This window comes from Ovis canadensis, chromosome 11, assembly GCF_042477335.2.
Source record: "Ovis canadensis isolate MfBH-ARS-UI-01 breed Bighorn chromosome 11, ARS-UI_OviCan_v2, whole genome shotgun sequence".
NCBI classification, from domain to species: Eukaryota; Metazoa; Chordata; class Mammalia; order Artiodactyla; family Bovidae; genus Ovis; species Ovis canadensis.
In genome coordinates, this window is record NC_091255.1 from 30,862,125 (window position 1) to 31,085,031 (window position 222,907).

The following is a 222,907-nucleotide window of genomic DNA, read 5'->3' on the forward strand; positions in this document are numbered from 1 at the left end:
CTGTAATTTGTCCATGATGGACATATGGTATGACCTGTGCCAGGCCAGAGGTCTTCTCTGTAGTTGATATGAACATAGGAGTTCATCTTCGATGAACTATAAGGATGTCAGTGGCCATCCTTGCAACCCTGTTATGTGAACCTGCTTCTGAACATGAAGCTAATCAGGGAGGCAGAGGCAAGATATGGAGAAAGAGACAAATTTTGATGACACAGCATGACCTGGATCCAGCCATGCCTGAAGCCATCCATAACCAACCCTGGACTGTTGGCCTTATAAGTCAATCACTCCCTTTTGTCTGTAATCCAGTTTCCATTGGTTTTCAAGTTTTATTCCTTGCTAATGGAAAAGTCCTCACTGAAACAGGCTGGGTATCAGAAAGATGCTTAAAACTTCTAACCCATTGTGGTTTGAGTTGGAGTCACTTCCATGCTTGTAGGAGCATTAATTCTCATTCATTCTCACCAGCTTCTTCAGTTCATATCTTGCACAGACACCATTTAGTTCCAGGCTACAAGGAGGCACATTCTTGTTTGGCCTAAAGCCCCCTTCCCTGCATGCTGGACTGCGAGACTCTCAATTCTTTCCTCCTACATTCCCTATAATTTGTTTTGTGGTTTGTTTGAATTCTATCAGCCAGTCACTGAAGCCATATTTCTGTGTGTGAAGGTCACTCTTTGATGAGGTAAGTTCTACACCATCCCCAGAATAGTCTTTCCAGTGGCTGTGTGGCTACCCCTTCCTAAAATATCATTGCTCAAAACTCTTTAATGAATGCTTCCTAAGGGGCCAGGCACTATGCTGAACGCTTTATGTAATTACTGCATTTGATTCTTACAACACAGAAGTAGGAATTTGCATTCCTGTTTCCAGATGAGGTAACTAAGGCTCAGAGAGGTTGAGCAATTTGTCTGAGGTCACATAGGTAGTGCGTGGTGAGAAAGAGAAAAACGCAGCTCTGAGGTCAAAGCCTATCACTTTCCCCACTATCTCAGAACACCTCAGGCAGAAAGGCAACCAAAGGCCACCCCAACCCCCACCCCGCTTGGAAGACTTTGCAAAGCGACCAAGACATCCTGAGGCGGACATGCCCTCTGTTTCCTCCATGCACTCCCCCCCCGCCCCCTCCCTCCCTCCTCGGTGGAACCAGAAGGCACAGGAAATGCCAACTCAGTTGCCCCACCCTCTGCTGTCTTTACCTTGAACCTGGTGCACCGGGTGAGGTCTAAGGCTGGGTCTTAGCATACTTCCATCTCCTCCTAACCATGGAGCCGCGCCCAAGCCCTGGGGTCCCCTCTGCTTGACTCCATGGGTGCCCCATAGCCGGACAGCACGGGACCGGCCTGGCCTTGGCATAGGGATGGCCCGTGCCAGGCCAGGCTGCTAACCTCATCTCCAGGGGAGGAAGGGCTCTTTTGAAAGCCTCTTCAGTATATCTTGTAGGGTCTGGTGGCCAAGACGTGAAAACCCTGACACTGGACCTTTTAAGGGGCTGCTCTGTCTGCCAGGGGCCTGCAGACTTGTCTCCAGAACTACACTATGCATCTATTTACTAAGATGAACAAGGCTGCGTACCCGTGGGTCCGTGAGCTATTCTGCAGCAGAATGTATCAGCTGGTCAGCACAGCTCAGAAATAATCGGGTTTCTGATTTGCACCCGGCTTGGGCAGTTCCGAGGGGGTGGGTTTCAACCTTTAGGGCTGGTCAGGTGGCTAGAATGTGCCTACGTGCTCGGCTCATACCACTTTCTCTTAAGTTTTAAATAAGCCTCCTGTGATGTTTTGTGTTGGATTTCGACTTCTCCTGAGTACCCTGCACGCCTTCACCTCCTTGGCAGGCTGGAGCCTCACGTCCACTGTGTCCCTCTCGGGGCCTGCATCGTGCTGACAGGGGTGCTTGGTGCTACCCCAGAGACCACCTCGACCCCTCAGAACCTTCCGGCCGCCTCTTTGTGTCAGAGGGTGGTTCCCCCACAGGTGAGACTGGCCTCTAGCCCTCATGTGGCAGGCTGGAAATGCCCGGAAACCAACACCACCCCAGGGCCCCTCCGCTGGTAAGCTGGTCTACTAGTCTCCCTGGACTGGCCATTTCCCCTCCCCTGCATCCCCTCCACTGGTCCCTCCTTCACCTCCCAGATCGTCTACTTGCGGTGGAGTCTGTGTCTGCTTCTGGAAGAACCCAGACTAAGGCAGCACATGGCCCTCACCCAGTATTTGTAGACAAGAACATTAACTTAGAACAAGTAGTACTGCGGGGCGTTTTGATTGCTTCAGAACTTGGGGGGTTAGAGGAGGACCATATTGATAAGAGAAGCAATATTCCCTTTGAGACTTCGCATAATAACCTCCCATAGAGGATGCTCTGGAACTCCCTTATTCTGAAGGCCACAAAAGGGCAGTGAGTATATTTAACTAAAAAAGAAAAGTCTCCAGGCTATTCAGGGTATTTTCCTTGGGCCTCTGAAAATATGCTGTGTGAGGAATTTTACCCATGAAATTAGTTTAAGATTTGGAATTGAGGAACTTCCCTGGTGGCTCAGACTGTAAAGAATTTGCCTGCAATGCAGGAGACCCAGGTTTGATCCCTGGGTTGGGAAGATCCCCTGGAGGAGGATATGGCAACCCACTCCTGTATTCTTACCTGGAGAATCCCATGGACAGAGGAGCCTGACGGGCTACAGTTCATAAGGTCACAAAGAGTCCGACACGACTGAGCAATTAACACTAGAATTGAGGGACTTCCCTGGTCCAGTGGGTAAGAATCCACCTTCCAGAGCAAGGGACCTGGGTTTAATTCCTCACTGGGGAACTAAGATTGCACAGGCTCGGTGGGCAGTGGGCGGGGAGGGAGGGACTAAGCCCAGGAGTCACAACTAGAGAGCCTGAGCACCACAATGAAAGATCCGAGTGCCATAACTAAGACCCGACAGCAGCCAAATAAATATTTTTTAAAAATAGAATTGATACTATCTACCCACTTTCTCTTTTTTGTGTGGGTGGAAGAGACTATAGATAGCTGTGATGGGAAATTAAATAACAAAGCGATGCCAGCTTATTTGAGAAAAAAAGGACATTCGGAAGAGAATTTTGTTTATCGACCTGCTTAACACTCTTAAGGAGCTGTGGCTTTCCTGGGCCATTGAAAGACATCTTGGTGGAAGGCGAACTGAGCTCATCAACCCACCAGATACCTGCTTCCTTCAGAGGTAAGTCTGATTTCCTTTTATTTATGTATAGATATAGTTTTAACACATAGACTGGTGGGAAGGATAAATCATAAGCTTGTCTAGGTCACGGGTGGGCTTTGGCTCCAGCAGAGCAGCAGGGAAGTTGGGGTGGAGGAGCTTCGGGATAAGGTTTCCTTCTCCCATCCAAGTATTAACCAGGCCTGACCCCACTTAGCTTCCGAGATCAGATGAGATTGGGCACATTCAGGGTGGTATGGCTGTAGACATGAGGTTTCCTTCTGAGCACTGGTTAGGGCCCTCGGCCGTCAGCTGCCTGCTGCTGCCGCTGTCCTGATCCGAGAGGTAGACTGGGTCCTCGGGGGTCTCCGTGGCACCGGGGTCAGAGTGGAAGCCCTTCAGGGCCCAAATTCGGTACCGCTTCCTCCGGTTCAGCTTGTAAATGCGAATCCTTTCCTTCTCGGCCTCTGGATCGGCGAGAATGCCATCCCAGCGCAGACTTTCATTGACCTGGTTGGAAAGGGTCTCTTCTATTTCGACAAAGCGAGGGAGGCTTACAGTGGTGGAGTAGGAGAAGAGCTTGCTTTCATCCCTGTTCTGTCTGTGCTCTGGCCCCAGGCCGTGATCTTTGCTGGGACCTAACGTGTCATGGAAGGTTGGAGACAGCTTCTGAGTCTTCATGCCTTGACTCTGATGTTTATCTGCTGAGCAGATGGGCGGTGTTAGCCTCTGTGATACTTGCCCTAAGCCCGCTCAGGGGTGATGCCCAAACCACCAAAGATGAAGTGGGAGGGCACTGGAGGCCCCTCCTTTACCCTAGGGCTTAGGTGGGCAAGCCCACCAGCCCTGTACACACCCACTGCCTATAGGCTTTGGGTTGTCATGCTGGGGAGGGAGGAACCATTTACTGAGCACATACTATGAGCCAGGTCCCCTTGGGGAAAGGCTATCTGCCCTGTTTTCCAGGTGAGGAAACAGACTCCAAAAGCCTCCGTCACTTTCCAATGTCACAGAGCAGGTGGCAGAGCTTAGATCTGAACACGGGCCTGACTCCCAGCACCGGGTTCTTTCCACACAGATCACCACCTCACCTCTCCATTGCTCGCCAAGGTACTGCCCAGTTCTGGGAGCCTGTGACTTACCCCTAGTCTAGACACTTTTATGATGGAAGAAATGGAGAACAACAGAAAAACTTCCTAAATCTGACTATGGAAAGCATTCTGCCAAGCCAGGAAATACTTCTGCTGTGTGGCGTATACTGATTCTTTTGAAATATTAATAGCACTTCTGAATTATATAAAGTGCATATAAAATGCTACATGTTGTGATTCTTTCTTCAGCTCATCCTGTTTTGGGGGGAGAGAGAGGAATCTCCCTCCCCCCATCAAGAGAAGGAAGAGAGAGAGAAAAGGAGTGAAGGGGGAAAAAAAATCCTCTCTTGGCATTCCTTCCCACTTCCCCAAAACTATTTGGTGTCCCCTGCTGACAGTATGAGGTACATGCCACTGTAATTTTTAGAGTCAGAAGCTAAGCTGAAAAAGATAATAAATTTCCTAATCTGTTTGGCAGGTACACCTGGAGCTTATTGACTTAAACTCTAGAACTGTTTTCTTGCCTTTTTATGATGATTCCACCTGGAGAAGTAATTGTAATCTGCCCATTCCCCACTTCTCCTACTACAAGGGAAGGCTGCTACATCTTGGCCTCCAGCTTGCCAGGGGAGTCAGCTTTGCACAAAGATGGCCAGGGCCCAGAGACCTGAACCCAGGACTAAACTATGCTAGAGGTAAGGGGTGCTGATCCACCTCCCTGATAGTAAGAGCCCCCACAGTGGACCACACAGCTGACAAAAGAGACTTAGAGCACCCACAGACAGGTACATTCTACATCACTGTTGCACTCTTTCCACAAATGAGTGCTCAGGGCCTTTGTGGAGTCCCTAGGGAGTTCTCAGAGGAGCATGATAAGCCTGTGGGCTCTGTGGGTTTGCGGCAGCTGTTGGTGGGTGTGTTTCTGTGATGCGTCCACAGGGAAACCAGGACTGAGAATCCCACGTGTATAGTTGTATATGTATGGGGGTAGGGAGGGGTCTAGGAAGGTGAGTGTGCAGCCTGTGAATGTGTGTGCCTGCTGGCTATCTATGCTTTAGCTTTATTTGGTGATTATACTGATAGAAGGGGGTGTTGTTGAGGGTGCTGAGGATGATAAAAAGTGTGTAGCAATGCCTGGTGTGATGGTGTTTGTGTGCAGTCGAAGGTTGGCCTTGGCAGGTGAGGGAAGTGGAAGGGCTGTCTGTACAAGGTGTATACCCTGTATTATATGCACTTCCTGGGTGTCTCTGGAGGAGGGTGTGGCAACCCGCTCCAGTATTCTTGCCTGGAGAATCCTCATGGACAGAGGAGCCTGGAGGGCTCCAGTCCATCAGATCACCAAGAGTCGGACACAACTGAGCCACTCAGCACACACGGCACCCAGAGGCAGGTGCCCCTAACAAATGAGGTTGTAAGGCAAGAGCTGAAAGGCAAGAGCCTGTGTTTCTGTGTGTGCCTGAAAGAATAGGTCACTAGTGCCTCACTACCTGTGGGTGGGGGAAGTCTGTGTATGAGGATAAAGGCATCGCTGTAGGAGAGCTTGAGGGTTTTGTGGGGAAGGTAAGGATGATCAGGATTTTGAGTTTGGACTGAGGGATTAGAAAGATGAGTGTCTGTATAAAGCTAGGAGTCACTGCGGGGCTCGGAGGCTCTGTGGGGTGTTCCTGTGTGGGGTTGAAGGTCTCCATAGGTGTTGAGAACTCTCAACGCAGGATGTGGGTCTCTGTGGACATGGATGGTCTCTATGGGAAGGGCTGGCGCCTCGTCTTGCAGGGAGCCAGAGGACCTCTGATTAGTACCGACGAGTTTCTGTCTCTGGGCTGAACTGGTTCTCGAGTAGATGGGGTTCTCAGGGGTGGGGTGGGTGTCCTCGGAGAATTTCAGGTGTGGGAGCTGAGGCTGCCGCGCTAGCTGCTCCTCTTACCGTCCCCCTTGCCCGACCTCTTTGTCTTTTTCTTCTTTTTTTTCTTCTTCACCTTCCGTTTGGTCAGTTCTGAGGTGCAGCCCGCGATGGGGGGCAATCTGGAGCCCTGCGAGGCCGCCATGCAGCTCTCTCGCTCCTCCTCGTCCTCGTCGTCCTCCGACGCCCGGGCCCCACCGCTGCCGCCGTCCATCCGCCCACGGGACCGCTCACCTCCGGCAGCTGGAGACCCGCGGTCACTGAGCCCGCGGCTTCCGGCGGCGCCTTGTGCCAGAGAAGGGCCACGCGTCTCCATGGCAACTGCAGCGCCTGCGCAACCAGAGGCTGCGCCCAGGAGCCGCGGGCGGGGCGGACTGCAGATGCTCGGCTTTGTGCTTGACTTGGTCGGCGCTAAAGGGGAGATTCTAAACACTTGGGCGGACACACATCTTCCACTCCTGTGCCTTTTTAAATGCTATCTGTTATCTGCTACATTTTTATCTTCCGAATTCAATTTTGTACATCCGCCTTGGCCTTTCAACCCCCTCATGTCCAAAGAAACTCGTTTCTTTATCAGTTTCGATCTCAGTGAACGGGAACAGCTGGGCAGGCCAAAGCCATGGCTGTCTTCCTTGGCCGCACTTCTCTCCCTGTACCCCTAGCTAGGCTAGGGCTGACCACCATGCCTGGGACTTGAACTTTTGGACCTCTTTCCTGCATAGTCTCTGCTTCCAAACCCTTCCCACCCATTCTTTATCCACGCAGCGGCTAGAAAGAACTTTTAAAGACCATGGACAATTTCACTCTCTGGCTTAAAACTCTCCAGGAGGACCCTGTTGCAAGTCAGATCAAGACTGAACTTTAGTGTGGCTTACAAGATGCCATCTGTCACCTTTCCTTTCCAGGTTTATCCACCACAGTTTGTATTTCCTCAAAATGGCTGCAATAACACCTCTCATTCCTCAGGCTCATCTAGAATCTTTGCTCTGTCTCTCATCCGCTGTCAGGCTCCCTAATATATATCCCATACAGCTGTGCACACAGCGAGTACTTGGAACCTGCCCCTTGACTGTCTGCTTTTGTCCCCAGGAGCTAAGTGAAGTGTAAATGACAGAGGTCCTTTGTGCAGATGACCGCCTGCTAGTGGAGATGTCTGGGGTTTGCTTTCCAGACACCCCACCTGCTGACCCTGGTGCTGGCAGGCAGGTGCTTACAAAGACCAGTTGCCCTCCTTTTCCGAGAAAGGCTGACCTGTCTTCCCTCTCAGCTGGTCCTCTTTGCGCTGTGCTGTGCTTAGTCACTCAGTCGTGTCCAACTCTTTGTGACCCTGTAGACTGTAGCCCACCAGGCTCCTCTGTCATGGGGATTCTCCAGGCAAGAATACTGGAGTGGGTTACCATGCCCTTCTCCGGAGGATCTTCCCAACCCAGGGATCAAACCCAGGTCTCCTGCATTGATGGCAGATTCTTTACCATCTGAGCCACTAGGGAAGCCCAAGAATACTGGGAAGCCCTGGGTCCTCTTTGCCTGGATGCTTATCTGGCAGGAGACAGTGGGCACTTCTCTTCCCGATTTTCCTGAAGGTGGCATCAAGGTCATGGTGAGCCAGCCAGTCAGCGACCTCCCGCAAAGGAATACAGTTTGGGGAATAATTATAAAAACCCCTTGTGAATAGAGATGGGGCAAGTATGCTCCTGTTTAGTAGATGAGACAAACAGATGCAAAGTGACTTGCTCACCTCTCGATGCTAATTAGCCCCCAAGTTGGGCCCGAAATCCACATTCCCACTTTTACATCCAACATCTTACGGGAAAACAGTTGACTTCACAATGATGTTCACTGACCAACAGAAGAGATGATAGCATTTTCATTATTTGTTTCCGCTTCCTTGTTTGTACTTTCTCTTTGTGGTTTCTGTGGCTGTTATGAGCAGATAGGAGCTAAGGTTTCTGCCTCTCTAAGGTTCATGCTTTCCTCTTTGGCCAGTGCTGACATAGGAATGCCTGGGTAGAGCTAGCAGCGTTTTCCTTCTGACTTGTCAGCGTGGGTCCCCCCAGCTGGCTGGGCTGCTGGTTCCAGCTCTCTGCTCTTTTCTGCCCAGTTTCTCCATGCTGTTAGTTCCTTCCCCAAGGTGAACAGGCAGTGTCCACTTTTAAGCAGCGCTAGCCTGAGACTTGGGCAAGTGGGGTCTCTGCCCCGGGCCTCATGTTTCACAGGACACTGCTCTGACTCTGCCTCCACTCCACCTCCCACCTGCAGCTATATCCTTCCCCAAGGGACAGGAAGTCTATGGAATCAAGGAGTCCTGCTCACCCAGCACCTCCCATTCCTCCCTCCACAGGTGGCCTGCAGTCTGAGTACCTGGCACCTCGGAACTTCTTGCCTAAATGACCCCTACCTGCTTATAGGGCACAGTTGGGTCCCAGTCCTGGATCCATCCTCTTGAGTAGCCCTAAGTCAAAGGCAACATAGGTGAAATCAGCAGGCAGGCTGAGATGTCCAGACCTGTGCATTCAAGGGCCTTCTCAGTGCAGGATAGGAGCTAGGAGTTGGAACAGGAGGTGGAAGGCCGTGGGCTGGGTGCAGAACCTCAAAGAGCTGCAAATTCTAAATTTAAATCTGGCCTTCCAGACTGGTATGAAGGCTGCTTGTCAAGGTAAGAAGACAGTATTTCTTTTTTTTCTTTCCCGACCCAGGAGTCGAACCGGGGTCTCCTGCATCACAGGCAGATTCTTTACTGTGTGAGCCACCAGAGAAGCCCTGACTTTCTTTGATTACTTATTTTTGCCTGTGTCTTAGTTACATGTAGTCTCGTCATTGTGGAGCACGGACTTCTCTAGTTGTGTTGCGGGACTGAGAGCATGTAAGCTTAGATGCCCTGCAGTAAGTTGGATCTTAGTTTCCCCACCATGGATTCAACCTGCATCCCCTGTATTAGAAGGCAGATTCATAGCCACTGGATCACCAGGGAAGTCCTAGGAAGACAGTATTTATGTTATTTAACAGTATGTTAATTTATTTTATCACTTTTAATATTTAGCCATACGGTGTGTGGGCTTCCATCTACTTTTGCCCTGGGCTTTGCAACTGTTAAGAGCATGCTTGCTCTATTTTTCCTCCTTTTATCAGCCACTCCAACTGCTTCCTGATTTCCACCTCATTCCTCATGGTATCTTAAAAAAAGGAAAAGAAAAATCCTATAACATATTAAGTAAATCCCATTATATCCAGATGGCAGAGTACTTGGGAGCTTCTAAAATAAAATGAGGTACCTGGTTCAGGATGATTCAGGACAAAGGCCAAGAACGTGTGTGCGGAGAAGCAGCAGAGCAATGGGAAGGGGCTGCTAACCACTGCTACCCTTTCCTCACTCCCCTCCAGCTGACTCACTCACTGCCTTGCTATTTCTCCTGCACATCCAGACGTCTCAGGTCTTTGAATTCCTGCTCCCTCCCCCTGAACACTCTTGCTCTAACCATCCTGCCTTCATCCTGAAGGGTACTAGAATATGTCACCCCCAAACATGCCTCTTGACACAGGGTCTGGGTGCTTTTTGGATGTGATTGTCCGTTCCTCAAGTCTGGGCCATTTCTGCTTGTCAGTTCTTATGACAAATCCCAGGAAACTAAGATCTGCATAGGCAATTCTTTTTAAAATTTTATTTTAATTGGAGGATAATTACCTCACAAGGAAAGTTATGACCAACCTAGATAGCATATTAAAAAGCAGAGACATTACTTTGCCAACAAAGTTCCGTCTAGTCAAGGCTATCGTTTTTCCTGTGGTCATGTATGGATATGAGAGTTGGACTGTGAAGAAAGCTGAGTGCCGAAGAATCGATGCTTTTGAACTGTGGTGTTGGAGAAGACTCTTGAGAGTCCCTTGGACTGCAAGGAGATCCAACCAGTCCATCCTAAAGGAGACCAGTCCTGGGTGTTCATTGGAAGGACTGATGCTGAGGCTGAAACTCCAATACTTTGGCCACCTCATGTGAAGAGTTGACTCATTGGAAAAGACCCTGATGCTGGGAGGGATTGGGGGCAGGGGGAGAAGGGGATGACAGAGGATGAGATGGCTGGATGGCATCACTGACTCGATGCACATGAGGTTGGGTGAACTCCGGGAATTGGTGATGAACAGGGAGGCCTGGGGTGCTGCGATTCATGGGGTCGCAAAGAGTCGGACACGACTGAGCAACTGAACTGAACTGATGGTGATGGTTTCTGGCATACATCAACGTGAATCAGCCACAGTACATAGGCGTTCTGTCTACAGCCCGTTCCCCACACCGTCCGTGGTTAGGTGCTATGAAATTGAGGATGCTGAAGCCTCTCTTGGGACTTTTCTTTTTTTTGCTGCTGCTGCTATGTCACTCCAGTCGTGTCCAACCCTGTGCAACCCCATAGACGGCAGCCCACCAGGCTCCCCCGTCCCTGGGATTCTCCAGGCAAGAACACTGGAGTGGGTTGCCATTTCCTTTACTGCGCTGGGCCTTAATTGTGGCACATGGGGTCTTTGATCTTCGTTGTTGCCTGTGGTATCTTTAGTTGCAGCATGTGAACTCTTAGCTGTGGCATGTGGGATCTAGTTCCCTGACCAGGCAGGGCTGGAACGCTGGGCCCTGTGAACTGGCAGCGTGGAGTCTTAGCTACTGAACCACCAGGGAAGTCCCTCTCTTGAGACTTTAGTTTCCTTCAGAACATTCACTGATGGTGTCCACACCTTGGCCCCCAGGCTATTTCCGGAACTCAAAGATCTAAATTTCTTCCAGTATTTAGTTGTGGTTGATTTATGCCACCATCTCTATAGGAAGCCTCTCAAGGGCTTCCCTGCCTAAGCAAAGGAAGATCCTTTTGTGCATCAAGGTCCAGGCCTTGTTGGCTGCCTGCTGAACAGCTGCCCCCGTGCTCACCTCTGTGGGCTGCTATTAAACTCCAAATCCTGGAGGCCTGTTGGTTCTGAGGTGATGGGGGAGCCTCAAGATTCCAACTCCCCAGGAACATTTCTAGAAAGTGTTACAGAAAAACAAAGCTGGGTAATAGGAAGTGGTGGTAAAGACAGATTTTATTCAGTACTCCTGCAGCAGGGGAAAGAGACTTCTTTAGCCTAGAAATGAGCTTGGTTCTGATCTATACAGAGGGGACCTGGCCTCCTTAAAGGGAGAACCAGGGAGCAGGGAAGGAGAGTGGGTGAGGACTTGAGCAGAGTCAAGACAGTGAAAAATTACAAAAAAGCAGATGAGTGGTCAACCCCGAATGTTCATTGGAAGGACTGGTGCTGAAGCTCCAGTACTTTGGCCACCCGATGCAAAGAGCCAACTCACTGGAAAAAAGCCTTATGCTGGGAAAGACTGAGGGCAGGAGGAGAAGCGGGCAGCAGCGGATGAGATGACTGGATGGCATCACCGACTCAGTGGACATGAGTTTGAGCAGACTCAGGGAGATAGTGAAGGACAGGGAAGCCTGGCTTGCTGCAGTTCATGGGGTCGCAAATAGTCTGAGATGACTGAGCGACTGAACAGGATGAGTAGTCAGTGTCAGTATGATCAGGCCTTCTTAGCCTGGTGACTGGCCCTTAACCAAGATACCTACGTACAGACTGAGACACAGGGGCCCATCCTTCCTGATGGTTATATTTCAAAGGAATGGCTCCCAGGTCCTTGAGAAGACACTGCTGGCTTCCAGGAGATACACATACATCTCAAAGGCGTAGAGAGAGGGTTTACAACAAGTGTTCAAAATAAATGCTCTAAGAAAATGGAGGCAAGGCGCCTACCTGAAGGTGCTGGCTGGAACAAATGGTAAATTCCCTTGGCAGACATGGGCTTTCTCAGACAGAAACTCAAGTAGGGATGGGATGGGCTGGGTCATGGCAGGGACACCGTGGCCTTAGGCTGCTAGACGCCAGGCTAGATCATTTTTTCAGGTCTCTATGTGTGGGAGGGTGGACAAAATCATTTGTGTTGAGAGATGCAGTTCTTATAGGCCACAGTTGAGGTCTTGTTGAGAAGTAGGCTTAGAGAAACCTGATGAAAGTTTGGTCAAAGTGAAGTCGCTCAGTTGTGTCTGACTCTTTGCAACCCCATGGACTGTAGCCTACCAGGATGCTCCATCCATGGAATTTTCCAGGTGAGAGTATTGGAGTGGGTTGCCATTTCCTTCTCCAGGGGATCTTCCCATTACCATCTGAGCCACCAGGGAAGCTCTTGGTCAAAGGAAGAGCCTTTTTCAAAAGGAAGGTGGGGACTTCTCTGGTGGTCCACTGGTTAAGATTCCGTGTTTCCACTGGGGAGCTAAATTCCTGCATGCTATGCAGTGCGGCTAAAAAAAAAAAAAAAAAGAAAGTGGAAGTCAGGGAGGTCATCTTTGCAGTTTGAGAGTTTGGGAAGCCAAGAGTGAGGGTTCCTGGGTCTTCCACCTCATTAAGGTAGTCAGAGGGTGCCAGCCAATGTGGTCTTGGATCACTAAGGACACTCAGAAATCCTGGGCTCTTGGCCACCTAACTTATCCATACAGATGCCCCCCCCCCATTTCAAGTCTTCTGAAAGTGTCATAGGAAACATACAGAAGCAGCGATGGCTTTTTAAACCAAAAGAAACATCACCCGCCTTGAAGTAAGAAGAGAGCTTGAGCTTTAATCACTGATTTGTGTCAGTGTGTCTCTGGGCACATAAATGAACACACCTATAACCTGAAGACAGGAATACTGTGCCACAGATTATTATATCAATCAGTGGTGCTTGCAAATATATACGCCTTTTATTCATAAAGTCTTGCTTTAGCAAGTAGTCCCACCTGTGCGAGTAAATCCATATAAGCCAATATCTATTTACCTTTTCATCTTGAGACTTAGTAGAAAAGGGGCATGTCTTCTTCACACACAAGCACATAGACTGCTGATTCTTTTACTTCTTCTTTTTTTTTTTGGCTGCACCACAGGGCATGTTCCTCTACCAGGGATCAAACCCATGCGCCCTGTTGGAAGCGCAGAGCCTTAACCACTGAGCCATCAGGGAAGTCCCTCTCTTTACTTCCTGATGTGTGTGCATGTGTGCTCAGCTGTGTCTGACTCTCTGAGACCCCCATGGACTGTAACCCCTCGGGCTCCCCCGTTCATGAAATTCTCCAGGCAAGAATACTGGAGTGGTTGCCATTTCCTCCTACAGAGGCTCTTCTTGACTTGGGAATCGAACTCAAATTTCCTGCATTGCAGGCAGACTCTCTACCTGCTGAGCCATCAGGGAAGCCCTACTTCTTAATGGTGCCTCAGAATTTAAAGATCTGAGACTGGCAGTAATTGACCAGCCGTAATCCACATCCTGGGACCCTTCTCACGCCAGTCCCAACCTCCGACTCTGAGCTCATTTTCTTCTCTGCCTCCCCACTCACCACTCCCCGCCTTTCAACACCCCCTTTCTTGCCTTCCCTGTGCCTTCTACCTGCAGTGTCCTTCCCCATCTGGCCCGTCTGGCCACCTCCTCCTCTTCTGAGTCTCTGGACAAGGGTTTCCTCTGAGAAGCCCCATCTGAGCCCTGCCACACATGTAGTTCATGTAGAAATGTAGTGCATTTCTTTCGTATCTGGTGCAGCCACGGGGGTTGGGTAGCATAATGGCTCTGCTACTAGCTGGCTGTATGACTTGGGCAAATCCCTTAAAGTGCTCCTAGCAGTAAATTGGAGATAAATAATGTTCTATTTCCATGGCACCTGTCTCCCGTGAAGTCACTACACAGTAGGCAGCAGGTCACAGCTTGCACACCATTGTCCAGAGATGATTTCTTTACGTTTCTGTTTTTCCCACTGAACTATGAGGTTCTTGAAGACCAGGCATTTTACCCATTTTCCTCAAGTAGCAGACTTCAATGCCCTTCCAAGTCACATGCCTGCTGTGGTCTCAGGAACACCAAGCCTTTTTGGCAGCACATGGCAGGGGTGGAACAAAGCAGCTAAAAGAAAATTTGGGAAAGAACTCTTAATATCTATGATGTCAGTTGGGGCTCCCCCAAGCCTGGAAATCAAAGCAGGACCCATCTGTAATAGGAAACACTTACTCTTCTAAGGCTCCTTGCCTTGGGGCCTATCCTTCCTATTCTGCACCCTTAATAACTCAATACTTGGACTTCCCCGGCTGTTCAGTGGTTAAGAATTCACCTGTGAATGCAGGGGACACAGGTTCGATCCTTGGTCCTGCAAGATTCCACATGTTGTGGGGCAACTAAACCCACGTGCTGAAGCCCATACCCCCTAAAGTCTGTGCTCCACAACAAGAGAACCCACCGCAACGAGAAGCCTGTGCATGGCAGTGGAGACGAGCACAGACAAAAATTAATTAATAAAAGAAAACCTTAAACAACTCGATACTTTGAGTTGTCCACTAAAATCAACTCCACAAAGAAGTGTCAGAAAGATAAGTAGGCTTCAATGAGGACTTTTTAGGGGAGCTAACCATTTTTTCTTCTGCAATGTCTAATCTGCCATTAATCCCATTCAGTGTATTTTTCATCTCAGACATTGTAGTTTTTATGTCTAGAAGTTCAACTTGGGTAATTTTTTTTAGCTTCCATATCTATACCTAAACTTTCCTCTAGCTTCTTGAACTTACAGAATATGGTCTTCATAACTGTTTCAATGCCTTTGCCTACTAATTCTGCCGTCTGTGTCATGCCTGAGTCAGTTTCAATTAATTGAGTTTGATCTTCACTATGAGTTGCATTTTCCAGCTTTTTTGTGTGCCTAGTCATTTTTTCTTGGATGCCAGATATTGTGAATTTTACCTTGTTGGGTACAGGATATTTTTTAATTCCTATAAATGTTTTTGAAATTTGTTGTGGCAGTCAACTTGCTTGGAAAGAGCTTGATCCTTTCTAATCTTGAATTTAAGCTTGCTTAAGCGGGACCAGAACTGGATTTCTGGATCCAGTCTAAGGTGAATTTTTTTCTAGTATCAAAGTAAGGCCTTTCTTAGTATTCTTTTTTTTTTTTTAAATGTGGACCATTTTTAAAGGGTTTATTGAATTTGATACAATATTGCTTCTGTTCTATGTTTTGGTTTTTTGGCCATGAGACATGTGGGATCTTAGCTCCCAAACCAGGGATCGAACCCACACTCTCTGAATGGGAACGTGAAATCTTAACCACTGGACCGTCAGGGAAGTCCCTTTCTTAGTAGTCTAACTAGTAGCCCCTGAACTGTGATGTTTTCCACTTTGGCTGCTGAAAACAGACATTATTCGAGCCCTGCGTGAGCACCAGGGGCTGTTCCCACTGATCCTTTCGGGTGGTTCATCCCCCGCCCCCCAACCTTCATATCATTTTCTCATACACCTGTGCTGAGCGGTACTCACTAAATACTTGAGGAGCATTTTCTGTAGATCTCTAGGTTTCTCTCTCTCTCTGCATCTCTTTCCTCTCTAGTCCTCTGCCCTGAGAACTCTTAACTGGTTTCATTTCCCAGCATCCAGCTCTGTTCCATTCAGCTAGTCTTCTCCTTCTTGAACCACAGTCTGGAAACTCTCCAGCAGCGAGCCGAGCAGTGCAGGGATCACCTTGCTGTTCCCTCTCTCAGGGGTCACTTTCCTTTGTTGCCTGATGTTCCAAAGTCTTGAGTGTTGGTGTCTTATATGTTTGATCTGATATTTTCGTGGCTTCAGGCAAGAAGCCGACTCTGGTCCCTGTTACCCCATCTTGAATGAAGCAGAAGTCTGCATAAAAACATTCTTTTTTGATTGTGTAATGAATTTGTTCAGCAAATTTAACCTGATGATGTTGAACCAGGAAACAGCCTTGTGTTTTCTTGAGGGTGGAAGGAGGAGAGCTGTCTCCTCTCCCTCCCTCATCTTTTTCCTGCTTTGATCTCCTCTAGATGAGGCCGTCTGAGGGCTTCTCCAGGAGGTCCTGTGTGATACAGTCTCTTGCTTCCCTCTTCGGTCCTGCCTCCAGAGCAACATCCTGCACCCTCTGACAGCCGGGTTGCCTTGCCCCACCGGCCACTTTCTTGGAGAGGAACTTCTTCAAGACAGAACGCAGCTCTCTTCCACAGTTTCTTCTTGGCCTTTAGAAAACTCCCCTGACCAATGACATAGGGTTAACTGGCCCAAATGTCAGCAGAGCCATGGTCAAGTGACCCTGTTCTCGGTTCATGCCAGCCCCCAAACTCCAGGAGGCGAGTCAGCTCCCTTAAACTTCTTCTCCACCATTCTCTGCTCCTGGAGCCACGGAGACGCTCAGCCAGCATCCTCCTGGGCACCCCTACAGGCCCTCGATTTCTTGAAGGGGTTTCCTGTTTTGGTTGTCCTGTCACCTGTGAATCCATTTGAAGAAAGAGAAGACAGGAGCTTACTTGGACCAAGGTGAAAAGAGAGAGGAGAGGAGGCCATTCTGAATTTGGCTATGGAGATGCTGGGGGTGGGGTGCTCTTTCCCAGCTATGAGAAGAGGCGCTGGTCAAAAGGAAGGGCCTCATCAACAGAGTCTGGCCGTGACATTGGAGAAGAGGCCGTACTGCAGCTCCGGCTGGTCACGGGTGGTGTGTACCTGTGTATGTTGGCATGTACACATGCAGGGAAGTGTGTGTCCCCCTGCAGTGAACATGATGGAGCCCACCACCAAGAGGATGAGGTTATGGTGGAGGATGCGGGAGGGGGGAGGAATGGGTCGGGCCCAGTGTACTGCTTTGCGGGCCAAAGGAATAAACGCGGGCCAGGAGAGGAGGAAATGGCTTTTTAAGTGAGCTGGGAGGCTGTGCCTGCGCTCCCACGTGAGCTACCCCCGGGGCATGGGGCACAGCCAGACAAATGGTGTTTGTTACAGTCACTGGGACGGGGTGGGAAGACCTGGGGAAACAACAGTTAAGTGAGACGAGTGTGAATCCCCAGTTTGGCCAGAGCCTGGCACAGAGCAGAGGACAAGGAGTGCTTTGCTGAGAGCTCTGACACTGAGGGAAGGAAGGCTGGGAGGGTGCCCAATTTGTCTGAACCCCAGAGAGGTACAGCTTGGGCCAGGAAGAGATGTTACAGGGCGGCCACTTCAGGTCAGTGTAGAAATCTTTTTCCCTTGGCCAGCAGTCCAAAGAGAGCTTAGGTCATCCCAGAGATGATGAGGGCTCTCTCCCAGGCCGCGTAAGGAGTGGTGTGAGTGACTCTTGCCTGGAGGGGGCCTGTGGGGCATGGGTCGGTGGGCTAGAGCCTATAGAGTCCCTACATCCTCGCGGTTTTAGTGTTAGCGAGGTGATGGTGGTGGTGAAATATTGGAAGTGTTAGTCACTCAGTCATGTCCGACTTCTTGCGACCCCGTGGACTGTAGCCTGTCAGGCTCCTCTATCCATGGACTTCTCCAGGTAAGAATACTGAAGTGGGTAGCCATTCACTTCTCCAGGGGGTCCTCAGGGAGCTCTTCGAGTGAGCCAGGCCTACCATCAGGGGCTTCCCTTGCATGATCTTCAATCCTCACAATGGGACTGTCATCTTCCTTTTACACAAAAAGAAACTGGAGGTTTAGGAGGACTACCTTGGTGGTCCAGTGGCTAAGACTGAGTTCCCAATGCAAGGAGCCTGGGTTTGATCCCTGACCAGGGAACTAGATTTCGCATGCCACAGCTAACAGTCCTGCATAGTGTCATAAAGATCCCACGTGCCACAATTAAGACCTGGAGCAGCCTAAATAAATATATAAAAATTTAAAAAATAAAGAGGGCTTCCCTGGTGGCTCAGTGATAAAGAATCCACCTGCCAATGCTGGAGACATGGGTTCAATCCCTGGTCTGGGAGGATCCCACGTTGCTTAGCTAAGCAATTACTGAACCCACGGGCCACAACAACTGAGGCTCGCGCCCCAGAGCCCATGCTCTGCAACAAGAGAAGCCATGGCAATGACAAGCCCTCACGCTGCAGCTGGAGAGTAACCCCGGCTCTCCACAACTAGAGAAAAGGCCGAGCAGCAACAAAGACCTAAGCACAGCCAATAAATAAATAAAACTATTTCAAAAAAACAAAAGAAATTGAGGCTTAGCCACTAGCTGCATTGGCTGTATAAATTTAAAAGAAGTAAAATGAAATTAAAAAGTCCATCCTCTGTGACCGGCAGGAGGAGACAGCATGGCCAGATGACATTCCCATAGTGGCTGAAAGTTTACTGGACAGTGCTAGCTTAGAGAGATTTTCTCACTTACCCAAGATCACCTCTCCCATGGGCACCATCCAGAACCCAAAGAGAGGTCTGACTCAGCTACTGGTGGGGACTGCTGTGTGAGTCCAGAAACCAGGACTTCCAGATTTGGTCATCACTCGGCTACCAGTTCTGCAGTTATCTCAGGAAATCAGTTCATAAACAGTTTTTCTGGTCGAACCGTATTCCTGGTAGAGAATGAAGAATAACACGGCTTTTAACACTGTTCTCCACCGCTTCTCACTCTCACCCCACCTGCGTAGGAAGCCATGCACGGGGGGCTCCGCGGGGGTGGAAGTGGAGAACGTGGCAGCCGTGACACAATGCTGATGGGTTTGTGGCTGTTTCCTTTAATGACGGTGGCAGGTTGCCTCAGCCTGTCCTTTGTCCATCGGTGGAGCGTTCATTCATTCAACAAATACACGATGAGCCACAGCAGGTGTCGGGTGCTGTTTCAGGCCCCCAGAGGTCATACCTGCCTTCCTTTTGCCTCGTGGTTAGAATGGATCTTTGCAGGGGTTTGGGGACTTGGAGCTGCTTAGGAAACAGACAATGATGTTTGTTTCTCAGAAGCAGCAAAGGGCCGTCGAGATGGGTTCCACGGCGAGCACAGCCATCCAGAGGGGCCCTGGCCTAAGCGGTGATCTCAGGCGGGTCCTCCCGCCCGCGGCCTCGGGTCCCGGGCCGGGGCGGGGCGGGGCGGGCCAGGGGCCGGGTTCCCGCGGCCGCCGCCAGAGGGCAGCCGGGGAGCGCGCCGGAGGCCGGCCGGACCCCGGGTAAGTCTGGCTCCCCGGGGGCCGCCCCTCTTTCGGGGCCCGGTCTGGGAGCGCCGGGGCGTGTGTGTGTCTCGGTGGCGGGGACCGCGGGGGACCACAGGGGCGCGCGGGGCGGCCCCGGAGCGGCAGGCGGGCCCCGGGAGCTGTGGCGCGCGGGCCAGGGGCGCGTGCAGGGCCCGAGCCGCGCTGCTTCCCACCCTCCCTCCCGCCTACCTGGCCCGGAGCCCAGGGCTGGTCTCGAGCGGCCCGGGTCAGCGCCTGGGCCCGGCCCGGTCCCCGGAGCGCCTGGTGCTCGGCGACCTGGCCACAGCCTGCCTGGGGCCCTCGGGGGTCCCGTCAGCGCCCGCGCTCGTGGGTGGGTGGGGGCGCCGGGCGGGGCGGGGCGGCCGAGCTCCGGGGAGCGAGCGAGAGGGCGGTCGAAGGCGGCGGCCGACGGCAGGCGGCGCTGGGGCTAGCGCTCCGGGCGAGTCAACAAGTGCCGTGTTTACCGAGCGCCTGCGGGACGCGCACGTGGGCGGGAGGGGCCCCGGGGTCGCCGGCACCTCCCGACCTAGCGGGGACGACGCGCACCACCCCTCTGTGCTCGGCCTCGCCTTTGGTGAGGGTCCCACGCTCCCGATGATGGGCGTGGGCACCTGGGTGGGCCTGGGCCCTGACCATTGGCACTTTCACCCTCGGTTAGGTGGTCAGGAGTGGGAATCTGATGGCATTTGGTGCCCAGGAGGGCGGGATGGAGGTAGCTGTCACTGGCCAGACAAGATTTCTCACCCTGCGCACCTTTCAGCCTGAAAATCCTGTCCAGGGTTTTTTTCCGGTCTCCCCAAAACCCTGCTCCCAGCAGTTGGGCCCATCTCTGATTTTCTCAGGGTTAAGGTTTGGAGGAAGTGTAGAAATCCATCCGGGGGGCCTCCCTGCCTTCAGGATGAAGGCTCTGTACTCACAGGGATGCCCTGTGACACCTGTGCTGTGAGGTAGAAGCCCCCTTTCATGGGCTGCAGCCAGGGATCTGCTGGGAAGTCTGGAATTTTGTCCCCTGCCTGCTGCTCAGAAGGCTGAGAACCTGATTATCCCGCGTGTGCCGTCTGTGACACCCACACCCCTGGAGGTGGCCCTGGGGAGAGGTGTGAGGTGGAAATGCCTCCTTTGTGAGTTCAGGGGCCCAGGGGGTGAGCGGGTCTGGGGGAACTCTTGATCCCCAGCGTTTGGAGGTCTGGGACTTCAGAGTGTCCCTGGACGCCTGGTAGGAACTTTGGGGGGGCCAGGGCTGCAGTCCAGTCTCTGCCTCTCAACATGCCCGCCCCTCAACACACCTGGAGAGACTGTGGCTGTCTGCACGTGCCCCTCCATCCTCCTGCTTCTGACACCCACTTGGCCTCCCATCTCTTGTTGGGGGGAGGGAGGGAACAGAAGCACCAGAGCCGTAAGCTTGGTTTCTCTTTCTCTCACTGCTGCATTTTCCCGACAAGCGCTCTGCACCTGCTGCCTGCCTCTTGGCGCTACGCCTCCCCTCTTAATCCTGCTGCCCAGCTGCCGGCCCCACCACGTTGCTAAAGCTGCTTCCTTGGAAGCCAGCTTGTTTCCAAACACTGATTTCTTTTTCCCTCTCGGCCTGATCCCGCTGCCGTTGCTTCTGCCCGGGAGGCGGGTTGCTGTGCGCACGTGCCCTGTCTGCAGCCTTCTCTGCTGTCATTTCTCTCCTGGTTTTGTTCGTCTTTCTCCATCATTCCTTCTCCTCTTCTGAGGCCCCTTCCCTCTTTGCTGGGATGTTTTGAGAGGCCCATGTTTATCTTCTCAGAGAACTCGCTTTGGAAGCTGTCAGGGAATTCCCCTCACCCCCAGATTCTAGTCCTTGGCCTAGCTCCTGGAATGCCCAATGACACCTGCAGATCACCGTGTCCTCCTGACTCCCCAGCAGTGGGTTTCCTGCCCCTCTGTCATACCCTCTTTTCCCTGAAGTGCCTTGCCTCTCCTGCTCTCTTGTACCCAGGCTTCTGCTCCAGGCCTCGAAAGTCTCAGGCCAGAGTTCAGAGGCCCCTTTGGCTGATCTGATGCCAGAATCGTTTCCAGCTCCCACAGTCCATCTGGCATGTCACCTGTAGCCTGATTCCTCCTGGATGACTGCTGCCTTACCCTGTCTGCATTCTCCCCTGGGAAATCTTCAGAGGTTTCCGGCCTCCTGCACAGAGATCAGCTCTTTCACCTCCTGTGGTTCCCAGTCATGTGGCTTCACCGCCGCAAACCAATTTCCAGTCCCCAGACTGCTTCCCTCCCTACCATGGTCAGCCCTCTCCGCCTTAGTCTGGAGGACGCAGCTCAGAAGCTGTTTTCCTGGGAAAGCTTTGCCTCTCTCAACCCCACCGGGGTCTCCTCTCCTGGCCTTCCCACTCCACCATGCCCACGAGACCCCAGCTGTCTGTCTGCTGATCACAGGTCCCTTTGTGTCCCTGAAGCCTGTTGCCTTCCTCCAGGATCCCCAGGACCGTGTACCCAGTTGACTCAATAAAGGAATTCCTCCCCTTAATCTCCAAGGACATCTCCGGCCATCCTTCAGTTGTTGTTTACTCGCTATATTGTGTCCAACTTCTTTGCGACCCCAAGGACTGTAGCCTGCCAGGCTCCTTTGTCCATGGGATTTTCCAGGTAAGAATATTGGAGCAGGTTGTCATTTCTTTCTCCAGGGATGGAACCCGAGTCTCCTGCATTGCAGGTGGATTCTTTACCACTGAGCCACTGATTCAAATCCCGCCTCTCTCCTGGACTGTTCGAGTCTTCTGGATTCCCACTGGCCTGCATTCTCGCTGGTCTTACAGATGGATTCATTACAGTTTGTGCCACCCCATTTAACACTTTGTTTTCTGCTATTAGCCTCCAGTTGTATCGTGGGTGTAGGAGATGCTTTTCCAGTGCTTATTCATAGCAGCTGTTTGTTGAGTGGTCAGTATGTACCAGACGTGTGCTGATCTTTCCAAGAGATTCCTCGAGTGTGTAATCTGTGCGACCCCCAGAGGTATAGGCGCTAGGATTCTGGTTTTCATTCTGCCCATGAGGACGCAAACCCAGTGAGGTCCAGGGACTGGCCCAAACCACACACTTGAGGGTAGGCAGAACAGAGGTTAGAACTCAAGTCTGACTTGCAAGACTGTTTGATACTGGGGTTTGCTGTTTATCTAGGAAAGCATACGCTTCACGCCAGGGAGCACCTGGCCCAGGACATCCTGATGGTGTGGTTAGCTGGTTGCTTGGGACTTTGCTGGACCCCAGGAAAGGACTTTGTAATAGAACAGAAGCCTAATGGTGGGACCAGTGCCTAAAGGAGGCTGTGACAACTGCCCCCAGAGGCCTTTGAAACAGACTGTGTGTATGTTTGTGAATGTGTGTCTTGTCTGTGTGTCTCAGGTAAGAGTTGTGGAACACAAAACCCCAAGGAGCCCTCAGGTCATTTCTGTTCCTTCGGAGGCCTTTAAGTGCTTTTTTTATTCGGTAAACAGAAATCAACCCCACCCCCAACAGAACCACCTTCAACAAAGTTTCCTTAGGAGCTGTCCTTCCCTTTCCTCCACAGGTCACTGTCATATGAAAATGAGTTCCTGATGTGAAATACAGTTGCCATGGCAACCAGTAATGGGAGGCCCCGAGTCTCTTGCTCCTAGGTCTCTGTGCCGTATGCTTCTAGGGGCTTTTTCCAACGTTGTCGTCTAAAATTATGAAATATTCCACTTGACTCTCCTTTTGCGTGGACATTTAGAACATTTTTTTTTTTTCAAACAGTGATTTCTGGGCACCTTTAATGGCCCAGCAGCTTGTCACCAGGCTGCTTGACACACCATTAAGAGTGACCCCCAGATGGTGCCTCTGGTTTAGGTCACAGTTTGAATGAAATTTAGTGCCTTGTGGGTAAAAGGACAGTGACTGTGGCCTGCACGCATCCTTGATGGCTGGAGAGGCAGAGGGAAACAGCATGGTCTGGAGGGCTTATTAGAGCAGTTTTTTGTTTTTTGTTTTTTTGTTTCTGGATTGTGCCTCGCGCAGCATGCAGGATCTTAGTTCCCTGACCAGGGATAGAACTCATGCCCCCTGCATGGGGAATTTAGAGTCCTAACCCCTCTACCGCCAGGGGATTAGTGAGGGCTTTTGGTACAACTCCATTCCAGTTGGAGGTGGTGAGACTGTTTGTCTTTAGTTAGTGTCTCCTCTTATGTAAGAGCTGCTCAGCTATCCTGGCAGGGGGTCATCCAGATTAGGGTACCTTGGGGTGCCAAGAAAGACAGGGTACCTTTGACTGTAATCATAGCTATTACCTTTGATGGGCGCTTATTTTGTGCAGACCTTGTTTCTTTATTTGATCTTCAACCAGATAAAGTACTATTGTTTCCCCCATTGTACAGGTAAGAAAAATGCACAGGGAGGTTAAGTGCTTGCCCAAGGGAGCACAGCAAGTAGGTGACAGAGCTGGGCTTTAGTACTAGGAAGCCTGACACCTGTGGCCAAACCTCTTCACTCGGTGCCACATTGATGGCGGACAGACTGCGTTTAAAGAAGGAAACGGTGAATTGGAGAGGCAGAGCACGTTGGCTTTCTCAAGATTTGATTTAAAGCAGTCGTTTTCAACTTCTTAGGTCTCGTGAGAGGCAGAAGGCTGCAGTGAAAAGTCATGTTCTAGAACGTTCACAGCAGCTCTATTTGTAATTGCCACAAAACTGGCAATCACCCGGTGTCCATAGGCAGTAGCGTGGACAAATAGAACACTGAATAGACGATAGACGCTGTACCACAGAACAGTCTGCAGCCACACAAAACAACACGGAAGAGTCACGCAGACACTGTTGAGCAAAGGCCCCAAACAGAAAAAGAGCACAGCCCGTAGGTAGGATCCCATTTACACCATGTGCAAAGAAGGCAGGGTGGCTATAAGGTTTGGAAGTCAGGCTGGTAGTTCCCAGGGGCACAGGAAGGCTTAGAGGCTGGTGATGTGCTGCTTCTGTGTCTGGGTGTTGGTCACATACTGTTCATCTTTTCGAGATTCACCAATTTGTTGTGTGTACTTGTGTGTTTGCGTGTGTCTATGATACTTTAATAAAATTTACCAAAACAGAAAAAGGCAGCAGTGACCCTCAACCCAAGACAGGAATACTGACGTTCCAGTCCCTCCTAGGGGCCACACCCTTGACACTGGACCTGGAATCTTGGATTTCTTTTGAGAGGTGGGAGGTGATACGAGGATGGGCACCCAGGTTCTGGGGAAGTGGGAGCAGGACCAGGGCCCACTCTGGCTTTCTCCTGTCCCCCTCTCTTTCACTGGGTTTGGGGAGAGCTTGCTAAGCTAGGAGGTGGCTCGCTGGGTTCTTGCCAAGTTCATGAAGTGGCCTGGCGGTAAGGGAAGTGAAGTGAATCCCCTGCTGGCCAGGGTCTGTCGTTTGGCCTGGAGAAAGAGCAGAATCTGGCTGGTGCTGCAGTCCTCTGCACGGACATCCTCACTGCTCCAACAGCCACGCGCTGCTTGCAGAACATCAGCATTTCAAGGACTGCGCCAGCCTGGAAAGTGAGCGGCATTCACTGGGCAATGAGCTCCTCCTTCCACATGGCAGTTATATGCTGCTAAAAATACTGGAGCACCTTATGTAAGACCGCAGTCACGGAGGTAGGACCTTATGTAAAAGCACTTCGTCTATCGTGGACAATGAATCAGTCAGGTGTTGTGGTGACCGTGGTGGGGGTCATCACGGAGTTGGTGGTTGGCTTGCCTGGTGAGGAGGGTGAACGACTGTCAATACCCATGCCTGCCTGACTCACTCCTGCCTGACTCACTCAGCTGCACTCGCACCTAATTTATGTGTTGATGCTTTTTTTTTTTTAAACATCTTGACACATTTTCATCTTTGGGCTTGGCCCATCCAAGAAGAAGGGGAAGAGAGCAACAGAGGATGAGATGGTTGGATAACATCACTGACTGAATGGACATAAGTTTGAGCAAACTCTGGGAGAATAGTGAAGAACAAGGAAGGCTGGTGGACTGCAGTCCATGAAATCGCAAAGAGTCAGACACGACTTAGTGGCCAAACAACAACATCCAAGTGGCTGAGCTGATACCAGGGTTTGTACAGTTTCTTCTTGCTCAGCCCTTATCCGCTTTCATTTACTGGTAGAGCATCCTTTGATTCACAGAAGCTTGGAAGGGCCTCTTCCCTGTTTGAGAGTCCTCTCCACGAGAAGCCAGGAAGGTGGCCTTTGGCTTCTGTGCTGCCAATGACCGCGGCAGCCCATCTCATGGTTGGGTGGTGATTTGAATAGTTAAAGATCAGTGGAGCAAAATCAAGTGCAGAATGTGCCAGGTAGGCTGAAACACTGAGCTAAAACTGACAAGACATTTCACGGGGATCCGGTTTTTAAAACCTTGGGATCTAAGGCTTGGGCAGCAATTAGGCAGGCCCTGCTAGAGTGAAACAGCATCTGCCCTACATCACAGGGATTTTCCTTCTCAGGATCTGCCCTAAAGGAAGCCTGGTGTGTGTGCACAGGTGGAAAGTTCTAGGATGGCCTTGGTGGCGGTTTGCAGTCTGAGGTGGAAAACTGTACACGTTTAAACGTTTGCTGGTGGTGGAATAGCTTCAGCTACATCAGCTCACATTTTCACACCTGGGAGTCTTATGCAGCTTTGAGAAAGAATTAGTGGGGTCTTCCTATAACAATAATGATGAATCTCTAAGATTATAAGGTGAAGAAAGTGAATTTCAAAGTGATAAGCACATTATGATGCCTCTTATAGAAATGTTTTCACATAGTCGGCTGTACTTTCTATGAATACAAATCGTGATGGCACAGCAGGTAAGGAATCTGGAGACACAGGAGATATGAGTTCCATCCCTGGGAGGGGAAGATTCCCCTGGAGGAGGAAATGGCAACCCACTCTGGTATTCTTGCCTGGAAAATTCCATGGACAGAGAAGCCTGGTGGGCTCTACAGTCCATGGGGGTCACAAAGGGTCAAACTTGACTGAGCATACACAAGTATCACAAGTAAATATATATAACATATACCTACATGTAAAAGCATATTAAAAGGTCTAGAAAAAGGCACTCCAAACTTACAATAGCTATTATCCACAGGGAAGGGCACCAGCATTTGGGGGGTGTGTGTGTGTGTGTGTGTGTGTGTGTGTGTGTGTGTTGGGGGGGATGATCAAAGAGAAATATCACCTTCTCTGTGAAATTTAAACTTTTAAAAATAATTTCATTGATGTATAATTTATATACCCGAAGTCATTCATTTTAAGTATACAATCTGTTTTAAATTTTTTAAAGGAAAAGTAACTATATGATTAAAAATTAATGTCTAATTTACCCCCTCTTCCTGATCTAAGACGTCTTCATTCGTCCCTGAGTCCTGGGTGGACTGTGACACAAAGTTCACTGTTTGGTGTTTCGCATTTTGTGGCAGCTCATAGAGAAATTCTTCCCTCTTTTGAGTTGAGATCTGCCTCTTTGTCATTCTGGGTCTGGGTCTGTCTCTTTGGAGCCATCTCAAATAAATCTTCCCTTTTCCATTGCTGTTCAGTTGCTAAGTCGTGTCTGACTCTTTGGAACCCCATGGACTGCAGCACACAAGGCTTCCCTGTCCTTCACCATCTCCCAGACCTTAGTCAAACTCATGTTCATTGAGTCAGTGATGCCATGCAACCATCTCGTCCCCTGTCGCCCCCTTCCCCTTTTGCCCTCAATCTTTCCCTGCATCAGGGTCTTTTCCAATGAGTCAGCTCTTCGCATCAGGTAACCAGAGTATTGGAGCTTCAACCATTTTCCACGGGGCAGTTTTCACTGGTGCAAGATTCTCATCATGCCTGCCTCCTCTGGGGAGGACTTGCCTCTGTTTGGGGTTCCTGGTGATCACACCCTAGGATGTGCAGGACACCTGGCTCACCAACCGTCCTCCTAACATTTTGCAGAACTAGACCCTCTGTCTCGGATACTGCTTGACCACGATGTGACACTTTTTAAAAACAACAGGCATTTTGTTGAGTCTTAGAAGGAATTCATATTCATTATAGAAAATTTAGAAAACATACAAAAGTACAAAGAAGAATATGAACATCTGTGATTCCCAGCCTTGAGAGATAAACATGTTTAATGTTTAAAAATTGAGATCATTCTGTATCAGTGATTTTCTAACCTATATTTTATTTAACATTTACTTACCCATATGAATAGTGACTGTCATCTATGTAACACATTTTCTTCTCAATCCAGTGTTTGTTTATCTATTGTTACTATTAAACATAGATAAGTTTCTGATGTTTATTGTGGACTGAATGTTTGTGTTCTTCTGAAATGCATATGTTGAGGCCCTAATTCCAATGTGATAGTATAGGGGATGGGGTGTTTGCGAGGTATTTAGGGTTAGATAAGGCCATGAGGGTGGGGCCCTCATGATGGAATTAGTGCCCTCATAAGAAGAGATGGCCAAGAGCTCTCTCTTTCTCTCTCTGTCCTGACACATGTCCTGAGGAAAGGCCACATGGACACATAGCAGGAAGGCAGCTGTCTCTAGGCCAGGAAGAGAACCCTCACCAGAAACTGAATTGCCTGGCACCTTGACCTTGAACTGTGAGAAATAAAGGTCTGTTCTGTAAGCTGCCCCGTTTATGATATTTTGTTTTCGTAGCCCCAGCAGATTGATGCACGTGGTTAGTCCTTTTATGATTTCTTCCCTTGCGTTTGGATTTGAAATGTCTCCCCCACCCCAAGCTCAGATAAATATTCACCTATATTTTCTTCTAGTTCTTTATGTCAGCTTTTCCATTTAGCTCTCTCTTTTACGTTCAACTCTAATTCTACCAAAATTTATTTTGGTTTAGGTATAAAAGCCTGATTTTATTTCTTCTCAAATTGTGTACCAGTTCTTTTGGTTCAGTTGCTTTTCCTACCACTTGCATTTGAAATTTAAACTTAAGGGACTTCCTTGGTGGTCCAGTGGTTAAGACTCCATGCTTTCAATGCAGAGGGCATGGGTTCAATCCCTAGTCAGGGAACTAAGATCCCACATGCTGTGTGACACTGCTAAAAAAAAATTTTTTTTAATTTCTTTGGACTATTCAGTTGACCCTTGAACATGTGTTTGAACTCCGTGGGTCTGCTTATTCATGGATTTTTTTTCACTAAAGAAGTACTATCATACTACATAACCCATGGTTGGTTCAATCTGTGGATGCAGAACCATGGATATCAAGAGCTGACTGTAAAGTGATATGGCAATTTTCAGAAGCATAGGGGTTGATGCCCCTGACACCACCCTCCACTATATTCAAGGTCAACTGTACATTATAACCCTGTTATTCAAAATTCAAAAAGGCAAACATGAGAGTCTCCCTCCCCTCTTTCCCCTTAGCCTCCCAGGTCCAATAACCTGTGTTACTAGGTTAATAGACTTTGGTCTTGGTTGCTAGATTTCCTTCCTCCTTCCCCCAACTGACTCTAAATGTTACCTTTATTATTGTGCACAAAATATGAACTAGGTTTTCTCTTTTTTCATTAACTGACCTCTTTTTCTTCCGCTATCATGGGTTTTTTTTTTGGGGGGGGGGTGTGCCTCATGGCATGTAGGATCTTAGTTGCCAGACCAAGAATTGAACTTGCACCCCTTGCATTGGAAACTCAGAGTGCTAACCACTGCACCACCAGGGAAGTCCCACTATCACATTTTTCAAATTATGACTTTACATAGTTAGCCCCTGGTAGTGCAGATTCTTTCTCAACATTTCCTTGATTATATTTGCACATTTATTCATTCTTTTCTATGAAATTTATAATCATTTGATTGCTCTTCTGCACATACCATTAGAATCTAATTTAGAATGATATTAAATTTATGAAATAATAATGATAGTTTTCCTCTCTAGAAATATAGTCTGTCCCATATTGATTGATATCTTCCTGTCCTCTCTGTTTTTATAGCACTCACTAAAGTTTCATAGATTTTTTATGAGGGTTGTGAACATTTCTTGTTAAGTTTGTCCTAGGAGTTGTATGTTTCTTGTTGCTAGGGAAATATGATCATTCCCCCCCACCCCAGTCTTTAACTGGAAATTATTGGACTATAAGAAAATATTTGATTGAAAAACCATTGTGAAATAGATCTATATGCATATAAAACATATATGTACAGTTTAAAGAATAATAAAGCAGACAGCTTTCCAGGTGGCTCAGTGGTAAAGAGTCTGCCTGCCAATTCGTGAGCCGTGGGTTTGATCCCTGGGTCAGGAAGATCTCCTGGAGAAGGAAATGGCAACTCACTCCAGTATTCTAGCCTGGGAAATCCCATGGACACAGGAGCCTGGTGGACTGCAGTCCATGGGGTCGCAAGGAGTCAACAACAACAATAAAGCAGGCATGTGCCCAGCTAATGGAAGAAACAGTTATTAACAGCCCTTTGGAAATTGCTTTTATGCCTTTCTTCACATGTGACCTCCACTCTCCTCATCCCCAGGGGATACACTAACCTGAATTCTCTCTTATCATTATTAGCTTGCTATTCTCTATTACTTTCCCATGTAGGTTTATGTCTTTAAACAATATGTTTCTAAAGTTTGTATGCTTTTCACCTTTTATAAATGGAATCATGCTGCATTCCATTTTTTAATTGATCCGTGTGTGTGTTCTTGAGGTTCATGCTGTTATGAGCAGCTACGGTTCATTCCTTTTTCTTTTCTTTTAACTGCTGCTGTAAAGTGATCCAGTTTTTATCCCCCTCCACTTATTGATGGACATTTGCGTTGTCTCCACTTTTCCTTGCTGTTAGCACGATTCTTTTCAGTGTGTTTCTCTAGGATGTATAGAGCAGAATCACAAGGTCGCAGGCTGTTTGTTATCTTCTTTCTTGCTTCTCTCTCCGGCCCTGGACCAGAGGGCATGTTGCTCTACATCCTCATCATATTTGGTATCATCCACACTTTTAGCTCTTGCCACTCTGTTAAGAGGGAGCCAGTATCTCACTGCAGTTTAAATTGTTATTTTGATGATTACTGCTCAGATGGAATGTGTTTATGGGCTACGTGTTGCCTCATTTACACACCCATACTTTTCTTTACCCATTTTTTTCCTATTAGGTTATTGTCAATTCTGATACTAATCCTTTGTTTATTATGTGGTGCAAATACTTGTCTTAATAGCATCTTTTGATGGATAAAACTGTCAAATACTTCAGCAAGCTTATCATTAACTGGATTTCAGTATTTGTTTATGTTTCTTTTCTTTGGTGGTAAAATGTGCATAACAATGAAATACACAAATCTTATGTGTTTCATCAGAAGAGCTCAGATAAAAGCATATCCCCGTGCAACCCAGACCCCTTTCGAGACAGAGAACATGACCATCACCCTAGAAAGTTCCCTCGTGCCTCTTCCCAGGCAATCCCTTCCCGGCTTCCTTAGAATCAACGATTCTAATTTTTTTTCCAGATCAGTTTCGCCCACGCTAGCACTTCATATCTGTTGCCTGGAAAATCCCACGGACGGAGGAGCCTGGTGGGCTGCAGTCCATGGGGTCGCTAAGAGTCGGACATGACTGAGCGACTTCACTTTCACTTTTCACTTTCATGCATTGGAGAAGGAAATGGCAACCCACTCCAGTGTTCTTGCCTGGAGAATCCCAGGGACAGGGGAGCCTGGTGGGCTGCCGTCTCTGGGGTCACACAGAGTCAGATGCGACTGAAGCGACTTAGCAGCAGCAGCAGCAGCAGAACTTCATATAAGTGGAATCACATGTATGTACCCTTGTCAAAGGCTTCTTTCACTCTGACTTGACATAATGTTTTAGGATTCTTCCCTGTTGTTGTGTGTGTATCGGTTGTTGTTCGGTCGCTAAGTCATGTCTGACTCTGATCCCATGGACCGCAGCCCACCAGGCTCCTCTACCTTCCACTATCTCCCAGATTTTGCTCATATTCATGTTCATTGAGTCAGTGATGCTATCTAACCATCTCATCCTCTGTTTCCCCCTTCTCTTTTTGCCTTCCATCTTTCCCAGCATCAGGGGCTTTTCCAATGAGTTGGCTCTTGTATGTATCAGTAGTTGCTTCCCTTTTTTGTTTTTTTTTTTTTAGTTGCTTCCTTTTTATTACTGAGCAGTACTCCACTATCTGAATATGTACTATTTGCTTATCCATTTACGTGTTCATAGAGCCTTGGACTGTTTTTAGTTTTAGCCTATTATAAATGGACTGGCCATAAGTATTCTTGCTGATTTATGTTTTCAATTTTATGTATTATTTCTCTTCCATGTTTTACTTGTATTGGGGTGGAATTGCTGGTTAGGCGTAACTTTGTGCCTTATTGAGGTGTAAGATCCATACAGGGGCTTTCCCTGGTGGTCCAGTAGTTAAGACTTCGCCTTCCAGGGCAGAGGGTGCTAGTTCGATCCCTGGTTGGGGAGCGGAAATCCAACATGCCTCTCAGACAAAAAACCAAAACATGAAACAGAAACAATATTGTAACAAGTTCACTAAAGACTTTAAAAATGGTCCACATTAAAAAAAAAATTCTTAAGCTCTGTTCAGAAAACAGCATAAACTCTAAATATATTGCTTGTTTAATTTTTTACAAAGCAAACACAGCTAGGTAGCCATCACCCAGGTCAAGGGGTGGGATGTTGACCCAAGCTGGGCTATTCTGCTGGATCATTCTTTCTGGGATCTGAAATCTAAGCAGAGTGAAGCAGGAAGGGAAAGGATATTGGAGCCTCTTATTCTTGCGGTAGCAGCTGATTAGACCTTGAGGCTCAGACCCTATAGCTGCCAGGGTTCTTGTCCTCTTCCATGTCAGGATCTTTAGCCTTCCCATTATTACCCAGCTATGAGGTATCCCGTCAGTAAATCCCTTTCTCCTTAAGTCAGCCACACCTGGTTTCTGTTGCTTGCAATCCAAGAATCCTGTTTTGTGCCGTGTGCCCCACAGAGAGCACCAAAAATGTGGTGGAACGTGTCTGTCCTATTGCTAAAACTCAGAGGAGAAGCTGTCTTTAACCAATCCTTAAATTTCCAAAAGAATTTTATGTATTTATTTATTGGCTGTCTGGGTCTGCGTAGCTGTGAGGGCTTCTCTCTAGTTGCAGAGAGCAAGGGCTACTCCAGTTTCAGTGCATGGCTTCTCATTCTGGTGGCTTCTCTGGTTGCAGAGAAGGCTCTAGGGTGTGTGGGCTTCAGTAGTTACTATGCATGGACTCAGTAGTTGTGGCTCTGAGGCTCTGTGGTGCCCGGGCTTAGCAGCTCCAAGGCACATGGAATCTTCCCAGGCCAGGGATCAAACCTGTGTCTCTTGCACTGGCGGGTGGATTCTTTATATTGAGCCACCCAGGAAGCCCAATCCTTGAATTTTTCCATGACCCCATTTGAACCCATAATTCCTGGGCTGACGTGACAAGGTGACCTCTCAAACAAGTAGTCCCTTGACCTCTAACTTTTAAAAGTGTGAGGCAAATCTACTTCAAACCTTTGGGCTTGGGGAAGGTGGTTTTTTTTTTTCCCCCCACAACCTTAAATTTAGTTCCCAGTTTTGAAACAATTTTCTCTTGGTCCCCAGTGGAAAGTTAATAGAGAATGCTGGCTTAATGTAGGTGAAATGTAGGAGTGTCTATTATTTTGCGAACTTCATTTTTTGAAACCAGTGTATTTCTCTTCGATGTAGAGGGCGGGTTGAGGGGGGTTAGATGAGGGAGTGTTTGGTACTGTAATCAGAAAACAAGGGCTAGACCCCGAGTTCTTTTGTACCATCCCACAGGGACCCTTCGCCTAAGAAAGCTCGACTTCGAAATTATTCTGCTTTAAGTGGAGCCTCATTTACAAGTAAGAGAGAAATGAATTGTCTTCTGGTTTCTTTTTTTAATGTCATCAAATCACATGGATTAGCGACAGAGAACGACCCAATTTCAACTGGTCTAAGCATTGTCGGCGCTTGTCCTTGTTAATGTCAGGGTCTGGGCAGGTGTTTGATCAGGGGACGGTGCCATGAGTTAGATTCGCCAAGAAAAGGTCAGAGATGAATGCAAAATTCTAACTCCAAAGGGTGGGAGATCAGCCCAGGCCGAATCTTAGAGCAGCCACTGAGCTGCTGTCCGGGTTTCCCAGGGTTCATTCCTTTGCTTCTCTTGAGAGTCTGCTCCTGCGGTGACCTCTGTCTGCCGGTTCTAATCCTGCTGGTTGTTTTCCTCGTTTGCAGAAGTCACTGCTTAGGGGCTGATGACCCCAACCTGGACTCGAAGACCTTTCTCCTCCTTCCTGGGCTTGGTAGGACCTTCCACTTTCTACTTGAGCATGGCAGAGAGTGGACGCCATTCTTGACCACGTGATCTCTGCATTGGCAGAGTTCTGCGGAGCAGGTTACTGGCTGCTTTGAGCATCTTGCTTGGCCAGAGCTGCAGGTGACTGTGGATGTCGTGGTGGCTCTGCTAAAGTCATTTTTGCAGGTTGAGAGCCTTATGAGGGCACCACACGGAGCAGGGTTTCCGTTTGTGGCGACTTTCTCACACATGGCCGGGTAGCGTCTGGTTTTAGTGTTATCAGTTCATGACAGCCATTTTCCAGCAGGTGGAAGAGATGCTCCCCCACCAAGGGGAACCTCTTCTTGCTTCCTGTAAAAGGACCTTGAGGGCTGGGAGGCAGGTCTGGGTGTCATGTGGTAAACTGGGTCACCCCTGACAGGGTGATGGGGGGTAATTTAGTGGATGGGGAATCTGGGGAGTGAGAGGTCCCTGTATGGAGTCTAAAATGCCTATACAGGGACTTCCCTGGTGGTCCAGTGGCTAAGGCTCTGCGCTCCCAAAGCAGAGGGCCTGGGTTCCATCCCTGGTCAGGGATCTAGATCCCACATGCTGCAACCAGGACCCAGCACAGCCAAATAAATATATAAATATATATTTAAAGATGAAGACTTAAAACCAATAGCCTTCTTCCACTTTAAGAAACTATGGGGAAAAAAGAGCAAACTAAATCTAAAGCAAGCTGAAGGAAAGAAGTAATAAAGATTAGAGCACAAAATAAGGAAATAGAGAAAAGACCACATATTATGTGATTCCATTTATGTGAAATGTCCAGAATACGCAAACCTATAGAGACACTAGATTCGTGGTGTCCCGGGGCTGAGGAGGGGGAGGGATGGGGAAAGACTGCTGATGGTACAGGGTTTCTTTCGGGGGTAATGAAAATGTTCTAGAATGAGATGGTGGTAATGGTTGTATAACTGTGAATATGCTAAAACTGCTGAACTGTGCGTTTTAATAGGGTGAAGTTTATAGTAAATAAGTTAAATTGCAACAATGATGTTAATAAAAAAATCAAAACAGGTAATTGGGTAAAAGGGGGTTGGGGAGAGGCAGAATTAGGGGAAGCATTCTCCAGGGAGGAGTATCAGGGTGTCTGCAACCCCAAGGGGAAAGAGTGTAATATGTTACAGAGGCCTCGGGTGGGCTGGGCTGGCGTGGGCAGTCTTCAGTTTTATCATCAGAATAGTAGAAAATCACTGAGGGGTTTCCATGGATGGTTTCTCTTCCCTGGGCATTTCCACCTGGGGAAAATGGCCCCTCCATGCACTCCTAAATTTGCATCTTATTATTCCAGAGAGCAGTTGAATTGAGACTTCACTCTCTTAACCAATTTCCTAGCTTCTCAAAGAAGGGACCTCAATATGCCAGTTTGGGCTGAGGGCACCTTTAGAAAACTCAGCTGGTGGTTTCCCTAATAGTTCCAAATGGCTGGCATTTCAAAGAGCTTTTTGTGACTATGTGATGCAGACAGATTGGAGAGGGCCAGGAGTAGATTTAGGAGGCATCTGCGGCAGCCCGAGTGAGAAGAACCTGCCCATCAGGGAGGTTATAGTTCAAGGTCACCCCACTAGATGGAGCCAGACCTGAGTCCCTCTGGTACTGCAACCTCTTCTCTCACCGGCCACTAATTTGCATCCCTTCCCCCAGGTAGTCTTATGGAGAAGGTAATGGCACCCCACTCCAGTACTCTTGCCTGGAGAATCCCAGGGACGGAGGAGCCTGGTGGAGTGCCGTCTATGGTCGCACAGAGCCTGACACGATTGAAGCGACTTAGCAGCAGCAGCAGGTAGTCTTAAGGGCTTCCCTGCTGGCTCAGATGGTAAAGAATCTGCCCGCAATGCAGGAGACCCAGGTTTGATTTCTGGTCTGGAAGATTCCCTGGAGGAGGGCATGGCAACCTACTCCCGTATCCTTGCCTGGAGAATTCCATGACAGAAGAGCCTGGCACGCAACAGCCCATGGGGGGCAAAGAGTCAGACATAACTAAGTGACCACACTTTCGTATGTTCTTAATCAGCCCAGAGAGTGGCTGAGATCTCCATGCTTAACGAGCTGGGGGAAGGGAAATGGGCATTGTATTAATCAGGCTAAATAGGACTTGTGGCTCACTAGGGCTGGCCTCGCTGCAAACAGTGGAAATGGGCATTTGTTGCCAGGACACTGGAATGTCTCACAGAAGCCCAGGCCCCGGGCAGGGCTGGATCGAGCACACGGATCAGAGGAAGGCCCAGAAGCCCTCTCTCTGCTTTGTGTTTGCTCAGCTGCTATTTCAGCTCTCCTCTCTGGCTCTCACTGCAGACCAGCTTACTCTTTCCTGGGCATTTCCACCTGGGGAGCATGACCCCTCCATCAGCTCCATTCATTTGCATCTCATTGTTCCAGAGAGCAGTTGAGCTGAGACTTCAGTCTCTCAGCCACTTTCCTTGATTCTCAAGGAAGGGACCTCTAATATACCAGCTTGGACTGAGTGTACCCCTGGAAAAGTCACCAGTCCCTGTGTAAACTCGGGGATTCTGGAGTCCACAGTGAAGCCAGGGGAAGAAGGGGCATCTGATGGGATGCAAGTGGCCTATGGCAAGGGTCCCTCCACCCCAACTTTGGAGAACACCCTGCCGAGGATGGAGCTGCTCCTAAACTGCCCGAGACCTTATTTTGTCATTCGAATTTATTTGTCAACATCCCTCTAACTGTCCACCTCCCCTCCCCCTGGGCCTTCACTTTCAATTCTTCACCAGGCAGGGAACATTCCAGAATTTAGAATTAGTCTTCCTGCCTTTGTGAATTCTGTCCACTTCCCCAGAAAAGCAAGGTCTAGCTCACGCCCTGCTGAAAAGCTTGTTGAAAAGGAACCCAGTTATTATCATTGTCTCACTTTCACCTGCTGTTTGAAACGCAGCGGTGCTGATTCAGGTGCCTGGAAACCCTGGTGATTGTGGAGTAAATTGGCCTCTGATTGGGGACAGGAGGGGACAGGAAACGGTGAGGTCCGGCAGGAGGCAGGTGTGAGGGTCAGCTGCCAATCACGCCCCCAACCCCACGGCTTCCAGCCTCAGCTCACTGCTTTCAGGAGGCCTGCAGGTGATGTGTGCTATGCCGTCTGCCCTTTGTGCCAGGGATGCTGTGGTCACAAGAGGGAGGGGGGCACTGGGAGCCCTTCATGCCTGGGCCCATTTCCAGGGCTAAGAAGGGGGTTGATCCTGGATGGGGCTTTTTTCTCTTGCTGTGAGGAGCAGGGAATTGAAGTCCTTTACTCGGGAGCTCTCTCAGACATCAGAGTGGGAGGCAGGGATGGATCCTGCCTGCAGATGTGGGTTCCAACGGCTCATTTCTCTTTGAATTCCTTGCAGCACTTCTAGGAGCTGTGCAGCTGGCCCTCTTCTGACTTACGGCTTTGCGCTGACTGCCTGGCGTGTTGTTTCCGATGCTGATAATGATGCTGGCGGCATGCACACGGCTGGTGCCTTACCTCTGATTAGCAGTCATGAACCTCCATATTTAATTTCTGTTATAATCTAGTGAGGGAAGTAGGGCAGATTGTTTTATATGCATGTAATAGCTGATAAACCTTCAGTCTGGCCGGGCATGGGATGAAGTGGACGTGTGAGGAATTTGTCCCCCTCACAGCCACACAGCTGGTCAGAGCTGGGATTGAAAGCCTGTCTTCCAATCTTAGATCCTGGACTCTGTTCACCACAGAGTGGAACGATCTTCTCACTTCTCTCAGGCACAGACAGTGGCTTATTCTTCCTGGTTTTCCTGTCTGTCATCCATCCATCTCTCCATTTACGCCTCCATCTTTTTCTATAAAGGAATTGAGAGTCTAACAAGAACATATATTTCTCTATATACCGTGAATATATAAGAAACTAGAGAAATGTATATTTATAATAAAAAGCTAAAGTAGATACTTAATGCCAGAGCTATGTGTGGATTTTTAAAATATTTATTTGTATATGTGTTTTTGTTGTTGTTTAGTTGCTAAGTTGTGTCTGACTCTTTTGTGAGCCCCTGGATTCTAACTAACCCCACCAGGTTCCTCTGTCCATGGGATTCTCCAGGCAAGAATACTGGAGTGGTTGCCATGCCCTCCTCCAGGGGATCTTCCTGACCCAGGGATCATACCCATGTCTCTTACATCTCCTGCATTGGCAGGTGGATTCTTTACCACTGTGTCACCTGGGAAGCCCATGTAATTAATTAATAGGAACCCATAAAAATAAGGTCAGGAGAAACCTAAATTTACTGGAAGGTCACAACCGGGGCGAGAGTTAGGCTATATATTCAGGCCATTGAGCTGTGCATGGTTTACTATGGTTGAACCACAGATTTAACTCTGAGCTAATGAGCGATCAAAGAAAGGGGGAAAATTGTATTATTTACACGGTTCATGGGGTCCATAAGGAGCAGGAGACCAGATGCTGAGGGCTTTGCCAGGCAGTTGGATGTGGAGGAAATTTCTTGCCTGGGTGGTCATCTGCAAGCTCCTGAAGGGCAAGGGAAATGCGTGGCACAAGTACTGATACTCTCTGTTCCTCCTGTCGTGCCAGACACCACCATTCAATCACCACCCTTTCCCACTGAGGCCAGAGAGAGCCTTGCCGTCCTTCACGCATGGTGTTCCAGGCAGCCGTTACCGGCGATGTGCAGCTGGCATATAAGACGAAACCGTGTGCTATTCCAGCTCTGGGGGCGGTGGTGGTATTGGGAGTCACTGAGCAGTTCTGAATGGAGAGCCGCAGGAAGTTGTGGCAAGCATCTGTGCAGGAGTGGACACCGTGTCTTGTTGTCCATTGGAGGTGTGTTTGCCGTAAACTGCGTCCAGATGTCAGTTAGTGGGATCCATCAAGGTGATGATGGGTGCTGAGTGTGTTTGCTTAGTACATGCAGTACATTCTCGCTCCTTCCTGCTCCTGGGTAAGTGACTTACTCAGGATTCCTGATTGCAAATGGCAAAGACCCAACTCAGACTAGTTTCACTGAAAAGGGGACTTGGTAGACCTGGCAAGTTGGGGATCAAAGGACTGATTCAGGCATGGCTGGATCCAGCAGTTGCTAACACCATCAGGATTATCTACCTCCATCTCTCGGCTGTGCTTGGCTTTATTCTCAGGATGTTTCCAAGTGGCTGCAAGATAGCATTGGCTGACCCAGGCCAGCATCATTCTCACAGCTTGCTCTCACAGGGAAAGAGTATTTCTCAGTAACTCTGGCGAGAGCTCAGGGAAGACTCTGTATGGCTGGGCCTAGGTCACCTGCCAGCCCTGACCCCGTGACTGTGCCCTGGGGGTAGGAATGTTCTAGTCATCAAGCCCACTTTCACCCTGAGGAAGAGGAGGGAGGGACCATTTCTCCCTCCCAGAAGGACTGGGCACGATTTCCTTGGCACTGAGGAGGAGTCCTTCGCAGAGAGGACTGCTGGGAGGACAGAATGTGTAACACGTCCCGTGGAAGGCCAGCAGAGGCCTTGGCACGTGGGCACACAGCCACCTGAAGGCAGCTTTTAGGGTGCCATCTGCGCTTTTTACTCCTAAGTGGAGATGTACACTCAGGCTGTTCCCTTCCTGGGGTCTGTTCCATCCTGGACTTGCAAACTCAGCCGGCCTTTCTGTGCAGCGGGCTTCTGAGAGCACGTGGGAACCAACCTCTCTCCACGTGTCTGTCTCAGAGGTCGCCTCCAGCCCCTGACACCACGTTTCAGCTCTCTTTGACCTCTGGTCCCTGTGTGCACACACTTGGCTCTGGGGTCTGCACTTGGCCCCCATCGCTATGGAGGTTTGAGTCTTATCCGGACATGTGACTCAGCCTGACTGTGGCATCACCTGCAGTCTCCAGCCTGTGGTCCTGCCAGGAGGAGGGCAGAGCGGCCAGGCTGGCCCTGGTGGAGGAGGTCCACTCCTCTGTCGCTTCTCCTCAAGTCAGAGCTTCCACTCGGGATGAAGGGCCAGCTTGTCTCCGGCACACCTGGGTATTTAGCGCTGCTTTCCACAGACTCAGACTCGCATCGCACTCTCCTGCGTGATACGACCAGGCTCACACATTAGCACTTCTCAACATTTTTAGCTACAGAATCTTTTCTTCAAAGGCTATCTTCCCTGAAAATCCGTTATAGGAACGTGACAAGAGCGGAGTTGCTCTGGCCTAGGTTGGAGTACGCCCCCTTCATCCACCTCCCCATCATTCCACGGATAGGCACAGAGCTCCAGAGAGACACAGGGCATCCCCTAGGACTCCTTGGAATGCATTTGGAGAATCTTCATGGTGATGTCCATCCCTCCCGCCTAGCAGCGCCTGCTTTTGTTCCCCATGGGTGATTAGCTGCTAGATGTGGTGTTTTCCTTCTTTCTCACCACCTTTCTTCCTGTCATTAGCTTGTTTGCACTCTGAAAAGTCAACAAGGGGATCCTTGTCACCTTCCTTGGCCCTACAGGCAGGTGTCAGCTCCTCCCTGCATGACCTTTGCCCTCCTGGAGCTGCACGTGGGAGGCCGTGGCTTTGCAGTCATTGGTCACGTTATCTGGCCCTCAGCTACACCTGGATGGATATCCCACCCCCAGCAGCTGAAGTTTCAGGGAGTCATGAGATGCTGACGCCCATCTATGACCACTGCCTGGAATGAATAGTTTGAATACCTTTCCGTAAAATGTGCCCTTTTGAAAACAACAATGTCCTTAAAACTTGTAAAAGTGGCGAGACTTTAGAAAATAAAAGGAATGCAAACGTTCCCAAGAGAGGCCTCCCTCTAAGAGAAAGTGTCCTTCATCTGTTCGGCTTTCTTGTTGTTTAGTTGCTAAGTTGTGCCCAGCTCTTTTGCCACCCCATGCACTGTAGCCCCCCCAGCTTCCTCTGTTCAGCTTTAGAAAATGTCATTAGGAGGAACTTGGTCACCCACGGATTGGCTTCAGCTGGGCGTCGGTCCACCCAGAGAATCCAGGCCTTGGTTTGGCTCCAGCTGGGCCTTCCCCGGCTGCCACTTATTGACTTAAGTTCCAGTGATTCAGATCTTCATCAGGGTCGCCCCTGACAACACATGGTGGGGGGAGAGGGGAGCCGCCTCCTTCTAGACGCCAGCAGGGCCAGGCCCAGGCCAAGACCCCTCGGTTCCTGGTAGGTGTTTTGGGATCTTTGGCAATGAGGGGATGGGAAGATTTCATTTTTTCTGGAGGAAAGGCTTTTCCTAGAACTTTGCTAACTCCCGGGAAGGGTGTGTCTGTGCTTGGAGAGCAGTGTTAATGGTTGACTTGCTTTTTTCTGGGTTACTCTAAGGCCTGTGGCTTCCCAGGGAGAGGGGGCAGGGATCAGGGAAGGGAGGAGGACCCCTGCACCCCCTTGACAGTTGCTACACTTTCCGGACCATCCTGTAGGCCGGCAGAGGTTAGGGGTGGATGGAGGAGGAGCAGCAGATGGGCCCAGAGCCAGGGGGAGAAAAGGGCCCCATTACTACAACTGAACAAACCGGAACTTTCTGTTTGTTAAATATCTTTTATTGCACGTGAAGGCACTGGAAGAGGGGTTCGACCGTGTCTAGTCTCCAGATGACTGAGAGACAGGACCAGGAAAACCAAGAGCTATGCAGGAGATGTAAGAGGTGTGGGTTTGATCCCTGGGTCTGGAAGATCTCCTGGAGAAGGAAATGGCAATCCACTCCAGTGTTCTTGCCTGGGGAAATCCTATGGACAGAGGAGCCTGCGGGCTACAGTCCATGGGGTCGCAAAAGAGTCGGGTCATGACTGAGCACGCACGCATACAGTAATATTAAGTATTTTATGCAGATGAGCACTTTAAACATTTTAATGATTAGGTATTTATTTTCGTGTGCATTAGACCATGACTTTTTGTTTTAAAGTACCCTTCTAGTTATAGCAAATGATATGCTATTCTCTTTGTGGTGGAGTTTGCTTTAAAAATAAACTTAAGTAAAAGAGTGAGTTGACTTAGAGGGAAATATTAAGTAAAGAGTAGTATGGATGGCAGGTGGCATGGGGATGCCTGAGGTTTGGGAACAGTGTGCTGGAGGAATTCAGAGGCTCAGAAAGGAAAGGGCTCCTGGAAGAGTCAGCTGGTGTCGGGGAGGGGTAGGATCTAGCAAGGTGGAGGTGGGAGAGGGTGTATCTTACTAGCAGGTGTGCAAATGTGTGTGTGCAAATCTTTTTCTTAATTTAATTTTTTAATTGGAGGACAGTTGCTTTATAGTGTTGTTAGTTTCTGCTGTACAGCAACGTGAATCCACTCAAGGTATACCTATATCCCCTCCCTCCTGAGCCTCCCTCCCACCCCCAGTGTGTGCACATCTTGGTACCCATTTTAGTTGCAACATATGGAGAAGGAAATGGCAACCCACTCCAGTATTCTTGCCTGAAAAATCCCATAGATAGAGGAGCCTGGCAGGCTACAGTCGAAAGGGCGGCAGAGCATCAGACACGACTGAGCTACTGAGCCCAGCACAGGGCACATGAGTCCCGTAGGGACTGGAGTTTGGGCTTGGACTCTATTGTGGAGGATCTTGAATCCCAGGATATGGACTCCAGACTTGAGCAGTGTGAGCCATTGAAGGTGCTGGAGTGGGGGCAGCGGCTCATGACTGTCCTTAAAGGGACTCATTTATTGTCATGGGTACCAGGACTGAGGCAGGATGACCAGCCAGGGGCCTAAGGGGAAACTGTGTAAGATGCCGACCTAGAGCCATGGCTGAGGGCCAGAAGCTCAGCCACCAGCCCATCTCCTGCTGGCGCTGGCTGGCCGCCTAGAGACATTGGAGAGAGGCAGGTCTGGGTTGATGAGCCAACTCTGGGTCTCTCTCTTGAGAGTTCCTTGGATAGCAAGAAGATCCAGCCAGTCCATCCTAAAGGAAATCAGTCCTGACTATTCACTGGAAGGACTGATGCTGAGGCTGAAAGTCCAATACTTTGGCCACCTGATGCAAAGAACTGACTCATTTAAAAAGACCCTGATGCTGGGAATGATTGAAGATGGGAGGAGAAGAGGATGACAGAGGATGAGATGGATGGCATCACCGACTCAATTGGACATGAGTTTGAGTAAGCTCTGGGGGTTGGTGTTGGACAGGGAGGCGTGCTGGAGTCCATGGGGTCGCAAAGAGTCGGACATGACTGAGCAACTGAACTGAACTGAGGGGAGGTGGTGGGAGCCGGGCAGGGGCGTGGATCAGAAGTTGTGTGTGGAGGCCCGAAAGGGAGGTGCCTGTCTCCCCATGCTGGGCCCAGTGGCCCATTCCTGGGATCTCCTGGCTGAGTGTGGAATGTTCTGGGGGAAGCGGGTGGGTCTGCTGCAGGAAGCTCCGCTCTGAGTCAGAGCACCGGTTCCTGCAGAAAGAGGAAGCCCTGCAGTTTGGTCAGGACAGCCTGGCTAACAGACACAGGCTAAGGTTTCATTCATCAGCTGAGCCTGTGGTCATCAGGGTCACCAATTTTCCTTGTTGTTGTTGTTTAATTGTTCCATTTGTTTCTTCTAGTTCAGAGAATAGCCCCAGGAGTTCAGAAGCAGGCTTGATTTAAAAACGAGGTTTTGTTTTTTTCCCCTTTGAGGGCCATCTCTGGGCCAGACGCTCTGTCTAGAACTGTTACTCTGTTCACCCTGGACAAGACCCGCTAGGGAAAGAAAGTGTCATGATCTGCATTGTACAGAGGATGAAACAAGGGGTAGGGAAACATGGCTACTCCCAAATTATACAACAGGTTCAGTGCAGAGCCTGGTTCCAAACTCACACGCTGGGACTGTCAGTGGGAGTAAGACTGTCACCAGCTATATCACCTGGGAGAAGGAGCTCGCCGTCTGTGCTTCCGTCTGGCGTGGGGCCGCTCCCTGTAGTGTGCTGGGGTGCATCTGTAAAATGGGGGTGCTGGGTACCCCCAGCGTGGCTTCAGGGAATGCGTGAGTTATGATACAGCCAAGGTGCGTGTGAGTGTTCCCCGCTCTTAATGCTGTTGTGATATAAAACTAGAGTTGCAGTTCTGAACATCAGTTTTATCGGGAGACATTTTGGGGGAGGGTATTACTTAGGGTTGGGGAGAAGCATTGTTTGTTCAATTAATTTTTACTGTGCTGAGTCTTTGTTGTGCTCGGGCTTCTCGTCGCAGAAGCTTCTCTGGTTGCGGAGCCTGGGCTCTAGAGTGAGGCTAGGTGCAGCTCTAGTTGCCGCTCTTGGGCTTAGTTGAGCCTCGGCTCGTGGGATCTTCCCGGACCAGGGGTCGAACCCGTGTCCCCTGCCTCAACAGGTGGATTCTGAACCACAGGAATACTAGGGAAGTCCAGAAGGGTTGTTTTAATTTTAAAAGAATTAATTCACATGGTGTAAAATGGGAAATCTTGAACTTGGAGACCCTGCCTTTGGCCTTTTCTGGCCGCACTCCCCTTTCCTAGATGCCGGGGGAAGTGCAGGTAAGGAGGAGCAGAATCTGTGTTTGCTTTCCGCTGTTATTAGCCTCACTTAAAGGAAATGGCAACCCACTCCAGTGTTCTTGCCTAGAGAATCCCAAGGACGGGGAAGCCTGGTGGGCTGCCCTCTATGGGGTCACACAGAGTCGGACACGACTGAAGCGACTTAGCAGCAGTAGCAGCAGGTGAAAGCCTGAGAACAAAGTTGGGCTTCCTTTGTGGCTCAGGCTGTAAAGGGTCCGCCTACAAAGCAGGAAACACCAGTTTGATCCCTGGGTTGGGAAGATCCCCTGGAGAAGGGAATGGCAACTCATTCCAGTATTCTTGCCTGGAAAATCCCATGGACAGAGGAACCTGGTGGGCTACAGTCCATGAGGTCACAAAGAGTCAGACACAATTGGGCATCTAAGCACGCACCTGGCTGTTTTCACAGCTTCCCAGGAAGCCCCAGGTCTCTGATCTCAACCTGCCGTAAATTATTGCCCAGGAGCTGTGTCCTAATTGCCTATGAAGCCCCAAACACAGGGTGCAATGCATTGGCCGGGAATCAAACCTGGGCCTCCCGAGTGGCAGGGGAGAATTCTACCACTGAACCACCAATACACGCATGATAGAAGGCAATGGCACCCTACTCCAGTACTCTTGCCTGGAAAATCCCATGGACAGAGGAGCCTGGTAGGCTGCAGTCCATCAGGTCGCTAAGAGTCGGACACGACTGAGTGACTTCACTTTGACTTTTCACTTTCATGCATTGGAGAAGGAAATGGCAACCCACTCCAGTGTTCTTGCCTGGAGAATCCCAGGGACGGAGGAGCCTGGTGGGCTGCCGTCTATGGGTTCACACAGAGTTGGACACGACTGAAGTGACTTAGCAGCAGTGATACATTATTGTAAACTAAAGCCCATAGTTGTTTTTAGGGGGTCACTCTTGGTGTACGTTCTAGGAGTTATGACAAATGTATAATGACGTGTCCACCGTGACCACATCATCACAGAATTACAGTTTCACAGTCCTAAAAATCCCGCGTCCCCCCATTCATCCTTCCCTTGCTCCCCTGAACTTCTGATCTCTTTACTGCTACTGTAGTTTATCTTTTTCAGAACATCATACCTTTCAGATTGGCTTCTTTCCCTTAGCAATATGCACTTAAGCTTCCTCCACGTCTTTTTGTTGCTTGGTAGCTTTTTTATTTTTCTATCTATTAATTTTTTTTCACTTTTGTTGCTGAGTTTTATTCCATTGTCTGGATATAGCACAGTTTATTTATCCATTCACCTACTGAAGGACATCTTGGTTGCTTTCATGTTTTGGCAATAATGAATAAATCTGGTATAAACCTCAGTATGCCATATTTGTATGTGTGTAGATGTAGGTCTCTAATTCTTTGGGTAAACCCCAAGGAGTGTAACTGTTGGATCATATAATAAGAGTACATTTAGTTTTGTAAGATACTGCTTTTCAGTGGCTGGACCATTTTGCATGAATGAGAGTGCCTATTGCCCAGCATCCTTGTCAGCGTGCTGAATTTTGGCCATTTAATAGGTGTGCGGTGGTATCGCGTTATCTTAATTTGCAATTGCTCAATGACATATCACATAGATATGGCTTATTTGCCATCTTGCATATCTTCCTCGGTGAGGTATCTGTTTAGGTTTCTTGCCTATTTTTAACTGGGTTGTTTGCCTTCTTATTTCTTTTCAATATTGTTTTCCCTACTTAGAATATTATTCATTGTCCCTACTTACTTGAAAGGATAATGAAAGATTGTGTGTGTGGGTGAGGGTGACTGGCATAGGAAGGTGAAAGTGTTAGTCACTCAGTCATATCCGATTCTTTGCAACCCCATGGGTTGTTGCCTGCCAGGCTCTTCTGTCCCTGGGATTTCTCAGGCAAGAATACAGAAGTGGGTTGCCATTTCCTTCTCCAGGGGAACTTCCTAATCCAGGGATTGAACCCAGGTCTCCTGAATTGCCAGCAGATTCTTCATTGTCTTAAGGCCCCAAAACGCACATACTTCTGTTAAGTGCTAAGAACTTGGGATATCCTTGAGATCAAGAAATTGAGCTTGGAGTTCAAATCCTGGGTCCTGTCACTTACACGCTGTGTGACTTTGAGTACATCATGTACCTCCCTGAGCCTCAGTTTGCTCACCTGTAAAATGGAGATATTAAAACCTGCTGTGAAAAATAGAGAATATGATTCTATAAAGTACTTGGCACCCAGCTGGAGAAATAGTAAACGCTCAGTTAGTGGTGGGTCTTCTCATAGATGATGAGCAGAAATACCTTTTGCTTCTCCTGTGTGACATTTTGGCTTTCCCTTGTGCCCTCATTTTTGAGACCTCAGAACCCACTAGAATTCCCCTTGCACTTACAGGGAACAGTTGGGATGGGCGGAGCCAGCCATGTCCCCGCAGGTACCCGCTTCTCACCCCAGCCCTTCTCCTCCTCTCCCTTCCCGGGTGGGAGCCCCAGACTCATCCTGCTCACCTTTCTCGGTCACTCCTTCCACCCACCGTGCCCCCTGGGCTCCTGTTTCTCCAGCCTGGCTATATATGTCGGCACCCCCAGCTACTCCCTGTTCTGACTTCTCTGAGGATGGATTCTAGGCCTGTGTTTTGTTTTGTTTTGTTTTGTTAGGGAGATCCTGCTGGTGGTAGTGAGGAAAAGGCAGAAAGGCAGGAAAGGGACCAGGTTGGCGGGGTCCTCCCAACAGTGACTCTAGACTGGCCCACTCCTGGCTCCTTTAGAGATGGGCCCTGGGATCGGTTTCTGAGGCTGCCTCACCAACATGGGCCCTACCCTTCTCAGGAAAGCCACATGCCCTTTCCCCTCTTGCTGGCTTCTCTTCCCTGTTGATATACACTTTGCTCACCAGGCATCTGCCCTGCCCAGAAAGGATCTCCTCTGGGTGTTTCCTGCAGTACTGAATAAAAGGCCCAGAAACCATCCACATGCACGCAGGCTACTGGGAGACAGGGCCATGCCTTCTAAGGTTCTTTGTAGAGCAGTCAGGTAGGCACCAGGACTGACCACAAGCAGAGGGCGAGTTCTGCAAAACTGCTCCTTCCCACTGGGGAAGCCGCAGTTCAGCGTGTATGCTCATAGAGGGGAGTAGTAATAGAATATTATTACAATATATTATTCTATTAGTAACTGACCTCCTGGGCCGTTGAGAGAGTAAAATGAATTAATACGTGTCAAATGCTCAGAGCAGAACTCTCACATTCAGGGTTAAACAAGGGTGTCGGCTGATACTGCCATCATCTGCTCAGACCCTTTCTCCAAGGCGCCCCCCTCTCACTCCCCTTACCCATCTCATAGCTACTACCTGCTTCAGTTCCCTCAGGGGAGCTTAGGGGATTGAAGGGACATTTTGGAATGTCCTTAACCCTAAGGCATGTCCTGTTTATTCAGTTCAGTGCAGCAGCATTCACTGATGCTTCCTACCTGTGCTCTTCTGGGTATTGGGAATTTCAGGCGAATAATACTGATGGTGGTAGCTGGTGATGGTGCTGATGGTGCTGATGGTGCTGATGGTGCTGATGGTGCTGATGGCAGTGTGATGGTGGTGATGGCAGTGTGATGGTGCTGATGGCAGTGTGATGGTGCTGATGGCAGTGTGATGGTGCTGATGGCAGTGTGATGGTGCTGATGGCAGTGTGATGGTGCTGATGGCAGTGTGATGGTGGTGATGGCAGTGTGATGGTGGTGATGGCAGTGTGATGGTGCTGGTGATGGTGGTGATGGTGGTGATGGTGGTGACGGTGGTGGCAGCCGCCCTTCACTGAGACTGCACAGTATTTTGGGTCCTATCTATGTGTGTTACCTGTACCATTTAAATCAGAGTTTTTCAAATTGGCGCTTTGACATTTTTGGCTGGCAAATTTTATGTTGTTGCGGGGTAGGGTACTCTGCTGTGCCTTGTAAGGTGTTTAGCAGCATCCTGACCTCTCCCCACTATCCATCTGGCCCCCGGGTACCTCCTGGGGGAACAAAATCACCCTGATTCAGAACCACTGATCTAATTTACTCTTCCCCACAGGCCAGGAGGCAGCTACTCATTTTACCAATGAGGCAACTAAGGAAGGAAGGAAGCTGCCAAGGTCACTGAGCTAATAATTCACACAGAGCCAGAAGGCAGATCCCAGATACCTGCCCCAAAGAACAGACTCGGAAGGAGTCTGCCCTTTGTGTTTTGGCAGAAGAAGAGAATTCATCAGCCATTGGCCGGGCCACCTGGGGTGCGTGACCAGGTTAGGGCCTGCTCGGTCAGCCCGGGTACCCATTGCCAGATTCATCTGAAGCTAATAAAACCTGTGGCTGCTGCCCACTTTCTGACTTGGTTTGAAACCAAAGACTGAATGTATTTATGTGGAGACTACCTGCAGGCCCCTGGCCTTGGCCACGACACTGCTTCTCCTTCCTCCAGACAGAGCCCTGTCGCCTGCAGACACCCGTGGGGAGAAGGAACAGGCGTGGGTGTATTTTTCTGCAGAGGGGCCTCCTAGGTGCATTCTCCCACTGAGGGTGTGAATCTGGTTTGCGGTTTGCATGCCCCAAATATTCTTTTGTAATTTTACTTTTATTTCATCACAGTTTATCATGAAAAATTAAAAATATATAGCAAAGTTGAAAGAAGTTTGCGGTGTCCACCTGTATGCCCACTGCTTTAGATTCTACTATTAATATTTTACTGCACTGTTTCCCTTGTGCAGACCCCAGGTCAGCGTCATCTTTGGCTGGTGGGTATATGAACACACTGTAAATTCTCCCTGAGGAGAATACACTGATAACATAAATAGTGGTGATAAGACAAAATGCTCCCTAGGTTAACGGGGGAGGTCAAGTGTCATGGATGACTCAACTCACTGTTAAAGCAAAACTACAACTATACTCCAATAAAAGTTAATTTTTAAAAAGATAAAATGTTTAAAAATGAATAAAGCAAAAGTAATGAAAACAAGGCACTAAGTAGATTGGAAAGTTATTTAGTTAAAAATGTCATCTAGTATTTAGTCCATGCCATCTTAAGGTATGGAAATAATACAGGTTCAACAGTTTCATTCCTTTTTATTTTTTATTTTTGGCTGTGATCTGGAGCATGCAGGCTCTTAGTTCCCCAACCAGGGATTGAACCCAGGCCCTCGGCAGTAAAAGCGCTGAGTCCTAACCACTGGGCCACCGGGAAGTCCCCAAGTGCCATAGTTTCAAGCAATAGAAGCCATACAAACTGCCTGACACAGAGAAGGCCACAGGTGTGAAATTCTAGATTATGTCTTCTTTTCCTTTTGCGGAGTCATCCTTTGTCTCAGAAATAAGAAAGACCTTGGCAGACATCTAACCCCTTCCTCCATAACTCCTGCTCCCTCCAGCCCACACCTCATACGGGGAAGTGGGGGCCCCCACAGTCACCCCTTGAGTCCCTTCTCACCTGCCCCGGTGGGCTTTGGGCTGGGAGGGGGTGTGGGCACCATCCTCTGAGGCCGCAGCGTGTCACATGTCCCTTGGCATATATGATTCTGAATAACAGATACCTTTAATCAAGCTCGTTTTTATTTTATACATCTGGCCACACAGGATGTGGGATCCTAGTTCCCTGACCAGGAATTGAACCCATGTCCCCTACATTGGAAGCACATATTTTTTAATCACTGGACCACCAGGGAAGTCCTGAACTTGTTTTATAATTGTGAAACAAATTAAAGCTTTTTATTTTAAAATTATTTAGGTTTCCATAAATGTCGAAAGAATGGTTCGCAGAGTTCCTGCCTACCCCTCACCCTGCTTGCCTTGTTAATATCTCATATAACAATGTAACTGCTCCTCAGTTTGTTTTTTTCAAATATTTTTTTATATATTTGCTGTACTGGGTCTTAGTTGTAACATGTGGAATCTAGTTCCCTGACCAGGGATCAAACCCAGGCCCCCTGCACTGGGAGCATGGAGTCTTGGCCACTGGACCACCTGGGAAGTCCTCTGTTTTTCCTTATCATTTATGACCTTCACATTTCAGAAGAGTTCTGGTCAGTTGTTATGTACAGCATCTCTCCATGAGTGAACTGAACTGAACTGATATTTTCTCATGTTTACATTGCAATTATGTGTTTTGGGCAGGAATACCACCAAAATGATGATGTATCTTTCTCAGTACATGGTATCAGGAGGGCCTTGATGTCCCTATGTCTTATCACTGGTGATATTAGTCTTGATGACTTGGATAAGGTATCTGCAAGGTGTCTCTCCTGTAAAGTTACTATTTTTTTAACTTTGTAATTTTAGTATCCGTCCATCAATCTGGCCTGCAACAGTTATTACTGGGGTGCTTTAATGCTGATTCTTCTGTTTCTTTCATTCCCTCTGTACCAGGCAGACCACACATATATTTCAGGTTCAGTTCCAGACCACCGGGATAAAGCAAATGTCAAAGGGAGTCACACATTTTTTGGTTTCCCAGTGCTTATAAAAGTTATGTTCACATAATACTATAGCTATAAAGTGTGCAATAGCATTGTGTCTGAAAAACAATGTAACAACCTGAGTAAAGTCACTCAGTTTTGTCCGACTCTTTGTGACCCCCTGGACTGTAGCCCACCAGGCTCCTGTGTCCGTGGGATTCTCCAGGCAAGAATACTGGAGTGGGTTGCCATTCTCTTCCCCAGAGGATCTTCCTAACCCAGGGAATGAACCCAGGTCTCCTGCATTGCAGGCAGATTCTTTACTGTCTGAGCTACTAGGGAAGCCCATGACAACATACATGCCTTAAATAAAAAATACTCTATTGCTGAAAGATGCAAACTGTCATCTGAGCCTTCAGTACGTTGTAATCTTTTTGCAAAAATAACATCAAAGATCACTGATTGTAGACCAGGTAGCAATGATAAAACTAATGAACATTTTGAAATAGTGCAAGAATCACCAAAATGTAACACAGTGTCAAAAAGTGAGCAGATGCTGTTAGAAAAATGACCCCGGTAGACGCTCAGTGCAAGTTTGCCACAAACCTTCAATTTGCTAAAAAACACAATTATCTGCAAAGCACAATTAAATGTGGTATGCCTGTATTTATTAACCGGTACCAGAAGGCAATGGCACCCCACTCCAGTACTCTTGCCTGGAAAATCCCATGGACAGAGGAGCCTGGTGGGCTGCAGTCCATGGGGTCTCGAAGAGTTGGACACGAATGAGCGACTTCAGTTTCACTTTTCACTTTCACGCATTGGAGAAGGCAATGGCACCCCACTCCAGTGCTCTTGCCTGGAGAATCCCAGGGACGGGGGAGCCTGGTGGGCTGCCGTCTCTGGGGTCGCACAGAGTCAGACATGACTGAAGCGACTCAGCAGCAGCAGCAGTAGTAGTAGCCCTTCTGTAAGAGAGAATTGTCCACCTCCCCTATTAATTTGTTTCTTCAATTTTTATATCATATTTATTTTATGGGTTATAATCCAGTACTGTTGTTATTTTTGTTGTTGGAAAAAGTGTTCCAGCTTTTGGGACTTCCCTGGCAGTCCAGTGGTTAAGACTTGGCCTTCCGATTCAGAGGGTGTGGGTTCAGTCCCTGGTTGGGAGCTAAGATCCCACATGCCTCTGGCCAAAAAACAAATCGTAAAACAGAAGCAATATTGTAACAAAGTTAATAAAGTCTTTAAAAAACGGTCCGCAGTAAAAAAAAAAAATCTTAAAAAAAAAACCAAAAACAGTTCCAGCTTTAGCCGTTGAGAGTTCATTATGGAAGTTTTACTGTGAAAGTTTTCAACCCTTACAGAAAAGCTGGACAAACAGGACAAAGAAACCTCTCCACTTAGATTCAGTCATTCTTAGCATTTGACCATGTTTGCTTTCTCTCTCTTTCTCTTCCCTGCCCCTCTCCCACAGTGTTTTCACAAATGCACCATCTGTTGTTTTCATATTGAGGTTAATTTGTACTTAATCTGTCCCCAGGCCATCAGGGGGTGACGGTAAAATGTAAGTGGCCAGTTCGTTGTCCCCTGGAGACTGTGTACCTGGTTGCCCTGTCCAGACCCCCCAGTTTGTGCTTCACTGTACTCCATGCTTTGTTTTATAGCAGCTCTATTGAGATGTAATTCATATACCATAGAGGTCACCCATAAAAAGTATACAATTCTGTGGGGTTTGGTATATTCACGGATATAAGCAGCCGTCACCACAGCCAGTTTTAGAACATTTCCATCTCCCCAAAGAGAGACCCCATATCCTTTAGCTATTACCTGTCTTCCTCCCCCATAAGCTCTAGGCAGCTATTATTATTATTTTGGCTGTGCCACACAGCACGTGAGATCTTTGTTCCCCAACCAGGGATCGAACCCACGCCCCCTGCAGTGGAAGTGCAGAGTCTTAACCGCTGGACCACTGAGGAAACACCAGCCCTAGACAACCACTAAATCTATTTAGAGTCTCTATAGATGGGTCTATTCTGGACATTTCACATAAAAGCAGTCCTATGCTATGCTGTCTTTTGTGGCCTGGCTTCTTTTAACACGATGTTTTCAAGGCTCATCCATGTTGTTGCATGAATCAGCGCTTTGTTCTTTTTTATGGCCAGAAAGTTATGACCAACCTAGACAGCATTTTAAAAAGCAGAGATATTACTTTGCCAACAAAGGTCCGTCTAGTCAAGGCTATGGTTTTTCCAGTGGTCATGTATGGATATGAGAGTTGGACTGTGAAGAAAGCTGAGCCCCAAAGAATTGATGCTTTTGAACTGTGGTTTGGAGAAGACTCTTGAGAGTCCCTTGGACTGCAAGGAGATCCAACCAGTCCATCCTAAAGGAGACCAGTCCTGGGATTTCTTTGGAGGGAATGATGCTGAGGCTGAAATTCCAATACTTTGGCCACCTCATGCGAAGAGTTGAATCGTTGGAAAAGACCCTGATGCTGGGAGGGATTGGGGGCAGGAGGAGAAGGGGACGACAGAGGATGAGATGGCTGGATGGCATCACCGACTCGATGCACATGAGTTTGGGTGAACTCTGGGAGTTGGTGATGGACAGGGAGGCCTGGCGTGCTGCAATTCATGGGGTCGCAAAGAGTCGGACACAACTGAGCAACTGAACTGAATAGTCCACTGTTGGTTACACCACCTATCATTTACCAGCTGATGGACATTTGGGTGGTTTCTACCTTTTAGCTGATGTGAATAGATCTTCTCTGAAGAAGATCTACTGTTTTTGCTTCGAAATGTATTTTCAGTTCTTTTGGATTAGGATTGTAATTCTGTATTTATTTTTTTTGAGGAACTACTGAACTGTTTTCCACTATGGTGGCACCATTTTACATTTGTGCCAGCAGTGAATGAGGGTTCCCATTTCTCTGCATCCTTGCTAACACACATTAATTTCTGTCCTTAAAATGATAGCCATCCTAATGGGCGTGAAGAGGCACCTCACTGTGGTTTGGGCTTGCCTGTCTCTGATGGCTGGTAACGTGGAGTGTCTTTCCATGGGCTTTTAGGCGTGTGCGCTTCTCCTTTCGAGAAATGTCTGTTCAAATCCTTTCTCGCTGCTGTTCAGTCACTAAGTCGTGTTTGACACTTTGCAACCCCGTGGACAGAGCCAGCCAGGCTCCTTCATCCATGGTGTTTCCCAGGCAAGAGTGCTGGAGAGGGTTGCCATTTCCTTCTCCTGGGGATCTCCCTGGACCAGGGATCAAATCCATATCTCCAGCACTGACAGGCAGATTCCTTACTGTTGAGCCACCAGGGAGGCCCCATTCAAGTCTTTTACCCATTTATTTGTTGAGTTGTCTTTTTGTTGTTGAGTCGGAGGCGGTCTTATCTGTTCTGGATACTAGATCCTTATCAGATATGTGATATGCAAATATCTTTTTCCATTCTGTGACTTACCTTTTCATCTTCTTTTTTAACATTTTATGAATCATTTATGTATATATTTCACTGTAAATGGACATTTGCAACCATTTCGTGTTGGCGTGCAGTAAGACAATTTAACAATAAATGTACCTATCTTTTGTTGTACAAGTGAACCTATTTTTGAGGGAGAAGATAGTTCCAAGACCAGGGTGGGAGCTTTTTTTAGCATCCTTGCCTTCCAAAATTACATTGTCACGTGTTCAGCTTTAAAGATTTGCACCTATAAGAATAAGATGGCTTGTGCTTGTGGGCCTGGGTTGCAAGGTACAGGCATTGAAGCCACCCATTTTATTCAAAATCTTGAAAGGCAGTGTTTATTAATAGACATTTTTTCTTTTTCTCTCAAACACCCAAGGTAGACCTGAGCCATAAAAATCAGGGAGGTTATACATGGAAAGCAGTAGTAATTCTGCTGTTTATGAAATTTAATAAAAGGTTTATATGGTAAGCATTTGTTCTTTTAATATTTTTTCTATTAATATACCATGAAAATATTGCATTTGGGATTAGGGTTAGTTCTTTGGTGCACAGAGTTTTTTAATGTCAGTAACATCCCCTTTATTTATTTATTTTCTTTTGTTGGTTATGCTTTTGGTATGAAGTGATGTCTCACTGTGGTTTGGGTTTGCATCCTTTTATGTTTATTTATTTGTCCTGGGTCTTAGCTGTAGCACACAGGATCTTCAGTCTTTGTTGTGGCATGTGGGATACCTAGTGTGTCATGTCGGATCTAGTTCCCTGGTCAGGGATCAAACCCAGGCCCTCTGTATTGTGAGTGTGGAGTCTTAGCCCTTGAACCACCACAGAAGTCCCTGGATTTACATTCTAACATCTAAGAAACCACTGCCAAATCTAAGGTCGCGAAGTTTTGCCCGTCTGTTATCTTCTCAGTGCTTTAAAACTTTCAGCTGTTACATTTAGGTCTTTGATGCATTTAGAGTAACATTTTTAAATGGTATGATGTAATGGCCCACCTTCATTCTTTTTCATGTGACTGTTCCATTGTCATCGCAGTTTACTGAAAAGACTCTTCTGCCCCCACTGAGTGGTCTTGACACTCCTGTCAAATAATCAGCTGATCACAGATGTATGGGTTTATTTGTGGACTCTCGGTTCTATTCTGGCACACGTGCTCTGAGTGTCATCTGGGCACAAGGTCTGTCCTGCTCTTGGGGAGTGTTTTGTACAGTAGGAGAGGTCAGAAGCTTTCACAAGCCACCAGAAACTGTGAAGTGCTGGGAAGAGGTAAAAAATGTGGAGATGCCAAGGAGGGAATCAGTGCTTTAGGCTAGGGCAATAGATGTGGATTGGGGAGCAGCAGGGGGCTGTTTGGAGGAGGCCTGGGCTTAAGCATCTAACAGGGTATGATGCCAAGTGTTTCTGTTTGTCTGGAGACAGACTTGGCAAGGTGGCATAGAGCCTATAGATGGCCTGGCACTCCCAAGTGGGGACAATAGGCTTGATTTGCAAGTGTCTGAGGAGAGCCTGGCTTTTGCAGGGCCCCTCTTGTGGCAGGGTAGGCTGAGTCAGGTGGGTGAGCCAGGAGTCAGGGGAACCACTTAGGATCCTAGGATGACTGAGGTCTGGGTGAGCTCCTGGGTCAGGCAGTGGAATTGGTAGAGAACAAGGGGTCCTGTCTGAGACCTGTGGCTTCATGTCACTCTGCCCTGTGGGTATAGGTGGGGCATAGCAGCCCTGGAGACCCTGCTGCCCATTTCCTGGGCCTCATACTTCTGGCCCCAGCTGCTGGCTGCCTGCTCCAGGAAATTCACACTAGCCTGCCTCCTCTGCAGTACCTGCAGCTCTGCTCCAGGTAACCCCGAGCTTTCTCCTGTTTGGCCAATTCCTACAGGTCTCAATTTCCATGAACTCCTAGCACACTCCTAAGGGCTGAGAGCACAGAAGAGGCTTGGAGAGTGTGCCCTGCCTTATTGCCTTCATTAGGTGCCACGTGCTGCAGCTGGGACTCCTTGGAGGCAGAGAGGGTGACAAAGTGCCAAGGCCAGCTGCATGGCCTTGAGCGAATGGCTGCACCTTTCAATCATCAGTCAAACCTCTTCTCTGAAAGTGGATGATGATATGCCATCCCTTTGGGACAGTGATGAGTTTCACTTGGCCAGCCTGTGGCCAGCACCTGGCAAGTCGGCAGCGCCCTGTGCAGTCCTATGCTTTCCCTCCCAGTTTGGTAACTCAGGGCCAGACTGAACACAAGCAGGGACATTTTGACTTGTGGGCTCCTCATTAAAACCTCCAAAACTACTGGCAAAATGTCGGCGCTTCTGTTTGGTCTTTTCCCTGCTCATCTTCTCTGAACCTAGCCACCTGCTGGGGGTGGTCCCCTTTCTCACTCTCAGATGCCTGCCCTCCGCCTTGCTTGAGTCTTCAGCAGTCATTGCCAGGGTCTTTCGTGATGGACACCCCCACTTCTTTGCAGTCTTAGCCTCCACTAGGGGAACTAAGGAGTGTGCAGAGAAATTAATAGCTGGCACCTGGGCAGTGCGTACTTTACCTTGGAGCTGGAACAGGGAACCAACTATTTGTGTTTCCATGAACAAGAGGGGACAGCTGGCTACAGATAGCAGCTGGGTCAGCGGGGGTTGCCTTGGCTGCTGGCTTTAAGCAAACAGCCAGGGCCAGGGTCCCTTCCCCAGCTCTGGGAAAGAGGGCGGAAGAAGACTGAAGGACCTGGTGGAGCCCTGAGGAGAGTCGCCTGAGAGCCGGGGTCCTGGCAGGGCTGTCAGAGGCCGCTGCTCCTGGGACCTGAGTGCGCAGAGGACCACCCTGTCGGCACACCTGAGGCTGGGGTGAGAAGGGGTGGGCCTCTTCCTTCCAGAGGCGTCTCTGCCTCATGGAGAGGTTTCTCTTGGGCTCTTCCAACAAGCACCTTTGGGTGTGAGCTGAAATCAGATTTCCTTTGCAGAAATTCTCTTTGCCTGAGATTTTCCACACAAATTGAATAGATGCAAGCAGGCTTGTTTTTCTGCATTATGAAACGAATAGCATTTACACTCCTCCCCATGCACCCCAAGCCAGGTGCCTGGTAACACCTGAGACAGACAACTTGGGCATTTTCTGAGCAGAATCCCCCGAGCCACAGACAGCTGCTTACCCTGAAGGCTTGATTTTATCCTGGTAACCTTTGAGCTAAGTTTCCATTTCATCTGCTGTTCTTTGCTTTTTGTGCCATTGATTTCTTTTTTGACCATCTGGTGAATCCTATGGAATGTTTCTCAAAATAACGGCTCTCAGTGCACGAACAGTGTTACAGAAGAAGCCAATTGTATTGACATTATTATCAGAATATATATTTTTTTAACAAAACAAGGTTCTCATATAGTAACTTATGTGCTTCTTTTTTTGAATCATTAAGTAAACAGCCTTGTTGTTGTTTAGTTACTAAGTCATGTCTGACTCTTTGCAACCCCATGGACTGTAGCCTGCCAGGCTCCTCTGTCCGTGGCATTTCCCAGGCAAGAATACTGGAGTGGGTTGCCACTCTTTTCTGCAAGTAAACAGCCTTGCCATAGGTCTAGTAACTATTGTAATTTTTAAAATCATCACAACATATGATATTTTTATTTGCTTTTGTTAATTGCTAAATCTGTCAGGAGATGGCACGATTATCAGAAGAACTGGTAACAATATTTTTTTATTTGAAACAGCTTTCTTTTATTGAGAAAATTTCAACCAATAAGAAGCCGGTTTTCTTACCTCAAGTTAATTATTTTCTAATTCCGGTTATTAAATGTTAAAAAAATATTCATGTCAATTTCAGGATCATAAAAATTTAGCTTTTACATATTAGTCTATTGTCTCTAGTATAATGTACATCTGAATGTAATAACTATCATAATTTTAAAGTAGTGATGAGCATGAATAACACTGAGGTATCTGCAGGTCTGTACTGTGATATGAAAATATCTGTGATTTTGCTGATGACCAAGACCCTGGAACTTTCCATATGACTGTGGTGTGTTGCCTGTATTCATGATGAATAGGTCATTTCAGTTACAGGTTAATGAAAATACAGTTTGTTCCCGTCCAAGTTCACTGGTCCCCCGTTAAGAACTCCCAAGACAAGCAGTGACCCAAGGAGATCGTTTTCCCAAATCCACTTTTCGCAGCAACCATGACAACCCCCGGGGCTTCCCAGGTGGCGCTAGTGGTAGAGAACCCATGTGCCAGTGCAGGAGATGTAAGAGACGTGGCCCGGTCCCTGGGTCGGGAAGATCCCCTGGAGGAGGACATAGCAACCCACTCCAGTATTCTTGCCTGGAGAATCCTATGGACAGAGGAGCCTGGCGGGCTATAGTCCATCGGTTCACAGTCGGACATGACTGAGGGGACTTAGCATGCACGCAGGCACACACACACATGATAACCCCCTGTCTTAGATGTATTAATAGATCCCTCTCCCAGTCCTGAGCACCCCAGGACCTCCAGAGTGGGGGGTAAAGGCTATTTTGAATATCTGTATATTCACAGGGTCCACTATCTCTGCTATCCCCACTCTCAAAGTAGGACTCTGGCCTTTCTCTTCCCTAAGTATCATGGGTTGAATTGTGTCCCCAGGGATACATATTGAGGAACTTCCCTGGGGGTCCAGTGATTGAGAATTTGAGCTCCAATGCAGGGGGTACAGGTCTGATCCCAAGTCAGGGAATTAGGATTCCACATGCTGCAGGGCAGCCAAGCCCTTGCGCTGCACCTACTGAGCCTGTGAACCCTGAACCCCATTTGCTGCAACTAGAGAGAGGCCTGTGTGCCACAACCAAAACCCAATGCAGCCAAATGAATAAATAATTTTTTTAAAGGGGGCATGAAGAAGTCCCAACGCTCAGAACCTCAGAATGTGAATTAATTTGAAAATGGGGCATTGCTGATGTAATTAATTAAGATAAGGTCATACTGGAATCTCCTGTGGTCTTTTTCGGAGAAGGCGATCGCACCCCACTCCAGTACTCTTGCCTGGAAAATCCCATGGACGGAGAAGCCAGGTAGGCTGCAGTCCATGGGGTTGCAGAGTCAGACGTGACTGAGTGACTTCACTTTGACTTTTCACTTTCATGCCTTGGAAAAGGAAATGGCCCCACTCCAGTGTTCTTGCCTGGAGAGTCCTAGGGACGGGGGAGCCTGGTGGGCTGCCATCTATGGGATCGCACAGGGTCGGACACGACTGAAGCGACTTAGCAGCAGCATGGTCTTTTTATTTTTTGGCCTTGCTACACGGCCTATGAGGTTTTAGTTCCCTGACCAGGGATTGAACCTGGGCACTTGGCAGTGAGAGTCCCAACCACAGGACCGTCAGGAAATTCCTGGTCTTAATTCAACATGAAACGCAGGGAGATGGGCACATGGAGACACAGAGGGAAGAATGCCACGTGAAGATGAAGACCGCGGTTGGAGTGATACAGCGACCAACCAAGGAGCACCCAGCGTCGCCAGCAAACGGCAGAGGCTACAGCAGATGCTTCGTAGACAGATTCTCCTCTGGGTCCTTCAGGGGGAGCTTGGCCCTGCTGACATCTTGGTTTTGGACTTCCAGGCTCTAGGACTGTTGTAAGGCTCCCAACTCGTGGTACTTGGTTATAGCAGCCCTCAGAAGTAATTCCGCCTGGTCCCCTGGGGACCAGAGCACTGCTTTGGGCCCTGTGAGGCTTCCCTCCTTCCTGTGTATTCCAGGATGAGTCCTGCCCCAGGAGTCTGGTTGCCCTGGAGTCGCCTGCCATCAGCTCTGTGATCGTCTTCAGCTTGGACCTCCAACTGCTCTGTTTCAGGCATCTTAGAAACAACAGAAGTGAGCTATGCCTCTGGGGACAGGTAGGCAGAGCTTGTGGCTGTTAAAATAGGAGGGCTGGCACCTGAAGTGAGAGGAGCAAGGAGCAGGGCGTTTTGCATCTCATTTTGGTTGGAGGCTGCAAGTATCGTCTTAGCCTGGGAATGAGAAATCGGGGCGGTAAAGAGACGGGCAGGGATTTGGGTCCACTGGAGTGGACGTTTGGGGTGAGGATTTACTTCCCTGGGGAGAAGACCCCTGCAGCAGCAAGTGGGGCCTTCTCGGGGGTACGGGGAGCTGCCCCCTGCTCACCTTGCAGTCGACTGAGATGTGCCACGTGCCTGGTGCAGAGTCGACACTCAGAGCTTGTTTGTTGAATGAATGAATGAGGGCAGTGAAGACAGAAGCAATGCTGCTTGTCTGTCTGAGGCCAACAGCATGCTCAGTCTTGTGGCTCATGGGGGATGTGGGGATGTGCCCTGGGGCATCTAGGCCCAAGCACAGACAGGAAAGGCTGCAGGAATCTAAAGACCCCACCAGAAGTAAAGGACCCCCTCCACCCCATCCAGGACACAGAGTGGACTGAAATGCTGAGGGGAGGCAAACGGGGTCGATTCCAAATTCCCAGAGGATTGGTGTGGGGCTTCTGCCGGTTGCCAGTGTGCATAGGGACGGTGGGTCACGGGAAAAGTTCCAGAAACAAAGCTGAGCAGCCAGGACACATCCCAGTTCCCAGTGACAAGAGTGTGGGCCTCGTGGGAGAGATGAGGTGGCAGGTGATACTGGAAGGGTCCTTTGGGCCAGTTCGTGGGTGGCCTTGGCGAAGCTTGGGTTTTTCTCTTGGGCAAAAGGGAGCCACTGAAGGTTTTAAGAGCAAGGGACTTGCATGGTCTGACCTATGCTTTAAGGATGACCTCTCTGACTGCAAGTGAAGGGGGCATAGTGAGCTCCTGGAGGTCCAAAGGCCAACTGAGAAGCTCCTGCCAGAGCCTGGGCAAAGACAAGGGGAGAATCAATGAAGGGGTGGGGTGGGAGCGAAGTCACCCAAGGAAGCAGAGCTGGTGGGGTGCCCGATGACAGGGTGAGTCCTGGGGACCTTTGTCAGGCTGTAGCTTCCCCGGGGCTCCTCTCTCATCTCCTGCGTCCTCTCCACCCTTGCCTCGTGCATAATCAGCCCACAGAGAGCTTCCCTCCGGTTTCAGACAGGGCTTTGAGGCTCCCTGTCTGCGTCTTTCATCCTCCGAGTGCGGTGTGACAGGTGGAGGAAATGTTGATGTCTCAGCTCACCTTATCTTGCTTCTATTATCATGTTTCCCGTATCATAGTAACAGAGCAGATGTCAGGGCCTGTTGCTAAGGGTTCCCTGGAATATTAATACCTGGGTGTAGAACCGCAGGCTCTTAGGCAGTGTCTTTGGTGCCTCGGGAAGCAGCGGCTGGGTGGCAAGTATTCTTTTATATTCATCCCTGCTTTTCTTTCCCCTTCTCAAGCCCTCATCTCCTCCGCCGACCCCCTGATCCAGGCCCAGCTAGTTGTCTACATGGCAGACTCAGCAGCAGCCATGAATAGGCAGCCACCCGCCCCTCCCGCACCCAGGGCAGGCATGACTGAAGGATCACGACAGGAGGCTGAACGCGGGCTCGGATCCTTCCTCTGGCAGCTGTCCAGGCATCAGCTCAGATTTGGCCCTGGGGTGACCCCCTCCCCCTCTTCCAGCCCTGCACAGGCTACCTGAGAAGGTTCCAGGCCCTCCCCCAGCCCCACTCTGGCACATGGGAGAGGGCAGAATGGGTTTTATTTGCTTCTTATGCCCCCTGTCTTCTTGCCTCTCTCATCTGGCCCTTTGACCTTTCCGCTGCTCACAGTTTGCAAGTCCACCTCCAAACAGCTCTGGGAGGTTGGGCTCCTCGGGATATTGAGGTCAGGGTTGGGATTTTGTTTACCAAATGCCATTTGTGTCAGTTATCTATTCCCATGGTAATGCTACATAACATCCATCCCCTAATTGAATAGTTCACTACTTAAAAAAAATTTATGTATTTGGCTGCACGAGGTCTTAGCTGCAGCACTCAGGAGCTTCCATCTGCATTGTGGCATTCAAGATCCTTAACTGCGGCATGTAGGATCAAGGCTTCCCTGACCAGACATCAAACTCAGGCCACCTGCATCAGGAGCACAGTGTCTTAGCCACTGGACCATCAGGGAAATTCCTACATTTCTTTTTTGCTTCCGAGTCTGCGGGTTGTCTGCTGCTCTTGGCTGGGCCTCATGTCTCCTTTCTCGTGGTTCAGCTACCCCCAGAAGTCCCCTGCATCTGTGTGGAAAGATGCATTTCTGTTCTCTCTCAGTGGCTGTTTGGACCCGGCATCCTGCCCTTGCTGGTGACTTGTGTTTGCCTTTATACGTGGTGCCCCTGCCTAGACCCTGTGGCTCCTTTCCCGCTGTCTTACCCCTCCTCTCTCTTTCCCGTTCTTTTCCCCATATCATGTCTGTTTCTCCCACGAGATCAGACCCTACAGCTCCATGAAAGCTTATCCATTCACTTCCCAGCCTGGGGCAGCAGACAGGGCTCAGTTGTATTAGCGAAAGTTTCCCTGAAATAAACCAAGGAGGCAGAAACGCCAGGGTCTGAAGGCGGGAGAGAGCGCCCCGCCAGGAGAAGCCGTGGGCGATGAGGAGCTGTTCTGTAATTTCTTGTTTCTGTGGCCCCTGGGTGGGGTGGAGCCCCAGTGGGAGTGTGTGATGCTTCCCAAGGGGCAGGTGGTTTTGCCCTCTGGTGTCTTTTTCAGAATCTCAGAGACAGCTGCAGGCTAGAAAGGTTTTCAGCACTGTGTTAAAGAGGTTGTAGGATTTGGAAGGCTGGGTCAAAGGGCAGCATTTTCCTGGGGTAGTAATGATGTGGGCTGCTCTCTGAAGTTACAGGCGTGGGTTTTCATTTCATCCTCGCTGTGTGCCTGTGTGGAGGCGGAGACCCTGGCTCTTTGTAGAAGGAACCCGGCTAGCGAGTTATGACTGGACCACAGGTCACCCAGGCTCGCAGGCTGGTGCTGCTTCACCAGATTCTAAGCCCGCAAAGTCCATTAAGAGGGAGAAGCCGCCTTTTAAGTGACCCTGAATGCTTGCAGAGAAGAGGTTTTTGTTTTTAGTGATTGTACTATACACATTATTCTTTTTTCTTTTTTTTTTTTTTTTTGATGTGGACCATTTTCAAAGTCTATATTGAACTTGCTACAATATTGCTTTCTCTCCATGATTTTTGGTCCTTTGGCCATGAGACCTGCAGGATCCCATCTCCTCAAACAGGGATCGAACCCATACGCCCCCAAATCGGAAGTTGAAATCTCAACCACTGGAGCCCCAGGGAAGTCCCTGTACACGTAATTAAAAGCAATTTATTGGAGATTTACAGATTCTTCCATCTCTGAGTTCTAAGTTTGAAAAGACCACCGGGACACGACTGCTTGCAGCAGAATTTTTGTGTGTGAATGATTCTGGTGATGCGCTTTGGTGATACATTAAAAAAAAAAAAAGTACACATCTTTTCCCCTTGGGGAATTTATCCTAAGAAAATAGTCAGAAATGGGCTCAAAGATTTATCTCCCAGGATATCCATTTAGGGCTGAATACAATAGGACAGGGCTGGGAACAATCCATGTGCCTCCCCCAACAGGAAAATGGGAAAAATAAATCCAGAATACTAAGTTGCCATGAAGAATCATGTTTCTGAGGACTTTTAATAATGTGAGAAAGCACAGTGTGATAAGAAAGCAAACAGCATAGGTAGAAGAACCCAATTTTATTTAAAAATCTGTGCACAACTGTCCAGGAAGACATGGGATGATCTTACATGAAGACGGGAAGTCTTCATCTAGGGGTGGGTGATGAGTGTGTTTAGGGTGCATATTCTATGGTGCCCAGGAGAGGCCACGGGAGCTTGCAGTTTTTAAAAATTAATTTATTTTTGGCCATGCTGGGTTTTCATTGCAATGCATGTCCTCCCACCTTCCTCCTCCACCTCCTCCTCCTTGGGGCCCCTGCTGGAAGGGCAGCGAGCCCAGGAGTGTATTGGATGATGGCAAACACACAGCTTGGCAGAAGAGCCCCGGGTCAAGGGGGTGCAGAAAGCCGGGGGACATGGGCCGGCTGGTGGGCAGGGAGCTGGCAACAGGCTCAGGATGCTTAGATTCGGAGAACCGAAGCTGACTCTTGGCAGTTTCCTAAGCTGTGTTTCCACGCACTGCCTTCCTCTCCCACCACCTGTGCTGAGATTGTTCCATGTGGGCCAGGGACAGCTGTGCCTTCCAAGGTGCCAGCCACAGCCCAGGGCGGACCCCACAGTCCCTGGACAGGGCCTCAGCTCCCAGTCGGAGCCACTGCTGTGGTCATGCTCAGCCACGAATTTACCACCGGCCGGTGCCCACAGCCCCAGGCTCTGGGAGGGACATCCCACATCTCCCTGGATCTCTCTGTGGTGTTTGGCTCAGTGGGCTCCTCTTCCTCAAAGCTCCAGGGGCAGGAAGGGTGGGGGACCCAGAACGCCTCTTCCATCCTGCCCTAGGAACCAGGCTGGGGTGGGGGCCCAGATCCCCCCACCAGATTGAAGCAGTGACCAATCTCCCTCCCAGGACCCTTCTCCAGTCGCCTACCTGCCCCTTGGCAGGTGAGAATGCACTGGACCACCCAGAGTGGTCCCTCCAGCCTGTCAGTCTCTGCTCCCCGTGGGGAAAAGATGGGGAAACTGAGACCTGGGGAGAAATAACTGATTGTTCCTAGTCTTGCAGTAAGTTTGCATAAAAGTCAGACTTTCTCAGTTCTTTTCTCTCCAAGTTGGATCATCCTCACTGCCACCAAACCCTTCCCTTTATACTTATTGCACAAGGTGACTTGAGGCAGAGAAGGTATATTAATTAAGGGTTAGCAGACCCACATGGGTGTGACCTTTTCTCAGTCTCTCAGCCTGGTTCTTTTCTCTTCTGCCAAACAGAAAAAATAATGATTAGATTGAGAAAGAATAAAACAGTAGCCTGTGGGTGGTTGCAGAGTTATTTGGACTCAAGTTAAAAAAAAAAAAAAAAAAAAGAAAAGGAATTAGATGTCAGATGGGTCAGTTGTTGTTCAGTCACTCAGTCGTGTCCAACTCTTTGCAGCCCCATTGACTGCAGCATGCCAGACCTCCCTGTCCTCCATCTCTCGGAGCTGCTCAAACTCACATCCATTGAGTCAGTGATGCCATCCAACCATCTCATCCTCTGTCATACCCTTCTCCTCCTGCCTTCAATCTTTCCCAGCATCACAGTCTTTTCTAAAGAGTCAGCTCTTCGCATCAGGTGGTAAAGTATTGGAGTTTTCGCTTCAGCATCCGTCCTTTCAATGAATATTCAGGACTGATTGCCTTTAGGATTGACTGGTTTGAACTCCTTGTAGTCCAAGGGACTCTCAAGAGTCTTCTCCAACACCACAGTTCAAAAGCATCAATTCTTCGGCACTTAGCCTTCTTTATGGTCCAGCTCTCACAGCCATAGCTTTGACTAGACGGACCTTTGTCGGCAGAGTAACGTCTCTGCTTTTTCGTATGCTGTCTAGGTTGGTCATAGCTTTTCTCTGGACAGAGAGATGTTAGTTTAGGGGTTCTCTTGCCAGTGATCCTCAAACTCTAGCGCCCTAGGAAATGACCCAAAAGGGACAAAAGAGATTTATTCCCTAGAGGCTTATTTGGAGGTGATGTGTTTGGGGCTGTGAGGAGCTGCTGTCTCCTGGAAGTCCTCACCTGTCCCGCCATAAAGAAGGTGGCATTTCAAGCATGAGAACACAGGATCCCTTTTTTCTTCCCGCCTCCTCCCCGCTCCTCAGCTCCACTCCCTTTTGATTCAGAAGCATCTGCAGAAGATGGAATAATTCCCACCTTGAGGTTCTCTGACTTGTTCCTCCCTCTGGGATCACCACTGGTGCGTCCCTGCTCTCGTGGGGTTGCCTGGCAGAGCAGAGGGGCCACCTCAGCACTCTGTACCTAGCAGCAGCAGTGGGCAGGAAGTCCCGGAGCCGGGAGGTCTAGTCCTGAAAGCAGTGGCCTGGGACGTGTGGTGCCCCCTGCAGGCCTTGGCAAGAATGGCAGTGCCTGTGAGGTGATAGTAATGTAGTCGTTCAGTCCGGTCTGAACTGCAGCCTGCCAGGCTCCCCTGTCCATGGGATTCTCCAGGCACGAATACTGGAGTGGGTAGCCATTCCCTTCTCCAGGGGATCTTCCTGACCCAGGGATCAAACCCGGGTAGCCTGCATTATAGGCAAAATCTGTGAGGAGATGGACTGCCAGTTAGCCCCAGGGAGACCCCATCACTTCCGTTTCTTGATGCTCCCAGAATATTTTTAAAAAACAATAATAAGGAAACAGGGCTACTGAGTTACAGTATGTTTTCTAATGTTTGCTTGAAACAGAATAAGGCGTTTCACACCCATGCAGCCGTGTGACTGTACTTTTCACAAGATAACAGAACTTTAAAACAACAGCAATAAAACAGACCATAGCTAGAAGTGGGGCTGGTTTAAAGTTGCTTGATGAGCATGTCGTTTCTGACCCCGCCTGTGTTTTCCTGGACTGAATGTGAGCCTCATTTGGGAGAAGGTCAAGACTTTAAATGGGAGGTGGTACCAACAACCCTCCCAGCATTGGATCCGGCCTGGTGTCTCCCCAGGGAGCTCCCCAACAGCTCTTCGAGGTCTCTCTCTCAAGGCGGCTGGCAATGGAGAGTGGGTGCCTGGATCACCTGGGATAGAGAGACCGCTGGGGTCAAGGTCGTGGGCTTGTTCCCTGTGGGGGTCAGTTAACAGCAATCTACATGCCGCCCCCTGCTGGTCATCACAGAAATGGGTGACATTGGTCTGGAACAACAGCTCTCAAACCACAGTCCAGTGATTTTCTGCGGGGGTCCCAGTGCCTTTCAGGGGGTCCCCAAGGTCAAAAATATTTTCTTCTTCATCATCATCACAGTATACTTGGTCAAATTCTTTCAGATATACAGATGAAAAGTTCATTGACCTGTGATCCAAATGCCACATTGGAACTAATCTTTAAAGATAACTGTCATCTGTTGAGTTTGGGCGCAGCATGAAAGAACATCAGCAATTATCTAGGAAGGCTAGTAAAACACCCCACCCTGTTCCAACTATAGGACATATCCGTGAGAGTCTGGATGTCCTTCATGTACTTTAACAAAACTACGTACCACAAAACATTGATTGAAATGTCAGACATGAAACTGTTGTTAAGCCAAACATTACATAGATTTGTTAAAATGCAAAACAATCCCGTTATTCTCACTAATTGCTTTTGTTTTGAAAATACAGCTTTTAAATATGTGAGCATCTCGTGGGTTTATGATTTTTTTTTTTTCTGTAGCTTCTTTTATTATCCAAACCGTATCATGTTTCTTGCTGCAGTCCAGGCAATTTAAAATAAACACATCTGGGAAAATCAACAGACCAACAGTGGCAAAACACAATACCACGAGACAGAAAACTGAAATGCTTGTTACAGGAGTGCAGCAACGTAGGGGGCATCTCAGGAGCGTGGCTCACTGGCGACGCCGGCTATGTTCGCGTTTCTTTCTGCCTCGAGTTCAGAAACAAGCTGGACTATCTCAGGGTGACTGAATTTTCCTGCTGTGGAGTCGTAGAAGTCCTGCAGCCTCCCAGGCTTGTTCTCAAGGTCTTCATATTCAGATGCCTGAAGAATCATCTCACACTGGTCCAGCTGCTTCACGAATTTAGCTTCTGCACTAGACTGGGTCTCATATTCTTCCCAAAGTTCATAGAGCTCCTTCTGGAGATCCCCTGGGAGGAGCTGGGTTAGCTGCTTCATTGCTTCCTCTTCTCGCCTATGTTTTTCTTCTTTGGGGACGTTATCTGCTGGTGCTATGTCCCCAACGATGCATTCTGCCATATCATGAACCAGGGCTAGGCGTACACATCGGTCTTTGTTCAGATGTTCATCTTTGGTCACTAGGGCCATAACTGCCATCCTGTACATGTGATCTGATACGCTCTCTGGCTTCTGGACATTTCTGTATACCCAGCCAGTCCGTGGGACTCTCTTGAGCTGCCCCACCAGCCGCAGGAACTGCAGCAGGTTCCGGACCCCGCGGCCCGATATGGTCGCAGCAGGTGAGGCCGAAGCCATGCTGCAGCGGATCCCGACAGGCTCTAGCCGGCCGCGGGGCCACCGCTCGAAGCTCCTCCCCCTGAAGCTCCTCCCCGAAGCCCCGCCCATGCCCCTCCCCCTGAAGCTCCTCCCTCCCCCTTCTCCTCTGCGCCCCTCTACATTTCTGTCTCAGGTTTTCCTCAACCCTTCTATCCAGACTCTGGGTTTATGATTTTTAGATGACTTAACAATTTAAATTTTTTCAGTGTTCATTTCTAATCTGGTAAATAGCAGTAGATATAGCCATTTGGAGTTCTCAAGAATTTTTTTTATCAGTTTAGTGAGATGTAGTTCACATACCATAAATTTCAGACATTCAAAGTGTACAAGGTAGTGGTTTTAGTGAATTCACAAATCTATGCAAGCATCCTGCATGCATGCTAAGTCACTTCGGCTGTGTCCAGCTCTTTGTGACCCCATGGACTGTAGCCCACCAGGCTCCTCTATCCATGGGATTCTCCAGGCGAGAATACTGGAGTGGGTTGCCATGCCCTCCCTCCAGGGGATCTTCCTGACCCAGGGATGGAACCTGCATCTGTTAACCTCTCCTGCGTTGGCAGGCAAGTTCTTAACCCCTTAGGCCAGCTGGGGAGCCCATACCACCATCACCGCTGTCTAATTCCAGAACATTTCCATCATCCGAAAAAGGACCCTGAGCCCATTAGCAGCCACTCCCATTCTTCCCTCCCCGCCACCCCCAGCCCCTGGCAACCACTAATCTGCCTTCTGTCTCTATGGGTTGGCCTGTTCTGGACATTTCACATAAACAGAACCATACAATATGTGGTCTTTTGTAACCGGCTTCTTTCACTTAGCATGTTTTCAAGGCTCATCCGTGTTCTCCTCCAGTCCGTTTATGGCCAAACAATATTCCATTATGCAGATATGCCACAGTTTATCCATTCATCAACTGATGGACATTCAAGTTATTTCTACCTTTGGCAATTATGAATAGGGCTGCTGTGAATATTCGTGTAAAAGTTTGTGTATGGACATACGTTTTCAGTCCTCTTGGGTTTATACCTCAAAGCCCTTTCTGGGTCATATGGTAATAACTGTATGTTACACGTAAAGAACTGCCGGGCTGATTTTCAAGAGTGTAAAGGAGTCCTGTGTTTGAGAACCACTGGTCTGGAGGGAATGAGACCAGGGGAGTGTGACTAATTCTGTACTGCCCCTCATCTTGGCCCTAGAATTAGGATTCCCTCAAACTCAGCTTTCTCTCTCTTTCCCTCTTTACTATCTCCCCAACACATATCCTTTCTAAAAAATTATTTATTTATTTGGCTGAGCCGGGTCTTAGGTGGGACACATGGGATCTTCAGTCTTCCTTTTGGCGTGTGAGATCTTTAGTGGAGGCATGTAGGGTCAGGGATCGAACCCGGGCCCCCTGCATTGGGAGCACAGAGTTTTAGCCCCTGAACCACCAGGGAAGTCCCGTCACAACACATATCCTTGGTGATAAGGAGAAAGCCAGCTCAGTTCAACTGCACAAGTGAAACCACCAGCAAGCTCTGGAGCAGGGCCCCCTTCCTTCAGGATTTCCAAGGGGCCCATGTTCATTGTGGTCCCAGGGCAATAAAGCGGGGTTGGTACCTGGAGGGTGCAAACGCTCTTGGGGCTTCCCTGCCGAGTTGACAACTTCACTTTGATGTCCTGTCAGTCAAGTCCAACCTTGTCGCTTAGCTGCATGAGCCACCTAGCTACCCCTCCCAGAATCAGGAGTCTCTGAAAGAGGAACCTTGAGGAAATAGCACTTAGCTGGAGGGGTGATTCTGCTGATGAGAGTCCAAACGTCACTGGGGACGGCATGGGGCGGCAGCAGAGGGGGATAGGTTGGCAGGACCGGTGTTTGGTGTCTGAGGGACCTCGTCTGCCACGCGCACCCCAGCCAATGACGTGCTCTTTCTTTTTCCCTCATTCTTCTCTCAGACGTGACTCCCCAGCCTGGCTGGCCGCTCCAAACCATGGCCGACACCATCTTCGGCAGTGGCTGTGATCAGTGGGTTTGCCCCAATGACCGGCAGCTTGCCCTGCGAGCCAAGTAAGTACTTCTCAGGCTTGGCCGGGCTCCTCCCCTCCCTCTTCTTCCAACTCCCCTCCTTTCTTTGACAAAATTCAATGCCAGGGCTTCACAAGGAGCAATTTGAAGACAGGTGCCCATCTTAGTGCAACAGTAAAGAATCTGCCTCCAGTGCAGGAGACCCAGGTTCGATCCCTGGGTCAGGAAGATCCCCCGGAGAAGGAATGGCAACCCACTCCAGTACTCTTGCCTGGGAAATCCTATGGACAGAGGAGCCTGGCGGGCTGCAGTCCAGGGAGTGCAGAGTCGGACACAACTGAACGACTAAACAAGCAAAAAATGCCTGTCTAATGCACACCACGCTCCTGGCCTTGAGCTGGGCACCTAACAGCCATTCACTCATTCCGTCATATGGAATGGATTCCCATGTCTCAGATGAGACATGAGACTGAGGTCCTCACTGGCGTCGCCCAGCTTGTGAGTGGCCGGTCTCCCCTGGGTCCATCTGACTCTCATGCCTGTGTTCTTTGGAACACAGTAGACTTCAGGGAGCCAGACCATTTCCTTTGCCTTCTCTGTGAAGAGTAGAAATCCCCTGTCACTGAGCTTCAGACCCTGAGTCCCAGGCAGCGGGGAGCCTTTGATCTCTGGATGCCCACTTCATAGTTGAGCGCCTGGCCCCAGCAGACAGGACAGACCAAAGAAAGGCTTGTCAAATTTATGAAGAGCTGCCCTCTGGACTGAAGCACACAGCCAGCCTCGAAGCGTCCCAGCTCTCAGCCATGCCTAGGTCAGCCGTGCCTGTGGTTTGCCCCGTTTTCCTGTTACCTCTCAACCTGGTGATCCCCTCAGCTACACGTAAATCAGCCCGTCTCCACCCACTGTCCTCACTGCTCCATAGCTGGACACTAGGGGCCCCCAGATGCCTTTTGTCTCCTCCTGTCCCTCCAGGGGAGTCGGGGGTCCTAGGGATCAGATAAACCCAAGAGTGCCGCTCCATCTGTCAAATCTGTGCCAAATACAGGAGCCTGCATTTCCCCAACTGGGACCAAGTTCAAGACATTTGCAATTAGATATTGTAAGCCTGCAGGGGACAGAGCTGAAACATCAAAGGATAGAAAAATTAATCCGGAATGCCCAAGATGAGTGGAGTCCTGTGTGATTTGCAGGACTCTTTGCACCACAGTTAATTTGTCCCTCTCACCAGGGTGGCTCAGCTCTTTTAGCCCCCACGCGGCCCCTGCAGTGGAGAGACCAGGGATGAAACCATCCTCTCTTCGTCTCTCCTCTGACACCTGGCGAGACGATGTGTCCTCCACGGCTGGATGTGAGGCGCTGGGGAGAGCTGCGCTCTTGTAGGAGGGGCCGGCATGACCCCTGGTGATCCCGCCAGCCTCCCCTTCAGTTCTCCCGGACCTTGTCTTGCGCTTAGCAGCAGCCGGAAGCTGTCGTAGCACCTTTTAGAAGAGCAGATGCTTTTATCTCTCTCTGGGGTGTGCTGCCTTGTAATGCCAGGCTCCTTGTAATGCTGGGCTCCTTAAAGGATAGTGTTACAAACCCCCGCAGCCAGGTACTGTGCCTCTGGGAGGCTGGGGCAAGTTATCTTCTTTGGCTCCAGCTTAGAATCTGTTCTCCCATCTTCCAGCTGCCATCACACATTTTCTAAACCCCTGCTATGTGCCAGGACTATTGGACTGCAGTGAACAAGACCAGTAAGGTGCCTTGTCTTCAGGCACTGATGGGGAGCAGGGAGCATGATACACACGATTGCCCGTGTGCAGCTGCTTTGTCGGTAGAAACAGGCAGTCAGGCAGAGTGCAGTGCTAATAATCTAGGGTCTGGGGGAGGTCTCCCTGAGAGTGTGATGCTTATGTTGAAGCCTGGAGGAAGGGTAAATACTAGCTGAAAATATGGGGGAAGCGCATCTTGGCAGAAGGAACAGCAAGTGCAAAGGTCCTGGGGTAGAAGGGACATGGCCTGCAGAGGCCTGGCAGGAGGTCAGGGTGGCTTGAATGCAGAGTGAGGGGCTGAATGGCATGCAAGGAAGATGGAGAGGTGGGCAGAGGCCAGATGGGGCAGGGCACAGCCCTCAGGACTCCCATTCTAAGGGGAGACACAAGGACCTACCTTGCCTCGTAATAACGTTTAAGCCTCATGGTGGAGCTATGCCCAGGCCATAGGGAACTCCGAGAATGGGCTCTCCTTAACCCGTTTTGGAGGGATCAAGGAAAAGCCTCCTATAAAGACCGTATCTAGAAGATGTCCTATAAAAGAAAGGGAGTGAGGCTTAGGGAGAGGGCGGGCACCCCAGGAGGAGGGTACAGCTTGAGCAAAGGCCTGGAGACAGAGCACAGCCTGGAACACAAGCGAGGCAGGAGCAGCTGTTGGTGCTGTCCCCTGTGCGAGGCCCCACAGTCGGGGGGCGTGCTGCTAGGCACTGGGCATCGCCAAAGGTTCTTGCTCGGGGTTTGCAGTTCCGTGTACGTCTGGCAGCCCTGAGTCAGCCTCCTTTGTCTATGGGGAGGGGTCCCCTGGGGCAGCCTGGCATGGCTCTCAGCAGCTACCAGATGTGAGCGACCCAGGCCAGGAAGCCTTCTGACCTCGGACTTGCCTTTGCAAAGGCATCTGACTGCCTCCTGCCGCTTCCCTCCTCTGAGAGATGGGGAGGCCTGCCTGGCGGGATGCCAGGGGTCCGGGGGGGAGGCGGCCTGCAGAGCCCTGGGCCGGGCCTCACCACCGCTCCTCCTGTGTTGCTGTGACCCTCCTGCCCCGAATCCCTCTGGTTTTCAAAACGCTCCATGAATCCCCTTCTATCCTCAGCATCTTGTTTTTTTTTTTTTAATCTATATGTAGTTTTATTTATCTATTTTTATTCTTGGCTGTGTGTGGTCTTGGTTGCCGTGTGGGCTTTTCTCCAGTTTTGGCAAGGAGGGGCCAGTCTCTGGTTGTGGTATATAGGCTTTTTCGTTGCAGCGGCTTTTCTTGTTGCAGAGGACAGGCTCTCAAGCATGGGGCTTCAGGAACTGTGGCTCCCAGGCTTTAGAGCACAGGCTCAGTAGTTGTGGCTCACGGGCTTGGTTGCTCCACAGCATGTGGCATCTTCCCAGAGCCAGGATGGAACCCATGTCTCCTGCATTGCCAGGCAGATTCTTTACCACTGAGCCACCAGGGAAGCTGTCAGTGTTTGTAACCCAGTCGATGGTCCTTCTTGTCCATCTTGCTTTCTTCCAAGACTCAGATCCAGGTGCTCAGTCTTCTCTTGATCGTCTTCCCTTGAAACCTCTTGTGCTGTGGCCTTTTGTACCTTCCATGCCCCGCCCCCCACCAGATGCTAAGGGCGTGCTGCCGTCTTCGTGGGGCCCAGGAGCTGGTGGGTGGCCGAGACAGCGTTTAGGGACTGGCATGCGCCCGACACATAGACCGTGCCCACGGGGCCTTGGTGGGGGTGGTGGGGGTGCCGGCTTGCACTGGGGCTGGACTTGTGTGCTGTGCTCTCTCTAGGCTGCACACCGGCTGGTCTGTGCACACCTTCCAGACAGAGAAGCAGAGGAAGAGCCAGTGCCTCAGCCCAGCCGAGGTGGAGGCCATCCTGCAGGTCATCCAGAGGGCCGAGCACCTTGACACCCTGGAGCAGCAGAGGGTCGGGTAAGGGCTGCTCCTGAGAGCGGGCAGAAGTGGGGCCTGGAGAGGGAGGCAGGGCAGTCAGTGCCAGATCAGCGGGCTGGGAGTCTGGCACCCTGGGTCCTCGTGCCGGCTTGTCTCTGGGAGAGGGTCAAATCGGCCTGAACACCCCGGGACTGGAGTAGGTTCATAACCCAGCCTGTCTGAGCCTCAGTATACCCCTGTGTAAGATGGGGATAGCAGCCTGGGCCCTAGGCTATGGGGAGGATGAATGAGTGCACACTAGGGTCTGTTCAACTCTGCGCACAGGAGGGTCACTGTGGTTCAGCCAGGGCAAGGATTTAGCAGAGGCTGAACCCTGGGTTCTCCCATCAGAGACCATTAGGAGCCGCTCTCCAGCTTATCTAAGCTCTCTTGGCCTCCGGCGTCTGGAGCCGACTCCTACACAGTCTTCAGTTTTGTTGTGTCTTTTTATTTGTTTAATTGCAAAAGCAATTCATGTTTCCTAGACAGTCTGAAAAACACAGGCCACGCAAGCAGGAAGACATAAATGCTGGGCACCGACGGGAATTGATTTGATTCTGGTCTCCTTGTTCTTTCTCTGTTTATCTTCTTCTATGAAATATACGGAAAAACCAGACATTGTAGAAATGCAGAGTTCTGGAAAGTGAAAGCGCCGGCGCAAAGACCACTGCTGTCCAGTTTATCGTGTGTGCCTCGCTTCATACGGGCGTATTACTACTGTTTCATTCCAGAGAGCATTTGCAGCAGATGTCTAGTGCTCTTTCCCCCTCCACCCCTGGCTGGGGCACCACCGCCTCTCAGACCTAGCCTGAGGGTCCAGCAAGGCTCGGAATGCCTCAGAGGTGCAGGTGCTGATGACTGACAGGCCAGCGCCACACCCTTCGGGCTCCCCCAGTAAGGTGTGCCCGGGGCCGATGAGGGTGTTCCCTGTGGGCTCCCCTAAGCTGTGAGAAGCGTTTGCACCCAACCCCCTGACCCCCATCATCTGGGCTGTCTTCCCCCTGCTGCTCACGTGGTCTGGCTGTGTCGTAAGCACTGGATTTGGCTGAGGCAAGAATGACCCAGGAGGCAGGAAATCATCTCAGAAACAGGAAGTGTGTCCTGTGTGTTTCCACTGATAGGAGGTCCCCTGAGAACAAGCAGGTCAGGCCAAGGTTGAAGCTGAGTTTATTGCCAGGACCCTGGAGGTCCCTGGAGGAGGGACAGCGACCGCTGTGGAAGTCAGGAGTGTCTGCTGACTTCTGGGGGCAGAAGCAGCCTCAGTGCCCAGTCTGCCCTCCCTTGGCCCCCAGGCAGGGCCTGATCACCCCAGGGGAGACAGTGGAGTTGCCATGAGATGGGGGGCCTGGGTGTGGCCTCAGCTCTACCTCTGAGGAGCTGTGCCATCCTGGCAGGTGACCTCACACCTCGCAGCCTCAGTCTTCTCATCTTTAAAATGGGGGGCGGGGGACAGCATCCTCCTTGTGGGAGCATTGTGAGGTTTACAGGAGACAGTGTACCCACACACTGTCCTCCATGTATTTATGAATTTTCGCTGAGGGAAGGAATTCCCTAGTGGCCCCTGGTTAAGGCTCTGAGCTTCCTCTGCAGGGGGCCTGGGTTCGATCCCTGGTTGGGGAACCGATGAAGATCCTGCGTGGAGTAGCCACAAAAATAATAATAATTTTTGCTGAGAATCCACTGGATACTGGAGACACAGCCGCCAATGGAAAAGAAGTGGCTGCGTATTGTGGGCGTGACAGTGTTGTGTGACAGGTTGTCACAAAACAGGGGTCACAGTGGGCCGAGGGGCTGTGTAATCTGGCCTCTCCCGGCCCCCTCCTGCCTCCTTTGTCCCAGGCAGTATAGTACCCCCCAACCCACAGCCCCCTTGCTGCTCCAGTGCTCCAGGGCCTTGCTCTTGTACTTTTTGCTCCTCTGCACGGATGCTCCACCAGCTCTTCACACATTTGGTCCTTGTTATCCTTCCCCTCTCAGTTCCGATGTCCTCAGAGAGGCCTTCACTAACCACCACCCACCATGTCCTGCCCCCTCCCACCCCCGCTTATTTTATTCCGTAGCCTCTCCCCTCTCTGAAGTCACTGTGCTTGTTCTCTCTATTTTCGTATCTATTTGGCTGTGCCGGGTCTTAGTTGCGGCCCTTGGGATCTTCAGTAGCAGCACGTGGGCTCCAGTTTCCTGACCAGGGGTCGAACCCAGGCCCCCTGAATGGGGAGGGAGAAGTCTTAGCTGGTGGACTGCCAGGGAAGTCTGTCACTTTGCTTGTTTATAGACTTTCTGTCATTCTTAAACGTAAATTCCATGAGAACAGAGACTGTGTCCCTCTCTGTCTTCTTTGCTACAATATTCCTAGTGTCTGGCATACTATAGGCACCCAGTTCACGGTGGGTAAGTGAATGAATGATTCGGAATTAGCCAGGGGAAGGAGTGTGCAGGGAAAACACCGAAGGTGAGGGAATGGCCCCTGGGATGTGGTATGGTGTGGGGGCCCCGGGGCTGCCGGGCAGGCGGCCGTCAGGTTGGAGACGAAGCCCGCACCGTCTGACCCCGTGTCCTGTGCCGCAGGCGGCTGGTGGAGCGGCTGGAGACCATGAGGCGCAACGTGATGGGGAATGGCCTCTCCCAGTGTCTGCTCTGCGGGGAGGTGCTGGGCTTCCTCGGCAGCTCCTCCGTGTTCTGCAAAGACTGCAGGAAGGTAAGGCCCTGCTCTGGCTTCCCAGCCAGGACCAGCCCTGCCACTTCGTGGCTCTGCGTCCTGACTCTCAGGAGAGTGTATATGCGTTTGTGCATATACGTGTGCAGGCCTCCCCGGTGGCTCAGCAGTAAAGAACCCGCCTGCCCATGTGGGAGACGCAGGTTCGATCCCTGGGTTAGGAAGTTCCCCTAGAGAAGGAAATGGCCAGTCACTCCAGTGTTCTTGCCTGGGAAGTTCCATGGACAGGGAAGCCTGGCAGGCTACAGTCCATGGGGTCGCAGAGTCAGATATGACTTAGTGACCAAACGATACATGTGTGCACACATGGTACCCTATGCTTCATGGCGAGAAGGACTGGGTTCGGAAGGTCGCATGGCTAGGCTTCTAGTGCCAGCTCTGGGGAGCGGACCTCTGGGCCTCGCAGGACTGTGTATGAATTCAGCTCTTCTGGTAGCTGTGTGACTGACTCCAGAAAGCTTATTTACTATGTCGAGCCTCACTTATAAAATAGGGACAATGATAACATATACCTTAGAGAGTCGTGAGGATTAGATAGTATATGCAAAGCTCTTAAAACCTTGTCTGGCACATAAGTACTCAGTAAACGTTATTAGTTGTTTTAAATAAATGCGATTTTCCTCTTGATCCCTGGCAACTCAAATGAGTAGCAAGGCCAAATGGATTTTTCTCCTTTTCTTGTACTCCACTGATCGTTCTAAATTATGCCATATATAAAACTGTTTCATATTGAGTCCACGACTTCTTGAAATAACTTTATAAAAACTTCATGTATTTATTTTTAGCTGTGCCGGGCCTTCATGGCTGCACGGGCTTTCTTCAGTTGCGGCGAGCAGGGGCTGCTCCCCAGCGGTGGCTTCTCTCTGTGGCGGCTTCTCTTGTTGAGGAGCACGGGCTCTAGGGCCCTGGAGCTTCCACGGCTGTGGCACGTGGGCTCAGCAGTTGCGGCTCCCGGGCTCTAGAGCGCAGGCTCAGTAGCTGTGGAGCCTGGCTTTGGCTGTTCTGTAACAAGTGGGATCTTCCCAACCAGGGATAGAACAAGTGTGTCCTGCACTGGCAGGCAGATTCTTTACCACTGAGCCACCAAGGAAGCACCTTAACATAACTGGTTTTCCTGGCGTTTCTAATTGCCTTTCTTTCCTTATTGACCGAAGAATAATGTGCCTCCTAATCCTCAAGGTTTCTTAGCATCTGAATTTTATTCTCTATTGCACGAAGGCTACTTTTTCTTTCCCCTGCCAGAATCTCTTCTGGACTCTTATTCCTGCTCTAGCCTTTAGCCACTATCGCACAGCTGTCATCATGGGACCTCGCTTTACTGCCCTCCTAGCTTAGAAGCACTGGTCCCAAGATACCATGCCTTTTTCTTGCTTTCTTTTCCACTCCGGTTTTACTAGAACCCATCCTCAAGTAACTTCCATGTGCTAGACATTATTTTAAGCCTGGAGTTATTTTGGTAAACAAGACAGATAAAGAACCTTCTTTCTTGAGAGTACGTGGGTGAGGGAACCAAAAGCAAGTCATGATCAAATAGATAAGATTTCAGGAAGAAATAAATTCTGGGAGGAAGTAACAGGGGAGAGAAGATTGGGGGTGCAGCAGGGCATTAATAATAGTTGAAAGGACTGTAAAATATGGGAACATCAAAGAAATAAACACGGACTTGGCAACACAGAGGCCATTGGCAATCTTGACAAGGGCATTTTCAGTGATGTTCAAAAGCTGGATGAGAGAACCAAGGTGCAAAGAAGTTAATGCACAAAATGAATGGATGGGAAAGCCGGAATTTCAGCTAAACCACTTTTCCCCTGTTCTGTCACATGTGGTGAACTGGGCTGAGGAATGTGGATTAACTGGTGAGAGGCACAAGAACAGTGGAGGAGCAGCAGGGGCCTGAGTGTCCGGAGGGGTGGGCACTGCTGAGCTGCTCCTCCATAAGCCTCCATAGATCTGGGCCAGATAAATGCCAACGGGGTGATGGACACAGGGACTCGGGAGTGTCTTGCTCCAGCACCCGGGCAGGTTCTTTTATGTGAGTTCCACCTGTTTCCTTCTTCTGCCCCTCAACCCCACAATTGCTGTAAATGTCTGGGTTTGTGGGACCATGAAGGGGGCGGGGGGTCAGAGCCTTGTCTCCATCCCCTGGGAAAGTCTGGGGCCTCTGCCCCAGAGGCCAGCCACCGACCCTGATTGCTGATGGGTTAATGCCAGCTGCTCCCTGCAGAGCCATTTCCTTGGCAACAGCAGGGATCCCAGGGGAGGACCTCAGCGGATGAGGGGGTAGGGCAATGCTCTTTCATGGATACTGCCACCATCCCAATCCCAGGCTACCCTGGAGCACCGGGCTGGTCCAGAGGATGTTTCCAGCTGAAATTGTTCTTATTTTGCGGCAGGCTGAGGACTTGGTCCTGGCTTGGGTGGTGAGAGGAAGAGTCTGCTGAGCTTCTAGGGGGACTTATTCTTGGATGACATTAGGAGGAGAGGGTGGCAGCTGGGGCCACCACTGAATGAGGGGCATTTGGGGGATGGTCTTGAACCAGCCATGAGAAGACTGTGCCATTCACTCAGGCATTCATTTTCCCTTTATGCAAGTAGTGGAGGGCCTGCTGTGTGCAGGCCCTGTTTTAGGTGCTAGAAGTGCCATGAGCAAGATAAAGTCATGGAGCTTGTTTGCCAGGGGTGGGAGAAGACAGACAGTAAACAAACAAATGTAACGTCAGGTAGATTGGGGACTCTAGTCAACAAAAACAAGGTGATGCTGTAGAGCATGCCTGGGTGCTCAGGGAAGGCCTCCCTGTGAGCTCAGACCTTACCATGAGCAGGAGCCAGCCTCACAAAGACCCAGGTGGAAGGGTGTTGCAGGCAGGGGGATTAGCAAGCATAAAAGTCCTGAGGCAGAAACCAGCTGGGCATGTTCAGTGAACTAATGACGGCATCTGGGGCAGAGGGAGGGAGAGCTGGGCACAGCTGATCACACAGAGCTTTGTAAGTCAAGGTCAGGAGTTGAGGTTTGATGATAACTTTCATGGGATGCCAGTGGAGCATTTTAAGCAAGGATGTAACATGATCTGTTTTTGTTTTTTTTTTTAAGAAAAATACTTATTTTATCTGTTTTGCTACACCAGGTCTTAGTTGCCTCATGCAGGATCTTTAGCTGTGGCGTGTGTGATCTAGTTCCCCGACCAGGGACTGAACCCGAACCCCCTCCACTGGGAATGGGAAGTCTTAACCACGGGACCACCAGGAAAGTCCCTGTTTTGTGTGTTTAAGAAACTCACCAGCTGCTGTCTGATGAATGTGTTGCAGGGGGATGTGGAGTGAAAAGAGGAGATGAGTTAGGTGTCAGTGGCTGTCATTGGGAGATGCTGAGGTTGAGGACAAGGTAACATAGGGAGGGGGGCCATATGCTAAGAGAATCAGCCTTTTCAGTTTGTATTTTAAGCAAATAGGAAGGGATTAGAGGGGGTGATTAAGGGTCTTAGGAAGGAAAGAGGGTCCTAGACTGCAAGTGAGTCAGGGTGAGACGTCACTTGGCCCTGCACAGTAAGAGGTCACAGGTCTCCGGAGCTGGCAGTAAGTGCTGCTCCTCAGCAGATGGACCTGAGTTGTGGTCCCGGCTCAGCCACAGTGCAAGTCACGTAACCTTTGTTTCTTCACCTATAAATGGGGTGATAGAACTACATCACCGCTGAGCATGGGTGAGTGTGAGAAGTAGATGAGCTAATGCACGGGAAGTCCTTAATGTCAGGTCCACTGGAAACACTCAGTAAAGGGTCCCTGTCATTGTGATCATCGCTATTATTATTTTTAAACGTTTATTTGACTGTGCTGGGTCCTGGTTGCGGCATGTGGGGGCTTCTTTGGCTGTGGCATGCGATATCTTTATTTGCAGTTCTTGAACTCCTCGTTGCAGCATGTGCGATCTAGTTCCCCAATCAGGGATTGAACCCAGACCCTCTGCACTGGGACCACCAGGAAGTCCTGTACCGCTGTTAAGATTAATTCACCTTGAGGCTAGCTGTTCAGGCTGCCCTACTGCTGCTACTGCTAAGTCGCTTCAGTCGTGTCCAGCTCTGTGCGACCCCATAGATGGCAGCCTACCGGGCTCCCCCATCCCTGGGATTCTCCAGGCAAGAATACTGGAATGGGTTGCCATTTCCTTCTCCAATGCATGAAAGTGAAAAGTGAAAGTGAAGTCGCTCCGTCGTGTCCGACTCTTAGCGACCCCATGGACTGTAGCCCACCAGGCTCCTCCATCCATGGGATTTTCCAGGCAAGAGTACTGGAGTGGGTTGCCATTGCCTTCTCCGTCAGACTGCCCAGCTGTTACTAAAAATGGAACTGACCTCGTATACCTTGGGAGAGGTTTTGTGATTTCCCATGGGTCAGTCAGCCCAGGCTGCCATAACATAAGACCACAGACTGGGCAGCTTCAACAACAGAAACTGATTTCTCAGAGTCTAGAAGCTGGGAAGTCCAAGATCAATGTGCTGACCAGTTTGGTTTCTTGGAAGGACTCCCCTCCTGGCTTGCAGACGGCCGCCTTCTCACTGTGTCCACACGTGGTGGAGAGAGAGCTGCAGTCTCTCTCCTATTTCGTACAAGGACACCAGTCTTATCGGATCAGGGTCCCACCCTTATGACGTTACATAACCTTAATCACCAACTAAAGACCCTGTCTCCAAACACAGTCACCTTGGGCATTAGGGCTTCAGCGTGAGAATTTCGATGGGACACAATTCAAACCATAGCAACCTATGTTTTCCTTTTTGAATTCATATTTTCTTGAACTGAAAATTGGAATTCCCACAGTTAGTCCCACGTTTTTTGTAATTTATATAAAAACCTCTTCCTGAAAGCCTTCGTAGCTCTCCAGCATTGGATGTCTTAAACAGGGAAAACTCCAGGATTTTGTGCAAGTTCCTCAGATGACCCTAACACTCAGTCACTTATTCGGCCTATTCTGGGCTAATTCTGGGCTGCTGCTGCTGCTGCTAAGTCGCTTCGGTCATGTCCGACTCTGTGCGACCCCATAGACGGCAGCCCACCAGGCTCCCTCGTCCCTGGGATTCTCCAGGCAATAACACTGGAGTGGGTTGCCATTTCCTTCTCCAATGCATGAAAGTGAAAGGTGAAAGTGAAGTCGCTCAGTAGTGCCGAACTCTTAGCAACCCCGTGGACTGCAGCCTAGCAGGCTCCTCCGTCCATAGATTTTCCAGGCAAGAGTGCTGGAGTGGGGTGCCATTGCCTTCTCCAAATTCTGGGTTAGGGGAATCCAAAAGGAGAAGGGTCAAGGATGGCCACTTCCCTCAGATCCTCGTGGTCAAGGTGGTCAGACAGTACTCTCTAGAGTCATGCTGACAATGGCTAGGACCAGGGTTTCCAGGCCTGAGGACAATTAGGAGGGCTGCCTAGAGGAGCTGGCTTCTGAAGGTTGGGCAGGCTTCTGAGAGGCTGAAAGCAGAGCGAAGGGCATTCCAGGGAGGGGAGAATAGCAGTGCAGAGGAACCTAGCTGGAAATGGGCCAGGCAAGTGCCTAACCATGAGGATGCAGGCCTTTAAGGCAGGGAGGGCACCCTGGGCCATGTTGCCAGGTGGTGGTCCCTGAGGAGCTGAGTCCCTGGAGAATCAAGAGGGAGGCCCAGACTTAGCCACATGGTCCTTGTACAGGGGTTCTCTAGTGTCTGGGAGGGGAGGACAATGTCATCTCTTCACTCTTGCAACAAATATTTATTGTCATATAGATATATACTGGGGCAGGCATTGGGTGATACAGTGTAAAGACACACAGATGCTTGCCCTCTGGACTGGAAGTATTAAATAATTATGGGTAATTAATTACAGTTGGGCTTAGGGTTACTGAGGCAGCCCTGGGGGTGCTGAGAGAGCTCTAATAAGGCACTGCCCTAATTAGGGGTGTCAGGAGCCCTCTGGTTAGAGTTCACCAATTTCTGGGGTGCCTCCCTATTTATTTCTCTCTCCCCTCCACACCTTTTGCAATGGCCTGTAGCATGGCTCCCAGGCGGGCAGGCTGCAGAGAAGGGATGCTGGGGAGATCTCTGTCATGGAGAGTGTCCAGATCCATGTCTCAGGTGCTCCTGGCCACATAGAGCCTTCCCCCGAAAGAGCCCTGGCCTCAAGCTAACGAGATGGAACCCACGGTGCTGGTCCTCAGAGCAGAGTCTCCCACTAATTGGGCTTGCATGCCCAGGCTGCTTGCTCTCATTATCAGAAGGCTGTGGTGCAAAGGGAGAGGGGCAGCTGGTTAATTAGAGGACTGGCACTCTTAATTGCTTAGGATCTGAGCCCGCCGGCTTTCAGTTTAATTGAGAGTCTGGCTTCACCAGTGGTGGGGAGGCTGGGCAGGGCTGCTGAATAGCCCACCCGAGCCCAGGATGGCATTGCCACCGTGCAAGGAAAGCAATCAGATTTTTCTCTGGTCTCAGCTAAAATGTGTTCCACGGTGTGGGAACTGAGGAGCCTGCACATGAAATGATTGTCTCAGTAACATGTGCTGAGTTCTGGGGGAAAAGAATGAGGCAGTCCCGTGCTTTGTTCAAAGTCTTTAGGGGACACCTAAAGTTTAGGGTGGGGAGCAGGCAATCCCTGCCCAGGAAGGGGGCGCTGGAGGAAAGGGGCCAGGCCAGAACTTGATCCCTGCCCCCACCCTACTTAAGGCTCTGAGGAGGGATATCCTGCTGAGGTCAGTGCAGACCCTGCCACAGGCAGTAACCCTGGGGCCACTAATCTATCACAAGGGTCGCGCCCTCATGAGCTCTCATTGAACTCTCTTTGAACGCTCATAGCCTCCCAAAGGCCCACCTCCAAATGCATCACACTGAGGGTAGAGCTTTAATAACTGGTCTATTTATTTTGGCTCCGCTAGGTCTTTGGTGCTGCCTTCGGGCTTTCTCCAGTTGCCACGAAGGGGGGCTACTCTCCAGCGGCAGTGCACTGGCTTCTCGTTGCAGTGGCTTTTCTTGTTTGGAGCATGGGCTTTAGGGGTCACAGGCTTCCGTAATTTCAGTGCACAGGCTCAGTAGTTGTGCTGCATGGGCTAAGCTGCCCCTTGGCATGTGGGATCTTTCTGGACCAGGGATCAAACCCACGTCCCCTGCATTGGCAGGCAGATTCTTAACCACTGGACCACTAGGGAAGCCCCCAGTACATGAATTTTGAGGGGACACAAGCACTTGGTCCACAGCACCTAGTGAATAGGAATGGTGCCTGCGGAGGCAGTGTGTTTAACAAGCAGCACTCCTGGGGGTTCTGATCCTCCTTGAGTTGGAAACCCCCTGCTCTGAGGTCACAGCCCCAGGCCTGGCTTAGGGCAGTGCTGAAGGACCTTCAGTGACTGCCTCCTCTCTGCTCGTCTTGCTCCCCACACCCTCCCCTGCACCACAGCCCTCCAACCTCAGCTTAAGAGTCTCCAGCACCCTCCCTCAGACCATCCTCACTCTGGCAAACAGTGGCCACGGAGACCACTGTCTGACCATGCGATGTCCTTTGGAGTTTATAAAGCTCTTTCGCAGAAGTCATCCTTTTTGGTCCTTAAGACACAGCTGTAGGGAAGCAGGGGAGGTGAGGCTGTTCCAGTCACAGATGGAGAACAGGGGCTCGGTTCAGTGGTGTGGCCTGCTTGGGCCCCCTGGCCAGGTAGTGGGGAGCTGGGTCCCTGGGGTGAGTCATTCTGCCACGCTGCCGCTCCATTCTTTCAGATGGAAGCCTTCACATGTCACATTTTCCCTTCCTAGGAGAAGCAGAACACAGGAGGAGAAGAAACATCATACTCGATAGTTAAATATTAAAAACCTTCCTCATAAAGTCAGGAATAAGACAAGTTCCGTCACCACTTCTGCTCAACATTGTACTGGAAGCCAAAGCAGGGCAATCACGGTCGAAAAAGAAATGTGTGATGTATGGATTGGAGAATAGCTAGGACTGTCGTTATCACGAAAGCATGATCAAAAAACTAGAAAATCTGAAAGACTCTAAATACAAAAGGTTGATGTTGGTGAATTTAGCATGTGGTTGTATCAAGTTTAATATATATACACAAAAAAGTCTGTACAGGCATACTTCAGAGATGCTGTGGGTTTGGTTCCAGACCACTGCAGTAAAGCAAATATTGTTGGTGTCGTAGTTCATATAAAAGTCATATTTACACTTTACTGGGGTCTATTATTTTTAATATTTATTTACTTGGCTGCACTGGGTCTTAGTTGCAGCACGTGGGATCTTCAATCTTTGCTGCAGCATGTAGAATCTTTAGTTGTGGTATGTGGGATCTAATTCCCTGACCAGGGCTTGAACCTGAGCCCCCTGCACTGGGAGGACAGTCTCAGCTACTGGACCGCCCGGGAAGTGCCTACTGTAGTGTATTATGTGTCTGTTATTAGTCTGCTATCTAGTCTAAATGTATGCAATAGCATTATGTCTTAAAAAAAAAAGTACATGCCTTAATTTCAGAGCTTCCCAGGTGGCTTAGATGGTGAAGAATCCACCCGCAATGCAGAAGATCCCCTGGAGAAGGGAATGGCTACCCACTCCAATATTCTTGCCTGGAGAATCCCATGACAGGAGAGCCTGGCAGACTACAGTCCATGGGGTCGCAAAGAGTCAGGCATGACTGAGCGACTCACCCTTTCTCTTTAATTTTAAAACGCTTTATTTCTGAAAAAGGCTGGCCATCACCTGAGCCTTTCATCCAATGGTAATCTTTTTGCTGGTGGCTTCTTGCCTCAGTCTTGCTCCCCTTGCCCTCCCCATGCTGACTGTGATCAGGGTGGTGGTTGCTGAACTTTGGGGCAACTGCGACAATTCCCTGACATAAGACAACAGTGAATTTTGCCACAATGATTGATTCTTCCTTTCATGAACACTTGCTCTGTAGCATGGAATGCTGTTTGATAGTATTTTACCCATCATAGAACTTCTAAAATTGGAGTCAATCCTCTCAAACCCTGCCACTGCTTCATCAACTAAGTTTATGTTATAACCTAAATCCTTTGTTGTGATTTCAGTAGTATTTACAGCATCTTCACTGGAGTAGATTCCATCTCAAGAAACCACTTTCTTTGCTCAGCTGTAAGAAACAAGTCCTTACCTGTTCAAGTTTTATCATGAGACTTCAGCAATTCAGGCCCATCTTCAGGCTCCACTTCTGGTTCTCTTGCTCTTTCCACCACATCTGCACTGAAGTCTTGAACCCCTCAGAGTCACCCATGAGGACTGGAATCAACTTATTCCAAACTCCTGTTCATGTTGAAACTCTGACCTCTTCCCATGAATCATGGATGTTCTTAGTAACATCTCGAATGCTGAATCCTTTACAGAAAGTTTTCAATTGGTTTTGCCCAGGTCCACCAGAGGAATCACTGTTGATGGCAGCTATAGCCTGGGGAAATGTATTTGTGGTTGTTTTTTTTTAATATTTATTTGACTGCACCAGGTCTTAGTAGCAGCACGTGGGATCTTTAGTTGTGGCACATGGGACCTAGCTGTCGGAGCAGGGATCAAATCCAGGCCCCCTGCACTGGGAACGCAGAGTCTTAGCCACTGGACCACCAGGGGAGTCCTTAAAAATTATTTATTTTTTAATTTGTGTTAAGACAAACAAATGTTAAAATTTACCATTTTAATCATTTTTAAATGTACAGTTCAGGAACATCAAGTACATTCACATTGTTGTGTAACCGTCACCACCATCATCTCCAGAACTTTCTCATCTTGCAAAACTGAAACTCTATACCCACTAAGTGATAACTCCCCATTCCCACCCACCCCAGCCCCTGGCACCCCAATTCTTTCTGTTCTGTGTGCTTGACAATTCTAGATACCTCATATAAAAGAGTCGGGCAGTGTTTGTCTTTTTGTGACTGGCTCCTGTCACTTAGCACAATGTCGCCAGGGTCTGTCCACTTGGTAGCACATATGAGAACTTCCTGTTTCAGTCCAGTTCAGTTCAGTCGCGTCTGACTCTTTGTGACCCCATGAACCGCAGCATACCAGGCCTCCCTGTCCATCACCAACTCCCAGAGTTCACCCAAACTCATGTCCATTGAGTTGGTGATGCCATCTAATCATCTCATCCTCTGTCGTCCCCTTCTCCTGCCTTCAATCTTTCCCAGCATCAGGGTCTTTTCAAATGACTCAACGCTTCACATTAGATGGCTGAAGTATTGGAGTTTCAGCTTCAACATCTGTCCTTCCAATGAATATTCAGGACAGATTTCCTTTAGGATGGACTGGTTGGATCTCCTTGCAGTCCAAGGGACTCTCAAGAGCCTTCTCCAACACCACAGTTCAAAAGCGTCAATTCTTCTGCACTCAGCTTTCTTTGTAGTCCAACTCTCACATCCATACATGACCACTGGAAAAACCATAGCCTTGACTAGACAGACCTTTGTTGACAAAGTAATGTCTCTGCTTTTTAATATGCTGTCTAGGTTGGTCATAACTTTCCTTTCAAGGAGTAAGCGTCTTTTAATTTCATGGCTGCAGTCACCATCTGCAGTGATTTTGGAGCCCCCCGAAATAAAGTTAGCCATTGTTTCCACTGTTTCTCCATCTATTTGCCATGAAGTGATGGGACCGGATGCCACGGTCTTAGTTTTTTAAGGTTAAATAATAATATTGTAACATCCTTTCTTCAGGTTAAATGCTAATATTGTATTTGTAGCACATTTGGCTGACCCATTCCTCTGTCAGTGGACGCTTGGGTGGCTTCCACATTTTAGCTCTCATGAATGGTTGGTGCTCCTGTGAATTTGTTGTTGCTGTTGTTCAGTCGCTTGGTCGTGTCCAGCTCTTTGCGACCCCACAGACTGCCACGCACCAGGCTTCCCTGTCCTTCACTGTCTGCCACTGTTTGCTCCAGCTCATGTCCATTGAGTCAGTGATGCCGTCCAACCATCTCTTCCCTTCTCCTCCTGCCCTCCTGTGAATATGGGTATGCAAATATCTCTTTGAGACTCTACTTTCAATTCTTATGGGTATATACCCATCAGTGGAATTGCTGGATCGTGGGATAATTTTGTTTAATTTTCTGAGGACCCGTCAGACTGTTTTAAACTGGCAGGGGCATCATTTTGCGTTGCACCAACAGGGCATGAGGGTTGGGGGGGAGGTGTTTTCCCCCAGGGCCTCCCTCCTGTGTGAGGGTGCAGTGGAAGTCATCCAAGCCCCCTGTCCCCTGCTCTGTCTCCTGCCCTCAGCGCCTCTGTCCCTCAGGTGAGGCTCCAAAGGCAGAAGCCTTGAGCCATTTCATCTGAGCTGCCTCCAAATTGGCCCCACCATGCCCTTTCCCCTCCCCGACCTGACTCAGATGTTAGGAGACGTGTGTTTGTGCCTCATTACAATGATGGATTTTTCATTCAGCCACTGATGGTTCCTAAATTCCCGGAAAAAGTCACTTAATTCGTCTGCCCCGAGGGCCCGCTCTGGCTGCTTGGCACGAATTGACTTGGCTGCCGTCGCGGGGATCGGAGGCTTGGACCAGACAGCACATGGCATCATGGAACATCTGCTCACCCAGGAGTCTGACGAACAGAACGTCTCCATCAGGGCACACTTCTTTCCCCCTGCTCTGGAGCCCATGCCCTGGCCTTTGATCCCCAAACGTAGCTTCTTCTTTGCCACTTGGTGCAGCTCAGAGCCCATTCGAATATCAGCCCAAATATCAAAGGTCAGCCAGGTTTGATGCAGACTTTCAGCCCAGGGTCGTCAGGACAAAGGCAGTAGTTCAGTTCAGTTCAGTCGTTCAGTCATGTCCGACTCTGTGTGACCCCATGGACTGCAGCACGCCAGGCCTCCTTGTCCATCAACTCCCAGATCTTACTCAAACTCATGTCCATTGAGTCAGTGATGCCATCCAACCATCTCATCCTCTGTTGTCCCCTTCTCTTTCTGCCTTCAATCTTTCCCAGCATCAGGGTCTTTTCCAGTGAGTCAGTTCTTCGCATCAGGTGGCCAAAGTATTGGAGTTTCAGTTTCAGAGTCAGTCCTTCCAATGAATATTCAGGACTGATTTCCTTTAGGATGGACTGGTTGGACCTCCTTGCAGTGCAAGGGACACTCAAGAGTCTTCTCCAGCACCACAGTTCAAAAGCATCAATTCTTCGGCGCTCAGCTTTCTTTAGCTGAGCAGCGGGGGAGTTGCTGAAGGCCAGGCTGAGCTCTTGGTGGCAAGACCCAGAGTGTCCTGGAGAGAGACCAGCCAGGACCCTGCTCACTTAGCGCACCTTCTAGCCAGGCCCTCAGGAGCTCACCACTGATGGCAGATAACGCAACTCGGCTTGACAAGTGCTGTAGACACAGATATTGGGTGGGGGGGTCCCAGAGTGGAGGGCTGTGGGGGGTGCTGGCACCTGAGAAGTACAGGGGGTTGCAAAGTGGAGCTCACTTTGAGCTGAGCCTGGAGGGTGGCTACCCAGGTCCTGGTGGCGGGGGACATTTCAGGAGGAAGTACAGGGACTGGTTGGCGTTTGGCAGACCTGGTGGTTGTGGGGAAGGGGGGACAAAGGAGGGGGTGATGGCGAGACACAGCCTGAGGGAGGGAGAGAATGAAGTGACAGTCACCAAGGGGCCCCGTGTGCCAGGCTTTTGGCCGCAGAGCATCAAACGCTGCTGAGCAGGAGGTGACAGCCGCCGGGTAGGTCTCTGGGGAGCTTACGTCCAGAGGTGGATTTGTCGTGGGTTGGAAAGAGCCTGTCAGATGTGGAATTATCCAATTAGCAATAATAAAGCCCTGAATTCAGGCAGGAACAACTAAGATGGGGACTCAGCGGACAGTTAAGAAGGACTTCCCTGGCGGTCCAGTGGTTAAAAATCTGCCTCGCCATGCAGGGGATGCAGGTTCGATCCCTGGTTGGGGAACTAAGATCCCACATGCCGCAGAGCAGCTAAACACGCACACTAGAACTACCGAGCCTACACGCCTCAGCTAGAGAATCTTGTTTTATGCCACAGCGCACGATCCTGCAACTAAGACCCAACACAGCCAAATAAGTAAATAAGGGGGAGAAAGACAGCCAAGGGTTAGAAATAACAAAAGCTGCCAGTGACTGAGAGTTCACTCTGGGCCAGGCCCTAACAGGTCACGATCCTGCAGTTTCTGGCCCTTTACAAAAAACGTGGCCACCCTGACCTGGTCCCTGAGCCCTCACCCTGGGCACTGGACCACACAGAAGTGAAAAGGGGTGTGGCTTCCTTCCTCACCTCTTCCCCACACCCGTTCGTTACCTGTTGAGTTTGCCAGGTGGGAGGATCCAGGGTCAGTTGCTTGGGTTCCAAAGTATTGAAGGACGTAGTGAGATGGCGTTTCCTTTATTTCCTTATTGGCTTCCTTTTTCTGGAATTTTGAAAAGTAATTTATACTGTTGCATAAAGATTAAGAGCCCTGGATTCGGTATGCCTGGGTTCTCCTCCTGGCTTGGGCAAGCCACCTCACTTCTCTGCCTTAGTTTTCTCACCTATGTCATAACATGGTATGGATTGAATTGAGTGAAATACATGGTAAGCTCTTAGAAACAGTGGCTGGCACCGAGTAATTGCACAGTAATTATAAAAATTGAATAATACAGAGCATGCTGCTGCTGCTAAGTCGCTTCAGTCGTGTCCGACTCTGTGCGACCCCATAGATGGCAGCCCACCGGGCTCCCCCATCCCTGGGATTCTCCAGGCAAGAATACTGGAGTGGGTTGCCATTTCCTTCTCCAATGCATGAAAGTGAAAAGTGAAAGTGAAGTTGCTCCGTCGTGTCTGACTCTTAGCGACCCCATGGACTGTAGCCCACCAGGCTCCTCTGTCCATTAATACAGAGCATATAAAATATTAACCCCTGCCTTACCTCTGACCTTAGCAGCTTGCACATTTGTCCTTCTGTATCTCTCTCCACATGCAGGCAAATGTACACAGATATGTGTACATACATGTTTGTTAATGGGACCATAATATACTCCTTACTCTTTAATTCTCTTTTTTCATCTTTTTTAACTTAATAACATATCAAAGACCTCCTCTCCAGGTCTATGTATGGAAATCTAATTCCATTCTTGGCTGGGTAATGTTAGGGAGTTTTTGCCCTTTTCCTGTAGCTGCTGCTTTTTCAGGCTCTTCACACACTTCAGGGGGCAGGACTGGGGTGGGGGGCCTGGGCCCACCTTCTCTTGCTGCAGACACGCCCTCATCCTGTTAGACCTGGCTTCTTCCCTCATCTGCATCTCTCCCAGGGCCGCAGCCTCTGCATTTTGGCTTCAGCTGTCTCCCTTTGCTCCCCCAGACACAATATCCCACCCGTGTCTGAGGTCCACTGAGGGCATGGGTCCCTGTGTACATCAGAGGACAAACATAGCTGGTGGGGTTGGGGGACGCAGTGTCACCTAAACTCATACCTGCCTGCAGCACCCTTGCCCTAGTGAGTGGCCCGGAAGTTAGGAGTGCAGGAGAGCTCAGCTCTGGGCTCCCACTGTGACCTTGGGTCAAAATCCCTTCCTGCTCTGCGCCTCTCGTGCTCCCTGTGAAAGGAAGTAGTTGGAGGGATTAGAGGCAAGGGTCTCCGGGGCTATCCACCAGTGTCCTCCCAGGAAGCTCAGGTCATCCCAGTCCTTGCAGGGCCACTACCCCCAAACCTGCTCCCCTGGGATTTCCACCCCTCCCCCCCACCAGATCACAGCAGCAGCAGCTGCAACTGCGATTTGGAAGCTCATCTCTCTCCAGAACACAGCTCGATTTGTTGTTATTTTAAAGCCCTGGTGGGTTGGCTTCCCAATTCACTTTGGCTCAGGCTGTGATGGAGCCCGTGTCCTCTCAGGAGGAGGAAGCCAGGGTGGGGGTGGGGATGTGCTCTCGAGAGCTCCCTCTGCCTCTGATGATGCCATAAGCCCCTCACAACCCCCTGAAGGTCCATAGGCAAAAAATGGCAGTGGTTATACCCATTTTCCAGATGGAGAAACTGAGGCTCAGGGTGATACCGTGCTCCTGTTGGCGCAGCCAGAGCCTCACAGTTCCTCCTCCCTCTTGCTTTAGAACTTTGCCCACATGCCGTTTAGGAAGTAGAGAGAGCCAGGGACTTCCCTGGCGTCCAGTGGTTAAGACTCTGCACTCCCAGTGCTGGGGTATGGGTTCGAGCCTTGGTCAGAGAACTAAGAGAGAGAGGAGGTGCTGTCTGATGCTTGCCCACGGGCTGTGAAGGCCATTGGCTAAGTGCCCCCAATACTGGGGCAGGGATGGCGACCCCAACACTGAGGCTCACCATTCACGGTCGAGTGTGGTATCCCAGGCCCCCCGCTGGACACCCTGAGATGGCTGAGCAGCAGCTAGACACATGTGAGATGTTTGAGGTTGTTGAGTCATAAACTGGCTCGGGTGAGGCCAGCCCCTCACTGAGTGGGCAGAGTCTCTGTAGGCCTGGGTTAGGGTTGGGGACACCGGCCAGGCTTCCCCCCGAGACCTCTGTCCGGCACCCCCCGACACCCCTTGCCGCCTCCCTCAGTGGCTTCTCCCTGGGCCTGGTCAGTACATTGTCCGTCAAGAGTGCACCGGCAGGAGGAAGCCGTGCTGGGAAATCTGTTTAGCGGCTGTTACCAGGAACAGTGATCTGGTGCAGCCTCCCGTCCTCTGTTGCGGTAAATAACAGATAATGACATTTCCAGTCCGAGCTGTGGCCGGTGCCGCCCACGTGGCCCTCACCTCGCCGGCTGTGCCCCACAAGCTGCCACCCTTCATGGGGCCAGCGATTCTTCATCGCTCTTAAATTGCCCCTGTTTCTTCCTGCTGCGTCGCTTCCTGCACAGCTGTTTGCTGTTCACTGACCTTAACTGGAGGTGGATTTAGCCTGTCCTCCTGTTTCCCCACGGGGACACCAGGTCACGGCTCCTGCGGATGGCGGGGGCATTGGGGAGCTGGCTCCTCACCCAGGGTGCCCTTTAGGCTGGGCATCCAAACCTGGAAAGAGCCAGGCCTTTGTCAGAGAGGCTTTTCAGCTCTCTTTCTTCCAAACCCTTTCCTCACCCTTGTTATCCTGCCTTCCATAGGAGGAATGACGCCCCCAGGTTGCAGATGGAGGAACTGAGGCTGAGAAGGGTCGTGACCTGCCAAGCCTTTCAGGGTGTGTAGTTCTGCCCAAGAGCCACATCTGCCTGGCTGAGTTTCCAGGTGCAGACAGGAGTGTAGCCTGGGCGCCCCCGTAGGGCGTGAGGCCTGAGCACCAGGGTGCCATTGCGGGGCCTCCCCACCCCGTTTCCTGACCGCCTACAGTGGAGTCTCATCTGTTTTCTAGCTCCTTCTTGGTTTTGCTCAAGTGTGGTTTTTTTTTTTCCCCTCCTGCTAAAGTCTTCGGTGGCTCCCTAGTACCTTTAGAATAAAGTCTAACCACTTCCATGTGGTATCCAGGGCCCTCAGTCCATTCATTACCTGAGCACAAGCTGCCAACTTCAGCAGCATAAGCAACCCACCCAGGCTGGGAGTTCCAAGACCTGAGGATCAGATGTAACTCTACCTGGCCCAGACCTGTCGCCACGCTCCCTGGAGCTCTGCTCCTGTGCATCACCAGGGTCCTTAATTGATCATTAGTGCTGTTGCTCCTGGAATGTTAAGAAGCCCTAGGGTGTTTGTTGAGGCTGCTCTATTTTTCGAATATATTTATATACATACATATATATATATATATCTCAGTTCCAATGACAGGCAGTTCCAATGACAGTTCCAAAGACTGGCTTCGAAGATATTTAATGTGTCCCAGGCCCTGGAGGTACACAGAGAAGGGAGAGGGTGTTTTCACATAAAGCCATCTTTTGATAAAGATTTTTTTTTTTTCAATGTGAACCATTTTTGAAGTCTTCATTGAATTTGTTACAATACTGCTTCTGTTTTACGTTTTGGTTTTTTGGCATGAGGGATCCTAGGTCTCTGACCAGGAATTGAACCCATACCCCCTGATGGTGTTGTCCTAACCACTGGACTGCCAGGGAAGTCTGAAACCTAACTTTTTGAGAGTCATGATGATTCCGGAGAGCCAGAGGAAAGGTGCTGACCCCTGGGACAGGTGGAGTTGCCGAGGGGCTGAATGTCCACGCAGGGCTGATGCAAAGCCAGGGAACCTCCTGACTTTAGCTTGGGGCATCTGTGCTAACTTGGCTTCTGGTGGTCCCTGGACTGGCCCTCTCCAGCCTCCCTGAGACTTCCCCACTTCCCACCCTGTTCTCTTTGGCCCAGCAACTCAAGTGTGTTGTCTGGCTGGCCGTCTGGATCTGGCCTGGCCCTGTGGTTCTGCCCTGGGGCCCCTCCTGCTCCCTGGGTCCTGGCCCCCCACGAAGACCCTTCCTCCTCCTTATGCTCTCTCCCTCTTCTAGCTCCCTCAGAACTCAAACATTCACGTCTCCTTTAGCCTAAAAAAACATTTATTGAACACACAGTGTGCCAAGCAGCAATCCGGGTTTCCGAGTGACCTCAGGGGTCAGGCCAAGCCTCAGCTCTCCTGAAACACCTGTCCCAGGGATGGCGAAACCAAGAGTAGACACACTCGGATTAACATTGAAAGATCACTGGTCTGCACGGCCTCTCACTTCCCTCGAGTGCCCCAGCTTCAGCCAACACCACGTGCTGTCCCGCCCTCATCTCTGTCCCCTGCCTTCCTCCCAAGCTCTGGTCTTAGGTATCAACTGGGGCCAGACAGCTCTTCCAAGGAGTCTCCTCACACTGCAAGTATCAATGAGTCCAAAGCTAAATATTGTGGCAGCCGCTCGTACCCACTCTGCTGACATCACCACCATCCATCCTGTTGGCCAACTGGCAGCCTTGGATAAGCCAGCATCCTTCCTTTTCCTCACCTTCCAAACCCAGCTAGGATAGGAAGTTCCATAGGCATCTGAGAATGTTCTGGAAAAGGAGCCTCTGCTGAGAATATGGAGGACAAATTGACCATGAGTGACTGAATCTGTGTTTTCAGCCAAGGCCCTTTTTCTGAAACTCAGATCTGATCATGTCCCTCACCTCCTTAAAAGCCAATATCAGCCCCCAGATGTCTGCAGAATCTCAGTCCCACAGCACGTGATGCTTGTCAGTCAGACCCTCCTTCCCTTCCTAGCCAGCTGCAAGCCAGGTGGCTGCTAAACTTGGGGATTTAAGCATGAACAACAATGTCCTATTTCTAAAGGGGGCACAGTCATGGAAGAGACAATTTTCAGTATGATGCTCCCCTAGAAATGCCAACCCATGTTAGGAGTGCACAGAAGAGAGCAACTTGTACTTCCCCTGGGGAAAAATCAAGGTAGCAGTCATAGAGGAGGAGACGTTTGGGTTGTTCCTGAAGGATGCATAGGAGTTCACTAGCCATGAGGCAGAGCCTGGGTGAAAGCATAGCGGCAAGGAAGTACCTAGAGTGTCAGGAGCAGGCAATAAGGCATTGTGGGCTGGTGTGGTGGGCTTGGTGAGGCTGGAGAGTTAGGCAGGGGCCAGGAAGGAAGGCTCTCGCATACGTGTGCATCCATCCTTGTGTCTCTGTGCCTCCAGCCTGTGAGCCTCACCGTGTTCTCCACCTAGTCCAGGAGCAGGACTTCAGGGAGTATTTGCTGAATGCTGTTGATGTCATTGACTCAACCTGCAGCTAAAGTGGCTGCCCACCGAATTCTAGAGGGAGGGATGGTGAAGGTTCACTGGAGGCCCCTGCCTGCCTTCTCGTATGGATATAACAAGCATTCCAAAACCAGGGCTGAGACATCAGTGTCTTTGGAGACCCCTCCCACTGGCTGGTCACAGGTCCTAGGGCTATGGAATTTGGGAGCTAGGATCTACTTGGTACACCTGGCCAGGGCTCCCTGCCTGGCCCTCCCTCCTAGGTGCATCTTTGCCCCAGAGGCACTTAGCTGGGGGGCTGCGAGAGGAACAGGGCATTTTCAGGACACTGGGTATGAGGGCGGAAAACCGAAATGATCAGGCCTCTCCCTTGGCTGCGGCCCCCGTAACAGAGCCTGGGCCAGGTGGCTACCAGGCGGCAGACACGCCTCTGGGTGAGCAATCGTCTGTGGGAGGCCCCAGCCCAAAGCTTCAGGAAAACTGTGGTTGATTATGCAACCAGGGTCGGGCTGGGGGAGGCTGGAGCTGGCTGTGTCTGGGGTCTTTAATGCAGTGAGTTTGTGTTCCCAGGATGGCCAGGGTCTGTCTCAGCCATGTGTCTTCAGACCACTACTGTCCATAGGAGAACTCCATCCACTTCTCTGACAGTGAGCGGGAGTAAGATCCCAGCCCAGCCTTCTACTAACTCCCCTTGTGTGACCCCGGACAGCTTACCTGGGCCGTCACTATTGAGAGACTTGTCCATATGAAGCACTCCCGCTGTGCCCAGCACACAGCCCACATTATATAAGCTCCTGCTTTTATGATTATGGGCCTGGGTCCCCATCCCGGCCCTGCCACCTCCTGGTGACATGAATTTAGCCAAGCCACCCAAGAGTTCTGGGCCTCCGATTCATCATCTAAGACATCCAGATCATAAAACCCCCCTCACAGGGCTGTTGTGAACATAAACAAGATTAAATGTGATAATGGTAATGGGTGTTGAGCATTGAGCCGGGTGCCAGGCATAGAGTAAGTGCTCAATAAACGGTGACTATTATCGTTATTATGAGTCATAACTCTAAGTAACCACGCAGTGGGGAGCAACGGGACATGAGCCCGCTTCCTCCACCACCTGGGCCCTCCTCTGCGCTGAGTCCCTCCCCGCCAGCATGGGTCGGAGAGCTGCAGGCCGCCAGTGTGATGCAGTGGTCCTGGGAGACCATGGGTCCAGGGATTCGGATGGAGCCATGCGGTCCTGTGGCTGAGAGGCTGGAGCACTCGAAGAGCTCAGTGGGGGCCTGAGTCAGTTCCAGGAGCAAGGGCTTTCTTTAGGGCTAGAAGGAGCTAACCAGGGGCCAGGAGCCTAGTGCTTGAGCTTAAGGAAAGCTTGGTGTGGGTCAGGGAGCCCTCTGGATACAGTGGGCTTCCTCTACCCTAGAGCTTCCTCCTTCAGCAGGTTGGCCCAGGAATGGGGCCCTGGGGTGCACACCAAGCCCGGGAGATTTTATGAGGGTTGTGTCTGAGAACTCCTGATGGAACCGTTCACTGATTCCTTTTCTTTTTTTTTTTAATTGAAGTATTGTCAATTTGCAATGTTTCAGGTGTACAGCAAAGTAATTCTATTATACATGCATATATATCCTTATTCTTTTTTAGATTCTTTTCGATTATAGGTTATTATAAGATATTGAATATAGTTCCCTGTGCTACACAGTAGGTCCTTGTCATCTATTTATTTTTATTTTATTTATTTATTTGGCTGTTCCAGGTCTTAGTTGCAGCATATGAGATCTTAGTTCCCCTACCACAGATTGAACCCAGGCCCCCTGCCTTGGGAGCAAGGAGTCTTAGGGACCACCAGGGAGGTCCCTGTCTATTTTATATACAGCAGTGTGTATCTGTTAATCCCAGACTCCTAACGTATCCCTCCCCGCCCCCTTCCTCTTTGGTAACCTGAAGTTTGTTTTCTATGTCTAACGCACACTGATTTCCATCCTCACACACCCCTGGGGAGAGTCAGTGCTGCCACCTGTCCCCACAGAAGACCCCGTGAGACCCAAGATCCCCTTAGAGGTAGAGAGGGACAAGTGTGGAGTCCCCACCCGGCCGCCTGACCAGGGTCTTTGGAGCACCTTCCTTCAGCCTTTCAAAACCCAGGCTCTCTTTATGTGGAAACCGTCTACCTTTTTAAATGCTGTTTGAAATTTCAAAGCATTTTACGTTTGAAAAAAGTGAGCAGGACGCTCTCGGAAACATGCAGGGAGGGGTGCACCCCAGCCTGGGGGGTCTACATTGACCCCTGCCTGAGACAGGCCAGCTCTGGGAACCATCCCTGGCAGTCCCCTCCAGCCCTTTGTCCTTTCCGCGTGTTGTGTGTAATTCATTTCCACTCTGCGTGCCTGCATCAGCCGGCTTCAGTCCCGGCAGGACTCAGAGCTGCTCTGCTCATGCAGGCCAGCCTTTGTGTGTCTCTTCCCCGGAAGGAGCTGTGTGCCCATGTGTCCTGCAGGATGCCTGCTGAAGGAAGGAGTGAATTCCTCGAGACCCATGTCTCGTACGGTCTCCCTTTGATCATATGTTATTAGATCTTCTGGTTTTTAAAACCTCCCTCTCAGTTTCAGAGTGAATAACTGTCTCCACTCCTTTGCCCAAACTCTTTGCAGCCAAGGCTGCCTCTGGTTGCCCTCCTGTCACCCACCCTGCGTGCCTGGGGTGCACGGTGGGGCCCATCGAGACAGCTCAAGTCCTTGCTTCTCACGTTTGCCTGGAAAAGAGGCAAGAATCAAGCATGGAGTCTCCGTTTTGAGAGGCGATGCTGAGGACAGCCAGGACCAGGAAGAATTAATGGGGGCAGGTGGGGGTGGAGAGGCAGTGGTCCCCCCATTTCCTGGCAGCTTGATCCTGCCTGAGGCACCCCAGCCCCCATCAGACACACAGTGGGGCGCAAGCGTAGAGATGATCTAAAAGCACATCTTAGGTGTGATTTCTTAGTCTGTGCTAATGAGTGTTCATCTCGAGCTCCTTCCATCTCCTTTTAAAACCTCTCCACTCAGGATGCGGTGCTGACTGCAGCAAGTGGCAGGCGGGCGGAAGGCGGTATTTTGGAAGCGAGTCCTGAATTCTGCAGTGCTGCCTTTAGCTGGGAGGGGTGGCTGGCGGCTGGGGCTGCCCAGGGTTGGGATTAGCAGGTGGTCCCCAAGTAGCATCAGTGGCTCATCTGGTGGTGAGCTGGGGAGGGCCCACTCAGAGGAGGCAGCACAGGGAGGAGGCCCGGCCCTGCGTGGGTTAGGGCACCTGCCACCCGCAGCCAGGATGCAGGACAGCTGCTTATCCCTGGCACAGGACTGGGGTGGAAAGCAGAGACTTGTCTTCCTTCTGAAACTCTTCTGATCGCCTCCTGGCTTCTGTCTCAGGCCAAGCAGCAAGCGGCTGGCATTCTTAGGACTGTGCATCTTAGGGCTCTAGTGACTCAGTATTTGTAGCGGTCAGGGTTTGGGTCAGCCTGCCCTCTGCCCCACTGGCCCCCAGGCTGTGTCCCAGTGACCAGAGGAGGGGCCTGGCACTATGCCCTCTCCCACTTGAGGCTTGACCGAATCTGGAGTTCTGGAGAAGGGGCCAGGGCCCACGGAACCAGCCTTGCCTTCATTTGAGCTGCCAGGGAGGAAGGAAGGCTTGGATAAGTCTTGTCTGGGCTGAGACCTAGGGCTCAAACAGCATGGGATTCACATCCCAGTTTCCTGTGGTCAAGTTACTTAGCCTTAAGCCTCAGATCCCAAGTTTATAAAACAGGGACAATGACACCCACTTCCTAGGGTGGTTGTGAAAATGAAATGAGATTCTACATAAAACACCTACCTTGATGATTGGTGTAGCAACCAGGCTCAATAAAGTATATACGTATTTATCAGATGTATTGGGTTGGCCAAAAGGTTCATTCAGACTTGTCTATAATATCTTACAGAAAAACCCAAACAAACTTTTTGGCCAACCCAATACATCAGTATCTAGTTAAATCATTTGGCAACAGGCCCCGGGTTTCAGATACCAAGTCTCTCTGCGGCAAGGAGGCTACATGTAGCCCCTGCACTCCCAGCCCTCCAGGACTGGAGATATACCTCAAAGCCTGACCGATGTCTCGGAGTTGAGCAGGGCTGAGGCTGTGATCAGAGCGCTCACTGACCCATTGGCACCAGCTGCAAGGTCTGGGTGTTGGAGGCAGTTGTGCACATGATTTCAGCTTCTTTAATCCATCCTGACCCACAAAAATCCAGATCTGGTCAAAAACTGAAGTTGAGGCAAGTGATTTCAGGAAACTTTTAGTATAAGCTTCCTTTAAATAGGAATTCTGCTTCCCCACTCAAAATAGATTTTGATGTAGCACAATTCAATGTACATTTTGGCCTATTCCTTCCAGGTATTTTTCTGTGCAGGTATTGACTTCTAGATGGCTACAAACACACATACATTTATATGGGCGAGACACACACTAGACTTTCTGTTTATAACTTGCTTTCAAACCTTCATTTATTGTGAATGTTGTTCCGTGTCAGTAAATACACGGTTCCATCGTGACCATTGTCACTTCTTTCATTTATATCATCATTTTTGTTGCAGAGTACCTTTCTCCAAAAGGCAATCGGATTTTTCTTGCTGTTGAAAATTCAAATTCTCGCTTTGGGGACACGGTGGGTAACATGAAGTGCACACGCGTGAGCTGACTCCTTGTCGTTGTTCCTGCCTGTGCTGTGATGGTTGTCTGGATGTAGCCATTTCTTTCCCGGGCTTTCCTCAGGGGGCGGTGGGGATGGGGGAGCAACCACCCTGGGAACATCATTGCTGCCCGGGTCCTAGGGAGAGACCGTCTCGGTGACAAGCTTCCGTTGGCTGAAACTCTTGGGCAAGTCCTTTCCCAGATGAGTTTGGCTCATTTATGCAGTCCGCTGCTCGACGGGACCCTCCGTGGGGACAAAGGGCCGTGCCTCGTTCATCCTCCTCATTCCTAGAACATCGCCTTCCATCCAGTTGTTGAGTCAATGCTTATTGAATTGAAGCACCAAATAGTTTCAAATTGACCACCTTCATTATTCATTTCTGCACAGTGTGCATGTTTCCAGCCTCCTTGTATGGAACATTTGCGCACAATTTCATCTTTCTCTGGTTGGCTGAGCGTCGGGAACACCGCTCTCTCTGTGATGGATGTTGATGTCGTGGTGAAGCCTTCAGGCTGCTGGGTACCAAGTGCTCTTGGAAGGGTGCAAACCTTTTCATTCCCTCCTACACACAGGCACCGTGCCCGCTCCCTTCTTTTTTTTCAAATTAATTAATTTATTTTTACATATGTCTCCTCCCTCTTGAACCAGTCTCTCACCCCATCCAACCCCTCTAGGTTGTCACAGAGTACTGGGTAGAGCTTCCTGTGTTATACAGCAGCTTCCCATTAGCTGCCTATTTTATATATGGACAGAGGAGCCTGGCAGTCACAAAAGAGGTGGACACAACTTAGGGACTAAACCACAATGCGACAATATATGTGTTTGGACGCTGCTCTTTCAACTCATCCCACCTCTCCTTCCCCCACTGGGTCCGCAGGTCTGTTCTCTACGTCTGCATCTCTGTTCCTGCCATGCAAAATGAGGCACCTGTTCCCTTCTAGTTGGTGGCAGCTTGGGGACCCTGCCTTGGGCTTCCCTGATAGCTCAGTTGGTAAAGAATCCACCTGCAGTTCAGGAGATCCCCGATTCAATTCCTGGGTCGGGAAGCTCCCCTGGAGAAGGGATAGGCTACCCACTCCAGTATTCTGGGCTTCCTTTGTGGCTCAGCTGGTAAAGAATCTGCCTGCAATACATGAGACCTGGGTTCGATCCCTGGGTTGGGACGATCCCCTGGAGAAAGGAAAGGCTACCCACTCCAGTATTCAGAATTCTGTGGCCTGTGTAGCTCATGGGGTCACAAAGAGTCGGACACAACTGAGTGACTTTCACTTTCACTTCTCGTGTGGGGACCCGCCATGAAGAATGGGGGCTCTGCGTGGAATGAGTCAGGGGCTCCCAGTGAGGACGAGAAGGCCGGCCTGCAAGTGAGGTGCCCGAGCTCTGTGGTCTCCCAGACCTTGTCGCACCTTTGACTCTGGCCGGCAGTGTGGGAAGATGAAGGTGATGATGTTGGATGGAGGGCAGGGTTCCAGGGAGTCTTGGGGTAACCGAAGTAGCCTGGATTATGGGGATGCTGAGGAGGGCGCTCCATAGACCTTGGACCCAGTCTGCACTCACAGGTGACCTGCAGGATAATCCCGGGGAGGGGGGTGCAGTCAGGAGTGGTCACAAGGAGGGCAGGGCATACATTCCTGCCCCTACTCTTAGTAAAGGACCAATGGTGTCATTTCCTCTGTGGGCAAGCCTGGCTTCATGCTCTACACTTAGAGTGAGGCCAAGCAGCAGCAGTCCCAACCCCTCCCCCCACCCCAACACTCCACCCTGAAAGAGGCTCTTCCTGGTCTGGTTTCCCCAACCAGCAGGAGTCCCAACCCCTCCCCCAACCCCCAACACTCCACCCTGAACGAGGCTCTTCCTGGTCTGGTCTCCCATTCCCCCACCAGTCAGCATCACTCAGTATGGACCAGGCATTCCTTGCCCCCAGCTGCCAAGTGAGTATTTCCTGTCTCTGTGTGTCTCTTCCCCCAAGCTGGTCAGCACATTCCAGGAGGGACCCCCTCTTGCCTTCTCAGGTGTAATATTAAAAGTAGCTCTTCTTGGGGGACTTCCCTGGTGGTCCAGTGGCTAAGACTCCGTACTCCCTGTGCAGGGGCCCGGGTTCAATTCCTAGTCAGAGAACAAAATCCCACATGCCAAAACTAAAACCCAGCACAGCCAAATAAATACATTCATTAGATTTTTTTTTTTAGTAGCTCTTTTTTGCTCCTTCATTTATTCTACAACAATTCATGATGCTGCTACTGGAACCAGGGAGATGAAGAGAAACAGGCTTGGCCTCTGTCCTCCAGGAGCTCACAGCCTGGTAGGGGAAGTGACTGTAGTTACATAGCCACGAGGATGAGGATAAGATCTCAGTGGAGGGGAAGAGGCAAGAGCCTGGTAGGAAAGCTCCAGCTGGGTAAGAAGTCAGACAAGGCTTCCTTGAAGGAGCTGTGCTTTTGCCAAGGTCTGAAGGATGAGTAGGCTGATAAGGAGAGAGTATGACCAAGTACATCCCAAATGAAGCAAGCAACGCGTACCAAGGTTCGGTGCAGGAAAAGCAGATAGAGGACCAGGGCCTGAAGTCAGGTATGTGTGGCTGGGGCTTGAGAGTAGAGGGCCAAGTGGTGGAGCAGGGGGAGAGGGGTGTGAGCTGAGGCCACAAGGAGATAGGTGTGGATGGGGAGGGTGGTGGAGGGGGGCGGGCAGTTTGAGTGAGATTTAGAGTTCTCGGAGATGGATTATTTAGGTGGGTATGAGGGAGAGTGGGGATCAAGGGTGATTCTGGATTTGGGCCTACATGATTGATGGGTGTGGTATCCTTTACTGAGACGGCCATGTAGGACTCTGGTTACTGCCTGGCTTCCTACCGTGTGCTGTGCTGATGAGCACTTTTGTGAATCAGCTCCCTTGATCCTCCCAGCGGTGGCATGCACCTGCTTGTTACCACCATTTTCAAGACAAGGAAACAAAGCCCAGAGAAGGTGAGTGACAAGTCTAAGGTTGCCTCTAAATGGCAGACTGTGTGCTCTGCTGCCCCAGAGCCTGTATCTTGTGGCCAGACCCTGAGCCACCCCCCTTTCCCTGAGCGTGTGCTGGGCTGGGATGCACCTTTGCAAAAGGAACATGTGGAGCATCTGAGTTAGGCCCAGAAGGTAGACTTGGTTTGTCTAAGGCTCAGACGCAGTTTCCGGCTGCAGGAAGCATGAGACAATCAACGCCTAGAAGCCGGCACTCACTCACCCAGGGCAATTCGCTCAGTGGAAGCCCACTCGGCAGAAAGCTAGTGGCTTCCCCCAGGCCTGGCTGTCCTTGACATGACTGTGCAGTGTTCCCTTTGCACTGAGTTGATGTGGTGGCCGGCTCACACTCCCTCATCTATACAGAGTAATGGGAATGAGCAAGAAAAACAGCCAAGTGGCTTCAGCACCTTGTTCCTCTCTTTACCCCGGGGAGGAGGGGCCCATGTGTGTTTCCTGAGGCCCAGCTTATGGGGGGCCCTGTCCTCAAGGTAGAAGGGTTGGGGTGAACTTTGGGAAGGGCAACAAGAGGCGGCTCTAGGCGGGGACGGAGATCTCCAAACCAGGTCAGGGCTGATGACTTGGAGCTCCAGGCGGACAGTCTGTGGGCTCCCAGAGAGGCTGAGCCCCAGCCTGGCACAGATCCCAGCCCAGGCCTGGCACAGGGGTGGCTGGGCCCCATAGCACCCAGGGGACCCTTCCCAGACACGCTGCACTGCCAGGGCCCCAAGCCTGCGATCCTCGTGAGAGCCAGGCCCAATCAGACTGGGGTGGACTGTCCTGCCAACCCAGAGGGAGCTGAGCTTGGAGCAAGTTACAGTGTATTTGGAGAAATCAAAGAAAAGTGATGTCTCTTGTACCTGAGCATTGAATGGAGGCCAGTACAGACATGCCCCCCTCCCCCATGATGTATCATAGCTTCCCTCCTGCCACGAACTGGCTCCCCACCTCCTGAGGCTCAGCTCCCCCATCAGGCGGTGACAACATGCTCAGGAAAGCCAAGCTGGTGACATTTCCCTCTCGGCAGACAGGTGTGCTCCTTGCTCAGTTGGCAGCCTGCAGAAAAGGCCAAGCCAGGGATCCAGCCTTCCCTTAGGGGGAGGGGGAGGGAGAGAGCTCCCCACCCTGCAGGGACCGGGCAGCTTCCAGGCGGCAGAAAGACTGATTGATTAGCTGGTGTGACTGTTTTGTAAGGAGGACACACTGTCCCCTAATCAGACTGCCGGGTTAGCCGGGACGAGGTCTCAGCCCCCACCAAGCCCCCCTCTGCCTCCTGGTGCGTTTCATCTGGCTTTTCCCACTGCTGCTTGTGGCTGTGCATTTGGAGGAAGCAAAATACGTATTTAGAAGTGATGAGCTTAAGCAATTCTGTAGAAGGAAAAACGCCGCAGAAACTAGGTTCTGGCTACTTACGTGTCCGGAGGCTGTTATATAACAGCTCGAGAGGCAGACCTGAGTCTGTTACTTGCTGTGTGAATGGGAAGACTTTCTCAAGCTACTCCCTGCAAGATGGGCCCACTTCTTATGTATACTGGGGTGGCTGGGATGGTTAAATGAAGGGCCTTGGCATCAGGGAAGTGCCTAAGCGGGCACTGGTATTTTTCACTACATCATCGCCTCACCTTGTCAGGCACACAGGTGAGTTTCCTGCGTGCTTATAGCCATGTATATGTTCTCTTTGTTGAATAGCATCATTCCTGCCCGCACTTCCAGGGGGCGACGCAGCCTGCCTGTGAAGGCCATATCCTACTTGGCTGTGTTTGCTCCGCCTCTGGTACTGGGCGTTTGGGTTGTTTCCAGTTCCTTGGTGTTGAACGTGATGCAGCTGTGACTCTCAGCAAGCTTATTTCTTTGATGTGATCCCAACAGGATGTGCTTGTTGGGGGTGAATTTCTATCGCGGCCATCCAAGGATGGGTATACATCCTTGGTGCCCCACAGCCAGCTGCTGGGTTCAGATGATCTGTGTCCTTCAGGTAGTCTCCCCTTGGGGCCTGAAGCCAAAACCGTCCCCTCGGAAGATGACGAGGGCTCCTGGGTTATAGTTTTCCCAGCCCCTCGGCCGGGGAGGAAGGGACTGAGTATTTACCTTCCTGTGTCCTCTCTCTTGTAGAAAGTCTGCACCAAATGCGGGATCGAGGCCTCTCCCGGCCAGAAACGGCCCCTCTGGTTGTGTAAGATCTGCAGTGAACAGAGAGAGGTAGGGTACCCGGGGCAGTGGGGTGGGGGAGGGACCGGCCAGGTCAGGGCGGGGCACAGTGGCACTGGGGGAGGTTCATGGCTGGTTGCTTAGAGGGGCTTCGCAGGAGGTCAAGGAGGGTGGCCGGCCCAGGGCAGCCAGGGGCGAGAGTGGGGAGGGGCAGTCTGCTGGCTTGGAGCATAGAGGCCACAGTGGGCCCGAGTTCTGCTCTGCCTGGGGTCCTTGGTTTCCTCAGGGAGCCCCTCGCACTGAGGGTAGGTGCAGGTGGCGTTTTGTGGGGGGCTGTGTTTTTCGTAACAGAAATGGCTGCTCCGGTTGAAGGTTTACTCTGGACCTGGCACCACGCGAAGTTCTTACATGTAGGAATTCATTTCATCCCTATACAACGCCATGTGTGTGCTCAGTTGCCTCAGTCGTGTCTGACTCTTTGCGATTCTGTGGGCTGTAGCCCGCCACGATCCTCGTCCATGGGATTCTCCAGGCAAGAACACTGGAGTGGATTGCCACGCCCTCCTCCAAGGATCTTCCCAACCCAGGGATTGAACCCAAGTCCCTTGCATTTGCAGGCAGGTTCCCAGCACTACCTGGGAAGCCCCCATATAACCCCACAGACAAGTGCTATTATCATCCCCTTTTATTGATGGGGAAATGCGGATGCAGGAGGTTAAGTATCTTGTGGTCACCGAGCTAGTTAGTGGGTCTAACACCGTGGTCTTGGGATGACACTGCCCCCAGAATCCCTTCTGGTTCTAAGTTTCCATCATTCTAGTTCTGATCCCATTTTAAGGGAAGAAATCAAGGCTCAGTGAGGACTCTGAGGTGAAAACAGATGGGGAGGCTCGAACCTACGTCTCCTAACCCCCACACCCAGGACTTTCCTCCCTACACCAGGATCGAAAGTGGGGCCAGAACAGTGGAGGACATTGTCGGGCTGCTCCTGGGGAAGGTCACAGGTCGGAAATTTCAGGAACAAGAGGAGTCAGGTGGAGGGAGAATGCTCCAGGCTATCCCAATGTGGATTTACATTTTTACTTCTCTGCTCGGTGATTAATATGCGCCTTTCATCCGAGGATCCGTAAAATGTCTTTAGTTACAGAAAGTCCTCAGCCGTGACATCCTTGAATCTTGCTGCCCTGCCATCTGAGTGTCCTGGAAACCCTGCCAGATACTTTTCTGAGCCCCTCCATGCATCCTCCGTAGTTCCCAACTGTGCTTTCTCATTTATTTCTTTATCTTTCTGTTTTTAATTTTTGGTCACACCTTGCAGCATGCCGGATCTTAGTTCCCCGACCAGGGATTGAACTCATGCCCCCTGCAGTGGAAGCGCAGACTCTTAACCACTGAACCACTAGGGAAGTCCTCTCTTTATCTTTTCTGAGATAGTTGTTGGTAAATTCTTCAGAACAGGCTTTTAGCTCACTAACTCTTTGCTGGCTGGCTTTCTCATGATAGAGTGTTTTAGAATTGAGGTTTGTCCACTCATCTTGAGTGGGAGTCAGTTTCTCTCTCTTTCTCCCCCTGCTCATCACCTCCACCCAGCTCTCCTTGCCAAGTGATTTCAAGTTGCCTCCACCTAGGTCCTAGGTCCCTCAGTGCAGGGCCAGCTCTCTTGGGTTAGTGATGAGCTGTGTGTCTGCAGTAATAATGGGATTATCCCTGAAGTCCAACATCAAAACCATAAGCAGTCTGGCCAGGCCCTGGCTATGTGTGTACTTCTTCCAGCCTATATCAATGTTCACATCTGTAGGTCAGCTTGACTCTTAGGAGAGGGGCGGAGCAGCACCTCTGCTTCTTGCAGCCTCCAAGTGGAGAATGACCAGCCTCCATTCTCAGAAATTCTAGCTATGGTCCCCCACCTCCCACGGGATGCTTTCAGTCCCCATACCCCTGAAGAATGAGTCTTCCAGCTGCTTCCACCTGCCTCTGGACCCTGAGCCCAGCAGGCTGTGCCTTTAGCCCCTCAAAATCGTAAATATTGGGAGTTTCTGATCCATCAGGATGCAGATCTTGTTTTTGAGCACAGTTGAGTTGGACATGACTGAGCCACTGAACTGACTGACTGAGCTTCTTTGTTGGAATCTTCATATATCACTGGCTGCATCTTTGAAATAGGGAAGATAGCAGGCAGGGCCTCTAGATGTGAACTAACTTTCTACACTCTATTGCCTGGAAGTCCTTGATTTCTCCTGTTGAAATGGAGACGATAATACCTATTTCATTGGAGATACTGTGAGAATTCGGGAACACCATTAACAGTACACCAAGTATCTGGAATGTCCAGCCTAGAATAGGTACTCTGTCAATATTAGAGGCCCTCCTCTCTCACCCAGCTGGAAAATCCCCCTTTGAATTTGAGGTCTTTCTGGTCTTCAAGGGGTCCCTTTTAAGATGCAGCTGTCCCCCGTAAAGAGGGGCTATATGCATATATATGTACAGCTGATTCATTTTGCCGTGCAGTAGAAACTAAAACAACATTGTAAAGCAACGATACTCCAATAAAAAAATTTTTTTAAAGATGAAGGCATTCACAAGATGGGAAAATTTCCTAAAACAGTATCTTGTGGGAGACACCTGAGCAGGATGAAAAGACACAACTGAGGTGTGGGAGGACAGAGATGAAAGAATTGTCAAGGGAAGGGAGGAGGAGTGAAAGATAAGACGAATTCAGCAAATGTAATAATTTAGTGGAGGGCTTGGTGTGGGAGCAGCTGCCCCCATCCAGCCCCATCGCGAGTGCCCCTCAACTCATTAATAGTCCTGAGCTACCACGGACGGTGTCCACCACCAGCCTGTCCTAATCTCCAGAGCACTCCAACGCCCAGAAAGGTCCAAAATAGCTTAGGATGAATTTTCTTATCTTTCCTATGGCAAAGAATATGAGGCTGTGCACTATGCTATCAGTTTGCCCTTGAATTTCTAGAGGCCGATAAAATGGAGCAAGATCAAGAATGCTGTATTCCCCCTCCGCGTGACCAGGCAGACTAGGTTTAGGAGGTGTGGATGGGCCCTGAAGGTCTGCGTGTCTGAGTCTGGATGCCTGTGCGCACCAGATCCAGATGCTGCATTTTCCTGCCTCCTTTTAGGGTGGGACAGTGACAGAGTAATTGGTTTCCTAATGCTTTTTTTTCCACAGAAAAATATCTAATCACAACAAAGAGATAGCTAAATAGAAAAAGCATTTGAAATGTCATTTTCAGTGCCACACAGAGCTGGTTCTGAATCTGTGATAAAAATGTGGAGTTCTATCCTACAGGAAAAAAAAAAAAAAACACATCCTAATGGAAGAACTTGCATTTTTTGCTAGAAGTTCTCTTACCACTCGGCCCCAGCACTCTTATCTTCTTTTCCATTTGACTTTTCCCTTCTGTCATCTTTGTCTGCAATTGTTAAGTATTTTTTCTGGAATGAGTTGAATGCTGGTTACATGTCCCTGGGGCGTCCAGTTGGCACCACTACCTGTTGTGTGCACCTCGGTGATGCAGCGGTATCAGCTTCGGCCCCTCTTCTCTGGAGGAGTTTACAGTCTCATGCATTTATTCAGCTGGGTACTCAGTGCGTATTTACTGAGCATCTTCTGTGTGCCGGGCAAAAGAGATGGAGACCACATGTGCAACAGAGTAAATTCTGCCGCGTCACAGATGATGGAAATGTACTCAGGGGAAGGGGGCAATGGGAGTAGCTGCTGTTATATGCAGGAGTTGAGGAAGGGCTTACTGATAAAATGGACTTTTGAGCCGAGGTCTGAAATGCACTCTGTGGCTGTGTGGACAGAAAGCATTCCAAGCAGAATGTACTACAAGTGCTCAGGCCCTGAGGCAGGTGTGTCCTTGGTAGGCTTGAGGAGCAGCTAGGAGAACTGTGACTGGCATAGAGTCAGAGTCGGGAGAGGAGCTCAGAGTTGTGGCCGGGGTCCCAGATCGTATTGATCCTTGTAGACCTTTGGGAAGACTGGCTTTTACTCTGAGTGAAATGGGGAGCCTTTGGAGGTCTGGAGTAGAGGAAAGGCATGACCTGAATACTGCCCCAAGTTGTAAAGGACACTCTGGCTGCTGTGTTGAGAATAAGTTATAGACTGTAATGTTAGAGCTAGTATCATGATATTTCATCTTTCTTATTTAACGTTACCCCAGATATTTCAGTTCTTCGCTTGTGACCCTTAGAAGTTTTCACTTTTAAAAATATATACATTTTACTCTTTTCTGATTTCAAGATTAATATGGATCATTGACACTCACAGTGTGTAGAAAGAATAAGAAATACAGGCACCCCCAAAATTCATAATCTTACCATCCAGAGGCAATTACTGTTAATGTTTTGGCATAATTGCTTTCTTTTTTCTGTGTCTTTTTTTTCTCTGTATAGTTGAACCTCTATTTTAAAATTAACATTTTAACGTAAGCACTTAGTGTAATCAATAATTCTTTGTAAACATTCTGTCATATGGATATTCTGCTAATTTAGGCCATCTGAGTTATTTCCCTTTTTCCTTCTCACTGCTAATTGCTTTATATATCTGTGTACTTAGCTCTTTGCCCACATTTGAGATTCTGTCCTCAGAAAGGATACTTAGAAGGGAAAAATAAACAGCAGTACTCACAGTCCCCCTTTTAAATTGTATGTATGTATTTTTGGCTGTGTGGCTGTCGCTGTGCATGGGGTTTCTCCAGCTGGGGCGAGTGGGGACTGCTCTCTGGTTGTGCCGCGTGGGCTTCCCATTGTAGTGGCCTCTCTTGTTGTGGAGCACAGGCCTCAGGAGTTGCAGCAGACGGGCTCAGTAGTGGCGCACAGCCGTAGTTGCTCCAAGGCATGTGGGATCTTCCCGGACCAGGGATCAAACTCATGTCCCCTGCACTGGTAGGCAGATTCTTAACCACTGGACCACCGGGGATGTCCTCACTCTTTTCTTGAGATGTTGCTTTTGATTTATAGTTTGCTGGTCTGTGCAATCTTAAGTAATGACATGTGGACAGTGTATTTTCTGAGTCTTTTGCTAGTCTAATGACAGCTGTTGCTTTCATACGAAGAAAGACAATGGCTTGACTGACAATGCAATTAATGACCATCTTTCCCACTCAAAATTCTGTGAGTTTGCTGTCTGTTGTCTAACTGATGGCATGAGTAAAGAGTCATCATGAGGGAGGGAGGCAAATGCAGCAACTAGGAGAGCTGGTACTCAAGGACCTAGCAAGAACAGTGAGACTGTCAGAGAAATGTTTGAATTTTTAATTTACTGTTCATTTTTTAAACTGCACCATGCAGCTTATGGGATCTTTGTCCCTTGATCAGGGATCGAACCTGTGCCCCCTACAGATGAAATGCAGAGTCCTAACCACTGGACCACCAGGGAAGTCCAAATAAGTTTTTAAGTTGGGTAAAAGAGATAAGAGAAGCAATAGAAATCAACTTGAACCAATAAGACATTTGAAAAATGAGCAAGCAAATTTGGGGAAAAAAAAAAACAAATGAACCATTTTCCTTTCTAAAAATGAAAAATGTTATTAATGAACTTGAAAACTCAATCAAATGATACTTTGGTAATTTTTTAGACCAGTAAACCTTGTCATTCCCATTAACAGCCACAGATGTTTCCTTATCATTTGCTTCTTATTAATTGTGGTTTTTTTTTTTTTAATTTTTTGATCCCTGGTTGGCACTCCCAACAGCTAGGAGTCCCTGGCCCCTAATTTCCACTCTACTAACTGCCATGAAGATGATGTTTTTATGACCACATTAAACTATAGTCTTTACCTAATTAAATCAGCTGCTTATATAAGCATTCAGCCAGGCAGCTGCCTGTCCCACCTCATTGCCATTCCCTCTGTGAACGGGCATGTTCCTTGGTCACTTTCCTGGTTTCCTTGTTGGTAAATGAATAAACTCTGATATATGTTCAAGATTTAAAGACACAGAAAAGGGACTGAGACAGCCCTGAATAGACTGTTTCATTTGTTTTCATATTTGGCTGTGCCGGGTCTTAGTTGGGGCACTTGGAGCCGTCAGTCTTCATTGTAGCATTAGGGATCTTGAGTTGTGAAATGTGGGGTTTAGTTCCTTGTGAGTGAAAGTGTTAGTCACTCAGTTGTGTCCGACTCTTTGCAACCCCATGGACCACAGCCCACTAGGCTCCTCTGCCATGGAGTTCTCCAGGCAAGAATCCTAAAGTGGGTAGCCTTTCCCTTCTCCAGGGGATCTTCCCCACCCAGAGATTGAACCTGGGTCTCCTGCATTGCAGGCGTATTCTTTACTGTCTGAGCCACCAGGGAAGTTCCCTGACCAGGGATCAAACCTGGGTTTCTGAATTGGAAGCAGTCCAGTCTTAGCCACTGGACCACCAGGGACATCCCCAGTGGACCTGTTAACTAACACATCAGACACCCCTGAGGAACCCCAAGAGGGACCTTGTGACCCAGAAAACAGTTTCCAGGATGCAGTGTACGTGACAGGATGCAGGGAAGACAGTTTCCAGGCACAGGCAGATAGATACATGCCCTGAAGTCAAAGCTCGGACAGGAAACGACAGGCAGACAAGATCTGATGCTCAGCATAAAGTAGTTTTAAAGTCAAGAACGGAGACGTGAGGGAGAAGTCTAAAGCCAGGCTTATGCTTTTATTCCCTTTTTAATAACCTGGTATATTATTTATGTCTGTATTTGGAAATTAATAATTTTATCTGACTAGGCCTAGGTCATTTTCATTGATTTTTGTCTAGGACAAACGTATTTGGGTCTTCGATTCAGGAAAGCTTTTCAATTATGTTTTTGCTTACTGCTTTGTTCCGAAACTCTTCTGCTTTCTTTTGGGGAGCACCTTTTAAAAGTTTGTTGTTTTTACTTCTTTGGCCCTGCTGGATGTTCACTGCTGCATGCAGGGTCTTCAGTTGTAGCATGTGGGATCTTGGAAGGTCCCCCTGGGAGCACTGTTAATTTGAAGAGTACATTTCCACCCTCTGTAGTCTATATTCATCATTTTCAAGTTCTTTTTATTTTTCTCTTCATCCTGAAAAATCATAAATCTTTTCATGTCATTGACTCTTTGTTTTTGGTCTGAGTTTGATGGTTTCCTGTGTTTGGTCTTGGTGGTTGCACCTGTGCCTTCAACCCCCTTCTGATGCTGTGAGCTCTGCAGGCCCAGGGTTTACCTGAGGCAGTGCGAGCACCGTCCACAGCCCCTCTCCTTTGTCTGGGATTCTGCTCCTCCTCTGAGGCACTTTCAGTCTGCTGGGACCTGGCCCTCTGTCCATCAGAACTAGGGAGGACTTGGAAAACTGCAGCCAGTTGGTTTGGCTCTCCCCTGCTGCTGCTAAGTCACTTCAGCCCTGTCCGACTCTGTGCGACCTCATAGATGGCAGCCCACCAGGCTCCCCCGTCCCTGGGATTCTTCCCACAATTGAGCTTTACTTGAAGAAAATATACCTTCCCAGATGCGACTCACCATTGCCAGCTCCTTCCCACTCCCACCTAGTTACTTTCTGGGAATCTGTGTCCCATCCATAAAGACAGAATTGGAGGAGGGAGGGCACCGGAAACTCATAGACATACTACACCAGGAAGGCCACGTAGGGGCAGACCTGATCCTGCACCCTGACCCCTGCCAAGCAGACAAAGGTGGCCGGTGACACCCATTTCATCCATCCCACTTGCCTGTCTTCAGAGGGGAGCCTGACTGTAGGCTGACCGTCAGATCGCTTCTGTGCTGGTGTCTGTGTGCCCTTGAATCACTTGCTTTCTCGGGTGTGTTAGTACAAGCTGGAGAAGGACTGCATGGGAGCTTCTAACATGACGCTGCAAGCCAGAAATTTATGTCATTGATTGTTTAGCCTCTAGTCCAATTCATTAAAAAAAAAAAAATGACTTGTTCAAAATGGTACTGTAATCAGGGGGAAAGTTAATTGGAATCTAGATTCTCCAGGAATCTAGAAACCATTCCTCCAGCCTCTGAAATGTCTGCCTTTGGAGTCAGAAGACTTCTATGAGGATGCAGGCATGCTCTGAGGGGGATGAGCTAGAAAGGGGAGAAGAGCAATTTATAAGTAATGGGAAGCTGATTAGTACAATTAGAGCATTCCTCTCCACTCAGCGTCAGTCCGCTGTGCTTTCCCTGTTTCATTCCGCATCCTGATTATAACTCATCAGAGGCCGGGCTGCACCAACACTCACTGTGTTTCCCCGCAGCGCTTTGCATATAAAAGGTGCTCAGAGGGTTTGTTGATTGAAAGACATTTGCAAAAGAGCAAAGCTGGCTCCTTGTTTTGGAGCACCTTAGGACCTTTCCCCAGCAGGGTTTTTTGATTTCCCTGAAGTCTTATCACAGAGGACCCTGGCTGGGGTCCCACAGGGCCCCCTGATGCTAAGTCTGTATCTCATCCTCTGGCCCCTCTCTCCTACTTGTTGATTGACTAGAAGGAGGAACGTGGCTTCACATGGTGGTTTTTCAATCGTCTCAACCCACCCTGCCTGGAGGGTGACCAGTAGACAGTTAAGGCCCTGGCAGGGAGGGTCCATCTTGGCACAAGCCTTCAGGAGGCTGGGAGGATCAGGGGCTTCCAGGCCCTGTGCCAGCACCCGTGGGAAGCAGCCATGCCAGCCGAGCCCAGGAGCCTCGTGGCACCTGGCTCCCAGGCGGGCGGCCCGTGCTCACTACAGGCTGCCATCTGCTTCCCCACGCTGCTTGTCTTCTGGCCCTGCTGTTACTTGCAGTTTGGATTTTAGCTGCAAACAACTTTGCCAGAGAGCCCCTCCGGAGGCCTGTGAGTGTGCTCAGGGGTGGGTGGCTGGCACTGGGGTGAGCGGGGGCGGCTGCCTGAGCGCCCCACCATCTGCGTCTGGCTCACCCTGGGCTGCTGGCACTGTGGCCCCAGGGGACCCGGATGGTCACACTTCCTCAGTGTACTGGTCACCTCCCACATGCCTCGGCTCTGCCAAGCAGAACTGCTGTCACTGCAGGTCCCTGGCCTCCCACGCAAGCAGAAGCAGCAGGAGGAGGAGGGTCCTGGGACCCCCGATTTCCCCTTCTTCCTCTGGGGAGGCAGAGTGGTCTCCCACCCTCTCCCTGCTCCTTCTCAGGGTGCCTACCTGAGCCTGTGTCCACGCACTGGAGGAAAACCTGAGTGCTCTGAGATGCTGTCTGATCCAAGAGGGAACGCGCTTTCTCACTATTGCCCTCTAGTCTGCTGAGCCCAGTGTCCTACCTGGGAGTCTAATCTGGTTCTGAGTAGCAACATGAACTCCGCACCCACCTCAGGCCGGTCAGTATCTCACTTCATCTGATCACTGGACAGATGTATTCCTGATGTATTCACTCTTGTCTCATGTGACAGATGGGAGACTGAGGCTTAGATAAAGTAGCTCACTTCCCCAAAGACACTCGGTAGTAATTAACAGAGCCAGGGGTTGAAGCCGATGTGGTCGTTCAGTTGCTCAGTCATGTCCCCTTTCTGCAACCCCGTGAACTGTAGCACACCAGCCTTCCCTGTCCTTCACTATATCCCTGAGTTTGCTCAGACTCATGTCCATTGAGTCAGTGATGCTATGCAACCATCCCATCCTCTGTTCCCCCCTTCTCCTCCTGCCTTCAATCTTTCCCAGCATCCAGTGAGTCAGTTCTCCGCATCAGGTGGCCAAGTATTGGAGCTTCAGCTTCAACATCAGTCCTTCCAATGAATATTCAGGACTGATTTCCTTTGGGATTGACTGGTTTGATATCCTTGCTGTTCAAGGGACTCCCAAGAGTCTTCTCCAGCACCACAGTTCAAAAGCATCAGTTCTTCAGTGCTCAGCCTTCTTTATGGTTTAAAGCCTCACATCCATTCATGACTACTGGAAAAACCATAGCTTTGACTATAGAGATCTTTGTTGGCAAAGTGACGTCTCTGCTTTTTAACATGTTCTCTGGTTTGTCGTAGCTTTTCTTCTGAGGAGAAAGTGTCTTTTAATTTCACGGCTGCCTCTAAAACTCCTTCTAACAACGCTACTGTCTATCCATTCATTCACTCATTCATTCATACAGTAGTCGTTGACCATTTCCTATGTGCTAGGCACTGTTTTAGGCCCTTGGAAAATAGTGATGAACAAATCAGCCAAACATCTCTGCCTTGGGTTTACATTTTAGCAGGGACTGGGGGAGGAGAGAAGGAACAGAAGATAAACATAGCCAAAGTAATAGCTAAGCAAATTACATGTATATGTTAGAAGTTACATGGGAAGAAGAGTAGAACAGGGCAAAGAGATCCGGAGTATGGCATGTAGGAAGGGGAAGAGGTAGCTATGTTGAACGCAAACCAGCCACCATGACACACCCATAAAGGTGGCTAATACGTGTGTGTGTGATTTAAATTTTTATTTACTTATTTATTTGGCTATGTCGGGTCTTAGTTGTAACATGCAGGATCTAGTTTGCTGACCAGGGATTGAACTCAGATCTGCTGCATTGAGAATGCAGAGTCTTAGCCACTGGACTGCCAGGGAAGTCCCAGGATAGCTAATGTTTAAAAGCAGGAAATAATAAGTGTTGGCAAGGATGTGGAGAAATTTGAAACCTTGTGCATTGATTGTGGGAAATTAAAATAGTGCAGCCATGGTGGAAAACTGTATGGTGGCTCCTGAAAAAATTAATGACCTAGCAATTCTGCTTCGAGATGAACACCCTAAAGAGCTGAAAGCAGAGACTCAAGCAGATGCTGTGCATCCCAGTAGCCTAAAGGTGGGAGCAACCCAAGCATCTACCGTGGGGTGGACAGATAAACAAAGTGTGGCCTATGCCAGTTATTATTCATATAATTGAGCCTTAGAAAGGAATGGAGTCCTAATACATGCTACAGCATGGAAGAACCTTGACGATATTATGCTAATTGAAATAAGCTGGACACAAAAGAACACATATTGTAGTATTTACATTTATTTGGGGTTTGTAGAATAGTCTCATTCATAGAGATAGAAAATAGAAGGGTGGTTGCCAGGCAGGTGGGGAGAAATGAGGAATTATTGCTTAGCAGACACAAAGTTCAGAGAAGGCAATGGCAACCCACTCCAGTGTTCTTGCCTGGAGAATCCCAGGGACGGGGGAGCCTGGTGGGCTGCCGTCTATGGGGTTGCACAGAGTCGGACACGACTGAAGCGACTTAGCAGCAGCAGCAGCAATAGACACAGAGTTTCAGTTTGGGAAGGTGACAAAGGTCTGGAGATGGGACGTGGGGACACACGACGGTATTGTTACAGGTGGTGTCCCTGGACTGTACACGGAAAAATGGTCAGAAAGGCAAATTTTATGTTATTGTATATTTCATTGTGGGAAAAACAGCGGTAGGGAGACTAGCTAGGGTGGGCTTCTTTGAAGAGGAGCTGCTGCTGCTGCTAAGTCACTTCAGTCGTGTCCGACTCTGTGCGACCCCATAGACGGCAGCCCACCAGGCTCCCCGGTCCCTGGGATTCTCCAGGCAAGAACACTAGAGTGAGTTGCCATTTCCTTCTCCAATGCATGAAAGTGAAAAGTGAAAGGGAAGTCACTCAGTCGTGTCCGACTCTTTGCGACCCCATGGACTGCAGCCTACCAGCCTCCTCCGTCCATGGGATTTTCCAGACAAGAGTACTGGAGTGGGGTGCCATTGCCTTCTCCATTGAGGAGGAGAGATGGGAGCAAAGACGAAGGAGGTGTATCAGGGAGGCTGGTGACTCTCAGGAGAAGAAACAGCCCAGGATGGGGCCACCGCCAGTGCTCGTGTGTTCCCAGAACAACACGGAGCCAGCTCCCCACCTTCCACATGGAGGGTCCTGGGTTCCCCTGAGGCAAGTGTGGGAGGGGTTGGTCCACAGAGGCTCTTTGGCCTGGGGACGTGGAAAAGGGAGATGACATGGTGCAACAGGAAGCCTTCAGCCCATCAGGAACAGCGCCAGCAGGTCCTAGTGTTTGTCTGTCCCACCACTGGATGCCCCTCCCACTTAACGCACGTGCTCAGCAGTCCACAAGGGTGCGAACCCTGTGGCCTGTGTGACCGAGCTTGAGAATAAGGAGGCCTGGCTCAGCTTCATTGTCCCTGTCCTCAGTTGATGTGGCACTATCCTGACACCAGAACCTACTTGTCCTCTCCTCCTCTGTTGAGTCCGCATGACCTGGCTTACCCTGCTATGACATCCTCCTCTGCGTGGTTCTAGGGAGGGAGGTGAAAAGCTAGGGAGAAATCTGAATGTGGTCATTTTCTTGCATGGATCTGGATAGAAATTTGGATAATCAGATTTTCTAGCCCGTTTTTCAGATGCCAAACAATGTTGGCTGGCGCGATTTCCCCAGCCAGCTGTCTGGTACATGCGGACCGGGAAGTGAGGCTCCATTCTTTAGGAGCTATTTATTAAGCTCCTAGGCAGTGCCCAACCCTGAAATACACACCCATTCCCTCTCCTGAGGAAGTAACTCAAGACACGTGTCTCCTGCAGGGCCAGAAAATTCTTCTGTGAAAAACAGGAGCCGAAGAGAACTGGCCTTTGTTGGGGTCCTTGTCTGGGCCAGACGTGGGGCCCTGGGTCTTCACTCTTCCAGCTAAATGGAAGCCCTGGCACCTTATGTGAAGGCCCAGGGTGGCAGAGCAGAGCGTGCAGAGCCTGGGCTGACAGGCTTCTGCCACTGGATAGGCTTCCTCCTCCTGATTTTTACTGCCCTCAGGAGTCAGCCTTTCTATTCCAGGATGGCCCTTGGGCTGGAGGGAGACAGGACAGGTGAGTGGAGGTTTCCCCCTCAGTGGCCAACACAGCGATCCCCTCTGTCTGGGGGACCCCTGGGTCCCTGTCCTGCTTCTCCTTGCCCTGACTTTGTAAGTCGTTACATCCCAGCCTGAGCTAACACACCCACAGCCGAAGCCCAGCCTGGCCCTGACTCTTATCTAACTACTTACCTCCCTGAACCTGGTTTTGAGCCCCAGTACCTGGTTGTTCTCTTGACCCTTGAACTTTGCCCTCTGCTCTCCGTCCCCCTCACCATCAACCGGAGTGTCGTGTCACGGTCGTGGACCCACTCCCAATGTCCCCTGTTTGCAAACTAAATCAGAGAGGTCTGTTTGGTAGGTGACCTGGCTGGTTCATCTCAGCGTTGCACCTGGCACCTCTTCCATGCCATCTACGTGTGATGCTCAGCCTCACCCCCCCACCCCTACCTGTACAGCCTGGAGAAACCCTCACACCCCAGGGAAATGTGTCCAAGAATGCATATAGCAGCATCTGCTGTAATAGCCAAAAACTGGAAACCACCCCAATGTCCTTTCATGGTGGAATAGATATATTTCAAAGGATGAATTAAAAACCCAATAGGCTGGGACTTCCCTGGTGGTCCAGTGGTTAAGACTCCATGCTCCCTATGCTGGGGGCCCAGGTTCGATCCCTGGCCAGTGAACTAGTTCCCACATGCCAAAATGAAGAGTTTGGATGCCACAATTAAAAAAAAAAAATCCTGCATCCCACAATTAAAGATCCCACATGCTGCAACTAAGACCTGAAGTGAACTGAAGGTCACTCAGTCGTGTCCGACTCTTTGAAATCCCACGCACTATACAGTCCATGAAATTCTCCAGGCCAAAATACTGGAGTGGGTAGCCTTTCCCTTCTCCAGGGGATCTTCCCAACCCGGGGATCGAACCCAGGTCTCCGGCATTGTGGGCAGATTCTTTCCCAGCTGAGCTACGCACAGCCAAAGAAAAAATAAATATTAAAAAGAAAAACAATGAGCAAAGGAAAAAACAAGTCACTAAAGAAAAAATATACAAATGATTCAAAAATATGTTGTTCAAAAACAGGTAACAGTAAATGTGTTACTTATAAATGAACACTAAGGACTTCCCTGGCTGTTCGCAAAGAGTCGGACACGACTGAGCGACTGAACTGAACTGAACTGAATTGGCTGTTTAGGGGTTAAGAATCTGCCTGCCAATGCAGGGATCACAGGTTCAATCCCTGGTCCCGGAAGATTCCACATGCAAAAGGGCACCTAAGCCCGTGCACCACAACTACTGAGCCCGCTTGCTGCAACTGCTGAAGCCCACGCACCTAGAGTCTATGCTGTGCAACAGGAGAGCCCACCACCGTGAGAAGCCTGCACGCCACGTGGAAGAGTAGGCCCTGCTTACAGCAGCCAGAGAGCCTGCTCATCGCAGTGAAGACCTGGTGCGGCCAAAAACAAATAAATAAAAAGAAACTTTACATAAGCAGGTTTTTAAAATAGAAAAGCAAAAGATTGCTTCACATGAGATTCCAGATGGTGGTTACTTCTGGAAGCAATGCAGGAACGGCCTACAGGGCTTTCTCAGGTCCGGTCATATTTAATTTCTTAATGAGTTCACAGGTGTTTACGTGAATGTGGTCCTTTGAAACATACTGTGTTTTCATACACTTTGGTATGTATGCTAGATTTCACAGGCACACACCCAAAAGTTAATGAAAGATCACCAAAAATCAGACCCAAAACAGCTTGAATCAGTGATATGGAGAAAAGCCTTTAAAATCTCCCGGGGAGTAGGGGGAGGGGATAAAACAAAAAAACAAAGAGCTAAAAACAGTAACAGAGACAATGAGGAATCTGGAAGACAGAGAAGATGATGGAACCTCAGAATATAGGTTTTCCCCAAGAAGGAACAAGACTGATTGGAAATGAAGCAGTAATCAAATCCATAACCAAGAAAGGTGTCTGTGATTTCAGACCACACACCCGTGAAGACCCATGAGCCCTACCGTGTAGCGGTCAGCCCAGAAACCGTTTCATGTTGGCTTCAGAATCTGTTTCTGAGACTGTGTTTACATACAGGCATGTTTGTTGTTCTGGGAATTGAATCAAAATCCCGGAACGCCTCTGAAAAGACCTGGTTGAGTATAATTGGCCTGTCCAATTTTCTGATTCCAGCCCTATTCATTTCCCATGCACAGCTCACTCCATCTGGGAACAGAGGCTGGCTTTGGAGCCAAACACCACCGTGGCTCGCTTGCCCTCTCTCAGATCTGTGCTGGAACACGGAAGATAGTTACATATTTGGTATTCAAAGGGATTTCATGCTGCATGCAAATGAAGAGTAAAAGGAAGTGGGTGGACAATGTTGGCAAAGCAAGTAATTAAGAACAGCTGTGGAAGGGACTGCCCTGGTGGTCCAGTGGCTAAGAACCCCCCTTGCTATGCAGGGGCCTCGGGTTCAATCCCTGGTCCTGGAAGACTTCACATGCTGCAGGGCGCCTAAGCCTGTGTACCACAATGAAAGATCCTGCATGACGAAGCTAAGACGGGTGCAGTCAAATAAATATTAAGATCATGGCATCTGGTGCCATCACTTCATGGCAAATAGAAGAGAAAAAAGTGGAAGCAGTGACAGATTTTATTTCCTTGGGCTCCAAAATCACTGTGGACAGTGATTGCAGCCATGAAATTCAAAGACGCTTGTTCCTTGGAAGAAAAGCTATGACAAACCTAGACAGCATATTAAAAAGCAGAGATATCACTTTGCCGACAGAGATCCATCTAGTCAAAGCTATGATTTTTCCAGTAGTCATGTATGAATGTGAGAGTTGGACCATAAAGAACCCTGAGCACCAAAGAATTGATGTTTTCAAATTGTGGCACTGGAGAAGATTCTTGAGAGTCCCTTGAATTGTGGGGAGATCAAACTAGTCAGTCCTAAAGGAAACCAACCCCAAATATTCATTAGACTGATTCATTAGGACTGATGCTGAAGCTCCAATACTTTGGCCACCTGATATAAAAACCAGACTCACTGGAAGAGATCCTGATGCTGGGAAAGACTGAGAGCAGGAGGAGAAGGGGGCGACAAAGGGTGAGATGATTGGATGGCATCACTGGCTCCATGGACATGAATCTGAGCAAACTCTGGGAGATAGTGAAGGACAAGGGAGCCTGGCGTACTGCAGTCAAAGGGGTCACGGAGTCGGACACGACTTAGCAGCTGAGCAAAAGCAGCAGAGCAGCAGTGAAAGCGTCATTCTTCTCTGTGGATTTGTTACACTTGCAAGACCATCCTAGACCAAGGAGAACACCGTCTCTCTGGAACCAGAAAGAGAAGGAAGACGGGGGGCTCTGTTCTCGGAGACTTCTAGGGACCTTTCCATGCTGCTGATGATCTGGGAGATGCAGGGCTGGGGGTGGGGGGGGAGGGGAGGTGCCCCTGGGGGCCGGGGGAAGACGGTGAGGCCAGAGCTGAAGGTTGGCCTGCCTGTCCCAGACTTTCTCTCTGACTCCGGGGCACTTGCTCCACAACCATCACGAGCCCTTATTGGATGCCACCTCCCTCTGGAGCTGCCAAACGTTCCTCACCAGTAACTGTGTGGAAACCTCGCCTCCACGAACCCCTCACCAGGGGTTAATGGCAGCCACCGCATTTCCTCCAGTTCTGAAATAATCTAACCAAGGTGTTTAAATCATCTGTCAAGAAAACAGATAGCACCCACAGAATATGTCTTCTTGCTGCATTTTTTTTTTCTTTTCCGCTAGGCTAGCAATTGCTTGCCACCCAGGCTGACCTGGTTGCTCAAAAACCCACTTGAAATGAAGGGGAAATTTGCTCAGGCCCTGGGGAGGGCTCCTACTCCAGGGCTGAGTGAGGAGCTGCTCATGTGGGTGAGGAGGTAGAAGAAGGGGCAGGTGTGTGCTCTCTGGCTTTGCTGGAGCTTAATTTCTCCGGGTGAGGCTCAGGCCTGGCCCCTGTAGGCAGAGCCTGAAGGGCAACTAACAATACTCAGGAAGGCGGGGTTGTACTTTCCGGGCAGGAGGAGCTTGTTCACTCTAAGTGGGGGCCTACAGTGGGTTGGGGGATGGTGGGGACTTTCTCACTGGCTCACCAGCACGCACATATATGCACGTGCGCGTGCACACACACACATACACACACACCCCTGATATGTTTTCAGGCGTTAATCTTTAAATTGCAAATATGCAAATACTCCTGGGAGAGGCCTCCCTTAACTTCCCCCTACACCTCAGTTGTTAGTTAGCACTTTACTTGGCTGCACCAGGTCTTTCTTAGTTGTGGCGTGTGGGATCTAGTTCCCTGACCAGGCATCCAACCCAGGGCCCTTGCATTGGGAGTGCAGAGTCTTAGCCACTGGACCACCAGCAAAGTCCCTGGAGCTTATTTTAATTCATCTGTTGGTCAAATGAACGAGACTTTTGAGCCATTTTTTAGGCAGATTGGACGCATCTCTGTTTTCGGTTTTTGCCGATAGGATTCACACACCTCTGGGGGATGAGAAGCATAGCCCTTTTCTGATTATAGAGGCGGGAGGAAATGTCATCCTTGGCACATAGAATAGCAGTGATGCCGTTTCCATGGGCTGCCTCTGGTTATACACGTGTAACATGGGCTTGCAACCTGATCCTGCCCCTCACTCCTCACCCTAAATAAACCTACACAGTCACATCCATGACATATAAATGCCAAGTCACCATCCTGCTTGAATAGGGTAGCAGTAAAGGTAGTTGTTTGGGCTTCCCAAGTGGCTAAGTGGTAAAGTATCCACCTGCCAGTGCAGGCGTCGATCCCTGGGTCAGGAAGATCCCCTGGAGAAGGAAATGACAACTCACTCCAGTATTCTTGCTTGGAGAATCCCATGGACAGAGGAGCCTGGCAGGCTACAGTCCACAGGGCCGGAAAGAGTCGGATACAACTTAACAACTAAACAACAAAGCTAGCTGTAAAGTCGGGTGGTCTTAACCTGGTTTGACTGGGCAGATAGCGTTTCTGGCATAAAATAATACTGAAAACACATGCACACATTACCTTAGCACATCTCATGTGCCTTGCTCGATAACAGTTTGTTGTCCTCAGCAGTGACCATGGCTTTCCAAAATCAGCGTGTCACCACTGAAACCTGGTCAGAGGGTGCTGCCCAGCAGTCTTGAGAGCAGCGTCTCTTCCAACTAATAGCATGGTGCCCCAGGCCCTTCCAGTTTTCCAAGGGATCCAGTTCTCCCTGCCTTTATGCTGGGAAGCCCTGAAGTGAAGTGAAAGTCACTCAGTCGTGTCCAACTCTTTGCGACCCCATGGACTATACAGCCCATGGGATTCTCCAGGCTAGAATACTGGAGTGGGTAGCCTTTCCCTTCTCTAGGGGATCTTCCCAACCCAGGGATCGAACCCAGGTCTCCCACATTGCAGGCGGATTCTATACCAACTGAGCCACAAGGGAAGCCCAAGAACACTGGAGTGGGTAGCCTATCCCTTCTCCAGGGGATCTTCCTGACCCAGGAATCGAACCAGCATCTCCTGCATTGCAGGCAGATTCTTTACCAACTGAGGCTGTCAGGGAAGCCCTGGTTCCCTTTAAAATGCTGCCCAGGGCTTTCTCATTGTCAGAATTCTGACTCCTGGAGGTGAGGTGGGAGCAGTGACATTGGAGAGGAAGCTTGTCTTTCTGCAGGGGTAGAAAGGTCAGTGTTGAGAACTCATACTGGTGTTTTCAAACTAACCATAACTTGACAAAGCCTTCCCATCTTGCTCCGCTACAAAAATTTTAATTACTGCTTTCCTTTTCTATCAGCTTTTCTCCCTTAAGCACATCCAGATTCAATATACCAGCCATAGAGTGTTCTGACTCCCCATGTGTCCATCTGCCAAGCAGCCCAGGGATTTAATAACATTGACATCCAATTACCAATCTGTTACACTTCAATTTAAATCAAAGTAATACCTGCCTGTGCTTTTTTAAAAATCCAGTTGTGCTGATGGGCTTATGCTGGAGAAAGGCAGGGGCCAGACAGTCACCTCCCTCACCCAGCCCATCACATACAGACCACTTGCGTTAGTTCACGTGCCGGCTCCTGCCATGACTTTTTAAACAAAATAATGTTGTTGTTCTTTTATTTTTTTTTAACATTCTCCTTTTATATATTTATTTATTTTTCTTTTGGCCAAGCCGCACAGCTTGTGGGATCTTTCCCAACCAGGGATCGAACCAGTACCTTCTGTATTGGGATCACGGAGTCTGCACCATCAGGGAAGTCCCCCCGTTTTGATAATTTATGATACCTGGACCATCCAAAGGAAAATGTTCCTAGTATCATGATCAAATGATTTGTTTTTAATGCTTCATGTCTTAACACCATGTCATGTTTTGAGTTACTGCATATTTGGACAATGACTTTCTGGTATGATTTTTCTTTTTTCCTGGAGTTTTTTTTTAACCTTTTTTCTCACTGATAAAAGAATAATGAAACTCTGTGTCTTTTTATGCAGCCTCTTGACTTTCCCTTCCCTTTTCCTGTCAGAAACCCCGCCAGACCCTTTTCTAGCTCCAGCCTGTGCTACTTACTGAGTGCCGTCTGCATGGCATTTCCCTTTGACTCACTTCCTAAGTTGAAGACACTGTTCCAGGACTTTATCTTCCTCTTCTTGTTTTTCCCTTGTGTTTTGCTGGAGCCCATCCTGAAGTACCCCATTTCGATTCCTGGGTCAGGAAGATCCGCTGGAGAAGGGATAGGCTACCCACTCCAGTATTCGTGGGCTTCCCTTGTGGCTCAGCTGGTAACGAATCCACCTGCTATACGGGAGACCCAGGTTCGATCCCTGGGTTGGGAAGATCCCCTAGAGAAGGGAAAGGCTACCCACTCCAGTATTCTAGCCTGGAGAATCCCATGGGCTGTATAGTCCATGGGGTCCCAAAGAGTCGGACACAACTGAGCAACTTTCACTTTCAATATAAAATAAAGTAAAAAGAAAATTCCATCACGAGAGCCCCACCTTTATGACCTCATCTGAACCCAATTACCTCCCAAAGGTCCTCATCCCTAAATATCATCACTTTGGAGGTTACGGCTTCAACATGTGAATTTGGGGATAGGGCACAGTTCAGCCCATAGCACCCTCTAAGATTCTGTGCGTCTCATAAGTAACCTGGGTTACTTAAAGCCTTGAAATTTGGACACACGTTCAGGAGTCTCAGCTGATGTGTATCTGTTAGGCGTCTTGCGTGTGATAGCAGGTGCTGGCTGACCTGGGGGGCCCCTGCCAGCAGGGCAATTTCAATCTGGTGAAAGAAACAGGAAAATAGGCATTCCCGACAGTGTGTGAGCACTGCAGTGAGAGACCTGCACGGTGCTATGGAAGCTCCTGGATAAAAGCAATTTCCTCAAGGCTGGATTTCATTATCCCAGCCCAGGGAAGGAGGAAGGATCTGCTTGTAAAAAGGTCTGGAAGCATGAGACAGCTTAGTGTGGTCCAGGAGTGGGCATGGCTGTGTCGGCTGACCCCCGGGTGTGAGGGAGAGGGGAGGCTGGAAACTAGGCTGGGGGTGAAGGGGGCCGCTGAGGTCTGGGGTCTTACTGGCCTTGCCGTAGAGTCTAGGTTGCCTTTTAGAGCTCCTGAGAGGTCAGCGCTGTGTGTGTGTGTGTGTGTGTGTGTGTCTGTGTGTGTGTCTGTGTGTGTCTGTGCGTGTTTAGGCAATGGGGTAGGGAGAATGTGTATGTGTGTGCACACGTGCGTTTGTGCGTGTATGTTTTTGTTCAGGTAATAGGGTAGGGAGGGCTGTGCTGTCTCCCTGCCAGGGTGGGTTGACCCTTTGAGAGCCACCCAATAATGGGCCATTTCACGTGGCTTTTCAAGACTGAAGCTTGTTAAGCAAACAACATGGTCTCCCTGAAGGCAGAGTCCCACGCTCTGTCCCCTGGGGGCGGTTCCTTTGCTTTGCCTTCTTGGTTTGTTCATTCAGTCCCTCAGTCAGCACAGGCTCCCTGCTGGGTCCAGGGAATGGGTGGGGGCGATGTGATGGTTCCAGCACAGCCTGCTCTAGAAGAGCCTGAGCTCCTGAGCTGGATGAGGGGCTATGGCAGCAGAGGCACCCTGATTCTGCACAGAACGTCCCGGAAGGCTCCCATGGCGAAGTGTCCCTGCCTCTTGGAGCCGAGGATGAAGGGCACTCCAAGTGGAAGGAAGGTCATGTCAGAGGCCACAGACGATCCATGGGGTGACGGGGAGAGAGCATGGACACCTCACCTGAGTTCACATAGGCGCACTCTTGAGTTGTGTGGGAGGCGGGGAGAGGCGGTAACACAGGGAAAACAGAGCAGTGGACAGGGTCAGAGGTTTTAGGCCGCCCCGCCCTCTCATCTTCCCCCAGGCCGTTCCACCCCCCCACTCCCACCCACCCCCAACTCCCACCCCCGCCCCCACTCCCACCCCCTCAACCCCCGCCACCCCCGCGCCTGCCCTCCCGTCCAACACTGTCTGTCAATTACCACCTTCTCCAGCCAGAGCCCTTTAGGAAATGCCTGTGATGAGCGATTGTTATCATGGTAATTAAAATTCCCTGGGAACAGCTTGGCTAATATCCACCAGTATCTGCAGTCAGCTTGCCGTGAGCTGAAATCGGAATGAACGCCTCGAAGAAGAGCTCCGAGTGCTGAGCAGTGCGCGGGGAGGAGTTAAGGCTGAGGCCACCCACCCCCACCCCCGCCTCCTGCAGTGCCACGGGGGCGTGAGGGTCTTTCCTCATTAAATGGCATTCCCAAGGCTGGGTGTTTTGCTGCCTTTATCACAGTGAACCACACGTGAGGAACAGAGCAGGACTCTGGAGAATCTCACGGCTTCTCTAGAAAGCAAAGGTTTGCCCCATCTGAAGCCGGAGACCTGGTGGTTGGGGGTTAATTTCCATGGAGCTCTCTTCCCAGCGCTGTTCTTGGGGAGGGGGTCAAGTTTTGATGCTTGACTGTGGGTGATGGGCTTGGATGCACAGAGCAGAAATCACGTGATGAAAAGCTACTTCGGTGTGTGTTGCGGGGGAGGGCGGTGGGCGGGGCAGTGAGGAAAGAGAAAGTGTGAGGACAGGCATGGGCTGGTGTGGGGGGAGGGGAGATGGCTGATCAGAACTGGGATCCCCCACCCCTTCCCAGTCCAGCTCTCCCACGCAGAAGGCATTTTCCAAAACTCGGACAGGGTCTTGAATGCCCCTGTGCGTCATGTGCCTCGCATACCTCGCCTGTGTGCTCTCCTCTGACCCCCCTGCCCTCTACTTCCCCCCACCCCGCCTCCCGCCTGGAGTTATCAGAAAGTGCTGCCCCTCTAGCTGATCCTCAGCCAGTGTCTCTCATCTCTGCCCATCTCAGTAGTATCCAGCCTTCCACTGGGACTGCAGCAGAAACAGACAGACTGAAGCCCAGTGAACTGAGCTCACGTGCCCACTAGACCCCAGGGAGGCACTACAGGCCTGGCAGACCCCTAGGGCCATGGCCCCTGCTGAACTTAAATATTGGGGTGAATTGTATGAAATTGGCAAGGGTTTTTATAGGTCAAAAATAGTTGAATACAAAAAAAATAGGTTGAATAGCAACAGTTTCATGCAGTTCAATCTAATATTTTGGATCCTATGCTCTTTATCCCGTCTTCCAAAAGAATTTGACTGATGAATGTTTTTAAGTGGGTGATAGGGTGGATCATTGCAACAGGAAGTGAGGCTGATGGTGTGGGGCCCGCTGGCTGTGATGTGCCAGGGCAGGCAGGGGCAGCTGGGGCTGTGGGTCTCCCTGGTACTTGAGGAAAGACTGGGAACACGTAGCTGCCTTGTGCCCTGGAGGTCACGAGTCAGGAAGGCGCACCGGCACGTCCTGCTAGGCACTCCCTGTTTATTCCTCTTAAATATGAAGTGGCAAATCCCCTTGATTAATCACAAGAACTTGGATGAAACCCTCAGGCCACATCCCCAGGAAGGCGCCAGACCTTATGGATTGGGACAAGCTCCAGCGAGCAACCCATGCCTGCCAATTCAGTCGTTCAGCCAGTGTTAATGGAGCACCTACTGTGTGTCAGATGTGTTCTAGGAGCTTGAAGATCAACAGTGAGCAGAGGTGCCCTGGGCCTCCCCACTGAGTGTTAGACTTTTGTGGGAGAGACAGATAAAAATAAAGGACCAGCCAAGGGACTTACCTGGCTGTCCAAGACTCTGTGCTTCCAGTGCAGGGGACACAGCTTTGATCCCTGATCGGGGATCAAACTAAGATTCCCACATGCCTCATGGTATAAACAAAATGTTAAATAAATAAATAAAGGACTTGCCAAAAGGTGGAAGCAACCCAGTATCCAACGATGGATGAGTGGATAAAGAAAATGTGATATGTACATAAAACAATATTATTCAGCCTCAAAAAGGAAGGAAGTCCCACACTGATGAACCCTAAGGGCATCACGCTCAGTGAAATAAGCCAAATACTGTATACACTTCAAAAAGACAAATACTGTATGATTCCACTTAATTCCTAGAAAGTAGAACAGTGGTCATCAGGCCCAGAGGAAGAAAGGAATGGGGACTTGTTTCATGGGTAAAGTTTTAGTTTTACAAGATAGAGTTTTGGAGATGTGCTACCCAACAGTGTGAATGTCCTTAACTTACTGAACTGTATACTTAGAAATGGTTTAGAGGGTAAATTTAGAGCATAGTGTGGGGTCCTGCTCCACTGGGGAACTGACTTTTCTTCCTGGAGAGCAGGCCGACAATACGTGTCATCTTAATGAACACACATCCTTTGACCCAGCAGTTCATCTCCTGGGAATTCTTCCTCAGGCAGTATCCGAAGCCTGTCTCTTGGTGGGTGTGTCCTGACAGTGCTGGTGTTGGTTGCAGTGCTGTTCAGAAGCGTGAAAAATAGGAAACAATTTAAACATTCATCCAATGGTGGGGCGGAGGGTGATTTAATTAAGTTTAATAAATCCAAACCATAGTTTGATATAGAGACCATTATAGTATTTATTAACACAGAACAACTACTATGATATATAGTTAAGTCTCATAGAATAGCATCTACATGATTTATTCTCCCAAAAAAGGAAGGAAGGGGGAGAGACCGAATTGGGTGTATGCCCAGGGAAGGGTGTAAGAGAAGTCACAGCCCATTGTTGAGCAGGGCTCTATCTGCTTGGCTGTCTTCATTATGCTCTCTTGTTATTGTCCTAATTTTGCACACGCTGTGCCGTGTTTAGTTGATAAGTCACGTCCGACTCTCTGCAACCCAATGGCCTGTAGCCTGCCAGGTTCCTCTGTCCATGGGATTCTCTGGGCAAGAGTACTGGAGTGGGTTGCATCTTCCCAACCCAGGGATAGAACCCAGGTCTCCCTCATTGAAGGCAGACTCTTTACCAGCTGAGCTACCAGTGAGTGAGTGAGTGAACGTCGCGTAGTCATGTCTGACTCTGCAACCCCATGGACTATGCAGTCCATGGAATTCTCCAGGCCAGAATCCTGGAGTGGGTAGCCTTTCCTTTCTCCAGGGGACCTTTCCAATCCAGAGATTGAAGCTGAAGCCAGGTCTCCCACATGCAGGTGGATTCTTTACCAGCTGAGCCACGAGGGAAGCCCAAGAATACCGGGGTGGGTAGCCTATCCTTTCTGCAGCAGATCTTCCTGTCCCAGGAATCAAACCGGGCTCTCCTGCATTGCAGGAGGATTCTTTACCAATTGAGCTATGAGGGAAGACCCTAATTTTGCTTGCTCTGTATGTATTTCTCAGGAATAATGTAAATAAAAAAGACAAAGCAGCCACCATGGCTGTTTAGGGAGGCAGTGCAAAGCAGGTCCTAAGCCTGCCCAGACCCCACCAGTCACAGAGGGTTTGCCTCACTTGGTCTCCCTGAGGCTCACACATGTGGAGGCAGTAGGTTGGGTGCCAGGGGAGGGCAGGTAATGCCAGCACTGTTGGATGCCCAGGCCTCTGCTTAGCAGAGGGAGGCCAGGTAAGCCCCTCGCCAGCTTCCCCATGGCCTTTTGGGCTTGGGCACCTGGCCTCAGGAGCCGCGCAGCAGCTCTGCAGGAACAGGGTGGCGCTGACAGTGACTGCTTGTGTTTGTCTCCTCTCCCTCTTTGGCACTTCCGCATCCTCTAAGCATCCAGACCCTTGGTGTCCATGACACTGATGAATGACCTACTGAGGATTTCTCTCTCACAGCCACAATTTAGAGAGCCCCTGCCGCACATCTTTAGACTGTTGAGATGAGACTCTAGGACCTCTGGTGTGAAGTAGAGGCCAACAGAATGGTGAACTGGAATTGGGCAAGTTGCTTAATTTGTCCAAACCTCAGTTTTCTCGTCTGGAAAATGGGGATAATAATAGAATGTCCTCAAGGAACCGGTATCACTGGATGCCTCTGGGAATGGGGCAGGAGACATTTTGATTTCACGCTTTGTGAGCTTTAGAGCTTGTGCATACATTACCGATTCAAAGAAATAAATACATATTGTAGGAGGGCTGCGAGAGGATCAGAGTTTTCTGAGGTGGCTCCATGAAGCATTCATCCCACTAGATGGGTTCTGTATTATTCAAGTGTAGTGTTAGTCACTCAGTTATGTCTGACTCTCTGTGACCCCCTGGACTGTAGCCCACCAGGCTCCTCCGTCCATGGGATTTTCTAGACAAAAATACTGGAGTGGGTTGCCATTTCCTCCTCCTGCGGATCTTCCTGACCCAGGGATCGAACCCCAGTCTCCTGCATTGCAGGCGTATTCTTTACCGTCTGAGGCACCAAGGAACAGAACATAACACTATTATGTTATTCAAGAGCCACACCCAGAAACAGGCCCTTCTGCACAGGGAAGCTGGAAGGGAGGGCTGAGTGACTCATGCCTGGGACAGGGTTTGGACTCCATAGTCCTGTGTCTGTCACTCTGGAGCATCAGGAGGTGACTGCCATCTACTTGGAAAAACACATCAATCCACGAGTGAACAGGAAGTGCAGTACCATGAGGTGCGACAGTTAAGGTTTTGGAGACCCGTCACCAGGACTGAGTGTCTGTAGGAAAACTTGCTGGGTAGGCTCCACGTGGGAAGCACTGCGTCTCCTTTTGTCCTGTTGGAGATCGTTGTGCACATTTTGCGTGTTAAAGGCTCTGAGAAGTCCTGCTGCAGCAGCTCGGTTTAATTGAGTGCTTCCCACTGTACAGTATGTGGTGCGTGATCAGGGACTCTTCTTTATTTTGTTTGTTTGTTTGTTTGTTTTTGGCCCAGCCCCTGATAACGCCCCGCAGAAGCAGGGTGGTGCAGAGGGTCAGGGGGTGGGAAACGCTGTCCTCCAGAGAACGAGGTCTTCTGTTTTTTTAAAAATTATTATTTATTTTTGACTGCACCAGGTTAACAATGCTGTGAACGGGCTTTCTCTAGTTATGGGAACTGGGGGGCTCCTCCCCAGTTCCAGGCCTCGGGCTTCTCCTTCTCTTGTTGTGGAGCACAGGCTCTAGTAGTTATGGCGAGTGGGCTTGGTTGTCCCACGGCATGTGGGATCTTACTGGACCAGGGATCGAACCCATGTCCCCTGCATTGGCAGGCGGATTCTCAACCACCGGACCACCAGGGAAGTCCTGGTCTTCTGAGGTGAGATTGTCCCTCTGGATCCCCTGGTTGCACGTGCGTCAGATGAGAGGAGGAGGGTGACCATGAGGGTCGTGGGGACCATGTCTGTCGAGTGGCTGCTCTGTGCCCGGCCCTGGCTTGTGGGGATCTACGTTTACACGTGAGCCTGACCCTCTTGGCCGCCCTGGGAGCCAGCGCCGCTCCTGCCTCCCACCTACCGAAGAGGAAACTGGGGCCGGGTCTTCGGGCTACGGGGCGACAAATCCAGGATTCAAACCCAGCACGGCTGCTCTGACCCCCAGGGGTCAGAGGTTCCTCTTCTCCGAAAAGGTCAGGGCCTTCCTTCACACACTCCTACTCTTCTTACAAATACCCTGAAGGCATTTCCTTCATCAGGAAAAAGATTACGGAGCACTTGACGTTTTCTGAAGCAGATGTTAAGGGTTCCGGGACCTCACTGCAGTCTCCGCTCTGAATTCTAATCTGTGGCTCACTCTGAGCTCCGGCCCGTCTGTGCCCTGTACAGGGATGACCGCCTCCCAAGAAGCTCTCCAAAACCGCAGCCCACACCAGGCTGTGGCCAGCCCGGCTCTTCCTCCCGCCTCTTGTGTCTCTGCCCAGAATCTCAAGGGGAAGGGGCGGGCAGGAGGGAGGCAATGGCTTCTTGCGCGCCATCTGGGAGGGAGGGCTGGCTCGGGGGTTAGGGGGCGCATGGCACAGGGAAGGGTGCTCTGTATCCTGTGCTCTGAGTCGATGTCTCCCCCCACCAGGTCTGGAAGAGGTCGGGGGCCTGGTTCTACAAAGGGATCCCCAAGTTCATCCTGCCCCTGAAGACCCCCGGCCAGGCCTATCACCCCTCCTTCCGACCGTTGCCTGTGGAGCCAGCAGAGCAAGAGCCCAGAAGCACTGAGATCAGCCGCGTCTATACCTGGGCCCGAGGGAGAGGTAAGGCCCCCACAGCCCCTCTCCCGGGACGGCAGCCAACATTCGGCTCATCGACCAGCCGAGCGCGGCCTCGGGCGCCAGCCAGCGCCTGCCACACCCCCACGCAGCTCACACTGGTCTGCGTCCCTCTCTGTGCCCTCAGCTCTATCTGCACCACATGGGCAGCTGGACCTCAGCAGGGTGCTTGCTTCCAGTGGGAGGGGCCTCTGCAGGCCGTGTCACAGCCGAGCGCGAATTTGGGGGCAGGGCTGCTGTGAACAGTGCTTGTGGGTGTGTGAAGAAATGTGATGTCAGTTGAGGTTTCTTACAAAGAATGAAAATGTATCTTTCTAAGGCAGATGTGTACCATCTCTTCTCATCACTTGTCTTATGTGTCAGAGAAAGGGGCGCCTGGCTTCCCTGGTCCTGAAACGCAAAGAGAGAGTGTGCCAGGGCCCCTTGGTGTTTGTGGTGGCCAGCTGATGCGGGTGTGCCCTAAGTGGCCAGCATCAGAAGGGGAATGCCACCATCGCGGGTCTTGGCAGCAGTGCCAGGCATGGTGGGTGGCTCTCCACTGCTTGCATGACGTTGCACTGTTTGCAGTTTCATTTTCAAAGCTCTTGGTCTCACAACAGGCTCCAGAAGTGGACAGGGCAGCAATTTTGTAGCCCTATTTTATAGATGAGTAGCCTGAGGCCCAGAGAAGGGGAGGGATTGTCTGAGTTGGGTGTGGGAAAGTTGGGAACGGAAGGTGAGGTCCTGCCCTTGGGGCTCTGGCTCCTTGTGCCTGGAAGTGCCCAAGTTCTAGCCCAAGACTCAGAGTCTAAGGTCCTGCAGGAGACACGGTGGCCGGAGGGATGAGGGCTTATCCTGACCCTGGGGGGCAATGGACCCAAGTTAGTGGGCCTGGCAGCTGCTTTTGAGTGGCTCTCGAACATCTCTGTCTTTGGATTATGACGTGGCATTTGTCTTCATATCGTTTGGACTTTGATTGTCTTGTTACAAAAGTAAGACGTGTTTATTATACAATTTTGAGTTGTCAAATGGTATAATTTACAAGGTAAAAATCCCCTGGAGGTCAGCCCTTCCAGACATAATCAGCATTAACAGCTCAGCCTCGGTTCTCCAGACATTTTTTTATCAGCATCACTTGGCTTTTTGCAGTGCGCCCTCCTGGCTAATTCTCCTGGACTGTTTGCATTTTTAATTCCCATGAGTTGGCCTTCCCTGCCATCACTGCCCATTGCCGCCACATATGAGTCTTGATGGGGACCATGGCGAGTGCAGGTGGGGCCTGGGCAGGCAGGGGGCAGTGGGCAGAGAGGAGTTCCTTTTCCACCCCCAGCGCTGGGGCTTTCTCCTGCCCCAGCCCAGGTGGGTGTGTCTGTGTGACCGAGGAAAGAGACAAGGCTGTGGAGAGTGCAGGCCCGGAGTGTTGCTTCCCACAGATTGAGGAGGAGAGGCCTTGAGACCTTACCCCAAAGGGCACTCTCTGCCCTGTCTGCTCCAGCCCTGGTGTGGCACATACGTGCACATGTGCACACACACGCAAACACACACATCCCTGGGGAAGGGCAAGACCTTCTCTTGTCTTCTCCTCAGCCACACAGACACACAGATGGCCTTTTAATTATGTGGGCGAGGAGGCCAGCAGCCCACACACTTGGATCTGGCATCCCTTATTAACTGAGTTTGCAGCAAAGCCAGGCCAGGCAACATGGAGGTCACCTGTCTACTCCAGTATGAACGTGGCCTCCCTCTACAGACCAGGTAAGAAACCCCCCAGGCTCCCTGACCATAAGGGTATAGGAAAGTGGCCACCTGCAGCCCCATTGTCAGTGATCCTGGGTGCCAGGCAGCGGGCTGGGGCCAGAGCTGCAGTCTGTGGTCCAGATTGGAGCCTGCCTGCTAAGTCTGGCCTTCGTAGCACCCTGGCTTCCTTGTCCTTCACCATCTCCCAGAGTATGCCCAGATTCATGTCCATTGAGTCCATGATGCCATCCAACTGTCTCATCCTCTGTCGATCCCTTCTCCTTTTGCCCTCAGACTTTCCCAGCATCAGGGTCTTTGACTCTTCACATCAGGTGGCCAAAGTATTGGAGCTTCAGCTTCAGTAACAGTCCTTCCAATGAATATTCAGGGTTGCTTTCCTTTAGGATTGACTGGTTTGATCTCCTTGCTCTCTAAGGGACTCTCAAGAATCTTCTCCAGCACCACAGTTTGAAAGCGTCAATTCTTTGGAGACACATGGAGTCAGTGAAAACCACCTTGCCCCCCTGAGGCAGCCCTCTTCTGGGGCTCTTGTCTCTGGGGTCCCCAAAGACAGCATCCCCTCCCGCCCCACAGTCCCTGATGTGGAGGTGACACCAGCTCCCTCTCTCTGACCCTCCCTCCCTAACACTCTCTTCTGTCTGTCTCTCTCTCTCTGCTTTGGGGCTGGTGCACTTATGTCTCCCCCCCACCGGTGCACTTCGCTTGGAGGAGAAAGGCGAATCGATAGACAGAAGCCATGAACTTTGCAGTCCACAGAGCAATCAAGTGAAATGTATTGATGTTTCTGAGGCAGCTTCGTTTTCTTCCTCCTTCAGATTTTCTTTGTTAATTTTTAAATACATGAGCAGACCTGATATATTTTTAACAAGTGTAAACAATTCAAAAGTCAATGAAAAATTAAAATCTGTTCTGCCTGCCATCATCTCCAAACCCCTTTCTCCCTGTCCTACCACCATATACTTGCTATAGGGTTATTTTTTGTTTTGTTTTTAATGATAAAAATAGGCTCTTACCCATAACTCTGCAAGCTGGTTTTTTTCTCACTTAAAAGAATATCATGGGCATCCCTCCAGGTCAATAGATATAGATTTTACTGTATCCTTTTTAATGGCTGCGTAAAATCATATATTATATATTGTGATTTAATTATTCACCTATTGATGGGCATTCAGATGATTTCTGGCGTTTTGCCTCTGTGAGCAATACCGAAACGTCCTTATGTGTATATGATGCTTCTATTTCCATGGGGCAGGTACTCCAAAACAAATTGTGTGTTTTAATTTTCAACAGACATTACCAGACTATATTCTGAAAATGATAGCCTTTTGTGCCCATTTATACCTGAATCCTTGCCTGCCATAAATATTATTGGTGTTTATCATTTTGCCCAATACACTAGATGAAAAATGATATTGCATTTTTAAAATTTCTACATTTGACTATCTCTTCGTATCTTTATAATTTATTGATATTTAAGCTTCCCTTTTTTTAATTGGCTGTTTAAACTCACCGCTCATTTTTTATTATGTTGTTTATTTCCTCTTACTGATTTGTATTAATAGATGTTCCTTAGGGATATTAAATGAGTTGCAAATATTTTTCTCCTTGACTTTACATTTTGTTTGACTTTAGCCTTATAGCATTTTGCCATTTTTTTCATTCTTTTTTTTACATTTATTTTTAATTGGAGGATAGTTGCTTTGCAATGTTCCTGCCTTACATTGACATGAATCAGCCATGTCCCCTCCCTCTTCAGCGTCCCTCCCACCTCCCTCCCCATCCCACCCCTCTAGGCTGGCTCAGAGTACTGGGTGGTGCTCCCTTCCTCAGAGGGTGAGTTCCTGCTGGCTGTCTTTGTATATGGTCGCATAGATGCTGCAATACTGCTCTCTCAGTTCACCCCACCCTCTCCTTCCTCTGCTGAGTCCACAAGCTTGCTCTCTGTGTCTGCATTTCTATTGCCCCCCTACAAATAGGTTCATCAGCATCATTTTTCTAGATTCCATATATATTGTATTTTACCATTTAAAACCAATTTCTTTTCATTTTTGTGAAGTTAAGTATGTCTTTTTGTTTTGTTTTGTGGCTCTAGCTTATTTTTAAATGTCTTTCTCCCTAAGGTTCAAAAAATTGCTAAATAAACAGTTTAAATAATGTGAGAATAAAAAGATATACTTAAATATGACAAAACTTACCCAAAAAGCAGAAATGTAGCACCAAGTATCACATTAACTGATAAAGCACAGAAGCCACGTTCTAGCAAAGAACAAGTCAAAAATACCTCCATCATCACCATCATTCAACAGTATTTTGTAGTATTTAACTAAAGTAATAAGGCAAGAAAATAAAATTACTTGTTACTATTGGAAAAGAAAAAATTCTCAGGAATTCCCTGGTGGTCCAGTGGTTAGGACTCCTCAGTTCCACTGCAAAGAGCTTGGGTTCAGTCCTGGTTGGGGAACTAAGATCCTGCAAGCTACAGGGTGCAGCCAAAAAAGAGAAAAAATTATCTTATTTGTAGATGATGTAATTGTATGCAAGAAAATCAAGGTAATCTACAAAAACAACCCACTGGCATTAATGAGACAACTGGAAAGTGACAGGACAGAAGGTAAATCAGTAGTTTACACCAAACTACTGTGCAACTGTTGGTGTGAACCATTTGCTGCAAAAAATCAACAATTTTAAACTATTCTAATTAGAAGTAGAAATGGAAAAATCCATTCATAATTGCAACAAAAATTGTAAAATGTCAAGAAACAAATTTTTAAAGACTATAACTCAAACACAGAGAAAATTACGGAATCTTATCGAAGGCCATAGGGTGGAATATCACTAAACCTTAGAAAAGAATGAGATAATGACATCTGCAGCAATATGGATGGACTTAGAGATTATCATTCTAAATGAAGTCAAACAAATATCCTACAAGTTCACTTATATGTAGAATCTAAAAATGGTACAAGTAAACTTATTTACAAACCAGAAATGGACTCACAGACATAGAAAACAAACTTAGACGCTCAGACATAAAAAACAAACTTACGGTTACCAAAGGGGAAAAGGTAGGGAGGGATAATGTGGGGATTTGGGTTTAACAAATACACACTGCTAGCTCTTACCGCCTTTTCCGGGCAACTGCCATCTCCCTGGTCCACTTGACACTTTCCTGTGCCCTGTCCGCCCTACTAAAGCCAGCAGGTGCCTTCCCCCCCCACCACCACCCCCAAGGCTCTGGTGGCCAACAGGACCTTTTGCTTGCAGTCCCTCAGGACTTATTTGCATACTTTAAAACCTGCTGCCTGCAGGTGTGCCTTCCAATCAGCCTGATCTAGGTGCTCACTAATCCTCTCCATTGGAGTGGTCTTGGCGCACCTCCAAACACTGGGAGCTACTGAAAATAAAATAAGCTCCTTGGACAATCACAAGGTTTGTGAGGGAAGCAAGAGGTAGGACTGGGTTGGCACTGGTGTTCCTCTGCTACCTGGGGCCAGTCCTTCAAGATAAATAGATAAACAAGGACCTACTGTATAGCACAGTTGTAACAACCTATAATGGAAAAGAATCTGAAAAAGTATATATAATCACTTTGCTATACACCTGAAACATTGTAAGTCAGCTATACTTCAATTTTTTAAAGAGTTACTATAACCAAAAGGTAGATTACTATAATCAAGAGAAACAGTATGATATTGTTACCAGAATAAATAGAATATCTATTTTATATAGATAAGTGGATCAGAATAGAAAAATAACAGAGCTAAGGATGTATGGAAGCTGAAGATAGGTAGCTTTTCATTTCCGTGGGAAAATAACTGGTTTATTTAACAAGCAGGGCGAGCATAATTAGATTCCCATCCCATTCTGTGTGTACCCAGAAACACAGTGCAGACAGATTAAAGGTCTAAATGTTAAAAATAACACAAAGGATGTGTCAGAGAAAGATATGAAGGGTTTCTTTCCTCTGCGTTAAACTCAGAGCTGGTAGAGCGCTGGTGCCTCAGGACAGGTGGGCTGACTCCCTGAGTTTGCTACACTCTCCCTCCTCCGGACACGGGGTGTTGATTTTGGTCAAGGACTCGCCTGCAGAACCCCTTGGCAAGCCCCATACAAGCTTACTCGTAGCAGGACGTTCATCCCTTCTCCAGGATGGGATGAGAAACAGTGTGTCCTGAGTTCCCCCTGTGACTGGCCCTGGGTCTGACCTGGCTGCCTCTGGGGGCAGAGCTCCACCCTCCCACCCGATCAATCCAGCTGGGGTGTGGGCAACACACTACTTTCCCTTGGCAGGTCATTGCTCCAAGTTTATGGCAGCAATAAAATACAGTCAGTTTTTGTGCCTCCCAGGTCCCTTTGTTCCTCTGTGAAATATAATATGTAAATGGTAGAAATGGTACAGTGGGCTCTTGGGTCTTAATCCCTTTAAGAGCTGGGCCACATCTTTTGAAGGCTTATTTCCTTTCAACTGGATTCTCACTTTGGAGCAATGTATGGAAAGATATTTGCTGGGAATGGGGATATTAATCTGGCATATTTGGGAAATAAGGGATTACTTTCTTTTTTTTTCTTGTACACTGGAAAGCTTAGAGGAAGCAGCTGAGGCTTTGGTTCAGCAGCTCAGTTATGTCAGGACAGATGTCTTTGTAATTCTTGCTCTTTCCCTTGTGCTCTTTCCCACAAGATGGTTGCTACAGTTCCAGCCATCACTATAAAGAAAAGAAAAAAAGAGGCTAGAAAATTAAGCTTTTTGCTTCTGCAACCTTGCATCATAATAGAAGTAGGCTGGTACCTGTGCTGGAGGAGCCTGATTCCCTGTTGATGGAGAGCTGAATTGATCTGGCTGAAGTCATTAAATGTGGCAGTTTTTCTCAGGATTTTGTATGTCTCTACCTCCAGTATTCCAGGCGGTAAAGCATCTGCCTACAATGCAGGAGACCCGGGTTCAATCCCTGGGTTGGGAAGATCCCCTGGAGAAGGAAATAGCAACCCACTCCAGTATTCTTGCCTGGAAAATCCCATGGATGGAGGAGCCTGGTAGGCTACAGTTCATGGGGCCGCAAAGAGTTGGACACGACTGGACGACTTCACTTTCACTTTCACCTCCAGTGCTGAGAATACTTAATGTGATGGGGCTTTTTGTCTTCATCCCCCAGTGTGTGACTAGGAGACAGCACTGCCCTGCGTCTGCTCTGTGGTTGCCCTGCCCACCTTTCCCAGCAGTTACTGAACACCTGAGATGGGGTGGGGCTGGAGCTGAAGCCCCACATAAGTAAGTGTTCGTCACTTAATCGCGTCTGACTCTTTGAGACCTCATGGACTATATAGCCCACCAGGCTCCTCTGTCCATGAGATTCTCCAGGCAAGAATACCGAGTGGGCTGCTATGCCCTCCTCCAGGGGATCTTCCCAACCCAGGAACCCAAGTCTTTTGCTTTGGAGGCAAAATCTTTACCCTCTGAGACACCAGGGAAGCCAAGTCTCCAGTCCGTACAGCGCTTGCTCTGAGGGTTTTTTGGGATGTGTGTGCTTCTCCAAGACGGGGGTTGGCAAGCCAAGGCCCTAGGGCACCAACCCCTGGATCAGTGAGATTCTGCTGTGTTTGCCTCTCCTGGGGCCAGGGCCCCATCACCTAAAGCTTTCATAACTCCCCTGTGGCCTGGCCAGATCAGGGTGGCCTTTCTACTCTGCCTGCCTCCCTAAACCCCGGAAAGCCCCAGCTGAGCCGACGGGTGCCTGAGCTCCCAGTAGCCATGAGGCAAACTCATTTTCCCCTCCCTGCTGAGGCCTGGGTCACAATCCCTCCCAGGACCCTCCGCGAGAGCCCTCCCACCCCCTCCCCATCATTCCCCTGAGCAGAGTACAGCCTTTCTGGATGGAATTGAACAGAATAACACATGGGTTCCCTTCAAGGTCTATTCTGGAAAAGTACATTGAGTTTCAGATTTGTTCCAGGTGGGTAGTTTTAAGAAAAATCAGAGTTTCCTTATCACTTCATTGGTTTGCTAGATTTTAAACAAATTTTTTTAGAATTCTAAACTGGGTTCTGTGTTTGCGGTCCAGTGAAAGCAAGCTTTGGGGTTGTTTGGGTTGAGTGGTCTGATTCAGCTCAACCACAAATGTTTTGCCTGGGGCCACCCTTCCTGAATGACCCCTCAGCCAATCCTTCCGCCCTCTCACCGCCATCTCCTGTCCGCCTGGAGAAGCCGAGTCAGGGGTGCTGTGTTGGCCTCAGCCAGGGCTCCTTGCCTCACGGCCATTATCTCCTCTGATGCTCCGAACAGCCAGTGGGGCAGTTATGGACGTGAAACTGACTCTGAGTGGTGGATGAGGAGGGGGACATCTGCCCAAGGCCACATTGGCTCCAGGCTCCTAAGTCCCAGCCCACGCTCCTGCCACACACGCTGGCTTTCCGCTCCTGGACTTGGTTCGAGGGTTTTGGGCTGCTGAGAACAGAGACAACAAAGGACAGCTCAAGTCAGGGGTTGCTGGCAGGCTGCTGAGGAAGGCCTTCCGGAAGCAGGGGTGGACAGGAAGGTCTTTCCAGGCCTGTGGTGCTAGAGCTCAGAGTAGCAGCTGCCTCTGCTGCTCAGGGAACACTGAGATCAGCTCCATGCCCCAGCCTCTGCTCGCCCAGCAGTTGGACACGACTGCAAGTCTGCACACCCTGCAGTCTCAGCCTCTGTTCCCGCTCTCAGGACCCCGTGTCCACACTCGGGGAGGATGTGATTGGCCCAGCTCCCTTCTGCTCAGGCTGCTGTTTATGCGTCTAGCCTGCATCCCGTCAGCTGTTATAGACGGTGTGGCCAGTGAGGCCCAATTTGAGGCTGTTTTCCCCACAAGCAGAGCTGGAACAGAGCAGGGGGAAATTACTCTCTGTTGCTCGATAGCCATTGAACCACAGAGTTGGGTGTTTTGTATCTTACAGGATAGTGAGCTCTTTGTCACTGGGAGCATTCAAACAGAGGCTGGATATTTTACTAGGGATACTACAGCTCAGACACTAGGAGAAGCTTACTGTAGGCTTGTTACTACGTATCCAGAGCTAGGCCCCCATGTTGTGACCAGGACTGGGGGAATGGAGACACATTCCATGGCCCAAGATCGAGGCAGCCACTCAGCTTTGAACTTGAGACCTCTGTCTCGTTAACACAGAGCTGTAGCCGGCTGAGCTAATAAACAGTTTCGTGGCAGCCGTTTTTCCATCAAACGCATATGCTGTTTCCTGACTTCTTAACACAGCATGCTATTTATACCAGTAGATCCATTCATTCTTAATGAGCCACGGTTGTGGATTGTAAACTGTTTTATTTTCAGACAGGATTGCTCACTGCCCAGAGCCAGTTGTTGCTATGCTGCCTTCCTTCTTTCTCTGTTCCTGAGAAATTAGCATTTTGGAAGCTCCTTGGGGGCGCTTAGCTGCCCTCTCCCCACCCCTCAGTCATCGCCAGTGTTTCCTCAGCAGATTCAGGACTTGCTGTTTCTGTCACATCAGCCTGGATGCGGTGCGTGGACTCCCTGCAGCCTTCAGAGCAGCTGGGAATGCGTGTTGTGTGCGGGGAGGTGGGGGAGGCAGGCTGGCTGAGGCTCAGAGAAGCAGGCAGAGCAGAGAGGGAGGGCTTCTGTACTTGGAGGCAAGGTGCCGTCTGTCCTGGGAGGCTTGGACATTTGCTGGTATTGTAGGTCGCAAACTGGTGGAACAGTGACTCCCCCTGACTCACTGCTTTAAATTTATCGACAACGTTTTTTAAAAGGTGGAGAATTCTCATGAAAAGAATATAGAGTTCCGGCTTCTTTTTTGAAAAGCAGAAGGTCTGGCCATACTGCCCTTCCCTGGATAAACTGGACAGGCTAAATGGCAGTTCCCCCTTCACACAGACCCTGCAGTCTCTGGTTTGCCACAGTCTCCACCCCTCCCTATTGTCTCTAGTGCCTTTTTTTTTTTTTTTTTTAGATATTTGGTACTGTTATTTTGTGTTTTGATTGCTGCACTGGGTCTTCTTTGCTGCATGTGGGTTTTCTAATTAGAGAGAGCGGCACGTGGGCTTCCCACTGTGGTGACCCCTCTTGTTGCAGGGCACAGGCTCTAGGCATACGGGCTCAGGAGTTGCGGCTTGCTGCTTGTAGGGCAGGCGGGTGGGCGGGCTCCAGGAGCTGCGGCGCACAGGCTTAGTGGTTTCGGCTCCCAGGCTCTAGAGCACAGGCTCAGTAGTTGTGGTGCACAGACTTAGCTGCTCTGCAGCATGTGGAATCTTCCTGGACTAGGAATCGAACCTGTGTCCCCTGCGTTGGCAGGCAGATTCTTATCCACTGTGCCACCAGGGAAGCCCATCTCTCATGCTCTTTGATCATCGCCCTCGCTGGGCTAATCTGAAGAAAGTGAAATCGTTCTTGTTTCTACATCCCTATGAAAGTGAGAGAATAGAAGTTAGACCCGTTGCCAAAAAAAGCGGGCACACGTCTCCGTAGAAGTGGAGAGTTCTCACATCCAGCCTGCCTCACTCACTGCCCCTTCACCTGACCAGAGGAAGGCAGGAGCCTGACCAGGTCATGTCTGTGGGTCCCTCCTTCTGATCGGACTCTGCAAATCCTGCCCACAGTGGTTCTGTGCTTTCTGGGGAGGGGACCCACCACCATCACCCCCAGAGCCTTGTCAATAAGAACTTTAGAGGTCAGGCCTTGCAGAGCCCCAGGGTTTTTGTGAGGGGAGGGGTGAGGCAGTTTGTTTTGTTTTCCCTGCTCAGTCATGTCTGACTCCTTTTCAACCCCATGGACTGTAGCTCACCAGGCTCCTCTGTCCATGGGATTCTCCAGGCAAGAATACTGGAGTGGGTTGCCATGCCCTTCTCCAGGGGATCTTCCAGACCCAGGGATCATGTTGTTCTTTAATTTGGCTGCGTCTCATCTTAGTTGTGGCACACGGAATCTCTGATCTTCCTTGCAACGTGAGAAATCGTCATTCCAGCACATGGAATCCAGGTCCCCACCCAGGGATCCAAACCGGGCCCCCTGCATTGGGAGCGCAGAGTCTTAACCACTGGACCACCAGGGAAGTCCTGAGCTCCTGTGTCTTAACGGGGACCCCTGGGTCAGAAAACTTGGCTTTTTTGGAAGTCCTTCCTCCCTGGGCCTCGGTTTCCCTATGCATAGGATGGGGCAAAGGGGTCTGGGACAGAGAGTCTGTGCTCTTCCAGCTTTCCCATGTCACCGTCCTAAATCCAGGGGGATGAGACTCTGTGCAGAGATTTCTGGTAGGTGGTACACCAGCTCTCAGACTATATGTTTAAGCTGTCTCTACCAGAAAGACCAGCCCCATCTCAGCAATGGCCACACACTCACACACACACATGCACACACACGTGCATACACACGCGGGCGTACCCACACACGCAGTCCTGCTATGTGCGGCCCGTGAAATCCCGGCACACTCGCCGCCACCCCAACCCCGCGCTCCGCGCTCCTGGTAAACAGTCGCTGAGTGCCTGTGAACTTCCCTCGCGGTCCTGTGCCCAGCATCGTCTCTCCTGCTTCATCATCACCTTCCCTGTCTCCTTCGTTTTACACCCTGCATGGGTTCTAGCATCCTGGGGAGTTGGAAGTGCCTGGGGTTTTTTCATGTATGAAGATAATAAAAACCACCAGATATACGCGGACAGATATAAGCTAGAAAGAGCTGTTCAGAGAGGAGAGAAAAGAGAGGCTCCTTTGAATAATCTGAGAAGGGCGCTGTGTGTCCAGCCTGGCCCCATTGACCCAGGTCTTCATGGTGTAGGTCTGTGGTTTGGGTCCAGAAAGTAAAAAGGCCTGGCTGGACAGTGCTGTGTGTGGCTTCCACTCGGCGTTTGGGGACAGGTAAAGCACCCATGCCATCAGGGGCAGGAGAAGCGGGGAGTGGCGCTGAGTCTCCTGAGCCCACTGAGGACCTTGCTGGCGCAAACACAGACAGTTGGCGTTCTGGGCGGCCATGGTTCCTCCAGGCTCAGATAAGGGCCTGGGTGCCGCGGGCCTACGGGTGAGAGAAGCAGGTCTCAGGCCTCAGCTGCCGTGGACTGCAGCCCATGCTGGGTTTTGTGTATTCTGTGATCAATGCCCCACCCCCTAAATACCTGTACTGGAGGCACTACTGTTGTCCCATTTCACAGAAGAGGAAACCAAGGCTTGGAACGGTCAGATAACTTGCCTTGTAGCCTTGGCATGGGCAGAATAAGAAATCCCCATGGTGTTCAGGAAACTCTGCCCTTCTCCTAAGTCTCAGGGAAACAGAGGCCCTAGCCTCATCTTACGCGGCTGTGTTTTGAAAGATAAGCCTATGTGTTACTAATTTATCTTGACCTTCAGAGTCCTCGGTGAAGCCAAACGCTAGCTCGGTGCAGGGGCCACCCCCAGAACAGGAGCCCTGAGCAGCCAGGAGCCACCATTGTTCCCACTGCTGTGCCCCACCCCGGCCTCTGCAGCCCTCTGGCCTGTCCTGGGTGTCCTCGCTGGCTAGGGGCTTGATTCCCCAAGAGCAGGAGGCCCTCATTAGCCACACCACAGAGGTCAGGGGCATGGGTGTCGTTTCTAATTTGTCCGAATCCAATGACAGCCTCAGCTGATTGGATGACTCCAGCTGCAAGGTGAAGCCTTGGGATTCCTTGCCGCCCCCCAACCCCACAATCCCCATCTGAGCTGAATTGGGAGAGCAAGGCCCAGCCCCACCCCAGGCAGCCTGGCTCTAGCTAAGCAGATGTCCTCAGCAGCTGCTGCTGCTATCGTATAATAGTCACGAAGTCATGCCCAACTCTTGAGAATCCATGGACTGTAGCCCGCCAGGCTCCTCTGTCCATGGGATTCTCCAGGCAAGAATACTGGAGTGGGTTGCCATTTCTTTCTCCAGGGATTTTCCCAACCCAGAAATCGCACCCACATGTCCTGCTGGGCAGGCAGATTCCTTACCGCTGAGCCACCTGGGAAGCCCTGGATGGCCGCAGAAGTCTTGCCAAGTGCAGTAGAGCGCTCCCCTCTCCAGCTGCTCACCTGTCTTGCCGTGTGAACCTACAACTTAATTCTACTCGCTCTAGTTTTCTTGGCCTTTGGGGACCTGGGTGAAGAGAATAAATCTGGGCCCGCCTGCCTCATCTGACTCCAATAAAGCCCTCGGAGATAACAGGGCTGGCTGTGCTCGGCTCCGCCATCCTCTCCCCCGATCTCCTGTCCATCACAGGGTGGAGGCCCCACGAATGGGGCTAGTTGATTCCTACTCACTAGTCCAGCCTCGGCAGCAGAGGCAAAGAATGTCTGTCTGCCCAGTGATCTTCATAGAGGAAAAAGGGGCTGGACTGCCCCTGCTTGAGTTGCCCCTGGCGTCCATATGGAGTCTGGGCAAAGCTGACAGCCCTTCCCACACCCAGGATGAGATCAGATGCCATGGGCCTTGCAGGGGCTGAGATTCTAGGATGAGGGAACCTGAGGGACGCACCCTGAGGCCAGACTCTGAGGGGATGTGCCCGACAGAGACCCAGAGACAGGTGGACAGAGAGGTAGAGTGACGGGAGAGTGAGAGACACCAACCAAAATGGGAAGAGGGACCAAGAGACCAACGCAGAGAGACTTGGAACAGTGGGGACACAAAGGCCCACAAGAGAGGCAAAGGCAGAGGGAGACTTTTTTAAACCATCAGCAAGAGAGGCACAAAGAGATGAAGTCAGAGACACAGAGAGACATCAAGAAGGACAGAGAGAGGAATGACGTCATGGAGTGGATGAGGCACATTTCATATCCCACAGAGGAGCCAGCAGGAGGTTCACGCCCGCTTTGCTGCATCTCTGCCATAAATCAGAAGCAATAACCGGCCAGAGGGAAGCACTGCAGACCACACCCAGACCAGCCCCTCGTCCCCTAAGTGCCTGAGTCTGGAACCTTCCTCTTGAGCCTGTCCTGGCCGCAAAGATGCCCACCACCTGGCCTTTGCCTTTCCTGTCCTCTGTCAGGATGCCTGGCACACCCCAGTCCCAGCATCTCTACCTGCCAAAATCATGCTCATCTTTAAATTCCACCTCTTCCAGGAAGCTCTCCCTGATTTCTTCTTTCCCTGACCACTCTGCACCCCCGCTACAGAGTAGTGGTATTGTGTTCTCTCTGGCAGAATCTGTTCTTAGCTTCCATCTGTCCATTCCCCTCTTCTCTCTGGAGCGCTTCCAGCCAGGACAGGACCATAGGATGTCAGTGCTGGCGACCACATCTCTATCGATCTGAGAGGATTCTTCTTCATTATCTGGTGCCTCCTGTCTCTCTGCAAGCCCCAAAGAGGGAGTTAATTAAAATCAATGGCAATGAATAAACAAGCAGGAGAAACCCTCCACTCCCCACTCTCAATTCCTGGCCTGGTCTGGGCCGTCCCTGGTAAGATCCCGGGGGCAGCCTAGAAGGGGAACCAAGGAAGGCGGTCCCACAGCCTCACCCTCCCTCTATGGTGGTCCTGCAACTATCCCACCTCAGAGGGGAGGAAATGAAGCCCAGAGTGGTCAGGCAGCTGGCAAGGGAGGGTCATCTGGATCTCCAGACTCCAGGCCAGGAGGGAGGCAGACTCTGAGGCTCTCTGACTCCAATCAGCCCCTCCTTAGGAGGACAGGCCCCCTGGGCTTGAGGCTATTTTTCTTTCTTCCTTTCAGATCCCTGCTCTCTAGGGCCCTGAGGGAAGTTTCTGAAGCAAAGGGAGAACCTATCCTTGGGTCCCGGGTTTGGAAGAAGAGAAGGTTTTGCATGAACAGTACGCTCCCCTCCCCAGAGCCCACTCATCCTGTGTCCATGGCAACCGGCCTCCGACAGCCCCCCTCCATTAGTCCATCCCTGGCTCCGGCTGAGGCCATTATCTCCTGTCGCCTGGCTTGTCCCACCCAAGTGTCCTTTGGGGAGGGGAGACACCTGCTTGGTTGAACACCCAGCCCCAGCTGGCTGGCCACTACCTCGCTGACCACCATCCGTCCTGCCATCTCCGTGGGGTGCCATGTACTCTCCTGGGGAGGATTTTTCAGAAAGCAGTCAACATGTATTTACTGAGTGCCCACTTGGCCCAGGGCCCAGCACTGGGGGCTGAGGGAAGGAGGCAGACGCCGATTAAGATGTGGCCCTGCCGTTAAGGGGTTTCTGGTAGAACTGGGCAAGTCAAGGCAGGCATCTGTGGGAAACACAGTGCAATGCCGGCAGGGGGGTGGGGGTGGGGAGTGTGAGAGGGACCAGCAGGTGTAGGGAGAGCAGGGTTGGGGGCCGTCTTCCATCCTTGGGCGAGAGAAACTTTCCAACACAGGCACGATTTGGGTCGGTTCCTAGAGGATGAACTGGAATCTCATTTTGGAAAATATTTATAGGCTTGTATAGTTTTTTTTATTATTTATTTATTTCTTTGGCTGTGCTGGGTCTTAATTGCAGGACTGGAATCGTTAGTTGCAGCATATGTGATCTTGGAGCAAACGCCAGGAGATAGTGAAGGACAGGGAAGCCTGGCGTGCTGCTGTCCATGGGGTTGCAAAGAGTCGGGCATGAATGAGCGAATTTGGCTGCCCCAGGTCTTAGTTGCGGCTTGCCAACTCTTGGTTGTGGCATGTGAGATCTACTTCCCTGACCAGGGGTTGAAGCCAGACCCCCTGCGCTGGGAGCGAGGCGTCTTAGCCACTGGACCGCCAGGGAAGTCCCTCGAATAGCTTTTTAAACTTGCAGTGCATTACAGCCTACTTGATCTTATTTTATTGTTATTGCCTCCATTGTACAGATGAGAAGATTGAGGTTCAGAGAGATTACGGTATTTGTCCAGAAGTGTCCAAAGCAGAGCCAGTATTCAACCCTAGATGTTGGGAGAGAACTAGGTGTTTTTCTCACCCACGTGGCAGCTCCTGCCTGATGGGAAAAGGCATGTTGAAGGGACTGAAGATGAACTGGCCTGCCTTCAGGGGGCCAGAGCCCTTGGGATAAGCCCAGACCAAGGGACACCCTGCATCCTGAGTGAGGAAGAAAGAGTAGAGATTCCAGCCACAGATAGTCCTGGGTTCCAATCCAGCTCAGCCTCCAGACAGACTCTGAAGCCTTCAATGTCTCGTGAAGCACGACTTGGAAATCTGAGTTCCCCTAGAAAAGGAAAGTCCACCCCCGTGAGGTTGGCCTGGGCATCAAACATGCTGGGTCCAGAGGCCATCCCCATGCCACATGGTGTGGGCCATGAGTTCAGGATGCCCCCCAAATAAAATAGTTCATCTATCAAGCATCTGCCATGTGCCAGACACTGTCTGTGTTATTTCTGCTAATGCTCACAACAACCCAGGGGAGGATCCATCATTGCCCCCTTTCATAGGTGAGCCTGCCAAGCACAGAGGTGAAGGAACTGGCCCGAAGTCACACAGCTGGCAAGTGGCAGAGCCAAGACACTGTCTGACTCAGAGCCAGTGCCTCTTCACCACCCCCACAACCTCCCTCCTGCTGCCGCCAAACAGAGCCCCAGACGTGGGAGGCATCTTGGTGGGATTTTGGGCTGCGAGCCTGGCCCCGCTTGCGGGTGGCACAGCCATCACCTGTCCCCGTGGGGACATCTTTTTGACTCTTCTCTGCAGCCGCGCCAGCCTGGTGGGCTGGGTAAGGCTAATTGGGGATGTCTCTGCATTCCCTGGGGCCTTATCTTTCCTTTACAATAAAAGTTGGGTTTTTTTTTTGTTTTTAGCGTGCAAAATTTTCCACCATCTGCTTTGCCTTGGCAGAATGTTTGCTGAAAATATCTCTTCCTCTCTAATTCCCATAATTTCTGGGGGCTTTGGGAGCCTCCAAGCAGAGCAGCAGCAACTCACAAGGGCCTCCCAAGCTCACAGGCTGCTGGTTGTCCTTGTGCCAGGCAGGCGGATGTCATGTAGCCCAGAAATCACATACCCCCCGTCTCTCAGCCAGAGAGGGGCACTGGGATCTCTCCACTGATGGATCAAAGCTGACCTGAAGTTGAATCCTAGAATTCAAGACCCAGAGTGTCTAGGCTGTCTAGGTTGGCCTGTTTTTGTGTGTGGTGAAGCCCTGAGAGGTACCCCCAGGGTCACAAAGAGAGAGGGTGGCAGATCAGAGCCAGGAAACGGGTTCACTAAATCCTAGTGCAGGGCTATGAGGTCACGTAGCCAGCATCCTGCCTGTACCCTGGACCATTGCAGGCGAGGTTTCTCCACAAGCCAGCAGCTGCCACACATGTTCTTTGCAGCAGTTGGAAAGACTTTCCGAAAGGGAAGACTTCCCCCCACCTTCATGTACCAAAACTCTTGAGTTTCCATGGTGACAATCAAATTGCAAATCCATCCAAGAGGAAAAAAAAAATACCCAGAGAAGTGAGCATGGCTGGCGCTGGTGCTGTCCGCTGCTGAGGATGAGAGCCAGGCAGAATGGGGCAGCCCTGCTGGGGCATGATGGGAAAATCTCAGGGATGCCAGGTCCCCAAGCAAGTGGTCCAGGGGCCCAGGCCACTGCAGGAGGGGGCCTCCTCCCTGCCTCCTGGCAGAGTTCCAGTGAATCCACTTAGTGACACCTCCTTTTTGAGGAAGCTATCAAGACAGTCTTCTCCCTGGTGTTTTCCCATTTTCAACCTGAAAAATCAAGCGTGGGCAGAATACAAGCACTTGTCACCAACCAGGCCATCCTAGACTCAGCCTTTGGGGAATTAGAGGTAAAAAATCAGCCTTCAGACACACAGTGTTTTGAGGATGGAGGAGCAAGGGCCAAAAGATTTATGAGCCTAAAAGCTTTGTTAATAGACCTGGAAGATTTACGATTGCAGCTGTCATGTAGAGAGAAAGGTAGCAACAGCAATCGAACGGCAAATTAACCAAGGTTTGGGTTTTACAGCGACATTTGGAGGGGGAGGAGGAAGAAAAACTTCTACCTTTGCTGCTGGAGGAGAACTGGGGTAAATGGCGTTTGCATTGGGCAGTGTCCAGGGATGTTCTCCACATTGTCTCTTCAGCATCTTTCTTTCCCAATGACAGTAAGTGCCAAGGCCAGGTGTCAACACTGCTGACTTCCTTGGGCTATTCCTTTCGAGTGAGGTTTTAGGGTGGATTAGAAACAGGATTGGGTTTGCATCACAGAGACCTCTAAGCTGAGGCTTGGCCCCCTGCTTGAAATCCCAGACACAATGAACAACAATGCTTGAGCCAAGGGAGATGCATTCAAAAGGAATGCGGCCTTGCTGGCTGCTTCTCTGCTCTGCGACACCTTTGTGAGCTTAGTTGTCACCTAGGGCTGTTCTCCCGCTTCCACAGCTATGGCCCTTGGGGTTCTATAAAAGGAGACAAAGAACAAGCCCACTGACTGTCACCTGGGGAGGTTTATTTTTTTCTAAACCTTGCACAGCATAGGCACCATATGGGAACCAGGCAACATGGTGCCCGAGCCCCACCTCCAGGGCTGGGGCTTTGGACAAGACCTACCCCTCCCAGCAAAACACGCTCTTGCAACATAGCTCAGCAGTACTCTTGCAACTTAAGCCCACTCTCAACCCAACACTGTGACCAGGTGCCACAGATGATAGGACAGGGAGTGAAGGAATGGGGTGAATGGGCTGGCCACCATAACCCGGAGTCTTGGAAGCTCTTGGTATGTCATGCCCCTGCAGCACCTGCTTATTGGCACCAAAGGATCCAGGTATTATTTCCATACCATGAAGCCCCATGTCATGTCCCGCTATCCCCTGCTGCCCCAGCCTCATATTTCCCACTCCACCCTAGAATTACAAAGATCCAGCATATCCAGCATGGGGCAGACAGAACATTCCACGTCAGGAAGAAGGAATGAAGGTGAAGGTGAAGGTGAATTTGCTCAGTTGTGTCCGACTCTTTGCGACCCCACAGGCTGTAGCTTACCAGGCTCCTCCGTCCATGGGATTTTCCAGGCAAGAGTACTGGAGTAAGCATCTCTACCAGAGAGATGAGAAAACCAGTGTGGAGATCAGTCACTGTGTTCTCCTCAGGGACTTCCCGCTGCCTAACAGGCTGCTGGACACCCTCCTGCTGGGGGCAGGGGCAGAATATTCCAGATCCCTTTGCATCTGCCCCAAAGGAGAGATGCTTGCTCACTCCTGCCCCCTCACACTCCATTTGTCTGGGGACCCACAGGGTTGGCGGTTAGTCAGTCAGTGCATGAGTCAAAAAATACGTAAATGCTTATAAAACGAATGCCCATAAAATCAGACCTCAGTGGATTCTTAATCAAAGAAACTCAGTCTGGGACCTAAAAAGCAATTGCAAAATAAGTCAGGCCTTTACTTACATTTCTCAAATACAACGAATGGGGCAGGCGTGTGGATCCCAACCCCTCCAAGTCTCCATCTCCTTTTGATTCTAGATCTGGAAAGCCCAAAAAGCCAAAGCAGAACTCTGCCTCGAGGGTGAGGAGAGAAAGAAGCACAGCAGAAAGAGCAAAACCCGTAAGCAGACAGAGGAAGGCAAAGCTGGAAACAAACTGTTAGCACTCCTCTTGCCCCACCCCCAGGATCAGGTCTGTGGGAGAAGCACGCTAGGCTCAGTCATGATGTGATTTGGCCCCTGCCTTCAGGAACCTCCAAGTCTGCTGGGGGAAAACACACACACAACACTTAAAGCAGAAAGTTTGGTTGCTGCAAGTGTAGCAAAATACACAGCATGTTCGGCCAACCAGATGGAGACCATAGAGGGCTTCCTGGGGGAGGCGGTACCCAAACTAAGCCAGGAGGAGAAGGGTGGGCAGGGAATTCTGGGGAGAGGAAAGCCAGTCCCTGCAGGAGGTGCTGACAGTTTGGCAGGAGCTCCAGGTGGCCTGGGGCCAGAGGAGCCTCAGGCAGGAGAGCCGGTTGTACAGTTGTTGGGGATGAGGCTGAAGAAGTAGAGGAGGGTGGGAGTTTGGGCTCTTGCTTTGCTGTGTCTTTAAAGTGAAAGTGTCAGTCACTCAGTCGTGTCTGACTCTTTGCGACCCCATGAACTGTAGCCCACCAGGCTCCTCTGTCCATGGGATTCTCCAGGCAAGAATACTGGAGTGGGTTGCATTCCCTTCTCCAGGGGATCTTTCTGACCCAGGGATTGAACTGGGGTCTCCTGCATTACAGGCAGATTCTTTACCGTTGGAGCCACTTAAGCTCAGCTTCAGTTTAAAGAAATGGAATCTGGGAATCACAGGCAATGCAATATAGATGCAGTTTAGACATGAAAGACCATGTGGGCTGATCTCAAAGAAGCACCCAAGCCCTACATCAAAAGATTGGCAAGTGGATGCACATTTCTAAGCTTAAAATGAAACTAGAGTGTTTAATGTATGAATAGATCCTGTATTACGACTCCCACTGTTGACTAACCAGCCAAATATGGTCCCATTTAGTCCAGAAAAGAGGGTTTCTACCACAGTGGGTGTTCACCGTGGGAGCTCCCCCTCCCCTCCCCTCTCCCGGGATTCCAGCCCCACCAGCCTGGCTCCCTTCTGCGTTCACAAGACCCCACTGGGAGTTACTGGATGAGCTGGGATGAGAGCCCAGACCTGCTGGCTCCGAGTTCAGTCCTCCCAGTGGAATCAGAGTGGTTATAAACACAGTCTGTGGAGCCAGCCCACCAGAGAAAGCATCCCATTATGGTCAAGGGCCTCAGTTTCCTTGCCTGGGAAATGGGGACAATGCTATTTCCTATCTTGCAGAGTTGTTGCGAAGCTTCTGCTAGTTAGCGAATGTCAGGGGCCTGGAGCCCTCTGTCAGGTCAGCGAGGACTGGAATTATTCCTGCAGGGCATCACTGGATGCCTTTAAGCATTGCCAAGTGCATGCTTCAGAGTAGTTGGGCCTGCACCAAAGCGGATAATCGGCTCCTCCCAGCGAGAGGCTTCTGATCCAGCCCCAGGGAGGGGGTGACGTGTGGAGATGGGCTGCCCTGGCACTCACCTCTTTGCCTGGCAGAAAGGAGTCCCCTGCCGGCCCCATGCTCCAAACACCAGGACCGGCAGAGGTCCCATGCCATCTCGTCTTGGCAGGAGGAGGAGGCCTGCCCTGGTCCCCTCTGTAGGACACACCTGCTGGCAGTGGCCAGTGGGGGGTGAGTGGGGGGTGACCTCCTGTGCTGGTGTCTCTTTTCCAGTGGTTTCCAGCGACAGTGACAGCGACTCTGACCTCAGCTCCTCCAGCCTGGATGACAGACTCCCGCCCGCGGGGGTCAGGGACCCGAAAGGCAACAAACCCTGGGGCGAGTCAGGTAAGTGACTGACTTAGCTGACAGGAAGTGCAGGGAGCAGCACTGTTTGCTTCCCAAGCCCCGAGGGCGGTGGCTCTCCTCCTCCTGTGGCCTCTGCTTCCCAGCAGCTCCTTGGTGGGGGTTGGTGGAACGGTTCTAGATCCAGGAGGCAAAGTGGGCCTTTGGCTGGGATGACTGGGAGCTACAGGGTTGGCGCCACTCAAGAACAGATGGAAAAGGGAGTTCCTGGTGCCCTAGTGGTTAGGATTCTGGGCTTTCACTGTGGTGGGTTCAATCCCTGGTTGGGGAACTGAGATCCCGCAAACTGCACAGAGCAGCCAAAAGTAAAAAACCACCATGAACAGACGGAAGGGAGGCTCCGGTGTACACGCAGAGAAGGCCTGGGGCACATTTTCCTTCCCACGCATGAAGGGCCTTCCCAGGAATGGGACCAGCTTCATTCACAGTTACTCCAGAGGTTAGAACTGGGATATTTGCAAGATGTTTCCAGAGGCTGATTCTTAGTATATAAGAAGAAAGCTTTTCAATAACTGCCCCAAGCTGAAAAGAAATGGAAAGCTGGGTGATCTCCTGCCAGAACTGATATGGAAGGCATTCCTGCAGGGGTGGCCATCTGCACTCGATAAGAGATGCCAAATGCCTGGCACACATACTTTTACTTCTGCGCCTCTGCCCATGGCAGACATTACTAGTTGATCATGATACTCTCTCCCAAAGAGCCTGACATGGGCCTTAGAATCCTTCTCCATGGAGTTTTCCAAGTGATCAGTGTCAGTAGGCAGGGCTGATGCATGGGGTTTAAATTGTCCCTGGACCAGATGACCTCCTAGTCCCCTTTAAGCTGAAGATTCTCTCTTAGGAAAATGTGGAGCACACTCACCTGCCAGCCTTGGTTTCCGGGGCAGGCTGTATACTTCCGTCCCTCTCCACACCACCATAGCCTTCTCCCTTTCTCTTCATACCAACTCTCAGCTGTGACCTAGCGGGTCCAGGAGACAAAAAGACAGAGTGGAGTCTTGCGGACCCCATTTCTGCTCTCTCAGCAAGCGGGTACTAACAACTGGGTCTGAATGAGGATTCCTTAGTTACTAAAGGCAGCAGTGAGTGTCCCTCTTGTTGTGTTAACAGATATACACACACTTCCCCTGCTACATGCTCCTTCTCTGAGGGCATTGTCCATTTTCATGTGGGTAACTACTTGTTCCTTAGTTAAATGACCCAAGGGCCCACTCAGTTGTCCTTGTAAGATTGTGGGCCAGTCAGCAGCGGCCAAAGGATGGGGCTCCCACTAGACCATGGCAACCGTGTGAATAGGGGAAAAGGCGATGGCCATTCTCGGGAGGAGGGGCTCTGGTGGACAGTCCCATAGATACAGGTCACAATTCCAAATGAGGAGACTAGATCAGCTCCCTTGTCCAGGCTGAGTTCTTCCCTGTCTCGGTTCAAGGCCCAAAGGGCCCAACCCGGAGCCAATCACGGGGTCTTCTTGCAGGTGGCAGTGTGGAGTCACTGAAGATGGGGCCCACCCGCCCAGCCAGCTGCCTCTCGGGGAGCCAGAGCAGCCTGGCCAGTGAGACCGGGACAGGCTCTGCCGACCCACAGGGGGGCCCCCGCACCCTGGCCGGACCCAAAGGGCCCCGGTGAGTACTAAGCCACCTTCCAACCCCCCACCTCCTCTCCGTCTGCCCCCCACCCCTGTGGCCTGCTCCCCTCTGTGTAGCCTGCCTCGTCCTCATCTGTGCTCCAACACTGGGGAGCGCTGGGGGATGTTTTCAATTCCCCCCTGTTCACTGAGCACTGAGCCAGGTGCTGGGGGAACCCAGGCGAGCCAGACCCATCCCCGCCCACAATGAACAAAGGGAGGGACCCAGATCTCAAGGCTGACCATCTCTGTCTGTTCTCAGTAACACTGGTTGTTAGCATCCTCAGTTTTATCAAATGTAATCTTTCCAAGTATTTCACCATCCCTGTAAGAGTCACAGTAACTCCACCCTGAGAACACCTACTATCCACCAGAGGGTGTGCCCAGCCTGGGCCAGGTGTGGTAGGGGACAGTTTCTGAGACCTCCAGAAACTTACCACATAACTGAAGAAGCTGAATCAGTTTGCCCCAAACAGAGCCCAGGCCAGAGCAGTCCCAGATCCTAAGAAGGGTGAAATCGGGACCTGTGGAGCCCGGCCCACCCTGCACATCCAAGGGCAACTTTCATTCTCTCGGCCAAGAAGTCAGGGTGCTTATTATCCCCATTTGATGGGTGTGGGAGCCAAGGGCAAGAATCCAAGCTCCCACCTGCCCCAGCTGGCCTGGGACCATCATACAGTCGGGAGATAAGGGGGTCCTCACTCTCAAGTGGGAGAAAAGCGTGCAGGTGCAGGATTGGCCCCTGGCCTCCTTCCAGAAAGAAGCCGCAGCTGGACTAAGTGCCTCCACAGCCAGAGAATCCACAGGCGCACGCTGTGTGGGTCAACAGAGCAGCTGATGCCCCTGCTGTGCGTGGGGCGACTGAGGGAGCCTGGTGGGGTGGGGTCACCCACCAGGAAACCCAGTGGGAGCCCTCATCCCCTCTTCCTTCACCCCCCTCCCCTTCCCGCATTCCCCCTCATTGTGAGCATGAGAAAGAGAGGCAGACTGTGACATGGAGGGGGCAGGTCTCAGGGGAAGGCACCGCAGACATGGTTTGGGTCCTCTCCCATCCCCTAGCCTCCTGCAGCCCCCCACAGAGGGCAGTTTGGAATCCAGCAGGCCCAAGCTCTAACCCCAGCTCTGCCATCCACACCCATGGGAACTTGGGCAAACCGTCAGGTCGAACCACATGCAACTGTATTTTTGTAGATCAAAAGTAGTTAAATACTGGCAGTTGCATAGGGTTCGATCTAATATCTGATCTCTCGGCACCCAGTTGCATTATCACTAAAGTGGGGACCACGTCGTGTCCCTCCCGGGTTGTGGGCAGGGTAAGCTCCAGGGTTCACGTGGGGTACCTACCCGCACAGGTCTCCAGGACATGTCCAGTGGCTGCCCGATGATCTGTGTGCCGTGTGGCCCAGCACATGGACAGGGTTCCAGGGCTTAAGTTTTACTTGGACAGGACTGGCCTAGAAGGTTTTCTCTTCTGACATCTACTTTTTTTAATTTTTATTTTTTAAGTTGTTTTCTTTTTAATGTGGACCATTTTTATACTGAACTTGTTACAATATTGCTTCCGTTGTTTATGTTTTGATTTTGGGGGGGGAGGCCATAAGGCATGTGAGATCTTAGCTCCCCAACCAAGGATCGAACTTGCACCTCCTGCTTTGGAAGGCAAAGTCTTAACCACTGGGCAACCAAGGAGGTCCCTCTCATGTCCATTTGCTCCTGCTGGCATCCCAGGATCACCTGTGTTGATTAGCCCGGGGTTGATGGCCACACTGGAGCACAGGGAGTGGGCGACTTGCCGGCAATGACTCGGCAGGGCTGAGTCAGTAGAGCAGGGCTGGCCCCGGGCTCAGCCCCCAGCCCTCCCCAGCACTCCCCCACTTAGTTTCAGAGAGGGTGGCTGCTTCAGGTGCAGGTCGCTCCAGCAAGGAGTCCACCTTCCTGCATTCCATTCCCAAAGTTCACACTGTCCCTGGAGCGGGACTCTGCTTCTGCTCACTCTACTGTGGCCTTTCTTTTCTCTCTCTCAAAGGTAAAAGGCACACCTGGGCCAGCCCCCACTGCTGACGTGGCCTCCAACGGTCCGCTCCACCTGCCCTGGACAGAGGTGTGCTTGGTGCACGGGGCAGACTTTCCAGTGGAAGAGCTTGAGAGAGAGGGGGAGAGAGAGCTGGAGCCAGACCCCTCCCGGTTCCTTCCTGACCAGTCCTGGAGCCCTTGGCCACCAGCCCTGTCGGACATGACCTCTAACTCAACAAACCAGTGTTTGGGGGGCTGAGTCTGCTCCCCCAGACCCAGTGCCTTTCTGCACCCCTTCTTTCCTGGGAGCCCCCCCACCCCTGCCCCAGCCACTCCATTCCACCTTGACCTTTATTTATTGCCCTTCCCTCTCCCCAGCCTACTCCCGTGTTCATTTTAAGTTTGCTGTCGTCTTGGTTGGACTGGAAGGGCCTCCAGACCCACCCGTGGGACCTTCCCATGTGCACTGCTGTCTCAGAGGTGGGGCTTTCTCCATATTTGTATTCATGGAGGAAGACATCCAGGCCTGAGGGTGACCCTTCCCCAAGGAGCATGGCCCCCAGAGAGGAGCCCAGTGGAGGTGGGAGGAGAGGTCCACCCCCCACTTCCCCTCTTGCTGCAGCCCCCAGACATGGATACAGTCACCTCCCTCCTGACCCAGGATCTGCTCTTGAACTTGGCTCTCTGTTAGGTCTCTCAGAAGCCCTCCCCCTGGGCTGGTGGGGCTGGAAAGGATTCTGGGGAACACTGAATTTGTTCACCAAAGAGCAGCCTTCAGCTGAGTTCCATACTGGGGCGCAAAGCTCCCCAAGCCATTAATTCACTCTTCTTCAGTAGGCTCGGTTTGGCAGAAAAACACTTAATTCAGGGTGCAGGCAATGCTTCTGGAAAACCCTTCCTGTAGGAGAGAGAACGTGCCCGCGCGTGTGTGGTGCCCATACCCTCCCATCCTTCCTGCCTGTCCCATGCCTGGTCCTTGAAGGGCCTTCCTCTCCAGGCTCTCAGACCCCTGCTATGAGCTCTTTTGCCCTTGTTGCTGGCAGACAGTTTAAAAAAAAAGTCCTGTTTCCCTGTGACAAGTTATGCTTCAGAATAAAAACAATAAAGATTAGATTTGCATTGAGCCAGTGTGTTGATCAAAAGGCCACAATCACTTGTGTGTCTGAAATGCATAAGTAGAGAAACGGATGGGAAAAAAAAAAATGGTACAGTGGTTGCTGGAACACTTGCTAAACTTCAGTAAAAGGAATAAACTAGATCTGCAGGGATTAGAAGGACTCACAAACCTAATATTGAAAAACAAGGCCATTGATGTAAGAATAAAAAGTATATGTATAAATAATCAAAATGAGTTATATTAACTTGTACGTACATGTGTAAAAATGTTTGTAAAATGGACAAGGACTTCTAGTTAAACACAATGGACTGAACACATTTGTATGTTCTCTGCCTCTTGAACCCCACCAAAATGACCTAAAGGAGTGAAAAGGGCATGAACTACAGAGACGGCTTGACCTGTCTCCTGAGAAACCTGTATGCAGGTCAAGAAGCAACGGTTAGAATCAGACATGCAACAACAGACTGGTTCAAGGTCAGGAAAGGGGTATGTTCAAGCTGTATATTGTCATCCTGTTTACTTATATGCAGTACCTCATGTGAAATACAGGCTGGATGAATCACAAGCTGGAATCAAGATTGCTGGGAGAGATATCAGCAACCTCAGATATCCAGATTATACCACTCTAATGGCAGAAAGTGAAGACGAATTAAAGACCCTCTTGATGAAGATGAAAGAGGACAGTGAAAAGGCTGGCTTACAACTCAACATTCAATAAACTAAGATCATGGCATCTGGTCCTATCACTTCATGGCAAATAGAAAGGGGAAAAAGTGGAGACAGTGACAGATTTTATTTTCTTGGGCTCCAAAATCACTATGGACAGTGACTGCAGCCATGAAATTAAAAGACACCTACTCCTTGGAAGGAACGCTCTCACAAACCTAGATAGCCATATTAAAAAGCCGAGATGTCACTTTGCCGACAAAAGGCCATTTAGTCAAAGCTGTGGTTTTTCCAGTAGTCATGTACAGATGTGAGAGTTGTATCATAAAGAAGGCTGAGCACTGAAGAATTGATGCTTTCAAACTGTGGTGCTGGAGAAGACTCTTGAGAGTCCCTTGGACAGCAAAGAGATCAAACCAGTCAATCCTAAAGGAAATCAACCCTGAATATTCATTGGAAGGGCTGATGCTGATGCTGAAGCTCCAGTCCTTTGGCCACCTGATGCAAAGAGCCAACTCGCTGGAAAAGACCCTGATTCTGGGAAAGATTGAAGGCGGGAGGAGAAGGGAGCGGCAGAGGATGAGATGGTTGGATGGCATCACTGACTCAATGGCATGAGTTTGAGCAAGCTCCAGGATATGGTGAAGGACAGGGAAGCCTGGCCTGCTGCAGTGTGTGGGGTCACAAAGAATCAGACATGACTAAGCGACTGAAGAACAAAGGCAGCAGCAGGTAAGAGAGCTCTAAACCTTGGAAGATGGAAGAGTAAAACTTGTTCAGTGCCAGCTTCTCCCACCCCCTGAAATGTCTACAAGGGAGAAAGCCAACTGGTAACAAGCCAGTTAGCTCCACAAAATCCTCCAAATGCTTCGAACATGGAGGGACCAGGTATCCCTAAAATGGAAGTTCAGGATGGATGTGAAAATAGCATCGATTGGAAGAAGTGGTTAGACCCAAGCCCGGATGGCATGTGACCGCCCTTCTCTGCCCCTGGTAGAAGATGGTTTACAGCTGGCCAAGGCTGAGCTAGAAGGATTCTGGCTTGGGAACCCAAGCCCAGACAAAGGCTGGGGTGAGGTGACAGTTAATGGGGGAGACCATCACCCCCCTCCCTCGGCCAACAGCTGGGCCTGTTCCCCACAGAGCCAGCCCCCAAACAGGACATTATTGAATTTCTCTCTGGAAAGCCAAGTAAAGAGAAAAGATCGACAGATCCTGAAATTGACAATTCCCCAGTCTCTACCCTGCATTCCCAAGCCCTGCCCACATGCACAGAGCTACCTGTTAGCTTTCCTGAGTTGCAGTCGTAGTGACAACAGCCGGGGGTACCAGCAATTGACTAAAACCAACAGCCAAAGATACACCAATAATCAGAAGAAAGGGGTCAGAGGACATTCCTCTGAAAGTATTTGTCCATGAGACAGGAAGAAAGTGTCATTTTTTAAAAGGAAGTGTTAAAGCTCTTGAATATTAAATATATATATATAGCATAAATTTTAAAATGCATTATAAAGGATGGAAATATGGGAGAGAACCTTCTAGACAGTAAAACACTGAAACAAAGAGATGTTAAAATAGGGAGAAAAATCCAAGACAGTTGGACCACCAAAAGATCAGATCCATGCAGAAGGTCTAATTTCCAACCGATAAGAACTGCAAGCCGAGAAACAGAAAAGAGAAAAAATTGTGGAAGAAATGATACAAGAATATTTCCCAGAACTGAAGGAAAAGAACTTCCATAGAGCAAGAACCTGCTAAGTGCAGGGCACAGCGACTTAAAACCACAGCTGTGTGGCCAGCCGCCAGCCTCGTGAGCCGCCGAGGGGCGATACCTGTAGATGAAGATGCTCCTGGCCTGCAGCTGCAGTGCAGTTCCCCGAAGTCTTGCTAAAACAGAATCTCACCCACCAGGTCTGGGTCAGGACCTGAGCATGCCTGTCTATCAAGTTCTGTTATGATGCCGACGCTGCTGGCTGGAAGACTGCACTGTGGTCCAGGGCAGTGGAGTCACCTGACGAGCTTGACACACACTGCTGGACACACCCCCAGAGACTCTGGTCTAATCAATTTGGGGCCCAGCCTTGATATCAGGATTTTGTAAAGCTCCCCTGTTGACCCTATGTGCTGGCAGAACTGAGAATCATTGCCCTATAGAAAACTCTTCTCTGTGAATTCCAAAAGATGTCCATGGGATGTCTAGAGCAGTACCGTTTTACTAGCTAAAAACTGGAAACAACCTCAATACCATCCACAGAAGAAAAGATCCATAAACTGTGAGATAGTCAAACGTGCCCCGCTCAGTAGAGCTGAGTCTCACAAACAATGCTGAGCAAAGAAACAGATGGCAGAAAAAAATAAATACGTTATGACACCATCTATGTGGAGATTTTAAAACATGCAAAAATGTTATGCATTAACATATATTTTATGCAGTGGAAGAATAAACGCATAGGAAGGATAAACAACAGATTTCAAGATACATCTTGAGAGGAAGAGGCATAAGGAGTGGTTTCAACTTTACTGATAATGTTTCCTTCATCTCAGTGATAGACTGATGGGTTTGTAATATTTATAATATTTCATTATATGTTATATCTGTGGTGTTTATATATGTCTGAAGTCTTTCCGAATAAAAACTGTAGGAAACATGGGGATTCCCTGGAAGTCCAGTGCTTAGGACACCTTGCTACCAGTACAGGAAGTGCAGGTTAAGTCTCTAACTGAGGAACTAAGATCCTGCATGTGGCGAGGAGTGCAGGAAAAAAAATACTTTAGGGAACTCTAGCAAGCCTTTTTCCTTTTTTTGGCTGCACCATGTTGTGTGTGGGGGTTCTTAGTTCCCTGACCAGGGATTGAACCTGTGCTCCCTGCATTGGAACACAAAGTCTTAACCACTGGACTTCTAGGCAAGCCCCCCTAGACCAAGCCTTATCATGAAATTTCAGGACACCAGGTAAAAAAATCCAAATGGAAAAAAATCCTAAAACCTTCCAAAGAGGAAAAAAAAAATAATTTAACAGGTCATATACCAAGAGCCAGGGATTACAATGGCTTTGAAATTCTCAAATCAAATTTTGAAGCCAGAACACAGTGAAGAAGTATCTTCTGAATTCTGGCAGGAAATGATTTCTAATCTGGATTTATATCCACCCAAATCTCAATGACTGTAGAATGAAAATATTTTCAGACTTGTGAGGATTCTCTTTTTTTTTTTTTTTTTTATTTAACTCCCATACATTCTTTCCCAGGCAGCTACCGCAGGATGTGCTCCAACCAAACAAGGGAGAAAACCAGGAAAGAGGATATGGAGACTCAGGAAACTGGAGCTGACACAGGAGAGGGGCAAAGAGAGTCCCCAGGATACTAGCAACAGCTGCGGTCAGGGGCCAAGGCCAAGCCAGAGCATGAGGACAGATAAGGTACACAAGGATGTACAAACAGGAAGCATCCCTGTGTTAGACTGAAAATAATACCATGATAGTTTGTATCATGATATATAATATACAAAACTGAAAGATCAAGAAACAGAATCAGAAGGAGATTTCAGTGCGAAGGTAAACACCAGCGGAGATGGCTAAAAGCTCTAAGAGTTACCAAGAGAGGTACTTGGAAGTGGGAGTAGGGGATTGTTGCCCTATGTTATAAAGTTTGCAGGACAATTTTTTAAAAAATTTATTTGGCTGTGCTAGGTCTTAGTTGCAGCATGTGGGACCTGGTTCCCTGACTAAGGATCGAACCTGGCCCCCCTCCCCGTTGGGAATACAGAATCTTAGCCACTGGGAAGGCCACTGGACCACCTCAGACCTGATGTAGCACAAGCCACCACACTCAGCTCCCACTAGAACCCCATGCCCAGACCAGACCCAGTGCCGGAGAGGGACCCAACCCCTGCAGCCTCCAGGCTGAATCCCAAATGTGTTTCCTAAAGGATTGATAGGGTCCTGAAGAAGTTTTACCACGTATTAACCCGGAAGCCCTCAGCTTTAGGGCAGACATGGATGCTGAACCCCCTACCAAGGTCTGGGAGCTGCCAGGAGTCAGGGGTTCTTTGTGGGCTGTTTGGGAACCTAGAAATCCTTTCTTTATAAAAATGAAAGGATTGCTTTCTGAGTCTTCAAGCAGCCAACTCACAAGTTAACCTTTGGACATGAGACTCTTGTGGCTAGGGATGGAGGGAGTTCTATGCTATCTGTAAAAATTACAGAGTGCAGAAGTGACTTGATTTGTCCCAAATATCAGATAGCCCAAGTAGTTCCTAAAGAACTACAGGTGGAAAGTTCGTGAACTTTGAACACTGGTTTCAAATCCCGGCCCTACTACTTAGTTGCTGAAATTATGGGTACTGCTCTGTCTCTACTTGCTGATCTGTAAAATGGGGTAACACTTCCTTCATGGGATGTTGCGGAACTTAAAAACCTGAGAGCACATGTAAAACTCCTACCACTGCTGTTAGTCATGACTCCCATAGGATTCAAATGCGGTGCTTGCCTCAGGAGTCTTTTAGATGATGTAAGGAGGTAAGTTCGGTGCTTGCATCGACCCTGAGGCCCAGCAGATGGTCATTTCTTCCCCTTGGGGAATAAGAGTTCATCCACCCAATATTGACTGGCAGCTACGGGGCTGTGAAGGGCAGTGTCAGAGGCTGAGGTTCAGTGGTGGACAAAACAGACATGGCCCCCACCCTCCTGCAGCATCGGAATCACCCGGTGGCCTTGTTAGAACATAGGTCCGTGGACCGCACCCCAGAGCTTCACTCAGAGGTCCAGGGAGGGGCTGAGAACGTGTGTTTTTAAGTTCCCAGATGATGCTGACACTCCCCGCGGGGAGGCCAACTTTGAGACCCATGAATCTAGCGGAACCCATTTACCTGTGTCTCCTTGGACTGACACCCCTAGACCAACCCAGGCAAGGGAGCAGGGAGTGAATGATGATGACCCGTTGGCAGACAAAACTCAGAGCCCCTTTGGAGGAGGAGACAAGCCTGGAACTGAGTCCTGCTGCTGTGTCCCACCCCCAGGGAGAGGCCCCTCCCCTAGCTGTTCCTTAGCCCTGGAGCAAAGAGCATCCACCGGCTCAGCAGGTGAGAGTCACTTCCACCCACAGAGGGTGAGGGCTGGCGTCTTTCCCAAGTGAGAAAACGCCCACTTTCTCGTGTTGCCAGAAGCCTGCAATCTCTTTTTCTGCCTCTCCAGCGAAATGTCTCTGGCATGTTCTGAGTGCTGAGTGCTGGGGAGCAGCAGGCAGCAAAGAGGAAAGTTGCCTGGCCTTAGGTACCCCAGGCAGTGCCCTCCCTTTCTTTCCTCACTGCCCCTGCCTCCTCACACCACTTTGTTTGCTGACAACAAAGAGAGCCCTCAATTCCACTGAGCCGGGGCCCGGGAGAGACGAAGCATTTTGCTGTGTAATAGCCATCATGGCCACCATCTGTTGAGTCAGGCACCTGCTGCAAGCTTTAGGGATCCTCACCCACCTATACGACAGATGCTTCTAATGTTCCCATTTTGCAGAAGAGGAAACTCAGGCCCAGGGTCATTGAAATGCCTGTATTTGAATGCAGGGCAGGCAGATGCCAAAGACCATGCTGCAGGGGTTGGGGGGGAGGGTGGGTGTTGGTGAGAATAAGTCGGGATTCTGATGGAAAGGGAGCCCGATACAGGCAGAGAAAGGAAGGCACAGATCGAAACATCTAGATGAATAGGGTAAAGTCAGACCCTTGTCCCACTGGGGTATTTTCCTGCTAATAAACAAATGAGAACAAAGCCCAGTCGGTGCTCAGAGATTTTTGCCTCCATGCTGGACACGGTCTCGTGCCCCCAGCCCAATGAGGTTGAGAACACCCCACGCTCTCTTCAGCCTTCCCTCATCGGGACACTCTGAATCGGTCCCGTGAAGCAGCTATCTTTTCAGGCCATGCATTTAGCTGAAAGGGTTTCCAGGAGCTTCCATCAACCAAGTAGCCTCTCAGCACTTTTGGAGTCAGAGCCTGTCTATTTGGACTGACCTATAACTCCTCCCCAGGGCTGTGGGAGCCACACTTTGAGCATGACCCCTGAACTCCAGGACCAGCAATTCCACAGCCCCCAGCTCATCTCAGCTGTCAACCCCCCACAGCTGTCTTGTCTTCCCACTCCACCCACCCCTCTTTCCTTTTTTCTCTATTTTTTGTTATTGTGGTAAAATACACATCACGTGAACGTTAACCATTTTTAAGTGTGCAGTTCAGTGATACTTAAGTACGTTCACATGGTTGTACAGTCATCACCACCATCATCTCCAAAACTTTTTCATCATTCCAGAGGAGAATTCTGCGCCAGTTTCAGGCTAACTCCCCATTCCTCCTGTCCCCACCCCCGGCACCCTCTTACCACTTTCTGTCTCTGTGAACTTGAACTCTAGGTACCTCGCATAAGTGGAATCAGTCATACAGTGTTTGTTCTTATGTGTCTGGTTTATTTCCCTTCATGGTTTCTGGATCCATCCATCTGGTAGCCTGGTAGTCTCATTTCACGGTTGAATAATATTCCACTGGGCAGCTAGATCTCGTGGTTTATCCACTCACCCAATTCCCCTGTTGATGGGCAGTTAGGTTATTTCCGCCTTTTGACTATTGTGAGGAAGGCTGCTGACTGCATGGATATGTGCCGTACATGCCGTAGATACACAAGGATCAGTACGAGACCCTGCTTTTCATTCTTTTGGGAGTACACCCGGAAGCGAGGTTGCTGGATTGTGTAGTGTCCTACATGTTGTTTTTAAGGGCTCATCACTCTCCCACGGCAGCTGCACCATCTTGTACACCCCCCAGCAGGGCCGGAGGCTCTGCTGTCCTCCTCGCCTCTCCGTCCCCTGCGGCTCGTGGCACGGGGTGTGGCAGTCACCCCGGGGCCTCAGCTGCTTCCTCGGTGGTTGGAACTGCACTGGCCTCAGCGCTGGTCTCGGGGGCACATGTGAAACCTATGCAGTCACTCAGGGCCCCAAGCTCAGTTTCATGCTCTGCTGTCCCTGTCTCAAAATTCTTGATAATGTTGAACAGGGAGCCCTGCGTTTTCATTTTGCACTGGGCCCTGCAAATTCTATAGCGGGTCCTGGCTGGCCTGGCTGTTGTTTCTGGGTGCAGACCCTATAGTATGGCCAGATCCACAGTCAAGGCCTGACAGGTAGGATCCTCACTTTCTCCTGGCCTTGCTGCCGGCCCACGTATGAGATGGGAGAACTGGACTCAACAAGTCTTCTAATTGTGTTCCCCAGAGGTCCCGGGGGTGGAGAGATGGAAGGGGACAGGAGTGGGGCCCATATCATCCCCGCCCTTACTGCCAACCTGGGGGCTCCCTCGGACCCGTTCTCTCTATTTGGCTCTGCAGCAGGAAGGAAGCCACTGGAAACCAACCGATTTGTCTGGACCCGCCACCCCAGGCCACCCTGGCCCTGCACTCTGCCCCCAGGGAGGGAGAAGAAGCCTCTGGCATAAGGAGACTAGGTAGAGGGCCCCATGGTGGGAGAGGTGTCCCGGGCACAAGCCCAAAAAGCCCTGGGAGCGGCCCTTGCCAGGGAGATAGACACCACACAAATGCACACACACACATACACACACACACACACACACAACCCCATGCAGACACAGAAAGATCCAACTGTTTACAAAACACATGGGACCAGTCGGTTCAATTGTTCATCTCAAGGGCCAGCCAAGGCTCTTCTGCACACGGGAGGGACGAGATTAAAGGAAAACCTGACATGGGCCTTGCCCAGGCCATTTGGGGAGAAAGGCCCTGCCAGGCAGACATTGGCAGGGCCCCCGGCAAGACTGTCACCTGCAGAGAAGGGCCTCGAGGCTCTAGTGTCCTCATCTGTCCCTTCCCCAGCAGCTGGCCAGGACTCTGACCTGCAAGTGCCTAGCCCCACCCCCCAGGCTGCCTTGTGCTAAAATCCAGGGAGAGCGTGGGCGAGGGGGGTTGGGCAGGGGGAGGGGAGAGGCAGGTGGGGGCTGGAAGAACCCCGGGAGACCCAGACAAACTGCCCCCTCGGCCTCACAGAGACAGGCGGGGCTCTGAGCTCTTTGATGCAGACCGCAGGATGTCTGCAGCCACTTCAGTGCCAATTACCAGGGAAATAATTCAGCGTGCTCACCCCCTGCCTCTCAGCAGACACTCTTTGGGGACATTTTAAATCTGACTGTACCTGCTGAGCAGCTGACAAGTGAAGCCTCTCCCTGCCCATTGCCGGCTCCTCCACCTCTCTGCCCAAGCTCTTTAATGGGGAAAAAGGGGACCAAAAGCTGGGGCTTGTCATCCCTGCCCGCCACCACCCCACCCCCACACCGCCCTAGGCAGGGCCTGATCTGATCAGAACCCAGCTGAGCTGGACTCCCTAGAGTCCATTCCCCTCTCCCCTGCCCCCGGCTCCTTAAAGGCAGGGTCATGTCTTATTCATCTTTGAGTCCCTGGTGAGCTGTGAAGAAATATTGTGGGGTGGAGAGATGGGTAAACGGGGAGGTGGATAAGTGGGTGGACAGGGTGGAGGGCCGGGGGGAGAGAGGGAAGGATGGATGGAGGAAGGGAGAGAGGAAGGGAGGGCTGGAGGGAGGGGGTGTGGACCGGAGGAGTGCTGGGCAGAGGGATGGAAACATAAGTGAATGGTTATTATCTGTGAACCAGGGTATTGAAAGACACTGAGGATAGAAGGATGGACTGCTGTCCACTGAGAGAGGATGGATGGGTGGATGGATGGGTGGGATGGATGGATGGATGGATGGGAGGATGGGAGGATGGGTGGATGGGTGGGTGGATGGGAGGATGGGTGGATGGGTGGGTGGGTGGGAGGATGGGTGGATGGGTGGGTGGGTGGGAGGATGGATGGATGGGTGGGTGGGTGGGTGGGTGGATGGATGGGTGGGTGGGTGGATGGATGGATGGATAAATGGATGGATGGATAGATGGATGGATGGATGGGTAGATGGGTGGATAAATGGATGGATGGATGGGTGGATGGATGGATGGATCGGTGGGAGGGTGGATGGATGGATGGGTGGATGGATGGATGGATGTATTGGTGGGAGGGTGGATGGATGGATGGATGGGTGGGTGGGTGGGTGGATAAATGGATGGGTGGATGGATGGATGGATGGATGGATGGGTGGATGGATGGATGGTGGATGGATGGATAGATGGATGGATAGGTAGATGGATGGGTGGACAGATGGATGGATGGATGAATGGGGGATTGGTGGGTGGATGGGTGGATGGGTGGACGGATGGGTGGATGGATGGATGGGGGGACGGATGGGTGGATGGATGGATGGATGGATAGATGGATGGATAGATGGATGGATGGGTGGATGGATGGGTGGATGGATGGATGGGTGGATGGATGGGTGGATAGATGGATGGATGAATGAATGGGGGGATTGGTGGGTGGATGGGTGGGTGGATGGGTGAGTGGGTGAGTGGGTAGGTGGATGGATGGATGGGTGGATGGATGGGTGGGTGGGTGGGTGGATGGATGGATGGGTGGATGGATGGGTGGGTGGGTGGATGGATGGGTGGGTGGGTGGATGGATGGGTGGGTGGGTGGGTGGGTGGATGGATGGATGGATAGATGGATGGAAGGATGGGTAGATGGGTGGATAAATGGATGGATGGATGGATGGGTAGATGGGTGGATAAATGGATGGATGGATAGATGGATGGATGGGTGGATGAATGGATGGGGGGATGGGTGGGTGGATGGGTGGATGGATGGATGGGTGGATGGGTGGATAGATGGGCAGATGGATGGATGGGTGGATGGGTGGGTGGATAGATGGATGGATGGGTGGATGGATGGGTGGGTGGATGGATGGATAGATGGATGGATGGGTGGATGGATGGATAGATGGATGGATGGGTGGATAGATGGATGGATGGGTAGATGGATGGGTGGATGGATGGGTGGGGGGATGGATGGATAGATGGATGTATGGGTGGATGGATGGATGGATGAATGGATGGGGGATGGGGGGATGGATGGATGGGGGGATGGATGGATGGATGGGTGGGCGGATGGGTGGATGGATGGATGAATGGATGGATGGATAGAAACACTCCCAAGTCTAGGATCCTTCTGTTCCCCATCCTTAGGGAAAGGCCAGCAAATCAGGAAACTACACTTTCCACAAGCTGTGGGTCCCTGCTAGGGGCTCACCCAATTCAAAGCAGCTGTTAGGCTCCGGGAGAAGAGCTGATGTTGAGACAAACCCAGGCTGTTAAGGACCCAGTCTTTGGGGCCTCCATGAGTACCTTACCTGAGCACCTGGCCTCCAGGTCCCAGAGCACCTGCTGTCTAAGGGGGTCACGGTGGGGGGGGTGGATAGGAGTAGCAAGTCCTCACTCTCCTGACCCTGCTCCCTCCAGAGCGTGTGGGTACAGACAGGGTCGCCTTGTCTGCGGGAGCCTGTTTCCCTGTTGAAGGGTGAACCAGCTAGCCTCTCAATGGTGTCACCTGGGAGGGAGGCTGCCCTCAACAGGAGCAGCTCTGCTGCAGGGGCTGGAGCACAGGCGGGAGCACCATCTCTGAAAGAGCCAGGGAGGGATGCCCTGTGGAACCATGAACAGATCCCCGGTGGGCACCCTGCGCAGCCAAGAAGAGATCCCCACTGCAGCCTTTCCCCACTCTGAAGCCCTTCCCAGTCCACACTGATCGTGTAGCTCAGTTTCATGTGCAGCCTCCTTATGTGATCTGAATGGTTGGCTCCACCTTTCCTCTTGGGGAAAGGAACTGTCTTTGCTTAGGAAAATACTTTTTAAGGCTGATAGAGGCTGTTCCTGAGAACATAGTCTAACCAGGACCCATGGCCACAAAAAAGATAGGAATGAACAGGAATTTAGTAGAAGGGAGAGGGGTCAGAGAGTGACGCCAGAGAGATGGAATGAGGTTGGGGATCTCTGCGTGAGGCCACCACTGCCCCTCTCCATGGCCACATGCCCCACCACGGGGGCAGAAGGACTGGCCTGTCTTGTTCCCTGCGATGCTGTTTGCTCTGGGGTGATAGAAGCCACGCCCACCCCACCCAGCACACCCACACACCTTGTGGAGATGGATTTGCAGGAAGAAAGGGTTGAATTTCACAACTGAATCTCTGTGGTTCAGAATCTTAGTATGGACATGATAACTACCCCACAGCGTGGATTCTACTCGGCCAAAGCAAAATCCCCAAGCCAGAGGTGAGGTAAACACTCCAGGCTTTGCAGAAACCTGAGCAAAGGCTTCAGCCTTTCCCAGGGCACCTAAGTGGACTTTGAAGTCTCCCCTTCTGAATCTGGGGAGCATGGAGACTACAACCAGGGTGACCACCCATCCCAATGTCTCCACAACTATGGGGTTTCCCAGGGTGCAGGACTTTTAAAAATTACTTACTTGGATTTGGTTGTGCTGGATCTTCATTGTCGCCCGCAGGCTTTGTCTAGTTGTGGTGAGCGAGGGCTGCTCTTCATTGTGGCTTATGGGCTTCTCCTGTTGCAAAGCACAGGCCCTAGGCCGTGTGGACTTCAGTAGCTGCAGCTCTCAGGGTCTAGAGCGCAGGCTCCCAGGCTTCTTTGCTCTGCAGTATGTGGAATCTTCTCGGACCAGGGACTGAACCTGTATCCCCTTCATTGGCAGGCAGATTCTTATTCACTGAACCACCAGGGTAGTCCAGGATGTACGACTTTCAGTGCTAAAGGTGGGAAAGGTGCTGGGCACACTGGGAAGTGTTGCTGCTGCTGCTGCTGCTAAGTCACGTCAGTCGTGTCTGACTCTGTGTGACCCCATAGATGGCAGCCCACCAGGCTCCTGTCCCTGGGATTCTCCAGGCAAGAATACTGGAGTGGGTTGCCATTTCCTTCTCCAGTGCATGAAAGTGAAAAGTGAAAGTGAAGTCGCTCAGTCATGTCTGACTCTTCGTGACCCCATGGACTGTAGCCTACCAGGCTCCTCCGTCCATGGGATTTCCCAGGCAAGGAGTACTGGAGTGGGGTGCCATTGCCTTCTCTGTGGGAAGGGTTGCATCCCCTTTAACATCTGGGTCCCTTGGGCCAAGCTGGATTCTAGACTCAGCCCCTCACATACTTCCCCCCACCCTGTTAGTTCTCACAGCACTGGGGGGCAGACACATTCCTCCCACTTTGAAGATGAGGAAACTGAGTCTGGGAGAGGTTAAGCCACTTACATGAAATAACACAGCTAGCAAGGGGCAGAATGAGGATTTGAAGCCCAATCCCCGTTCTTAAGCCTGTGCTCGTCTACCTGGTCCCCTAAGGATGCTCAACTTGTTGAAAACTGCAATCAGCATCCTCAAGTAGCCTTACGCTGTGCCCTGGTGTCAAGTCCCCTTGGTTTCTGGAACCACTCCCTCCCTCTCGGCCTGCTTCCTGCCAATGGCTTTGCCTTCCGTGGGCCCCCGGCTGTGGGTCCCAGCAGGCCTTTGCCACACTCTCCATCAGCCCAGCAGAGCCCTGTGGGACTTCACCACACAGCCTCCTCTGAAATCAGAGGAAACAAAAATGTCCTCTCCTTCCTGCCCTGGATTTTATCAGCCCCTCCTCCCCACTGTGTTCCATGCCCTGAACCTCCCTCATCCGCTCCTAGGACTGAAAGCAGTATTTTCCACCCAGCCCAGGGATTTCCACACTGGGAATTCAAACAGCGCAGCGTGGAATAGGCTCAAACAGAGTCAGCTAATGGAAATAACAAGATGATAAATTATTCCACGGACAGAGCGATTTTTCCTTATACCCTGCTTGACTCAGAAAACAGTGTGATCGCAGTAGAAATTGGAGGTGTCAGAGCTGGTGTCTGGGGAAAGAGAAATGAAAGCATTCTGCTTGCTGCTATCCATGCAGCCCCCCGGGGGTGAGAGAGAGTATGAGGTTAATCCCAGGCCAGGAGCACAGCTGGCCCAGAGCAGGCGTGTCCTCCCTGGAAGCTCCAGGACTTGCCACCAGCTGGCTGAAGAGTCAAAGTCACGAAGCCCAGGCCCTGGAGTCAGACAGAGCTGGGTTCTCTTTCCAGCTCTGGCATCTTCTGTGTGACCTTAGACAAGTAACTTAACCTCTCTGAGACTCAGTCGCCCAGAGATAACAAGAGTGAGGATTACAAGTAAGGCCTGGCACTTGCTCTTGATTGATGCCTTGTTCGTGATAATGATGGCCAATGCCCTGACTTGCCCTCCTCTCTCTGGATATGCCCACTCCATGTAATCAGTGGGTAAACAGAATAGCTCCCAGGCTTCAGATTTAAGCTCCAGCAGGGGAGGCCAGGAACTGCCGTTGAACACACCACCCTGGGACCATCTGGGGTACCAGGCCCATGCCATGAGGAGGCAGCTCCCCAAGGTAAGCCCCAGCCCCTGCCCAGCACTGCTAATTCCGGGACTGGGGGTTGGGGGATGCCGTCTGACCCTCACCTCCCACCCAGCCCAGGCACTCAGCTTACAGTGTCCTCCACTCTCCCCAAAGCTTCCAGACAACTGACGTTCACCCTCTCCCTTGTCAGTGTTCTTGTTTTGGTGTATGCCTCGCCTTTTAGCCACTTTTCTAAAACCTCTCTGAGGTGTATTTAGGGGCATCCCTTTTCTTCCAGATCAACATGTCAGCAAGCATCTTGTAAACTTTGCTTGATTACTCCGGGTGCTATGGACATGAGGTGATCCCTGGGCCTCCAGCACTAAATGGCCCCCATGTATATTGAGCTGAGTTCAGTTCAGTTCAGTTCATTTCAGTTGCTCAGTTCAGTGTCCAACTCTTTGTGACCCCACGAACCGCAGCACACCAGGCCTCCCTGTCCAGCACCAACTCCCGGAGTTCACTCAAACTCATGTCCATTGAGTCAGTGATGCCATTCAACCATCTTATCCTCTGTCGTCCCCTTCTCCTGCCCTCAATCTTTTCCTAGCATCAGGGTCTTTTCAAATGAGTCAGCTCTTCTCATCAGGTGACAAAAGTATTGGAGTTTCAGCTTCATCAGTCCTTCCAATGAACACCCAAGACGATCTCCTTTAGGATGGACTGATTGGATCGCCTCACAGTCGAAGGGACTCTCAAGAGTCTTCTCCAACACCACAGTTCAAAAGCATCAGTTTTTCAGTGCTCAGCTTTCTTTATAGTCCAACTTTCACATTCAGACATGACTACTGGAAAAACCATAGCCTTGACTAAATGGACTTTGTTGACAAAGTAATATCTCGGCTTTTTAATATGCTGTCTAGGTTGGTCATAACTTTTCTTCCAAGGAGTAAGCGTCTTTTAATTTCATGGCTGCAGTCACCATCTGCAGTGATTTTGGAGACCCCAGAAATAAAATCAGCCATTGTTTCCCCATCTATTTGCCATGAAATGATGGGACCAGATGTCATGATCTTAGTTTTCTGAATGTTGAGCTTTAAGTCAAGTTTTTCTCTCTCCTCTTTCACTTTCATCAAGAGGCTCTTTAGTTCTTCTTCACTTTCTGCCATAAGGGTGCTGTCATATCTGAGGTTATTGATATTTCTCCCAGAAATCTTGATTCCAGCTTGTGCTTCTTCCAGCCCAGCGTTTCTCATGATGTACTCTGCATGTAAGTTAAATAAGCAGGGTGACAATATACAGCCTTGACGTACTCATTTTCCTATTTGGAACCAGTCTGTTGTTCCATGTCCAGTTCTAACTGTTGCTTCCTGACCTGCATACAGGTTTCTCAAGAGGCAGGTCAGGTGGTTTGGTATTCCCATCTCTTTCAGAATTTTCCACAGTTTATTGTGAGTCACACAGTCAAAGGCTTTGGCATACCCTGCCCTAAATGTTATTGTCAACAGACCTGCCCCCAAAAGCCCTCCTGGCCTCCCTTCCAACCTCCTTCCCGCTGCCCCTGGGGGCAATGTGTTAGCCAGTGGAAGGTAGATAAACAAACTTTATCAAACTGTTGGTCTTCATTTCCATTAAGGCCAAAGCTTGGACTCTGAACTAAGCTCTGTTCTAAAGACTTTTTTTTTTTTTTTTTACTGTTCAGAGGCTTTTGATTCCTTCACTTCCCAGAAACTGGCTGAGGTCCCAGGTTGAAGTTGCCTTGAAGTTTGACTATTAAATAAGAAAAAAGGTTTTCCTCTATTTTGTTAACGCAATCCAGAGTTTGAGCTGGTATCATAAAGATTTCAAACATCCTGGACAGGACTTCTTCAACTGGATTGTTTTGGTAAATACAAATATGAAACTGGAGGGCACCCATACAGGAGGAAAAGTCCCAACTCTGGGCTGAGATGGGCCAAGTGGTGGGTACCCCTAAATGGCCCAAATTTTAGGGGGTCCAGAAACCAAACCTCCCCCAGATGTGGGGGCTGGCATTAAACTGCTCACATCTGTCTTGCCAAATAAGAATATAAAATCATAACCATCCTATGAGAGCATTCTTATTTCAGAAAAGAAAGGAAAAAGGATCAAGAAAAAGCCCATCTTTTTTGAATTAAGGGAATTTAATTTTGTGAAAAAGTAACTAGATTGTCCTCTGTTTTTCCCACTTGGCTGCATCTGGGTAAAAATCCCCATCACTTACCAGCTTTTGCAAATCACCAGGCAGGCCCAAGGCTCAGGGGCTGGATGCTACAACACTGGACATGGGCTGGGTATTTCCCCATGCCAAGGGGAGCAGACTCACAGCCCGGACTTGTTAGCTACTGGATCCTGCAGAAGGCCCCCGTGCCTCAGTTTCCCCATCTGTGAAATCGTAGTCGTCACCGTGCACACCTTGTGGAGCATGGAGACCATGGTTCTGGCACACAGCACACACTCATTCAGTGTTTGCTCTTGTGTTTTGAATGCGACGTCCACGCCCCTCGCGGGTCTGTATAGGTTCACGTGAGTCCAGGGACGGGAATGATCCTTGGGGACAGGAAGCATCCAGGCCAGTGAGCAGAGTCATGGTACATTGGGCTCCTGGCAACACAGGAGCCGGGCTGGCCCTGTGGCTCCAACAGCCCTGTAAAGTCCCCAGAGATCACACACAGCTCGGTTTCCCTGGAGCTGAGACTTTATTTAACAAAGGCCCTCAGCATGCTGGGGGCCCCGCCCCTAGCAGGGAGGGGCCCTGCCCCTAATGGAGCATTTCCTGGGTCCTGACCCTGGCAGAAGGGCCACCGAGGGACCCAGCAAGGCCGAATCCCCCCACTCCCAACACGCACACACACGCATTCTCTTCATTCTTAGCACAGTGAGCACAGGGAACTTTTGAACACTGACCCTGATGTGCACCTGGGTGGGTGTACACCCGGCTAGATGTGCACCCATGGGTGTGTGCTGCTGTGTGTACCACTCTGCGCATGTGCGGCTGTATCAGTGTGTTTGTAGGTACATGCATGAGCCTAGAAGCATTTAGGAGATGGTTCTGACATCTCTCCTTTTCTACCCAGCCTCCCCCTCCCTTTCGCCCTTTTCTGTAATGAAAAGAGAAAACAGCAGAGGGGAACAGAACAGGGGACAGAGGTAGGAGTCCCAGAGACCTGGGTCTGAACCCCAAGCTGTGCAGGTCCCCACGCCAAGGATGCGGAGCAAGTCACCCAGGGCCTCTGAGCTGCAGCGTCTCCTCTGTGAGAAGTGTTCGCCCGACAGAGCTGATAGCAGGAAAGATTCAGGGCATCCAGGGGGATTCAGGGCACCTGGGGAGTGAGGCTGTTTGCAGGCTCTTGGGTCAGGTGGCTAGATCCCCAGCCTCTTCCATCAGTTTCTAGCAGAGGGACCTTGGGCAGCTTCTCACCCTCTGAACTCGCCCTACAAGGTTCTGCAGGGGTTCAAAGAGTAACATAGGTAACATAACGTGGCTTGGCACGTAGTAGGAGCTTTATAGAGGGCAGTTATTAAAATGTGCATCAAAAAGCATTTAGAGAAAAAGAGAGAAAACAAAGCATTTCAGACTCTTTTGGAGGAATGGAAATATGTTCCACAATTGGACTGTGTGGATGGTTGCACAACTCTGTAAATTTACTCAAAACCATTAAATCGTATGCTAGAAACAGTGGAATTTTATAGCGTATAAATTATACCTCAATAAAGCTATTTTGGGGTAAAGTATTTAGAGTTGAGTGGAAAAGCAAGTTACAGAATAATACAGGCAGTATTGATACCACTTGTGAAAAGTTCTAAGCTATATAAAACAGTATTTTTCTAATATAAGTATGCATAGTAAAAATATCAAACAGAGCCTGGAATGATGTATCATAACTATGTTTGCTCGCTGGGTGGATGCAAATCAGGAAGGGAAATTTTTATCTGTAATGTTTTATTGTATTTATATATTTAAATGACCGGGAAACCTAGGCACTGGTGTCATAAAACTCAGAGTATGTAGGGGGCAGGGGAAGCGGGGAATGAGAGACACACATCATGGGTGGGTGGGGGGGTGGTCATAACTTCCTGCTTCATGACTTCTGTGATGAAATGGTGGTGATTATGCTGGTGTTTGCTTTATGGCTATTCATTACACTGTGCATCTATATTTTGTGCAGTTTTCTATGTTACAGTTCAGATTTTTTAAGCTAAAGAAACCTCTCTAGAAAAAGGATGAAAATGTTCACTTTGATGGTTGTGTTTGGTGGTTGGCTATGTCAACCTCTACACTCTTGTGTACTGAAATTCAAAATAAGTCAGAAGAAATAATGACCTGCCTTGCAGCATGGGGTGAAAGCTATATAAGGTAATTTTGATCATACACTGAAGCGCCTGGGGGACAGGAAGTGGAGGGGCATTGTCCTTCCTCCTCAGTCAGGGTGGCCCTGGCATTGCCTTGGCTGTCCCCAGTCCCCACAGGAGCAGCTGGGCTTGAAGCAGCCCCCTTCACCTGCTCCCTGGGCTCCCAGACAGAGCACAGGCAGACGGTGGAGGAGCCACAGACAGCGTCCCTCATTTACCAGGCTCTCCACGCCTCTGGCTGATGGATGACCCTCCAGGCTCCCTCCCGCCTCCCTCTGGACATGGCTGTCTCCAAGGCCACCGCAGCCCAGGGTGGGAGCTTGTGCGGGGCCAGGGAGGAGCAGGCCGGCAGGCAAGGCCTCAGCTCCCTCCTACCACCGCTGCTCCACCTGTAACCCAAGGTTCTCCCCAACAGCCCAGCGTCGCGGGGGCTTCTAGTTGGCCTGGCTGCCAATGCGCTTCATTTTTCCCTTCAGTCACTGAGAACTGAGTGCCCACGCGCCGTGGGCCACGCACTGTGCTGGGTCCTTGCCTCCAGGGAGCTTACAGACCATGAACTATAAGCAGGACCTGAACGAACTGTCTTGTTTGGATTGTCAGTCCTCTCGAGGAGATGGCCTGGAGCTGAGATCTGAAAGGTGAGCATCCGCCCCCACCATGAGATGATGTGGTACAAGCATATTTTGGGGGCATTGCTGGCCAGTGCAAAGGCCCTGAGGCAGACCCAGGCTTGCATCAGTGGGCCTGGGCAGGGGAGGGCAGGATGAAGGAAAGGAATTGGATTCCTCTTCAGGACTAAGTGCCCTCTGCCAAAGCCTGGGAAGGGTGCGTGGTACAGTCATCAGGGCCACCAGAACCCGCCTGGGGAGCAGCCCCAGGAAAACCCCACTGGCATATTTGGGTTATGCTTTAAGCCCTGACCTAGAGGTTGCACCCACAGGACCCCAGATAGCAGGAAAGGGTAGAACCATCCTCCTTGCCCCCCAGACAGAGGCAGGCACAGAGCCACGGGCCCTGCCTTAGCATTACTGAGTGACCTTGTACAAGTAGGGTCACCTCTCTGGGCCCCGGTTTCCATGTTAACAAAGATTGGCTGTGTTGTGGAAGGCCACCTACCCCCAGCTTCAGAACTCCAGGATTGCAGGTGATTCCGGGCTCCACCCTGGACCTGCAGCCTGGGCTCCCAGGGGGGTGAGTCCTAGGAAACTCCGCGGGACTCTGGGGGCTCGCCAACTGTCACCCCACAGCTGAAGGCCACAAAGACAGAGCCATCCCTCCGGGTCCGCAAGAAACTGGAACAAAAGACACAGGAGTGAGCTGAGCGCTCGAATGGGCACAGACGCGGCCACGAGGGGGCATCGCGGAAAGAACACCTGGCCTCAGAGGAACCACGCCTGAGCGTGTGGGCAGCACAGGTGTGTGCCGTGCCTGGAGGCGGGGAGGTGAGGGCGACAGGCGGAGAGCTGCCCGGCAGGGCAGATGGTGTGTTTGGGCACCAGGTTGGCAGCGGGACGGGAGGCTGGATGAGCTGTGAGCACCCTTCACTGCCTGGGAGTCTGACTCTAAATGCAGGCGCTCACATACTCACCCAGGAGGCAGGGACGTCTGCAGGTGAGGAGCCTCCAGGGTGTGGGGGCCTCCACCCCAGGCCCCTGGAGGGGCCTTCGCACCGGAGTTCCAGCCAGCTCAGCCTCCAGCCATTCTGCCTGGACCCCTTCCTCCACAGCTCTGCTGACCTAACTCTCAGCCTCCTTCCCGTTTCAGGACTGAGGTCCAGGCCTTGCGTCCTGTGCTGGTTGGTTGCTAAGGACCTGCAGCTGGGGGCTCATGACCCAGCCGTGGAGCAGGGGAGATGGGTCTGCCTCGCTGCTAGCCTGACTCAGATGCTGGGCTCTCTGAGGAGCTAGGAAGTGTCTCTGGGGGAGTGTGGCCCCCTGGGCCTGTCGGTGGCTTGTGAGGTGAGAACTAGCCCAGAGCTGGCGGATGCCGGGCAAACCTCAGCCAGGCTCCAGCCCCAACACACCTGCACGGAGCCGAGTTCTGCCATCTTCAGCGTCAACGTGTGCAGTAAACTTGGCCTCTTTGTGGGGGTTGGGGGAACAGTAAATTCACAGCCTGAGTGGTGACAGGGCTGAACACATGGAGCCTAATGGCCTGGGCTCAAGTGTTAGTGAGCCTCTTTCTGGTTATGAGACCCTGAGCAATTAACTTAACTTCATTTACTAATGAAAATGATTTTATTGTAATAGTTATGTTTATTTCAATATGCAACAGAGAAATATAACCAGCACATCAGTTCCCATTACAGCGATTATGGTTAGGACAAAGCTAATCTGAGTCTTTAAAGCATTCTTAATGCAAGTTGATTTATTTATGTAATTTATTTTTGGCTGCACTGCATCTTCATTGGTGCACCTGGGCTTTCTCTAGTTGGGGCGAGAGGGGGCTACTCTGTTAGGATACGCGTGCTTCTCATCGTGGTGGCTTCTCTTGTTGCGAAGCACCGGCCCGACACCGCGGGTTTCAGTAGTTGCGGCTTGTGGACTCAGCAATTGTGGGAAACGGGCTCCGCTGGCCCTCGGCATGTGGAGTCTTCCCTGACCAGGGATCAGCCCTGTGTCCCCTGCTTTAGCAGGCAGATTCCCAGTCACTGGATCACCAGAGCGGTCCCTGCAAGTTGATTTAAAGTAAATAATAACACAGGTCCCGGTTGAGAAGCTGGTTCATAAGTGATGGAGGTTGGAGAATGCCAGGTAAGGGGGTGTCACCTGCCTGGCTGTGTTTTGGGCTTTTGCTGGGGGCTTGGGAACTTCAGAGGGTCCAGGGCAGGTGGAGATGCAGGGACTAGCAGATGAGAGTGTCAGCAGTAGGGGAGCCTGAAGGGTGCTGCCGGAAGTCTTCCTTCTCTGATGTCTGATCCCCCCACCCAGCCTGGGCTGCAGTGTGATCTCGGATATAGCATGGCCACAGGGCACAGCGGGCCCCAGAGTGTGGCCTTGGGCAGCGGTGGCTGACGTGAAGCCTTGGGGAAGGTGGCTGCTGGGGAAGGGGTATGGGCCAGGGCTGTCATGTTGGTGGGCAGAGGCATCAGGAACCGTGAGAAAGACACGGATCGGATGGTGGGTGTGTTGGTGAGGGCTGGAGCACAGCCTGTCGGTAGAGCATCACAGGGATCTGGGGGGACTCCACTGGCAAGGGGTGGAGGAGGGCCAAGCTGGGCAACATGGTGCGAGAGTCCCAGGTCACCAGAGGTCATGTTTACAGAGAAGCAGGGATCTGTGAGCCCCAGGGAGAGGGCTGAGAGAGAAGCAGTAGAAGGGTGCGTGGGACTGGGGAACTTCAGAGCTTCAGGGGACACCCAGGTCACCAGGTCGACGGGACCTGAGTCTTGGTGGGGAGCGAGGAAGTGCTCGGTCAAGGTGAGGCCTCAGGAGCTGGCATCTCTGCCTCTGAGGGGTCTCTGGGACTCACAGTTCCCCTCTGGTGGAGACCCCTGCCCGCTGGACCCAGGCTCCCAGCTCCCACCATCCCCACTGTGGAGCCAGAATTAAGATTTATCTTTCAGGGGCCAGAAATTCAGAAAGCAGCAAAGTTTTAAATAATTATTGTCTTTAAAGGATAAAATGAAATTTGTTTTCATCATAGGCTTATTCTTTTCCTATTCTTTTATAGTAGTAAAATATAAAACTTGCCACTTTAACCATTTTTAAGCATATATTTCAGTGGGTTAAGTGCATTCAGAATGTCGTACAACTATGCATTCTCAGACCTTTCTCATCATCCCAAAGAGAAACTGTACTCATTAAATAATACCCCTCACGCTCCATCCCCAAGCCCCTGGTAACTCCTAGTCTACCTTCTGTCTCTATGAATTTCTGTTTTTCATGTATGCAGTATAAATGCATAGAGCAGAAAAATTTCCCTGACCCCTAGTTCCCTTCACAGATGAATTATTTTTATCTATTTCCTGTTTATTCTTTCAGAGGAATCTTATGCTTATATAAATACTTGCATGTATATATATCTTTTTATTTATATACAAAGGGAACATACTGTTTTATGCCTCTTTTTTATTAAACAATGTATCTGCGATGAAAAGATTTTTAGTGCGTCAGGATATCACTATATCTTCCATATTAGTGCACACAGAGCTGCCTTGTTCTTTGTGTGTGTGTGCTCTGCTGTGTCTGAGTCTGCAAACCCATGGACTGAAGCACTCCAGGCTCCTCTGTCCCTGGAATTTCCCAGGCAAGAATACTGGAGTGGGTTGCCATTTCCTGCTCCAGGGGATCTTTCCAACCCAGGGATCGAACCCTCAAGTCTCCTGCGTTGGCAGGCGGATTCTCTGCTACCACCCCACCTGGGAAGCGCTTTGTCGTTTTTGTTGCTCAGTTGTTCAGTCATGTCCACCCTTTGCGACCCCCTGGACTGCAGCACGCCAGGCTTCCCTGTCCTTCACCATCTTCCAGAGTTTGCTCAAACTCCTGTTGCATCGAGTCGGTGATGCCATCCAACCATCTCATTCTCTATTGCCCTCTTCTCCTTAATGGTTACATAATAATATTCCAGTGTAAAGGTGAATCATACTGCGTTTACCCTACCCCTTAATAGAAATGCTTCAATTTTCAATTCGCTACATTTATCTATTGTCAGTTTATGCCTATTTTAGTGAAGAAAAAAAATGCCACAGCACCTAACTAACAGGAAGAACAAATTAAACATCATTAAATGCCCTTTCATACCAATTAGAGCAGCAAAAACTCAAGTCAGGTGACATCAAGTGTTGATTCAGATGTGGAAGAACTGGAACCCTCAGATACAGCTGATAGGAATGGAAATGGTCATAACCACTATGAGAGCTGTTTGGTATTACCCAATCAAGCTAGAGATACATATGTCCTTCAGCCCAGTGATTCTGTCTCCAGGAGGTTGCAAAGAAACTCTCCCATGTGGGCCAGCAGACAGGACTATCCATGGCAACAGGTACAGAATAATAAAGTGTGGGAATCGTCCTAAATGTCCAGTGATAGGACAAAGGAGAAACAAAGTGTGGTGGAGTATTATACAACAATGAAAACAAACTCTAGTTACATGCATCAGCAGGACTAGATCTCACAAACAATGGTAAGTGGGAAAAAAAGTAGTTGTTTGAGGATGTGTAAGTATGATACCATTTATATGAAGCTTTAAGATGTATAAGACAATATCACATATTATTTGTGGATACATACATAGTAACATAAAGGTAAATGCCTGCTGGATCATGGAAAAAGGAAGAAAGTTCCAGAAAAACGTCTATTTCTGCTTTATTGACTATGCCAAAGCCTTTGACTGTGTGGATCACAAAAAACTGTGGAAAATTCTGAAAGAGATGGGAATACCAGACCACGTGACCTGCCTCTTGAGAAACCTGTATGCAGATCAGGAAGCAACAATTAGAACCGGAAATGGAACAACAGACTGGTTCCAAATAGGAAAAGGAGTATGTCAAGGCTGTATATTGTCACCCTGCTTATTTAACTTATATGCAGAGTACATCATGAGAAACACTGGGCTGGAAGAAGCACAAGCTGGAATCAGGATTTCTGGGAGAAATATCAATAACCTCAGATATGCAGATGACACCACACTTATGGCAGAAAATGAAGAGGAACTAAAAAAAGCCTCTTGATGAAAGTGAAAGAGGAGAGTGAAAAAGTTGGCTTAAAGCTCAACATTCAGAAAACGAAGATCATGGCATCTGGTCCCATCACTTCATGGAAAATAGATGGGGAAACAGTGGAAATAGTGTCAGACTTTATTTTGGGGGGCTCCAAAATCACTGCAGATGGTGACTGCAGCCATGAAATTAAAAGACACTTACTCCTTGGAAGGAAAGTTATGACCAACCTAGATAGCAAATTAAAAAGCAGAGACATTACTTTGTCAACAAAGGTCCGTCTAGTCAAAGCTATGGTTTTTCCATTGGTCACGTATGGATGTAAGAGTTGGATTATGAAGAAAGCTGAGCTCCGAAGAATTGATGCTTTTGAACTGTGGTGTTGGAGAAGACTCTTGAGAGTCCCTTGGACCTCAAGGAGATCCAATCAGTCCATTCTAAAGGAGATCAGTCCTGAGTGTTCTTTGAAAGGACTGATTGGCTTGATGGCATCACCGATTCAATACACGTGAGTTTGGGTGAACTCCAGGAGTTGGTGATGGACAGGGAGGCCTGGCGTGCTGCAATTCATGGGGTCGCAAAGAGTCGGACGCAACTAAGTGACTGAACTGAACTGAAATGCATAGATTCATAATTATCAAATTCAAGACAGTGATTGCCCCTGAGGAGAGCGATGGGATGAAGGAAGGAATACCACAGGATTTCAGATGCATCTGTAATTTTTTAAATGCTGACGAGATAGATGTAACACAAAAATTTGCCATTTTAATCACTTTTAGTTATACCATTCAGTGCATTAATTACAATATTGTGCAACTATCTCCGGTCCCTATTTCTTAAACTTTTTCTTCATCACTCAAAGCAGAAACTCTTGCCCCTTAAGCTCCCTTTTCCCCTCCCCCCAAACCCTGGTGACCTCTAACCTACTTTCTGTCCCTATAAATTTGCCTATTCGGCACATTTCCTATAAGGAAAGTCCTACAATATTTGTGTCCGCCTTATTTCACTTAACGTGTTTCCAAAGTTCATGCAGGTTGTAGCACAGAGCAGAATTCATTCCTTTTTAGGGCTGAATAAGATCCCATTGAGGGCTTCCCTGATAGCTGAGTTGGTAAAGAATCCACCTGCAATGCAGGAGACCCCAGTTCGATTCTTGAGTTGGGAAGATCCGCTGGAGGAGGGATAGGCCACCCACTCCAGTGTTCTTGGGCTTCCCTGGTGGCTCAGCTGGTAAAGAATCTGCCTGCAACGCATGAGACCTGGGTTCGATCCCTGGGTTGGGAAGATCCCCTGGAGAAGTATCCTGGCCTAGAGAATTCCATGGGGAATTCTAGCTGATGGGGTCGCAAAGAGTCGGACAGGACTGAGCGACTCACTAAGATCCCATTGTATGGATACGCCACATATCCATCTCTGTTCATCTGCGGATGGGCGTGGGGCTTGCTTCCCTTTTGGCTGCAATCAGCATCAGTGTGCGAGTATCTATTGGAGACTCTGCTTTCAGTCCTTTTGGGCCCATACCTAGGAGTGGAATTGCTAGGTCATATGGTAATTCTCTGTTTAGCTTTTCAAGAAACCTGCAAGGTTTTTGTTTATAGGCTAGTGGCTCTCTATGTAATACTCTAGGCCTTTTCTGTATGACCGAAATATTTTATAAATCTAAAAAAGTAGAATGAGTTAAAATTGGAAGCCACCATTTGCGTCGTTAGTATCTTCTACACCGCATCATAATTCAGAGCTATTTGAGGGAACATTTGTGGCTGTTGGCTCTCAGTTTCACAATTGGCAGTTACAGCTCCTGCCCATTCATATCACTGAAATGTTCAGCCCACTCCAGAAGACACTCGAACAAGCCCCTGGGCTCCAGAGGTCCCCAGGCCTCACAGGGTCAGGGCTGGTGGCACTGCCTCATCCTTGCTGTCACTGAGTCACAGGTTACACTCCACCCCACCCCCGTCCTCCTGCAGGTTATTCCTGGATCTTCCCCTAGGGATTCAGCATTATCCCTCCCTGACTTCTGATCTCTGGGCAGAGGCAGGCTGATCCTGGGCTAAGCCTCTCCTACCAGGTGAGCCTCTCTCACCTTGGGCTCTTCTGACTCCGGCAGCCCAGACCGCAGCCTGCGTGGAACTGAGCAGAGAGCCATAGTCCCTCCGCTCAGCCCCGGGGGTGAGTCCTTGGTCGGCCTGGGGTGACCTTGAGCCAGGTCCTCCATCTCTAGGCTCAGGAAGCGGGTGGAGTTGGGGGTGGGGGGGGTGCTCACAGACCTGTGGTCTGCAAACCACTGAACAGGTGTCCCAGGCGGGAGAGGAGACAAGCATCTCTTTGAGCCATTTAGCCCATCGTGACAGCTCCAAGAGCATTTGACATCTGCAAAATAACATCATTAGGTAAGTGTTAACTTTTTCCCACTGGCAGGCCCAGGGCTAGTAAATGTACTGTGACGACTATAATGTGTTTATGAAATGTGAATAAGAAATTATCAGAAAGAGCTGCATTTTTAATATTGCCTAATACATCCAGTTGGCCTCACAGCAGCCACCGGCTGTATGGCAGCGGCTTCCATTAACTTACTGTGCTGGCTCTCCACATGATTGCTGGGCCAAGGCCCCAGCAGGGGCTGAGGAGGAGGCCAGGGACAGCAGACAGCTCCCATGTCCCTTCCTGATTCACTCTCTGTCCTCTGGAATCTAAAGAAAAGTGGAGCCTCGTTCACCATCCAGGCCACTGCAGAAAGCAGCCTGGGGCTTGTCACAGGGTAAGGGTACAATAAATATTTGTTAAAGTGCAGATTCCTAAAGAAATGAATGGGCAAGGGCCCCTGGAAGGCCCCTCTCCATCAAACAGGAAATGCTTGAAAGTGCTCCATCAGCTTCTCCTTTGTGTTAAAATTTCCTGTCAATTCAGACAAGTTTCTATCAGCACAGCATGCCCTGAGCTTCTCTAGTGATCAGGGAAGGGGGAGTCTGGGGTACAGTGAGGCCAGGGGCAGGAAGGGCCCTTCCTCCCAGAGCACAGTGACGCCAGGCAGAGACGCCAACCCAGGACGTCCCACCAAGCGCAGGGTAGAGGTCATTGCCTCCAAATGCCTCTCACCTACTGGAAGGAAAGGTTTTAATTGTTCATTTTCAGCCAAGAAAGAAGTCATAGTGCCTGATGTGGGATGTTTCAGGCTCCCTATTGGGACTTCTAGAGAAGGAAATGGCAACCCACTCCAGTATGCTTACCTGGGAAATCCCACAGACAGAGGAGCCTGGCGGGCTACAGTCCATGGAGTTGCAAAAGAGTCAGACACGACTTAATGACTAAATAACAACAACATTGGGACTTTGCCAGAGTGCTCACAAAATTCCAACCCTCCCCGCCAAGAGTGGCACATTGAACAGTGCGGGGATGGCAAAACAGGTGAGAATACTAAACCGTTTGCCCCTTCTAACCCAGCAATTCTCATACAAATAATTGTGCATAAAAATAACCCAGGGGTGCTTATTCAAACACACCCTGAGTCTTCACACACATATCTGAGTCTGTGGGTGTGAGGCAAGGGCCAGGAATCTGTATTATTAACAAGCATCCCAGGGTACCTGCATCCATCCTTTGAGGAACCCACTTCTACCTAGTTGGACTGGGGCCTTTGTAGTCTGTTAGAGAGGGGAGGGGGCAGCTCAGAAGCCTGTTGGGAGAAGCAGGTGGTGGAGAATCAGAAGTACACAGTTCCATGGACTTCCCTGGTGGTCCACTGTTTAAGGCTCCATGCTTCCACTGCAGGGGACCCAGGTTTGATCCCTGGTCGGGAAACTAAGATATCACATGCCACAGTGTGAAAAAAAAAAAAGAGTACAGGATTCCTGAGGGCTGTGACTCTGCCCACTTCACTTTGCCAAGGACAAGTCCAGCTGCCCGCCTGCATGGAGAATGGAAGGCAACCTGATTGATGGGGTCTGGACACGTCCAGCTGTTTAAAGAGCCCCACACATGCCCGCCAGCGCCCCAGCCTTGGCAGGGGCCTGCACTTTTCAATGTACATTCCCAACATCCTCATCTGGTCCTGACAGCAGACAGGAAAAGAGGGCAGCCAACTGCATTCCACTGGTAGAGAGACTGAGGCAGGCACAGGTTTGCACCAGGAAGGCAGGGCAAGAGAATGACAATGTTCTGAGTGCCTCTTACATGCTAAGTGCTTTATCTGCAGCCCCACCTTCATTTCTCACAAGGTTGTTCCCCCTAACTTGCCCCAAATTAGACACAGTTAGGAGGAGGCTTTTGTTTATTTTTTGCTGTGCTGGGTATTCATGGGCTTTCTCTAGTTGTGGCAAGCGGGGACTGCTCTTCCTTGCGGTGCATGGTCTCATGCCGTGGCTTCTTGAGTTGTGGAATGCGGGCTCAGTAGTTGTGGCACACAGGCTCAGTGGACTCTTCCCCGACAAGGGATGGAACCCATGTCCCCTTCATTGGCAGGCGGATTCTTAACCACTGGACCACCAGGGAAGTCTCAGGCACTGTCTTGAACCCATCTGCCTATCTCCCCTGCCCCAGACTCTTTCTAGAAACTAGACACCTGCCTGGATAACACCAATTCTGCTCCCTCCAGGGGGCCCTACCCCATGGCAGCTGGGCTCACAGCTGGGTGAACTGCTCACCTACCAGAGGTTAGCCCCCAATATGCCAGTGTTTCTCCTGTGAGTATCCTGGCATTCGCTGACTGGATGCTTTGGAGGCTGGGCTTCTTGCAGACCCTCCCCAGAGCCAGCACCCACAGAGCCAGAACCAGACACTGAACTTCCAGAAAGCCAAACCCACAGAAAGTCAAGAGGCCAGGAAGAAGTAGTCAGCCCCGCTCTCTCCCCTCTCCCAGGGAACACACGGGTAGACCCTGGCCATCAAAAGGGCACAGGGTCAGAGGTCAGGATACCCAGGCTCTTATTCCCAGTCACTCAACTTCCTGAAGACTCAGCTTCCCCATCTGTAACACGGTGACTGCACTCTCATGCCCCTCAAATGAATGAATTACATCTGTACTTTAATACCCCGTGCCATTACATAATCACTTAGTGATGCAACCACCTCTGGCACAGAAGTCACTCCGTGCCTATTTAAGGACTAATCCCCTTAAGCATTCCCGGAAATGAGAAACCCACTCACTGTGTTAGGCTTCTGGGCTCTCCTGTCCTTCCCTTGGCCTTGGATTCTTGGAGGGCTGAATTTCTCTCCCACCAAGATTCCAGATTGTCCTTTGGGAGCCCCCAGGCCGGTTCATTCCCACTGCAACCCCTAAGATCCTCGGCCACCTCTCTCTTTCCCTCCCCTTCCTTCTCAATTTGGACAGTCCCCATCCAAGAAGCCACAGGAAGAGCTCTGGGGAGCCAGGTTTTACCTCTGTTTCCAGCGCTTCTCTGTAGGGGTGAGAAGGGAGAGGCAGGGGTGGGGGCCATGGAAGCTTCAAAAAGAGTCAGGACACCTGGGTGCTGAGCCCAGTTCTGCCACCAGCCAGAGATCACCGAGGCAAGTCACGGTGTCTGAGCTTAAATTTCCTCACCTGCAAAGTGGGAACATTGTACTCTGCCTTCGTGGTGGGTGGCAGAAGGGATCAGTGAGGTGACAGCTGTGAAGGCTCTTGACAAAGCATGCCGTAGGTTTCCAGGGTGGGTGGGGACCTTGCCCATCCAGTTCAGAACTCGCCACGAAATAACTCATGGATCTCCATCACCTGCATCAGCAGCGAGTCTCCTCTCCCAAAGGAAGGGCAAAGAGAAAGCCGACACCTGGTGAGCATCTCTCATCTGCCATGCTCTTCGCCAGATTCAGCCTTCTCAGAATGCTGAGTGGTTGGAATTAGCCCCATTTCACAGCTGAGAAAACTGAGGTTCAGAAAGAGCTAATGATGTGCCAGAATGATGCAGCTGGAAGTGATGAAGGTGAGGCCACCTCTCTCTTCCCCCTCACACCGCCACAGGAGTTATGGTGGGGGCAGGGGTGCAGGCTTGAGACCCCTCATTTAGTCTTTCTGGAAGGGACCCAGCCAAGAAGATAAGCATATCTGATGTCAATGGAAACAAGAGAGAGTAAACAGGATTCTGTCTATGGCCAGGGCTTTCTGGGGACACACCTGTATAAGCAGCAGCCATTCCCAACAGAACCGAATTCTCAGGAAATCAGGACAGAGGTAGGGGGCTGGGCATTTGTTTGGTTTTCTGACCATGTGGGAAGCCTGAGGCCTGGTGGCCAGCCACGCCCTGCCTCTCTGCCTCTTCATCCTTCATCATGTCCTGGGGATGCCCAGGCCCCTGCCTGCCCTCATCCTCTCCCAGTCACCTCTTGTGGTCAAGGTCCTCACACACCTTGTCCTTCAAGCTACTCACTGACCAAGTGAGAGGCTGACTCCTGGTTAGGAAGAGTGTGCTTGTGTGTGACTTGAGAGGAAGGGTGAACAGACTGTGCCATCGGTGACCTTGGACAGCTGTGGATGTCTTGCTAATGTGAGAGCATCCTGTCTGGCACTCCTAGGAGTGAGGCTATGTGTCCTGCTAGGCTGGGGGCTGCGAGGTGCCCTGGGTCCCCTGATCACTTTGGGGGCGTGTCTGTATATCCTGTTAGGTGTGCTGCGGACAGGGGTGCCCTGAGTCTCCTGACCGCCTCCACGAGTGCTGTTAGGGATGTGTGTGTATTGGTGGGGCGGGGGGGGGGGGGGGTGTTGGTGGGGGGGTGTACAGTGCCACAGTAGCTTCATCCAGCTCTCTATGGGTACGTGTGTCCTGCAGATGTGAGCAGTAGGTGCTTCCGCCCAGATCCGCACATGTTTCTGTGCTCTGGAAGTGTCCTTGCCCACCGGCGAGTGTCCTGTGTGAACGGAGCCCAGGAAGTGCGGGCACGCGCGGGAAAGTGCGGGTGTGCGTCCTGCGGGTCCCTGCTCGGCTCTGCGCCCGTCCTGCGCCGCGTGAGTGGAAGGCGCCGAGTGGCCCTGCCCGCCGAGTGCGCGCGCAGGGTCCCGGGCCGGCGTGCGCGCCGGTGTGAGTGCCAGTGAGTGCGGCGCCACTCGGCTCGCTCCGCTCCCCGCCGCCCGCACACTCGCACTGATCGGCGGCTGCCGGTGACGCGGGCTGGGCCCGCCCCCTGCCTGCCGGCCCCTGGCACTCACTCGCGCCGGCCGCCGCCGAGCAGGCAGCAGCCGCGTCAGGGCCGTCCGGGGGCGCCGCCGGCGATGCCCGCAGCCCCCGCCGCGCCCCGCCGGGCCTGCTGAGCCGCCCCCGGGCCGGGGCCGCGCCGGGTCGGGCCGGGCTGCGCCCGGGCGGAGCCGTGCTGCCTGCATGACCCTCCGGCGGCGCGGGGAGAAGGCGACCATCAGCATCCAAGAGCATATGGCCATCGACGTGTGCCCCGGCCCCATCCGGCCCATCAAGCAGATCTCCGACTACTTCCCCCGCTTCCCGCGGGGCCTGCCCCCGGACGCTGGGCCCCGCGCCGCGGCGCCCCCGGACGCCCCCGCGCGCCCGGCGGCGGCCAGCGCTGGCCGCCGCAGCCCCTCCGACGGCGCCCGCGACGACGACGAGGATGTCGATCAGCTCTTTGGAGCCTACGGAGCCAGCCCCGGCCCCGGCCCGGCCCCCAGCCCTGGGCGGCCGCCCGCCAAGCCACTCGAGGAAGAGCCGGACGCCGACGGCTACGAGTCCGACGACTGCAGTAAGTCTCCCAACCCTCCCGCTTCTCGCCCCCTCCCCTGCGCGGCTGCTCGCGCTCCCGCCCTCGCCTCCTCTGCGGTCTCGGTTCCTCCGGCACACCCCCCGCCTGGTGGCAGTCCCTGGCCGCGCCGTGCGCTCTCCGCGCGCCCAGCACACACAGCCCCTCCCCCGAGCAGGTCCGAGAGGTGGGAAGTTTGGGGGCGCCCCCTGGGGGTGTCCCATTTCCAGCGGCCGGCTCCCCGGAGCCCGCGCCTCGCCCCCTCTCGGCCCGCCCGCCGGGAGCCCCAGCGCGGGCGGCGGCTTTTGTTCCCTGACAGGGCGGAGCTGCGCCCCGGGGAGACACCAGTTGCTGCCGGCCGCGCGATTGCTCCCAGCCCCGAAGCACGCGGCGGATCGGCCCCGCAGCCGAGGGTCGGGCTGGGCGAGAGGCGGGGAGACCCCAGGGCCGGAGTCGGGCGGCCTCCCGGGTGGGCCCGGCGGCCGCAGAGCGTGGCGGCTTGACTGGCGCACGGGCCGAGGACCAGGGGACCGTGGGGCCCGCTTGTCCTTTGGAAAAACCTTGGTGGTTCCTCCTCCCACGTTCGTTGGTCTCGCCGCTGCGCTCGACCGGGCCGCCGACCTTCGTCCACCTGTTAACACCCGCTTCCCCGGCCAGTAAGGGCCCCCACCCCCACCCCAGCCTCCTCCTGCGGGCATGAGCCCCGAGCCCCAGGGAACAGGCAAGCTCCGGGCCCCCGGGGCCGAGGCCCGGCTGGCTGGTGCTCCTGGCGTCTTTCTGGGCTCCGAGGGTGGCCGCCCTGGCCTCCCCGCCCGCCCCGGGACTGGAGGGAAAACCGGGAACGCCGAGGTCGCCCTGCGGTGCCGGATGGATTTACGCGGGATGGGGCCGGGGACGCGGGCAGCGTTGCTCGCCAGGCCCCTGCCCGGCTGTAGCCCCTGCCGCGTCACTCTCAGAGCTAGAAAACCCGAGTCCAACGCCGGTTCTGCGCGAGGTGTGGACTTTTCTCGGGGCAGGGGTCGCTCGCCCACTTCGCCGAGGCTCGCCGGATCCCATCCCCCACGCAGCGCAGCGAGGGCCGCTGCGCCTGGCTCGGGTGCCCACATGGGCCTCAGCCTGAGTTTCCCCAACATAAAATGTGCCTCTGCAAACTGACAGTGGGGGTTACCAGCATCCCAGCGGGAAGCGGTGGAGCCAGACCTGGTCGTCACCCTAGCCGGGGAGGCCCGGGGGGAGAGTAGGGGGGAGGCCTGCCAGCCCTGGGTCAAGTCGGTTGGAGCCTGGCCTGTGATGGAAAGCTGCTGGCTCTGCACGCTCTCGGGCCTGGACCACAGCCCTCTGGGCAGAGCCTGGCATGTTGAGGCCCAGCCAGCCCAGGGGCATGGGGATGGGGAGCAGTCCTCTTCCTCCATTTTCCTGCCAGACTGGGGAAACTGGGTCGGGAGAGTTTATTGCCCTCTGGGCTGTGCCCTGGATCTCCCCACCCCAAGTTCCTGGCACCCTGGGCCAGGTGCACCCCCTCACTTGCTATGCCTCTGGGCATGCAGACCCAAGTCACCCCTTTGCATGCCCTGAATCTTCCCTGGCTCCAGAAGAAGGGGTAGGCCACTTTTTCCCATTTCCAGCATCTTTCTTGCTACGCCAGGGGAGCAGGCGAGCAGGGCAGGGCTTCCACCCGAGCTTCAGGCTCTCCTGGTGCCACCCGGGCCCTCCAGAGACATGCTGCTAAGAGGTGAGAAATCAGGCTGTTTCTTTTGGCTGTCCCTGAACCCACAGACAAGAAGGGGACCAGAAAGGGCAAGCCACGGGCCAGTTGCCCCACCTTCAGTCCATCAACTCAGCAGTCCTTCACAGAGCACTGTCTTCACAGCAGAGAGGGAACGGGGCTGGGGCCCTGGACCCAGAGCTCATTGTCCTAGCAGGAGACGGACGCACTTGGGGTCAGCAGTGTGGGGCAGTCAGACACAGCCTTGCCAGCCTGAAGCCGTGGGCTGGCCACACCCATGCCACCAGGGCACTCTGCTGCAGAGAGCCAAGGAGAAGGGTGTGTGACCGAGCCAGGGCCAGCTTGAGCCCCCTCATTCCCTTCAAGGGGCCACCGCCCTGGGCTTAGACCCCATCAGTGGCCAAACATCCCACCTTGAGAACACAGAAATCTAGGTTCTGGGGTTGGGGGGCCAGGTTCTAGGGCGGAACCATTCTCCACTCAGTAGCCCAGGCCTCACCTCCCTCTCAGCTCTGACAACCAGATCCCTACAATAAGCCTAAATGATTCAAGCCAGATGGTTCATTACGGCTTTAGCCAGGGTTATGCTATCTGCTGCCCTAATTATTGGATTATCTCCGTTCTAACAAAAAGAAATTAGGACGGTTGCTCTGTTGTCCAAGGCCGGGAGTGAAGTGCTGTTTACTTATTCAGCCTTTTTTCCCCCTTCTCTTTAAAGCCCATCCTCGATTAAGTCACCGCAAGGCACAAGCACAAAATTGACAGGCTCCCCACTGATCTAATAGAGGAGCGTTAACAGGGAGAAGATGCAGAAATGTTACAGTTAGAGGTGTCCCTTGTGCCCGTGCCCTCCCAGTGACCCACAGAGCGGCCTGGCTAAGCTGGACTCCGCGGCTTGCTGCCCTTCCAATGGTCCTATGCCCCCCAACCTCCACACATGCTACTCCCCTGCCTGCGATGCCCTCCCACCCAGTCTCCACCTGTGGAAACTCAGGCCATCCTTCAAAGCCATAATGACTAGAATGCTTTGGGGTTTCTAGGTAACAGAAAATTCAGAGTGCCTCAAACAGTGAGGACTGTTGAGGCCGTGTGGCACCGGGGCAGATTCATGCCCCTGCTCAGCAGCAGTGTCAGCGGCAATGGTTCTGTGTTTCTCCACCCGACCATGTCCTTTTCCTCTTTTCTTTAAGTTTTATTTATTTTTTTGGCTGTGCTGAGTCTTCGCTGCTGCAAGGGCTCTAGCTGTGGCGAGCAGGGGCTACTCTTTAGCTGCAGTGCACAGATTTCTCATTGCGGTGGCGTCTCTTATTGTGGAGCACAGACTCTAGGGAGCACCAGTTTCAATAGTTGCCATTCCTGGGCTCTAGAGCATAGGCTCAATCAATTGCTGTGGTGCAAGGGTTAGTTAAGCCATATGGGATCTTCCCGGATCAGGGATCAAACCCGTGTCTCCTACGAAGGCTGGTGGTTCTGAGCCACCAGGGAAGTCCCACCTTTTCCACCTAGGCTGACCTCCCTCATATAACAGTAAGATCCTAAATTTGATGAGTCTCCACTCCCATGTCTCAGTTTAAAAGCGAGGAAACCTCTCCCTAGGAGATCTGTGAGCCAGAGTCGCATCTCATGGTCATGCTTACACTGGCCCCTGCATGATTCATCCGGGGCTGAGTCAGGACCAATGGCCACAGCGGCCTTGAAGCAATGTTGGAGAGGAGGAATCGCTGTTAGGCTGGCCCAGAAGGCCCTTCAGCTGGAATCATTTCCCTGTCCCCGCTTGCTGTGATTCCCCTTCCTTATGGGCCTGTCATATTCTACCTGGGCCGTATTTCCACACACTCAGCCTCTTAGGACCAACTAGGTGTCCGGCACTGTTGCCGAGCATGGAGTGCCTGAGACGCAATCTCTGCCACCAGGGAGTTCATGGAAATGGAGACACACAAATAACCCAGCAGTGACGAGTCAGGAACCCAAATGGGAAGCGCTAGCTTGCACAGAGCTCTCCCGCAAAGAAGGTACAGCGGGAGGAGGGAGAAGGCAGGCTGGCCGAGTGGAGGGAGGAAGAGTCCAGTGGCTGGAGCAAGGGGAAAAGAGGACGATGAAGCCCAAGTGGTCATCACAGAGGGCCTGAGTGCCACACCACGGAGGTTGGCAGAGTCCAGGAGGCAGTGGAGAGCCTTTGGACCGTGTAAAGTAGGGGAATGAATAGGTTTATATATATTTTGGGGGGTAGTTTAATTTTTTAAATTTGTTTATTTTTGGCTGTGCTGGGTCTTTGTTGCTGCAGGCAGGCTTTCTCTAGTTGCCGCAAGTGGGGGCTGCTCTCTAGTCCCGCGCACGGGCTTCTCATTGTGGAGTTGTCTCTTGGTGCACAGGCTTCAGTGATTGTGGCGCCCGGGCTTAGCTGCCCTACAGCATGTGGCATCTTCCCAGACCAGGGCTTGAGCCCGTGTCCCCTGCATTGCAGGCAGATTCCTAACTACTGGACCACCAGAGAAGCTCATGAGCAGGTTTATAAAAGTCCTCGCCCTCTGCCTTGAGCACCTGGGAAGCAGGACCATAAGCTGTGGGCTCATTCCTCTTTGCTCCCCCTGCAGCGCCTGGTCAGTGCCTCAGTCTCCCCAACTAGGAAATCCTTTCAACTCAGACTTGATCATTTTCTGTGGTTCTTGCCATGGTTTTTTTTTTTAAACTATTTGAGAGGATGACATTTTTCTTAAAAAGAGAAACAAAACCAGGGCCAATTGCCTATTCCCAAGGGTGTATGGGTGAGGAAAGTCCAGGTGCAAACCAAGGTCAAAATGATGCTGTCAGTCTCCATCAGCCAAGCAGAGGGATGTTCTGCCTTAGAGGAACTGACAGGAGCTGAGCTTGATTTTCTCTGAATTAGCCCCATTAAAGCTCTATAATTATCAACAAGCGGGTGACAACTCTCAGAGGCCCATTAGTGACCAAGCCTCATAATTCATCCAAGGATGTAAACTTTAGCCAGGATGTGTGATTTGAGTGGCTGGAGGGCAGGACCTTGTGGTTCACAGTGACAAGCACCTTCACCTGTCCTCAGGGCCCCCTTCACCTGCCACAAGCCCAGGTGGCCTTTCAACTCAGAGGCCCCTCTCGGGTGACAGACCAGCCCTCCCTACACCCCAGGAGCAATTCTGTTTATCCCTCTTTCGTGTTTCTGGCCCATCCTCTCAAGAGTTCAGCTTAACAAAGTAGCAGACAGAAAGTATTGGAAGCCACTGGGCTTTAAGGCGGGAAGGAGCAATCAGGACGGAAGTGAAGAGGCCTGGATTCTGCGTCCAGCTCTGCTGTGCCACCCTAGCCGGATCACCTCCCCTCTCGGAGCCTCGTTTCTCCAAATAGGAAATAAAGAGCTCTCTAAGAGAGCTCCACCACCAGCAAGTCTCTAAAAATGGCAACTGAGCTTCTCTATTGTTTAGAAGAAGAAACTATTGTTTCTTCTAAAACTTGCATCTAAAGAAATCCACCAATCCCGTCCTGGGGGCAGTACCAGGCTTGCTGTTCCTTCCCGGGCAGTGATAACAGCTATCGGTTTTATTGAGCAGTGTCAGGGCCCCGCTTAAACACAGGTGTCTGTAAATCCAGTGGAAGGGACCCCTCTCCCTGCCTGGAGCTGAATTTCCCAGTGGGGGGCTCTGTCGGCTGCCTTGTCCTTCTCTGGGATGAGGAACTGGGCAGAGATTGTGAACTGTGTGGATTTTGTGGTTGGTGTTCTTTTCTTTTAATTGGAGGATAATTGCTTTACAATTTTGTGTTGGAACTGTGTGTTTTAATACATGAGCATCACACCACATCTCTGCTCGAGTGAGCAGCTGGCTAACGAGTTAGTTTGGATAGACCAGCCTTGTGAATTGAACATCTGCTCATTGCTGGTGTCAGAGGTGTGGTCCCTGCCCTCCAGAGGCTAATGTCTGGAGGCACAAGCCGCAAGTTAGGCCTGAACAGAACAGTAGGCTGATTTACTGTCTTGCAAAGCCAAGAGCTTTAAAGGCTGTTACTGCAAAAGCCTGGAGAAGCCTGGGCCTGTGGCTGTTAGTTGTTGCAGGCGAGGTGATAGATCCCACCGTTAGAGCACCCTCACCTGCCCCGCCAGCATGGAGGCAGCCTAGCAAGCAGGCAGCAATAGGCCAGATGTGTGCGTCCTCAGTCATGTCTGACTCTTTGCGACCCCATGGACTGCAACCCGCCAGGCTCTTCTGTCCATGGGATTCTCCAGGCAAGAATACTGGAGTGGATTGCCATTTCTTTCTCCAGTAAAATCTGCAGGGGTCAAACCTGCTTCTCCTGCATTGGCAGGTAAATTGTTAAATGCTGAGACACCTGGGAAACCCAATAGGCCAGGACTGCTGCTAAGTCGCTTCAGTCGTGTCTGACTCTGTGCGACCCCATAGACGGCAGCCCACCAGGCTCCCCTGTCCCTGGGATTGTCCAGACAAGAACACTGGAGTGGGTTGCCATTTCCTTCTCCAATGCATGAAAGTGAAAAGTGAAAGTGAAGTCGCTCAGTTGTGTCTGACTCTTTGCAACCCCGTGGACTGCAGCCTACCAGACTCCTCCGTCCAAGGGATTTTCCAGGCAAGAGTACTGGAGTGGGGTGCCATAAAGCATGCTTACTCCGCTCGGGGAAAAGGACTCTTGGCTCCACTTAAGGCCTGTTGACTTTGAGTTTAGACACAATTTTAACAACTATTCTCACCTCGTTTCATAGAAAAACCAAGTAACCAGTGACTAGAAGGCAGAGCTGCCTATGCGACCAGGAGCAAGTACTTTAACATAACAGGAGTTTCAAGCGGATCTCAAGAGAGGAGGCAGAAAAAAAGTCAAGAAAACCTCAAAAAGAGTGGCCACCCGGGATCGCCTGGTGAAGGACTCGTCTCACACACCCTTCAGTGCCTGGGCTGGGACTTGGACACAGGGCACAGTTAGCCGCAGTCACAGCAATGACTCAGGTTGTTCCGAAAAGTCTTAAGTGACCGTTTGTGTATTCTGCTCACAAGGGCTGGGAGGGGAGCGATCCAGTTCAGAACGAGTTCATTCCAGGAGGTGTCTCAGAGGGGCAAGTACGCTCATCTAGAAACATCACCTAAATGGATCTGCTTCTTCTATAATTATCTACTGAGTACTTTCCGCACCCCAGGCATGCCGTGAGGTGGATGCTGTTTTTCCATTTTGCAGATGAGGAAACTGAGGCACAGAGAGACTAGATATGCTAAGGTCACAGAGCAAGGAAGTGCAGAGCCAGGGTTTGAACCCAGGGTCAGACCTCAGAGGTCAGACACCCTACAGGTGCCCCCGACAGGCAATAACAGAGATGCTGAGCGGGGTGCCTGACCCTGTGTTAGGAACAGAGATGCAAGACAAATAGTGGCCGGACTTGGCCAGCAGGCTGTGGTTTGCTCTCGACCCACACTGGGCAACCCTGGCCTCTCCCTAGCATGACTCCAACTACCCAGCACCCTGCCCTCTGGGTGGTCCTGTGGTTGAAATGGCCTTTCTCCCAGCCCCACTCCGCACTGGCCAACTCCTACTCATCTTGCATGGATCAAGTGAAGGGTCACTTCCTCCAGGAAGCCTTCTCTGATGGCCCCAGTTCACATCAAGCTCAGGCCTCCTCCATCAATCCTGCCCCACTGGACTTTGTTGTGGCAAATCCTTCTCTTCTGTTCCTCCTGTAAAGCTGTGCTTTCCTTGGAGCAGGAACCTGCCTTTTGATATCTTCATTCGTGTGTGTGTGTGTGTGTGTGTGTGTGTGTGTGTGTGTGTGTACTCAGTCATGTCTGACTCTCTGATCCTTTGGACTGTAGCCCACCAGGATCCTCTGTCCATGGAATTTTACAGGCAAGAATACTGGAGTGGGTTGCTCTTTCCTTCTCCAGGGGATCTTCCCAACCCAGGGATCGAACCCACGTCTCCTGCATTGGCAGGCAGATTCTTTACCACTGAACCACCAGGAAAACCCCTCTTCATTCTTAGAGCCTAGCATGTTGTGAACACTTGGTAATGAGTGAATGAATGGGAAGCCAGTTGGCCAGCAAGCAGGGTCTGGGCTTCTAAAGACATCCTGTGAATGTGTGTCTCGTGAGGGAGACTTGCCCCCAAGGTCCGCCCTCAGCCACCACCCCCACCTTTATACCAGAAGCCACAGCGGCATAAAGGCCACAGCTGCTGTGTGTGATGGTGCCTGACGGCGGCAGCTGCATCCAGTCACTGCCACACCCTCTGCCCAGCCCTTGGGAATCCGTCTCTGCTTTTTCAGCGGCCACAGTGGCACCATGAGGGCCCAGCTCGCTCCTCACAGCCTGCCCAGGGGCCCTAAGGGCCTGGAGAGACCGGATGCCGCAGCCCCAAGTGCTGCTGGGGGGGCGGTGAGTGGACCAGCCGGTCGGTCAGGCCCAGGCCTGCAGCCCCCCGGAGCCTGACCCCTCTGCCTCCTCCCACGATCTGAGGACAGATCACAGGCCAAGGGGAGCCGAGGTGTGGAGCGTAGGCCGGCAGTCACACCAGGACGACAGGAACCCCTTTAGCCGAGTGCCCGGCACACGTGGCCACACCCTGCACCAGCTGCAGGCCCCGAGGCATGATGCAGGGGTCAGAGGCCACCACCTGGGTTTGACTCTTGGGCCACTGCTCACAGCATCTGGGGGTGATGGGCCTACCCTCCCTGAGCTCCTTCCCAGGGTGGGGGATGCTGGACAGGTAGGACTGCCCAGTCGGTGGCAGTCAGCATGGACACCGTGATACTTTGTCTGACTGCGCAGGGCTGGGTGCCACTTCTCCCCTGTGGCCCCGGGGTGACCTGAGCCCTCCCTGTCCGCAGCCGCCCTGGGCACGCTGGACTTCAGCCTGCTTTACGACCAGGAAAACAACGCCCTGCACTGCACCATCGCCAAGGCCAAGGTAGGCCCACCAGCGGGCGCAGGGCGAGGAGGCAGTGCTCAGCCCAGTTACCCCCAAGACACGCTGCCTCCCCTGCAGGGAGGCTTTTCAGGGAAAGAGCAGAACCGAAAAACCAGAGAGAATGAGAGGAGGAGGGTGGAAGGGTAGCATTTAGGGGCCTAAGGCCGCCAGAACTGGGGAGCTGTCAGGGAGGGAAGGGCAGGCAGGGTGCTGGCAGGCCTGTCCTGCGGGTGGGGAGGAGGGGTTGGACGTGGACGCCTCCGGCCCGAGGTTCCCAGCACCTGGGCCTCCCACCTCCCTGGGGAGGCTCTGGTCACATGGGCCTGAGCTTGCTCTCTGGGCGGGAGTGCCGGGTATCTGAGCCCCATGATCCCCTGTCCTGGGCTGGCCCCTGTCAGCTCTGGTCTTAGCCATGCTGTTCCCTTCATCCCCACCGCATCGCTCCCGCTGGGAGGAAGGTGCCCAGGCTGATGTTCTCCCGCAAGGTAAGGGCGGCTGCACCGCCTGGTAGAGCCTCCCAGTAGAGCCGTGGAAGGGCCTGGGCCTGGTTCCAAGCGAGGAGCCTCCGGCATTGCTGCCTGGGCCCAGTCCCACCACCAGCCCCCCAGCCTGCCAGCTTCTCTCCCCTCCTCCCACCCTACCTGTGGCTCTTTCCCGTCCAGAGGGGCCAGCCACCTGCTTCTGCCCCAGCTGTGTGCCTCCTGGCCTGGGCCACTGTGGTGGGGTGAGTAGTGTCCCCGGTGGACCCACGCCATCGCCTCCCCACCCTCTCCTCCAGGGGCCTCTCCGGCGGTGGCGTGCCGAGGGAGGGCAGGATGCGCGCCCGGGCAGACCCTTCCCCTCGCCCTCCACCGAGCTGTGCAGATAGAGGTTGTCCAGGCCTGGAGGCTGGGGAAGGGCAGTGGCTGCCAGGCTGCTCTGGCAGAGCCAGCCCTCCTCCCCCACCCATGCAGACACCGCCCCCCCCCGTGCTGTGGGCCCCACTGTCTCTACCGGGCTCTCAAGGGGCTGTGTGTGTGTCCACTTAGGGTTGCTCCACTCGGGCATTGGCGGGGGGGAGCCATGGCAGCACCCAGTCTCCAGTTCACCCTCTGCTGGGCAGGAGGTGGTGCAGGTGTGGGAGGAGCTGGGGTGGGCGAGGGTGTGGGGAGGGGCCCCAGGGGGTAGGAAGGCTGAGGCTGACAGGGGGAGCCCCTTGGGTGTCTCTCAGAGGACACCAGATGCCCCAGCAGTGGACCCTAGCTCGGCCACTCAGTCTGTAAGTGGGTAGAACGGCCTCAGTTTGCTCATCTGTAAAACAGGGTTAATTGTCCCCACCTGTGTGATTGTTGTGAGCAGTAAATGAGTGAGTGCTTAGTACCTAATGCTGTCCTGGTGGCAGACACACCCACCCACAGCAGAATTGGGAAGTTCCAGCTGTGTGGGAAAGGGTAAGAGGTGTGTGTTGGGCAGGGTCGCTTCTGCCATGATATACACAGAGCCGCCCAGCCAAGCCTCATCCTGGAGTCAGCCCCACTTACTGGGCAGGACAGAGCTGGAGCCCAGGCAGCTCCGGGCCCAGCTCAGATGCTCTGCTCCACCCTGAGCCACTTCTCTGGCATCGTCAGAGGGCCTAGCACAGACCAGAAGGGGGCAAATGCCCTAGCAGCAGGCCCACAACAGCATTGCCTCCTTGACTCCCACAGCCACCCTGGGACATGGGGACTGCTAACCCCTTTTACAGATGATAAAACTGAGGCTCAGGAGGCAGAGGCCTCATCACTTACCCAACTGATAGGTGCTGGAGCTGGACCTGAACGGCCATCCTGGCGCTAAAACCTGTGGGCCCCTTCCTGGTAACCAGGCAGTGCTGGTTAGAAGTTGGAAGCCCCGACATCAGATCTCAGCCCCCATCCGTGGCTCCTCTGAACGAAGGTGGGGAGTGGGGAGAAGGCCTCAGCTCCCCTGGGAGGTGGGGGATCGGGCTGGTGAGCTTGCAGTTCGTCTTTGGATGAGGTCATGGGGATGTCACCTCCGCCCCGCACATGTCACCACTTCCTCCCTGCATCCCCGTGAGCCATCCCAGGAGAGAGTTTCCAGAAAGAGGAGCAGGAATGAGGTCAGCTGGGCGCCTGTCTGTGGTTCCGTGGGCTCCCTGGCTGTGCACACTTGTTGGTGGTCGAGAGTGAGTGAGGGGTGCCCTCTTGCAGAGGGACTCTGCACGGCCGGCCAGCTTGTGTGGCCTCTGGGGACACAGACAGGCAGAGCCCCGTGGCCAAGCCAGAGAGAAATGGAGCCTGGTCTCCAGGACAAATAATGTTCTCCTGTGGCTGCAGAGGGAGGCGTGTGGATGGGTGGACAGGGGCTCACGAGGACTTAGGGTCAATGAGGAAAGTCGCAGGGCTTGGGGAGCAAGGGAAGATGGTTCAGGAAGAAGGAAGGATCTGACCACAGCAGGATAATGGGGGCCTCATTCAGAGAAAGTTGAGTCACCTGGCCTCCATGACAAGGAGACGACAACGAGAAAGAGGCCGATCTGACAAAGATGCCCTGGGTCATCTACACAGAATCAGACATTTGTGGGGGGTCGGGGCAGGAAATTGCACTGGTACTGAGCCATCCTTGCTCCCCCATCCTGTGGGTATGGGGCAGGGGTGCTTCTGTGAAGAGGGTCATGAGTGGACCCAGACGGGAGGCCCAGGGACCTGCTGCCCCAGGTGCCGGGAGGCCCTGGCTGCTCTGTGTCCCCAGGCCCCCACTTACACCCTTCGCTGTTCTCTGCCCAGGGCCTGAAGCCGATGGACCACAACGGGCTGGCAGACCCGTACGTCAAGCTGCACCTGCTGCCGGGAGCCAGTAAGGTAAGGGGCCCTGCTCTGGGCCCGCTGACCAGCTGTGCCCGCCTGAGCCCAGGCTGGACTTAGGGCACCCAGGGAGCTCCCAGCTCCCACACCCACTCAGCCCCACACCCGCTAGGCCTCCCAGGGGACCTCTAGTCAGCACTACCTGCCTGCTGAGTTGGGGAAACTCCACCAGAGAATTTCCAGGCCAGCGTTTTATAAGAAACATCCTCAACTGGACATTAATAGTATGTGCAAACAAAGAGTTCTGTGACCAGGTAACTTCAGGAAACATTATTAAACTGGTTTCTTTACTGCAGGACTTATCAGAGCCTTTAATGCCCTGGTGGGCAGCTCTGTAATATTCCACAAGGGGGATGGAATGGTCAGCATCTGCCCAGATTATTTGACTACAGAACACTTGTTCCCACACCAGATGACCTGACAAACAGACCAGGCCAATAGGTGCATCTGTGAGAGAAGAAATTTTTTTCCTTAAATTAGCTATTAACAAAAGCATCAAGGTGGCCCTCAGCACTGGAAGATCAGAACTTGATTAGACTTCTTTCATACGGCTTACAGTTGAGTGCAGTTTTCTTTGTAATTTCATGGGAAGAAAGGTCACATCGTCTTTTCAGAAGTGGGTCCTTCCTTGGCCTTGGGAACCCACAGTCATCGCAAGGGGTGAGGTGGACAGACTCCGTGCCAGGGGCACTCAACGGGAGTCCAGCAGCTTTGCTTCTGAATAGAGAGCAAGGCAGAAATGGAGGGACAGGGGACACAGGACACGAGAGCTTAAGCAGCAGAGCCTGGTGGCTAGTGTTCTTATCCTGGCCTCTTTCTCAGAAGCCATAGTTGAGGACTTCCTTCCTGGCCCGTGAGTGACCTCACAGGAAAACTCAGCAACTGGGGCGGGCCTCTGGGCAGAGGGCTTCCCCTGCCACTGCTCTGGACAATTGGGGGGCCCTGCCCTCAGGTGGCCACCCAGGCTGAGGAGCCACAGGCTGCTGAGGTCTGAGTTCCTTTAGGTCTGGACTCCACTGGTCCAGGGGAGTCACCCCGGAAGGGAAGGCAAGGGCTGTGGGGAAAAGGACAGTGGCCCTCCTCCAAAGCCTGGAGGAGCAGGCTTCCCCTGCAGCCTTGCATCTTCATGCTGGGGGCCGGGCAGGGTAATCCCCAGGGCTGTCAGGGCTACACAGCCCCAGGAAGGGGCTCAGTGACCGGCCGTCCCTAGACTCCTAGGACCTCAAGTCGGCAGTACCTGCTGCTAAGTCCTAGGGGCCCGTCATAGGATTGACCCCTGAGTTAGGGCAGCATTCCATAGAGCACAGTCTCCCTATAGACAGGGGCCTGAAAAGTGAGCTGAGAGAGGTGGTCGTTATGCCCTGGAGCCTGGCAGAGGGTATGGAACCCACTGGGCTCCACAGAGCTTATGCAAGCGGGGGAGCTGGGACTCAAACCCAGGGCTGTATGACCTCAGAGCCTGGGCTGGTGTGGCAGACATCAAAGGGAACTGGGCACAGAGGTCAGAGTCTGAAGGGGACAAGACAGGTAAGGAATCCAAGACCCGAGGTGTCCGGAAGCTCTGGGAAAGGAGGGCAGGTGCCTTTGGGCCAGGCGAGGAGACTGCGGGAGAGGAGCCAGTCCCGCAGCAGACCTCCAGCAGCCCAGCCCACACCTCCCGCCGAGGCCCTCCCCCACCGCTCCTGGGCACGCCCCTAGGAGGCAGGCCCGAGCCGCTGTGTTTTCCGAGGACTGCGCTAACCGGTTACCACCAACTGGGTGGGTTACACCACCACGGAGCTCGCTCTTTCCAGTTTTGCAGGGCGTGGGTCCCACTGGGCTAATATGGATTGGCAGCATGCCTACCTTCCATCCTAGAGGCTCCAGGAGAGAAGCTGTTTCCCATTCCTCTCCAGCTTCCAGAGGCGCCCCTTTGGCCCAGCTGGCTCGTGGCCCCTTCCTCCGTCTTCAAAGCCAGTGGCACCTCTCTGACCTTCTGTCCTTGTCACACCTCCTTCTGCCTCTCTCTTGCCTTTTTCTTCCACTTTTAAGGGCCTGGTGATGACACGGCCCACCTAGATCATCTGCCTGTTGTATACAGATTTTTTTTTTTTTGCAAGGCTAAGGAGTGGAGAGGGCCTGCACCATGGCATGTGGGATCTTAGTTCCCCGACCAGGGATTGAACTCATGTGCCCTGCAGTGGAAGCTCAGAGTCTTCATCACTGGACTGCCAGGGAAGTCCCTTTGCTGTTGTAAAGTCAGCCGATGAGCAACTTTCGCCCCGCCTCCCCGCTTTGCTAGGTTCTGGGGGATTGGGACATGTGTGGGGCCATTACACTGCCCACTGCCCTCCTTGATGCTCAGAGGCTCGTTTTTGCTCTCTCCAGGCGAATAAGCTCAGAACGAAAACTCTCCGAAACACTCTGAACCCCACGTGGAACGAGACTCTCACTTACTACGGGATCACAGATGAAGACATGATCCGAAAGACCCTGCGGTGGGTGAGGCCCCCCCGGCCACCGGCTCCCCCACCCCACCCAGCCTTGTCCACAGGGCTGGCCCTGCCCTCACAGCCCCACCCACTGCTTGCAAACCCTCCCTGACTTTGGAAGCAAACTGAGAGGCCCCTTGCCCTCCAGGATCTCCGTGTGTGATGAGGACAAATTCCGCCACAACGAGTTCATCGGGGAGACCAGAGTGCCCCTGAAGAAGCTGAAGCCCAACCACACCAAGACGTTCAGCATCTGCCTGGAGAAGCAGCTGCCGGTGAGTCAGGCTCTGGAGCCATCCAGGGCCCACGCTGCCATGAGCACAAGGCCAGGAGCATTTTTTTTTAATCTATTTATTTTTTGCCGTGCTGGGTCTTCATTGCTGTGTGAGGGCTTTCTCTAGTTGCAGCGATAGGCAGCTACTCTTTGTGGCAGCACACGGGCTTCTCATTGCAGTAGCGTCTCTTGCTGCACAGCACAGTAGTTGTGATGCCCGGGCTTAGAGGCCACACAGCATGTGGAATCTTCCTGGACCAGGGATGGAGCCTGTGTGCCCGGCATTGGCAGGTGGATTTTAACCATTGGGCACCAGGCAAGCCCCCAAGAGCATTCATTGAGCACCTACTCTGTGCCTGGCATGGCTGCAAGTGCTGGGGAGACAGATTAATCTCCCTGCCCTCATGAAGCCTGGACAAGAGCCAGACCAAAAATGAGATAGACCACCCAAACAGATAGAACATTCAGCAGGGATCAGGGCCGAGAAGGAAAGCATGAGAGGGGTTGATGGGTTAGATGGGTGCTCTGGGAAGGCTCACCTGGCAAGCAGGGAATATCCCAGGCAGAGGGAGCTGCAGGTGCAAAGCCTTCATGGAAAAGTGTTCAGCCTGTGGGAGGCACAGGCAAGAGGCCAACTGAGTGGGGTGGAGGGAGCAGGGGGCAAGGGGTCCTGGGAGCTGAGAGCAGGAGTTGGGGTTGGGGAGACTGAGAGGACTCCAGCTTTATCTCTGAGTGAGATGGACCACAGGAGCGTGATAGGCGGGGGCCAAGCTGTCTGAAGATATTTTAACAGGCTCTCAGGGAGAGGGAGTGGAGGGCCAGGGTGGGGAAACCAAAAGTGCAGAGGCAGGAACGGGAATAGGACCTGCGCAGGGCAGCAGAGGAGCCAGGGAGAAGGGCTGAAGATCAGCATCCTTAGGTGTGGGGCCTGGGAGGACGAAGGGTCATTCACTGGGACGCGGGGGACCGTGGGAGGAGCAGCTGGGGATGCTCGGACCTCAACTGGAATGTGTTAGGCATGAGGTGATTGTGAGATACCCAGAGGAGACAGAAAATAATTCTTTCCTAGAAATTGCAATTGTTTGAACGTGTCAGAACTGATTTTGCCCCCGGCCGTCTCCAGCAGCTGAGCCCTCCCAGTCTCTGAGCAATGTTCCCCTCCCCACTCCCCGTCCCTCTCCCCTCCCCTTGCCTGCCTTCACCCAGTTCAAAAGGACTGGGAGGGATTGGCCAGGAGGTCCCAGGTCTGAGGCCCTAAGAAACCTGGGCCTTCAGGGACTGCGTGGTGAAGTCCCACAGAGGACACAGTTCCCTCTGCCCAGGACACTTCCCCACCAGAAGCCTGGGCAATGGGAAAGCTCTAGAGGACAGAGCCCAGGGGTCATCCCCTGAGTGCTTGTACCCATCTCGGGCCCTGTTCAGTGCAGCCTGGCCTGGTCAAGGCCGGGAACAACAGACCTGAGGTCAGAGCTCCCGCCCAGGATCCCAGCTCTGTATTTTTGCTTAACTTGAACAAATTGTACTCTGTGGTCACATTCTCTCCCACTTCTAGGCATGTGTGTGATGGAGATAACCTTTTAAGCGTTATTATTAGTCACTAACCGCAGCTGACCCAGTTTCTCCAAATGATCTATGTCACTTATAAAAGGCAACATCAACTCCTGCTGGAGTTGTGTTCCTGTTTTGATCCCTGATATAAACAATCACCTGTGTGGTGTTAAATGTGAATTGTGTATGAGCAGTGTGTGTGCAAGAGTGTGGAATGCATGCGTGAGCACCTGTTTCATGCACGGGGGATGTGTTTGAGAGTGTACATGCTTGTGCCTGGGGCGTGATCAAGGCCTTGCTGAGCCTCGCTTGAATTTGCCAGGATCTCCTGACGTTCAGAGACCCACAGTTGACAAGGGTGCAATTTGGGATAATCACTGGGCAGTAAAGATTCATTTTGATGGTACCTCATAGATTTTAGAGAGCCTTGTAAACCTTATTCATTGTTCGTAAATACTGAGAAATGTCCCAGTTCAATGGTCTTTATGCGAAACCATCCAAAGTATATCCCACTGTTAAAAAAAAAAAACAGCTGAAAATATCCCAGTTCATTATACTGTTTAATTTTCACACATCACACAACTGGCACAAGAGTCGTGGTTTAGTGAGGTTGTCATACTCGAAGCCCGAGGCCTGAGTGACAGGTGGTTGAATCTCACCTGCCCCCTCGGACCCATGGGTACCGACTGGCTGAGCACTGTGTGAAGTGGCCAAGGCTGCATTTGCACTCAGGGGGAATGCAGTGACCAGCTGGCCCTGGGTGTGTTGGGGGGAAAGCGGTCCTTCCTTCACCCCACAGGATTCCCATCTCCAGAGAGGTGCAAGCATGGCCCCGGCCCACGAGGGGCCACGTGAGGTGCTGCTTTAGTGCCAGGCAGAGGATAGCCAAGCCCAGAGACGGAGTGTGAGACGAGCCTGGCAGAGACGCCAGGAAGGGGCCCTCGGAGGTCACAGGGCTCAGGCTGGCTGGACAGAAGGTAGAGGACAGGGGTTCTGGATGAGCACCAGGTGGAAATGGGAGGTCTCAGGATGCTGAGTGGGGTGGGGAGAGGCCACACGGTGAGACCTAGACTTGAGGTCTAACTCCAGGGGCAGGTGCTGGGCCCTGCCCCACCCACCTCCTAGCTGCCCCTGGGGTTGGACTGTTTTCCCAGATTCTCCCAACGGGGCCCTCCTACAGCCTGAGGCTCTAGGAAGCACAATCCAGGGGCCAGGGTCCCAGTGAACCACGCCCCCCACACACCAGCACCCACTGGGCTCCACGTGGCCTGGGCCTGTGGCTGCGGGAGGGGCGGGCAAGGACAGCTGAGTGACGGCCCTCCCGCTCCACAGGTGGACAAGACGGAAGACAAGTCCCTAGAGGAGCGGGGCCGCATCCTCGTCTCCCTCAAGTACAGCTCGCAGAAGCAAGGCCTGCTGGTCGGCATAGTGCGCTGTGCCCACCTGGCCGCCATGGACGCCAATGGCTACTCAGACCCCTACGTGAAAATGTGAGTGTGCGGCCCGCTCCTTCCCCACCTTCTCACTCCTCCTGGAGGTGCAGGGGCCGCGGGGGCTGCGATGAGTAGACTGCACAGCAAGTGGTTGTGTGAAGCACAGGGGGCGCTGTGCTCACAAGGGTCTTCCATGCTCCCTGGGTTGAATCTGGCCAAACCCGTTTCTCAGATGAGGAAACTGTTGCCCACAGAAGCTGAGTGGCTGCCCAACCCGTGCAGAAAGAGCAGTTCTCTCCCGATGGCTGGTTCAGGTCTCTCTGTGACTGTGGGGCCCAGGAGGGGCTGTGCGCAGGTTGGAGGAAGGGACAGGAGGCTGGGAGATGCAGTGAAGGGGCTCCGTCAGGACTTAGGGCTGAGCACACTTGGGCACAGGCGCAGGTAAGGTTCCCTCAGCCCTGCCAGATGGGGCTTGTGGTGGTGCTGGGGAGATACTAACGCAGGGGCCCCAGAGCCGTGGATCTGGGTCAGGACAGGCTGTGATCAGAGCCCAGAGAGGAGCTGGTGGCCGTTCAGAGAGGGATGAAGCAGGTGGTTGGCGGGCACCATCTGAGCTTTGGGGCTCTCCACTAGCAAAACATGGATCTGAGTCTGACTTCACTGTTGTTTGAGGCTATCTTGAAGGTTAGAACTTGGGGAGGAATTTGGCCCAGCCGAAAGGAGATGTTTCTGCTCAGGGAGAGGGACAGAGTTATGAAATAGTTAAGAAGCAGGGATGGTCCTGAGGAGGCTCAGGTGACAGAGGCCAGCATAAAGACCGACTGGTTTCCCATTTAAAAAAACAGTGAATTGGGCCCCAAGCTCGACCATTAGCACAACTGACTTCCAGTGGCTCACAGACCACTGGGAGAGGACATGCTATCCTTGCTCAGAAGACAGACTCTTAAAACCAGTGGAGGGAAAGTAAGTGACTCTGGGTAAGCTGGGAAGATGTGTACACTCTGTGGCCGCATCACTTCCCTGCCAGGTCCGTGGGGTCCAGAGGCCCAGGCCCCGGTGGGAAGCTGCTTTTGGTGCCATTGCTTGAGACAGCCATAAGCTGGAGACAGCCCAGTGCTCATCAGCAGAGGGAGAGATGCATGGACTGTGGCGTCTGCATGCAGAAGAGTACTGTCCAGCTGAAGTGAATAAAAGGACTGGGTGGATCAACGTGGACAGCTATGCCAAGCGTGCCAAGCCCAGAGCAGACTGTAGAGGGGAGCACGCAGCGTGACCCTGTAGGGATGGCCTCTGGGAAGGGAGGACGTGCGTCCACTTGTATCTGTGATGTTAGTTTCCCTACGGAAGAAAATAGGATCTGAAGCCAGGGTGGTATTAAGTTTTTAAATCGGCTCAGTGCCTACCTGCCAAGTTGATAGGAATTCCAGAGTCTCAGGCTGGGTTATCCGGAAAGCAGGGTCTCACCAGTTACAGCGGAAGAGCCAGCCACCCGCCAGGGCCAGGGCGAGGCAGCACTGGTGGGGCCTGTCCACCGCACCTGGGCCGCGCCGCCCCCCTCCCCCACCCCGGCCACAGGCGTGAGAGTCACTGGGCCACTGCAGCCACGTGCCACCCTCCAGCCATGGGCTGGGTCAGGGTGGCCTTTCAGAGGGTGGCTCCCAGTGGCCTATAAACACCTCCATCTGATTCAAGTTCCCTGGGTGACATGCAGGGGGTGGCCGCTCAGGGCTCCCATCTCTGAAAGGCCTCTTCACGGACCGTAGGCCTCCTCCTTGCTAAGAGCAGGGGAGATGCAGGCCCAGGTTTGAGATTCTGAGCAGAGCACGATGGAACAAGGCCTTTTGTCAACATCCTTCTTTTTTATGAACTTCATCCCAGATGACAGCTGCTTCAGTCTCCCCAGGCTAGAAGCTGACCCCAAGCCCGGTCTTAAGGCTAGTCTTCCGGGGCTGATGATGGTTAACAGTCATCACACGTCCTGAGTAACTGCTGGGTGCCAGGGGTGGGCTAGGTCTCATGGAACTTTCTACGCGGTCCTTCTGGTACCTTCTCCACCCTCCACCCAGGGGTGCTGAGGAAACACGGAGCAACTTGCCCTGCTGCCCTGGGCCACCTCTTCCTTCTCTAGCCCTCTGGTGTCTTCTAGAGGCCTCAGGCGAGCAGTAGTCACTGTGCAGAAGAGACGAAAGGCAGCAATGGTAGGGGCCTCCAGGAGGCCAGCAGCCAGGGCAGGAGGGCGTCCTGATAGGGAGGGAGGGGAAGCAGCCACCGATGGGCCCCTGGAGCACCCAGGCTGTGCGCCTCACCCACACAGGCCGCCCTCCCTCCAGGAGACAGCATAGACAAAGGCCTGGGGGCAGGACGGGGGACGACCCCTAGCTGGGGTCGCATGAGGGTCTCTAGATGGGCATCGGCTGTGCAGTGTTGAGGGCGTGGGGAGCCCAGGACAGCTTCCCTTCAGGGGCTTCCACAGGCGGGCTGGGAGACGCTCCCACAGCCCAGGACCCCCATCCCTCCTCCTTGCCCCCAAACCAAACAGGCAAAGAAAGATGAATCAAGAAACACATGGAAGCTTGTAAGGAGCTGAAGAAATTCACCATCTCTGGGTGGGGGTTTATGGGAACCCCCACTTGTTTAAAAATTCATCTTTATTGAGGCTTAACTTAACTTTCTCTCTTTTGCTGTGGGACTGATGTATACAGTCTCGTAACCACCACCGTAGATACCGTGGCCCCAGAAAAGTGCCCCAGGCAACTGCTGATTTGTTTTCGGTCACAGTAGTTTTGCCTTTTCCAGACTGTCTTCTAACAGCAACTCCACTGCTTCCACACGACCTAGCGCTCCGGAGAGCCCGCCATGCGGCGCTTGCGCCCGGAGTGCGGTCTATAGGTCTGTGCTGCCGAATACTCCCCTGTCAGATCACTTCCTCTTGAAGTGCACCAGGGTGGGGTCACTTCCAGTTATTGATGGCTATATAAAGCTGCTAAAGAACGGGATTTGTGCAGACCTATGTCTTCATTTCTCTCCCCACCCCCAGCTTTTGTCAGTATGTATTTTCCAGTGTCTCTGTAATGACTTACGTAATAACTATCAACGTTTTTTAAGTGTACAGAAAAGCCACAGTGAGATACCACTTTCTATGTTTGCTGATCCCACCCAGTGTTGGGCACCAGGAAGCTGGGGGTGGGTGACAGAGATTCTAGTGTCCGCGCAGGGACAGGGTGGGAAGCTTTGCAAAAGAGAGAGCCTGGCTTCTGAGCACCAGCCCCGTGCTGGGCAGCTGTGTGACCTTGGGTAAGTCCCTCCACCTCTCTGAGCCCCAGATGAAGACCGCTGCTCTGCAAGCAGGGATTTCTTTTCTCTGCAGGAAGCACTGTTGCCCAAAAGACTTCTTCCTCCCCAAAGTTTCAGTGAGGCAGCAGCGACACACCCCAGGGACTAGGTTAAAAACCACTGTTATGCACTTAAAGATGCATTTTATAGCATGCAAATTCTACCTCCATAATCTGTATTAAACACAGAAAAGCTCTAGCAGGGGACCAACTCTACTAAAAATGTTTTTCTGGCGGGAAATGTGAACTTTGTGAAAATTAAAACTTCCAGAAATTAGGAAAATCCCCTTTCCTCGGGGAACAGAGGGGGCTCTGTGATGTCAGGAACAGGCTGTGAACAGAGGTCCAGGTGATGAATGACCCACTTGCTTCTCTCACTACACTGACTACTCACCTGCGCCATGTCTGGTCATCACGAATGAACAGAAGTCTCTCCCCCGGGAGAAAATGCTTCCAAGCCCTGGGGGCTCCATATGTTCTCACAGCCTCGTCTCACCCTCTGCCTATCGGTTGGTTATAATTCCAGATACCTGAAGCCAGATGTGGACAAGAAATCCAAACACAAGACAGCGGTAAAGAAGAAAACCCTGAACCCAGAGTTCAATGAGGTACGAGGGGCTGGTGAAGCTGTGGGAAAGACACTTACTCTCCCCTGGGGGGACTGAGTTTTCCAGGGGCCACTGTGGGAGCTGGAGGGTGGGAAGGGGCCCACAGGAGAGCCCCCAGCCATGAGGTCGGGGAGTCATGGGAGAAGTGAGGCCAGGCTGAACCAGGTTGAGGTTCAGATGGAAGCAAGGGGAGGCCTGCAAACCTCGTCAGAGGATGGAGCTGATAGGACTGTAGCCATGGGGGATGTGGGGCCTCAGGACCCCAGGAAGGTGGGTGCAGCTGGTGAGGAGCTCAGAGGAGCGAGATGAGGGAGAGGAGCCTGAGTGACTCAGGTCCTCAGGCCGAGGAGGTGCTGCCAGGGGGTCGTCGGATGTGGAAGGGTCCTGGAAGCTGACAGGAAAGAGGGTTCCACGAAGAAGGGAGTGGTCAGCAGAGTCAGACCCAAGAGTGGCCCAGGCCACCCGGTGTGCACTGACCTGGCGATAAGGAGCCTCTCAGGGATCTTGAGAAAGGCAGCTTCAGTGACCAAGGGACAGGCAGTCGGAGGGAAAGGGGCCCCTGAGGATCTTAGCCAGGCTCTCAGAAGTGGGTGAGATGGGCGAGAATCCGTCACAGCAATTGCTGCACACTGGCCACCAGCCGACTTCCAGGCCCTGTGGCATTGGCCTAACACTCCCCTTCTGGCCACCAGGAATTCTGTTATGAGATTAAGCATGGGGACCTGGCCAAGAAGACCCTGGAGATCACCGTCTGGGATTACGACATTGGAAAATCCAACGATTTCATTGGTGAGAGGCCATGATGGGAATGCTGTTCAGCAACATGCCGGTCCTAGGGCAGAGTCCTGAATCAGGCCAGAGCCACGTTGCAGCCTGACCCTGTGTGACAGAGAAAGAACAGGCCCAGAGAGGGAAAGAGGCCTGGCAGGGGTCACACAGCAGTGCACGGTAGAGCAGGGAAAAGGGTGGATGATGGTCAGCCCTTTTAGGCTGGACTCTGAGTCCTTGTGGCCCCAGATTCCTGGTGGGCTGGGTGGCTGTGCACGGTGGAGCTGCCCCCGAGTACTGCTCTGGTCCTGGGGAAAGGCAAGGCAGGATAGGATCCTTGGGCCCTGATTGGGGGGGTGGGGGGCAGTAAGAGGGTCTAAGCATGTGGTGGTCAGAGCAGTGTCCACCCTCTAAGCAGGCAGGTAGGATAGATAGTCTGGCCTTGCCACACAGAGCCTGGGAGGGTGTTGGGGGCACTGTTCCCGAGGGACCCTGAGAGTCATAGGTCAAGTATCCTGGCTGCCCCGGGCTCCCCTCTGCAGGCGGCGTGGTTCTGGGCATCAATGCCAAGGGAGAGCGCCTGAAGCACTGGTTTGACTGCCTGAAGAACAAGGACAAGAGGATAGAGCGCTGGCACACACTCACCAACGAGCTCCCGGGGGCCGTGCTCAGCGACTGACCCGCCCTGCCTGCCCGCCGCCTGGCCCAGCGCAGGCCTGGCCCTGGGCTTCCTCGGCTGCTGCTCAGGGCCTCGGCCCCCACGTCGGGGGAGATCCAGGACACCTGCTTGGACACAGAGCCACTGAAGCCCCTCCGAGGGATGGCGGGGGCGGTGAGCTGGGCCTGCTTTCCGCCCCCTGAGGCCCAAGAGGGCTGGGTGGAAGAAGAGGACCTCAGTACCCACCCGGAGGAAGTAGATGGGGCCATCCAGAGGACAAGGACCCTACAGAGGTCAGCAGTGAGTTGGAGGGGACCGCAGGCTGAGAGGGGCAGTGGGGAAGGAGATTTTGGGTAGGACAGGACTCTGAAGAAAGTCCATTCCCTAAAGGAGGTTCTGACTTCAGCTCTGGCATGACTGGGTGGGTAGAAAAAGTTCACCTGAGAGCCAGGATCTGCTGAAGATCCTGGCGCTCCCCATGAACATGGGCAAAGGGCAAGTGCTTCACTCAGTGATTCCGCAGGCCCCTGGGGAAGAAAGAGACCCAGAGCCTGCCCTCAGGGAGGTCCCTGTCTAGTTATGGAGCTAAAAACAAACCCTTACAACAGGGGTATAAGGAATGCCAAGGCCAGCCTGACCCACCTACACATTCTGTGGACTCTGCTGAGAGGGCTTCCTGCAGGAAGTGATATTTCAGCAAGACCTTGAAGACTGAGTGGAGATTCTAGGCAGACAAAGGAGGAAGGGCACTGGAAACAAGTGTCCAAGGCCTGGAGAGGAAAGATGATTTGGGCCGAGGAGAAACTGTCTGGACCGAGGGTCTCTCTTGGGAGGATGAGGGGAGAGGCAGGGTTTGTTAGGAGTGGGGCAGGGGCACCCAGCCCTCCCCCATCCCACCCCTAGCTGCCAGGCCAACTGGGCTTGTAGCCATGGGAGGAGTGGCTTAAACTGATGTTGATGCAGGGTCAAGTTCAGTTCTCAGACCCAGTTCTCCCACCTTTGATCTTTCTCCTCCTGAGGAACCTGGAGGATGGGTCCTGCTTCTCGTTGTTCCCAGCTTAAGCATCAGGTCAGCTGTGGTCAGGAAGAGAGAGTCACTTCTTCGCATGAAAAAAAACCAAAAGGCCTCCTTGTCCTCACCCTCCGCTCCCTGCCTTCCTCCATCCTCCCCATTCCAGGCTCTTCCTTCGGGTTCAGGGTTGGAAAGCAGGGAGCCCCCCGCAGCTGCCTCTGCATCCATTCCCTACTGAGATCCCTCTCAGTACTCAGCAGCATCCAGGGCCTTGTTTCTGGGAACAGCTGGCTTTGTCCTTCAGGAGCTGAGAGCCACTCTGCAGCCTGGGTCAGGATCTCCAGGAAGGGATTGAGAGCATCAAGGATCTGGGGCCCAGGCCTGAAGCCCCCACCTCTTCCTGCTGACTAAGGGGCCTACAGGAACCCTGGATGAACAAATGCAGAAACCAGGAATTTCTGTGTTCAGCCCATCCCTGTACTGATGGAAAACAGAGCCCAGAGAGGGAAAGTGATCTGCCTGAGGCCTTTCAGGTTCCCTGCCCCACCCCCGGCCCAGCGCTCTGACACCACACCCACAGCAACCCTAGTACAGGGCTCACGGGGCGCTGGGCTGGACCCTCTGCTGCAGACACAAAGCACATCACCATCTGAGGCCCGGGGGCAGGTGATGATATGAATCTCACCAAGTGCCCATCAGCCTGTTTTCATTTTCCAGGGAAAACAGGACTCCAGCCCCCACACAGTACCTGGCAACCTTGGCTGATCACGGAGTCTTGCTTTTGCCTCTCTGAGAAGGCTTTGTGCGTGGTGAGGGTTTTTACAGGCACTGTCTTGATGAATCATCACAGGCCTGGGAGATGGGTTTAACTGCCATCTCCATTTGACAGATGAGGAAGCAGATTCAGAGAGGCAGAGTCTGATTTTGAGGAGCCTTGTGTCTGGGTTAACTCTGGCTGTCTTCTTAGCATTACCTTTGAGGGGGGGTTTCTCTCATTCAGAGAGGAGCTTCACAGAGAGATGCCCTATAAACACATGGAAATGCTGAATGGCCAAGTTAGAAGAATACTAGAGCCTCACGCAGTACAACTTCCTTGTTAGACACATGAGGAAACCAAGGACCGACAAGTAGAAGGGACATATTCAGGACGCACTTGGGATAAGAACCCGGGACACCGGGCACCTAGGCCAAGGTCTTCCAACATCCTAGGCTGTGCAAGTGCAGACTTGGTCCTGAAAAAATGGTCCCTGATGACCACAGGGACAGTCAGGCTGGAGGTGGGGCTTCAGGACAGCTAGCTCAGGCCAAGGATTGGGGTCGTGGGCAGGAGGCCTTCCAGGGAGACAGAACCTTCCTAGGACCCTGGATCTGTTCTGGACCCCTTACAGCTTGTATCTCTGTTAGACAAAAAGTGCTTTGAGAAGCTGCGGTATCAGCTCTGCCTTTGACCCCAAACTGGCTTTCCTCTGCTATATCAACCCCACAAAAACAGGTAATTTGATGCCAAAAAAAAGTCATTCTGAAGTCAGCTGTCAATAACTAGGGGGTCACTGGATGGGGCATCCATCTCCACCCCCACCCTCCTACCTAGTCTCCGCCCCGCCCACCACTACTAGCCAATCCCCGACGGGCCCGTCTTCCAACTCTGAGGCGGTAACAACCTGACCTCTAGTGGCGAGAGCAAGGAACTGCATCTCCCGGTCCGCGCATGTCCCTTTGTTCTTTCTCCAACCGACAGAACCTCCCGATGCATGGACTCTGGCCGTCTTCGACGCAGACTCGTGCACTGCTTACCGCCGTTTTGCTATCATGTGGCGCCTGCAGAAACGGTCCTGAAACTGCAGCCCCCACACACAACTTTTGTACTTTCGTCCGACTTACCCGAAGGTGTCCTTTTTAAGTCTTATTTGTTAATATTTATAATGACATATAATCCAAAGTAAATGGAAACATTCATTGCGACCATATGAGCTTGGGAGACTCATCTTAATGGATCTGAACAGGTGGGCAGGAAAGAACGAGATTCTGGTAACAGGGACTTATTCTGCGCATTGTCTCATTTACTCTGCGCCAAGAACCCACTGGAGGTACATGCCCACGTTACAAACGGGGAAGATTTTTGTGTACAATCACACCTGGTAAGTGACAGAACCAGGAGTCAACTCATGCCTCCCAAGACGACTTCTGCTAACCCTAAAGCATTAGGCCAACCGCTGTCGGATGTGACCTCTAAGGCCAGCCACCGGTCTAAGAACCCGGGGCAGATTCGCAGCAAGATGGTCAATGAACAGTAAATGTATGTTAAAAGATGGGGAAAAAAAGGCGGGGGCATAAAGGAGTCATGTGGGCAGGGGAGGTTGGGCTTAAATAGGAAGGTGAGCTGGGCTTCCAGAGAAGGCAACTTTTGAGCTTAAGCTTGGAAGAGGTGAAGTGTTCCAAGTGGAGGGACCAGCCAGTGCCCCTAGAGGTGGGGGCAGGCCTGGTTTGACAGGAATTGTAAGACCAGTGGGAGTGGGGCAGGGTGGGGCAAGGGAAGAGAGGTAGATGGGAGCAGATGAGACAGGGGACTGGATCAAGGAGGACTTGTATCCTCATGAGATGCGAGCTAAAGCTGGCTCACCTGTAAGCCTGTGGTCTGCGATGATCAGGTCCAGTTTGGAGGTCCCTTTGGTGGTGGCATGCCATCAGATCCAGGGTTCAAGATGAGTATCCAGAGCAGTGGTGGCTGGGTCCTAACAAGAGCCATGTGAAGCATGGATTTTGGTCATTGCCTGTCTTAGCAACCACCTCTGTACCGGCCTAATTTTCCAGGCCTCCTGTCCATTCTCTGAAGTACCTGATACCTTCCCAGTGCATTCCTTTTCTGCTTACATTAACCAGAGTCAGATCCCATTATTTTCAACAAAGAAACCTGCCTGGTGTCTTGATGCAGTCTGATCATCTAAGTCTCAAGCATCACCCTTTGTGAGGCTTGCCTTGACAACCTCGGTCACTTTTCCCTGCATCACCCTGCTTTCTTTTCTTCACGGCACTTACCACCAAAGTTGCCTTGTGTATTTGCTCGGGCCTTTCTCCCCTCACTAACCTTCATGAGAATAGAGGCCCCCATCTGTCTCATTCACCCCAGTAACCCCAGAACAGGACTGAGCCCAGAGCAGACCTCTAATTAAAGCATTTGCTGAATGAATGGATGAAAGCTGCCACATGGACACTGTTCACAAGGAGCCAAATCCATGTGTCTGGAGCAGGTGGTTGTGATGATGTTGGGTCCAAACCCAGGTGAGTATGCCTAAGACTCCTGTTTAGCTCCACAGACTTCTGGGGTACAGATGACAAAGGGCACCAGGTACCAATGTTCTCTGAGTAGAGAAAGGGAGAGAATGAGAGAAGCAAAGCAGAAAGGAAGAATGGGAGGAGGGTCAAGGTGGTAGAATAAGAGGATATGGAGCTCACCTCCCCCCACATCAAAAATACATCTACATGTGGAATAAACCTCACCAGAAACTAACAGGAAACTGGCAGGACTCCTATACAACCAAGGCTGCAAGAAGAGTCCCACATAATCAGGAAGGCTGGGAAGAAAAGCACTGGGTCAGGACCTGTGCCCTTGGAAGGGGACTAAGAGGAAAAGTGAGATGGCACAGGTGGATACTCACCTTGGGGAGTGGGCAGGTTGAATCACTGACTGGGCATCCCAGTCCTCGGGTCTTTGGCAGAGGATGCAAGAGCCTGTGGTTGCATGGAGAATGACTGGGACAGATAGTAGGCTGGAGAGGCCTAGACTCCACTGGTGACGAGTGGGCAGTGCTGGCTCACCACCAGACGGCAGAAAGAGGTCTGCCCTAGTAACTGCCACCTTGCCACAGCCCCTGACTCGAGCTGAGCGAACACCCTGGCCCTACTCACTCCACACCACAGCCTGGCACTGAATCTCGGGGAGCCAGATCCTGGTAAGAGATTTGATGGAGGGACACAGAGGTGGCCAGGGGACCTGGGCCACTGTAGGCACTTACTCAAACAGCACTGTAGAAGCAGCCCAGACTTCTGATGACGTCACAGCCACTTCAGTCCTTGCAGCCACAACACCAAGATTGCCAAGCCGGCCCCACCCACTCCGTGCCACAGCCTTACACTAGAGCTGAGACCACAGCCAGGTTAAAGACATCGCTGATCAGGTTTAGAGCAGGACTGCAGATGCTTACACACGCAGCCACTGACTGTAAGCACACCGACCCTACTTACTTCAGCACTCCCGTCCTTTGGGGGAGAGGTTGCAGGGCGGGGAGAAGGAAAAACACACACTTGAAGGGAACAGAGCCAGCTCCAGCCTGACCCTCAGGGCTTTTGCTCCAGCAGCCTGAGAGCAGGCAAGAAGTCTCTCCTCACACCTGCAGTCTCTGGCTCCTCCAACACCAGCCATACCCGCTATCAAGGTGACAGTTGTCAGCACATCCTAAGGAAAGACGGGTTGGCATTCACATCAAGTTCAACCCTCACACCAAAGACAGCACACACTGTCCACACAGGGATGCTCCCACATAAACACACCCCTTCAAGACCACAAAAAGTAACTGTTCCACCTAAATCCATAAAGACAGAGAAAGTTAAGCAGAACGAAAAGGCAGAGGAACTACTCTCAATCTAAAGAGCAAGAGAAAAATCTTTTTTGTAAATTTTAATTGGAGGCTAATTACTTAAAATATTGTGGTGGTTTTTGCCATACATTCATTTGAATCAACCATGGGTGCATATGTGTTCCCCATTCTGAACCCCCCTCCCATCTCCCTCCCCATCCCATCCCTCAGGGTCATCCCAGTGCACCGGCCCTGAGCACTGTCTCATGCATTGAACCTGGCCTGGCGATCTGTTTCACGTATGATAACATACATGTTTCAATGCTATTCTCTCAAATCATCCCACCCTCACCTTCTCCCACAGAGTCCAAGAGTCTGTTCTTTACATCTGTGTCTCTTTCACTGTCTCGCATATAGGGTCATCGTTATCTTTCTAAATTCCATATATATGAAGAGAAAATCCTTGAAGAAATAATGGAACAGAGATAATCAGTCTATAGACAATGAACACAAAAGGTCAGTAATAAAAATGCTAACTGAATTAAGAGAGTAGATCCAAGCACAGATCAGTTTAACAAGGGACTAGAAATTACAATAAAGACCCAATCAAAAATTGATAATGCAGTCACTGACATAAAAAAACACTCTAGAAGCAATGAATAGCAGACACTGATACCTATGCAATTTATGACACAGAAGAATGCATAAGTGGTCTGGAACACAGAATAATTACCCAACCAGAACAGAAGAAAGAAAGGGGTCGGGGGGGAGGGAAAGAAAGAAAAAACAACATACAAGATCTATGGGATAATATAAACTGTGTCAATATTCACATTATAGGGATTCCAGAAAAAGAGAAAGGCATCAAAACTGTACTTGAAGAAATTATGGCTGAAAACTTCCTAAACCTAAAGGAAACAGATACCCAGGTACAGGAAGCACAGAGAATCCCAAACAAGATGACTCCAAACCAGCCCACACAAGGCATAAAGGGAGCAAGAAAAAAAAGTCATATACAGAGGAATCCCACAAAGCCATCAGATCATTTCTTGGGCAGAAACTTCATAGGCCAAAAGGAAGTGGCATAATATAGTCAAAATCTTAAGAAAAATCCTGCAACGTAGGGTACTCGACCCAGCAAGATTTTCATTTAGAATAGAAGGAAAGAATTTCTCCAACAAGCAAAAACTAAAAGAATTCATTAATACTAAACCTACCCTAAAGAAATTTGTTGTTTTCTCTAAATGGAAAAGAAGAATCTATAGGAAAGGAAAAATCCCAATAGGAAGAGCAAACATAGAGTAAGGATGAGATAGCACTTAAATCATCCAGTACTTAAATTTTTTAAAAAACTGTAAAAGCAACTACAATAAACAGTAAAAGGATAAGCATAGAGAGGTAAAATGATATCAAAAACACAAAATGGAGTAAAAAAATGTAGACCTTTTAGAATGTGTTTGAACTTAAATGATTATCAGTTTAAAACAAATATAATTACAGGTTAACATACATTAACCCCATGGTAACCACAAATCAAAAACCTACAGTAGATACACAAAATCAAAAATAAAGGAACACAAGCATGCTACAAAATAAAATCATGAAACCACAATGGGAGAAAAGAAGAATAAAGAAACAGAAGAACTACAAAGACAACTGGAAGATAAGTAACAAAATGGCAGGAAGTACCTACCTATCAAAAATTACTTTAAATGTCAGTGTACTGGGAATTCCCTGGTGGTCCAGTGGTTAGAAGTCAGTGCTTTGACTGCCGCCGCCCAGGTTCAATCCTTGGTTAGAGAACTAAGATCCCACAAGCTGCACCACTCACCCAAAATAACAGAAAAAAAAAAAGAAAAAAGTCAATGGATGAAATGCTGCAATCAAAAAATGTGTGGTGACCGAATGAATAAAATGTGAGATCTTGCAATACACTGTCCACAACAGCCTCACTTCGGGGCTAAAGACACAGACTGACAGTGGGGGGATGGAAAAAGTTATTTCATACAAATAGAAGCAACAAAAAAGCTGAGGTAGCAATACTGGTATCAGACCAAATCATTTAAAACAAAGGCTATAACAAAAGACAAAGAACATTATATAATGAAAAAGGGACGAATACAAGAGGAGGAGATTATACTCATTTAACATATATGCACCCAATACAGGCACACTTAATATATAAAGCAAATACTAACAGACATAAAGAGAGAAAGTGGCAATAATAATAGGAGACGTGAACATACTACTGGCATCAATGGACAGACCATGCAGGCAAAAAAAAAAAAAAATCAATAAGGCAACACAAGTCTTAAATGACACAATAAACCACTCTGAAAAACTTAAAGCATGTCCTCTAAATTCAGGGACTAGACAAGGATGGCCACTCTCACCACTTCCATTTAACATAGTATTACAAATCCTACCCTCAGCGATCAGACTAGGAAAAAAAGTAAAAGTTTTCCAAGTTGGAAGAGGCAAAACCGTCACTACTTGCAGATGACATGATACTCATTATAAAAAGAACCCTATAAGTCTCCACCTAAAAAAGTTAGAATAAATGAATTCAGCAAGGTTGCTAGATACAAGAATAATACATAGACATCTGTGTATGTGGAATCTAAAAAATAATACAAATAAATGTATATGCAAAACAAAACAGAGAAAACCTGTGGTTACCAAGGCAGGGAGAGAAGGGAGAGGGACAAATCAGGAGTATGGGATTAACAGGTACAAACTGCTATATATAAAATAGATAAGCAGTATCTTATATATACTGCATAGCACAGGGAATGAAATGCATTATTGTATGATAACCTATAATGGAATATAATCTGCAAAAACACCAAGCTACTACCCTGTGCATCTGAAACACAATACTGTAAATCAACTGGATTTCAATTAAGAAAAAGAGTGAAAGGAGAAAAAAGCAAGCAAGAGGGCTAAGGGGAGTCAAGGAGGGGAAGGGTTGCGCAAATAGGCCCGTGAAGGGCCAAGAAGGCAGGCAGGGGTCAGGAAGGCCAGCTCCACTGCACATTCAGAGGTCCAGGGGAGGTGGCAGCCCAGGATGGGCAGCAAATGTGAATTTCCATGTTATCCAGTGGCCAGGAATAGTGCTCTAAGAAGGGGCTGAGGAGGAATCTAGAAATAAATCACACCAGGGGGGACATGCCCACACATCCAGGGCCAGTAGCAATGGACAAAGGGAAGCAGACTCACAGGTGTGCGGCCAGGTTTGCAGTAAACAACCTGATCACTAAGATCCACTGGGGCATGAACAGGCCACTGCGCTAGGCTCTTTATGGGACTATTAACAGGCCATCTTCCGGCCAGGAAAACGCCACAGAACTAGTCTGGATATGGGAAGGCGGGGCACTAACTGGCAAGACTGACAAAAGGCTCAGAGGCTGTGAAAGGATCCTGGGTTCTGAAGGGCAGGGACAGGTGAGGGGCAGGACGTAGGTCAACGTGGTCTCCCGGAAGTGGGACCATCTTCCATGGACACTGAAACCTACATAAGGATACTCTGGAACAGTCCCCCAACTCTCTAGCACCAGCAGAGGTTACGGTGGACTCTGCTCTCTCCCTAAGTATTTCACCATGATAAAGGCAGCAGCCCCACACATCTGCCCCCCATTAAGTCCTGAGTACACAAGAGGGGGCAAGAGAACTATTTGGAGGCAGGCAGGCAGTTCCTGTGCTATTTGAGTGTGAAGGCAGTCCTTGGGACTTCCTTGAAGATCCAGCAGTTAAGACTGCACACTTCCACTGCAGGGGGGCACAGATTCAATCCCTGGTCAGGAAGTAACAACCCACGAACTGTGTGGCATGGACCAAAAAAAAAAAAGGCAGAAGGGGTTCCATAAGGACTCTAGTACCAGAATTACAGTATCAGCAGCAATAACACATATAGAGATCTCAGTAAGATATGCAGACTGCTCTGCATGTTATACTCATCTAATCCCCGTAATTACGTCTTGATCCTCATCTTACAGACAGGAAAACTGAGGAACAGAAGACAATGCTCAGACAATTAAGGGGTAGATGTCAGGTTCACTGATCCTTCTGTTATTTTCCTTCTGACTCTAGTAAGCCCACTCAGTGAATTTTTGATAACTTTTTTTTTTTTGGCTATGCTGCGCATTTTGCAGGATGTAAGTTCCCTGAGAATTTCCTAGCCATTTAAAAAACAAACCAACCAAAATTAGTTATTGAGCTTCCAACCTCTCGAGAAAAGATTTAGAAGTGCAACCGCTCTTGTCCTCTTCTCTCCTTTGAATTGAATAATTTTTAAATTTCACTCATCTCCAGACTTTTAGCTATACCTCTTTGCACTGTTTTTATATGATGCTTGCCCTAAGTATTACCATTCTATGCTGTGCTATGCTTAGTCGCTCAGTCATCTCTGACTGTTTTGAGACCCCATGGACTGTAGCCCGCCAGCCTCCTCTGGTCCACAAGGATTCTCCAGGCAAGAATACTGGAGTAGGTTGCCACACCCTCCTCCAACATTATCTTCTCAACCCAGGGATCAAACCAGGTCTCCCACATTGCAGGTGGATTCTTTACCATCTGAGCCACCAGGAAAGCCCAAGAATACTGCAGTGGATAGCCTCTCTCTTCTCCAGGGGTTCTTCCTGACCCAGGAATCAAATTGGGGGTGTCCTGCATTGCAGGAAGATTCTTTGCCAGCTGAGCTACCAGGGAAGTCCAAGTATTTAATTCATTATATTAATACACTAAAAGAAAACCCACACGATCATTTAAATAGAAGAAAAGGTACCTGACAAAAACATTTATGACAAAAACTCTCGGCAAATGAGGAAGGTAATTTAACTCCTCAAACTGATAAAGAGCATCTAAGAAAAGCTTGCAGCTAAAGTCATATTTAATGGTGTAAGAATGCTTTCCTCCGTAAGACCAGAAACAATATAAACGTCTGCTCTTACCATTTCTATTCAACATTGTGCTGGAGGTTCCAGCCAGTTCAATCAGGAAGATAAAAGCAGGAGAAAAAAACTTTCTATTAAGACAATTGTCTATGAAGAAAACCCGATGAGTTATAGGAAAACAACAAAATACCACTAAACTAAATGAGTTTAGCAAGGCTGCAGTATGCAAAATCAATTCACAAATATCAATCTTATTTCTACATACTAGCAATGAGCAGTCAAAAACTGGATTTTAAAAAGCATACAAAAACAAAAAACTCATACTTAGGAACAAAGATGACAAAAGATGTGAAAGACTTGTGCACTGAACAGTACAAAACACCGCTGGAATTTTAAAAGCTTAGTCTTCTTCACGGATCAGAAGATTCAATATTATTAGAACAGACACCTCACTGAAGAAAATACACAGATGGCAAATAAGCATATAAAAAGATGCTCAACATTAGTCATTAGGAAAATAGAAATCAAAAACACCTATTAGAATAGAAAAATTAAAGAGTAAGCCAGTACTACAGTTCAATGGATAGTTAAAAGGAAACCTTCAACCTTTGGAGGTTGAAGGCTGTATTGATTGTCTTGATTATGATGGTTTTATATGTGCATAATATCCCCAAACTTCTCAAACTGTATAGTTTATATACTTAAGTCAA

The 222,907-nt window shown here is 50.9% G+C and overlaps 4 protein-coding genes, 1 long non-coding RNA gene and 1 other non-coding gene across 18 annotated transcripts; 2 read left to right on the top strand and 4 right to left on the bottom strand.

The window, feature by feature from the left end:
* Positions 1-3,198: 3,198 nt before the first annotated feature.
* Positions 3,199-6,491, bottom strand: LIAT1 (ligand of ATE1). The gene is made up of 2 exons (XM_069542571.1): positions 6,200-6,491; positions 3,199-3,885 (listed from the first exon to the last, which is right to left on the bottom strand). The coding sequence occupies exons 1-2, from the start codon at positions 6,489-6,491 to the stop codon at positions 3,431-3,433; spliced, it is 747 nt and encodes a 248-aa protein (XP_069398672.1). The 3' UTR covers positions 3,199-3,430.
* A 4,730-nt stretch (positions 6,492-11,221) lies between these two features.
* On the bottom strand, positions 11,222-19,608 carry LOC138447355 (uncharacterized). Of its 2 annotated transcripts, none has more exons than XR_011259802.1 (5): positions 19,325-19,608; positions 18,340-18,523; positions 14,011-14,120; positions 13,008-13,149; positions 11,222-12,495 (listed from the first exon to the last, which is right to left on the bottom strand). It is a non-coding gene; the product is annotated as an uncharacterized lncRNA (long non-coding RNA). The 2 variants fall into 2 exon arrangements; XR_011259801.1 differs by having other exon boundaries at positions 13,882-14,120; positions 19,325-19,535.
* On the top strand, positions 19,043-157,481 carry RPH3AL (rabphilin 3A like (without C2 domains)). 12 transcript variants are annotated; one of them, XM_069603092.1, is made up of 11 exons: positions 19,084-19,111; positions 21,580-21,751; positions 25,011-25,202; positions 69,598-69,709; positions 73,190-73,333; positions 75,899-76,028; positions 104,425-104,511; positions 131,580-131,754; positions 152,590-152,703; positions 154,196-154,343; positions 156,372-157,481. In XM_069603092.1, exons 4-11 carry the CDS (start codon positions 69,633-69,635, stop codon positions 156,373-156,375), a joined length of 879 nt encoding a protein of 292 aa, XP_069459193.1. In that variant the 5' UTR covers positions 19,084-19,111; positions 21,580-21,751; positions 25,011-25,202; positions 69,598-69,632; the 3' UTR covers positions 156,376-157,481. The 12 variants fall into 12 exon arrangements, with proteins under 12 accessions (XP_069459196.1, XP_069459189.1, XP_069459191.1 ...); XM_069603090.1 differs by lacking the exon at positions 25,011-25,202 and having other exon boundaries at positions 19,069-19,111; XM_069603098.1 differs by lacking the exon at positions 104,425-104,511 and having other exon boundaries at positions 19,073-19,111.
* On the bottom strand, positions 52,111-52,183 carry TRNAG-UCC (transfer RNA glycine (anticodon UCC)). The gene has a single exon. It is a non-coding gene; the product is annotated as a tRNA-Gly (tRNA).
* On the bottom strand, positions 66,863-67,674 carry LOC138414647 (5'-deoxynucleotidase HDDC2). Its single transcript, XM_069542382.1, has one exon. The coding sequence runs from the start codon at positions 67,642-67,644 to the stop codon at positions 67,027-67,029; it is 618 nt and encodes a 205-aa protein (XP_069398483.1). The 5' UTR covers positions 67,645-67,674; the 3' UTR covers positions 66,863-67,026.
* A 31,117-nt stretch (positions 157,482-188,598) lies between the features above and the next one.
* On the top strand, positions 188,599-214,696 carry DOC2B (double C2 domain beta). The gene is made up of 9 exons (XM_069603081.1): positions 188,599-189,143; positions 197,705-197,784; positions 200,550-200,624; positions 202,995-203,104; positions 203,247-203,373; positions 206,253-206,410; positions 210,212-210,293; positions 210,986-211,082; positions 211,604-214,696. Exons 1-9 carry the CDS (start codon positions 188,771-188,773, stop codon positions 211,738-211,740), a joined length of 1,239 nt encoding a protein of 412 aa, XP_069459182.1. The 5' UTR covers positions 188,599-188,770; the 3' UTR covers positions 211,741-214,696.
* The last annotated feature ends 8,211 nt before the right edge of the window (positions 214,697-222,907 follow it).

Bases quoted from the DNA above. Each gene is read 5' to 3' on its own strand.
- DOC2B (XM_069603081.1), top strand. From the start codon at position 188,771: ATGACCCTCCGGCGGCGCGGGGAGAAGGCGACCATCAGCATCCAAGAG. The intron at 203,374-206,252 runs GTGAGTCAGGCT...CCCGCTCCACAG, and splicing joins GCCTGGAGAAGCAGCTGCCG to GTGGACAAGACGGAAGACAA. The intron at 206,411-210,211 runs GTGAGTGTGCGG...TTATAATTCCAG, and splicing joins TCAGACCCCTACGTGAAAAT to ATACCTGAAGCCAGATGTGG.
- LOC138414647 (XM_069542382.1), bottom strand. From the start codon at position 67,644: ATGGCTTCGGCCTCACCTGCTGCGACCATATCGGGCCGCGGGGTCCGG.
- RPH3AL (XM_069603086.1), top strand. The intron at 73,334-75,898 runs GTAAGGGCTGCT...CCTGTGCCGCAG, and splicing joins CTGGAGCAGCAGAGGGTCGG to GCGGCTGGTGGAGCGGCTGG. The intron at 131,755-152,589 runs GTAAGGCCCCCA...TCTCTTTTCCAG, and splicing joins TACCTGGGCCCGAGGGAGAG to TGGTTTCCAGCGACAGTGAC.
- LIAT1 (XM_069542571.1), bottom strand. From the start codon at position 6,491: ATGGAGACGCGTGGCCCTTCTCTGGCACAAGGCGCCGCCGGAAGCCGC. The intron at 3,886-6,199 runs GTAAGAGGAGCA...TCTGCTCAGCAG, and splicing joins GAGGTCGGGCAAGGGGGACG to ATAAACATCAGAGTCAAGGC.